The sequence below is a fragment of the Paramacrobiotus metropolitanus genome, unplaced genomic scaffold, assembly GCF_019649055.1.
Source record: "Paramacrobiotus metropolitanus isolate TYO unplaced genomic scaffold, Prichtersi_v1.0 Parri_scaffold0000093, whole genome shotgun sequence".
Lineage (NCBI taxonomy): Eukaryota > Metazoa > Tardigrada > Eutardigrada > Parachela > Macrobiotidae > Paramacrobiotus > Paramacrobiotus metropolitanus.
In genome coordinates, this window is record NW_026570313.1 from 92,455 (window position 1) to 367,167 (window position 274,713).

Here is a 274,713-nt window from a genome sequence, read left to right on the forward strand (position 1 = left end):
CAGTATACATCTTGATTTTTCTGGTCAAATAAATTTTATTTTAGAAATAACGTTTTTTTCTGCAGATAACATTACAGCTTTCAAGTTTCAAAGCAAGTGACTCTGGATTATGCGTGTGAAAAATCGTGATGCTTGTAGGCGACGTGGAACATCTGGCGCGTATGTAGAAAACTTCACCGCCTGATACACGTGTACGCAAGAGTACAGCCTTCAAAGCATCCGCTGAAGTTCTTCGCCTGCGTTTGAAAGCCCACGCTGGGAATCGGGAGGCCGCCCTTTTAGCTTCCACTGTCAACAATGTGGCCGTACGTTGCTATAACTTAAATATTACCATTTCTTAACTGAATAGTTACGCTGGGCGTATGCTAATCAGTAGACCATTCAGTTATGAAATGGTAATATTTAAGTTATTACAACGCACGGCCACATTGTTGACTCTTAGAAATCGGTGGGGAAGTACATTCCAGTTGGCCTTGAGAAGCGCGTCGACAAACCATCCGATTCGGATAGCGAATCGGAATCTGCTGTTTCCGTGTCCTCGGATGCCTCCGTGTCATCGCAGTCTGACTCTTCAGACGACTCCGATTACCTGGAGGACACCACTGGGAAGAAGGGATATAACCCTTTCATCCTCCATGAAGCCAAGGAGAAGGGTCCGTGGAAGAAGCGTCAGCGAGTGGACGACGAAGAGTCCGGCCAGCAGCGCAACAAGCGGCGTGAGCTTGATAAATAGCCGTTATTTTTGTTGTGTGATGCCTACATGTTATACAAGCATTGTGTGAATTGAATGAATGAACAAAATAAATAAAAACATGTAAATTAAATTATTAAAATTCTGGTAGCCGATCACACACTGCAAAACTAACTACAATAGGTAGTTACTCCTGCTATAACCTGTTGACACACCACCAGAACACCGGTACAGCAGGCAGCCAGCGTTTGGCAGGAGATCATCAGGCCGGCGCCAGACAGTAGGACACCGCTAGCCGCTAGCCGGTAAACACCGCTAGCCGGTAAACGAAGCAGCACAGTAGCCAGACTAGCGTTACTGTCTCGGCTCAGTCTCAGAAAGGGGGGCGGGCCAATAAGACAGAGGGGCGGAGTCAGCCAATCAGAGTGTCTGCTATCTTAGCTGGTACACTACTGTCCCGGCAGCCAAAAATGCTTCCGTACTCGATCTGCAGCGCGCGCCGTTCAGGACATTGGAAATCAATGATCAGGCCCTTCTCAGCCACGTTGATAACGCGGCCGTGCTGCAACAACCCGTCGATGTGCACGCCGACTGGGTTCCACGCGTACACGGCGTGCTTGTTGTCTCCATACACCAGCATTATTAACAGTAAGCACGTGTTGCTGTGTGTTTGTAGCGTGTACTGGCACCGGTGGCACGGTTGCGAAATCCATGCTGCGATTGCCGCAGATTAAACGGTATTCCGATGGACGCAAACAGCAAAAATCCTTAAAAGCCTGGAACTGAATTTTAGAACACTTTTGGAAGCAGACAAATCTCTTACATCCGAATACACATAGTAAGCATTTCAGCGGTGGAACGCAAACACAAACACAACCCAAAACAATCCGCCTATGATATCGATGGCCTTGGTAAGTGGAACTGTTGACTTGTTTTACAAGTTGTGAACACTATCGCTTCCGGCAACAGCACGTGTAAATTGTAAACATGGTTGCCGTGGCTTATTTTTATTGTAAGCCCTAAACAACTACTATAAACGCCGACTACATTGGTTGGTTGGTACCGCCAAATAAGGCGCCAATGGCAAAATGTTCGGCTCCGAGGTCGTAAAATAAACTGTGTCGACAGAGCTCTTGCACTGCTACTCGTACTGCTACCCACTCCTACTCGTTATTTAACAACGTTTTCTCTTTTTGATTCCGGCAACATAACGTTATAGCTTCATCAGCAGTTCCTCCTTCGCGCCTACAGATGATTCACACGCACACTATTTATACAAAGAGTGATCAGCAACTGCAGGCATGGCGAAGACATAGAAGTACTATACGCATAGCGGTCATTTGAAAGGCGACCATGTTTATGAACTTTATTGTTAAACTTGTATTGTGCATGATGCGTTTTATTACAACTTGTTTAACTGCGTGAGTGTGCATGGACGAGCACGATATGACTTTGGCCATAGCGTTTGACAATCTAAGAGGCTGTTCACATGTTTTATTGTCATCGTTAAAGTTACCAAAATTTCTAGAAGAGTTGCAGTGATATAAAATCGCAGATATTCTTCTGTGTATGATATCGATCATTCCAGCGATCGGCCTACCATTTCCTGTTGCTAATTGTTATGATTTCCATCTAAATGCTATGCGACTGTATTCGTATCTGGTTGGAAGATACATCTTTGCACCGTTAGCCTTTGAAACTCTCGGACCGTGGGGAAAGTCGGCCACCGCTTTAGTAAAAGAAATCAGCAAGCGACTCCAGTCGCAGACAGGTGAACCTCGTTCTCATGAGTTCCTTCGCCAACGATTATCGCTAGAATTTTAACGAGGCAATGCCGCGTGCGTACTCGGAACAATGGAAGGATCGGCAGCATTAAACGAGATTTTGTTGCTTTGAATTGTGATTAACTATTGTTGATCTGTTTTGTACCCGCATTTTATGAAATAAAGCGTACATGAGTGTTATTTTTGCTTGTTATAGTTATTCAATCATTCATTCATGTATCAGGAGCAGACAACCCGGTAAACGGGACTTCAATGTCTGGTCGGTAAAGAAAACAGCTAACTATTACCAAGGAGATTATTAAAACAGATCAACAGTTTTCAGAGCGAACTTAAAAAAGCTGACACCGCTAACATTGAGTATCTCTGTATTAACTTTTTGAATCCGCTCAAAAACATTCTTTAACCGCGTGGCAAGTATAACTATAACAAGCACATAACAAGCACAAATAACAATCTGCTGACGGAAAGCGAAACTTATGGTTCTTAATTAATTAAGAACTATAACTTTCGCTTTCCGTCAGCACAGTACGAACATATTACAACGCAGTCATTTACGGCACTGGCCCATTTTTAACTATAATGCACAATACCGTTCATAATTTTCTGATAATTCAAATTTAAACAACAATCGTGGTAACCGCTAACGGAAAACTGGCTGTCTCGTGGCATTGTACAACTTGTTTGAGTCGTTTTAAAAACTTCCCTGGAATGCGACACTGAGCGGGAACTTTGCACTGTTACGACGTTGAGGGTTGAGGGAGAACAGTGGCCAGTGCGGCTGGCTGTCGGCGGAACAGCAATCAAATGGCAAGTTACCTCCGGCATTTCTTTATCATCGTCGCAAGTTGCGGCAGGCATTGGTGCAGGATCACCGCAGTCAGTTGTGTCAGCTATGTAACGTCTAGATGGGCCAGAGTGGATGCTGTTAACTTCTGATCGCGGTAGCGATTCAAGGGCGCTGATCCGCACTCTGGAAATCCCGAAGAACCTCGTCGAACCAAATACGCGTTTAAACTAATTTCTAACAATTGAGTATGATAGCAGCGCGTCGCAAGAATGCTACCTGCAAGCGCTATTTTATAGGCTAGTGACTTTAAAACACATTATTATGCGCTCAGTTCAACAGATGTGGTCGCCACTTGATTTTCATCAGCCACCATTCAGTTTGGCTACTATAGTTGCAATAATAATATTAAACAAGGAAATTTACGCTCCTTCAGTCACGTAGCGGCCTCGCGGAGTAATTAACAGCCAAAACAGTGCTATGCAAACAGAGCAAACAATCACCTTATATTCGCCATCCCAGTTTTTGGATTTTTACAGCGGGTTAAAACCTTGCTGCCGATAGGTTCGAAAATTATTCCTTCGCTGTTAAACATTGGGTCAATTTGGGTGGATTAACATGCCCTTCAAAAGTCGAGCTTGGCAAAGTGCAATAAATTCTTAACGCAGATTGGGTAATTCCTTTTTCTGGCACCGCGACATTTCGCCGCCGACAACTCGTCCCAGGACTTTTGGTCGCAGACATTTCGCCGCAAGGTCATCTCGCCTCGCGACGTTTCGTCGCGGGACATTTAGTCGGCTGAACATCACGCCTCGAGACATTTCGCCGCCATGCCGTTTAGACGTCGATACATTTCGCCGCGAGGCTGTTTAGACGAAAAGTCCCCTTTAGAAGACAATCAGGCCACTTGAAACAGTCAAGGAACATCTAAAAATAATTCAGGAACACTGAAGAAAAAAGTCTAAGAAACCTAAGAAACCCAAGAAAATTAAAGAAACCTAAGAAATCTAAGAAATCTAAGAAACCTAAGAAATCTTAGAAATCTAAGAAACCTAAGAAGCCTAAGAAACCTAAGATACCCAAGATAACCAAGGTACCCAAGATACCCAAGATACCCAAGATACCCAAGAAACCTAAGAAACCTAAGAAACCTAAGAAACCTAAGAAACCTGAAAAAACTGAGAAAACCATCCAAGAAACCCGGAAACTAAAGCGGGTCGAATTCTTTTGCGGCGAAGTGTCCGCGACCAGACGTCTTGCGTCAAAAGTCGCAAAGTAAGAATGTCTCTATGCAAATTGTCCCAGACCGAAGTGTCCCAGCGTCAAAATGTCCCGCGGCGAAATGTTCGCGGCGAAAAGTCGCGCGTCGAATTTAATTGCGGCGAAATGTCACACTCCCAAATGTCCGGGTGCGGCTTTTTCTTTCCTTTCACAATTTTTTTTGACATCTCAAGACTTCTGTGACTGGTCATTTTTGTGGTTTAATAATCGAACTGTTGCTCTAAAGCAGACATACAAAACGGGCGGCCCTACAAACTTCCTGGCAACAATAAGATTAAAAGCTGATTATCATAATTACTAAAACTTTCATGCAGTTGCTCCACTCCTGCAGATTTGCATGGGGATACGCGGCAGTAGCCTGTATGTGGCGATCGCGTCGCGCTTTCAGTCGGAAATGCGTCAAGTGCCACTTTCAAAAGCCGCCAACTTGCATTTTAGCCAGCAAATTTCTCGGAGCACAGTCCTTGAAACCGACCCGTGGTATACAGGCGACATCAGATTTCGGTGAAGACGCGATATGCTAGTGCTGAGGCAGCGGATCGGCATTGGGGACGAATGGTACATAAAGCCGGTACATCTACACGAGCTAGAGCTCAGGCTATCAACAGTTGATGTACAATTTGCTTCTCAACCCTTTATTGTTTTTCGCTCTTGGGTGCTTTGCTGGAATCGCAAAGCATCGAAGATTCCAGCAAAGCACTCAAGAGCGAAAAACAATACTCCGGGCAGGTGACTTTCCGTGACTGATTTAAATGTCTTGTCAACTGTCGTCATAATAATGAAAAGGCTATGGTAACCCCGCCCCCCAATTAACATTATTGTCCCTGCCCCCAAATGCAACACTGCCCTGGGGGCAGTTCTTCATAAAAAACACCCCGTTATAACATCCGAAGCCGGTGGAACTGTGCCTGTATTTTATTCAGAGATTTTACTGTAGTTCCTTCTTATCTCGGCGTGGTCACCGCCTATTCTCTCAGAAAGATTTCATCTGTTGGTTTGAAGACAGTATTCGTTGTAGGAATACTTAGAAAATATTATCAGTTTCATCGGCCGTGCACCAGTGGGCGTGGCCAAAAACCAATTTTGAGGAGATCCCCATCCTAAGTACTGGAAATGCATTCATTATACTGTTTGCCATCGAAATTTGAAACTATATTTCGGTATGTTCCGAGAACAGTGTTCGTTACAGTTATTACTGCAGGTTTTTTCCGAATTTATTTTTGAATTGCTGGCTTCAGTGTAAACACTACTGTAGGAAATCTTGCCACTTATCGGGCTATCTGTGAAGTATGAAATACGTACAGGAGGCTGGAGTTCAGCACACATCAAATAGCATTATAAAACAGCAACAGAACAACTGCTGAATATTAAGCCAATAAATAACAACACGACATAAACATTTTAAATTGTTAAACCAGTTGTTTAAAACGAGAAAACAATGCTTGTTGGCGACCGGCGAGCGCCCCTGCATTCACGAATTAAGTGGCACAGACACACATTATTCATTACTTTCATTACTGCCGCTGTCTGCGAAGTCTCCCGAGCCAGCATTCCTATTTCGCCGTACGCTTTCGCTCAGGGCGGCTGCTGTCAGTGTAGTCAGCTTGCTGGCATCCAGATCGGCGAGGGTGGCCGTCGTCCACTTGCGACCACGGTATTCCGTGCCGGAACGCGGATCCGCGCGCTGATAAGAGTTGAGCGCCTGCAAAATATCATGCTGTCACTGTTTTGCCGCCCATTGTTAATGTCGCAACAAAGTGTTGGTCAAGGGACTAGCCCAACATAACTGAAGGTCAACGAGACAGAAGATATGGCAGTGTTCCTTTACGGGCTTGGACTTATTCAATAAACAACCATTTGCAAAAATTACACACTCAAGATGGAACAGGAGTATCTGCAAGCCGTTATGGCAGTCTTTAAAAGTTTACATTCCCATCCTTTTAAGGGAAGTGACCCGGAGCATGGTATAAAATTCGTGTAAATGCATGAAAACTTGTGAGTTTCGCGCACTTTCAAACACTTTTTGCTTTGTTTAATGACATTCTGTAGTCAGATGATTTCAGTATACATTGGCGCCAAAACCGTTTTTGTACGCTCGATAACCGGTTGGGGAGTTATGGCCGTAAGAAAATTCCAAAATTCCACTCAGGTGTATCTGTACCAAAAGTCTTACTAGGTACTGATCTTCATTTTGCATGTAAATGCGCACATGCATGAGGATCGCTTTTACACGGAACCACTGTTCTGGTATTTCTTTCAAATTTTAAATCAGTTTTAAAGTTTTTGAAAATTCAAGTTAAAATTTAAAAAAATGGTGTGTTTCTGGTTCGGTGAAAAACGATCTTCCTACTTATGTGCATTTAGAGCTACGGGTAGAATTTGAAAAAGATCGGTGCATAACTGCATATAATTAGATTTTTGGTGCACCTGAATACATAAAAACGTTTTGAAATTTTCTTACAACCATACCTCCCGAACCGGTTATTGCGCGAACAAACGGTTTTTACGCTAATGTATACAAACAGTCTGGCTATAGAAGGTCATAAAGCAAAAGCAAAAACGTGTCTTTAAGTGCACTGTGCGCGGAATTTAAAGTTTTCGTGCATGCACACGAATTTGGTGCCATGTATCGGGTAACTTCCATAAATGCTAATTTACCAGCTCGCGATGGCTGTTATGTGAACTATGTAGCTATTAAGTCAAATAAAATGGATAAAGTCTTACATTTACAAGGTGTCGTTGAATGTCCTCGCTGCGTTGGTTCTGAATGCAGTCAGCAATCCACTCCGCCACGGCCGGTCGATCGAGCGGTTGCGTGAGATTCAGACTCTTCTCCACAACCTGCCACAGCTCCCGCCGCATCGCTTCGCTCGACTGGCTACCGAAGGAATGCTGCGTGACCAGTATGCCTTTAAGAATGTAATCATAGACACGGCACTTCTTCAGCACCATCCGCTCGTACGCCACAAAGTCGTGGGTCATGGCTACGACGTCCCCCGTGACCTGCTTCATGCTCTCGCACATCTCCCCGAATTCACAGTCGTAGAACACCAGCGCCGCCAGACGGTGACCGTTCAGCAGATGACGGATCAGTCCGGCGGATTTTGTGCATTCTTCGCCGATCATTTGGTTGATAACCACCACTTTCGTGGTGCTGTTGAGGCATTTCAGCAGACAGCTGATTAACCAGTACAGGCCGTCATCCTCGAATTCTCCGTCAGTGTATTCGGCTTCCCCGCCGGATACGCGGACATCGGGGAAGTAGGTATCCGTGGTGAGAAGGGTGTTCCATGCGTGACACACACGGCGACAGCGCAGGCGCCCGATGGAATCCAGCGAGTGGAAGATCTCCACCAGCAGCTCAGGGGGCAACGGTAGCCTTCGCAGCTGACGCTGACCGCTTACTTTGCGCTTTTTCTTCGGTGTGGTGATCGCGCCCTGCCAACGCATCCATTCCCCTGTCTGCGGTAGGTAACCGCTATCGATGTCATCACGCGCCTCGTCAAACTCGAACTTCTACCAACATATGACCAACTTATTTATTATTAGGATGGGTTGCAGTTACTGCCACGGAGGTCAATTTCGTTGTACGGCAGTTCTCTTCTGCTTCCGTACATATCGTGATTTTCTTACGCCTTTTACTAAAGAAAACCGTGTGTGGGAGGCGCTATATGAGCCGTAAAAAATTGCTGACCGATATATTATTTGTTCACCCAACGTGCTGGCCGGCAGTTTGTTTGTCGGCAAAGTTACCAATTTTCTTGTGAACCCGTTTCTTAGTAACTAAGATACGGTTTCAACCGAGCTTTAGTCGAAGAGCTACCGAGTAGCTCTTCGACTTCGATTAAAAAATTGAGAATTATATGACAAGAAGAGTAGCTGCTAATCTTCTTGTCATATAATTCTCAATTTTTTTAATCAGCACTTGCGTGGAAAAGCTTTCTTTCTGGAAAGATATTTCAAAACGCAGCAGAACGCGATGTTTCAAAATTGTTCGAAATTAAGCCGCAACACGCCACTCCGGGCGGTCCCAACTGAGTCACGTACAAAGAAGTCTAAAATTCGTTCCCTCAAATTATTTAATTTGAGATCTTCATGAAATTCCAGTGCATTCATTTGAGAAAGGAATTTATACAGGGACAATTAAGCCGCAAGCCTTTTCGCGATACCCGTGCTGAAACGACTTTAAAGGCTACAACCGAGGCGCCTCTCCAGGAAACAAAAAAATCTGCGAGTTTTAAAGGGAAAAACCCGCACTAATTCACCTGTTACTGCGAGTATAATGAACGGCGACAACATATGAGCTTCGCAATGAATACGCACCGCACTCTCGGCATCCAGGGGGGTAGCCGTCCGACACTGCAAGTAAAGAAACGTCTGGCTGAGCAGCGACTTGCACACGACTGCGTGCTCGTCCTTCAATCGGTATTTGAAGAGCTCCCCGAGCCGCTGCGACCCGTCGGCCCAGTAGGCACCGGGCAGAGGACACGAGCGGATGACAAAGTCCCCGGGCGCCACACGCAGCATCCCTTCCAGATCCTCCTTCGTGGGCGGTGCGCGCAGTTGCGGCCAGTGCACCAGCTCCCGGACGGGGCCGTGGGGCCGCTGCACCTCCACGCACTGCGCTCCGTCGTAGTCGCAATCCCCGAGGGAGACGACCTGCCCCGGGTACCACACCCAGGCGCCGTCGGTTCGCGGCAGCAGCACCAGCATGTCGTCCTTCCAGTTGTCCTTATATTGGCCGTTGAAGATGCGTCCGTACTCGACGAACTGGGCGCGCTGTGTGGCGCAACCGAAATCAATGATCAGACCGCCCTCCGCCACGTTGATCACGTGGCCGTGCTGCAGGAGCCCGTCGACGAGGACGTCCACGGCGTTCCACGCCGTCACATCGTCTTTGAAAACAAGCATGACGCAGTGCAGTGCGATTACTGGCAGTCGTTAAAAGAGGGTGCTGGCAGCGCGAAGTCTTTCCAAATCGCGTAAGACACTGAAACACAGTTTCTTCTGAACAGTTTTCCTTCTGCTTACAGCTTACTGATTATAAATTTATAACTTCCAAATAAAATGTGAGATTGTCACTCTTACGGTGAGTCTTACCAGGTAGTAATGAACTGTTGATAAAAGTTAAAATAATGTATGACTCAGCAGTCAGCAGTTTGCGTTCGATTCTGCATTGATTTCATATTCAGCTGCAACTGAATTATGGGAACGCAGAGTGGCGAGCCGAGGTTTTGGATGCGTAGCGCGCCCAGTCCCTGGCAGATACTGATTTCCTTGGGGCTGAACTGCTCACAAGCTGCAGAGCTGCTCGTATTTCGTTGATTCAGTTTGTCCCATAGCTCGACTAACGAAAAGAAAGAAATTACAGGGTGCCAAGCCAAGTCCGGACAGTTGCGTAAAATGAATTTAAAAATATTCCCCTACGTCCTTATGTGTCCATCTTTTCACTTTTCTCGTACAGCTTTTTATTGCGGATCGAGCAAAGACAAGACCAAAATGGTTTGATATGGCGGTAAGGAGCCAGGTGTTGATTAGGGGGATGCGGTTTCCTCCTGATACCGGCACCTCTAAGAAATGCTCCAGGTGATGTTTTTGCGCCCGCGATATACAGTAGAAGAAAGCCAACATGTCCGGGCGTGATACACACAAAACGTTTGCAGCTGTCACGGTGTCACCTGTGCTCCGGCCTGTGCCTTTCAAAACAGAAATTTATAATATAAAATCGATGTTTCCTGCGAATTATTTTTACGGTTTGCCCCGAGGTGAATTAAGTACTTCTGTATTTAAAGTATGTGTTTTTTTGTATTTGCACTGTAATTACTTTCTGCTCCAAGGAATTTTTCTGTCTGGCCGGACTTTTAGCGCAGGAACGGCGGCGTCATTCATTGGAGTACAAGCCGGGTGATTAATTTCTTGCCTAAAGATACAGATAGTAAGCAATAAGAGCGATGTTGGCGGTCAGTATGACGGCATTAGCCACTACTTCATACAGTTACTGAAATGACAAAATTCAATACAATTCACGAATTTTAATGATTTTTTGTCTTTATGTTAGTTGAAGGCATGGGCGTTCTGTATACTACAGATAGCAGCCGGTAAAAAAAACGGCAAACTGACTGCACATGATTTAAACCGCTTCCGAGATATTGCTCGGCGATAGTTAACCGGTAGTTCAACCAGTACAGAATACGCGTACGGTTCTGTCAACTTCTTTGCGTGCAACTGATGCAAGCAAGTGAAAATAACTCACACACATGGATTGATCGTGGAAATACATCGTTAACACCGAATCACCGATCAATACGGTACTGAAAAACCGCATGTACACAGTATAAATGCAGTATACACTATACAGCCACACTGCATTTTAATGCATGCTCATATCGATGAGAAGCCATATCGATGAGACGAACAGCATGCCCACGCTTCCGCTGGCGGCTCCTCTTCACAAGTCCCATACACAATATTTTATGAAGCAGCAAACAGCGCTGATTGAATAAGATGGAGTGATTTATTTTCCTGCTTTACTCAGAAATCTTAGGCTTCCTCCTGATTTAACCCTGGACGTTTTATCTTGTTTTTAAACTAAACACTGTGATACCGTGCTTATCAAAAATCCCTCTAACTAAACGCTCATGGATAAGCTGGTTGGATTTGTGAAGTCGCTTTTCAAACGGAAGTCATCCCATGGAATACAGGAACCAAAACAACGCTCATGGGAGGTACCCTACACTACAGAATTCACCGTCAATCCGGAGAACAGCTTCGCTGTCAATATGTTCACAGCGCTCATAGCCCATTCCCGCGGCATTGACGAGAATCTGGCGGTGTGTCCGTGCGCCATTCAAGCTACTCTGACGGCGATCCTCCCAATTGTCAATGAGCAGATCCGCATGGAACTCACCAAAATAATCTGCTCCAGCGGCCGAACGTTAGATGCTTTACAAGCATCACTGGATGCAGCCAGTACTAACGGCGCTTTGAATATGGTTAATGCTGTTTTCTACAGCGATAGGTACCAGCTACTCTCATTGCGGAAAGAAGACCTTCGCACCGTTAACGACAGCCGATCTTGTCCATCAGGAACGTTGTCGACCAAAATGGAATATTTGGTAACGTCGCTCCAAAATATTCCAAAAGAAGGCATCAACCTGTCGAAAAGTGAAGACGGTGAAGCTGTACGCGAGGCAGCACCACCGCATCCACAACTTCAACTAGCCAGCATCTGCCAGTTTACCGGCGCCTTTGAGCGGCCGTTGTTTCGCGGTGGACCGGGAACGTTCACCTGCCCCGGCAGTGTGCAGAAGACGGTGGATTTTATGTTCTGCAAGTACACGCTCGGGGTGCGTTACCACAACGTCAGCGTTACGTGTGACAACGCCGAGGAGAACGATCCGCAGATGATCATCCTCAACGTGGAGGGCCGACAGTCCAGCGTGATGCTGCTCTTACCACCGCCGAAAAGCGGCGAGACGATAGGTTCGCTGGAAGAGCGGCTGACGGTGGAGCGACTGCTGCGCTGGCGCGAGAAGAGCAGCGAGTTACCGCTGCACATTCTTATCCCGAAATTCCGCATCACCTGCAGTATTGACCTGCAGCCGGTGCTCACCGCGATGGGAATGGGTCTGTTGTATGAAGAGCCAACGGCAGAAAGCGTCGACCACGTGCTGCATCCGTCAGGAAACGGCTCACCGATCGGTGAATTCAGACAGCAAATTGTCTTAGGTACGTCAATTCTTCGGTTTTTGTCATATTTCGGTCACTTCAAGTGTACGTGTTTTATATTTGGGTTACCCGGTGTTACAGTTACCAGACAAACAAAAGACCAAAAATGATTTGTTTTCATAGTAAAAACTTCGCTCATGAATTTCGAAACATATAACTTAAATAAATGTTCTTAAAAAACCACCAGCAAAGAACGAAGAACAGGAACTAAACCGGGACCGCTCTTCCACGTTTGAAAATTTCAGAATTTCATGTTCCAACATTTTCAAATTTGTTTGACGGCCAGTAAAAAACAAATCAAAAAGCACATTGTGTGATCAGCAGATATTCATGTAGCGCGCCACATGGGGGTGGTGAAAGCGATCGGTTGGCAAAATATGGAAAGTTATGCTTAAAGAGTTAAAGTGACCGAAATATGAGAAAAATCGAAGTACCCCGTGTCCAAGTACCAAATGGTGAACGACAGTATATGCAAGTTATTCGCAGTATATAGGTGCGTTATGCATGCGTAATGCATAAATTAGCATCGTCGACAGTAAGTTGCACTGTACTAAAAGAAATATTTTTTTTGAATTTCTCATTATCTCGTAGTAGGTACAAGGAGTTTCGACAAAATTGTCATATCTACAGGATTTATTATTGTTTTGCGGCTTGAACACCTTCTGACTAATTTGCCGGTTTGCTCTGCAGACGTCAGTGAGTACGGCGTTGCGACTTCACCGTTTAGATGGGATCGCATGACGCCAATGATTGCAGTAGCCGGTCCAGATTTCGTGGTAGACAGACCATTCATAGTGATCATCTGGAACGAGATCGCCAATGTTCCTCTTCTGATTGCACGCGTGACGGATCCCGCTTCATCCTTGTATTAGTTTGCAGGCAGTAAAGTGTTATTGTTAGTCCGAATTTCGGATAAACATCTGTGCTCATCGTGTATTGCTTCACTATGACCAGAAACCGCGAAAGTTTTACTGCATTTACTACCCAGTATGTTATACGGTCACAATCGTTAAAATCATAAGCTCTGTTTCTTTTATTAATTGCATTCTACTGCGATGCGATCAATACCATTATGCATTCAACGAGATGACAAGAGACACACTGCTGATTCCATGCAGCAGATTGTGTTCGGTTTATCAGTCACAAGCTTTGTATAACAGTTAAAAGCCATCCCAACTAATACTTCACAAGTACACATAAAAACTTTTTACTGGAAAATAAGAAGTGACCGCTTCCGCACTTTGCTCACACTGTCTAATTTTATCATTGCGTTTGACTGCTGGCTTATATCAAAAACACACGCGCGGAAAGCCTACCCGTAGCATTAGCATTAATGTCATGTATTGTCATGTGTAGGAATCGTATCTTTATTGTATCGTAATGGTCAGGAAAACAACTGAAAGGAAACTGAGGAATCGTAACTAGAGAACCGGGAAAACACAAGAGAAGTTGCTAAGAAGACAAGGACAAAGGACAGAAATAGGAAAGTATTAGAAGGACAATAAACACGTGAACTCAGTATACTACATTCCCTTCCCTCGCCCAAAAAGAGCTGGGTTGAACCATTGCATCAGAACCATATATTTAGCAGCATACAAACCATAGAACCATAGCAACAAGAACCACGGCAACAGAACCATATAGTTAGTGAACTCTGAACCACTGAGACGAAGCGTCGTAGGAACCGGAACTGGAATCACAGTATGTCGTATGGAGGACGCGGTGCGTAATCCGTAATGTAGTTATTCGTAGCGACGTCGGATTTCTTCTGTGAGCGGCATGCCTTTGCTATATGACCTTTCTTCCCACAGTTATGGCATACGTGTTTCCTGTAGAAACAGCGCTCGCGCATGTGATCGGTTGATCCACAGGAATCGCATCTTCGCTTAGGGGAACTGGAATCGGAATCGGACTCGTTTTGATTGCTGGTGGGTGGCTTGTGGCTTCCATTTGCACTGGATTGACCACTGGAATTGGATGTCTTTTGCTTGACAACCGTTGACCTTCTGCTAGCTGTGACTTTCATCACAGTTTCACGGTCTTGGCTGGACGTACTGGCCGTAGCTTCTTCAATGCCGGTTTCCATCTTCCTGGCGGCGTTCAGGGTCTCTTCGTGGGTCTGGTATTCGTTTATCAGTAGGTGACGGCGGACGGAATCCGATTGGATGCCGTTTATGAAGACGGCGCTGAGCATCGGGTCGATGATGTCAGCGGGAAACTTGCATACGGTACTCCTGTACCGTAACCTGCTGGAGTATGCCGCCAGCGATTCGTCCTTCCCTTGGACAGTTCGGAACAGGTGTGCCCACTCCGCGACCTTGAATGTGTACTTGTTGTACACTGTATCCAATTTGGCCAGCAGCATTTCTATGGTGAGTTTCTTGTCCGTGATGGCAGTCGGCCTGCACATCGAGACAAGCATCTCGAATGGCTTGACCTCCAGCGAGTTCAGAAGCAGCCCTTTCTGCTTCTCCACGGGGATGTCGGCGAATTCGATATAGCTGTGGAGGTTTTCTTTCCACATATCCCACTGCATCGACTCGGGATTAAACCGTAGGATGGGATGAGTTTCTGGTGTCGCCATATTCGAACGAATTAAGAAGCGAACTAGCGCTGTTAAGCCGTATATAAAGAACTCGTACACTTCAATGATAGAGATCTACAGTATTACACAAGCTTCACGCCATTGTCATGTATTGTCATGTGTAGGAATCGTATCTTTATTGTATCGTAATGGTCAGGAAAACAACTGAAAGGAAACTGAGGAATCGTAACTAGAGAACCGGGAAAACACAAGAGAAGTTGCAAAGAAGACAAGGACAAAGGACAGAAATAGGAAAGTATTAGAAGGACAATAAACACGTGAACTCAGTATACTACAATTAAGGTAGCGAGCATAGCTTACATAGAGTTTATTGAATAAACGTCATTCCATACACTCATGCTTTGGTTCGGCGTAATGTACATAGGTGCTGGTCATCATTAACCTTTATAACACACTGTACACATGTCACATAGTTGCGCGGCAGGGTGTAAAACCTGGCAGTGGTACCTGCCAATGGCACTGCCAGTGGCATGGCATGCGATAAAAACTGGAGACTCTGGCAAGTGGCAAGCGATAAAAGCTGGCAGATGCCACAAACAATATGGCGGTAGAAACAGCCAGACGTAACCTCGAAGCTGTTGCTGTTGGTGCACTGAACTTTATCGCAACTTTCAAGTCGGACCACATGTACGGCGGCCTGCAAGTGCAGTCTGGTAACAAAGGTCACTCGTACCAGACGTTGTCCAGAAGCCAAACACGGGGTACCGGTCATGAGCTTAACAATAATGAAATCACTTCAGAGCTCTAAGGTATGCATAGCTCAAATTTTACTGAAGTTTCTTTACCTACTCAGAGTAGTGCTATTTTTCTGTTGCACGCAAACAGCACAACAGGATGTCTGGTAAAAATTTGCAACAAAAACTATAAAATTTATAATTTTTTGTTGCAGATTTTTTAATAACTAAATATTTCAGTACACAATTAGTTACATTTACAGAAACAACCGAAACAGAAACAACAACAACGAAACAGATAGATAAAATACAAGATACATTGCATACTTCTATAGCGCACTGACACCCATATCATCAATAATTCAAACTTACACATACACCCGCCAAGACAGCAACATCCCGCCAGATACCTCATAAGAATTTTGCCACAATCCACAGAGCAATAAACAATGGTAGTTGATCTTTAGTACGTCTTCACAATCAGCTCCATTACAAAGTGCTACCCGGTGACTTTCGCAAGTGTCAAGATTGCTGCGGCATCCATACCGAAATTAGAACTGCTTGTGCATAATCAAATACTACTGAAAACTACCAATACTACTACGTAGTAACTATTCAGATCAGTTACTACTAATGTCATAACTAACACCTTTTCGTACAGTGGGTTATATGCAAATCGGATAAGGCTCACTGTACGAAATAGTGCCAAGTTGACACGACGACACAGTAACCATAACACACTAACGCTGCTTCCTAATTCGGCTGCGCTGCGCGAAGCTTTTTTGTATCAGGTACGGCTAATATCATATTATTTATACAAATTCTGTGTACAAACGAAACAATTAGCTAGGATACTATAATAAAATAACATAATTTCGTATTTCCGCAAAAACCTGGAAATACGTAAACATACCCAAACGTCAGTTCATAATTCGCCGTCTGTGAGCGGTAAACCGCTTTTAAAGGTAACACATTAAAGTATACAGCACGCTACAACATACTGCAACGATGCAATCATATATTAGCATTTAGCGTTAAAGTGAGAGAACTGCCGTTTAGGATTTCAGTTTACGCGAACAGTTTACAAAAAAAGCAAACAATTGAACCAAACAAAATGTTCACACTGCGCGCTTGTAGCGCTCTCATAACATGTTTTGGCTGGAAGTACTGTAACATTATCGCTTATAATGGTGTCGGCCAGTTACCGGCAACGTGATGTTTGGATGTGGAGCTTTGTTAGCATGAAAAACGCGACGCGTCGAGTGCGTGCATACTGCCTGCTTCATTTTATACAGCCGCCGAAGAGCAGTCTTCATGTTTGTGTTACTATTACTGCTGCTTGTGAGTTGCTGATTGTTTGCTGAATATGAAGGCGAAAATAAAGCACGCTATAAAAGATCCAGACAAGCAATAATCCCACTACTAAGCCGTGTAGCGTTAACGTATTACGGTATAAGTGGGTCAGTAAACTCAGTATCATGACACTGTTCCACGTATACCTATCTGCAGAAGGTAATAAGCCAGCGACAATTATTAGTGATGCCTTCGAGAAATTTAACGGTTTATCAATTAAAAGCGCAACATTGTCCGGGCGGAGGTACGTACAGCGTTCGTGTTTGTTTTGTAGTAGTACAGTAAAATCTCTCTGTGGAATACAGGCACGGTTATAATATTATCAGTCTCGTATTTAATGCCGGATGCATTTTATAAAGGACAACTGCCCACAGAGGCCCTGGTATATTTTAGATCGGGGCGGGAGAAAGTAGCAGTATTTTGTAATTGTAACATTAAGACAGTAGCAAGTGTCTGTAGCGCATTACAAATTTAAATTACAGTATTTAATTAGAATTTCACAAGTTTCATTTAGAGTTAATTTTAACTATAATAAAATTAGTATTTCAAGGTTGATAAAATCAGAACACTCCATCGAGATACAGTACTTTTACATAAGTACTGTAATCACATACGAAATTACTTTTTCACACACAACGTGGAAGTTGCTCGCAGTTATTTACGGTATATGATCGCATCCGGTATCTCTATTGCATTGCAAGATATAGTTGGTTTCGCTTTAAGTCTTCGAATACTTCACCATATTGTAGCAATAGGAATTACACTGTACAGCAAATGGTAGTGTTAATAGCCTTGGTTTACTTTTTATGGGTTGTTTTCTTGGAGATCGGAACCCTTACTTCCCATACGTTCTGCAGACCGAACCAACGGGTTAGAATTTTCTGGAAATTAGTGTTGCTGCAGCTCCCTCCGAGCCTTACTAATTATGCTCCGGTGAATTTGACCCGCACTTTCCGCGCTCACGCGTTTCTTAAGCTTATCAGTCTGCTTTGCTCGCTGAAGCTTGCTTTAAATACTTGCTCCTCTAGCAAAAATCTTACATCGTGCTGCTTAACCGCAACTGGAAGAGCGTGCCTTCCAGCCCGTGTGATCGTTAAACAGCTTCCGGTCAGCATCGCTAGCCTTTCTGTCGTGTTCTCTTGCTCGCATGCTTTTTGACAGGTTTCGGCTACTACTGCGGATATATGTTACCATTTAACAGTCTAGGAAGGCAATGATATTTACCGGTTAAAAGTACTCGTAATAATTTGTTATCACGGCACTACACTTTCCCTCACACCGACAGATCGCGATAAGCTGACAGTAAGGTGGATTATTCGACCCGCCTACTGTTAACCGGTAAGTACTATGCTCACTTCTATTTAAATTTTCGGTAGAGTAGCAATTTCTGAAGATTTACCTAAATTATCAAAAAGGTAGTACGTACGTACTAAGTGAAATCAAATTAGTACCATGCCAAGTATGCGGCAGATCGGCAATGCGATTCAGGACACAAAGACAACAGGTATCTTATGTTTTACTGGAATATTTAAGTCGTAGGTCACTCCACTAAAGCTTAAAATTACCGTTGTCTTTATGCCTCGAATTCCGATCATCGCAGCTCACGACCAACATCCCGTGCTCGGCTTCTGGATAATACCTGGCGCGCTGATCTTTGTAATCAAGCAATTTGAAAGACGTGTTATACTTTACTTCCCACTTTCACGCTGTTAGATATGCGCAGTTACGACATCCGCACCTGGCTGTACCCACCACTATATTGTTTGTGGCATCTGCCAGCTTTTATCGCTTGCCAGTTGCCAGAGTCTCCAGTTTTTATCGCATGCCATGCCACTGGCAGGTGCCACTGCCAGGTTTTACACCCTGCCTAGTTGCGCACAGGTATTGAACTCCTAAGTCTCCCTTATGTCGTGACACAGACACTTCCCACCGCGGTAATGCGTGAACCAACGCAGATTCACACTCGGCCGGGTCACGATTCAGGAAGCGTCTGTAAGCATCCGAAGGGGGTGAATCAAGCGACTTAATTATTTGCCTCGATCATCCTCCTTAGAGTGCACCCGTCTCGTTTACAGTTGGCCCCAGGCCAAGCGAGCAATCTTACGGACGATCCAGTCGATTCGAAGCAACTCCACAGTGAAACTGTAGACGCAGAACACCGGTGTTTCATTGCACTTGAATTTTAGTGCGCTGTTTCCACATCATTGGGAGTTCTCATATTATGGCAAGGGCGACGGCGTACACATCTACTTCTTTGAAATTACTACACCCGAAAATGTAAAGGTAGCGGTAAAGCGCTTTCCTTTTAGCTGTACACCTCCACTACGGATGGGAGGTTTCCCAATGCCAGCAAAAATCAAGGCAAGATCTGGTCCAGCACACCAAATGTTCGTGGCCGTTGTGACCTGGTTGTCCGCTAGGGTTACCGTTTTAGAGATACTGACAAGGGTGGATATAGCAAAACCGTTCAGGCGGACCTTTGGAGGTAGGCTAACACTTTTGCCGGTCACAAATACGGTCGGTTGTTCAGGGTAAGCAGCCTATAAATAAACCGTTTCCTGTAGAAGTATTTTTTCTGAATTCTCGCTGGGCAGCAGCCGACGAATGGCTGGTTGAACACTGTTAGGCGAGGACTATTATGGTCAATTATTGAGGGAAAGCACGTCGCAGAAAACGGGCTCTCCGCGCATGCACAAGTTGTGTTTTGTCTAGTTCAGTTTAGGCTTTTAGGGGAGCCAGCGGCGGAAGTTCCGTGTCCATGGACAGCAAGCTACTGATTGACTTACTGTGTATTAACTACAGTAAGAATTAACTGGAAAAATAAAAGCACAATAATTTTTGTGTTGACACCAGATAGTGATCGAGTAAGCTGACTCAGCTCGACCGAGCCTCTATATATGGGTGAATAATCCAAGCAGAAGCGTGGATATCGTGTACAAAAATCGTTACGCGAGACTGCAAACCATGACTGTCTTGCTGGGTGTGTTCCCCGTTGGAAAGGAGACTGGAAACCGGATGAAATTAGATAGATTTCTATTTCCAGTCATGATTCAGGATTTGTCTCTCTAATTAGTAACTTGCATTACCGGTGTCCGGTGTACGCTTCAACCGCCTATGTCGGCGGTCAGGCGTAGATATGTTACCTTTAATGAATATCGATGTCTACAGTATGAGGTTGATTTATCCATTCTTGATTCTTATGTATTTTCTGCCATATCTCTCCTTGTACGCGGTACGATTAAAAGTTATTATTCTGGGACGCCCCCTGTTTCCACATATTGAAAATTTATGGGATATGGAAGAGCGCTGTCTGCGACTTCTGTAAGTGCAGCAAATTAAGTGTTTTGGAGAGATTCAGCGATTTGTTGATATCTTCTTAAGTTTGGGTTCGTCAACAGTTTCTGGGTCGCTAATTTGTCGCTGACGGGGGCTAAATTTTTTTCGTCGGATTCCCAAACTCAGTCGACCGGGTTTTTAAAGTTGGAACTGGAACGTGAGATAAAGAGACATAGGTGCAAGTAAACTTGCCGAGTGACATTCGATCCTGGGACATCATACTCACCAGTCATCACAGATTCACAAGCAGAATCGCGCAATGCTGATCTACGGCGACGACGGACACCGGGTCCACGCGTGGAACGCCGTGGACGTTCTCCTTGACGGCCAACTGCAGCACGGTGACGTGATCAACGTGGCGCCGGGCGGTCTCATCATCGATTTCCAGTGTGCTGCTCGGCGCGCGGAGTTCGTCGCGTACGGCCGCATCTTCCACTGTGACGACAAGAGCTTCAAGGCAGCGACACAGGATTCGCAGGTATGACGGAGAGTCCAGTACGATGGGAATAAATTATTCCGAATATTTACCGTGATAATCTAAGAATCTGACTGCATCTCGGACGCTAAATTAATTTCTTAACTCCGACGACTGCCAAACTCAGAATTAGTAGCAGTACGTGTAGAAAGTATTGCCAAATGAGACTTATATACGCGCAGGCATATCCGTGTAGAAACCAAAACTCTACAGTAAATAATAGAGAACATTTTAGAAAGTAAAAGGATTAGTAACAAGTATGAGTAAAGCCATAACGTGCGTACTAACCGCTACGAGTATTCCGTCAGGTGCTGCTGCGCCGTCACCCGGACGGCGCGTGGATCTGGTATCCAGGCATGTTCCTCTGGCTACCGCTGACCTTCGAGTATGAAGAGGCGCATTACGTGGAGGTGCAGCGGCCGTCGGGCGCCGTCCAGGAGCTGGTCCCCTTGCGGCAAGTCCGCGCACCGCCCTCGGACGCTGCGCTGGAGGAGCGGTGCGTGAAAGACGGGGATTTCGTCATCCGCTGTTATGCGCTGCCCGCGGAATACGGGGTCGAGTGGACTCCGCTGTTGGATGTCATCTTCAAGTATGGACTGCAGCAACTGCACAGGGTGCGCAGCACGTCCCTCGTCAACCAAACGCTCGTCTATTTGCAACGTCGGGATCAGACTCCCTTGAGCGCTGAGCAAGTGGTAAGTTCGCTGTTATCAAATCAGTTTTTCCGTTTGAGCACAGTACTTTCTCTATTAACACAGTAATCTCACTGATATTTCAGATAATTTTAAATAAATTACTACGTAGGTAATTTTGTTACTGTCATAATCTGGGGGGTTTACGAAATTTATTTCATAAAATACAGGTACGATACACTGAACACAGATCAAAATCTCATTTAACGCTATCGCTATCTGGGGGGTTAATTTTTTAAAATTACCTAACATGAAACCACTATTTTTTCCATAAATACAGTAGTAGTTACTGTCTTATAATTATTCCACTAATTTGACAGTAAGTATCGAGTTTTTGCAGTCGGTTTACTCTAAAAAGTGCTTTTTAGCCGTTTGCGTTAGTCCTGGTCCTCTTGTTATATTTCCATGTTTCAGAAGTCTGCTACTTTTTTCCACAATAATTAATTTTTTAACCAGTTAAGCGAATATGAAGCAGGAGCGTAAATGTATAAACATCATTAATAAGAATAAAAATCCTAAAATAGTGAAATCATAGTAAAACCGTCGTCGTTGTACTGTATATCACTGTATATGTACAGTAGAAAACCAATAAAAACCAAAACTGGATTAATTCGACCAGACTTGACGTTCTTTTGGGGTTATCTGCTCTTGTGTCGTAATAATAATAGTAATAATAATAATTATAATAATATAAGGGGAAGGCTCCGCACACCACGTTTCACCACCAAAGTCTCCGCACACCACGAAACACCACCGCCAGGCTCCGCACACCACTTTTTATTATTTTTTTAATTTTTTTACAAAAACCACCGAAATCTCTGGACACCACCAAGGGCAGAGTGCACACCACCACAGTCTCTGCACACCGCTATTTAAAAAAGAATTAATTAATTGTTGTTACGGGCGGAAAAAAGACAGCTCCTTCGTCTCACGGTCTGGCTTCTCTTTTTTGATACCACTCGTTCGCCTCCGCTTCCGTTATAGTAGCAAATTTTTCGGTTTTACAAACTTGCCGAACGCAAGTTGTTTTTGTTTGCGGATGGTTGCTTGCCGCAACCACATGTTTTTTGCTGTGCTTACCTACTTAAGAAGTGCTTACTTACTTTTTGCTGTGCTTACTTAAGAACTTTCTGTGCTTGCTTACTTGCATTACGCATACCGTATAGTAAAGATTTGCCTTGCGCTATATTGAAACCCAAAACATTGTAATTTAGATAAAACGTACATATATACGACCGAGCACTGTATGTTTTCCAAACTACGAGTATAAGGGGGTGTCCCGAGACTGACGATATTTTAAATATACATGGTGGTGCGCAAAAATGGTGGCCCGAGACAAAACGTGGTGCGAACAGTGGTGTGCGCAGCCTGGTGGTGGTGAAAGGTGGTGTGCGGAGACTTTGGTGGTAAAACGTGGTGTGCGCAGCTTTCTCCATAATATAATTCCGGCAATAGCACTAGCGTCTAATACGTTAACGCTGGTGCTTGCAGGAAAAGCTTTACACCGTGTCCAAGAAATTGGAGAATGACGAGATCGCATCGCAGGCGCAGCGCACTATTAGTCCCGCGCCAGTGAGCGCCTCCCAAGATAAATCACCGACATCAGACAATAATGGATGCGGGCTGTCCTTGCCCCCTGAGCTGCTGGTGGAGATCTTCCAGGCGCTGGACTCAATCGAACGCGTGCGCTGCCAGCGTGTATGTGCACTGTGGCACACGCTGCTCACCACCGTATCCCACTTCCCCGGGGTGCGAGTATCCGGCAAGGAAACCGACTACGGACCGGCACTGTATTTTTCCCATGACCGCCTGTACTGGATCGTGGCGTGTTTCCTCAAATGCTTGAGCCCCGCCACCCGGCGGGTGGTTGTCACCCAGCTGGAATCGCTGCAGTGCAGCCAAGTGGCCACGTTAATCAAGCACGTGGTGAAGACGCATCCCATCTCGCTATTGATGTTTGTGAACTGCAGTTTAGGCGATGCGAAGTTCCTGATCAAGGACATCGTGGACGGTGTGGCGCGGATACTGGCGCGGTGCTCCGGTTGCGGCAGTGTGGTGGTGAGGAACTGCAGTCTGCATGATCACAACCTGCAGGCCGCGGTGGCCTACCATGTCTTCCGGGAGCGGGCGTTGGCGTCGATGAAACTGCAGCTGTGGGATCTCTTCGAGAAGAATTTGATCCTGACCAAGCCGGTCGATCGACCGGCCCTAGCCGCGTGGATTGCCGACTGCATCGCGCAGCAACGCATGGACGAACTGCGATTTCAAATTGTGAAGGTAAGGCTGCCATTTGCTCCTTGTCGAGTTCCTTAAGCGAAGTACGCCCGGTACATGGTGCCAGATTTGTGAACATTTGCGAAAGTTTCTGTTTCGTGTGCTCCCAGACGCTCTGTTTTACGACATTCTGCAGCCAGATGTTTTGTATAGATACGCGGGAAAATAGTTTGTGTACGCAACAGCCGGTTCGAGTGTTATGGCTGTAAGAAAATTTCAAAAGTTTAAATGCATTCAGGTGTACCAGAAGTCGCATTATTGACCGATCTTCTTTAAATTGTGCACATAAAACCATTTAAGTCCGAAGATCGTTTTTTACACCGAACCGGACTGGAAGCATTTTTTTCCTCTTTTAAAATAACTTCTAAATTTTTTTAAATTTGTTTTAAATGTGGAAAAATGTAAACATCGTGGTTCAGTGTAAAAACGATCTTCAGGTGTATGACTGTGCGTTTACATGCAAAATTTAAAGAAGATCGGTCCATAATGACTCTTAGTCCACTTGAACGCATTTAAGCTTTTTGGAATTTCCATACAGCTATAATACGAGTACCTGAACCGAATGTTGCGCTCATAAACGGTGTTCACGCCAATGTTTGCTAAACACCTGGATACAGAATGTCATAAAACAAATCCAAAAAGTGTTTTTTGAATGCGTGAAAGTGGAATTTTTCGTGTATATCCACGAATTTGGTGCCATGTCCCGGGTCACTTCCCTTAAGAAGAGTTAACTGTAATCTCAGCAAGTCTGTTATAATCCTTCGAAGAGCTGCGTGATTTTGAAATATTTTTGTTGGTTCTTTGTAATGTTGAAATACTGCAGTCCAGTTCGTGCTGGTATTCTACTCAGCGCGATGCTTTGCAGGGCCTGATTCTGTACCAGAGCGTGGATCCCCGCCCCTCCACCGCCTACCGCACGCGGAACTGGACCACGTCGACTCTCGCCGAGGTGGATGTCAACCAGCTGACCACACTGACGGCGGCGGCGTTGAGCGAAGGCGTGGATCCGATTCCCGACTTTAGACTGCGAGAAATCAAGCTAGAAGACATCCGGGATAATAAGCACGATCCGGATTTTTACTTGAGACCGACGCCGTACACTGCGCGTCGCGGAAACGCTTTATAAGCGTCATTGGAATTTATCTACCGACAGTGGTTTGAAGGGATGATACAGCCGATCCGCTGCTCGAAATTATTGTCACGGTGTCAGTTAGAACCACCAGTGATGCCAGCTTACTTAATTATAGAAGTTTTCCTGTTTATGGACTAGTATGGAGTGATTGTTGGGCTGGAGCGTTAGCACCCTCTGATATTCCGTTTTCTGTCTTCAGTTTTTTTAATTTCTTATCATTTGTTTTCTTTACTGGAATAAACCAAACATTTAGAGATTTAAGGAACAAAACAAAGTAAAACAACACAGAATAAATTTACAAATAAACTAAATATTATTATGAAAGTCCATTAAATTTTTTATCCGGTCTTTTATTTTTAAAGTTCTCGTCATTGCAGCCGCGCATTCAACAACTAGAGTTAACAACAGCTGTTTAAAACGGTTTCGGCAGAACGACGAACGTCGGCAAGCGAATTTGCCGAAGAGCGAACTCTCGGTATTGATTTATCAGTCAGTAATTCCGGTCACGTCACTAAACACTGGGCTGGTGGAACCACTACCACCACAATACCCGGCTCGAATGCACCTGGAAGTGCCACACTGCTTGTGCGTAAAGCCGTTGAGTGAGCATGTTCTCTTTATATGGCTACAAGCAATACTACAGGAGTTACTACTAACTAAACTGTGACTGCTTTTAATACCAATAGCGCGATAACAATATCAAGCTCTAGTTACTGTTAAACAAAACACAAGCAATTGTTTAGCGACAAGCGTTGTTGTCCCATATTGTAGATTCAGAGGACAGTCACTACCAATGACACAATGACATTCGCGAATCGCGAGTACGTACATAAACCTAATGTACATAAACCAAACCTGAACTGAGTTACTTATTAATACACAGTAAGGGAAGTCTATTGCTTTTTGCAACGGAACGGTTGTACGTACCCTCTATGCTCCAGACAGCGGAGAAGGCATAGCTAAGATATTTACTGTAATTAACCATACCGGTCCAAATTACTGGTGCTATATTCGAATTTAAACAAATCGGTAATCGCTTAGGGAAAAAATTTGTCGTTTCTTGGCCCTGTATACTGTATAGAGCGTGTTCTCCTGTAATGCGACACTGAGCAGGAAGTTTGTACTGCGACGATGTTGCGGTTTGACGGAATGCAGTGGCCACTGCGGCTGGCTGTCGGCATCAGCAATCAAACGGCAAGTTGCCATCGGCGTTTCTTTATCAGTGCCGCCGTCAACGATGTCAGCTGTGCAGCGTCCACACGGGCCAGAGTGGACGCTGTCCACTTCTGATCGCGGTAAGGCGTGGAGGACCGCGGATCCGCACTCTGGTAGTCCCGAAGAACCTATGTAGTTGAATCAATTACGCGGTTAAACTAATTATTTTTAACTATCAAGTAGTGTGTTAGCGCTGCCAGCTAGCGTTGCTGGGGAGGCTAGCCGCTAGTGCATATAAAAACCTAAGGGTAAAAAGTTACCCTTAGGTTTCACCGTTAACGGAGTTTGGTCACTGTAGTGCGATAATAATAATAACAATCTGTTCTACTCGCTCGGTTACTCGAATATTGAATGATTAAGTATTCGGGAAGTTTCTGAGTGTTTGGTTTCGAAAACTGTATTCCGCTCACGGAGTCCTGGACGTGTTCGCACGCCACAGACTGTGGTTACGGGCTTATAGCTGGTTATCGAGTGCGTTGTCGCGGTGCGACTTCCGCATAGCAAGTCAGTACGCACCTGCAAAATCAGTGCAATATTATCATCGTTGCGCTGGTGCGCCACACAGTCAGCGATCATCTGGGCGACGGCCGGTCGATCCAGTGGCTGCTGCAGAATCAAACTACTCTCCAAGAGATCCCACATTTCCACCTCCAGCTGCTCCTGCGACTGAACACTAAAGGCGTGCTGCGATACAACCGCCTGCAGCAGAGAATCGCACAAGCGGCATTTTCTCCACACCATTCGCACGCAGCAACCGTCCACCGCCAGCTGAGCCGCGTCGCTGATAACGGACTCGGCCCAACCAAAGGACTGACCAAGATCGCACTCGGAGAGCACGAGCAGTGGCAGACGGCGGAAGGCCTGACGAATGTGGGCGATGAACTCAGCCAGCTGTTGGCAGTTGGACGCATCGAACTTGCGAAGAACGACTGTGTTGATGGTACTATCGAGGCATTTCAGCAAGCACGCTGCTGGCCAATAAACGCCGCGATCGGTGAAGTACATACCATCATAATCCGCATGATCTCCGGATACGCGCACGTCGCGAAAGTATGATTCCGTTGTAAGAATGCCGTTCCACAGCCAACAGACACGTCGACAGCGGACGCGGTCGATGGAGTCCAGCGATTGATACACCTCCACCAATAGCTCAACCGGCAAGGGTAATCCACTTTCCAATATCTTTCGCTTCTTATTCGGCCTGGGCTCGCTGCTAATCGCTACTGAACCAAGTCCTTGTTGCCATCCCAGTGGGAGGTCTTCATCACCACTCTTGTTCGCCCTCCTCACCAGCATGTAGATAAGGTGCTTAAATAAATAACATACTTGCATCAGCACAACAGTTTTCTATTACTGCTAAATTTTTTTAACCACTCCGTTCGTAAAAAAACTTCGAAAACCATAAGAGCGTAAGAAAACAAAGGTAAAAATTAATAAGGAAAAATAAGAAAGCATAATAAAAACGAAAAGAAAACATCAGATAACTAAGGTTTAGCTAAACACTAGTTAAACGGTTTAGGTGAACTCTAGCTCGACGTCGTGACTGTCGACGAAGTTTTGTCGACAAAATGGAGGGTCACCAAATTAAGCAGTAACGGAAATTAAACCAAATTCGAACTTGGCAGCAAAAGTAGTGAACGGGGTCATGACACCCGGAAGCCATTTAATTCGGAAAACATTCGTTTCGGAAATCATCCATTCGGAAAGCGAACATTCCGGAAACAATAAAGAAACCAGAACAAGATAACGAACACTTAAAAAATGATAACAGCGCAAGACGAATAACCTAAGAATAACCTAGGAATAAGCTAAGAAACCTGAAAATACCTAAGAAACCTACTAAAACTTACGAATTGCTATGTGACGTGCAGTCACGTATGTAGACAGTTGCGTTCACCGGTAAACAAGTGTTTATGTAACTGTTGTGAACTATCTTCACGTAGTAATCTGTGTCTAAAGACGTCTGTTTTCAATGCTTATTTCTCAGCGTTCTGCTGAAGTTGTGTTTGAGCGATTTAGTATCCAACATGAGCGTGTACTGTAAAAATCATTAATGGGACGTATTCACCGTTACCTATAATGTAGGAGAAACGTTCATTTATCAGAATAACCTAAGAAAAAATGTGAAAAACCTAAAAAACTTAAGAAAACTAATAAAACACAGGATTATAAGAGAACATAAATACGGAAGAAAAGTTTTCTTAGATTCAACCTAAGAAACCTATTAAACTTCAGAAACCTGATGAAACAGCGGCGGTGTATTCTTTAATAATACGACTGCTCGCTACCTAGCCAACCATATAACTGAACCGTAAACACAAAACCAACACTGGACATTCCTATCCCGTTGCTACGGCGCATTATCTGTAGGACATCATTCCAGATTCACGAGACACTCGTACAACCTTTGTACGAGTAGATTCATATACAGTTCTAATGCGGTGGTTATTATCTACATCAGTGCACCGAGCGAGCGCCATAGCATTTTAATATGGTATTGGATTTGTAAAATTGGAAAAGCGTGACGTGCACTCTTCGTGGCGTCAGACAAATTTTATGCTCTTGACGAAGGCTTAATAGTGGCATCTCGCTGCGCTCGATGCAAACAGTTACACATTGCCGCTACCGAGCCAACAATACAGCTTAACTCTAACACAACAACAACGCTGGGCATAACTATCCCGTTGCAACGGCGCATTGCCCGTAGGACATCTTCCAGATTCACGAGATACACGTACAACCTTTGTACAAGTACGTACGTACGTACACTACACTAAGCAACCTAAGAAACCCAAAAAAATCTCAGAAACCTAAGAATTCTAAAAAAACATATATGTTATTGTTCCTATATAGGAACAATAACATAAGAAAGGAGCATAAGAAACCAAAGCAAAAGCATAACATAAGCAAAAGCATAAGAAAGCCGAGGAAACGCTTTCTGGTCATTTAAATGCACGGTGTACGGTTTCCGAAATGAATGGTTTCCGAAATGAATAAATACCGTAGAGTAGTGATTGGCTATTTTTGGTACTGAAGTACAGTATACATTATCCGACAGCACCAGAGCATAGTCCACCTGCGGTGAAACTGGAGATTCACTAGTAGCAAAGTGAGCAAACCTACCGCTGATTCAGATGACACTGGATAGCGATCATCTTGACGCTGCAGATAATTAAGCGTCTGGTTCTCCACCGAGATATAAAGCGCGCGGTATTGTCGCAGCAATTCGCAGCGAAAGATCGCCGCGCCTCTTTGCGACACGCCCTCCCAGTGGGGCACGTCCAGCCGGCATGAACGCACAACAAAATCCCCCGGGCCCACTCGCCACTGCTCCAAATCCTCCGCTGAGGGCACTGGACGTACGTGATACCTTGGCAGCAGTTCCTTGTCAGTCCCTTGTGGACCAGGCACTTCCACACATTCAGCATAGTCAAGGGCAACATCCTCCACCCGGCTACCCGCGTACCACATCCACGCGAAGTCCGGACGGCGAGGCAGCAGTACCTGTACCTCTCGTCTCGGGATTTCTATGTTACTCTTGCAGTGGAAGATGCGTCCGTATTCGATGAAGATGGCGCGCTGTGCTGCACAGCGGAAATCAATGATCAGACCGTTATGCGCCACGTTGATGACGTCGCCGTGCTGCAGATGACCGTCCACCAGAACGTCCACGGCGTTCCACGCGTACACCGACTCCTCGTTTCCGTAAACCAGCATTATGCTTTTTCTCCAAGTGCGTGTTACGGCACTACGCCAGTAGGCTCAGTAATGCGATCAGTACAGTCGCCAGTGTATGATTAAGGCTGCTGTCTGGTGCAAGATTCATCCACAAGAAGCTATAGTAGCAAATAAATAATAGCAGTAAGGTCAAATAAAGCCTCTTGGGTAAAGGAGAAAAGCGCCTCGATCTCTCTTATGAACTCTGCAAGTGCAATTTAGTAGTAACTGCGATTTCTAAACATGTCACTATGTCAGTCAGTCTGAGCGGCAGTGTCTACTATCTAGTCTATCTACTACGAAGGCGCCAGGCTTACGTTTTTGTTACCTAGCAACTTTGACAATGCGAATCCGGCTGCATGATTTGCCCATGTCTGGAAGTATACCCTAATATTTATAGTCTATTAGCTAATACCAATAATTTGTTGTTGTTAACGTTAATTGCGATGTTGAAGAACCGTGACCGATAATTTAATAAAGCAATAAAAATTACCCAAAAATTAATAATTTGTTGTTATTAACTGGTGATTACCGTATGTACTATGTATCTCACTTATTTGGCTTATTAGCCATAAATCGAGTAAAAAAAACAACTAGTACCAAAATCATACGTCATATGGCCAAGACAAATATGTAATCGTGTGTCCGAATTCGACAAAAAAGCAACGCAGGAACAAGCGTATGCGACTGCACAATAAAGAAACAACATGCCCGCAATCTGGTCGATCCAATCACTCGTCGGGAGCCAGGCTTTCACTAAGCGCGGCTGCCGTTACGCGGCTCAACTTGCTGACATCCAGCTGCTGCAGCACCTCGTCCACGGTCCATTCCCGGTGGCGGTAGTGCGTGGACTCACGCGGGTCCACGCTCTGATAATTCTTTAGACCCTACACAAAATCCGCTGACCGGTTAATCAACGGCAGACGTATAACGAATGAAATTGTATTTTCAACCCAAAGGAAGACATCTTATGCGTATAAATCACCAGCACCGGATTCGAACAGAGAAGCGACTGTTTGTGCAGCCTACGTTAAAACGAAGATCTACACCCATTGTACCTTGATGACCTCCTTCTTGATTCGTTTGCGGCGCTTCTTGGCGATACACTCAGTCACCCACTGTATATCCAGTGGCTTCTTGAGAGCAAGATTTTTCTCAAAGAGATCCCACAGCTGTTGTTCCACCTCGGCATCGGACTGCCCGTCAAACGCGCATTGTACCCCTTCCGCCTTCAAACTTTCATCGTCCATCCGGCAGTTCTTCATCACAATCCTCTCCGCCGCCGCAAACATCTCCACCATTTCCTTGATAATCACCCCAATGGGATAACTGAAGACCCAGTCGTTGATAAACCGGCACCGGTCCAACACCAGCATCGGGAGACGGACACCACCGCGCAGATGCTTGATAATGAGGAGAGTGCGCTGGCATTCCACCCGATCCATATGTCGGAACACCACCACCCGCGTGCGGCTGCTAACGCATTTCAACACACCGGCCACCACCCAGAACATGGGGTACAGGTCGTTCTTATTATAATCCGCCTTCAGCCCCGACAGGCAGACATCGGGGAAGTAGGCCTCCGTGGTGATAAGCGTGTTCCACAGGTAGCTGACACGGCGACAGCGCATACGGTCCATGGTGTTGAGAGACTGCAGGATCTCTGTATGCAGCATCGCCGGTAACGCGCCCAACGCCACGGTCAGTTGAGCGGCGGGTGTCGGTGTCTTGCGTTCTCTCGTCGCTGCATGGGAAAGAACGCTCGGCGTGGAGATTGGATGGAGTGCGGCGTCTTTTTTAGCGTCTTTTTTGGCCGCAGCATATGATTGTTCCTGCCATGATGAAAGGCCCATGCTCAAACTCGGACTTGGACTCGGACTTGGGCTACTAAAACTTGGACTTGGACTTCACTTGGACTCTAAAACTTGGACTTCACTTGGACTCTAAAACTTGGACTTCACTTGCTTGGACTCTAAAACTTGGACTTTATGACTTGGACTTGGAATTAGGCGTTTCTTATGTTTCTTATGTCTTCTTACGTTTCTTCATGTTTTCTTAGGTTTCTCAGGTTTAATAGGTGTTCTTAGGTTTCTTTGGTGTTCTTTGGTTTTTTAGGTCTTTTAGGTTTCTTAGGTTTCTCGGGTTTCTTAGGTGTTCTTAGGGTTCTTTGGTGTTCTTTGGTTTTTTAGGTCTTTTAGGTTTCTTAGGTTTCTCAGGTTTCTTAGGCTTCTCAGGTCTCTTAGGTTTCTTAAGTGTTCTTAGGTTTCTGTGGTGTTCTTCGGTGTTTTAGATCTTTAGGTTTCTTAGGTTTTTTAGGTGTTCTTAATTTTTTTTAGGTATCTTAGGTTTCTCAGGTTTCTTAAGTTTCTCAGGTTTTTTAGGTCTCTTAGGTTTCTTAGGTTCCCAAGGCTTCTTAGGTTTCTTAGGTTTCTCAGAATACCAAAGAATACCTAGATAACCTAAGAAATGTTAGTCACCTCAGAAACCTAAGAACACCCAACAAACCTAAGAAACCTATGAAGACCAAAGAAACCGAAAAAACCTAAGAAAGCTAAGAAACCTAAAAAACCTAAGAAACCTGAGAAACCTGAGAAAACCTGAAGAAATGTAAGGAGACATGAGAAACGTCTCAATCCAAGTCTAAGTCATAAAGTCCAAGTTTTAGAGTCCAAGTGAGGTCCGAGTTTTAGAGTCCAAGTGAAGTCCGAGTTTTAGAGTCCAAGTGAGGTCCAAGTTTTAGAGTTCAAGCGAAGTCCGAGTTTTAGAGTCCAAGTGAAGTCCGAGTTTTAGAGTCCAAGTGAAGTCCAAGTCCAAGTTTTAGTAATCCAAGTCCGAGTCCAAGTCCGAGTTTGAGCGCGGGCCATGATGAAAGATTCACATTGTCGTTATTACTCGTATCGAACAACAGTAGCCAAACAGGCCAAACTCTATATGGGCGACTTTTAAGTTTTTAAGGCTATTGGAAATTGTTTTTGGTATTTTGAAAATTTTATACGTTTTTTGGTTTGATTTTATGAGATAAAAGTTACTCATCTGGGAATGTACCAAAGGTTAGAAAAGGATAGTAATTCTAAAAGGGCTAAGTCTATTTAGCCACAGCATTTCCCAGTGCGGCGAAACAGCAGCAGGCTATTTTGCCGCACACTGCGCTAAAACAGCCTTGCGGTATTTTGCAGCAGTGTGGATGGCAGAATAGCAATCGGCTATTTTACCGCACCATGCGTTACCAGGCCTAACAAATCTAAGGAACTCAGACATAATCTTTGTTTTTCCTATGTCACTAAGAAAAACCAAAAATTACCTAAGAGGCTAAGAATAATCTATGAAACTTAAAACAGACCATCGAAAACCAGACTGCGGCAAAGTAACAAGCGACTATTGTTGGCTAAATAGTGAAAGACTATTTTCGACCGCTTATTAAAATAGTCACTTCGTTTTCATTTCATATTTACGTAGTCCATTTCTTCATAAGCCTTTTAAGAATCAACTAACCCCATAAACACTTGGATACTCCTATTTTATTTGAAATTTTTTAAATCTTTGATTTATTAATTCTTAATAATCAGTTATTCCTTTCATCATGAAGTTGTGTTATTATGATGACTTCATAGGGCTACCAAAATTAGCGAATTAGAATGAAAACCTACGTACCACAGCAGCAGCGTCCAGTGGAGCGGCCGTCTGGCACTGCAGATACAGCAGCGTCTGGCTGAGGATGGCGGTGCAGCGCACTTTATGCTTATGGCCCAACCAGAATCGAAACATCCCCGCCACGAAAGCCGACGCCTCGGACCAGTAGCCCACCGGCAGGGGGCAACATCGGACAACAAAATCCTTCTCCACAATCTGCCGCCGCGCTGGCTGATCGATTGCGCGCACCTGCTCTTCCAGCATCAGCTCAGTAACAACACCGTGGGGCAGCTGCACTTGCGCCAGCATCGAATCACCCGTTGCATCACAACAGAAACCATACAACCCCATCACTTTCCCTGGATACCACACCCACGGAGCACGAGGAGTAGCGCGCAGTAATACTTGCGCATCGGCTCCCTCTGCTGGTTCGGGAAAGGGAGTTTTACTCTGGTAATCCCAGTATATGGGGCTCTGGTACTGTTTACCACCGCTGCCCTGGAAGATCGTCCCGAATGCGACGAAGGTGGAGCGCTGGCCAGGACACCCGAAATCGATGATCAGGCCCTTTTCCACCACGTTGACGACGTGGCCGAGCTGCAGCTGGCCGTCAACGCGGACGTCCACGGCGTTCCAGTCCGCAATGTTGTTGGCGTGGATGAACATCTCCGAGTTTTAGTGCTGACGTGAATTTGATATGGTAGCTATTCCCAGAGATGAAATTACTGCAACAGGTCCTGGACCTTCTTGAAAGTACTGTGCTTATGACTTTTAGTAGTTACTAGTTAGTACTCAGTGACTCACAGAATTTGGAAAAACCAGATAAAGTGACTGATGGTTCTTGATGTACTATTACTAGTATTATAACAAGCAGTGCAACTGTTGCGAGTGCAGCAAGTGTATTTCCGTCGCCCGGACGTAGCTGTCGTACCGGGCGATTGCAGTAGGCGCTACCATCCGCTTCGTACGCCCTTGTTGACTGGAAATATTATGTCTTATCATACTCTTATGGTTAGATTTTGGATCATCAGGATGACGCCTGCGCGAGGAAGTAGACTACCGCAAAAAATTAACATAACAACGAAAAACTTTAAACAAACAGGACACACTGCCGTTACGGTAAATCGTGGTGATCTACAGTATATGAACAAATTTCGTCAGGATCAATCACGATGCCATCACTGAGAGGTGAGAGCGACTACCGTGACGCGGTTCAGCTTACTGACATCCAGCTGCTGCAGCACGCTGTTCACCGTCTTCCGGTAGTGCGTGGACACGCGCGGATCTACGCTCTGGTAAATGTCTACGATCTACAAGTTACAACCGGGTCATGCAGTGGTCTCTCGCTGGACAGAGATATTACTGAAGAATGGACGGTTTGATACGGATGCGATTGTGAGTGATACTGAGTTTGTGCTTACGCCGATAATTTTTTCTCAGTTTCCTCGTCTTTGGTTGGCTACACAATCCGCCACCCACGGTGAATCCAGCGGCTTCTTAAGGACAAGGTTCTTCTCAAAGAGATCCCACAGCTGCGCCTCCACCACGGCATCCGACTGGCCGCCAACCGCGCACTGCACAGTGCACACCTTCCGCCTGCAGCTGGCAGAGGCACATCGTCCATCCGAAGCTTTTTCACCACAACCCTCTCCGCCACCGCAAACGTCTCCACCATGCCTTCGACAACCCCATGCTGTCGAGCCAAACATCCAAATCTCTCCGAATGAAAAATCAACAAGTCTTGGCCATGTGCATGCAGTGCCAATATCTCGCCGTTGACGCAGCACACCAGAATTAATCTAATCCACGTTGGTAAATCATGCAGATACCTTCTCACCACCGACGCCCACTTCCTCGACGTCTGCCTGTCCGGGCTTTGGGCTGAGAACGATCTGTACCCCATATTCTGGGTCGTGTCCTGTGTGTTAAAATGCGTGAATATCCGCACACGGATGGTGGTAATCCGACATCTGGATCTGGAGCAATGCTAGCGCAGTCTCATCGTTATCAAGAATCTGCGTCACTGCGTGGTAGCGTCTGTCTCCCGGCGCTGATGTTCGACCAGTGCCGGTTCTGTAGTGACTACGGCTGGCCAGACGTCCATGCTGTATGAGATGACCTTTGAGCTTTGATGTTGGCGCATTGATAGAGTGACCCTTTGGGACTGTTTTGATGTTGTGGGTTTCGTCCCTTTATTAACATCTTCCAATATTATTAAAGCTATCGTTTGTGGCGTAACGCCACTGGCGTTGCATTTCTGTGAAGCGCAGGCATTGCGCTTACACTGGCGTTTCATTCCGAACTAGAGGAAATTCTGAAATCTTAGGAGATGTGTTTAATGCAGAAATTATGTAATAAGTCGGTGCAAAATCGATCTTCCTGTATAAACGACATTTTTATTTACGAAATTTGAAGAAGATCAGTCTGTAAAACGAAAACGCTGGGTACAAGTACTCGTACATCTTTTTGAGTTTACGCTTTTTCGAATCGAATGCCATTTGAACGGTTCTTAACCATAGCTCCGCTACCAGGTGCTACGCGCATAAAATGATTTTTATACCAACTTGGAAAAAAATTTGGCTTCTAAATGTCAGAGGAAGCATCGGACCAGAATCTGTCCGTCCAAATCATTCATCAGGATCGATCACGACGCCTTCGCTTAGTGCCACCGTCGCCACGCGGTTTAGTTTACCGACATCCAACTCCTTCAGCGCATCGTCCACCGTCCACTGTCGGCTGCGGTAGTGCGTGGACACACGCGGATCCACGCTCTGGTAAATGTCGAGGACCTACAAGTTTCAACCGAGTCAGTGGTCACTCGCTGGATAGAGGATATTGCAGAAACATGGTAATGAAGGCCGTAGTGATTTGACTCATGACTGTAATGTCGCGACGTAAAAGTAATAAAGATATCACCTTTCGAAACATGGACAGTTTGATACGGATGCGATTTAGAGTGAGGTACTGTTTTAAAGCTTACGCCGATTATTTTCTTCTCAATTTGTTCACGACTCTGATTGGCTATGCATTCCGTCACCCACTGCACGTCCAGCGGCTTCTTGAGAACGAGATTCTCCTCCAACAGATCCCACAGCTGCGTCTCCAGCAGCGCTTCCGGCTGCGCGCTGAACGCTTTCAGGGCGACATCCGCCTGCAGATTCCCATCGTCCAGGCGGCAATTGTTGCACACCACGCGGTCAGCGGCCGCAAACGCACCCACCGTGTTCTTGATAATCTCCCCCATATACTCACGATGGTTCTCGCCGTCCTCATCACGATTAAACTGACACCGATCGAACACCAGCGTGGGTAGGCGAACGGCATGGCGCAGCTTGGTAATCAGTAGTGCGGTGCTCTGGCATTCGAACAGCTGCAGATGGCGAATGACCACCGTCCGTGTGCGAATACCCAGGCATTTGATCATACAGGCCACCAGCCAGTGCATGGGATACCGGCCGTACTGGATATAACCCGCCTTACGCCCGGACATGCAGACATCCGGGAAGTAGGCGTCGCTGGTGAGAAGAGTGTTCCACAGGGAACTGACCCGTCGGCAGCGCACTCGCTCCATGGTATCCAGGGTCTGCAGGATTTCTGTCTGCAGTATCATTGGCAGCGAGGCCAACGACCGGGTCAAGCCCTTCGAGGCAGGCGTCTTGCGCTGCTTCTCCGCAGAATTTGCCATTACCCTCGAAGTGGGAAAAAGCTGTATGGTCGCGTTGTTGCTAACAACAACCTTGGCCGTAGCGTACGACTGTTCCTGCCAAAATCAAGATGTGCTGTCAACAAATAACCCAATTAACGATTCCACTTTATTAAAAAACGTGTAGAGTGCTTCCTGCAATGCGAAACTGTTACCAGCCACACAGCCCCATGTGAGCTAACTGAAGATACAGCAGAGCTGCGCAAACAGGTTCATTAGCCACAAAAAGATCAGGGAGAATTAACAGGCCCGCCAGAAGGGGGGGGGGCGCACCGGTTTCCAGTCTTAGTGATCTAACAATTGTAAGGCTTTGAAAGTTTCTAGAAGTTTCTTTTAATTTGGATGTTTATGCGAATGTGGCTATATAAGCGCCAAGCTTGCCAACGCTAGCTGGTACACTCTGGTTTAGTCCACTGGAAGTCATCTAGCAGTCACTTGCGTCTCGTAAATAAGGTCTCAAAATCCCCATCGAGATTTCTACATCAGACTCAGCTAGATACAGTGTCCGGGGCAGCATACAGAGTTCTTTTAACGTAACAAAACATACCACCGTAGCGGCCTCCAGTGGAGCGGCCGTCTGACGCTGGAGATACAGCAGCGTTTGGCTGAGGATCGCCGTGCACAGCACCTCATGCTGACTGTGCAGGTGGAATTTGAATTTCTCCGTCAGGGATGCCGACGCCTCGGGCCAGTAGCCCGCTGGCAAGGGACAGCAGCGAATAACAAAGTCCTTCTCCACAATTTCCCGTCGCCCTGTCTGATCGGCGTCTCGCACCTGCTCCTCCGGCAGCAGCTCCGTGACGATGTCCCCGTGCGGTAACGGCACCTGCACCAGCACCGCATCATCGCAACAGAACCCGGACAGGAACACGGCTTTCCCCGGGTACCACAACCAGGCGGCGTGGGGAGTGGAACGCAGCAGGACCAGCGCGTCCTCGCCATCCGCTGGATCGCACCATGGCGTCTCACTGTCCGCCTCGTAGTATGCCACGTTGGTGAACGTGTACCGCCGACCGCTGTATGCGTCCAAGATGCGCCCATATTTAACACACACGGAGCGCTGCGCCGTGCACCCGAAATCGATGATCAGGCCGTCCTCCACGATGTTAATGACGTGACCGTGCTGCAGCTGGTCCTCGTCGACGCGGACGTCCACGGCGTTCCACGCACCCGCATTGTCTTCGTGGATAAACATTCTTCATTCCAATCAGCGCAGTGCGGGCGCTTGGCGGTGATCCTATACCGACGAATACCGTAACCGTTATTCTGAGCGATCCGGCTACTAAACCGTGATGTGGACGTCCTTAGAAATGTTATGCTTTTGAAAACTGAGGAAATATCACATCAGTTTCTAGTACTAACAAGTTTCTGGTATACTGATAGTCACGAACCCAGATCTAAAACGGTAGAACCCACTTCACCATCCAAGAAATGACGACCGCGTGCACACTGCACACATGCAGTTTTGTTGCTAGTAGATACGTAGCCGGCGTTCCGGGCGGTGGCCATAGCTGCTACAGAGTATCAGATTCCAAAAGTTTAGATCACTCAGATCAGCACTTGCTTTTGTACAAGTATACATTTTGATCCTCCTAAGTTTGAACGGCATAAATATTCTGCACTTGAAGTGTTCCAGTGTGCAAAGTTCTATATCTCGAAATTCGAATCTGCCTTTTTTGGCTTCTGTGCTTTGGCGTCGACCAGAGTCGCACTCCACCTCCCCTTGGCCGAGCAGGCAGCCAGATCACGTCTGTACAGTCGCGAATTTCACCATGTTTATTTACGGACCCGAGGCCGGGGCCGTGGACGCCTGGAACGCCGTGGATGTCCTGGTTGACGGTGTGCTGCAGCACGGCCGCGTGATCAACGTAGTGGAGAAGGGCTTGATCGTCGATTTCGATTGCGAGACACAGCGGGCGCAGTTCGTCGAGTACGGACGCATTTTCCACTTGACTGAACCGCGTGATGATTTGAATCTAAAAGGAGGCGAGAATGTCCAGGCTCTCGTGCGCGCCGCCCCCGATGGTCCGTGGCAGTGGTTCCCGGGTAGGGTGGCCCGCGACGGGGGCCTTGACTTTTGCGTCCAAGCGTACATCGTGGAGGCGCAACTACCACACGGCGCCATCACGGAGCTGCTGCCCCGGCAACAAGTGCGTTTTGTGCCCTCCAACAACGAGTTAGACAGCCGGCGGATTCAGCCCACGGATTTTCAGATCCGTTCCTGCCTCTTGTCAGCCGTCTGGTTCAACGCGTCGCGTGCGCTCCTAGATGCCTGTCGACTGCATCTGCAGCGAAAGCGGTCCGTCTGGTGGACCAAGATGAGCCACGGGGGGCTGTGGTATGTGCAGCGATCCGCAGATGCTCCGCTGCAACCGCCGGAACTGGTATGTGGCTCTTGTCGTTCGTTAACTCTCATTCTATTTCGTTAACTCTTAAACAAGCTATGCCATGGGGCTGAGTTTCTCCGCTAATACGGATCTTGTTGTCTATAAGGATTCTGCGAGTATGTGCGATGTGTAACATGTTTTTACGCTGTTGCCAAGTGTGCCAGTGCATGAGTCTAAATCTCTACCCGTAACAATACTTGCTGTTTTGATTCTTCTGTAGCGGATTCTGGTAATGAGCCTGTGCTGTGTTCGGCAAGGTTAAAATTCCCATGCCGTATATTTAAAAGTTAAAACAACAGGCTTCTGGGTTTAGTACGTGAGCAGCACGGTGATGAAACCTTTTCAACTGCAGGAAGCGGTGTGCATGGAGGGGTTGAAGAAGCATGAAGGGAAAATTGCACAGCAACCACTCAGTGCGGCTGCTACGCCGTCAGGGAAAAGGCAGCGCACCGCCAGGGACAGGGGACTGCCCTTAGCCGTTGAGCTACTGGTTGAGACCTTCCAGTCGCTGCATTCGATTGATCGCACGCGTCACCGACGCGTCTGCGCCCTGTGGAACCAACTTCTCACCACCGAAGCTTACTTCCCCGTTGTGCGTATCTCCTGCCAGCCCGCGGACTGCCCGTTGTCCTGGACGAATCCCCGCTTCTGGACGCATGCCGTCCTGCTGCACTGCGTTAACCGCCGCACGACAACGATCGTTCTGACGCACATGGATTTATTAGGCGACGGCGAATACGCGGCCAGCATGATTCCCCACATGGCCGGCCGTATCCCGAGGCTGGTGCTGTATCAGTGTTTCTGGTCGTACCCCGGGTGCACTGTACGGGACATTTTGGCCCATCATAGTCCTCTCATGAAAGTCTGCAGTACTGCGGAGCGCGTGGTATGGTCACAGTGCCGCGTTCGCGAAAAGCATCTTAATGTACTAGCTGTCTCGCAGCATTCGCATGGCTGCCAGCCAGAAGAACAACTGCGAATGCAGCTGTGGGATCTCTTTGAGAAGCATTTGATTGTGGACGAACCGGTCGATCGGAATGCGGTGTCGGAGTGGATGAAACAGTGCGCCCAGTACGGCTTCCGCTTCTCCACGACGCTGGTAAAGGTATAAGACGATAGGCGGGTTCATTATAGTTTGTTAGGGTGCCGTACTGGTCCCGGTGGATCAGACTTCGAAGTCGCATTAACCGGGCTAGTCTGCTCTTGATGTATGAATGTACGTGCATTGCAGGCGCTTCACGATTACCAGAGCGCGGATCCGCGTCCCTCCAACTGCTATCGTTGTCGTCGGTGGACGCCCTCCGATGTCGAGGGACTAGACATCTACAGTTTATCCCCGCTGGCGGCGACGGCTTTGCACCGCGTCATGATGGAAACGCGAAACGACACTGATAAGTTTACTGGATAATGCTTCTCTCTGTATATATATGTCAAGTAATATACGAGTGTCCGGACTATGAAGTATTCGTATGAACTACCAAAGTTGCATCACCTGCATGGTGGGGTTTAGATTGCCTGTTCATATTTGTCCATGTTAAGGTTTAATTGAAGAAGCTTTGTCAGTATTGTATCCAATTTACTTGGCATTTATGGGCACTGGGCAGCGCCTCTAGTACACAAATGGCGGAAGTGGAATACAGTTTGTTGTGTTCATTAAAAAAATGTTCAAGTGCAACATACATACTGCTAGTATCCTGCTAGCTATGAATTAGTGACTGAATTAAATGATTTCCCGATTGAACCAGAATGGAGTCAGCTTTCCACGTCGCGTTTTATTCGCACATGGAAGCATAACTGCCGACACTGTATTCGCCATCAGTTACATCATAAATTATGTAACAACTTTATTCAGTATGTTTAAGAAAAAGGCAACGCCTTGCGTTCACATCATCTAAAAAAATCAGTTACATCACCACAGGGATTAAGGCTCATGAATAGCTCATACTCCATATTCCATTCCAGATTAGATTCTGTCAAGGAACACTTCAAATAAAGTACGTACTTCTATACAACCAGTTTGTCTATACACCACGATCCACAGTCACCACTGCACGTCGTAAAACCCGTCGGTGGTTCTCCACAATACAAGCATCTTTATAATCACCCTTGTGACTGTATATGAATAAAGTTAAACACAAGATTGGGACTGCACAATAAACAAAAAGGCACTGTTCCAGCGAACTACTGGTCTGGCTGCAGGACTTCACTGAAGACGGCCGCCGTCACGCGGCTCAGGTTACTGACATCCAGCTGCTGGATCACGTCGTCCACCGTCCACTGCCAGTCGCGGTAGTGCGTGGATTCACGGGGATCGGCGCTCTGATAAGTTTCCAGCCCCTGCAATCAGGTAGTGGTTAAGCGACTTCGCTTATATTTGATTGCTTTACTGAATAAGCGAGCACTCCAATATCCTTATCCTTTGAAGAACATCAAAATTTATGCTAGGCTAGTCAAGTCACCGCACAATGTCCATGCCAGTACTGCTTACATAGATAATTTTTCTCTGAATTTCGTCGCGATTCTGGTTGGCAATGCAGTCCACCACCCACTGGACATCCAGTGGCTTCTTGAGGACGAGATTCTTCTCCACGAGATCCCACAGCTGTGTCTCCAGCAGCGCTTCCGGCTGCGCACTGACCGTGTACTGCCCGTTGACACCAGCGTCAAGAAACATATCGCTGATGCGGCATTGCTTTACCAGCACGCGCTCCGCAGTCCCACAGGTCAGCACCAAGTTCCAGATAATATCCCCGACAGACTCACGGAACATGCTCTCTTTGTCTTGACAGAACTGGCACTGGTCGAACACCAGCTGCGGCAGGCGGACGTCAGTCCCGCGGATGCGGCGAATAAGTGCCACGATGCGGGAGCAATCTCCCAGATTCAAATGGCGAAACACCACCGTCCGCGGACGGTTGTTCAGACATTTCAGCACGCAGGCCACCACCCAGAACATGGGCTGCCGGCAGTACTGAATATAGTCCGCCGGCAGCCCGGATACACACACATCCTGGAAGTTGGCCTCCGTGGTGAGAATACTATTCCATAGGGGACAGACTCTTCGACAGCGGACCCGCTCTAGGCTGTTCAGTGACTGGAGGATCTCCACCAACAGCTCGGGTGGCAGCGACAGGCCTCGGCGCTGACGGCCAGCTGTCTTGCGCTGTTTCTTTGCTGCATTCGCAATTTCACTCGATGTGGGAAACACATGTAGTGTCGCGTGGTTGTTGACGATTTTTTTTGCCGTAGAGTAAGAATATTCCTGTCAGTCGAAAAAGGATGTTGAAAATTTATCTAAATAGTAAATACACTCAAAAAATAGAAAACAATTACAATCGATCGATGTGATACTTCGATGTTTATCGCATTCCAGACACATTAACACTTAGGAATTCGAAAAAACAGCGTATTCTTTGCGTTGTTCCACATTAATAAACATGGTAAATTTTATTGATGTCGTCTACCAGCTTGTATAGAAGCATTTATTATCACATAATGTCACGTAATGAATTTTTGTCCATGTAGGACAATGCAGGAGATACCAATGACTTCAGTGTCCGGTACGCAAATCCATATTGTGAAAATGTCCGAAATACCAAAAACGCCGAAGTAAGTATTGCAAAAAATTATAGCGCGGCAAGATACGTGAGTATTTCAAAGTTTTAGCAAAAGCTTTATTAGCTAATTTCCTTGTCAAAGACTCGCATTCTTACTACTTTCATGATTGTCTCAAATTGGTGCATGGCTGCGGAACTAACACTAAAAACATGAAAGAAAATATTTTTAAAACGTACCACTCCGGCAGCGTCCAGTGAAGGGGCAGTCTGGCACTGCAGATACAGCAGCGTCTGGCTGAGGATGGCGGTGCAGCGAATTTCATGCTGATGGCGCAGTTGAAATTTGAACGTCTCCGCCAGATAGTTCGACGCCTCGGACCAGTAGTCCGTGGGCAAAGGGCAGCAGCGGATAACGAAGTTCTTCTCCACAATCGGCCGCCGCGATGACTGAACCACTCCACGCACCTGCTCCTCAGGCAACAGCTCACGGACTACGCCGTGTGGCAGCTGTACCTAGGGTGACAGTAAAATTCAGACAGTTCTGGGGCGCTTCTGAAATGATTTGAAGTGAAACTGGAAATGTTATTTTGCGGCTCATTTTTCGAATATTTTTCTGTCATAAACAAGAAATTTAAATGAAACCTTATTGGTTACTGATCACGTAAATTATAGTTTTTCCAACAGCGATGTTTTATTAATCGGCAATTGATTTCATGTGTTTTTCATCAAATAAAAAATTATGTACTAATAAAAAGTATGTATTACTGGAAAAAAGCTAAAATTATTTAAATTTTTCATATCAAACCGTTTTAGAAATGGTCAAAGTCCGGTTGGTTCTGACATAATATGATTTGAAGCTTGACAAGTGAAAAATGAAACGTTAAAATTGTGAGTGTCACTTGTCAGCAATCCGTTGTCAAGTTGACATGGTGAGCGTTAATTCACCTGCACCAACACCACATTATGATTGAAGAAACCCCATTTCCCCAGCACCTTCCCGGGATGCCACGTCCAGGCCGCGCTGGACATGGCGCGCAGCAGCACCTGGGCATCGGGTGCGTTGGCGGGATCGGGCAACGGCGTGTCACTGCCGTAGAGCTCGGGGTAAGCCGTGGTCTGGTCGTAGGGCTCATGCGGGCCGCTGCGCTCCCAAATGCGCCCGTATTCCACAAACACGGAGCGCTGCGCATCCAAGTCGAAATCAATGATCAGGCCACCTTCCACGACGTTCATGACGTGCCCGTGCTGCAGTTGGCCGTCCACGAGGACGTCCACGGAGTTCCACGCGAACGCGTCTCCGTGTAGAAACATTTCACAGTTGATATTTGAAGAGTTTATTTCGAAGATGTTGTTGTAGTGTAATGCGTCTACGACGTGGTCGAGTTGTTCGGTCCACAGAATAGGGAGAAACCAGAAAAATTACTAAGGACATTTATTTTAATTGTGTAAATGAAACTCAAAATATACTTCTTCACTTCACGCAAGTCGCAACCTAAAACGTGCAAATTTTCAATTTTCCGTTGTACATAAGCCGTCGTTACGGGCGGTAGCAACATTCGCTCACTGCACACCAAGAACAGGCGCCTAAAAATTAGTTGCTGACAAAGCTGGCACCCGGTGGAAGGGCGGCAACATCCACTCCGTTCGCTGCACGTGACGGTTATGTGAATGAACAAGCGCGTTCGTTCATGAAAACTGGCAGTTGGCAACTGTTGTGTGTGTGCCTGTGTGGTCGATTGCACAACAGCCACGCGCTTACTCGCATGACTCACGCGTTATTTACTTAACCAACGTTACAGACGCTGCATTTGTGGTACGATATCAGATTCCACTGGAATAATCGCAGCGTTACAATCGTCTACAAGATTTCTAACTTGTTCCAATGTTCCCTGTGATAACGATAAAATTTTATTGATCCCTTTCTTTATCCTAACAATCGCCTGTTTATTATTATGCAACCCCCGTCAAACGCTGAAAACTGGTAATTCTGGTTTTTACGCCTTCTCGCAACCGACGTTGTATTTCATCAGAACAACGGGGATTGGTGGATTACGGAGGCCGTGGCTGGTGCGTTCAACCGCCATGTGATTTCCGCTCTTTTCGCTTGATTTCTAATCCGCGATGTTGGACACCGAGACCTGCTCCAGCGGGGGGTCCCCCGCGGCCCCCTGGACGCGGGAGGGGAGCTGTTCCGCGGACGGGGCGGGCAGCTGGCTGACGAGCTGTTCCGGAGTGTGGTGTGTTTTTGTTTACGTGCCGCTGCTGATCCTGACGGGATGGGTTATGTGGTGGGTGGCCCGCGGGATGACGATCCTCTGGATCAGGATCCGCGGGAAGGTGTCACTGGGGCTGAAGAACGATCCGGCGGAGGAGCCGCCTGTCAGTGGACCCAGTAAGGAGGAGGCGCGGGAAGGACGGCGGGAGGCCCGGGTGGCGGGCGGCAGCGGCGGGATGGGGAAGAAGTTCCCGAAAAAGGAGAAGGTACGCTGATTTCACAGATGAACATTTTAGAAGATAATTTGTAATAATGAAAATTAAAAAAACAAATAACTGTAATTTTGTGAATTTTGGAGTACTGAATTCGGAATTTATCATTCTCTAGAAACCCAAATAATTTGAGTATTTGATATTTCGATTTTTTACAAATCAATAATCTAGCAATTAATGGAAGTTATTACTGAGTTAGTGCATAAAATAATCAGATTGATACTGGATTTGTTTACGTCATTAATTTTGGTAAAATTATGGAGATTTACAGATACAAACTGGATTTTTTGATTTATTGTTTAACGTTTTATACTTATCCTGTTATCCAATAATTAATATAAAAATGTATGATATTTTAAAATGTACAGTGATCAGTAATCAGTAATGAAAAATAAAACTTTAATAGCAATAATTATAGGAAAATAAAATACGAAATTGTCAAAAATGATAGAAAAATAGGAAATGAATACCGTAATTAAAAAATATCGCATATAATTTATTTGGGTAACTGGATGAGACATGCGGGGAGGCGAGAAAATTCCCTGTGTGAACTGTGATTTTTGACCTGATCCAGTGTTGTGGCTGCGCGGGTTGTTGCTGATTTTTTGGACTTTGAGATGACATGAATAATCGTCCGCGCGGGTTAGCGTGTATATTATTTTAATAGTTCTTGCAGAATAATTATACGGATATTAGCGGTGTAATAAGCAGCAGATTGTTGTGTCATGGTCCTCATGGATGTGTATTTAGCCGGTGATGCGTCGGCGTAAATGCGATAACAATTATGCCGATTGTGTGCGTATTCCAGTGAAATTTATGAAAATTTACATTTTATTTGTTGAAAGTGTTTACCGGGGTTTGGCGATCGCTGTACAATGTACATCGGACTTCTTACTTTGCACGAACTTAATGAAGTATTGATGCAGTGGATTATTTACCGACTCCGCACTGTCATATGCATTATTTTCGTAATGCCTTGCGGCTTGCGGTGCAGTATCGAAGTATTGTTTTTTCAAGAGCAACGGCACATTCGCTTTGTAGCTGTTTTCCCACAGTCAGTTTTGAAAATGACACGAATTTGGTGTGGTAATTCTTGCACCGCTGCCACCGGCACCATCCATCGCGAGTTATGGCTTTTTCCTTTTTTGTGAACATTTTTTAGCTTTTTTTTCCCGCCCTATGTTTACAGCACGGTAGCAAGTTGAAGGGCAAATTAAAATTGCAGTGGATAAAAATTACCGAAAAAAATAAAAATGAAATTTAATAAATAGGCTGGGGAGTAAAAATTAAGGAAACTTTGAAAAATTATCTGGAAATTTGTTTAAAAAGTTCAGTTAATAATAAGTGCTGTGACGTTATGTTATTAAATTGTCGTAATCGGTAATCTGTAGAATTTTTTTTTGTAGAATAATTTGTTTGGATTTTTTATAATCGCTAAACCTGATTGTTATGTTACGTTTTTGAAAATCGATCTAGATATTCTGCGTTCTTTTTGTAAATATCCGTAATAAATGTCGTGTGAAGAACTCTGCGGAGATAATCGAAGTATAATGATTATTATGAATTTGTGCAGGTCCGCTTTTACTACAATAAAGTCCTGCATCGCGTCAACTCATGGCGCTACGCGGATTCCCCGGGCGGCAAGCAGCGTCTCAAGACCCGCCAGATTGTCCGCAAATTCGCCGACAACCTGCTGAACCGCGTCAAACTGAAGGGCCGCTTCCGGCGCCGCGGCAGCGAGTCCAGCGCCCCGCGGTAGACTTTAATTTTTGAAATTTCGATATTTTGATTTTATATAATTCAGCATATAATTTAGGTAGGATGATTTCGTATTGAATTTACATATTAATGAAGTATGTAATTTTAATATTCAACTAAAACTCAGAAAACTCTAATTATTCTCAAAAAAAGCATATTTAAAACTTAAAATAAGTACAATAAATTTTTAAACAAAATTTCAGTAATTTAATGTCATCTAATTCGATGTAATATGATTTACGGTAATTTAATGTTGAACTAATTTATTAATTTAAGTGTAATATTCGTTTAAAATTCAAAAAAAATTAGATTATTTGATAAAGCTTTTTCTGTTATTCAAACAGGCTGCTGCAGAAGGAGCTGCCGGCTTCGTACTTGGAGGAGCAGGCTGGCGCGGTGAGCGGGCGTCTGAACGCGGCGCTCCCCTCCGAAGTGCTGTCGATGATGCGGGCCATCCGCGTGTTCGGCCATCTGGACGAGGCCGTCTTCCTGGAGTTGTGCCAGCAGATGGCCTCGGTCACCATCGAGCCGGGTGATTTCCTCTTCCGCCCCGGCGATCCCGACGACTGCGTGTACATGGTGCAGCGCGGACGACTGCTGGTCTTCATCTACGACCAGGACACCAAACGAGAATTGCCGCTGAAGGAGGTCAAAACCGGTACGCCTGTCCGGAGATTTGCGCGGCGGCGGTTGATTTTTCTTAACACCGAGATTTATTTAAATAATTGAAAATTTAATTTCGATTTATTACAATAACAATTAAATAATAAACATTTTCTTTTTAAATAATAGAAATTCGAAATTAACTACAGAAATTCGATTTATTAATGGGTCTTCGATATTTTTGATTGAATTAATCACACAATTAACGCCTTATTTTAAGGGTTTATTGTTAAGAGGAGAACTGAATTTTATATGAAGGGATTTAACTTTATTAAGTTAAAATTTTAAGAATATAGAATATTTTATATTAATTTTAATGTTATCATTTAAATCGTGTACTTTGATTATTTAATTGATCCTTTACTGAAAAGCGCGTGCTTTTATTTTGTATTTTTGAGATTGATTTCCATGTAAAATGGACGAAAGTAATTTGTTTTTTTAAATTAAATTCAAGATTTATATGAATAATTTAATTTGTGATTAAAATTAACATAATATTGAACAGGGGAAAGTATTGCCAGCATGTTGAGTATCCTGGACGTGCTGTCCGGGCACCAGCACCCCTTCAAGACGGTGACGTGTCGCGCGATAGAAGAGAGCCTGGTGATCCGCATGCCGGTGACGGCGTTCGGCGGCGTGCTGGAGCGCAGTCCCGAGTCGTTGGTGCGCGTCGTGCAGCTGATTATGACGCGGCTGCAGCGCGTCACCTTCTCCGCGCTGCGCGATTATTTGGGCTTGACCCACGAACTGATGAAGTCCGACAAGCACGGCGGACTGACGCCGCTGGAGCCGGTACCGGCGGTACGCAATACCCCCGGAAACCTCGCTAACCAAGGTAAAATAATTAAATAAATTAGTGGAACAAATTATTAATGTTGCAGCGGTTCAGTTAAAAAACTGATATATCATAATGATTAATGTACAACTTAGAAAAAATAAATTGTACATTTTTAAAAAGTTATTTAAGTAATCTAATAGTTAAATTAAATTTAGTGGTTAATACAGATAAGAACAATAAAATTGGTTATAAGAAATTCGTGTTGAAATGTTTAGGGTACAGTAAAGAATTAGCTAAATTAAATTTGTTATTTAATAAAAATAAACTGCTGTTACAATAAGTTCGTAGGTGGAATTAATTAAACAATAAATCAGCCAAGATTAATTAAATGTTGACTGAAAACTAAAGCATGTGATAAATTTATTAATAAAATTATTTTGGTAATAAATAAGCGATTTTTAATCAGGTATTTAATAGAAAAATAAAATAAATATTTTATGGATGTAATAATTTATTAGCGGGTTTGAAAATTCACTTTTGAACAGCGCATATGACGCCTGCGCACGGTGTGCACGCGCAGAGCGTGGACGAGACGGGCAAGCACTTCCGCTCGCAGTCCATCGTCACGCTGCCCTGGAAGGTGTCCGTGCCGGTGCCCCTCTCCCCGCCGGCGACGACGGACGGCGCCGCCCCGCCCCCCTGGGCCTTCACCAGCGGCCGCCCACCGCTGCCGGTGCGCAGTCTGGACGACGATTTCGCCCGCAAGGTACGTTGGTTTGGGGTGCTGTCTTTGACATGTTTTGGCTTGTGGTGTGCTGTTGTGTCGTTTTAACCACTCTAACCCGGTGTCGGTTCTTGTTTTGTCCTGCAACAGCCTGAACGCGCTAACGTGGAGGGGGAAGTGGGCGACCGGGTAAAACAACTCCTGTAAATTAGTTCAGAGTTTTTTAATGACATTTAAATTATCCGGCGAATTTTTAACTGTCATCTACTGTAAATCGCATTTTAACCCGTTTTTAGGTGAATTTTTAATCACATTTATGGCGGTTTTTGGATAAAAATTATACCAGATTTATAACACGTTTTGAATCAGTTGTACCTGGAAATTCAAATCAAGTTTGAATAATTTTTAGATGAAATTTCGTGTGGATTTTAATCAGCTTATAGGTGAAATTTTAATTGAATTTTATGTTCTGTTAAATCTACTGTAAGCCATTTTTTTGATAAAATTCGGAATTAATGCGGAGTTTATTTTATAAGATTTCAATGGAATTGATTTTCCATTTTTCGTCAAAATTGGAACAAAATTCAAATCGATGTTTTGAAAAAATCCAAATCAGAACTAAGCCAATTTCTAGATGAAATTCAAGCGAATTTTGTGAAGTTCTATAGCTTTTGTGAAGTTCAAATAAAGTGGATGTATTTCAAACTCATTTATTTTTTGTGGAAAACTTTAATGAAATTTAAAATTCCTTCTTCTTAAATCAACTCACATGTCAAATGATCTTTCAGTTAAATTCCAGTTTTTACGGTAGATGCAATTTCAAGTGCAGTTACTTTATAAATCAAATTGAAATAAACTGTTTGCGGTTTTTCAAGTGAAACTAATTCTTAAATTTAGTTTAAATCAATTATGTGCTGGTCCTACGGCGCGCATCATCATGTGATTATTTTTCTGCAACAGTTGCAGTACTCGCTGAGCATCAAGGAGCCGGACAAGATGACGCCCTCCCGCCGGCCGTTGGGCCGCTCCGTCTCCGTGGTGGAGGAGGCCCATTTACCGGAAGACGACGACTTCGAGCGGGCCCGGCGGGATTTAGTGGAGCTGTTGGGCCTGAAGAGCGTCGCCGTGTTGGAGGACCGCATGGTGTACAAACGCGTCCCCTCGGGCATGTATCTAGTCCATGAATTCGACCAGGACAGCAGTCTGTACTACATCGTCTCCGGCTGTCTCAGTGTCTCGCAGAAATCATTGGACCGCACCGATAAGAACGCGCATCTCTTCGTGGCGGTCAAGGGGGAACTGGTCGGCACGTTGGCCGGTAAATTGGGGATTTTTATTTAATTTTTATGGGAAGGATTAATATTATTTTATTTTGTTATTATTTGTTTTTTATTGTGTTGCAGTGTTGACGGGAGAGCCGAGTATGTTTAATATCCGCGCCAAGACCGTCTCCCGAATTCTCATGATAACCAGGTAAAACACAGTTGATTTTATTATTTTGCGGATGAATTTTCTAAACGCTCTTTTTAAGGCAATTTTGGAAAATAAGAAATACGAAAGTATAAAGGCAATAAAATTAGAAATTAATTGCTTAAATAATGGAATTTTTTTCGAATTATTATTTTAAAATGAATAAAAAGTAAAAAATTAAAAATTTCCAAGTTTGAGGAGAAACTGCTGGGAAAAAACCGAGCGAAACAATGTGGAAGTTGCTACGAAAATAAAAGAAAAATTGCAAATTAGTGTAACTTTATGGGCTAAAAAGGATTCACTTCATAATTAAATTTTAAATACAGCTGGTTATGTTTTTCAGAGCGGATTATTTTGAGTTGCTGCGCGAGTATCCGCAGATCGCGTTAAGCACCGCGCACAGTTTCGTCAAGCGCATGACACCGTTCGTGCGGCAAATCGACTTTGCCCTGGACTGGGAACAGGTCAGACAAAAATACCGGATTGGTGATCTGTATTAGTGATTCTTGAACTGTAGTGATTAATAAAAATAAATCCTAAGACAAATATTTCTGACAAATACCTAAATACACCGGGAAAAAATACGGTACTTGTATTGATAATTTGATCATATTTATTCATGATTATCAGATTTTAATGATTATTAAAATAAGCAAGCCGAGGAAAATATATGCTGATTAAATGCAGTTTTCAGTTTCTACCGCAACACACAAGATAAAAGATATTTAATGATTTATTAATCATTATTAAAAATGAAGGAAATAAATTCTGTCAAATAAATTCAGTAATTTGTCTCATTATTACGTAATCATTATTGTCTCGTTATGAATTATTAATACCGTTTGGGCTGCAGGTGGAATCGGGTCACGCCATCTTCCGGCAGAACGACGAAGCGGACTGCGTGTACGTCATTCTGAACGGGCGGATGCGCGCCGTCGTCCGCAAGACGGACGGCAGCAAGGAGGCCACCGGGGAGTACGCCCGCGGGGATCTCGTCGGCCTGACGGAGGTGTCGGTGCACAAGCCGCGCATGACCACCGTCATCGCCGTCCGCGACTCGGAGATCGCCAAGATCCCCACCCACGTGTTGGAGTACATCAAACTCAAGTATCCCAAGGTGGTCACGCGGCTGATTCACATCCTGGGCGACCGCGTCTTCCACCAGATGCAGAGTAGATTAGCCGGCGCCCCCGTCGCCACGGTGACCGCCACCGGGGATCCGGCCATGGCGCCCTCCAACCTCACCACCGTACGTATTTTATTTTTGCATTTAAACGTTTATTTTATTTTTTGCAGTATTTAATTCGTTGGAATTTTTTTTGTAATTGTTATAATTCTTTCTTTTGATTTTCGTTTGTTTTATTTTCAATTTTTTAATTTTAATTTTTTTTACGTATTTAATTTGTGGGATTCTTTTGTTTATAATTATGGTTTTAAAGTTTTTTTGTACTCTTTAACAGTTCTTTTCGGTTTAATAAAAATTACGTAAGCAGCGGAAATTTGAACATTTGTTTTAATTTTTGCACTATTTCATTCACTGGATTTTTTTGTTTATAACTGTTCTAATTCTTTCTAAATTTAAACATTTATTTTATTTTTCTACAGTATTTAATTCGTGAGATCCTTCCTTTGATAACTATCGTTTTTTTTTGGTTTTTTTTCGTCTTTAGCAGTTTTTTCTGTTTTATAAAAGTTACTTAAGCGGCGGAAATTCTGTTTAATTTTTTCAGTTTCAGATTTATTTAAATTTTTTTACAGTGATTTTTCCACTTACTTTTTTCGTTGATATTTTCATCTATTTGTGAAAAAATATTTAAGAGAAGGAAGTTGTTATGTTTTTTTTAACGATTTTTTATTAATTTGAACGGCAGATACACCAGCCTATATTTTCGAGTTTTCATCCCTTTTTGTCGTTTTTATTAAATATTTTCAGAAATTGTTCTAGAATTTTTCTAGCTGTTATTTCGTGGGTTCTGCGGTGCATTAGCTGTTGAGTAATATTTAATCAATATTTCGATTTATTTTTCCCGTGTTTTTGCTCAGGTAGCGGTGTTGGCGGTGAACGGGGATGTGCCGCTGGACGCCTTCTGTCTGGAGCTGGACTGGTCGCTGCAGCAGCTGGGCACGACGCTGCGCCTGACCAGCCGCTTCGTGGAGCAGCTGCTGGGGGCGGCTGCCCTGGAGCCCGTCAATGAATACCGGTTAGCCGGCAGTTTGGCCGCATTAACCGTGACTGCCGGCTGCATAATTCGCATTATTTTGCGGATATAGGTTGGCGACGTGGCTGGGCATCCAGGAGGACTCGCACCGCATGGTGCTTTTCCAGTGCGACGAGAGCATGACCACCTGGACGCGCCAGAGTCTCCGCCAGGCCGACTGTATCCTCATCGTCGCCAACGGCGACAAACAGCCAACGGTACAGACGAAAAAATAAATAAGCATAAATAAATTACGTAGACTAAATTACACAGAATAAAATCATTATTAATAAATAAATCAATCAAATAAATCAGCAAAAATAAATTACCTAGAATAAGTTAAACCGAATGAAATAATTATGAATAAATAAAATAATTGAATTAATGAATGCAATAGAATAAATAAGCAGAATGAATGAAATCATTAGAAAGCGAAATAAAAATTTAATAAGAAATCACTGATTTCAAATCAGTAAATAAAATTGGTGTTATGGTACGAGTAATTAGTCTCGCAGCGCAGTCATTCTTGAACGCGTACTGGCTTTTGCTGAATAAAATAGAGAAAAAATAAGAAAAATTTAGCAAATTAACTGATGTGTAAACTATAAACAAATTAACTGATGTATAAACTATAAACAAATTAATTGATGTATAAACTATAAACAAATTAATTGATGTATAAACTATAAACAAATTAGCAGAATAAGAAGCAGAATAGTGAAATGTCAGCGTAAAACTTACTGCTGGTGCCTAAAGTTTCAGTGCATTTTTATAAGATTTTCGTAGTGTATTGGCTGCACAAGGGTTGGCTCAACTGTAGATCACTGATTTGCACTCATATTGACGTCAGCGTCGATGGTGTACTGTAATTAGTCTTTGAAAAAGATTTTTTATTCGACTGATTGAATAATTTATTCTCCGATATATTTTTGAAGGCAAATAAATGAGTAAATTTTAAATACAACTACTGAAATAAGTAAATAAATGTAACAGTCTTATTTTGTAAGCTAATAAATTTAACGTCTCGGGTGGATGTATTTTAGATTGGCAATTTGGAGAAGCAGCTGGATGTGATGGATCTGCGCGCCGAGAAGCGGCTGGTCCTGTTGCACCGGCCGGACGCGGTCATCCCGAAGAACACCGCCGACTGGCTGAATATTCGCGGTAATTTATTTTTCTAAATTATTTTTTTTCCCAATTTTTATTCGCTCGTTCGTCGTTTACCGAATTTTTTCTTAGGTTGGCTGTCGGCGCATCATCACATTAAATGTCCGAAACGCCTGTTCCTCCGGAAGCCGGCGACGTGGTTCGAGGAATACTACGAGCAGAAGCGCACGGCTATTCCGGACAAATTCTCGGATTTTTCGCGCTTAGCGCGCATTCTCATGGGCAAATCCATTGGATTGGTCTTGGGCGGGGGCGGGGCCAGGGGCGCTGCCCATGTCGGCGTTATTCGCGCCATGCTGGAGGCCGGGGTGCCCATCGACATGGTCGGCGGCACCAGTATCGGTAAATAATGAATTTTGGGGATTTTTTTAAAAATTTATTTGTTTAATTTCTTTTATTTTCCAATAATTTTCTGTTGCTGTTCTGTTTACATTTTATTTATTGTGTATTTGTTCAGTTTGTATTTTCAGTCTTTTTATTTTGCGTTTATTTTCGGTTGTTTGTTTGGTTTCTTATTCGTATCCTTTTTATGTATTTTCTGTTTAATTGTTTTAGTTATTTCTTGTTTAGTTTTGGTTTACTCGCCGTTTTATTTTTCTGATAATTTTTTATTTCCTTCGTATTTGTTTTCGTTTATATCATGTGTATTTTACACTTCTTTTGGGTTTATCAGTCTGGTTTGGGGATTCTTTTGATAGAAGTATACATATTTCTGTTTTATTTTTTTTTTTAATTTGTCTGAAATTTTAGCTAATTTTTTGCGGTGCTCAGGGTCGTTTATGGGAGCGTTGTGGTGCGAAGAGCGCAATCTGACCCGCTTCGTGCAGCGCGCCCGCGCCTGGTCGATGGGGATGATGTCGCTGTGGAAGCGCATCATCGACCTGACCTACCCCTACACCAGCATGTTCAAGGGCACCACCTTCAACGAGGCCATCGAGGCGACGTTCAAGGACCGCCAGATCGAGGATTTATGGATTCCGTATTTTAATATAACCACTGACATCACGGCGTCCGCCATGCGGGTGCACAAAGCCGGCAGTTTGTGGCGCTATGTCCGCGCCAGTATGTCGTTGTCGGGCTATCTGCCGCCGCTGTGTGATCCGGAGGACGGGCATCTGCTGCTGGATGGCGGTTATGTGAATAATCTCCCCGCTGATGTCATGCAACAGCAGGTACGAGAATGTAAATTATTTCAATAAAATTTCAAATTAATTTTGAAAAATTAAGGCGAATTGTCCAGTTTTTCCGATTTATTGTTAATATGGAAAAAATCGACAAATTATTTTTTGAACATTTATAAAGTTAAATTCAGTAGTTTCAAACATATTAACAAAAAACATTTCAACTGTTAATAAATTGGTGGAATAAATTTGGACAAATTCTTACTTAATTAAAACGGAAGATTTCCATAAAAATTTTCAGTTTTAATTAAGTAAGAATTTATTAAGAAATTTAATTAAGTAAGAAAATTTTTATGGAAATTTTCCCACTTCTGAGTGATACGAAATATACGACAAAATTGTGAATTCGATAGACAATATTCTGACGAAGAATTATTAAATGGGAGTAATTTTTCATAGGGTGTGAATTATATTGTGGCGGTGGATGTGGGGAGTCAGGACGATCATAACCTGACGAACTACGGCGACGAACTGTCCGGTTGGTGGCTGCTGTGGAAGAAGCTGAACCCCTTCGCCACGCCGGTGCGCGTGCCCAACATGGCCGAAGTGCAGACGCGGCTGGCCTTCGTCAGCTGTGTCCGCACGCTGGAAATGGTCAAGAAGTCCGACTACTGCGTCTACGTCCGGCCGCCCATCGAGAGCTTCAAGACCCTCGAGTTCAACAAATTCGATCTCATCGCCTCATTGGGGTAAACTTAAAACAAATATTGAAATAATTCCCGTCTTTTAATTTATCATTTGTATTTAAAGAATTATTTACCATTTTTATTAACCAAAAAAACAAAATATATGAAATATACCGGTAGTTTTTTTTAATTAGCTTTGTAAATGAATTCCATTTCAGCCAGTGATTTTTATTTATAAAACAGTCTGCTAAATAAGTTCATTAATTTTAAAATACAGCAATTTATTTTTTACAGAATGCCAAAAAACACCTTTTTATTTAATTACATTTGTTCTAATCTCGTCAGGTACAAAATAACCGAAAGTAGTTTTATTTACAAAATAAAATTTTAATTTTTAAGCCAGTTTTATTTTTTATTATTTATTTTTATTGGCGAAAGATCAGTTCGACATATTCAGAGTTACTGATTTGAACCAAACCAACTGCGGCGAATAAAACTGAAAAAGGTCAATGAATTTTTTTAGTACCAGTAATTGGTGTATTTCTTTAATTTATGTTTGAGTATGTAAATATTGGTAAATGAGGACGATAAAAATATGCTTGAAAATTATTTTTGCAACATTTTAATGAAATTTTTCGGCGCAGTTACGATTATGGGCGGAATTTCTTCGGGGAAGACAAGATCCGCTTAAAAGTGGAGGAGCTCTTCACCCGTGAAGTCCGGCGCTGTGCCGGCGTGGGCACGGTGCACTCGGTGAAGGAGACGGCGGAGCACGCGGCGGCCGGCGCCCTCCCCGGCTTCCAGTACAGCTTCACGGACCTCGCGCAGATCGTCTCCCAGATGAAGAGCAGCACGGCGTCTCTAAGCGAGAGCGGGGAGATGTCCTCCTCCAGCAAGGAGGAGGACGAGGAACTCGACGAAGTGGACGCGGAGGACGCCGCGGCAGAGGATACCGAGGAGGCCGAGGAACGGGCGTCGTCGGCCGGCGACGGTCTGGAGAAGACGGAGGAATAATTTGTACATAAAGCGATAATGGAATAGGACCGCGGTTCTATTTTGTTGGTTGACGGAACTCGGAATATAATGATTAATAGGAACAGACGCGGACATTGGTTCAGTTTTGTTCGTTGGCGGAATTCGGGTTGATGATTAACAGAAACAGACGGGTGGTATTCGTATTTTGGATTGCGGCGTTAGAGGTGAAATTGGAGCGTTGCAAGACGAATGTATATTTGTGATTTCGGGAGACCCATGACGTGATGCTACCAAAGAAAGTGAAGCCCTGCCTTTTCGTGGAGACGTGATGCAGTCTGCGTGTTTAGTGATCGCCGTGTGAATATGCGCTTGTGTGCTTTGTCCCGTGCAACGTTCAGACAGTTAAGTTATTTTTTTCGCAGTTTATTTTCTCATCGCAGTTTTCGTTGATTAAAGTTGCAGTGTGCGTTGTAATCGATTCATTATTTCGAACCACAGCAGCCAAAGTTGGCAAAGGTCATGAAATATTTGCACAATATTATAAAAGATATTTTTGGAAATTAGTTGCAGATTATTAATATTAGTATTATTATTATTAGTCAATTATTTGCTAAGAAAATCCCTGAACTGAAAATTTCAAGGACAAGAAATTCAGGACTTCTGATGCTTGAAGCAATTGCAACCGCTCAGTGCGGCAGCGTAATCTGAATTTTATCTTTAGAGTTATCCGAACATTCCCGTTCTTTCCCATTTTGATTTTCGTCACAAGAAATAACTTTCTCTGCACTGCTTCTCTTCAGACATTAAGATTAAATCACAAGAAACCATTCCAAGTTGTAAATATGCCGTTTTGAAACCAGACTGATGCCAAACCGACAAGCCACATATGTAAAAAATTGCGACGTAAATCGGACGTGAAATAGTGCGAACGTTAATTAACGCGATACTGCAAGATCGATAATTTGTGCGGAGACATAAAGCAAGGATTCACTAAGCTGAAATTAGCGAAGCGCAACGTCTACGGGTCGTCGAGTTGCAGGCGTTTATAGCAGATGAAATGGCGGGGCTCGTCGGCGGTGCATTCGGAGTCGGTGACGTCAGGGATTGCCGCGGTGATGCTGCGGCAGTTGGCCAGCCAGACCGCCGCGTCGCCGGGCAGAACGGCGCCGTTTTGCTGCATAACGCTGTGGATATACACCAGACTATTAGTCTGCTCCGTCGCCGGTTGGGCGCTCCACATCCGGCAGTAGTTGCGGCCTTCCACGAAACGCTGCACTCTGTACAAACACACCACCGTGTTTAGAAAATATTATTTATCGTTCAGGTATTTTCTCTTTAATTTTCTTTGCATTTTTCTCCTAAGAAACTAATTTAGAAATTATTTTTATATGCAGTATAGTCACATATTGAACTGTAGTTGCACACTTGCAACTCGTGGACCGGTGGACGTTACTGGAAAGGTCAAGTTCTCAGACATAAGAAAACCCGGTTCTATTCGAGAAAAAGCGCCCATGTTTTCTTCATCCAAAAGATGTCTTCAGGATGGTGTTTTTTGAATTTCAAAAGACCATAATGTAGTCCCATAGACCATGTATTTTAGACGTAAAAATGTATATGAAAACGGGCTCTATAAGTATACTGAAACATGCCGCTCGAAAGACGGCGTGTTGTGCTCCAACGATGTCTAAAGCACGTCAAAAAATTGCTTGCCGTAGAACCGGGAAACATAAGAAAACGCCGTTTGAGAAAACCAGCAGGAGGCGCTTCTCCGAAAATCATAGTATTTTTGACGACCAACCCGACCTGTTATTAGCCAGGAAGGAGAAGTAGTAGCACTTTTTCTCGCCCAACTTCACCCAGCCGTCCTCCGTGGGACACGCCCGATCTGAAAGTAGAGACGTGCAATTAATTACAATTATTTAGCAGTTAAATTAATTTTTAAGAACTATGCTATTGAATTTCTCGACGTGTAACTGATTCGATAGATGAATCAGGTTATATACGGCACTGACTGTCGGAGCTGGGATAGGCCAGCCGGATCTTCTTGGTGTCGACGGCGCTGAGGGCGGTGCGCTGTCCCATCACCTGCAGTCCACCGGGTGGCAGTTTATCCGGCAGCGGCTGGATGGTGAACTGCGTGGGGTCCTTGGCAAAGTCGTACTGGCCGTAGTGCATGATCGACTGGAAGTCGTACTCTTCCCCGAACGCCGTGATCTCCTCGGCGGAGTACTTGAGGAACTGGCTGCGATCGCCTAAATACTCACTATTTTCGGCTAAACATCACAAACAAGAAACCGGCATTCATACTCTCGGCAATGTTGTCCCAGTTGATCTGCACATACTGGTCCCTGTAGAAAAAAAGGGAGTAACACCGCATTTTGGCCGGCAAATGATTGGTCAACCGGTTCACCTGTCGGTGCGGGATTGTTCGTGGTAGAAACCTTAAAGAAACTGACGGTTACTTATAATTTCGTTGAACCGGAAAAAAACCTTACCGACGGTGTGCATTAGCTCGTGGTGGATGATCCCGACGGGTCGGCATTCTGATGCAAACATACAGTTGATTACGCTCAGCGCCGGGGAAGCGAGTTTTCTTACCGGGCATCTGCAGGCTGAGATATTGTCGGCCGTTCTGTTTGCCGGTATGCGACTGGCACCTGCATATCCAGACTTCAATCTTTTGTCGTTACTGCTGCTGCTGACGTCGTACTATATAGTGCTGGTGACGGAATAAACTGTACAGTAGCGATGTGTACGTAAAGTGACGGCTTTACTCGTACTTTTCGGCTATATTTTGTTTCTACACGGATGCGCCGTGTCTATATAAGTCCGTGAGTGGCAGTACTTTGGATCATCAGTTTTCTCATTCTGAGTTTTAGCAGTGCCGGAGTTACTATTACAATTTATCGTCGGAAATGCAGTTTCTTGCTTCGAAGTGGCGCGTCTAGGGTGGTGCGAGAGGAGCCATGGCTCCCCCGAACCCGGACGTAAAAAAAGAAGGGGGTACAGCAAATTTTTTTCCGGCGGGGGTCACCGAAAAAGCGAGAGAATACTCCCGGCCCCTTTGGTGTGAGTTCTCTGGCTCACTCTTTGAAACCCGCCTAGATTCGCCACTGTTGCTTCGCGTAGATTCTTGGGCTCAGCTATGCCCCATTGAGATTAGCTCATACTCTGCCGTTGACTAGGTCGGTAGGATAGATTATTACGGTAATTATTCCAATCGTACTGATCGCTCTGTCACTGGATGCTTACCCGATGCCGGGCCCGATGTAGACGTAGTCCGTCTCGGTTGTCTGCTCGACGAATACAATCCCGGTCTTGGCCGAGAAGGACTGCAGGGCCCGCCGCACTTTGCTGGCGTCATCCGGCACTGAAGCCCCCCAAATGTATCGCACCAGTCACAACATAGTGCGGACCGCCGCACTGCTACAGTTGATGGCTTACTGAAGTATTTGGACAGATGGAACGGCACCGTCCCCCGCGGCCACTTGCGCTGCTTGTCCTTGATGAAATTGGCGCTCTGCTTCGCCTGAATACACCAGAACGCACTTTGTGTATCTGGTCACGATGGTCAGCCGTGGAAATTTCCAATTATCATACCAGTTCGTCGGTGGTGGCGCTGCCGGTCACCGCCATATCGTAGCCCAGAATGTCGCCTTCGAAGCTGCTGCGGTCCTTCATCACTTGATCAGCCGGCACTGCAATAATAAACCGATACTGTTAAAGCATCTCAACTCCAATTGCTTATACAGCGCTTCGAAGGGGCAGCACAACCGAAGCCGGGGTCACGAAACTTTAAACCAGCCATGACCACGATTATTTCAATCGAGAAACACCGGATCACGGCTTGGCCAGGTCGCCGGTCTAATTGAGCAACAACGTCCCGTAAGAACGGAATAAGAACGAAAACTAAAACCAGGTTTAAAAACACATAGAATGGCCGGCTTCCACTAAATGTGCGCAGTCATGCTATACGCGCATGGTGAACCGCTCAGACAACGTTCATCTGCTGTAATTTTGTCCATACCGTGCACAACCTCATCGTTACACCCAGCATACTATGCGCAACACTTACGTCGCTCGGTGCCGATAAACTGGAACTCGGGATCGACTATCCCGACCGCGGCACTGGACGGTGGTGGCGTCGCGGCGGCGGCCATCGCATCCGGCGCGGTTGTCGCGGAGGCGGCAGTCCGATCCGCAGCGTTTACCACGGCGTTGTGCGCGTCGCATTCGGGTGATGTGCCGGGCGGCAGGAGGGCGCAGAAGGCCATATCGGCGCCGTGGAAGACGGCATCTGTTCAGACTTAAACCAGTCCGTGCATTCATGCTCAGCTAAATTTATTCTATTACAAGGATATACCGATGCGTTTGTCAGCGGCCACCATCCGCGCAGTCCCCACCACAATGTACAACCACCATCCCGGAACCATAATTCGATCACGTGACGAGGCGTCTGTCCTCGGGAATATGACGTCAGGGAGTAGCGCGGATCCCGGCGATGTGCAGCAGATGTTGGCTCGAAGTTGTGGCGGCACTGGCAGCCCCATATTAATCGAGACACTCTCCATAATTGAGCACGCATCGCAGCGCGCGTGTTTACCCCCGAGGCGGGCTGCTTATACGCACTCAATGTATTCAGTGCATTGTTGGTTAAATTAACTGTGAATGCATAGAGCTTCCGGCGCTGAGACGGGTGTATTGTATCAAAACCGTTCCCGACCTTCGTGACTGGTTTTTATTGGGGCTGTATAATACTGCATCACATGCCCGCCATCATCCATGTGCCACTAACGCGTGACTCATAAATTCAAGGTTGTAAACTTGTAATATTACTGCCAGTATAAAAAGACACGCCATAATACAGATAATTTGTATGAATCAGATGAATCAGCGTTGCCAGTGAAAATGACCGACAGATTGCTCCAGTTATGTTAAGTAAAGTTACGCGGTACATGGCACCGTAATTCCTGTACATGCAAAGAAACTTTCGCTTTTGCGCAGTCCGCTTAATGGCATTTTATAGACAGACGCTTTGTACACATGGGATTTTTGAAAGCCATTTTCAAAATTCAAAAAATGTCCCACCTTGATTCGTTGTAAAACTTTCTTCATATCTATTATGTGCGTTCATATGCAGAATTCGAAGACGACCAAAGAGACTTTTACTACAGTACAGATAAACCTGTTTGCGTTTTAATTTTTGGAATAGTACTGCGTCTAGTGTTTCGCAACGTTAACCGGATGTTGCGCCCACAAACGATTTTTACACCAAAGTATACATATGATTTGGCTACAGAATGTTATAAAATAATTGTATAAAAAGTGTTTGGGATCTGCGCAAAAGCAAACGTTTTCGTGCATGTACACGAATTTGGTACCATGTACCGGCACACTTCCCTTAAAATCGATGCAATTCACCATCCCAACTTGTTCACATTGATCAGTAACGAAACTGTACAAAACATGTACAAAATGCAGCTTTGTTAAAGGAAGATTCGATACATCGGGTCGGTTCTGGAGCGGATGATTAGAAAACTCGTTTAAGCATCTTCCACCGTGATGCGTTTATAGCAGATGAAATACTGTGGCGTGGACGTCACGCACTCGGCGTCCATGGCATTGGGTGAGCCGCGCGTGATGGTCTTGCAGTTGGCGATCCACACACGCTGCCCACTCTCTAACACGTCCTTGTGCTCCTCCATCACGCCGTGCACGAAGCGCATACTGTTCGGCTGCTCCGAGGCCGGCGCCGCGCTGCGCAGCCGGCAATAATTGCGTCCTTCCGCGAAACGAAAAACCCTAAAAAAGTCCGTTTAGACCGGTAAATTTAATTTCGCCAACGTTCTTTAATCGAACATACTTTTTCTTGGCGATGAAGGAGAAATAGTAGCACTTCTTCTCGCCTACTTGCATCCAACCCTCCTCGGTCGGACATTTACCTAAGTCCAGTAAGAAACATGTGTCTGGAATTCTTCGTTCATGAGCGATAATTACAAAGCGCATTTTTAAGCAATTTTAATTTCTGGTTGTCGTGCGTACTATCGAATTTGGGGTAGGCCAGTTTGATCTTGGTCAGGTCGATGGCGCTGAGGCCGTCGCGCTGGCCCATCTCCTGGACGGACATGCCGGGCGGCAGTTTGTCCGCTTTCGGGCGGATGGTGAAGACGCCGGTCTTCAGCGCAAAGTAGAACTGGCCGTAGTGCATCAGCGACCGAAAGTCGTACTCTTCCCCGAAAGCTGTCATCTCCTCCGCGCTGTACTTCTGGAACTGGCCCAGATTCTCTGTGAAATGCAGTAGCAGGGCGTAAATTATTAGCGGCAGTTTGCAATAAACAGTTACTTGTACAGAGTACAACATGAACCAGACTACGAAAGGACCTTGTAAGAACTGAACATCGTCTTACCTTGCCCGATGTTATCCCAGTTGATCTCTACGTACTTATCCCTAAGACAAGCGATATGAGTTTGATTACGCTAACTGAGTATTAGTGACGTAATATTAATTTTTCAATACTGTCGTACCTGTCGGTGCGCGATTGTTCATGGTAGAAACCTGCAAGGTAAGCAGAAGAATGACAGCGATACTGCAATTAGTAGCAGCACGAACAGGGAAGGGACCACAAAATGGTGACCTTGATCGACATGCCCTCACCGACAACGTGCATCAGCTCGTGGTGGATGAGACCGGCGTCTTTGCATTCTGTAGCAATAACAGATACAGCTGGTATAGAATATCCATTTATGGAAATCAACAACAGTTATACGAAAGGTCAGATGTACACGTACCCGGCATCTGTAGACTGAGCAGCTGCTCGCCACCTTGTCGACCGGTGTATGATTGGCACCTGACGCGCGAACGATGAACTTATTGCAGTGAAATGCAATTCGAACAGAATAGCCGAATTCAATATAAGTTTGTCAAGTTTATTACAACTGCCTTTAAACAAGCTTGTCCCGTTATTTCTAACGTTAAGGTACAGACATCACGTACTTAGCGCGAACTTTCGTCTACCACCATGACAATCTAATCCCCTTAATTGTTAAGGTAACTATGAAGGGGAAAAGGTAATATTTTATAATTTATATCGATAGTTTATGATTTGATTGATATCTGCCATGCATCGATCGTGGCAAAATCCAAATGCCTGTTACGCGTAAAAAGTATGACGCACGTGATGGAGTTGGATTTTAGCGTAACCCGTTATTTTGTAATTGTTGCTGTGTTAATATGCGTCAGAAATTACGGGATAAGCTTGGTGTTTGCTTTGTTAGACAATTTGTTGACACTATGCTTATAATGTAGTCAATCTACTACGTATTGCGGCACCTACCCGACGCCGGGTCCGATGTAGAGGTAGTCGGCCTCGGAAGAGCGCTCCTTGAACTGCACCCCCGTCTTGCCCGTGAAGGACTCCAGCGCCTCCCGCACCTTGGCCGTCTCCAGCGGCCCTGCAGCAAACAATAAGCATGCAATCTGAGAATGTTTCGTTATAAGCGCCGCGTCCTGATCCTAGTTCCGAATAAGTATATGCGAGTGTATAAGTTACGTAATTGACAACGGTGCCATCGCTAATGAGGTGTGATTTCGGCTCTATTGTGTCATTTGGAATGAGACGCTCCACAAGGTTAAGTATATGCGTCTATGGGAAAAACACCAGTGCAGTCCACATTTCCAAGTGTATATGCTCTTCTACTTGTTTTTTCCAAGAACAATCAAAGAGGACTTGTTCAGAACAAAAAGTACTACAAAAATAAACTAATCTTAACAATTTTAGCTGTATCAACAAAATGTCGCACACCATTTTCTACAAAAGTAAATGATGTCCCACGTTATAGCTCTTGCCATATAAACGTAGCCAGGGCGGCGAATTCGCTGTACTTGCATAGCTTTCGTTTACTCTTGTACAGAACCTGTGAAGTGTGAGCGTCATTAACTTGTCGTTACAACGACTGAGAAAAACGATTTATGGCAAGTTTTCAGCAACGACTTACAAATTATGTTGCACTTCTACTGCTTTTACTTTATAATCATACATTTACAACTTATGTATTTGCACTTTTCTACAATTTATCACTAACCTTTAAAATTTTGCATAGAACTAGTTTTGAAAAGTTTAAACGGATCTTTTGAGCATTGCAATTTGCAAGCAAAAAAAATAACGATGTCAATTTTGTAAAAACTTCAGCTCTTATTACTATTTGAAGATATACTGAGACGTTTGCACCGTGATCCAATATCAACAATTTCGCGGAAAGACGTTTTCCTTTATATCATAAAAAGTGTATAGTAGTACCTACTCTAGGACTAGGACTAACTACTAGTATTTTGTAAACATTATCTGAATTATTTACATATCCTGAAGATATTCCAGAAAGGCGCTCCCTATAACATCCTAAATAAACTTTCACAATAAGTATTTAGCGCGCGTTTTTAGAGAATCGCTTTTATAACTAAATTGGCTACTACAACCATTCCATAAGGTCAAGCAATTGTCGCCAGTCGGCCCAGTCCACAGGCTGTTTACAAGATTTTCTGAAACAGTAGTCGTAAGCACAATTCAAAAATATTTTCATTTTCACATTTTGCGTAGCATATAATTTCAACATTGAACTCTCAAACATATTTGCACCATGTCAGTGCAAAATCATGGTTAGATTACTTCCATATATATGGCATTTCAGTAATAAAAGTGTATAACTTTATTTAAATGTGTTATAGTAAGCGACATTAAAAGCAAAACGACATTAAACGACGAAAAAACAGACTGATTCCGAATGGAGTTCTGCATATGGCGGTATATGTCTCACGATATTCTCTCATTCCAAATGACAAGCGCTAGGCACGCTACGCCTCTTATACCCTCGGCACGCCTGATGGTACCGTTGCTAATTCGACTGCTTCGTTACGCACTATTAATCAGCCGCGGCTTGTATCGGATATCAGACGTCTGGCTGCCATCGTTGAAGTGTTGTTGTATTTTGTTGTGTCATGCAAGGTAATTAATAACACTGCTTTTCTTTTTGTGCCTTTTACCACTACCATATGTGCGTACCTTGTATACGAGTATGTACTTTTATATGCTATATATAAGATTGCCGAATATTGTGTACTTACGGAAGTACGAGGATAGTTTGAAGGGGACGACGCCCCGCGGCCACTTGCGGCTGTCGTCGGTGATAAAGTTCTTGCTTTGCTGTTGCTGCAACTCACAAACACACACACATGTAACCCTTCCGGCGACACAACACCGCTGACTCATGCTTTCCCAGCATAGTTTACATCGTAATGGGTTTTGTATGTGATTCGAGCACGCCGAACTAATTATTAATCGTTACACATCTACAATAAAATTTCTGCAAACAAACGACAGCATCCTATAAGACAAAGTCACAACGGCTTCATTAGTTTATCGAATATAAAGTCACAAGGCTTATTAGATGAAATGTTTTTATCTTTCTTAAGCCGTAAACGTTGATATATTTGGATACTGTACTGCTTTTTATAATTTTTATTATCTATTTTCTAAGTCAGAATCACTTGTGACTGAAAAAGAAAAAAATTTAAAAACAAAACAAATTCGCTGAATGTAACAGAAATAAAGCAATTATGTAAAACATAAGATTGTAAATAATGTGAAAATGTAAAAAATGTAAGGCATTAACGCGCAGCCGCGTACCAGCTGTTCCGTGGACTTCATGAGGACGGGATCGTATCCGAGTATGTCGCCTTCGAAGCTCTTGCTCGTCATCATCACTTGCTCAGCCGGCACTGCTCAATTAAAAAGCAATCAGTACCATAAAAATAACAAACAGTTGGTTTATGCAGCATTTCCGGTTCATGCATTTGTCATAATCTGGCAGAGCAGAACGTACATCTCTCGGTGCCGATGAAGTTAAACTGGGGATCAAGATCCGCCAGGGACGGTTCGCCGGGCGCCGTGGTCAGCGCCAGGTCCGGCGTCGGCGTCGTCGATGGATTAGACGCACCGGAAGTACTGGGAACAGCGGTTGACGGTGGTGCCGATGTTGTCGCGGCGGCTTTACCGCTGCATTCGGGAACGGTACCCTCGGGGATCATCTTGCACCAGTTCAGATCGGCGCCGTTGAAATCCCGGTCTGCAGAAAACACGTCGCTTTTTTACTAAATCAGTAACGCGGAGTTTGGCTACTTTGGCAGTCACATTTCGGGCCTTAACGTGGATCCGTTCTGATAACAATGCCAAACGCATAGTATTATTTACCGACGCCGCTGTTGGCTGTACATAGCTGTCGTCCTGCTAAAATAAGCGTGGTCAAATAAAGAACGCGTAGAAGAATTACGGAGAACATTTCTTCGCGAAAAACATTTTTCACACACTGTGCAAAACTCGAAGTGAGAAATGTACGACAAGCGAGCAAGCAACATTAAGTAAAGCGACCATGCTTTTACGATTGTTTGTATCGCTAAAGGTTCAACGTGCCCCCGAGGGAGACCGCCGACAACAAACACCGCATGCGCACATCGTTACTTATTGTCACCGGTCGCCTCGTGGCGGTAACTGTGGTGACTGCGCATTACCGGCCATTTATTACGGCTGTGCATTCATTCATTGACGATAACAGCACGCGCTTTGTCCCGGAAGTTTGTAGCCGCGATGTGCTCCGGCGTAAAACTGAATTGCGGATATGATTGTGACTGACAAAAATGCCTGTCTACCGGAAGTACGCAAAAAGTACGCATGCGCCACAAACAGTATTAATAAATAGAATAATTTCTTGGAACACCGCATTGAGACAGAGTTTCTAGTTGTACGCTGATACATGACGCTGCAAATTGTAATAACGACGCCGCGACGTCCCGGTGACCGGCAGAACTGGAGCACAGTACATTGAATCGTCGATGTCGTTCACGTTAGAAACGTTGACGCTACGTACAGAATCATCCAACGAACGAAAACGAAACGAAGACCTCAGCGGCGTGACCAGCCCCTCAGGCACGCGGCTACTTTAACCATGACGCCTGACCGGAAGTCAGTAGTTCCAGCACTTTTATCGTTATAATAAAAGTCACTTTACATGTGCTGTATTATTTTTTATTACAAATTTCTATTTTTTTTTGTTACTGTACTACGGTACATGTCCAGTGTAAGACCGTTTTTACTCTTTTTTTTGTACCGAACTTTTGTGTATTTTATTGGGAGACGAACTGCCTAAGCCGTTGTTAATTACGACGTAGAGCAGTTGTAGAAGAATCGTAGAATTATTTTTTGTGAGCCAAATACTGGGAGGAAATTTGTATGGTGGATTTGTTTTGCGTAGCAAACGTTTTTCCGATGCTAGAAGAATTAATGTAAATAATCTTTAATCACAGATTCACAACATATCAGGGCGCTACATTATATGAGCGCTTAGTTGACTAAACAGGGAACTGTGCACAGTTGTATTTTCAGTGGCTAGGTCACTCGACAGCGTTGGCATCTAGGCGTTTATAGCAGACAAAGTACTGTCCGGCCTCGGCGGTGCACTCGGCGTTGTCGTCGGCGGTGTTGGTGTTGCGCGCGATGGTCTTGCAGTTGGCGATCCAGACGGCGTCCTCCGGCTGCAAGACGCCGCTGCTCTCCATCACGCTGTATATGTACCGCAGACTGTTGGGCTGCTCCGTGGCCAACGCGGCGCTGTGCAGCCGGCAGTAATTGCGCGCTTCCGCGAACCGGGCGACCCTGGCAATTAAACGTTAAGAAAGCATAAGAAAACATAAGAAAACAAAAAAAAAATGTTGAAGTGATTTGTGTTGAATGAATCCTTTGACATAAGTTGCTATTCACAGAGTAACCAATAATAATTAAAGCTTCAACTAAATTATAACTTTTGAAATAGGTACCTTTGAAATCGTAATACGTAGTAATAAAAAATTATTAGCGTGATATTGCATAAATTATGCTAGAACAAATCTTTAAAATTATTTATTAGATTTCCTGTAAGTTAAAATTGTTGTTTTTGGTGGTTTCGTCAGCACGCACTTTTTGTCGGCTTGAAAAGAGAAGAAGTAGCACTTCTTGTCGCCCGGCTGCACCCAGCCCTTCTCCGTGGGACAGCGACCTAAAGGTCATCGTGAAATATATATGCGCCTTAACCGATCATTAAGTAAAGGAGAAATAGTGTACTGTCGAATTTCGGATAGGCCAGTTTGATTTTGATGACGTCGACGGCGCTGAGGGACACGCGTTGTCCCACCGCCTGGGTGGCGTTGGTGTCGTTGCTCCGCGGGCGGATGGTGAAGACGCCGGGATCCAGGGCGAAGTCGTACTGTCCAAAGTGCATCAGCGAGCGGTAGTCGTACTCTTCGCCAAACGCTGTTATCTCCGCGGCGGTATACTTTTGGAACTGTCCATGGTTTTCTGCGATACACAAACCTCCTCAGTGTGACCTCTTAGAGGGACTGATTAAGCAATGGCTCAGTCATTAATAATTTAATCAATAATGAATACCAACAGCGATGTTTTCCCAGTTGATCTCCACGTAGCGGTCGCTGTAATATGACGAACATATGTAAATGCCGGCATTTTCGTTATGTGATTGAATGGAGGCAGTCCCATGCCACATACCGGTCCGTTCGCGATTGCTCGTGGTAAAAGCCTGGAAGTAAAGAAGTCATATACTGCATTGATACACGCTCGTTATAATGATACCGGTACCATACTTCGACGGTTGGTAATGGTAGGTATTATACTTCGACTTCCTTCTTATTCCGGACATTTTCACAATATGAATTTACGTACCGAACACCAGAGACATGGCATTCTCCGCGTTAATTGTCCCTCAGAACAAAAACCTTTTAAAAATTGATTACGCGATAACTATACTCGAGATTGATAAAAAATTATCAAGTTTTCTAAGGTGCAGCAGTTAACGCGGAGAACAACGTGTCCGGCACGCGGATTTATACTGTGAATTGTGCGAAATGCAAAAGGCGAAATGCGAAACGTCTTTACATGAGAGAGAATTAAACGTTAAGGTACCCTTACCGACTGCATGCATGAGTTGGTGGTGTATTACACCGCTGCTTTTGCACGCTGCCAAAAAAAGAGCCTTCATATTATTATAGTCCGATAAATAATTATTAATTAATTAATAATCGAAGCGTACGCACCCGGCATCTGCAGACTGAGCAGCTGCTGGCCGCCGTGTTGACCGGTGAAGGACTGGCAGCTGTACAATATAATTACCAATTTAGCATAATCTAGACAGTATGCATATTATTCATGTTACTCTTCTAATTATGTATCTCAGTTATTACAAATCTATGCAGGCGATATTCTGTATATTGGCTGATGCCGAATAACAAGATTTTATAGGCCGTATAATGACCAGCCGGCATTCTGCGATGAATTAGCTTCATAACGGAAACGGTTGTTGCCGTATTTACATAAACAACCACCACCGTCAAACGTGCGTCTTCGCTGAACTACCGCGGTACGGAATGCAATTCTCCCGTGGGCGGTGTCAGGCAACGATGAATTATGGTCTCGTACTGGGTATTAATCAGCTGTGTTGCGATACACACACAACGTCTACGCACGTGCGCCATATGTTCCCAATTCCGGCTGAAACTCTTACTCGCGAAGTACACGTAGTCACCTACCCGATGCCGGGTCCGATGTACAGGTAGTCGGCCTCTACCGTCCGCACCTTGAACTGCACACCGGTCTTCCCGGTAAAGGTCTGCAGGGAGGCGCGCACCTGTTGCGCATCCAGAGGCCCTGCAGAATAACTTGCCTACAGTAACGGAAGTCCAGGGTGTAGCACCGAATGAGGCTTACGAAAATATGGCGACATGACGTAGACGACCGTCGCTTTGGGCCATTTCTTCTTGTCGTCGGTGATGAAGGTCTTGCTTTGCTGCTTCTATTAACGCACCCCAATGTAAATAATTTACTGGAAATTATGCGGGGTTCCTGGACGTACCAGTTGGTCGGTGGAGGGCGGAATGTTGGGATCATATCCCAGAATATCCCCTTCGAAGCTCCCGGCGGCCGACATAACGCGATCGGCCGGTACTACAGGCACACAACATTCGCTAATAAAATATCCGAGGGATGCACCCGGGTTCCCTGTACGTACGGGGTTCGTTGCCCAGACTGCGGAAGGCCGGGTCGATGATGTGCTCCGTGTCGGAGGGACGTTGCCGTGGCGGGGCCGGAGATAGTGGCGGTGGCTGTTCCGCGTCCGCCATCATCCCTGCGTCCGCCTCCTCCGTGCTGCTGGACGCGACGCCCGGCGTCGGTGTCGTTACGGGGATCGGTCTGCCCTTCCGGCGGCCCTGACAGCTGGGGAAGCTGTTCTCCGGGATGTACTTGCACCATTCCAGGTTGGCGCCGTTGATGAAGCGCGCATCTACCCGAACACATCCCAAATACTTTTAATAAGTATCACGGAACAAGTACAAACCGGGTACTCTGAAAAAAATTATAACAGAAACACTTCCTCAATGCTATCCTGATCGGGAATCGTACCCATTAATCAAGCACATCGCTGTTTTTATTTCTCGCACAGGTAACAGCCATCATATTGATCATAACGAAAAAGTGCAAGCGCGGGCACGCTACTTTATAGTCAAATTTTAAACATTGAAAAAACAACCAAAATCTCTATGCCCCTCTGGATTAAACGGTATTTAACACAGCTGTAGCGTTTCCTTTAATGACAGCCAAGTAAAAAACGTTGCTTAAGAAAAGCAATACAACGCGCTTCTCCAGTCAATTCATGAATTTTCTGGCCCATTAAATTACGCACGGCGGATAATCATTTCACCGTGGTTAATCCTTACCGACTTCCTTATTGGCCGCTGACCATTGCGCCTTGCAGGCGCACAGGACGAACACGATGACGGTCGCAGTCAGTGTCACCATTTTTCCGACCAAATTATCCGATGCTTAATGGATCACGTAAAAAATTGCTATGACTCGTCGAACAAGCTCGGTGTGAATACGGATATTATCGCAGGTGTAATTGTGTTCGATGTTTTATGGGGCGTCATTACCAGCAGCTTGATTATTTATTTATCCGCAAGCCATCTATCAATCTGAAAGATATCCCGACAACATGTTGTTTAACAGGTATTAATTTTAATTGCACGACGCGTTTACGACTTTTCGCCATGTGATACGTACGTGTCTCAAACTCGATCGTACGAGCTGTGTAGTACTGTGTACAGGCTCAATCGGATAATTATTTAACCGGCTTTCTGCTTCCTTTTCACTTTTTTGCTCTTTTTTGTGTGCCTTCAGAGAAACATTCTGTCCATTCAAAATTTCGCCGAAGCGGAAGTAGAGAAACGTATGTATCTGTACAAATTGTCATAATTATAGTACTAATTTTAGGGATGCACTGGAATTATTGGGATCCATCACCTTGTAGCAGATAAAGAAGCGCGTTGCATATCACGGATATAGACACTCGTGGTGGATATAATATTAATTCTGTCATGGACATGGACAAGTACGTATAGTCGTATACATATGTACGGATCAGGGGCTACAAAAGACCCCCGTCGACCATGTTATCTCTGTTTAAGCTAGATTGGACCACGTATTAATAATACGTGGTCGCTGACTGTCGCACGGAAAACGTCGCTGACTGTTATAATACGGTATTATAACAGTCAGCGACGTTTTCTGATCTGGAAACTGATTATTGTTTGTATGGATACAGTTTCTACAGCTTATGATATCTCCCGCTTGACCTCTACGTCTGGTAGAGATCCTGCAGTTGTAGATGGCAAACAAAACACCGAAGCTACACGCTGTACACGTATGTAACGGGAGATGGAACATCGAATAATAATAATGGCCCTCTTATTAATGATTGTTTTGAAAAACAGTACGTGTCACAACAGATGGCTAATCACACTCAGATAAATGGGAAAATAAGAACATGAACTACATACACGGTACACCAGAATATATGATCATAAAAATACATGCGTAACCTGTAATACATGCGTAAGCTGTTCAAGAGTCGAACCCAAAATTAAAAACGACAAGAGTGGCTGATGCAGCGATGGCCAAATTAAAGCAATAAAAGCGATGCAGCGACTTAACTATAGGTACAAGCCCGTTTCAAAACCTTCATCAGCCCGTTTCAGCGCCGGAACCATGACTGTCGACCCATACACCACTGCATTTGGACGAGAAAATGCCGGGTAATACGCGACAGCTTGGCCAGACTGGCCAGCTGTAAGTGCTCCACGCCGTCCACGCACCACTTCTTGCCGCGGTAATGCGCGGAAGGACGCGGATCGGCCGACTGCAGCGCGCACAGCATCTGCAAAACGTAATCACCGTGCAGTGCTGTTCAAGCCAGAAAACGACACTCACGACCTTTACATTTACAGCCTCGACCGCCACGAGGGCGACGGCGAAAAAAACTATTAGGAAATAAAAAACTTTAAAATTGCCTAAAAAAAGGAAAAACTAAGAAACCTAAAAAGTACTATTAAACCTAAGAAATAACCTAAAGAAAGAAAACCTAAACTTAGACTTAAGAACCGTAAGAAAGAGGTTTAGCAAAAACGCCAGCCGGAATTCTTGGCTGGTCGACGAATTTCCGTGAGCCAGCCCGGAGAACCTCAACCACATCCACCAAAACCAGGACAAAGTGTAAATCGTACCGTGCAGACGACGGTCCGTTTCTCATCTCCAATAAGGTTGAGCCAGATTAAGAGAGCGCGCAGCTCCTGCTCCTGCTCCGGCGGTGGCGGCAGCGCCGGCAGCGCCGAGTCCATCGCCTCCCACAGCGCTCTACGGAGTCGCCCACCCATCGGCAGGCGCGTGGTCGGCAGGTCCATCTCCACACTGACGCTTTTCTCCGTCCAGCCGTTGAGCCCTTTGCGAAGAAAACAGCAGCCGTGCAGGTGGACAGCGCAGCGGGCAAGCGGCCGCACGCGGCAATCCAATCCTCCAGCTGGTACCCACTGCGGCGGCCAATGTCCCGGAGGGGCGCCGGGTCCGCCTGGTGCAGGACGCATTCAGCATGGGCATCCCTCGTGGCGGCGCCGCCGTTAATCTGCAGGTCCCACTGGCAATGGTGCAGATGCAGGCTGCGCAGACGGATCCCCGGGCGGCGGTGCTGCGCCACGTAGTGGACCATCTGGCACAGCATCATCGTCTCCTGGATGGCCAGCGGGGAGTGGCGCTCGTAGGCCTGCACCACCAGGTCCTGCGTGTCCGCCTGCAGGCGGTGGTACAGCGTGGCCAAGGCCCGAAAGTGGTCGAAGCACCGCTGGGAGTCTGCGTAGTCCCCGACCCACAGACGGCCGCTCAGCTCCGGCTCATCCAGCGCCCGCTGCCACTCTCCGCAGACCGCGCGCAGCCCCATCTGCGTCACCGTGTCCAAGTGGGCAAACACTTGCCGCCACACCTTCATCGGCAGTGCCACTTCGTCGCAGGTGGCCGGGATCTCGTCCGACAGTGCCGACAGGCGTATCAGCTCCGCTTGGAAACTGGCCAGCGACACCTGCAAAACCGGCCGGTATATTATTATAATTATTGCAATTCAACAGCCAAACTCCATTAACGGAGATTTCAACAGGCTACTGAAAACTTCTGTTTGATCATTTTAAAGTTGTGTACTTTCTTGGTTTGATTTTGTGAGATAAAAGTTACCCACCGGGAAATTGCTTACCAGATAACGCAATCCGCGGGGATCATATCGTCCCGACTCTTCCAAATCCGGCTGGTAAATGTACTCCAGACGGCGCTCCACGAGCTCGACCACGTTCGCGTCACAGGGAAAGTGAAAGTCCCGCAGGGTATCATTATTCAAGCGCTTGATGAGCTCCGCGGCTTCTTCCGCGGACAGGGAGGGGAATGCATCGTCCAAGGCCAGACTGCGCTTGCCGAAGGTGTCGGAACGGACGTGACGCTGCGCTGCCAGGGCGGCTGTCTGCGGCCAACGGATGCGGGAAAGGGGAAGGAAATCCGTGCAGGGCCCTCCGCCGTCTGGACACACCCAGTGGACGATGGCCCCGTCGTACCGTCCCAGTGCCTGACCGCCGCCCAAGTTAACCGCTTCCCCCGCCAGCCACACCAACGCACCCACCGACATCGCCGGCACCAGCACTTCCACGGGAAGGCGCGCGAATTCGGTAGGGCATGGGCTCTCCAGTAAGGAGCTGGCCGGGTTGAGCAGGAGGCGTTCGAAGGGGAAGTACTCGCGTCGCTGATGGGGATAGAGCAGATCGACGAAGAGGCCGTTGTCCGCCAGGTCCACCACGCGTCCGTACCGCACTATCCCGCCGTCGTCCAGAACGTCCACGCTGTTAGCGTAGCACATGAGGCTGAGCATGGCGGAGGAGGTTTTCGTTAAGAAATGGAATAGGACAATTCGGGTTTCGGCGCAGTTATTCACCCGACTGAACAGCGGAGTTTTGGTCACTCAAACGTCCTTTTCTTTACAACTGCAGTGCAAAGATACTATCACAATTAAAAAAAAAACATAAAGCGCAATCAAATTATTAAGCATTAATTCATATTTTATACGGTAAAGAAAAACACTGTTTAATGTACCGTCAAATCTTGGAGCAGGTAAAGAACGGTCAAAGTCAAATTAAGCAAGCAGTTGTATTACGACAGCACGACATCAAGAAAAATTCAAAAGGAAGAAAATTCCGCAAGCCACTGTACAGTGATCACACACAATATTCTAACTGAATCAGCCAAAGATGGCTGCTTGTACACAGTCATGCAAATTTTTCATTTGATCCAGTGGCATTCGCAGCGAACGAAAATGCACCGGCGGCTAATACCGCCGTATTCAAACCGCCTTTTCCGAGAAAAAGGCGGGTTAAAGATTATCCTTTTATTGAAGAAGCTTTCAGTTTCGAACGCGATTCGGAAAGAGATGTACGGTAGTACGTACAGGCGTCATGTACAAGCACGTCTCGTAATTTTCAAATATCTGTACCTCTCGTTCAAGGTACAGCTGTAAATACGTGTTTTAATAGCGCGAAGTTTGCGCTATGAACGATTGCCACTACATTACGGATATCCAAATTTTTACAAAAGTGGTAGAACCGTAATTTGGTGTAAGAACGATTTTCATATTAAATGTGCATTCATGAGCAATATATAAGGTACATCGGTGCATCTTGCAGCTTTTGATACACCTGATTGCGATTAAACGTTTTGGAATTTTCTGACACCTAAGAAGTCCGTAACTCTCCATTCGGATGTTGCGCGCTCAAACAGTTTTCACGCCGATATAACCACACTTTTAAACTTAACAAGGGAACAATGTTTGCTCGCAGCATCTTGCTCTTAATAATCGCTATTGCTTTATCAGCCTTAATGTCTGTGCAACTACAGAATGCTTCCCCAAACCGTCAACTTCCACCAAAGCTTTGCGGTTATACTTAAAAAACCGTTAACACTCCTGTACATTCAACGGTATGTTCGCTTAAGAAGCATCATTGGGATCCATCTTCTTATAGCAGACAAAAAAGCGCGGCGCCTCATCGGCGATACACTCGGAGAACGCGGCGTCGCTGGTGGTGCTGGAGAGGGTCTTGCAGTTGACAATCCACACCAGATCCTTGGCCGTCACCTGGTTGGCGTGCTCGTCCATGATGCTGTGGATGTAGCGCAGACCGTTCTTGGCTTCGCTGGCCGGTGCGGCGTTGTACACGCGGCAATAATTCCGGGCTTCCACAAACTGCGACGCCCTGTTGTCAACCAAAGACAGTCGGTTTTATTTATGTATTAACCGACATAGTTTCTTAGATTTCTTAGGTTTCTTAGACACTTGCCTCTTCTTGGCGATGAAGGAGAAATAGTAGCACTTTTTCTCGCCTAATTTCAGCCAGCCAGGCTCCTCGGTGGGACATCTGTCTGGATAGATACTTATATATATCACGTGACAGAAATGTTAAATATTTTGTTTTTTATTCGACAATCACCCGATAATATTTTTTTCTTCGACATTTGGGTGTGAAACATTTTGAATTAAGTGATTTTTTACTGAAATAAATTTAAACTTGAAAAACATCTGCCGTCTGAAAAGAAAAATGTGCGGAAAACAAATTTATTCGCTTGCAACCTGAAACCGTCACACAAACGTAATATTTATACTCACCTTTAGAAGATTTCTGTACGAAGAATAGCCATGTACTTTCCATTAAATAATATTAATTTATTATATAACAATTTGTCAAATTATTGTCTTACAAAAATTAGTAAAAATATTTTTCTCAAATTTTGGATATCATTAATTTAATATACGTAAGTCATTTCAAAAACGCCCGCAGTTATTTGATGTACGAGTATATTCTAATATATCGACATATGTAGCCGAAAAAACATAATTCTCGCTTACTGTCCATTTTCGGGTAGGCCAGTTTCATCTTGAGCAGATCGACACGGCTCATGCCGTCGCGCTGGCCCATGATCTCCGGGACAACGCCGGGCGGCAGTTTGCCAGGGCGCGGCTGGATGGTGAAGACCTTGGGATCCTTGGCGAAATCGAACTTGCCATAGTGCAGGATGGAGCCGAAGTCGTACGGCTCACCAAAGGCCGTTATCTCCTGGGCGCTGTACTTTTGAAACTGCGGTACATTCTCTATAAAACAAACCGGCGGCCGTCGTTCCCACGGTCTGTACTGGTGGGAATTCGTGGCGCTGTGGTCACTTACCGGGCGCGATGTTGCTCCAGTTGATCTCCACATAATCATCTCTATCAACACGACATTTTTAGCTCGGTAAAATAAATTTCAATCACCTACACACCTGTCAGTGCGCGATTGTTCATGGTAAAAACCTAAAAGTAGCAAAAAGTACAAATACTTTTTCGGTGTGTGGAAAATTTAAAAGTGCAGTGCTCACCCATCAAATGCATCAGTTCGTGATGAATAATTCCTTCGCCTTTGCACCCTATTATATGCAACAAAGTTTTATAATAATTTTTATTCCCGTTGCGATAAATGGAAATTGTACCGGGGATCTGGAGACTCAATTGCTGTCGTCCGCCCTGCCTGCCGGTAAACGACTGGCATCTACAAAACATAAGATAACATTTTCTGCATAGGAAAAGCTGCATTATCAGTCCCTTTAGCGCGCGGCTACTTAAACAACGACAGCTGATGGAAGTCCGCGGTTGCCTTTCAAGCATTTCTTATTCAAATGGCAATAAAATTCGGTTAGGTGCGCGTTCGGCATACGCACCCGACTCCCGGTCCGATGTAAACATAATCCCCCTCTGTAGTCCGCTCCACGAACTGGATCCCAGTTTTGGCCGTGAAGGTCTCCAGTGCCTTCCTGATAGCGCTGCCATCCAGCGGACCTGCGGCCGACCTACGCACGTTAGCGTTACCATTCGCCGGCGGTGTGCAGTGGAACGACCGGACACTTACGGAAATAGGGCGACACCTTGATGGGAACGACGCCCTTGGGCCACTTCTTCGCCTCGTCCGTGATGAAGTTCTTACTCTGCTGCTTCTAAACCACGGACCGCGGATTAACCGAACGTACGTGATCAAATTAACCGATCACGTGATCAAATGTTGCAAATTTATTTACGAGGGTGTCGGTGCTCTCCATCATGCCGGGATCGTAGCCGAGGATGTCACCTTCGAAGCTGCCGGCGGCGGTCAAGACTTTATCCGGTGGCACTGTAAAACCAGCACAGTGTATAATCGCTAATCGCAGCGAAATTCGCGGAAACCGGCGTAGTTGCGGGACATTTGGCCGCGGGACAATTCGTCGTCTGACACTGATCGGCTGGAAATTTGTTTTCATGGACAGTTCATTTTTGTGGCCAATGGTCATATCACGACTCATGTAAGTTTTCGTAGCCATAAACCTTCCCCGAAATTTCCGCCTCTCAAAAGTCGGGCGAAGAAAATATCACGTAAACAAAACTGTAGCGCAACGAGGTGTTCCAAATAAATTGTCGTTTTGACGTAACAAGTGGGGTAGAAATGTCCCGCGACCACGGCTGCAACCTACACTGTGCCGTTCCGATAAAGTGGAACTCCGGGTCGACCACGGTAGGTACCGAGGGAGCGCTGGAAGCCCCGTCCTTGCACTCCGGGAACGTCCCTTCCGGGACCAACTTACACCACTCCATGTCCGCATTCTTAAACTCAGTGTCTGCAATCAGACAATCTTTCCACGTTTAAAACAGTCATTAATAATAACCCCTTTCTTCATACCGATGTCTCTGTCGGCTACCAATAACACTGCTAATATTCCAATAATCAGGGAAGGGTAAATAAACACGATTCTTGGCAGCATTTTCCACGGTCACGGGGCACGGAAAGACGCGCGACAGCGCAGCACGTCGCACAAACAGGGTCCACAATCTTGGCGCTGTGGCGGTCCAGTGCAAGTGAATGTATAAGGCAGTCCATGTTGACGAGGCTGGCTGCGGCAGCTGGCTTTGGAAGTGCTACACTGCGTGACTGTTTTCGCCTAAGGTAGTGCAGCTACAACTGCACGGCCCGGTGTTTGCGGAAAACTCTGCAGGATTAACGACATTCCTGCAATTAATCAATTAATCACCGGTGCATAATTGCCTAAGGGTGGAATATTACGCAGACATAATTACGTGTACAATACATTACGGTGCTTATACCCAGTTTTCGTTCATTTAAATGCCGGCGTACGGGTATCGGTTGATACTTGACAGTTGACACTGCTCATCAGAGTGATCAGACGATGCGTGCACAACTTGGACTGGTTTTCACTAATTTATTCCTAATGTTTGGAAGTTATGGTTTTGTGGCGAAAATCAAAAAGAAAAGAATGGGCATTCTCGAAAACGGTCAAGACAAAAACTCGCTTTACTCTGCCATTCCGAGCGGTTACAATTGCGTCAAGCACCGGAAGTCCCTGAATTTTCTTTCTTTTGAAATTTTCGGCTTAGAGAATTGTCGTGAAATATACGAGTATTATTATGTTAGGCAGATTTTTATACGAGCGCGGGCTGTTCACAAGGAAATCGCTCATGAGCCAGGGGTACTGGAACGATTCTATGCGCCTCCCGCACTTTGAGGTTTTGATTCCGTAACTTTCACAATATGAATTCGCGTGCCGGACACCAGAGGTATGGTATTCTCTACATTGTACATGTACACATTCGAAAACTTGATAACTATTAATTAATCTCGTATACAAGCCTGTATAAAAACAATGACTATCACGTAATCAATTTTTGAAGATATTTTCGTGTGGAAGAACGCAAGGAAACCCTGTCTCTGGTTCTCGCCTTCTCGGTATACGCAGATTCATAGGTCTTTATCACGCCTGCTTCGGTTGCCATATCGCACACCAGTCGCCGGTATGGTCGGCAGCGTCTTCCACTGAGCGCGACAAGCTAGTCGGGCTACAACGTAAAGCTCTGAAAACCATCACTGATAACAAGATGCCGGTTACTCCGGAACTGTATCAGACTTTGGGTATTCCTCAGATGTTCAACCGATGGCGTCAGAGCGATGCGGTGTGGTTGTTCAAGTTCTGGAACAAAGGCCAATTCCCACTTCCGGCCTACCTCCTGGACATGATCCAAGTAAAAGATAACACCACGCGCTACAACTTGCGGAAGCCGGCCCGGATTGATGTTGCGCGGGCAAAGAAAGTTATCGGAGGGTGGACTATGAAAATGCGACTACAGCGTCTTCTTGATAAAATTCTCGAAGCCAGTTCTGTACCTTTCAAATTTCTACTCAGATCTGATAATCTCTCCTAAATGTTTTTGTTAGCAGAAAATTGGTTTTGTTCGACCAGTCTTGAAGTCCCTTCGGGGTTGTCTGCTCTTGTGCCGTAATAATAATAATAATAATAATAATTGTGAAATCGTCCGGAACGCGAAAAACGTCGAAGTGTACTCGTACATATACCTACTTTGCACAGCTGATTGGGCCATGGTTATTCTCTTGTTTCTTTTTCCCATGTTTTCTTTCTTGCTGACACCGGCGAGAAGAAGCTTAATTAACCCGTTCCCAGACTGCATCGATATAAGTACATAATTAATAATGCAAAATGAAAGGTAGGTACTCTGTACATGGAATGTAATGTACTGTATGTAGAATGAACGTTAGTGCTGCAAGTATTTACGATCGTTAGTAAGAAATGTACATGTGTAACGGCAGATGTACAAGTATGAAGTAGTAGTGACAAAGATCTGCTTAGTTTGAATCTTATCAACTTTAAACGAAGCCAAATGAACAGCTTGACCGGCGGACTTCTCAACATCACCATAATTAAAATCAGACGCCCGGTACACGCAGCGATGCGATACACCATAGCCCATAGCCCATTGTCCGCCTCCACACACAACAACCAGGAGCTAACAATGGCGTTATTCATGGGTGGCTGCCACTGGCTGGTGAAATATCACGGCGGAATGGCCACAGTTGACTTGCGCACTAAGCAGATGATCCCAGCGTAAATAATAATAAATGGTCGAAAGGGGCTGGGAGCGTTTCTGCTCGGCCGGATAGTTGCTGTCCTTGCTGCCAGTGCGGATTACACAGATGGCTGATCCGATTGGGCCACGTTCATTAATTAAATCCACATTTTAAATTAACCGGAAGCGGACCACGACATGTGGCCGGTGATAGGCGATAGGGAAGTCGCCATCTGCGTGGGAAGAGAAGCTTTTATCAGACTTCCCTGTAAGCCGGCACGTGTGCGGTCTTATCGATGTTTTTGCTGTGTACTGAACAATTATCGGGTTGTCCATCGTATTAAATTGTAATCTGAAGCGGGTTTTGCTGGTCTTCGTTAAGTTCAGCGCTACGAATATTTCACCAGCCATTTCCATAAAAATCCGAAAATAATGCAGGAAAATTTGAAATCTGCAGTTCAAGTATCAGAAATACACGCACGGAAAAAGTATGTAAAAAATAAGAGTTTTTTTAAATATTAAATTCTATTTTTAAGCAAAAGGTTGAAAATTAATAAAATTCTTCTTTATTAGTTTTTTTTTAAATCTTTCTTTGTTATCGTTTTTAATTTATTTTTAAAATTGTGCAGTCATCGCTTTAAATGCGCTATTCTCTTTTTTTAATAGGAAATTCCTTTTTAAATCTCTTTTCAAATAATTTTCTGTGTTGGACTTATCCCTCTTTAAATTTTTTGAAATACAGTTAGTTTTGATTAGAAATTCTGTTTTCAACAGATCTCTCTCTTGACATGACGTGTTCTGGATAATTTGCCGGCTGGAGCCGTTGCCCGCAATATATGCACAAATAACTGTTATGACAGTGACAAGTGGTGATTGTTTCCCTAGCGCAAAGTACACTCCACCAGTCCAAGGCGATTAATTAACATGCACATTAGCAGTCAGTTGATCCGCGCTCATTAATGCCGGCACGTGGTGCACGTGTATTCAGGTCAAACAAAACAGCGGCCAGTCTGCTGCGGATTATACAGAGACCGGGACTGCAGTCGGCAGATGTCGTTTTAACGCGGCTAATGGATGCAGTCCGCCGAGTGTCCACTCAAGTGCAGCATGTGCTGGTTACGCAACGCGCTTTAGCGGCTTTAGCCACTGTCTGTCTGCCTCTCCATCAGACGGCGCAGTTTTTACGACGGGCTTTTATGGAGCGACGCAAGTTCAGCGCATGTGCCCGGTATTTGCATTCTTTTTACTGTAGTTTAATGGCTTTATGAGATTTTTGCGGGGACACCATTTTGTCTGCGCCCATTAATAAAAAGAATGTCAACAACCACAATTTTATGGACATGCGCATACATTGTCTCGTGCAGCGCCATAAAATGGTCGCCATCATTTTGCCTGATGGCTTGTTTGGCTCTCGCCGTCGGAACTATACATTCGGGGATATTAAAGCACAAATAGGAAGCTTTAAAGTGCAAAGCGCATCACGATGCAATCAGCGGTGCTTAACTCTATTTTGACCAGGCTTGGATTGTGCCCAGTGATCCGTTATCGTCGTCTTTCCTGGTTCAAGCAAATTAACTGCAGGTGTTTGGCTCCCAGTCTGCACTCTGCACAGTCTGTGTATAGGAATAGGACAATCACATCAAGATGAAAAGAGATGCTTGTCTTAAGATTATCGCCAGGCTGAATAAGGATTTTAAAGATGGATCGATAGCCCATATCGACCATCTGGCCTGCATTCTGACACAGCAGCGACGAGTAGCCTGTGGTCATTAGCAGCGTCCACACCAGAGCGACAGCTGATCAATGCACGCCACATGCTCGAGCTTTATAAATAGAAATCGGACATGAAGGCGCTCGATTAACACACTCATATCGCCACGGGGAAGCGGCAGACGGGAGACGGCCAGAATTAAGAAAGCCTTATCAAAGTTCCGTCTGTGTCGGTTGACCAGTCTGACGCTCAGTGAAACAGACAGTCTCTGTCTGACCAGATTGACGTCTCAGTACTGAGACGTCAGACTGGTCAGACAGACGCTGTCGCTGCACTAGTGAAGCGAAAGGGAGACAGACAGACTCTGTCTGGCCAGTAACAGTTTAACTCACATAGCGCTTGTCTGACCAGGCTGACGCTCCGAGTTAGGGGCATCCATAAATTACGTACGCAGAAAACCACGGTTTTTTCACCCCTCCCTCCCCCTTCGTAGCGGTCCGTCACGTTTTCTGGACCCCTCCCCCCCGGTTCGCTCAATCGTAATACAAGAGCTGATCGCCCCCTCCCCCCTGGGTTCGCCGGGGCCGTCACAGCTTGTCACATTTTTTGGACCCGTCCCTCCCTGGTTCGCTGCGTACGTAATTTATGGATCCCCCCTTAGTCTTTTCGGTTTTTAGTACTGTACTGACACCCTGCACTCGGAGAAAGTTTTTACTGTGCAGCCACGCGTACGTTGTACGACTGCGTTCACTGCTCGCATACACGGCTTGCAGCTGCATGCAGACTGCCGGCTATTGGCTGAACGCAATCGGCTTTAAATCCACCTGTCTACAGTACCGTGCTGCTCATACTGTAGAAAATTTCTCCAAGTGCAGGGTGTCAGTACAGTATTGAAATACACCTCGACACACCTCAACTTTCCATATTCTGACGGTCTTACTACTTTTTATTTTATTTTAGAATGTCATGTTAAAAAAAACTGCGGCCGATTATCAAAACTGATTAAAACAAAAATCAGTAAAGAATACAGTCTGACGCTTCGGAACTACTTGAAAATCCTCAAATCAATAGCCTTAAAAAATTAACCGGCAGAAAGAAGGAAGAAATACTTTTTGTTATGGATACGGCACAACAGAGAATGCTGAAAAAATAATTGCGATAATAGTAAAGCGAAAATGAATACTGGATAGCGGATAACTGGATTTGTTAGGATAGCGCAGTTTATATTAAATTTTATAGTATAATTATAAAGTAGCTAGTGAAAAAGACAGACTCTGTCTGACCAGTCTGACGCTGCCTGTACACAGCCGCTGTCTGACCAGTGTGACGCACAGCCGCACACACAGCCTTACGCCCACTCAGCCAATCAGCGCGCCAAGGCCACGCACGCGCCGCCTCCGCAATAGAACGTTCGCGTTCAACCCGTACGTACGTTTCGCTACATCAGCTGACTCATTGCAAGCGTTGCGGATATTTCAAGTGGCACTCGTTACCACGGCAGTCGCCAGCGAGTTCATGATTAATTTCATGATTCGTCTTGTAAGATCACGCTTTGCAGTAATTTTTTCCTCCTTGATGATACAGCGACGGTTGGATTGTTGTTGCGATGATGGTGGTTTCTTTGTCTACGGGTGAATATTGACACTGGGATCTTGTTGTTATAAATAGAGGATTACCCGGTTGACGCGGATCAGCGGCGAGAGCGGTGTGAGCGAGAAGCGCAGTGTGTGTGTTGGGTGAGTGTGTGATGTTTATGCACTGATTGCTGCAGCGTCTTGTGTAATGCAAATGCCCATCTGAATAGCCGCATTATCCGCATCTGTTGACTTGGCCTCCAACAGGCACCGGTCAATAACTCTGCCTGCATTTTTTTCCCCACTTAAAACCATCCGCCCAACTGTTTTTCCCTGTCTTCGCCTTTTTCTTTGGTTCAAAATTTGATTTTATTTATTTTTCAAAAAATTTAACTGTTGTATTTTCCTCCATTTATTTTGATTTATTTGAAATTAAAATTTATTAGCTTTGTCAACGCATTCGATTGTCTACAATTTAAATCTATTTTTCTGCAAATTTAATTGCATTCTTCTCCAAACCTTTCCGGCTAAATTATGATTTATTAACCATAAGAGCCATTTTGAAAATTTTTTTCTGGTTTTAATGAGTTTTAATTTTTATAAAATTTCATTTTATTTTCTTCTTCAAGAATTTTTGGCTTAAAATTCCGATTTATTATTTTAAGATTTATTTTCCGTATTTTCGTTTTATATTCAACAATTCTGTCGGCCGGTATGCGCTTTTATCGATTTCCTTTCGAATTCCGCAGTGATACGGAATTAAATGGAATAAATAATTTTTGTTTATTTTGAATTCCTCCCTAATCGGACAGAGCGCGGCCCCGCCGGCTGATTAAGGCTAAGCGAATGTTGGGAAAATTTCTGGTTTGGTTACTTTGGTATGTGAGGCGTTATCCCGGCACAATATTGATACAACGATAGCCACGCGTCGTCTTGAACGTGGTCCGATGTTTTGCTAGTGTCCCAACGCGGGTTGGGAGATGGGAACGATGTTAGTGTTTATTATCAGCGTGAAATGGTGTCGCTTGGAGTGGGACGAGAGTGGCTGTTTTCCTGCAGGCGTGACATGCGTGCGCGCCGCACAAGCACCTTTGCGCGGGCCACTTGGCTGCCTCGTCTTTCCAGTGATCGAAAATTCACTTAAAAAATTTACCTAAAATTCCCTCTGTGTATTTTTTATAATCTAATTTTATTAAAATTAAAATAGATTTAATATTCAATATCATAGAATTATTTTAATAAAAATAAGCACGAATATAATTACTAATAAATCATTTTTTTTTAAAACTTAAGTGATTTTTTGCCCATTTGACCAGCGCCCATTTAAGTAAGGCCCTTATAGTGATGGATTTATTAACACGCCAAGAAATGTATGCAGCACAACAAGCGACCGGTTTTTTTTACGCGACAACGTCGCAACTCGCAGGCGGTTAATTGTGATTTATTAGACACAGCGCTGGCGCAGGCATAAACTGCCGAAAGAATTAATTACCGCGTTTTTTATTGCTGTTGCACTCTATCAAAAAATGCCGAAGACGGGCATTCACGAAAATATGTCATAAAACCATTTATATCCATTTAACTGCTTCGCAAAAACGAAAAAACAGAATGTATGAATTTAATCAAATAATTTTCTGAATAATATCAACATACTTCACTAGAATGAATAGAAAATAATGATAAATATTTTCTTAAGCGATATAAAATCATTATAAATGTTAAGTTTAAGGCAAAAATAAGAACAGATATTTTTTTATGATTCGGGGAAAACTGAAAAATTATGTTTAATATTTCTTGAATGGTACAGATGCAAAATCTAGCGGAACAAAAATTTAAAAAATTATTCCTGAAGGATAAATAAATATTTTTTAATGGGAAAAAATAGAAAAATCATAATTTTGAGTGGTTGATTGGAATTGTGGACATGATTCGTGGGTAAACAAGCGACCGGCATGATCGGACGGCAAAGGACAGGTTGGGCTGCGCAATGTTCAAGGTGCCTCGCGCGGAGCACGGAAAATACACCGCTCGATTAATCAACTGCGTCAACGGAACCATACACGGTTCGCGTAAGAATTGCTCACACACAAAAAAACACACACACAGCACTAGTCAGAATAAGAATGGGCAATTAAGGCATAGCTGGCCATTTTGCCCATTAGTCACGCTAAAGGAATCATGTTTGTTCACACTGCTGCTGTGTTCGCTTCGGCTGCGATCCGACCGGAAACGGCGCAACACCAAGAATGCCTGTTTTTCCGTTACTGCGCATGATGGGCTTTTATTGAGAAAATGATGGGCAAGCCGGCTGCTGCTGGCGAATAGCGATCGGGATGGGAAACGATGTAAACGGGCCACTTTCCATCAAATGCCCATCATTTGCCGGTTGAATTGCCTGCGCGCTTTTATACAAACGGCCACTCTGCAGTAACGGCTTCTCTTGGCAGATAGCAAATAAACCTATTTTCTCCCCATCTGCCACCACTTGTTTGTACATGGCACTCTTCTATTCGGCTGACAGAATTTCTCCGCATGAAAAGCAATAAAAAATAGGATTTTCTGCATTTTCTTTCCATTTTTATTTTACGATTTTTCGTGTTTGACATTTTCCCGCATTATTTTTGCATTTTCTTATGTTTGTAATTTGTGTGATTAACTGTTCTTATTTTTTGATCAGAAATTTTCTGGTTATAATCTTACAAATATTTTCCCGGATTATTTTCGAAATGTGTTTAAATTATTTTGGAATTTATGCTTAAATTAAAAATTTAATGCGAGTACATTTTTCTTACATTTATAAGTTTTGCGAACAGCTATTTTTATTTTTTGGTCAGTAATTTTCTTCAGATTACTCAATTTATTTTTAATAAAATTTTCCCGGATTATTTTTCCAGTTATTTTTTTAATTATAAATTTTTATAATTTATTCTTAAAATAAAAATACGCGTAAATTTTCCTAATTTTTTTCTTGAGCGTTATTACATTGCTGTTTAATTGAGCGCGGTTAGAAACGTCAGGGTTAGTTAGTTTTTGCCTTTTGGAAAGTAGGTCTGTAGTGTGGTTTGGCGAAGTTCACGACGAAACAAAAGAGTTCGATTCGCAAAGTTTTCAAGCGGAAATGTTGCGTTGCCGACTGCACTGACTGTTGAGTGGATTTTGCGCGGCACACAGCAGATGCTGCGGCTGATTAGCTCCGTGTGGCACTGTCGCTGCTGCCGGTCGGCATTAGCGCATTAACGTGCTCTTTAACATGCCGCTAACTGTCCCATTTCCCGCAGCATTATTTTATGATGATTAATCGTGCCGGCCGTTCATAATCAGCAGTGCAGATCATCCTCAGCGTCTCACCAATCGTCTTCATACCGTTACAAACTGTCGTGTCTATGTCACGCCACATCCTCATTTTTTTCTTCATGTCACCGCTTTGTTTTCTGCGGTTTTGTTCGATTAAGGGAATCGCTGATTCGCAATTTATTACGCTACGGTGGACAGCCGCGCTATCGATCCAAATTAACAATCGACTTCCGTTGCGCGACGGAACCGGCGTTTTTTTTCCGAGATCTTAATCATTTCCGCTCGTTGCCGGCAAAAAATTCCCGGCATTTTCGTACCGCAGATTTAATTATCGGAAAATTTAAAGTGGCTTCATTCCAGCAATTTTATTGCTCGTTTAATATTTTAGAATAAAGTGTACTAAAATAGTTTTTAATAAAATTTATAATATCACACAACTAGCAATTTACTATCTGTCCAGTATATCAGCTATTAATTTTAATAATAAATTTTTTTTATTTGCTTACAATAATAATTATACAGAAATAATAATGAAATGTAAATTTAATGAAATTGAATTAAAACAAATATATTACAGACTGGGTTTAAATTTTGATTTAATTATTATTGCCAATAGATCGTTGTAATTTATCGAAAAATTTTGCGAAATTTAATTTCCCTCGGAAAATGCTGTATTTAACGGAATATTAGCTAATAAATCAGCACAATTTACCTTTGAATTTTTGCGGATTTTAATTTCCCTGGAAAAATGCTGTTTTTAACTGAATATAACCTAATAAATCAGTTTAATTAAATTACAAATTTTTGTAGATTATAAATTCCCCGGAAAAAATGCTGAAATCCGTGCAGACGCACCGGCTGTCCACGCCGGTGCTGACCAGCGCCCCCTGCGCCCCGGCCACCCCGCCGCGGCGCACGGTATCCCGCACCAGCTCTTCGTTATCCACCTCCACCTTCGGGCAGCGCCTGTCCTGCGCCCCCGACGACGCCTCCATCCTCTCCTTAGCCCTGACCACGGCGCCCCCTCCGCCCTTACCACCGCGACCCCCGACGCCCCGGGCGGTCGGCGGCATGCAGCCGGAGGATCCCCTGTACGAGGAGATCTATAGCGCGGTGCGGACGGAGAGCGCCGCGGGAAAACAGGAGGGAAAAGGTCATTCCCGGCGGGCGACGGTGCCGGTGACGCCGGCGGGAGTGGGGATGTGTCAGACGCCCGGTGGGCTGCCTGAGCCGCCGAAATTGCCGCCCGTCAGCGGAGTGCTTCACACTAAGGTTAGTAGACAAATCTACACACTGATTAAAATGAATTATAGCGCCTTTAAATAAGAAAAAATAAATCGTAAAAATTCAGAAAATAAAAAATCAAAAGTTGGTGCGGAAAATAATTTTTCTGTCGTTGGGAAATTTTTATCTGGTTGGAAATTTCCCTTTGCCTGTCAGGATTATAAACAGGAAAATTTTTTGTATTTTGTGGAATATTCAATTAAAATAAGTCAACGCAGATTTCAAATAAAAAAATCAATCAACGGCTAAAATATTTTAAAAACGAAGAAAATCTGAATCCGTGTGTAAAACAAATCTTCCGTTAGTGAAAACATTTTTCAGTTGTGCTCGAGATCTCGATAATTTTTTTTAGAATTATAGGGCATAAAAATCAAATGAAATAAAATTATTTTTATTCTTAAAAATTGAACGGGAAAAATTAAAATTACTCGTAAAACAGAATATTTGAGTGTCTTCATAGATTATAGATTGGCATAGTAAGCGCATCAATGAATTTTCTCCGCAATAATTACCGGTCACACCTTGTTCGGTTGATGCGTCCGGTGTGGGAAGAAGACAGCAGAAAAGGTGTGACCTTTTGTCTACATGACAATGAGTCAACCAGGGCTTTTCTCCGCTAATTATCTGCCTTCCGTGGCGGTCATTCCCACTGCTCTTCCTTCAACTGCCCGGTTAAAAGCCCGCATATGTTTAAAGACAAATTCACTGCAAATTCCGGCCTTTATCGGGCATTATCTTTAACCGGCTGATAGACGACAAATTGCTCCGGCATTTGCATAAATAATTAAGGCCGAAAGGTTATCTGTCACGACTGACGCATATACAGAGACAATAAACAGCCGCGGTCGGATTTTCATAATTTCGGGGACATTGTTGGGCGGAAAATGAAATGGTTGGCATGCTGCAGCGAGAGTTGTGTGATGCGGTCAACAGGAACTGCGCGGTTACCTCATCTCCATATCAATAGCGAATTACACGTCACTTGTCGTTGCCAGTTCGGCCGGAATTTCCCTACTCAGTCAGAATTCACTTGTCTGATTTCTATTTATTATTACGAATATTTCGGAAATAATTCAGAATTTGGCGGGTAATTTTGATTTTCTTAGTTCTGTATTTTAAAATGCTGGATATTCTTAATATGAGATTTATAATTTATATTTCAAAAACAATTTTGATCGAAAAAGATTATTAAAAAAATAATTTTTAATTTATTCAGTTTTTTTGATTTATTTTTATTTTGATTTATTCGATTTAATTAGCCTGCGTTTGACATAATAGTTGTTTTAATAAATATTTTAATAATTTTTAAATTATTTTAAAAAATAAGTTTGCCGTTCACTGTGGTTTTTAATTAATATTGGTTCGTTATCGTTTCATAATTTTACTTTACAGTATTTTTGAAAAAATCAGATTAATTGATTCGTTGACACTTTAATTTGTCTTTGCTTTTTAAGATTACTGCGATTTTTTAAAATTAATATTCTGTATCGTTTCCTGCTTTTTATTTTCTACAAAACATCAGATCTGTTTTTTTACTGGCTATTTTGGTATAATTTATTCGCCTTTTGCAAGTGTGATTTCTTATAAAGCAGGTCGGCGAGCCTCCCGCGCGCAACTGGTCGATGCCGGGCCGGATTTCGCGTTGAGCATTAGCGCATAATGTCTGACTAAATATGCAGATATTATCGGTGAGCAATGTAAAGCCGCACGCAAGGTAAACAGCGGACTGTCAGGGCACACAAAGCCAGCAAGCGGCATTAATATCGCGCCAGCGGGATTAATATCCGCCGTAAAAGTAAGCAGTGGTGAGTAAGTCTACTCCCGCTGCAGCTGATCATCATGTGCTGCGAATCTGCGATGCAACAAGTGTCCTCTACACTGTACAGTGTACAGTATACAGCCGGCACAACACCTGTCAGGGAAACACGCTGCCAATCTGCCGGTGCGCCTTTAATTACACTTTTTAAGCCACTCGCGAACGGTTGACCCGGCAATTTCTTCTCCCAAGTGTGATTGATGACGATTCTTCAACTAAACATTTTAGAGAAATTTTTAAACAATTGCCAGACATCATTTAAATCATTCTGGACTTATTTAATATTTTTTAAATGGTTTTTTCTGTTTTTACAATTTTTGAAAAATTACCAGAATTAATCTGAAATATTCCGTCATTAATTTATTATTTCCCTAAATGTTTTTCGCTTTCTTTAATTTTTAAAAATTGTCAGAATTAATTTGAAATATTCCGGAATTATTCTGAATATTTTTGAAAAATATTGTTTGTCTTTTGTAATTTTTGAAGAATTGGTTTTGGACTATTCTGTAATTCATTTAATATATCAATTTTAAAATACGTTTTGTTTCGGTGATTTTTAAAAAGTGCTAAAATTAATCTGACATATTTTGTACATATTTTAATCCATTTTTTAGAATTGTTTTGTTTCTAATAATTTTTTAAAACCTGTCAGAAGTAATTTAACTGTATTCTAAATATTTTTTTGCTTGCCGGAAATTACTAGCCGCTGGCGTTGAACGGATAAGTAGCTGTTGTAAAAGATTTTCCGTTTATTTGTTCTTGTCCTTTTGGGTCGGTTTTTCTTGCGCCGGGTATAAACTGTGTAATGTCAGCAGATCACGTTCGCGAAACTGTTTAACGCAAATAATCTTCAATGCTTGTCAAAGCAGAGTGCGCTCCTTTCCGTAAATATACGTTTTGCCGGTGTGAGTCGACGATGACTGTAGCGTTCTAAAAATACACCTTTAATAAACACAGAAATGCAGATACTTATTGCTTCTTTTTATTAATAATAATATTTCCTCGCAGAAAGCGATTTTCCCTGGCTTTTTATTTTTAATTTCGGCATTCAGTTTAGTCAGTTTAACCGAATATATAATTAACCAGCATTTTAAATATGCATTTAATGTTTAAAATTTAGTTTTATTTCTTCTCTAACATTTTATTTTACATATATATTATTTTTTATTTAATATTTACTAGTAATTGTTCATTATTTTTTAACATTATTTATTGCTTGAAATATTAGCAAAATTTAGTGTAATTATTCATAATAAATAATATTTAAATTTGAAAAATACACGGAGAATTTTATTATGCATTTAAATAATAGTCTGAAACGTTGAGTAATGTGCCAACACCTGCATTTAATTTTTACCGAATTGACACATTGCAACAGCGTCCATAATTAGTATAATCATGCCCAGTTGACCCGTTGTCAAAACTCCACCATAGCACTACACCTGAACGAAGTTAACCGGCATTGTGTTGGCACGCAGTGCGGCACCGCCTTATTTTAATTTGCGATTTCCATTTTACAACCCATCTACGTATATTTACGGCTGTCGACGGGAACCGGTTTTCGGTGGGTAAATAATCCGGCGAAAATGCGCGGTATAATGATGACCGCGTGGATAACAATATTATCGGCTGAAAAGACGGAACGGAATAATCGCTCCTTTTTCAGCACGGTTAGAAGCGGTGTCTCACGTTTCAGTGTTCCGGCAATCGCGGCGCGGGATCGTGTTTCCCGTTTTGCGGTTTGAAAAGGGGGGAAAATGCAGATAATAGGGCCGGGGCTCGCTTTACAACGCAGCGTGCGGATCATTGTGTGTCGCTGCATGTTTATAAATAAAACCACTACTTGTCGCCACAATCACCTCCAGACGCTGGCGGAGATTTGACATCTTGGAACCGGTTTATTGTCCGCGCCGTGTATTTCAAATTGCCCTTTTATTTAAAATTTATAAAATATTTTGAATTTTGTTTCCTATTTATCCAGATTTTTTTCACAAACTGTTAACAAATTAATTACAAATTGTTTTTATTCGGCTTCGGCCAGCATACATAATAAATCGCCTGCGCAGGTTTACACTAATTAAAAGCATCAAATTTTTAAACATTAAAAAAACATCCAAAATCGTTAGTGTCACGCATGATCTTGGGACGTGCGTTAAGTGAAATTAAATTACAAATTAAAATCAACGAAAAACGATTTAGAAATATCTTTGCTGATTTTTCTGCTATTTTCGTTTGTATTTATCCAGGTTTTTTCACAATTTGGATACCATAAAAATAGAAAGGAATAAAAAAGTTGAGAAATCTTCCACAAATTATCTGCTTTTTTTCCTTTAACATATTTTTGTCCAGATTTTTCTATTATAAAATGTAAACTATGTATGAAAGTGAGCAGAAAAAATAATAAATTTAAAAATCTTCATGATTTTTGCTGCTGGTTTGCTTTCAGATTTATCAAGATTTTTACTAAAAATTGTTTTGAATTAGAAGAACTTGGCCAGTTTTTCTTTTATGGTATTTTTGGTTTTATTTATCAAGATTTTTCACAATTTAAAAACAAACAAAATTCAGTAAAGAATTTGACCTTCGTAAATTTATCCGAATTTTTGTTTGTATATTTATCCAGAGTTTCAGTTTAAATGAACCATGACTGCATAGATAAACCAAAAATTGCCAAAAAATTATATAATTACAATAACTTATACAAACCGGCATTACATAATTTAAATTAGGGGAAAATTTTTATTATTCACGGTGTAATTGCAACATTGCATGTACAGCTGCACAATACGCAATCAAATTTCTTACGAAGACGTCGGACGCGACATTTGACACAGTGCTATAAGGAAATTGTTCGAAGCGGTCAAGCCTGCAATTTTAATGATCAGCGCGTTGTTGATTACTCCACAGTGGTGTGGCCAATAATCCACGGGTCCGCATGTAAAGTGCACATTCAGCACTGAGCGCGAGCGTCAAGGCGCGCTGTTATTGCGCCGCAATCACTGGTCATTACACGTGTTTTTATTAAAACGCCCAAATATAAAAAGCTGACATTCTCCAACCGGTGCACTTGAAATTATACACCGCGGACGGATTTATTTCGTCGTTTATTCAATGAACTTTTGATAAAAAAATTAAGGGGAATTTTTTCCAACGAATTTACAAGCGTCACCTGAAGGGTTCATCAAGAGCGACGAAAAAGGATTTTTCTTTTTTTTTCCAACACTTCCGAAATATTAAATTCATAAACAAAATTAATTGATAGACTAATTAAACAAATTATTTACTAAAAGAATTTCCTACTAATAAATAAGAGGTATTTTTATTTTAAAACGAAGTTATTGCTTAATCAAAATTAAAATAAAGCGGAATGACCAAAAATAAAGAAATTAAAATGAGAAATTGTATAGAATGAAAATTATTAAATTAAGGCATTTTCTCCCCAAAAATACAGGGAAAAAATATGAAATGGTACAAGGCTCATATATTTAAAAATAGAAATTAGATATAAAAAAATTAGAAATAAAATACTTGTCAAAAGTAAAATAATTATTGGTCTTTTAAGAAATAAAGGTAATTTTTCAATAATTATTTTGATTTATTAAAACGACTTTTCTATAAGAAATTATTGAAAAAATAACCAAACAACTCATTTTCCCAACTGAACAGAACCCGGCGGTCGTGCGCCCCTCAGCCTTCAAGCCCTTCGTCCGCCCGGACCCCGCCGCCACCCCCGCACCCCCGCCACCCCCCTCAGCCCGCCCCCGGCCAAACCCAGCGCCCCGGTGCGGCGCAGCACGCCCCGCAACCACGTCGGCAAATCCCTCTCGGACCCCTGCGGCCAGGCGACCCCCCTGGGGGGTTCGGCGCGCGGCCCGTCCTACCGGAAGCTGTCGGCGACGCACCGCTACACGCCCACCACGGCGCAGTCGCTGTACTATCCCAGCAGCAGCGACCAGTCGTCGGGCGGCAGTTACGGGTACGGAAGCGGCGGATGCTCCGACCAGAGCGTGGACAGCTGGTCCATGTACGGCGGGATGCACGGCGGGCATAAGGTCTACCGCGCCCGGATGATCCGTACCGAGTAAGTTAGAAAATAACATTGGAAAAATTCAATAAAAAAATGCAAAAATTCAATTTTTACCGGCTGTATTTTTTTTATTGAATTTTTCGTTTTATTTTCTGAGTTCTACCAGTTTCCTTAATTAATTTTATTTTTGTTTGTTTTTACCGCTTTTGAAGTTTTTGAAAGTTTTTTCCAATTTTTACCGGTTTCTTGATTTTGTTTTTATTTGTTTGTGCCGGTCATATTTTTTATTGAATTATTGTATTTTATTTTCTAATTTTTGCCGGTTTTCTCAATTTTGTTTTACCGGCCGATTTTTTAATTTGTTTTCTGTTTTTTTCCGGTTTGTTTTGAAGGTTTACCATTTGTTTTTAGTGAGGACGAAGTGTCCCTGTCGGATGACCCCTACCACGTGACCTCGACACCCAGTCCGAGTGATTCCGGGATCGCGGTGAACTACGAGAGTCTGCTGCGCGAGAAGGACAACGAGATCGCCGCGCTCCGCCGCACCATGGAGCTCAACGAGGGTGTCATCTTCAAAGTGCACGAGGAGAAAGAGGTAAACGCGGCGTGTCCGGTGCCGGTAATGTAACTCTAAGAAACCTAAGAAGCCCAAGAAAACTAAATAACCGGTCAGCTGCACTAAGAAAATCCAAGAAATCTTGAGAAACTCATTGAATCTGAGAAGCCTTACCAACATAAATCGCCCAAAAAATCTAAGAAAATCTAAAAAACATAAGGAAATTGGGGGATAAAACGGCTAGCAAGTAGCAACACTGCAAATTAGAAGAACATATTAAGTTAACAACCGGTCGGCCGTACTCAGAAATCTAAAAAACCTAAGAAATCTGAAAAATCTATGAAACCCAAGAAGCCTATGAAATTTAAGAGAAAAAAATAAGAATCCGGTTAGTAACGCTGATAAACCCAGAAAAACCGAGAACCTTGAAAAGCCTAAAATGCCGGTCAGCCATAATAAGAAATCTAAGAAACTTTAGAAATCTGATAAACCCAAGAAACCTAAGAAATCTAAGAAACCCAAGAAACCCAAGAAATCTAAGAAACCCAAGAAATCTGAGAAATCTAAGAAAATATACCAGTAACCGGCTTCTTGCAGGCGGCCTGGCGGAAACAGTTAGACAGCCTGCGCACCTCCCACGACACGCAGCTGCGCAGTGTCTCCTCCGAGCACGAGGCCAAAGTGGAGGAGGTCCTGCAGGCCAACGACGCGCTCCGCCAACACAACGTTCAGTTGCAGCAGCAGCTGCAGACGGCGCTGGAGGGCCGCGGCGCCCTGGAGGTCACCCGCGAGGACCTGGAGGCGCGGCTGAGTGAGGCGCAGGCGCGGTTGGACGAGGCCAGCTGGTTGGTGTGCGAGAAGGCCGGCCAGATCGCGCTGCTGAAGAAGCAGCGGCCCGCGGCGGCGGACCAGGCGCTGAGCCAGCAGGTGCTGCAGCTGCAGGGCCGGTTGGAGCAGGCGCAGAAGGAGGCGCTGCAGCGCAACGCGGAGCTGAAGGATCTCCGGCAGACGCTCAACTTCCTCTCCCAGCAACTGTACCAGGTATGTGCGAACAACACAGCGGCATTCAACGATGTTGGGTTGCTAATAATAAAAATTAAAAATAATAGAATTGGCGATTTCCGGTGTTTTATGCCTACTTACATTTCTTTTTCGCAAAATGTCAAAGAACCTTGGCAAAAATTAATCCAATTTTATGGTTATTGAAGCCACCTGATTTAGTGGTTTTATAATCTCCGCGAAAAGTTTTTCTCACAGTCGCAGCCGATGGGAAAATTTTCTTCGTTCGCTTTGTATGTTTTGTTTTAGAGAAAATCTCGTATTTTTAGAATCACAGAGTTAGTGTGACGTATGACTCATGTTATGATCAATAATAATATTATATTTAATATTAATTATAACATGCTTCATACGTCACAAGATAGTTACAGATTTACAGTACCTACGCGATCCAAAAACTAAATTATAATTTTAAAAAATCCAAATACATGTATTTTAAGCCCCGAGTAGTGTGAATTACAATACTTAATCAGCATCAAAACTATTTTCCGCAGTAAATAACAGGCGAGCTGAAGAACTGCATCAAGCGACCGAAAAGGATTTAAAAGTTAAACTAAAATAATTGCCCTTATATATATTTCGGCGATCGAATACCTGCTCCATTATTTAATATAACATGGAAAAAATAATTTCTCATAAACAAAACTAGGAAAATAAATGAATGAAAAATTTCCGCAGTAATTAACAGAAATTCTCTATAAAATGCAGGTACAGCAGAAGCTAGACTTGGCCAGCGGCGAACTGGAGGCCAAACAGGAGAAACGCGGCAGCCTCTCCGAGCCGCCGGAAGTCGACACTCTCCGCCGCGAACTGGCCGCATTGCGTCTCCAATACAGCGCCGAATCGCGGCGCATGGAAGACGAGCGACAGACGTGGGCGGTGGAGAAGGAGAAGGTGCTGTCGTACCAGCGCCAACTGCAGCTGACCTACCTGGACATCTACAAGCAGAAATGCCGGCTGGAATCCCAGCTGGACGACATGGGCAGCACGCTGCGCATCAACGAGTTGATCGAGCTGCCCAGCGAGGCCTCCCGCGAATCCGACTGCTGACCGTTAGATTTTGATTCCGGATTGTAATAACCGTTCTCCTGTTCTTCACAAAGAGTCTGTAGGCTTTTATTTTGTCCGTTGTCGGTATTTTTTTCGTAGGTTGTTGCTGGTTTAGAAAATGGGTTTTTGTAAATTGTATCGGTTGATTTTGCCCTTTATTGTACAGAATATGATATTAAAATGTTGAAAATTTGAAATTTGTGATTTTGTGGTTTTGACGCAAAATGTCTGAAAGTATCTATGACAAAGGTCACCAGTCTCCCCACACGCAATTAAACATCCTCGTGCCGAACATAACCGACAGATGGCACCAGTAAAAAATGGCAAAATAAAGTAAACAGCCAAGAAATAAACTAGTAAAAAATGTGCCAGATAACAGGAAGCAAATTAACAGAATATAAAAAGAAATCCCATTAACAAAAAATTCCAGGAAAAAATTAAGCAAATACAAAAAAAGTGTACACAATTATATATACTGAATACGTACTTATAAAAACAAGAAATATTCAGGAAACAGCGGAAAATTAAAATGAAAGAAAGAAGGTAGACGGAAAATAAACCTTACCATAAGGAAACCAGAAATTTCGATGGTATTCGCTTCCGAAACGCTTTTATTGCAAAACGATGAAAAACGATGGCATGCAGTTTTTCCGCTAATGATAAATGATACTCACTCGTACACACACACAAATAAATGTTTTGCAACTGTACAACTAGCAATATATTGGTAACTGTCAAGAAGTTTATTCCACTTTTTTATGTGCTGTTGCACAAAACTTAAATAAGCACAGTATGTATATAAGAAAAATAAGTAGTGCAGAGAAACGCAATGCGGAACACATAGAAATAACGTCACAAGTAATATATCATGGAGAAACAGCGAATTAAGAAGCAAGCCGTTTAATGCAGATCCTGCGCTTCATCGGGGAAGGAGCGGAAGAGATCGCGCATCTTGTCGATAGGCAGCGCCAGGAAGCCGGTGAGGCTCTGGAACGCTCCCTTATCGGGGGCGTCGGGATGCGGGCGTGTCGGCACCATCTTGCGGGTTTTCTCGTACTTCTTCCCGGCTTCCAGCAGTTCATCCCCGGAGAGGCCTTTGCGGATGACCTATCAAATCACATTATAAAAGCAACGCTACAATGGGGATTAAAATCAGGAAATCGGCCAGCTGGTCCGCGGTTTAAAATTGATAATAAAATCACACACCAATTAACGAATACGCAGGAAACGCGGGAATTTGTTTTAATTCCGGCTACCTTTAAATTAATTTGATTTTCAGGCATATTTTGAATTTTATTCGTGTAGATAAGTTTCATGAACGATTTTCAGGTCAGAAATTTGTTTTCGAAAAACTTCACTAAGCAGGAGCAAATTTTCCCACGGACAGCAATCGTGGGAAAAAAATTTCGCTGAGATAAATAAAACATTCTGGTGATCTGTGGATTACATTTTCCAAAATTTCTTAATGTTTCTATTCAGATACAATATTTTAGGACTATAAAAGCGGAAAACCGCCAGGCGGTCGGCAAATGAATAATTAAATCAACAAAAAATGTGCGCCACAGGAATATATTCAAATGCGCATAGCATCGCCAGCACCGGGTTCGAACAGAGAAGCGCTTGTCTGCGCAATATGCGTAAAAACGAAGCATCTGATTTTGAAAGCCTACACTTTCCATATATGATTGTAGGTCTTACGTCAAGATCGCCGTCCTGGCTTTCCTCCATGGCGATATGCTGCAGGAGCTCCTCCATCATCCGGTCGATCTGGGGGCGGGTCTCCGGCGTGACCTTTTTCCCGTCCAGCTGGCTGAGGGCCTCCTTGGTCTTCTGGTGGTCCTTCCGGGATTCGTCGGCCAGCGCTTTGGCTTGTCCGCCTAATTTGTCGAGAAGCGGGTACACCTCCAGCTCCTCGGCAGCGGCATGCTTGGCGATACTCCAGATCAACTGGTTCAGCCATTTATCCGCGTCCTCGCCCTGTGTGGCCTGCACGCGCTCGTACGCGTGCTTAATTTCCTGTCATAGCCGAATTTACTAACATTTAATTACTATAATAAAACTAATAAAATAAAAAATAAAAAATAAACAAAAAATAAATAAAAAAATAAACAAAAAAATAATATAAAGTAAATAAAATTTACTACGGACAACAAAACAAGAAAGTTCAGTGCAATACTTACCGAGTGATCGTCCAGAACACGCTGAATAACGTCAACCATGGCTAATGTTTATTATTCCAAATAAATTTCGTTGAAGTCGAAAACTCTGTAACGGCAGTTAAAGCAGATTAACGTATTACTGACTACTGCGACTTTTTTATGTACTGTTGCACGGTATACAGAGGTATGTTTTTGATGCCGGTACAGCGCTTCCGGGGTATACCTCTGCCCCTCCGAGCTCTTTCCGTTCAGGCGCGATCAACGGGGTTTTCCCACATAATCGCAGCGCTACAATTTGTTCAAGTGAAGCAACGGCTGCGGTAAATCCGCACAAGAAATAATTAAACACCGTCACCGATGCCGGTAAATGTGCGCTACGTGAGTATCCAGCTGCGAGCGATGCACGGCTACAAAACAAGGTATTTTACGTAAATACGTATACGGTACAGTGCATCATGTAACCGCCATTGGGTAGTTGAGTTGGCGGCCTGAAAATGACCATCAGTTAGTAAAGTTACGAAACTTTACTAAGAAAGAGACTTTAAGAAACTTTAAGAAACTTTCAGTTGGTTAAGAAACTTTCTGTTGAGAAATTTACGGTTTCACGGATTTAAGGATTTGGCCCGGTACATAGCACTAAATTCGTGTATATCTATGGTGGATCTACGGGAACTTTCGCTGTCGCGCACGCCCAAACACTTTTTTGCATTGCTTTATGGTATTTTGTAGCCGAAAGAATTGTATACGTAGTTGTGAAATCTGTTTGAGCGCGCAACATCCGGCTGCAGAGTTATGAGGGTACTTAACAAAATTCAAAAAAGTTTAAATGCATTTAGGTGTACCAAAAGTCTCATTATGGACCTATTTCCCGTTCAAATTTTGCACGTAAACGCACATACCCATGAAGATCGTTTTATCACCGATCCACTGCTCTAGCATGTTTTTCAAATTTTGAAATGAATTTCAAAATTTTAAAATTCATTTTGAAAATTCGAAAAAAATCGTAGAAGTCTGAATCCGTGTTAAAACAATCTTGATGGTTATGTGCATTTACGTGCAAAATTCGAAAGGGATCGGTCCAACACCGCAAAAAAGCGCTGTAAAATGCGCTGCCGCGCATGTAAACGTGCTTGCTACCATGTACAGGTCACTTCCGGTACATGGTATTTACCTACAGTATAAACAGTTGCCTACCGATGGCGGCTACAGAGGCTTTACGATAAAAACACTCATGAAACTTTTGTATTCTGTGCCAATCGACTCACCATGCATCGATCGATAACCCGTCTTGTGGCTGCTATATCTCACTCGTCTTCGACCCGAACGACGGCGCAAGCTACACTGTCTACGCATATCGGCTCGTCATAGTTTCTTGGAATTTTTCTGTTGTTATTGGTTGTCTCTCCTGAAAACATATAGATCAAAGCGCCCACACCAGCTCAGACGTGTGCATTCCGGTTTCCCCAGGCCAAGCACACTACGATACGGCTATTCTTACTTCCTTCTCAGCCGTTGTATGCTGCAGAGGGAAAAGAGTTTTCATATCGTGCTGCTCCATGTTACGCGGAGCAAATAATGTTTCGGGATGCGTTTGACGGATCGTGCAACGCTGACCGACCGTTGTGATCAGGATGACGAGACGTCCACTGGAGACAGACGGAGCCGTGGAGACGGTTACATGCTGGAAGAAACGGGAAAGCACTGGTTCGACTTATTATTTTTACTGGCAAGGACTTGTACCCCATAGCTTCTCCCGTATATTGCAGTGATCCGTTTTGCACCCGCGTCGGTCATCCAGAGGGTGCCCTGCGGCGCGGTGGCGGCGGGGGAAGATAGCCTCGGTACGCCGCTTCCTGGCTGGCTCGCGTGACCGTTTCCCTGCATAAAACCGAGAATTTTTGCAGGCGATGCTGCATCTGCAGCCGCCGCCTCCTGGCACACCGCCCCCACCGGTAGGTGGCAGTCTCAGTGCGACAGCGGCTACAGCAGCAGCCGTCCCTCCTTCTCCCCGCCCGGGGAGGACGATGCCGCGGTTGTGGCTCACCCCACGGCCAGTCCAGTGCAGATGTCCTCAGGTACGGATTAAGGGAAGTATTCCAGTACATGGTCCCACATTCGTGTATATCTGCGCGAAAACTTTCACCTTCGCGCACTCCCAGTTAAACACCTTTTTGATTTGTTCTAATGACATTCTGTAGCCAGATGATGTGTATACATTGGCGTGAAAACCGTTTGTGCGCGCAACATCGGGTTCGAGAATTATGGCTATCAGAAAATTCCAAAAGGTTTAAATGTAGTCGGATGTACCAAAAGTCTTGTTATGGGTGTCCTTTAAATTTTGCATATGCAACACATCTATATATGATGACCGGTTTACACCGAACCACGCTTCGGGCACTTTTTGAAATTTCAAAATAAAATTTAAAACTTTAAAAATTCATTTTAAAATTGTAAAAAAATGGTGCAAGTCTGGTTTGGTGTAGAAACGATGTCCATTGTTACGCGCATTTCTTATAGCCATAACTCCCGAACCGAATATTGCGCACACAGACGGTTTTCCCGCCAAATAAATAAATTATAAATATTTTCATATTGATACAAGAGTATCAATATGAAAAAGCGGAGAAGACCTGGATATATTGTGTTTGTGTTTGGAGATTCTTTGGAAAGCAAAATTTTTCGTACAACGTACATGTACAAGCTTGTCCGGTAATTTCCTACGTAAAGGTACAGCTAGCGCGAAGTTTGCGCATATAACGATGGCCACTTCACTACGTTTATGAAAATCTGTAAATGCGCTCCGCAGTTAGATTGTCGCTTACTGCACCAATCATTTTCTAGCCACCTTCGCCAGGCAGTTTCTCATAAAATTATATGGCGTGTACGAGGCCACCACCCAGCCAAATGCAAGTTACGTGTTTGAAAAGTGTGGTGTGGCGCGCCGTAGTGTGAAGTTTGGCGTAACACGCAAATTTGTGTAAATCGCTGTATGGATTCGTAAGAAATTACCGGACAAGCTTGTACACGAACTGATACCAAGTTCATGAACTGGTACAAGTACCGGCATCCTTTCTTTGCCAAGTTCAAGTGATTCTCTGTTCATAAAAAACGTCGGGCTGTGTATGCAGATGCCGCCGGCGGCCGGTCGGCGTCCGCCCAGCCCAACGGCCGCTCCGTGGTCCCCGTGAATACCGTCCATCTGCCGCGCTTCCTCGGCCGCTACTGGGATCTGAGCACCGCCCGCGGTGCGGCGCTGCAGCAGACGGCCGCCGCAGTGCAGAAAGCCTACATAACGGCCTTCGGCGACCAGTTACTCAAGTTCAATCGCTTCATGCTGGCGGCACTGCGGGACGGGGAAATACCGGTCAGTGCCACACCGACATCTTTGCACTCTCCACCGACAAGTTTAATTTGTCCCTTAATTATCGGTTTGCAGCATCAGCCTCAAATGAGCATCGAGCAGGCTGTGGAGATGATGCAGAAGTCGGTGGCGGTGGATATCGACCGGCTGCGCCGTTTCACGGCCCTGCTGCCGGGATTTGCGGGGCTCAGTCGGGCCGATCAGACGGCGCTGCTGACCGAGAAGTACTGGCTCTGCGAACTGGTGCGCAAAAAAAGCGATTCTTGATAAAACGAAACGAGTACGTACAGTGCCAGCATTAGGTGCGTTTTTGCAGCTTTCGCACTGCAAGTTCATCCACAAGGGCGAAATCTACACGTACTTCGCCGCCAGCGGCGACCGTGACCTGCACTGCGGACTGTACTGGCTGGACATCCTGGGCGTGGATGCGGATTTTATGCGCTTCATCTACGGCTTTGCCGGCGCCTTTAACGATATCGGTCTGACCCAGACGGAGATCTATCTGCTCCTGGCGACCGGCATTTTCCAACCAGGTACAACTGCAATTAAGGGAAGTGGCCTGGTACATGGTACCAAATTCGTGCACATGCACGAAAACTTTCACTTTCGCGCACTTCCAAACACTTTTTCGTGTTGGCGTGAATATTTTTTGTGCGCACAACATCTCCAAATACTGAGTTTCATACACAGTTTTCATTCACACCAATGTTTATAAATAATTTGCCTACAGAACATCTTACAAAATGGGGAAAGCGAAAATTCCCGTGCATGTACACGAATTGTAGTCTCTTCTACTGGGTCAATTATTTGTCCCCAGGGTCACAAATTCGATAATAACGGTATGATCACATGCCATGGTTGCTGTAGATGGGACGAGCGCGGCCGATAAGACTACCCTGTCTTTCCTGCACTCTCTGTACCTGGACGCCTTCTTCTACTCCCTCGGCACGCGCCTGCCGGTAGCCGAACGAGCGGTGGCCTACGAGAAAGTGGAGCGGACGATGCTGCAGTTCCCGCACATCTTCCGGGTGTCGGTGCTGTACGTCAACAGTATGAACCTCACTGGTGTACCTCTGCGACCGTCGTCCATTGAATTCCGCGAGTGCTTGGAGTGAGACCGCCACACCGCAGTCATCTCGGTGCAGCCGTCTTGGCGCTTCCTTGCTGTTCGGCGGAATTACGCTGCGATTGACCGCTACGCTGTTTTTATGCCGGAGCATGGCGCCTGGTTAGCCATGCGACAACGCTGGCTGAGCCGGCTTTTGGTCCATCACCAGATAAACGTGGAGGCCAGATATCGTCCGTAGGCGACCTAATTATTTTAGAATTACCTTACGAAAACCTCGGATACTTTATGCCACCGACAGCCAGTGCGATTTTCGCGCTAGTACTTCCCCCGTCGTTCTGTTGTTTTACTTCCTAAATCAATTTTTGACGTATTTGACTGAGATCTTGATAATCACGATAAAAGCAGTAAAAGAGCATAGTTATTGCAATTTTTGTTATTACTTGCAGCCAAATAATTTGATTATTTCCAGTTATTACCTTGTACACGATTGTACGATTGTACATTGCTGAGATATTATGGCGAATGATTGAATAAAAATGGAGAAAATAATCAAAACCCGTTGCATATATAACCAAATTGTGTATTATGTACTGCGTACATAAATACAACACAGCAAAGTGCACATATGATGCATATAATTTTGACCGCTGATGATTCTCAAGTCTCAACCAATATCATATTGATAAAATTTAAAAAATTGCCAATGTACAGTTGAACTTATGCACTTTATACACGGTTTGATTGTAAGTAAATCTTTTTAATATATCTATGTATTTCGATGTTTTTCCTATCCTGGAGATTCGGATAATTTAACTTCGCATTCCCGGCATCCCCGACACGAAATTCTCTACGCATTCCCAACATCCCCGATCGATACGAAATTCTCTACGTTTTTTCACATAAAAAATTGAATAATTTTTTATCACTCTCGTGTATAAGCGTGTACAGCGACAACAACTATCGCCCAATCAACTACAGACAAGTGGAACAACGCGGAGAATTCCGTGTCTCTGGTGCCGGGTATGCGTTGCTATACCACATAATTATATGTACAGCTAGTACAACCGTCCGGTTATTTGATAATATTATATTATCTATAATATGTACAATACAAGCTTGAAGCGTCCGAAGTACAATAAGTAGACTTGTGTTATTATTGTGGTTAGCCGGCAAACCCGCCTCCGGAAAAGCGGAAGGCGCAGCGCTTGTCTGACACATCAGCAGTTTTTATTCCCGCTGTAACACCGTACAGTACGCGCAGACAGAATGTGTTGAAAGGAATAGTGGGTGTGACGTGGCCCGATAAGAAAACGGCATTCGGCAGCCGATCGACCGGCCTAATCGATTTCCACCGTACTTTGTATAATCAGCTGTACAGATTATTCTCTACGCTCTACCAAAGCTTTTAACATATACTGCGAATGCACAGACAGCGCTGAAGCCCATACGCGGTACGCGTACTAGAGTAGCGCCAGACTTTTGCTAACGGAGCCCGAAATTAAATGTTGATGTCATCAGTTACCGAGCTTGTATATAATTATCAGACCATCATAATATAAAAATCATCCAGTAATAACTATACCCGAAACAACTGCCTTTCTTGCTGCGACAGTTTATTCCCGTTTGTATATATAGTATATATACGCCGTATATATACCGATACATGCGTATATATAAATCGCCGCGCTGATTATTATTATTATTGTTATTATTACTATTATTATTATCATGGCGGATCTGCTCACCGCGGAGGAATTCCAGCGCACACTCTCGGCCATCCACCGGCCGGCCCAGCCGCAGCAATTCCCGCTGCTGCAGCAAGCCATCGAGGACGCGGAGATCGGGAGTCGCGCGGAGCTGGCGCTGTTCCTGGCGAATGTCTACCACGACAGCGACGGTCTGCAGCGGCTGGCCGAGAAGGACAACGGGAAGGGGAAGGAGTTTGACGGGGGATACCGGTACTACGGGCGCGGCTACCTGCAGATCGCGCATATCTACAGCTACCGCGACGCGTCGGAGGCCGTCCTGGGCGATGAGCTGATCCTGGAGAAGCGGCCGGAGCGCGTGGAGAAGGAGCCGCAGCTGGCCTGGGATGTGGCGGCCTGGGTGTGGCGCGAACGGGTGAGAAAGACGGTAACGGTAGCGATAAGATGGGGGAATGGGTCTAGAGTAGTGCCGGCTGTGTCAACGGCAACGGCTGCGCCCAGTTCGCATTTGAATATTGTAGTGTGGCTGCCGTCGCGCGCGGTCGGCTTATGTTTTCTTAGGTTTTCTTATGTTTTCTTATATGTCTATGCCTGTCATGATCGGCGTGGTTTTGCACCGTATTGCTGCTTAATAGACTGAGTAAATTTTAAATTTGTTGTATATATATTTTTATTAGTATTACTTTTTCATAAATTATTTTATTTTTTATATATGTTTTCAGATTTTATTTTAATCTAGAAATTGTTTTTTGCAAATTTAAGACAGCGACTAGCCTTCGCTAGTGAGGAAGTTTTAAAACTGTTAACTTCAATTATTATAAATCGATGTCATAATTACGAGAAGACGCTTTACAAGTAACAAGAGAGATTCTTAAGAAATTTGATTATTTGTAACACAGTTTTCAGCTGCATCCTGAATCCGGCAGCATGTTAAGCGACATAATTTTTATTGTAATTTTTTGTTTCTCCTGTCCAAAGGTCACGTAGTTCCTGGTTGTGGCATAGATCTATTTTCCTGATAATTGTGCCGGTTTCGTGAGCCATTGAACCAGTGGACACAAACAAATTCTTCTAAGCGGCCGGTTTTAGTCTGGATGTTTCTGTGAACCGGCGAATTTAAAAATTAGACTATTCCATATTTCAGCAAATGCTCTGATGAACAACGATGAAAAAACGTTAGCAAAATATATGTACAGCATATCAGACGAATGCATTGTAGACATGAGTATTGTCACTGTAAAGGGAACCGCTCCCGTTACGTAACAGGAATATATGTGCAAATACGTGCATCCACCCGGAACATGCACTTGTGATGACATAACGGTAGTGTTTATGGATTGTATGCATATTGTTCCGGCTGTGTGGATACTATAGCTGTCCCGCAAATCCCTGCTGATGACGTAATGCTCAGCGGTGTCTGTGTGAAGGTGGCATATCAAGTTGCAGCTGACAATTTTTTAACAGATTAATATGCGTCACCGGGCGACAGGTGATGTTCAGGGTTGAAATGTGAGCAGTTTGCGGCTGTTTTATGAAATTAAATTGATTTGAAATGAAGGGAATTATCTTCATTTTTTAAGCAATTTTTTTGTAATAAAAATTCACAAGAAATTAAATGAAAAATCAATATTTGCTAATATATCGTGCTTTTCAACAGCTATTTCTTCCGTTAAATTTTAATAAATCGACACTTGGTTTGAGCAGTTCTAAAATTTACCAATAATAATTTTAAAACAGTTAAATTTTTCATTTCCGACCGTTACAAATTCTCGAAGCCCGGTTTATTCTGAAACGGAAGAAAATACTAGGAAAGTGCACCGCTTTAGGCTAGCACTATAAGACCGAAGCGAAGCTACTGCTAGAAACAGTAAAGGGAAACATAACCTAACGGGCTTCCTATTATTTCGTCCACCATTCATTTTGTCCATCATTCATTTTATCCACCATTCATTTTGTCCACCAATTACTTTGTCCACTAATTATTTACTCCTTTAAACTACAGAGAACCGTTTAAAGTTCAAACCGATGAATACCGTTAAAGCCGAAAAGAATTACTACCTAAGAAAACCTAGGGTAGAATTACCTAATGAATCTAAGAAATCCTAAGATAACCTAAAGCACAGTAATCGTTCTCACTTCTCAGCATAGTGTTGAGGGTTGCGAGGTGTTGTATATCGTTTAACCTAAACCACTGTAATCGTTTCAGCACAGAGTTAGCGTTTGCGTAGGTGCAGTAAAGTATAAATCGAACTCGGTAGTGTGCATCGAACTGTATGGTGGACATAATGTACAGTGGACAAAATGAATGGTGGACGAAATGAGTGGTGGACAAAATGAGTGGTGGACCAAATGAAGGGACACGACCCAACGAGGTCATACGTTCATATCTGCTTGCCAAGACTTTCGTACTAAGACTCACCATTCTGTATAATGTAAGTAATACAACAAAGTCCTTGAGTACGATATTGATTACAAGACTGTATGTGTTTCCATAACATTCGTATACTACAGATTAACGTTCATTACTCACCATTAGTACAAGATGCACGGAATATTAATGCCGCTTACTGCTAAAAGTACGAGTAAGTGACGCTTTTCTTTTAAGTGGAAACGTGCTTACCGAACTCTTTATACGTACTGCAAGTGATACGAGCAAGTTTTGGGCGCCAAATAAGAAAAAAGTTGCCCGCGATAGGGGCGTGGTCCCTCATTACAACCTTGCGGCAGAATGCCCTGTTACGCGTTTTCACGAGTTGCCGCTCAAGATTTGTCTGCTAACTGATTGACTAACAATGCAAACGTAGGTCAATAGATATCACAATGGACAGAGGTCATAAATACAACAAAGGTTACGGTTGCTACGACATCTCGTTTACCGTTCTGCAGTTTCTTAATGTCTGCGCCCCTGCCAATCCACTGTTTCTTAGCAGATAGAATTGAATCAAGCTGAATCTAGGAATTTGCTGGACTACATTCCCTTTTACTGTTCCGACTCCCTAGCTTAGCTTCGGTCTTATATGCTAGCATAGAACGGTGCTACTTCTATGTCAGTAATAAATGATACAGGAAAAAAGGATAGGGGTTGCTTTTTTGAATATAGAGGGTCTACTATCACTTCAGCTGCTAAATCAGTCAGCTGTGCGCTGTTTCTTGGTAGTTAGTCTAAGGACATTCTGTTAGTACCGTGTTTAGTAAAATTTGCTCTTAGGACTGACAAAACACGTTAGTAAGCACATTAGTGTTTTGGTTTAATGCGCGGTTACAGGTTCCCCTACGTTGTAGTGCCTAAATGTTATTGAGCGCCTAGCAGTCTCATCTAAGTGCCCCTAAGTGTCGGTCACGCCCTAACTACTTAGGGCGTGACCGACAACTTAGTGCGTGACCGACGTGCGTGACCGACGCACAAAAATTCCCGTTTTCTTGAACATAGAGGACCTTCGCTTCGCTTCGGTCGATAAAATTCATTAAAAAAAAACTACATCGATTTTATTTCCCGATTGCGTTGTTTTTTTATACTTGACACCAAACGAAATTAAATAAAATATTTCCAAATTTTATTAAATCGGAATTTACTATTTTTGATCAGTTTCTCCATCTGAAAATTATCTAGCTAATAATTTGATTTATCTAATTATTAATTTAATTATTAACTTAATAATAATTTATTTATATAATTATTAATTAATGAATTAATAGGCGTTGCCTTCTTTCTAAACATACCTAATAAATTCATTTAGATTTAGCAAAACAAATAATGAAAAATTTAAAAAAACTGATTAAAAAACTAAAAAATTTTTTTAAAAAATTGGAAAAATTAATTAAAAAACTGATTAATTGAAAATGTAATTTTGAACCGTAGGTGAAGCCGTACGGGACGGCCACCCTGGAGGACACGGTGCGCTCGCTGAACAGCGACGAGCTGGACGGCGATCGCAGCGCACTGCGGCGCCGGAAACAATTTCTGCGTGCCATCAACAAAGTCCTGCAGCCGACGGCGGATGCGGGCGAGGAGGCGTGTCCGGATGAGAACGACGAGTAGAAATTGGCCGTTTCCGGGCGGAAGTGTTCCTGATCGATGCCGGCAGTGGAAATATTCCCGCATCCGGCATTAAAAAAATTCCAAATTTTGTTGTTGAATTTCCCATAATTATTTCGCATATCCATACGCCGGCGCAGATTTGCACTACAGTTGTGTTTTATAATTAATCAATATTTTTACATATTCATTTTGCACTGATAACGGTAAATGATGGTACTGTTGTGCTTTATTTAAGCTATATGTACAGTGCACGCATATTTTAGCCGTTTTACTCGTACATATACAAATCACTGGCGTGAAAAATTTTAATGGTTTTATTTAATGGCTGCGGTAACTGTGCTTTTTTTGGCTTTTTTTTTGGGCGACGTACGTGTCTGTGCGATGCTTGATAAGGGAACAATAATGTCAGCGGTAATCTTGATTCGATAATTTTCGATTACATCGTCGATTACGCTTTTTTTATTGCAGAAAGGTCAGCCGGTCAGTGGCACGTATAATGAAATTCCTGAACTGTTTATATTCGATCATAAACATTTTCGAAGCTGTAGTGACTGGAAATCTGTCACTATTTCAAGATAATTCATTGCGAATGTTTAAACCGGCACAAAATCTGGAATAAAACCAATTGATAATTGTGCAAAATGTTCAATTTAAAATTTTCAATTATATAACACTGAACAATTCTAAATTACTAATTAGAGTAATTAAATATTGTCGACTTATTAACCGATTTTTTATGTCGTTTAAATCGACCGGAAAATATCTGTAAATCAGAAAGTACTGTTTTTTTCACTGCAGAATGGCGAATTGAATTTGTGACTGTTAGTGAATCCAGATTTAATTCTCCACGGCAAAATGAAAACACCAGGTTAATTAATTACAGGAAAAATAATTACTAAAATCGTCCATTGTACAGACGTACATGAGACTCAATTTGAGTCAGCAAAATAAATGCGTAAATATGTATTTAGCAAGACACAAGCAGCATGGATGATGTATCACAAAAGAATTACAAAATAACACCGCAAAAACACATTCCAACCGGAAACGGCAGCGGTTGCACGCGAAAAACTCACCCGTTAGAAAAACTGTTAAAAATCGGTGACACTAATTATTAAAAAAAAACAGAGAGAAATTGGAAGATAAATTCAGTGCTCTTTCATGGATTCCATCTGCGCTTTGACTTTCTCGATGAACCACTGCGCCGAATCCTGATCCTGTAAATAACACACACAACCGTCAAACAAATCACCGATAAAATATTCTTAGAAAAAATACTAAGAACAAGAGAAAAAATCGTATCAAAAAATTGTCAAAAATTAAAACATAGATATAAAAATAAATTAATAACTACACAAAGCAACACTTCAATAATTCCAGCTGCATAATAATAAATTAAATGGGCCATAAATTATAAATAATAATTAAAAATTATTACAAAGTTACTAATTCAATTTAAGAAAAGGACAGAAAAATAAATAAATCCAGAAAAAAGAAGAAACCTAAATATTCTGACATAATCGAAACAAACCGACACCTGCTATTTTTAAAATTTGGGTTATAAATTATTCCTTCATAAAATAAACAGAAAAAGCATCTAAAACAATTTCGATTCATTAAAATTAATAAAAAAAATAAAATAAAATTACGAATAATGTTTAATTACCCATTTAGTTGGAAAATAAATTACTGGTTGAATAAATATCATTTAATATAAGAAAGCGGAAATTATTTGTGTTATTAATGGTTGAATGCGTTGCGGTGAACGGCGCTGACCTCGACGAAGACGTAGCGCGGTTTGTCTTTGCGCTCGAGATGCAGGAGACCGCGCAGTCCCTTGCCTTCGGCCTCCACCACGGGGAACATGATGCCCTTCTCCGTCCACGTGGGCACGCCCACAAAGTTGTCCCATTCGTACATCCAGTGGATCGTGAAACGACCCTGCCAGAAAAAACAAACATCTTCAGTTAATGAGAAAAAGAGCAGCAAAATTCGGAAAAAATTCGAGATAATTCCCCAACAATCACAGAAAAAAACAGCGGAAATTTACAGGAAAAATCTATCACAATTTCAAGAAATACGGTAAAAAGAACGGAAAAATAATCAGGAAAATATTGACAAGCATCAGCAAAAACTCCACCAAAATTACGGAAAAATAGAAAGAAATCGCAGACAATTTGAAGAAAACCGAAGAAAAATCGAAAACAAATTCACAAAAAAACTGAAGGAAATGTACCATAACCCAGAAAAAAAAACGGAAAAAATTCCGATAAAAAATCCAACGCGACTAGAAAAAATTCCAAAAAATCTACACCACAGCTGAATATATTTTAGAAAGTTCACAAAAGAAACCGGTAAAAAATCGAAGACAATTTACAGAAAAATTGAAGGAAATGTACGAAAACACAGGAAAAAAATCGAACAAAATCCCGATAAAAAATCCAGCGTGACTAACCTGCAGGATATCGCCCTTCTCGAGGTACAGCAGCCGCTTCGTCGTCAGCATCAAGACGTAGCGGCGCTCGTGCGACGTAACGAGGTGCGTGACGTACTCGTCCTCCTTGAGCTCCTTCTTCTGCACGTCGCGGAAGAGGTAGGCGCCCTCGGCCTGGTGGAGATTGTAGGGGCGCACCAGGCCGTCGGGGGGGATGTGGCGGGTGGGGCGCAGGCGGATGGGGTCCACGTCGGAGGTGGTCAGCCGGCGCACCGCCTCCAAGGAGCCCGTCGCAAAGTCTACGACGCCCGCCACCGGCCGCACGACGACGCCGATCAATCCGCGGCCGATGCCCTTCATGAAGCCGGCCGCGCCTTCCTGCCGGGCGCCCTCCACCGGTCTAAGCACAAAATCAACCAATTTAATTTTTATTCCTTTTATCACGTAAAAAACGAAGATTTTTATCAGACATATTTTTCTTATTTTTATTTCCATTATAATCCCAGCACACATTATTTTGTTAAAATTTTTTATCAAGTAAAAAATGGGCTATTTTTATTAGAAATGTTTTTCTTGTATGTATGTATTTTATTATCATTATAACCTCAGCATAATTTATTTTGCAATGATTAAAAGCTGAATATTTTTATGAGAAATATTTTTCCTGAATTCCCAGAATATTTTATTTTCATTATAATCCCAGCAAAATTTATTGTGTTATTACTGTATGACATAAAACTTGGGATATTAAGTAGGTTGCGTTTTGCACGGCCAAAGGATTAACGGCAAAATTAACGACGGTTTTAGCGTTGTTAATTTAATGTTCCGTTGATTCGAATAAGAGGTTGCGTTATACACTGAACAATTTACTACCCCTAAAATTAACGGGAGGAATTGCTATCAACCAGTCTCCATTCATCATTTTGTTTACCAGCGTAAAGATAACGAAATGCAGATTTTTCATGTGATGTAAATACGTTAGAGAGAACTGCGGTTTAAGTTTCGCACAGACGTTATAAAGATCAGTCATTTCATTCTGAAATGCGTGAATTTTGAAAACTGGTGAATATGCAGTGATGCACAGTACACGCTACAAAGCTGTTACAGAAGTTAGAACATTTGGTTGCTGAATCAGCAAAGCATTCCTATCACTAACTGTGTTTTAGTTTTTACAATAATTTTCACATTTATGACAAAGTAAATTATTTTGCTTTCTAAATAGCTGGCAAAAAAATCACTGACAGAAGTTCAACTGTCAAGACTGGTACAATTTTCGAAATTTCGAGTCGAGTGGGCAACTCAGGATTGAATGCCCAGGCAGAAATTCACCGGGTAGACTGTCTCGCTTATGCAGTCTTCGTACTCAATGGTCCATGTGGGCCCAGTCGTTCATTACTGAATTTTAACGTCGTTATTAACGAAACGATACCCCTTCGTTTCGTTAATAACGACGGGTACTGCCGTTTAAACGTTCGTTAATTGTACCCCGTCGTTAATTCTATCGTCAATCGTACCCCTTCGTTGATACCGCAACCTGCTTATTGTTATTAGAAATATTTCTCTTGTATTACTGTAATTTTATTTTTATTATTCGATGAACCCGATTTCATCAAAAACAATAATAAAAATTCGTTGAGAAATAATTGCGGGTATAATTTAAATGATGCCTACTATAAAGGCGATTTTATTGGGATGAATAACGTCGCTACATACTTGGTGACGATGCCGGTGATGCCCTGCGTCAGTCCCTGGCCCAGCGCCTTGCCGCTCTGCAGCACCGCCCCCGGGAAGTCGGTGGGGGTGCGGTTGCGGTCGCGCTGCCGTTGCCGCTGGAATTTCTCGTCGAAGCTCACCGTGGCGATGGCCCGGCCCACGCTCCCCGTCAACTTCTCCGCTACAACCCAACACAACTCAATTATTACCGAATTATCCATAAATTTTCCAATTACTTAATATTATTTAAATCATTTAATATTTACTGCTAAAATTATTAATGAATATTTAAACGGTTTTTTTAGGGTAATTCAAAATTAACTTACCGGTGCCGAGAACGCCGCCCACCGATTTCCCCACCAGACTCTGGATGCCGCTGCTCAGCCCGGAAATAAACTCTTCCGGTCCCTCAATGGCACCCTCGTACCTATTCCACAAATAAAAAAAATCAATTTCCATTTATTACCAATTTACTGCCAATTTATCCCATAAAGTCCTGATTATTTCCACGATTTAATTCCCCGCAAAAAGCGGATAATTTCCGGAATTTTTGTTTTATCGATTACGTACGGTTCGTAGAAGAGATCCCGCACGCCGGAAGTCACACCGCGCACCAACCCGAAGGGATTCCCAATAATGTCCAGACCCAGCGCGATCGTATAAAATCTATTTAAAAATAATCACAAATTAAGGAATATTTAAATTAATTAAATTATATTTTTTAAATGATTATTATTTGATTTATTAATGGATTTATTGGTGACGTACTGTTTGAGGAGCTGGGAGACGTAGTGGCTCTGCAGCTGCTGCTGCATCTGCACGGAGGTGAAGCTCTTGTGCAGCCGCTCGAAGGTGGCCAGTTTGATGAGGACGTCGTTGACCTCCGTGGCCGTCACGCCCAGCGTCCGCAAAACAGCCCGGCGAACTCCGACTGCACGTTCAACGCCGACTGCTGCTCGCCTAGCGGGAAAAACAAAAAACAATTACTAACTTGTAAGTGCAGCAGCAAAATTGAGCAAATAGGTTGTGTTAAATCAGCAATTTATTACGTTCCTTCATTCGTCATTTGAGCCAGTACACTACGCAAATCACTACTCCAGCGCATATTTACACTAACTAAGATGACAAGTCACAGCAAATTACTTCTGACTGCAATACAGTGCTGAGTTGTGTAGAAATCAGGAAATGTTAAAAATAAAAACAACAGACATGGGAAACATCAAAATCGACGCACCAACCAAATAACAATTCGAACGACTAATCAAGAATTAACTGAAAAACATAAGAATTAACTTAAAAGCCATTCAAATGTGCTTTACTGGTAACTTGTAATTATAAATTTCGCACTAGAAAACATATAGGAAAACAACAAAATCGGAAAAGGAAACTCAACAAATGGAAAAGAAAAACACAAAATTAAATAAGAAAAAATAAAATCAAACAACTTTCAGAAAAAACGAAAAAGAAGAAAAATCCGGAAAAATATAGAAACCGGGGAAAAAATAAACAACGACCCAAGAATCCATTTAAAATCCATTTTTATGTGCTAGGAGGTTTATTAGTACTAAATCCAAGAATTAATCTAAGAATTAATCAAAAATTTCGCTGTGCTATATTTGGAAATAAAATTGAGAAAAATTCAGCACAAGAAAAATATAAAAAATATAAGAAAACATAAGAAAATACGAAGACGAAAAGCAAAAAAAAAAACATAAGAAAATCCAAGAAAAATACGAAAAAGAATAAAAGCAGAATAAAAAAACCTAAGAAAATCCAAGAAAAATACGAAAAAGTCAGGAAACATGAGAAAAATCAGAAAAGCGGGCGTGCTTACTGTCGGCGCCGGTCAGGGAGAAGCTGACATGGATCTTCAGCGGATGAATGACCAGATGGTCGAAGGGCAGCGGCGTCTCCGTGCCGACGCCCAGACTGACCGTCTCCGCCAGTCCCCGTCGCAACTCCGCCCCGTCCTGCTGGTGGAAGTTATCCAACATCTTCTGACGCGCCTTGAAGCCGCTCTCGCCCTCCGGCTGCAGAATGGCCAGGATGGAGTTGATCACGCCCTGGTCGGCGCGCACCTCCAGCTCCTGCACCAGCGCCTCCAACAGTTTGAACTGGGGAACTTTGCTGTGGGCGGTTTGGCGGATGATCAGGCTGCCTTCGATCAGCGGTTTGTGTCCGACACTCTCCGGTAACGGAACGGGGACCAGCAGGGTGGGGTACTGGGATAACGGGTTCGGGTTGTCGATTTGCACCTAATTAACAGTGCAATCTTGGTCAAACAATTAACTGAAAAAATTTTTAATTAAACGCCTTATTTTTCTGGTTTTTTCCGTTTACTAGTGGGAGAATAAACGGTTTATTTTTTGTCGAAAACAATTAACTAAATTAATTTCAAAATAAATATCTTATTTTTCTAATTTTCCCGCTTAATAATGTCAGAATAAACTGTTTATTTTTTTTTTGATAAATAAGCTGTTTATTATGAAACTGTCCACAATCAGCAATCAAATTAATTTCAAATAAACGGCATTTTTCTGTAAATAAATCGCTTACTGGCCTTACAACATCGGGAATAAAATCGGAAGATAATCGGCTTTTTGTTCACCAAGCTGAAATCAGTAACATTAATTAAGTAAATAATTAATGACATTTCGCTCAAAACAAATTAGAAACCAATTAACCATTATTACTGCAAAAGCCTAAATTTAAAAGAAATAATTTTTAAAATAGCACACATGAATATGAAATACGTAATTACGTACTGAAGAAAGAAACACTATAACGCACACCTTCACTACAACTGATAGTACCAAAACATTATTTTTCATAAAATTATCAAAAGAATTTCCCTCCGCAAATAAAGCAGCAAATATTGCCTGAATAAATGTAAATACTGCAGAAATTTCTGTTACAACAATTAAAATTAAATATTGCTTCTATTGATTATATTTAATATTATACCTTTTGCAGTTTGACATGCACTTGATACTGGCTGGCGGACATCTTGAAGCGGCACCAGAAGCCGTCCTCGTAGATGCGCTGCAGCTGGCGGTGGTGCGGTTTATTCATCATCATCTGCGTGAAGTCCACCTCCAGGTTAGCCTGCTCGATCTTCGTGGCGCCGTCAATGTGGATGTCGGCCTCGATGTTGGAGCGGTACTTCTGGAAGGCCTGCTCCAACTGGCGCGCCTCCGAGCCCTTGAAGGTGTGGAAGCGCTTGGAGGTGCTGCTCAGCTTCCGGTACTGCCAGATCGGCCCACTGCTCACAATCCCCGCATAAATAACCTTATAACAAAAATAAACAATATAAGTGCAATAACGGAAAATAAATGCCGAAAAAATAGCAACAAATACCAACAAATAATAAGGAGAAAATTAATGCTATGAAACAAAAATAAATCCTCATAAACAATACGAACACCAACAAAAATTACAGAAAAACGCTATGAAAAATATAATACACGATAAACAAACCTTTTAATAATATTAAACGATAATAACAAAAATGATTCAAAACAACCAGCAATGATTAATGAAAAAATAATAATGAGCCACAATAAATGCTGCTTATTCTAATAAATAGAAATAAAATAAATACTAATAGAGAAAATAAATCGCATCAATAATAACCAATAAATAAACTAGCCAATAAAATTGCAAATAAAACAGAAAATATAACTGCAAAATTAAGAGAGCAGTCAACAACAACTAAAATCGCAAATAAGACAGAATTAAATTGTAAAATTAATAAAAACAATAAATAAGACAACAAATAAAGTACCTCGTGTTTGGCGACGTTGTTGACCAGCGACACGCCGATCCCCTCCATACTGGCCACCACCTCCAGCGACGTGGCCTCCAGATCAACGGCCTGCTGCACCTTCAAGGCCAGATCCACATCCGCCGTGAACAGCAGAATCCGCTCGTTCTCGTAGTAGAAAGACACCCAGTAGAAGACGTCGGTGTCCACCGGGAGATTGCCGGAATCGTCCTGGTTGATGTCGGTGACCTGGGGGTTGTTGTCGCGGAACAACCACTCCAGTTTCTTCTCGTTGGACGGTTCGGGCCAGGCGAACAGCCGCTCCATCCCGGCTTGCACGGCGTCGAACTGCAGTTGACCTACTTGGCGGTAGTACACCGGGAAGGGGGTCAGGTTGACGAAGCGGTGGGTGGCGCGGCCGGGGTAGAAGGGCTGCAGGGTGGTCACGGCGTTGCACTCGCTCACCTAACCATTCAGTTCAATTTACACCCATAAAAAATAATTAAAGATAATTTAAAGAAGAAATACAACGTACTGTATTGAAAAAAATAATTAAAATTCGTTGTTTGATTAAAAATTCATAAATAAAATTACGGTGCAACAGTTAAAGTAAAATTTATCACAGCCGAGCCATAAAAATTTAAAGAAAACATTTTCTGTGGAAATCGAAAAAGTTTTATTTCGATTTTCGACATCTTGTTTAAAGTTTCGATAACATCCCATTCCAATTATAATGGGTACATGAACCGCATTTAAAACGGGTTCGGCTGACCTATGCAAACGCAAAAATTTCTGCTGAATTTCTAAAACAGCAAATATACGAGTACTATTTCTACCTGTCAAAACTAGTTTTTAAATTTCAGAATTATTCTTCTAGAGCTAGAAACTACATAATTTTCCCTTGATAATATTGTGAGAAAAATAAAAGAAAAATGTCCTTGTTATTTTTTCAAAAATAACACAGAAAATGCCTTTCTAATTTTTGGCAAAACAAATCCTTTTTAAATGCCAAAAACAGTTCTTCTACATTTTAAAATAATTCTCCAATTTCCAAATATTTTTTCTACACTCACAAAATAGTTTTCTTTAGACAATACTAATAAACCAACAACTTTCTTGCTAATTTTATGAAAGTACAAACAAGACCTTTTTACATGCTAAAACTATTATTATAAATTGCAAGAAAATTTCTTCCAAATTTCCAGCAGCTGTTCCCCGACTGACCTGCGTCTCGACATAAACCCCGCCAAACTCATTATTCAACCGCAGCAAATTATGCTGCAGCACGCCGTAACAGAACGCCGGCGTCTCCTCCACGGTTTTTATAAATTTTAAAACTCTAATTCCTAATAATTCTTTTTCATATTTTGAAATTAATTTTAGTTAGACAGTACCCGAGCAACGATAAAAACGGCAATTCCAGCGTTAATTTATAAAAGTACAAAGATAACTTGTTTAAAGTAGAAAAAATATTTCCGTAAACTGCAAAATAATTCTTACAAATTTCCAGAAATTCTTCCCAGACTGACCTGCGTCTCCACATAGATCCCACCAAACTCATTATTCAACCGCAGCAAATTATGCTGCAGGACGCCATAGCAGAAGGCCGGCGTCTCCTGCACGGTGTTCTGCACACGACACACCAGCTTATTATGCTCCGCACATCCCAACTCCTCATCGCCCTTTTCCGCCTCCTTCTCCTTGCGCATATCATTAAAGTACGGCCAGAAGGGGACCGTCGCCTTGGGCGGGATGTTGATCCACTGCGAGGCCTCGTGGTTCTCACGCACATCGATCCCGACGTCGCTGACGTTGCTCAGCACGTAGTACGGCGTGAAGACGACTGTTTTCGTGATGACCGTCGCGCTGGAGCGGATCTGCATGCCGATTTCGTAGGTCCGCTCGGCGCCCTTGCAGACCACCACACCGTTGCTGCCCACGGCGTCCGGGCTGAACTTCTTGGACCACTCGGCGTCTTCCACTTTAATGCCGATCTTCCGCTTCTCCTGCAATTTTTGGAATGAAATTTAAACAGCTTTGAAACGCCGTCGGAAGATGTAATTTAATTAAATTTATTAAAAGTTTTTGCTCAATAATTTATCGCGTTTAGCGTTCAAAAATAAATCACTGGATGAAATCAATGTTTTTTTTTGCAATCTGGTTTAAACCACGAGTCTGGTTTGAATTACCTTCAAATCTCAAGAATTAATTAGAATCAAATTTTTTGTTGTAAAAACCGTTTCGTTTATCTGTTTCGAACAGCTGTTTTAAAATTTAAAAATGAAACTAAAGAATTTTTGAAAATAATTTTCAAATTCCCAAAGAAGTCAAGGATTTAAGTCGGACATCAATTAATTAGAAAAATAGTTAAAATTACATTTCTCTATTTCCAAAAACAGCTAACCTTTTGCGAACAACCGTTTTAAGAGTTGGAATCGGAATTTTATAATTTCAAAAATAATTTCAAAATACCAAGGAATTAATTCTGAGATTAATTAATTTGAAATTAATTTGAATAAAAGCCGGTTTCCAGCAACAGTTGCTGTTTGAAAAATTCGTATATTAATTCCTATAACTGCGAGAAATATTTCACCAGTAACAAAAATTCAACAACTTTTTTTCAATTTAAAAACATCTTTTTCGGTTCACATTTTTCAAAATACCGCTTAAAAATGTCGAAGTTTACTTGGGAAATTGTAGGTTTTCATGCTCCTTACCTGTAAATTCCCATAGGACGTGGAATACAGCAGCGGCTGCGTAATGGTCCCCAGATGATCCTTCAACGGATCCCGATAGCTCAACAACAGCCCCGTCTTATTCAGCATCCAGAACGGCGAGTAGATCGTCAGGAAAATCGTCCCGTCCTCCTTCAGCGTGCGGATGCCCACCAGCACACTGTCGCGCTTGTCCGTGTCGCGGGTGTTGATGGTCTCGCCCTGGCAGATCAACGTACACGGCGTGAACTCCTCCGTCAACGACCCGACCAGAATCTCCCCGTCCCAGTCGTGGTCCATGTAGTTCTTTAAGCGGAAGAGGAGCCGGTGTTTGGACGGATGCACGGTGTACAGCGGTCGGCTGTTGCCGGCTTCGATGGGGACGTAGGTGTGCTCGATGGAGAGGGCGGGGTCCGCGGCGGCCTTCTCTAAACGCGCCAGGCGGGTTTCCTGCGCGTCCAGGTAGCCGATGCTCATATCGTACGGGAGGACATTCGCCACGGTGATCACGCTGCGTAAGAACACCTACAAAAATTTAAAATTGAAAAACATTTTCCTTTTCTATTTTCACGATTTCAAATCCCCAAAAAATGAGAAAAAAAACTAGCCTAAAATTAGAAAACAAAATAATCAGGAAAATTCCATGAAAATTCCTTTCCAAAAACGTGAATAAAAAGGGTTTTTATCCAACTGGCAAAAATCTTAATTCAAAACTGGCAAAAATCTGTAACTGTAAAACAGTTGTAAAACTGGCAAAAAACTAAAAACTACTAAAACAATTTCCTCTTGTGTTTTCACGATTTTCAAATCACAAAAAAATCGAAAATAAAAATCAACCTAAAATTACACAACAAAATAAATAGGAGAATTTAATGGAAAATTCCTTTCCAAAAACATGGATAAAAAGGTTTTCAACGAACTGGCAAAAATCTCCAGTCGTAAGTGTCACGAACGTAGTAAATGGGAGCTCAACAATGTTCGCAAAGGGCAAAAGCTGTTACCTTAATTCAAAAAGCGTATAAACGATATTTTCACACCTAGACTAATTTTTCAAAAAATGCATTAAAAAACTTTCCCTGGAAAACTGACGTAAACCTTACAGAATTCCAAAATAATTTGTTTTTAATTCAACTCCAAATCAGAAAGGTGATTTTTTCGACAAGGTGCAGAAACAGAATTTTTCCAGATTTCAAAAACCTGTTTTAACAAGTTACTTTATGAAAACTATAGTTTAAATTTTTCTAAACAGTAGAAACATTACGACAAATATACTTACTGTGCAACTTGTAAAGAAAACGCTGTTCTTGAATAATGTCACTATTTCGGGGTCAACCCGGCCATACCTGGTATTCGACGCTGTTGGGCGTGTACTTCTGGGTGTTCTCGTACTTGACGTGCTCGGAGCGGCAGAACATGACAAAGTACAGCGTGGAGTCGACGCCCAGCTTGGCCGGGTCGCACTGCATCATGTAGGTCTTCTCGGCGACGTCCAGCCGCAGAATCTCCCCGATGGGGATCTTCTTGGAGGCCTGGTACAGGTCGGAGTGCGCCGGTCGGCAGGATAACACCGCCTTCTCGTCGAACTGCACCGACCGGATGGGCATGAACACCGTCTGGTTCGGATCCACCACGCCCGTGTGATCCACCGAGGCGAATCCGCCCTGCAATTTTAAATGCTTCATTAATTTTTTATCTATTATAACTGTAATAATTCTGACGCTGCACTTTCTCGATTGGGTAATTTTTCTAATTTATGCTTAGTTTTCTAACAAAAAATGGCATGTAATTGCCTTGGCCTGCATTACTGGCTTGAAAACTCATGTGAGCATTTTTTTAAACTGTTATCTCACATACATTTTTGTAAAATTTAAAAACAATTTTTTTACCTAAGAAATAACATAAAAACGAAATAATAAAAGGGGATAATTTATCCGAAACACAGCAAATAAATTGATACAAAAAATGAAAATGCGCAGCAAATAAATAAATTAAATAATAAAAACTTGATACAAATTTTTTAAAGTCATTATGATATTAATTATTAATCTCAAGGATTATTAAATTTGGTAATAAGTTTTTATATATGCAACAATAATCAGCAGGTTTATAGCCACAAAAAATATATAATTAACTGCAAAATAATACAAATAAAGTAAATAAAACGAATGTAAAATACAAAAAAACCAACGAAAAATATTATAACATTCCAGTATTTCAGTATTATTAATATTATTCCTCTTTAACTGATTTTTTTTAGAAATTCACTATACCTGTAATTCCATGGGCATGAGGAGGTAGCTGGTGACGGTCATGGAGCTCTGCAGATGGATGGCCTTGTAGTTCGTCTCGGCCACCACGTCGACGATTAAGCGCAGAGGGCGCTGCACATCGTCGGCGTTCTGGATGAGGAAGAAGCGGCGTTCGGCTTTCAACAAACTGATCTCGATGCTGCGTCCGGCGACGATCAGCTTCATCTTCAGATCCGTCTCCGCGGTCGACTGGTGCAGGACGTTCTTGTGGAATCGGCGGATCTTCTTGTTCAAATAAATCTCGCGGCTGGCGCCGGATTTGACGGCGACGATGCCTTCCAAATCCTTGGTCACGTTCTCATCCACGCCGTATTGCAGTGGAGCAATAACCTAAAACATTTTTATAAACCAATTTAAAATGTTCTTAACATTTTACATAATTTGAAATAGGTCGGAGATAAATTCATAAAATTTTCGATTATTCCCAACTTTCTAAGAGTTCTAGATTATTTTAAGTACGTTCAGAATTGTTTTCCGTTCAAGGTCCAAAAAATTCCTCAGTTAATAAAAATACGGAAATAAATAGTAAATTACAAAGATAAGCAAAAAGAAACGCATAAAACTTCAGCACGAAATCTTAAAATAAAATTTCGAACTAATTTGATAAAATTTCCAAATGAGTCCGGAGATATAAATTCTCAAGAATTCCAGTTCACTTTAAAACGCGCCCGGAATAATTTCCAATTAATTTCCAAATAATTTCTTAATTATTAAAGAAACAGAAAATGAAATAATACAATTAAACTTGCAATTAAACGCAAAAAAGATGCCGACATAAAATCCAAAAATAAAATCTGATAATAGCCAACTATTCATCAGAAAAGAAAATTACCTGAATTTGCACGTCGAGTCCCAGATGGTTTTGTACGATATACGGCGCACTGCTGGACGCCTCCTGCAGCGGGAGATCCTTGTTGGTGGCCTCCAGGAAGGCGTCGACGACGCGTTTGATCAGCTCGACGGACGTCTTGGTCACAGTCAGCTGCAGCGGTTCCGTGGCTTTGATGCTCAACTGCAGCGCGGCGCTCTCCTGCATCACATCCGTCCCGATCGTGTTGGGGATGACGTCCTGCGCGCCCGGCCCGGGTGACGCCAGACTGTCTACGCTCTGCGCGCTGCCGCGGCGTTGCAGATTCATTCCCTAAACAATTCCAATTAAATTTCACCAGTTACTCTTGTAATTTATTTATTTCGTGGCTGAATTAAATATGAGTTATCAAACTAAATTCGAACCCAAACAAATTATCCCGATAAAATTTGCTCGAATTAATAAAAAAATTATTTAATTTAAAACAACATTATTTTTCCAAATTTCATTTTAACGAAATTAGTTTCACTGATTTTTCTGCCACCGTTTTATTTAGGGTTCGATTAACTTTCTGAATTATTTTTTAACATCTGTTTAACAACATTCAGGTCAAAACTGACATACAAAACAAACAAAACACTTGTTTTATTGTTTTATAGCTTTGTTTTATTTCAGAATTAATAATTTTATAACCAGCTTTATTGAAGTTTATTCACACAGTTTTTAACTTTAAGCTAAATGAAATTGGTAAAATCTTTCTGAATATTCGTAGCACAACAAAAAAAAATTGAAATAAATAAAAAAACTGATTCATAAAAAACTGTAAATAAATCTAAAAAATCTTAATCTTAAAAAACTGTAAAAAAATTTATTTGAAATAGAAAATATTTTAAAAAATTATGTATACATTTTTACAAATCGGGATCGTTCCAGTTAGTGGTGCTAACGTTGTATACCTGTTTGGCGGCGGTGCGGAGATCGGCAATACTGATATCATTCCTGACCATCTCCACCTGCACCTCCCACGACCGCTCCGTCTTCCCATCGTCAATCGGCTCGATAATCGGCTCCCACACATCATGCTTGGGATTGTACGAGCCCATCTCCAGAAACAATATCCCTTTGGCCTGCATCCGCGTCGTCCAATCCCTGACCGTCCCGAACGCTCTACACTCCAACAAAAACGCCGGGAAGTACCGATTGACCTCCCCAATCTCCACCACTACCATCACCGACGGCAGATCGAACATAAACACATCGCCCTGCTGCAGCTGGCGCTCCGTCTGCGCTTCCGTCTTCTCCAGGGCCGTCAGGATCTTATCCCCCGGGAGGTCCTCCTCGGGAGGCTGCAAGAACCAGTGGGTGTCGGCCTGGACGGGGGCGGGCTGCCAGAGGTCGGAGTAGACCCCGATGGGGTGCTGCGGGAAGTCGTCGGCGGCGTGGGAGGTGCCGAGGCTGGCCAGGGTGGTGCTGATGAGTTTGATGACGGCCGGGGTGATGATGATGGTCAGGTCGGTGCAGGTCAGGCCGATGTGCTGCCCGGCGTCCGTGGATTCTTTGTACTGCAGGGCGAGGTCCGCCGGGGAGATGATTTGTTGGGGGCTGGCCGCGCGGGATTTGTAGTGTGTGGCGAACATGCGGAAATTCTCCGCGGACGCCTTCAAAAGGAAAACGTACGATTCAAAATCAAGCGTTTATCAATTACTAATAATTTCAAATTAACTACAATAGCAAAATAATTTTAACATGATTCTGAAAACTCAGTTTCGATGCTAATTTGAAAAATAATTAATATAAATTAATATTCGGCTAATTCACAAGCATTTCGTAACAGTTCCAATGTAACGGCGTTACGGCATAATACTTTTCAGATGTTTTTCAAACAGTTTCGAAACAATTTTGACAAAATCCAAATAATTTCAAAGTAATTTTAAAATCATTAAAATAATACAAAATTGATTTAAATCACGCCAGATGTATTTCCAAATAGTTTTCAAACAGTTTCAACACAGCTGCGTATTAAATTTTAATATTTTCCAAATAGTTTCGCAATGATTTAAAATTAATTCCAAACAATCCTAAATAATTTTAGAATATTTCAAAGCAGTATTAAATAATTTCCGAATATTGCAATTTTTAAATACTTTCCAACTAAACTAACTGCAAAAATAATTTTAAAGTAAGCTATTTTAAAATCAGTTATAAGTTATTTTAAAATCATCGCAGGAAAAATTCAAATTAATTGGGAAAAATTTCGAATTATTTAGGAAAACGATTACCAATTAAATAAATATAAGACATTTTACATTAGGAAATCCAGCGTAAAATTGTACCTGGAAACTTTTGCCGATGCTGGTGATGCCCATATTCAGCTTGACATCCACGGACAGCAGCAGCACCTTGGAGTCGACATTCTTCGGATCCTCCACCAACAGAATCGTCGGACTGTTCACCGTGAAATTCACCGCGATGGTGCGTTCCAACGGCAGCTCCTTCTCGGGGGGTTTCGTGGCCGGCAGCACCGGTTTATTCTTCCTAACGGACTGCGGCGTCTTGGCGGCGGCTTCGTCGGCCTTCTCCTTGATTTTGGCGCGCACCGGCGCCTCCTGCCGGTGCGGACCGCTGCCGTCGGCGGCCTCGTGGTCGGGATTGCTGCTGTTGTTGATGGTGAAGAACTGGCCCACTTCCATGAAGAAATCCAGGATAATCACCACCTCGATCTGGGCGATCTGCGCGTCCACGCTCTGGTTGCCGTCCGAGTCCTGCCGCGCTTCGATTAGCGCTAACGGCGGCATCTGGAATAACAAAAAACAGTGGTGCAAAAACTGACTGTGAAAATACAAAGAGAAATTCAATTTCAAGCAAAATCGCCAAGTTAAATTTCAATTTTCACTATTTTTCTGAATTTCCCTATTATAAAAAAAAAAGAAAAATATTGCCGTGTTGACCCAGAACCTGGAAAACAAATTTGGCTTATTTAGTAAATGCTAATATATGATAAAAAATTAAAAATCATTAAAACTGCAAAATTAATATCCATTAATATAAAAATTTCCGGGCAATGCAAAAACTGGTGAAACCACATCGAAAAAAGCGTTAAAACTAAAGCAAAATTTCAAATGAATCAAACAGTCAACTACTAAAACAAAAAAAATTAATATAAATTAATATACAAATTACTAAATTAATTTTTAAAAAAACAATCCAAGAAATACGTTAAAAATTGCCTGCGAAAATCAAAATCATACAGTAAAATTCAGTAAAAAATTAGTTCCTGCTTACTTCTTTGTCCTTGCTACCGGCATTGCGCAGATACAGCAACCGACTGATGCGGTTCTCGAAATTCCCGCGGCAGTCCTGCACATTGAGATCCTGGAGGATGAGCTGGCCGGCGATGATCATATCCGGCATGATGCCGCCTTCCAGCCGGAAACCGGCCAATTCCAGGTACGCCAGCTTGTGCTCGGCGACGTCACCGCTCGCCGGGGCGGCCACCGACATCCGGCGGCCTTTTTCGGGAACGGCGCCGCGCCAATTCAGCGCCGCGCTGATCTTGTCCAGGGACACGGCGAATTTGAACCGCGGCACTTCCGGCTGGTCGCCGGTGGGTTCCGGCGTTTTCGGGTGCAGTGGATCCGCGGCGATGATTTCCGATTTACTCGGCGACGGCGGTGAGCCTAGAAAAACAGAAAAAAAATTTTACTTTAGGTTAGTTAAACAACTTTCATTTCAGTTACTCTAACTACAGTAATTCATAAAAAATTAATTCTTATTTTCTCTTAAGGCTTTCTTTAGTTAATCTGATTTCCTCTGTAAATTCCACAATTCTATTCAATCCTAAAATACATGATATTCTATTTCGATGTCAGGCTGTTTATTCTGTTTATTTTGAATTTCATTTCAGGCTTTTTTCGGTTAAGCTAACATCATTGTATAAGTTACTGTGAAATTTTTCTGTGAAACATTGGTAAAATAAAAAAATTGTATAAGCATTAATGATTTATTTTATTTATCGTGCAAGGTTCGTTTTGAATAAATCTTTATTTCCCATTAAATTCATTTATTTATTTTCACAAGAAGTCTGGAGAATTTAACTGCAGTCTATCGCTAGCTGACTTGTTTGACAATTCAAATGCCAAGTAAAGGCAGTACAAATTTTAACTAAAACCACACTTGCTTTTTATCAGTTCAACTCGGTTGTATAATTAATTCAAATATAAATTTTTATAATTTATTTTCCTACAATTCTATCGAAAAAATTTGATAATCACGACATACCAGCGGGCTGCGCGCTGTCGACACTGGACGGCTCGGGTGTGCCCAGGAACTGGGCGCGCTCATCACCGACATCCGTCAGCGGCTCCTCGGGAACACTGGCCAATTCCGGCGCCGGCAAATGCGAGGGATGCGGCGCCGTCGCCGGTTGTTTGCCTTTCGTGTAGTCTTCCGCAAAGTTCTGCGTGAACACATCCAGAATCACCTGGTAGTCCACGTTGCTCAGGTTAATCTGCAATAAATTCAAGTAAATAAATTCCCGTAAAGAAAACCGGAAAAAATGTTAATCCGACCTCGAAGGACGGCAGACTGCCGCTGGCGGTGATTTCCGGGATGGCGGCGTTCTGCTTGTAGCTTAAATTACGCTCCAGCGCCAGTTTGGTGGTGTCCGGTTGTTTAATGATGCTGAAGGTCTGACCGCCGCCCTTTGGCTTATAATCCTCCACACTGAACAACAATTTTATTTCAGTTGTATAATAATAATAACAATTAGTGACTTACATTTTTTATACAACAAATAATTATTTAATATTTTAATTAGTTAATTATTATTAAAGCTTAGTGATTTTGATTTTTTATAATAACTAAAAAATTAAATTACTGAATCACTATTAATGCTGAAGTCATTTGCTTCATGCTTACTCAATATTAATCATCGCAACTATCCCGCAGTCTAATTAAACCCGAGCTGTGGAGAAATAGTATGAATTCCTGTTTCATTGCATACCGGCAAGCGGCAATCAGTCAGACTAAAAAAACCAAATTCAAAAACTAACCGAAAAATAAATACTTTTTATTAGAATATTTTTAAATAAATTAAACAAATATTTTACATAAATGTTTTTAAATAAATATTCTTAAATAATTAAATATTTTATTAGAAAATAAAAATTCCACTGAAAGTAGCAAGAAGCGCTGCAGCATTTAGAAGATGAAGATTTCAACATATTCAACACCAACTAAAAAGTCGGTACCGCGTAAGCCCGGAAAATTACCTGTAAAACAAACTAAAATAAAAATAATAAAAAATTCAGTTGAAAACGATGAAAAATTCCAGTCTAAATTCACAGCGCAAATAATTTAAAATTCGCATTATGGCTACTGAACTAGCAGCGTAATCAAAATCAAAAACATTAATTTGCAACACAGGCTTACCGGTCGAAGGCGATGCTGGAGATGGAGACGGTGACCTTGTCGATGAGGGCGTCCTTCCCGTCGACGACATCGTTGGCGATGCGCAGACTGCCCAGATCGAAGATGAGCGCGTTGCCGCTCTTGGAGTTCTGCGGCAGGATGACGATGGGCGCCTTCAGATCCGCTTCGATCTTCAGGCGCGACGCTTGCTCGTAAATGTCGATGGCCGTCTGCTTGGTCTTTTCACCGGCGGCTTGCGCCGCACCGGCAAACTGGGCGACAATTCCCTATAGCAATAGAACGCTCAAATTTACAACTATTTCATAAAAATTTTATTTATTTTAATTTCTCTAAAAATAGCCGAATAACAACAAAACCCGTTGAATACATTACCAAATGTAATGTAACCAAAAAATCCAAGCATTCCCGAAATCAAAACCCATTGAAACAAAAAGAATTTATTCAATTTAATTTATATTATCTAAAAAGAGCCAACAAGTTCCGATACAGCAACAGTACCGATCAATGTAATATAATTTTAAAAAAATTTAAATTCAATATGATCTTCGAATTTAATCACTACAAACGTTAATTAATTTACATTCCCCAAGAAACCATTACCTGCAGGGATTCGGCAAAGCGTCCAATGTCCAGGAAAAAGTAGTTGAGGAAGACGAATTCGATGGCGCCGAGGGAGACCTCGATCTCCTGGCTGAAGAGGCCCTTCTCGCGCTGCACCTCCAGGGGCTCGTTGTGGATGACCACCTTGATGTCCAGCAGTTCTTGACCTTTCGTCTGCAGGATCATGGGCCACAGCGCCTCCTGGTCGGGATTCTCCAGCGTGATGGCCTTCAGCTTCGATTCCACCGTCATGGAGCTCTTCTTCTGCTGGAAGCCCACGTCCAGCCCTTCGATCACCGACCGGCACAGCGGCCCGTACGCGTCCGCCAGCGTAATCGTGATCATTTCGCCTACACCGTTGAAAATTCAATTTTAAATATTTTTGTTAAATAAACACCACATTTAATCCCGCGCAAATTAAATAGTCCAGTTTAAATTTCAGTAAACAATTCCTAGTATTTTCTATAAAAGAACACAAAATTACTACACAAAAACAAACTAGAATAATTAATTAATACACATCAATTATCAATTAATTATTCATCAATAGTCCAGAGTAGACAGGTTAAATATTTTCAAATTTACGCAGGCATTTTAGTAACTATTTCATAAAAAAAAATACTACACAAAACAAATGATGAACAGTTTCCTAATTTACACGACCACTATTTTTGAATTTATAAAAATCGTTCTAATATTTTCCAAAAACCGGAAACTGTTACAAGCAATAAAGTAACCTGAATATTTTCCAATTTTAGAAAACCACTAATTTAAATATTTCGAATTATTTAACTATTTCCAAATGTAAATAAATTGTGAAATACATGTATTTTTCAAAAAATATATGCAAAAAATACTGCGCAAAAATAAGACACAAATCAGCGCAGTAGTCAGTAGAGCAATTTTTGCGGTTACCGGTGGCATGCAGGGCGAAATGGATGAGTTTATCGTCGGAAATAAATCCTTCATCAGCGCTTGCGGCAGTCAGATCCGTTCCCATGTCCACCACTTCCGCCGCGGGCGTCTCAGCTGACGTCTCGGTGGCCGGCGGCGCGGGAGCGAAGAAGGAGGACAGCAAGCGCGGTCCAGCGGCCTGTGATTCAGCCACCACCGCGCTGACTTGCGAGCGCAATGTCGTGATAAAGCCGGCGATTTCCAGCAGCGACTGCTGATCGACTAGCACTTCCAGTCCCGACGCATTGGCGTCCAACCTATGAATTACGATTTCGTCACCACTTAACAGCACCCGAGTCGCGTGAAATGGGAAATTATGCAATAAAAATACTGCGAAAATAAATCACACAGACAATCAAATAAAAATTTTGGCCAAATTACTTGAATAAACAATTCTATAAAAAAAAAACACCGATTTCCCAATTACTTTACAACGTTCGTAATAATTCGTAATACGTTACCAAGCTTCTAAATAAATCACACCAACTTAAATTAATCCATCTGAATGTTTTTAATAAATTTCGTTGTTTTGTAAAAGTTTTGCATAAAAGTTTGGCAATTTTTAAAAAAATTATTCTGCATTCGAACGATAAAAAAAAATTATTTCGAATTACCGGTTTTCTAAATGCTTTACAAGTTTCGCAATAATTCAAAATAAACCAAACCAATTTCTAATTTACGACCTATTTTTCACAAAATTTTAAAATTATATTCTGGTCGAATGATCAGAAAATTAATTTAGAACTGTCGGAAAAACAACTGCAAAAACCGTAACTAAAACTACAGTATCAAGTACATGTATTTAAGTCCAGATAAAACAGAAAGCGAAGCAATAACAAATGAAATGGAAAAATAAATCATGCAAAATATTATACAATAATTGCAAATAAAGTTAATAAAAAATGCCCTACTTGGACAGTGTGCAGTTGTGTTTGGACTCGAAATCCGGGCTGAGCGAGCTGACACTGGTGTAGATCAGATACAGCACCCGGCTTTCCGCCGGCGCCGAACTACTGCGGTGCGCCTTGATGAGCCGTTTCGGCGTCGGACTGTCCTTCCCCGTGAACTCGATGAACATGTCGTTGAGGGCCGTGGTGGCCACCAGGTCGGAGGCGGTCATGGCCACGCCCTGCTCGAAGTGGAGGGCCGCCACGCGCATCAGCGGCGGCCGCTGCGAGTCGCTGTTGAGGATGGAGATGCTGATCTCCTCCACCTTCAGACTGAAGTCAATGATCACCACGTCCAGACTGGCGCCCTCCACTTCCGGCTGCTTCATGGCGAACAGCGTCTGCACTTGTTTCATGTCGCGATATTCCCTACAAGGAAAAAAACCAACCTTAAAAAATAATACAACAAAATCTAATTTTTCCAGTGACATCCCTACCTTTTCGTACGACAATAAATTATTAAAAAATCTATAACCGTCGGGGAAATAAGTATTATCAAAAATCAATTATTTTTCACGTTAATCGTTGAATCTTTAATGGCAAAAGCCCGGCAACCACTGCAGAACAAAAGAAGCTTGCTGATGATAAACAGTTAAACACTAATTTAAATTAATTAAAAATAAAACACTGAAAAGCAACCAAAATCGTAGTTCGAGAGCTTGATTTCACGATTACTGTTATCCAAATTCCTAAATAAATTATTTTGAATTATTTCGAAATTTTTTCACGATTTTACACCACTTTGCTTATCCAGAAAAAAATTCCGAAAGCAGATTTAAAAATATTTTTAAAATAAAAATAAACTGACCGGACGATATCTCTGGCTTTTTCGGAAAATTCCAAATTTCCGCTGTAGGACATATCGGGCAACGGAATGGTCAGTAACATTTTCAGCATCTTCAGCAGCCGCTTCTCGGAAATATCCACTTTCACCACCGGCAACTCACCAAAAATCCGGCCCAACGGCAGCATGGGATGATTACGGATTAAACAGTTCTAAAAATAAAATTAACCAATTAAAAATCAACAATAATTCCGGAAAATAATCAATAATAATTACACTTTCGTCAAAATTAAGCAGAAGGTTTGTTCAAATTATTTACCTGAAGTTCCAGTTTGCAGTTAATGGAATGCAGGATCTGTAGCGGCGACTTGTCATCCTTGCGGGCCCGCTGATAATCATCGCCTTCTTCCGCGAAAATAATGGATAAATCCTCGACAATTAGCTGGTATTTCTCGTAGGACTGCTCCTTGAGATCCTCGATGGAGGCGATATCGGGATTGACGTTGCCGCCCTTCTCCAGACTGGTCAGCTTCACCCGCCCGAAGTCCAGGACGACGCAGGAGGATCTGGCGAAGACGGCGCCGTACTCGGGAATGATCAGGTACGGCGCTTTCAGGTCCACATCGAAATCGGTGTAACGGTGGTGCTCCAGGATGTCCCGCACCGCCGCTACCGTCGATTCACGCAGCGCCTAAATTAAATAAATAAATTAAATAGAAATAAAATTCAAATTAAATAGGAAATAAAAATAATTATTAGAGCAAAATGTTTTCAATTTAATTCCAGAATTTTCGCGAAAATAAATGTTCTTCAAAACTTCGCAAAGCAAAACATATGTTCAACTGAAAATAACAATTAACTACCTATAGCAACACAATCGCTGAACTTAACCTAAAATTCAAAAGAAAGACTAACAGTAAATTAAATTAAAAATAAAAACAAAATTATCAATATGATTGCCGAAAACATACGTGTTGAATTTCTAAAAATAACAACCTACTTAAGCGGAAAATAACTGAGAATCAGCAGCCCATTGCGTAGAATGAAGTTCGCTGAATTAACTTTTAAAGACGGCAAAAATAAAATTAAACAAAGTCCTGCATATGAGCAAATAAATTATTCAGGGAGTGTAATAAATTAAATCTTTTTTGTGGCGGTTTTTACCTGTAAAGCAAGGATAGCCTGCGCCTGCAGCTGACGCAGCGCAATGGCTTCCGGGGGCTTGAAGAATTTGACGCAGGCGTTGACGGTCTCAGCGTCGTAAACCAACTGCAGTGGATCCACGAACAAATGCAGTCGGACGCCGAATTCCGAATCCAGCGGATTGGACTCGTACAATAACTGCATTAACGCCGGTGTTTCCTTCTCCGGCCGGGCGATCTCCACCGGCTTCTCATCCTCGCCGCCCTTATCCTTCAAAATAGCCGAAAACAGTGTTTCCATTTTTTAATAAATAATTTATTTTGTCATATATTTTCAGTAAAACTTAACTCCAAAATTTCTATCTATATTTTCTGAATTTATTTAGATAAGAAACTTAGTAATAAAGCAATTTTATAAAACAGCATAAAATAACTTTTAAAAAATACAGAAATACTTTTTTATAAGTTAGTTTTATTAATTAGTAGTGCAATATTTTCCGCACTTTGCCCAAGATGAGGAGATCCTTGACGACAGTCTTGAGGTAGATGCCGTTGGCGGTAGGTCGCTGCTCGAATTTGCCGCTGAAGCCGGTCAGTTGCAGTTTGGCCACACTGGTGCGCTCTCCCTCGTTCTCGTCGTCCGTCACGGCCACACTGGCCTCATCCACATCCCACAGCAGCCGCGTCGACACGTATTCCGCCGGGAAGCCGCCCGTCTCCTCCACGCCCTCCGCCAGGCCTAAGGCGGCGTGCAGCTTCGCCTTTTCTTCATCCGTCATGGCTTTCTTCAATCTAAACAGCAATAATGAAAGAATAAAGGCTAAAATAAATCCTCAAATAAATTTTAACCGGAAAATCTGACAAATTATAAAATAAATTATTAAAATCAACACAAAACAAACGACAAAAACATCGAAATACTTCTTCAACAAAAAAATAATTATAAAATAAACCGACAAAAAAAGTTCAAAGTAATATTTTGTTGAAAAAATCTGTTAAATAATTTCAGATATAAAATCATTAAACTAAGCATAAACAAAACAGCCAGAACAAAATGCAATACAATTAAAACATTTAATAATGTTCACACTCCATCAAATAAATTCGAAGCAAGTTTACTAAATAAAAATAATAAAAACGTTTCTTTTAAAAATTGCAAATTAAATTACCGGTGGCGGATGTCGTTTTCATCCAGCGCCTCTTCTTCGGCATGACCCCCGCCGGTCAGCCAGGACCACCAGGACACCTTCTTCTTGGCCTTGTTGACGTCGAACTGGGCCTGGTGACGCGCCAGAACAATGTTGAAGACGTCCAGCTTCTTCTCCAGCTCCTCCAGTTCCGTATCCTGGGCGGCCGACAGCTTCGTCGAGTTGATTTTGATGGAATACAGGTAGGAATACTGGCGCAGCAGGTCGCGGTGGGCCTTAATGGACTCCCAGGACCACTGGCGCAGACGCGGCTTCACGTCCACTTCCAGCACCGCCGACTGCGCGTACTTCCACCTGCGTCACACATTCCTATTAACTGCCGATTTTCTTAATCATTAATTTCTTATTTTCTTCAGATAAGCAGACCATATTTTTCTCTATTAATTAATCATTGTTATGTTCATTTTATTATGGAAAATGTCAAAGAAAAAAGAAAAAATACTAAATTTGTTATGGATTAGTTAGATACAGAATTTGTAATTTTTTTAACTTGAAAAGAACGAACAAAGAACTAAGTAATCAATTCAGACAACAAAATAGCTGAATTTTTTTACCATATGGGTTAATTAATCACTTCTGCTTCAATTGTTAATTTAATTACGAATAAATTCGAATAAACCAGCAATTCATGACGTGTCTGTTTTCTGCTAGACTTCATGATGGATTAATTCAGAACAAAATTCCAGAAAAATACTAATAACTGATGTATCAAGTTTGTCATCAAATATTACGGTTGCAAATTTTTGTTTGAATTAATTCGGGGAAAAAGGAGAAACTGACCAGTCCTTGGAGTTCTTATTGCCGATGGGATGCTGGGGAATGTCGAAGCCGCTGTAGCGGGATTTACTGTTTAGTCCCTCCATCTCCTCCAGGAACTCCAGCACCCCGGCGTACTGCTGGCGGGATAATTTCAAGTTAATGGTTTCCAGACCCATGTCTACCGTCAGTTTTGGCGCTCCGAAATTGCAGTCTTTGGACTCTGGTCGCGGGTTCAGCGCCAGACGCGAGGTGAAGAACACCGGCTCCAGTACTACAAAATCAACGTCATAAAATTTTGTAAAAAATCACAAAGAACACCTGTACCGTGGAACGCTTGAATCGCTGAGGGATCCGCTTTGGAAGTCTCAAAAAATTCCTTAAATCTTACCTGCAAAATAGAACAAATAACAATATTATCAAATTAATTCAAAACATTAATCCGCCTTCTTATGGTGAAAATTCAGTTGTACAACGTACGAGTATTTCATCTTTGGAAAGTCCGCTGAAAAGAGTCTTTTCCTTGGGTGAGCAATATGCTGAGAGATATTCCAACCGGAGTAGCTACAAAAAATGATAAAATAAAAAATGAATAATTTATTTCCATGAAAAAATGGCACGGCTGCGGCATACCTTATAAACCAGATGGCAAGCATCATCCAGGGTCTTGACGGAGAAATTTTCATCCGTACTCTGTGCAGAAACAGCGTATTAAAAATAATAATAATAAATACACTGCAAAAATAACACTGTTATTTTTCTTCATATTTTTTCAAAAAATATAAAATAATGCGCGGTAAAACGCGGAAAAATTCATGGAACCATTTCCACCGGCGTGGATAAGGAAGTGGCACCGGGAACAAAATCGGCTGACCTTGAACATGACGCTGCCCAGCGTGGCGCCGAAGCAGAAGCTGTCGTGGGCGTCGTTGGCGGTGCTCTCGTAGCGCACGTGGACATTCTTGATCTCCACCTGCAGATTAGCCACAATCCGCGCCACCAGCCGCTCCGTGAACGTCGTCTTCTTCTTCACTGCAATCCCCAGCACGAAAAACATCAGTGTAAATAAAATTACTATTATTATTAGAGGGTAAATGATAACTATAATATAAAATACAGTAAATAATGTCTACGCCGAGCACGGATAAAGCAGCACCGACCGGGTTCCTTGGATTTGGCTTCCTCCGCGTCCGTCTCCGATCCACCGACCAACTCCAGGTGACGCAGTTGGCGCTGTTTCTGCTCCCACTGTTTCCGCTCGGTTTTGGCTTTGTCGTATTCCGCTTCTACACAACACTGGCAACTTAAGAAAAGCCGCCACATATGACAACCGGGCACAAAAAAGTATGTCAATTAAAACAACAAATATATTCAAAATAAATGCAGTCTCACAAACTAACCGAAACAAATTAGCAAAAAATAAAAATGGGACGCTGATAACTGCTGCATTTAAAAACAGAAATTATACAAAAACAGGAGAATACAAAATTACAGCAACGTAAAACAGACATGCAAATTGCGAATATTAAAATTATAAAAAATAAAAAGCGACAAAAAATTAGAAAAACGACCACGAGAACCAAAACAGAAAATTCCGCTTCTTTATTACGACGCTGATGCCAACAAAAATAAAGATCATTTAAAAAGCCAAAAATTAGTATGATATTCGACCTGTTAGCCAAGCAACAACAGAAAAAAATAAGTAAAAACTTCAATTATTCAGAAATATCAGCAAATAATGTGGCTGAATTTTATTGAAAAGCTGCAATGTTTTTATTTAAAAAGGGGTAGATAAGACGAAAAACAAGTCTTCTATTTCCAAAACCGTTCAGGTTCTCACCGTCATTGGGAGCGGCCAGGAGCAGGACATCCTCGATGATAATGGAGATGGGATGCGTGTACAAATTCTTCCACGGGATCTCCACGCGCAATTTCCCTGCAAAATCACCATTTTCTCAGTCATTTTTACTGGGAGCTCCCGCGGACCCGTGTCCGTTGGATTCTGTACCCAAATATCCAAATTTGGTGCGAATGGGGTAATTTAGATCGTCCAACAGGGACTCCTTGGTCTGCAGTTCGCGCAGCTCCACATTTCCTGCAGCAACACAAAAAATGCAGCATTTTCAGCAAGTCGCAGCAAAGCGATGATTTCCTCGCTCACCGCTCCACACTGCCACGGAGAGCTGCTCGCGATCGAGATTCTCAATATAATCGCCGAGGAACGAGTTCAACACGTCCACCAGAATCCCTTCGAACACCATTTTCGCGTAGATCAACGGGAATCAGGAAAAGACGCAGAATGCAGCATTCCGCAGATCGACACGTTCAAACATGAATTTCATCCAAAGACCATGCACAGTTAGTTTGCAAGCACCATGCAAATACTTCTCCAGTTGTTGGAAAATTCACACAGAAAGGAAAAACATCATTGCAAATTAAGATTTTCAAATTGTAGCTAATTTGTTGAAGAGAAAGAAGGAAATGTTTGCGAAAAATGCAAAAATGACTGGTGTCACGGTGGAATTCCAGCACAGCTGACTCGTCCGGGATAATTCCGTTGCTGATTACGGCGTAAGTGGAATGCCCGACAGAGAACGCACCGCGTGCGCCGCGTTAATATGGCGGAAGCGTCTTGTTAAAGCCATTGCACGTGGATGCCTATCTGGGCGGTGGCGTCCTACGGCAGTATTGTTTGTTTCCGCTTAAATTCCCTGTGGCTAAAAAAACCGCGCTTATTTGTTGGCCGCGTTCGAACCGGTTTTCGTAAGCAAGCATCAGATTCAGAACGCTAACGCGAAAATCGGTTTCTAACAAACCTACGCACCTGTGTGTTTGTACTGTACTAGTACTTTGTAGCAGTTTTTCTGTAACTGTACGGTTCGTACCTAATTCTTACAAAAAGGACCAGTCTAACAAAAGTCAAAACACATTATTTTAATATACTGACAGTTTCCTCGTCCTAAACAAAGCCGTATATGGCATCTTTGGTGGCACAAGTCAACGAACTGAAAGGGTGCAGCGAGGCATGCGCCCCATTCTCCAAGAAATTTCCCAAAAGCTAGTGATTCATTTAAATAAATAAAATAGGAAGTATCCGCAATGCTCGACAACGCCAATGCACTAGTGAGTTCTGCAAAAGAAAAACAAATTTGAAGGAAAAATTAAAAATTTGCTATTTTCAGTTAAATTGCTACCGATTTTCGCAATATAACCGTTCTTTATAAAGTACAACTTAAAGCCGCCTGCAGACTCTGCAGTCTGCACTATTGGGAGAGCGGCACTGGTTCAGTATAGTTATACGAAGAACAAGGTATAGCACGCAGAAATATTCTCGGCGCTACTGCAGTCTATAGCGCTAATATTATTTATGTATCGCGTGGCATGATGTGGCATCCCGACTTAGCTATCAGTTAAGGCCAATGTCAAAGCGTTGTCGGGAGTGTTTAGCTTCGCCGGCTCTTCGACATGAGCTCACACTGGATCACAGTCATCAGTTTATATTGTTCACTAGGCGGTCGTTTGCATGCTGCCGCTTACAGGTGCATATCCCGCCTCCTGGAGACTATGGTTATTATCGACGGCAGTTTAAGTTTAAGTTTGTGCAACTTAAATCAGTAATCACATCATCGCCGCAGGTAGCCGGTTAACGCTTGCCGTGAGCTGTGACGCCTTACTGTGAGCTGTGCCGTGAGCTGTGAGCTGTGAGCCGTGAGCTGTGCGCCGTAAGCTGTGCTGGCTGTTCTGAAAATTATTAATTTAGATTACTAATTGACTTGCAATTAGCGCGTTCAGCGTTAAACCGCAAATGAGCGATTAGAATTAGAATTCCTTTGACACGCCCACACATAGTTTACCGGTTATTGTAGTGCATCACTATGTACTCGTATATCCCTAAGCTTGCGCACCACCGGCGGAAAGAAATAAAACAACGGTGAACCAATGCGAGAAGTGGCCGCCCATCTTTTTTCCTTCCTGGCCGAAATTGCTCGCATTTTGAGTCATAAGGTTCGAATGCTGGCTGACTGGAACACCATTCGGCTTTAAGAATAATAATTTTAAAGCCGGTAATCCAGAAATATCTAGGACTTTTTGTTTCTGCACAGCTACGTTACCGTTTGCTTTGAACTAATAAAGCAAATTTAATTTTTACTCCAGTTAAATAGTTTTTCATAAGTCGCACCGTTGCATATTCGTTTGGAGATACAGGATGGATGTTGGGAATATCATGAACAACGCTGTTGGAACTGTTATAGGTACTTGTAGTAAGTAACAGTTACTAAATTTCTATATCTGACCGTAATACACTTGTAATTGTGGTTGCAAATTTGCAGTAGACATCATACAATACTAAATTCGATGTACTAACGTGCTGTAGTTCTCTTGGACAAATTTATGCCCGTTCGGAATAATTTCACCCTTTTCAGTAAATAGGTCTTGAATATCGTACTATTAAGAAAACCATGGAATACTGTATGTACGCTTAAGACCTTTACATATTCATCGTCTAGGTGTGGCAGTTATTCTCGGGGCTGCTACTGAACTGCTCGGACCGACGCATGGTTGGTGGGTGGCCGGTGGATTGCTTGCAGCGTTTACTATTGGCGGAGGACTGGCTTATTATTACCAGATTCGTAAAAATCGCAATCGTAGAGAAATGCGACAGGTGGTGAGTAACTTCAACGATTTATTTTGCTATTTTTACCCGGTTGGATGTGCTGTAATTTTTGGGAATTATCTGTACGCCACGTGGCCTACGTTTACGTTTTATTTGTGTTGTTTGCGGTACTTGTTGCATTAATTTTGAAAAACATATTTTTCTTGCGGTGTACAGGATGTGGAACAAGGTCAGCAGATTCCTCTGGATGCGCCATGAACACCCTTTCGGCAATGCCTGCGAAATTCCACACCGCTAAATAACGGATCGATTGTTTCACATTTCTGCACAACGAAATTACCATAATCAATATGGACCAATTTTGTAGCAATAAATACAAAGCAAACCCGAGTTACAGAAATGAAAGCGTAAATCAAACTACATAAAAGTTTACAGTAACAAAAGAACAACCATGTCTTCAGTCGCATTAAAAGACGAAGGAGCCCTTGCAACAATTACTCGTACAGTCGTACTCGTAGGCTCATGTGTATATCTTCCGTAAAGCAACGGGAGAGAAACAATATTCCTTGGTGCCTTACTTCGTAAAATAAAAATGAATTCGATTTTTCCATTAATACAACACGGTTCTTCAGTTAATCCGGAAGTTTCCGACCTTCCATGTATCAGTTTACACAAAGCGAGCCACGGACTTCCACGGTAAAGTTTAATCAATAGTCCGTAAAGATAGACAAGGTATCCGCGTTTGATCACAGGAATACTTCCGACGCTTGAAACTCTGCTAAATGGGCACCGAGTGCGGATTAATTTCTTTAGCCTCCGGTGGTGGGATAGCGGCGACAGCCTGCAAATCGCGGTACGTAAGTTCGTGTATGAACATATTAATCAAGAACATACTGTCATCATACTAACGATTAAACTAAATCTAATCAAAATCAAAATCATAATATGTCCAATTATCTTATCAACAACTAGACTATAAATGCAGACACATGCTAAATGAGTTTGTTTTTATCTAGAGGTGGAGTGACGGTGGACTGGGACCTGCACTTCTGGAGGAAATCGACCGCGAAGTACAGCGTAGCCGGCTACGATAAGTCGATAACTGTCTCATGTCGAGTTTTAAGGCTTTTTTTTAACGACAGCGCGAATGCATAACTTTCTTCTTTCAAAAGGAAAAAATGTTTATACTGTATTGTTTACGCTAAGCGGTAAGCCAAACATTACTTGAATACATTTTTTCGGCATCAACCGGCACACATACCAAGTAATCCCGTAAAGTTTTACACTGATTTTTAATTCAATTTAATTGCAATCAGAGCAGGTAGTCCATTTCCGGCTAGGTTGACAGTCTGGCATGGGATTTTAAACCTGGCTGAATATCAAGCTTAAGAATCAATGTCGGTAGATTAGCATCCAGTAACCAAGAATTTAGAAAAAACTGGCAGATAACAAAGCAGCTTCGGGCAGATAACAAAGCAGCTTAAAATTATCTTAACAACAGTTACAACGCTACTTAAAATAATCAAATTATTTTAAAACTTGTTTTAAATTTTGGCAAATTATTATTACACATTTCATAGTTTTCGTTTTTTAAAAATTAATATGAGATAATGGTATTTTGCCAGAAGCTTCTGTTATTAATGGTAATACAGCTTATACAAGCGATATGACAAAATTATTCTGTCCGCAAGATGGCCGGTTTCAATCGTCCCACATTAGGCTGATTGCAGGTTGCTTGAAATTAATCGTTCGCTCCACAATGTTCATTAGCTTACTGGGTACGACGGCATGGCACTTACCTATTCCCGCTCCAGCTGCATGCGTACAAGATATCCTCCTGCTTGATCGTAATACCGAACCGCTCGCTGTGACCGCAAAATATTTCAGTAGACGAAGTTCAATCCTGGGGAAAATTAGCAGGGTGATATCCAATTGTACAAAATTGGCACACAATCGTTTTCATTTCTTCCAAGCACTTCTAGAAGTGCGCAGTGTATTTTTCTGTGTATTTTTATGTATGCGTCGCGCAAATTTTACTGCAATCGTTGTAAATTACTGATGGAAATTATTTAACAAACCCGGAAACGCTGTACAATAACGTTCCAACTTGGCTAATTAAGATAAGATTGCCATAACACAATAATCATTGCCATAACACACATGCATTTTTGTTCTCCTGTAAGTGAACAACCACTGTACACATCTTTCCCGTTCACGTATCACGCTTATCGGTGCTTATAGAGACTGTCATATGGCTACACTTACTTACGATGTGACTTTTGAGCATACCGGTACGTATATAAATCCGGCTGCGCGAAAGGTCACCGCGGGGCATTCGGTGGTGGGACAAATCGTCATAGACAGTTGGCCCTGAGGACTGACTATTCGTCGTGAGACATATACCGGCATAACATATTTTGGTATTAAGGACATTTCGTCTAAATGTAAGGACAAATCGTTTTTGTAGCAAATGGTCATAGTATGAGCGTTCGCTGACATAAGGCACTCCCAAATTTTTTTGCTCCCAAAAGTCGCGCGGTCAGAAGGTCACATTTCGAAAGGTCACCGAGGCAACGACGCGTCACAAAACGAATTATCGCTGCGACGAAATAAGAGCGGCGAAATGTCCCACGGCAAAATATCCCGTGACCAATTGGGCTGTCACGATACGTCCCTTGTTCACTAAAGTATACATGAAAACAATGGTACAAAGAGTTGGCTTGATGTCACCGTGTTGATGACCTCCTGCGACCGCTGAACTCGTTCTTGACGGCTCAAGTGTAGCATCTCCTTATTCATTTACTGTGTCTCTCGATGCCTAGAAGTTCCGTTCACTCCCATGATAAAAACGATACAACGCCCACTTCGTTAAAAATAAGAAACGATGTAAAGTTTTTGAGTCATAGAAAAACAACAAAAAGGCTGAAAAGCATCTTCATTAGTAATAATATGCGGTGCTTGCACGATTATTTATCGAAATCATTATCATACCCGAAAAGTTAATTCAGAAATTCCCGATGAAAACGCACACTTTAAATGCAACGTACCACGTTACCCACGGAAGCATAAGTTAACTATGTGTACGAGTATTAGTTAAGTACTGTAACTGTATAACGAGTGAAAATAAAATAATGGTTTGCTGAAACGCCCATGTTCCACCGTTTGTCGAATCGCCCTACCACTTGCGTAAAATGTATAGACTAAAAAATACAATAAGCTAGCCTTTGTGAAGTTTAAGCCATTGCGTACTATTGTTGTCGAATCGCCCTCTGAACCGCCGTCACAACCGGACCAAATAAAGTGTGCAGTTCATTCGTTTTGAATTTCTAGTTAGGGTTTCACAGAGCAATCTGCAGGATTTTGGTGCCAGAGAACGGGAAACATCTTCACTCCGCAAATGCTGCACTTTAAACTAAGTCTTTATTTTTACATAGTTGTCCAAATTTTCCACCGAAGAACTGCATTTTTAAACATTTCTAGCTTGCTGTTCACTGGCTACTTCGATGACCACCGAAACATTTAACGATTTCTTGTGTGGTTTTATGAAATTCTTGACATTTCATATACAATGTATACCTAGTTTTATTGTTACAGTAGCACCATAGAGACAGCGGTATTGTTCGTTGTACTCTATGACAGCACCTTGCTGGCACACCCAACGCTGACATCCGTATGACTCCGGGAAAGCGCTGACAAGTCTGACGAGTGAAGAGCGTTTTGGCCACGCCCGATGCTTGCCCGCTAATGACGTGAGTGCACCGGACAATTCATCAGTCAATCAGAATCTAGCTTTAAAGATGGTTTCTAGCAGCTCTCACCAGACGAGCGAACCGGTTCTGATGACTTGACAGAAGGTTAATAGTGCACTATCGGATCGATCCGGTCAGCAGAAAATCGTCAAGTTTTCGGTCAACCATACGAGTATAAGTACTGGTCAGCAAATTGTCGATCTGTCTTCAGGACCATATTCTCTTTGCAATAGTTACAGTACATGTATTTGTATAATTATTATGTTACTGTATTTTGGTGTTTATAAAGCTTACGCTTTCAGTTTCTATCCTGCGTCGACTTGTTACCGTTCAAAAGGTTAGCAAGTCGAGGCATCCGGCGGACGTTAGGGCCTTTGAGCCGTCCAGTTAAAACGTCCGTCCCCGCAAATATTTTCCCTACCAGTGCTTTTTGCATTTCCGATCCTAAGCAAGAGGGACGAGTGTGAATTCATATCCGGATGTTTTTGCCTGACCGGAATTCGTTGCCGGAAGTTTCTGCCACGGTTACATCGGCTACACCATTGTAATTTCGGTCAGCCGATCTGACGCTCCGGCGGTAAGAAGATAATGTCCTGCGTTATATACAGTGTAGGAATAAAAGGACGCATAACCTGACCCACAGCATTCCGAACGCAAGCGGCGCGTACAACTCGTGGTCAGTTGAAAATTAATAATATCCGGTTCTTCTTACGTAGCTGGCAATTTGATCGGTGCATACTGCATTGGCGCGCATACGTTAAAACCGCGTAGCCACTGCCACTGCCGCCGGAAGCGATGACTACCTGCAGTTTAAAGTCCAGACAGAGCTTTGGAATAAATTGCACTACTGTTTACTGTTAACCTCTACTAGTGGAGAGCGAATTGCTGTTATCGCTCATTACTCATCAGTAAATCATTGCCGGCAACCCTGAGCTAGTCGTGGGAGTTGATAAGCTTACCGTAAGTACTCACAATACTCGTAACGGATCGATTGTTTTGGTTCTTTGCTGAAATTGCTGTATCGTTCCGTACGTCTATAAATGTCACCGTATTCATACAGTTCCCGTTATATATACAAGAGATTAAAAAATATTCTTAAATTTACACTCTTGTGGATACCGGGAGGTTTCGCCGGTGTTGGCCAGCAAATTTCTAACAAATCTTAACTGTAAATTGATGCTGATTTTCTAGGCCATGTTTGTTTACGGTGATCACAAGCATTCCGTGTGCGCGTGTGTAGTACACGCGTGGAACGCCGTGGATGTGCTGATCGACGGACGGCTCCATCACGGCCGCGTCATCAACGTGGCGGAGACAGGGCTGATCATTGATTTCCAATGCCCTGCAGGGCGCTCGCAACTGATCGAGTACGGGACCATTTTTCGCTGTGACGACCAGAACGGCCCGCCACACAGCGCGCAGGTCCTGCTGCGCCGTCATCCCGACGGCGCCTGGATCTGGTATCCGGGAAGAGTCGTCCCCGTCGGCAGTTGCTGGCATGGCGACTATGAGTTGGTGCAAGTGCAGCGGCACTACGGCACCGTCACCGAGCTGCTCCCCCGGGAGCGGATACGCGAGACCCCCTCGGAAGCGGATTTGCGCGAGCGGCGTGTGGAGGTGGGGGATTTTGTCGTCCGCTCGAGTCCGCTGCCCGTCGCGCATATGTTCAGCGCATCCCTGCCGTTCGGACGGATCTTCGACGATGAATTCAGTCGTCGCCATAAGGTGTTGTTGACGGCCGTCCTCGGCCGTGAGATATTTTATCTGCAGCGACAAAACAGTTCTCCACTGACCATCCAGCAGGTGGCGGACATTTGTCGTACGGCGAGAACGATCGACCAATCGCGGCCAACGCTTTCATCACGAGAGGTTGTCGTTGACACCCGCATGCGGCTGCCCACTGAGTTGTTGGTGGAGATCTTCCAGTCGCTGGACTCCATCCACCGAGTCCGTTGTCGGCGTGTCTGTCTACTGTGGAACATTCTTCTCACCACGGAAGCACACTTCCCGGATGTCTGGGTGTCCGGCAGCGACGAAACACACGGCATGTACGGGGTGGTGGCATGTTTGCTGAAATGCCTTACCAGCGCCCCCAAGGTGGTGCTGCTGAGCAGATTGCCGCTGCAGGACAGCCGACAACTGTCCGCCCCTATCCGCTACATCTTGCAACCCCATCGCCTGCCAGTGCTGGTGTTGTACGACTGCGCTTTCAGCGAAGCGCTGGATCGTATCAAGGAGGTGGTAGGTAGCGCGACGGAACTGAACGCGCATTGTGCACGCGACAAAGTGGTGTGGAAGAATTAATGTCGTTTGTCGGATGGCAGTCTGACAGTGCTGATACCGCGGCACTCCTTCCGCGTCCAGTCGCGCCTGCAATTGGAAAAGGAGATGTGGGATGTGGTGGAGCGGAATCTGGTACTGCAGAAGACGCTGGATCGGCAGGCCGTGGCGGACTGCATCGCTGCATGCGTTCTGCGCCTGCAGAGAGATCGGTATGATGAGCAAGCTCAACTGATTTCAAGAGTAAGTCCGTACTTCTGTGGTCATGGGTATCCTACCATTTCGGCCGCATGACACTTCGGCTGCCTGATTCTTCGGCCGAACTTTTTTTCTTATGTTATTCTTAGGTTTTCTTAGGTTTCTTATATATATGTTTTCTTACGGTCGAAATGAAGGGCGGCCGAACTGTCAGGGAGCCGGTCATGGTATCAGACTGTCAGTCAGTGCATGAGACGTGGGCGACGAAAGTGACCAGTGAATGCTTGCAGGCTCTTAACCGCTATCAGAGTGTTGATCCCCGCGACTCCACCCACTACTGTGGTCGGGGATGGACGGCGTCCAATATCTCCGCTTTGGACGTTAAGCAGCTGACTACACTGACGACGGCGTATTTAAACGAACACGTTGTCAAGCTGTAAGAGGTGACCTGACCTCTTCCGAGATCCACAATTGCACCAGTTGTCTCAAATTGTGAAGTGAATTTTAATAGTTCTGAGAAAAGCAGATTGTGTGAAGAATTAAAAAAAATACTTAAGAAACTCTGGCTCGATTTAGAAGCGTTATCTTACCAAGCTAAGCATTATCGCAAGAAAATGTGCGAGCCATCCGGTTAACTACAGCATCACATATGTACGTACAAGCTTGTACTCGTAAAGCTCGAAAAAAACTGTTACCAGTAATTAATGTACAATCTAAGTAGCACAAGCTGCACAACTACCGGTGACATTTTGCTTGATTTCTTGTCAAAGAGAAAAACTGCTCACACACGCGGGCACGTCGCACTACGCCCTCGCTTTTCCTTCCTACGCCCCCTCGAAACGGTTATGTGATAACACTACCCGAAGTAATTTGTTGTAGTTGTAATTTGTACAATTTCTCGTATTTATTCGGTACTTTCAAGTTTTCAACGAGTGTTAATTCCGCGCAGGTGTATTGTTTCGTGTATAGGTTTTCGCCAAATGAAGCAAAATAAAATCTGTACACATTGGTACAATTTTAGATCCTGACAAGCACATTTTATTTGTGAAATATCTGTACAGTGCACGGGATACAACAAAGTATAGAAGTATCAAGCACACGTACATGGCAGCATGGGTTGCAGTTAGGAACAACTCATGTAATTACTAACAGGCGTAACGTGTCGATGTGCCGGTACATGGTACGAGATTTAAGTACAAGCACAAGAACTCTTACTTTCGCGTACTTTAAAGCGCTTTTCACGTCGTTTTTACATCGTTGTACATTGTGTACCAAAATTCTCATTATGGACCAGTCGTCCCCCGATCTTGCATATGAAGGCCGTTTCTACAGGTAGTAGCCACAATGATTTTTACAGTTGAAAAAAAAACAATTAAAAACTGTTTCACATTTTAAAAAAATTGTGGAATTTTCGAACAATTTGTTATGGTCGCCGATTCGCAGTACACTTACGCTCCGGCTTGAGGATACATAGGACCAGCGGTGACCTTTTCGTTTAGCTTTTGTCGACAGGTAAATTACTCAGTACATCATCGCAATTCGTTTTGCTTTATATTCTGCTGTTCTAATTGTTAAGAAATTAATGATTGCGATGGTCTATCATTTATGATCGGGCAGAACTGCCGAAGCAATGCAATCGCCTGCTTTCAACAACAGTATGTAATGTACATGTATCTGTACGAGTACATAGCCGAGAGTATCTTTACAGAGCGCTGTAAGTTTTGTCGGTACAAAAAGCTCGCATGCGGAATCGCCAAGTAAGAAACCATACCATTGTTTTAGCGACCCCCTTGAGTGAAAAACGATAATTAATTTGATGTACTCAATTTTATAATATTTTCATAGTACCGAAACGAAACCAGAGTTCACCGTTTTCCCCAGATTCTAAAGCTAAGAAAACTAACGCGCTTAATATTAACCTAACGTGTATTCACTGTATTCAGCTTAAAAGCATGGAAAAGATTGCATTGCACCATAAAAACGATTTCCCCACCATGCAGCGGGTGAATTATACCGGTGAAATTGCAAGGGAGACCGGTTAACAGTGAAACTCCGATCCTGCACCGCATTCTGTTTAATTTAAAAGTAACTTATTTTAAAAGTTAAATTTATATGGCTTTTCCCATGACGCGATTACGTATACGCCGATCTCCCCCAGCGAACCGAAAAGAAGAAGTTATGTATACAAATAACCCCGCTACAAGACGATGTATAATAAATTGACAAAAATTTAAGAAAAACTGAAATTGACGAAAAATTTCGTGAAAATTTACTACACGCACTATCGTAGCGCGTACTAGGTATTAGTAGCCCGAATAAATAGCTTTACTTTCTCTAATAATTAAAATATTACTGTTGTGTCTTATCATTGGGAACATGCAAAACTGCGCAAGCATGCCGGTACGTTAGTTGTACGTTGCCTTTAATAGCGGATACAAGCGCATGTACGATACTGCGCTGATAGAAAATCTCGCTGGATAGTACAGTACTGTATAATGGCTTTGTCAGTCCTTGAGACGATGGTATATGAAACGTACGTAATGGATCGATGTTCTTTACTGTACATGTTGCCAACCACACTTCCATTCTACGCATGTTCGTTCCTCCTCGACCTTGTCGCAGCGTCTTTCTTGATTAATGTCTAATTTCATTAGCTGTAATTTCTTCACAGCATCTCCGCGATTTCTCTCCTTATTCATCCTACTAACATGAGCCGGTAAACACCGGTGGATCGCGCCGTCTCCGCGTTATGCCGGAAGTCCCGACGCGTCTGGGCCGGACGCCGGCTCGCGCTCCGCGACTGCCGCGCGGTTGGCAGCTGCCCAACGGACGTTACCTGGCCTTCCCGGTGGTGGTGGACCCCTTCGGGAATCGCTTTTACCGCTGGCAGTGCGTCATCGCTTTGGCCGTGCTCTACAATGTCTTCGTTATTCCCGGCCGGATGGCCTTCCAACAACTGCGCGAGCCCCATCTGGACACCATGTGGATGGCGCTGGATTATATCTGCGATGGGATTTATTTGATTGATATTGTCGTGCATCTGTATCTCGGTACGTAATGACCGGCAAATGCGGTCCTGACGTGCAAACCAATTGGTAGTTATTTTTAAAATGTTGCATTAAAATTAGCTAGCGTTTAATGAATTCGTTTTAGGCATCAGTTGGAAGTCTTATTTAATTTTACCAGTACTTTAATAAGGGGTTGTCATATGATTTGATTATGTTAATTTAAAATTTATGTTTATTGACTTACAATGTGCACATTATGCGCAGACAGATTAACACATCAGAGAGCTTTAGTTGTTTGGTGAAAGTATATTAAAGTTGCTGCGGTTAAAACGTTAAAGCTCGTAGCTGAATTAGAGCAATTAGACCTTAATCGTTTTTAGTAATGTACTTTTCGTGCCATTGCAGTCTTATAATATTAGTGTCGTTATTAATTTTTACATTGGCTTGCGCTTTTTGTCATTTCGATGACCTGTTAAGAAAAATTGCATTTAATGCTAAAGGTCAAGCTTTCTTACGCAGCGCTGAGAATTGTTTTGTTTAGTAGCACTGCAAAGATATTGAGGCTTGTATAACCCTTAGCAAAACGTAAAAGCACGATTTATACTGGATTTGTTCCTCTTTGTGCTTAATAATAATTACATTACTTTATTGATTTTTGTCCGGTATTACATCGTAAAAGTAAACAATGTATAATAGATAACCGTCGTGTTTGCATGTCAGTAAAGTCAGGCCCATTGTGTCTCCGTTGGTCTAATGGAAATGCCCATCTTGTATAAACTGCCTGGTTTCTTCCAGTGCAGCAAAAGGGATTAGTTTGTAAAGAGCTGGTCCGATAACATTATTAGATGCGATCTTATTGCGCGCGCCACAATGTCAATTGCTTCCTGCACCCTCCTCAACCGGCTTAAACCGCTTCAACAGCCCTACAATCCTGACCATCTTAACAATCTATCCATTTGTTTGCTTTACTCAATTACCGCTCTCCAGACGGAAGTTATTGATTTTTTTATTACACTTATACCGTTTTTTCTCCACGCAAAAAATGCAGCCGTATTTAGTTTAATTCGTTTGATAAATCGGATTAATTTACGGAAAGTGAACAGCATATGAAAACTGAGTGCATGCAATAACGAAACAATCCTTAAGAGAAACATACTCGAAATAAATCGTATGAATTTCATTTTATCAAGAGAACTAATAGAAAACTAAGAAGAATTGCAAATCAGTCAAATGCGTAAAATTTTGCATAGCGCAATTGAAAGTTATTAAAATGTCAGCGTATATGAAAATTAATAATTCAATTGAGAAAAAAATCCCGAATACTTAAATTAAATCGTTTTTATTTTACAGTATCTGGAGAAATCTATGAAAGCGATGTAGATAATTCAGAAATTAACATGCACAAAACTTACATTTTGAAAACGGTTTGGATATCCGGAATTAATGTTTTAACGATGGCGCATCTGGAATAATCACAGAAGAATTAAAATACGTACAGAAGGTACATACATAATTAAATAAAAAACAGAAAAACCACATAAAAATTTGTTTTAAAATAATTTATAAAAAATACGACCAATAATTAATAATAAAAATTCCGAAGTTTTTATAATAATTTTACATTATCAGAAGTCTAATAAATCTAAGAAAGCAGTACAATTCAGGAGTTGCAGTATACAAAATTTATATATGCCGTATGCAGTCTTTTCCCAGGAAGCTTGGTAGTAAGAAACCGCGTAAACATCGTTAATGCCGGGAATACAGTGTGATTTATTAATGGTGTTGTTGACGGCGGCGAAGCGGAAAAGAGCTGCGCGCGGGTGTTTACAGCGGCATGCGCCGCGTCGTTAGGGTAATCAGTGTGGAATAACGGTATAATTGTGCGGGATCGCTGTGGGCAGCTATGCGGTGGCTGCTGCTGTTTTCCCGGCATCCATTCCCACATGAGAAATAACCCTGCGACCGGATATGTCTTGGGAATGCGCACTGCGTGCCGATGATGATCCGATTAGTAATTAGACGGAGGGAGGGAAAGAGAGGGAGACACTACCCGGGAATCAGCCGCAACCCATTACTTAATCTCATCCCGGATAAGACAGGGAAAACAGCAGCGCAGTGCCAACAACAGTAGGAAGGCCACGCGCCGCTGGCAACCGCGCAGGAAATTAAACTGATGCACAGTTGCAGCTGACAGTTGGAATAATACCTGTCGCACGGATGAACGGGTCCCGGCTTTGTTGCGGCCTCTGACAGATTTAGCGCCGCAATTAATTCGCAGCCGGCGGCGACAGGGATACCCGCTAGCACGTGACCTTTACTCAGCACTTTCCAACGGGTTTCCGCGCAGGAATTTGAATTACCGGAACGCGCGCCTTTTCCATTAGTGATATTAATGGTTGACCTTTACCAATCTGTTGCTTATATAAGGCTATTTAGCAACACGATAAACAGCTATATTTATATTGCTGAATAATAATAATAAATTAACAAGGTTGCAAGCGCTGGTAAACTACTTGATAGTTAAAATTTAAACATTAAAACGAACAATCAACATCACACCAGCATAAGGGCCGTGAGCGGCAGCAGGCTGAAGTCAAAAAAGTGCAAAAATACGGCTTCCTCTCAGGACGAAATGAGTTCGCTGCTGTTAGATTCGAAACTTTTGGTAGTTCTGGTTTATCAGCAAAGAAACTGGTCAAAGAAGTCGGAAAGAGGGTTGAGTTACAAACAGGCGAGATTCGCAGCCACGAGTTTTAAGCGGTTTGAAAGCGGTTCGCGTTTTTAAAACAGAGCATTTCTTTAGCAATTCAAGGAGGAAATGCCGCTTTTGTTATTGGTACTGTAGAAAATGTTGTTTTTTTTAAGTGTAACTAAGCCTTGCTATTGTTATCGCTGTATTGGAAATAAATTACTGTACTGTATTCTATCAGCATCTCCGGCTACCCTTGATTTTCTCAGGGTATGGTAATAAAAAAACAATAATTTGTTCATTTAAGTAATAAGACAGCAATTTAAAAAAATGTAATAAATAATTATAAATAATAAAAAAATGTGTTACATAAATGTACTGTATTGAATATTAACTAAAAACAAAAATAAAATAAATAAATGTAAATTATATACTAAGCAATAATATAAATAAATATGAACATGTATTTATAACGCGGGGCCGTATGGGCGCCACGCGTATCCTCGACAGCGAACAGCGGTGAACCCTTATGAGGCTTTAATGCCGAATCTAATGCGCACCGTGGCGCAGCAACACCAGACTAATGAGGAAGGATCCTGCAGCCAGTGCAACTGTGCTGCAGGTCCGTCAAAACAGCGCAGTAATGTGCGGGGTGGAAATCCCCAAAAACAGCGAATAGCTACTCAGGAGGGCGGGGCGTCCCGCCCTTACACCCCTTTTGCAGGCATCGCTACGTCCTCGGAGCGAAATCTCCCAGGATTCGGAGGATCCGCACCCCACGCCGGTTCGGCTTGGGTTCCGGGTCAGTTCGGTCCGGTCGGCTCGAATCCGGTTCGGCTCGGGTTGGGTGGCGGGTCAGTTCGGTCCGGTTCGGTCCGAGGTCAGCCGTCTGGGTCAACGCATTGTCGCGCCAAATCCAGGGTCCAACCCGGAAATTGGTAAATTCCGTCGTTTCTTCAGCAGGGGAAAGGTCACGTTCTGGAGAAATTTGGGCAAGGGTTTGGGGTCTATGTGGCCCGTGACCCCTGTAAAAAAACAAAGCACGCAAATCCGCGGTGAAATCCACTGCTCCGTCCGGGGGGAGGTCGCCGTCCCAGGAAGTTCGGGCAGTGTTATGGTGGGGGAATTCTTCGGCGTGATGCTGGTGGTCGATCCGTGCCGTTGGGATCGGAGTTAGTGCTGCTGTTGGCGGTGTATCCGTTCTGGTTTCCCGCTGGTCCGGGTCGCGTTCGCCGTCGGCATCGCAGGAGGCAATTCTCGCTCCACGGCATCGCAGGAGGCGTTTCTCGCTCCGCGGCATCTCCGTCCAGTTTGGGAGGCATCCGTCGCGGGGAGGCGTCCATCTCCGTCAGTTGGGAGAGTATCCATCACGTTCCGCGTGGGGGGGGGGGGTGGGAATGTAGCTCCACACCCCGGGGTTAAATGGGGTTCATAACTCAGAGGTACTGCGGGCGCGACGAGCGCGCGCAGTTGGAAACGATAGCCAGATCTGCTACCATATAACGCGGGGCCGTATGGGCGCCACGCGTATCCTCGACAGCGAACAGCGGTGAACCCTTATGAGGCTTTAATGCCGAATCTAATGCGCACCGTGGCGCAGCAACACCAGACTAATGAGGAAGGATCCTGCAGCCAGTGCAACTGTGCTGCAGGTCCGTCAAAACAGCGCAGTAATGTGCGGGGTGGAAATCACCAAAAACAGCGAATAGCTACTCAGGAGGGCGGGGCGTCCCGCCCTTACATATTAATGAATAAAATCACTATTAACAAAATATTGTTATCCCAATTTTGTGATGCAGGGATTCCGCGGAAAGGCAATCCGGCATCCGATCTGCGCATCTCGCGGCGGGAATACTTCCGCAGCACGATGTTCAAGCTGGACGTGATCAGTATCCTCCCCACCGACGTCTTTTACACCCTGCTGGGCACCCACTTCGCGGCGCTGCGTCTCAACCGGATCTTGCGCATGCACCGCATCCACCACCTCATCGAGCGCACCCGCATCCACTTCGCCCAGGGGTTCTATTTTGGCTTCTTCCAGGTGGTCATGTACGCCATCATCTTCATCCACTTCAACGGATGCCTGTATTACGCGCTCAATTATGGGCAAGGCTTTGGGTAAATAAAGTTTCTCAGATTTCTTAGGTTTCTTAGATGTCATAGGTTTTCTTAAATAGGTTTCTCAGATGTCTTAGCATGAGTTGTGTTTGTGCGCAGCTACGATATAAATTAGCGTATCAAGGTATCCAAAATTTCTTAGATTTCTTGGGTTTCTTTAGTAAGTTTCTTAGTCTCCTTTATGTGACGTTTATAGGAACCGGTTACATAGGGCGTACGTTTATCTTAGATTTGTCAGGTTTCTTAGATCCCTTATTGTGACCTTCTGCGCAGCAGGGAACTTAAGTAGTATGTATCTTAGATTTTTTTGGTTTCTTACAATCACATTTTTATTGTGACCTTTTGCACAGTTATGATGAGTGGACCTTCCCGGTATTCACCAACATGACCAACCCGGTGACGAACGAAAGTATGGCGCAGGAAGGCAACTTCCTCAACCTGTATCTCCGCAGCTTCCAGTGGGCCATTGTCGTGCTGGCCCAGGACGTGGACGGCTTGATCTACGCCAACGTCATCGAGTGCCTGCTGCGCATCTTCGTCACGATCGAGGGCATGATGCTATTGGGCGCAGGCATCGCCATCGCCGAGCATCTGCTGGCCTCCAAGAACCGGCATCTTGAAGCCTACCAACGCCGGCTGGACGCCGTGAAGCGGTATATGGTGCTGCGACCGGTGGATAAGGCCATGCGGAAGAGGGTTCTGGGCTGGTTTAATTACGTCTGGGAACAGAAACTTTTCTCTGATGAACAGACTGATTTAGAGGTACTGTCGCCGATACTGCGGCTGGCCATTGCCAAAGCGGCGCATATGGATACCTTTCAGGTAACAACGCTGCATTTCTGCTGGCTTGATTTTCGAAAGTACTGGTTAGTTGATATTCCACTAGCGGCGCTGGTCAGTATTAAAACGTCACACGTTATTTCTAGCGCGTAAAACTTTTCCGCGGATGCGAGCCCCAAGCCTTAGAAGAACTTATCATGCGGCTGCAGCTACAATTCTACTGCCCCGGCGACCTGGTCTTCCGCAAGGGCGACCACGCCAACGAGATGTACATCGTCCGCTCCGGACTCCTCCAAGTGGTCAGCGAAGACGGGAAAGAAGTGTACGCCTCGCTCTCACAAGGCAGCGTTTTCGGGGAAGTATCCCTCCTAGGCGGACTGACCCGCTCCGAGCAGAAGCGCACCAACACCGTCCGGAGCCAATCCTACTCGGAGCTCTTTACCCTCTCCAACCAAGACTTCCATGAAGTGTTGGAGAACTATCCGCTGGCTAAGCAGGCGGTGTTGTCGCGCAGCCGGCCCGTTCGAACCGACGGCTCCCCGACAGAAGAGTTACCGCCGGCACGCACCGAGGCGGAGTCCCTGGAGACGCGGGTGGAGAAGCTGACGGGGAGGACGCCGCTGCTGCTGCACGAGATCAACGCGGCTATTGTGAGAATGGCCTCCGAGAACAACAGGCTCAAGAAGACCCTGCACCGGCTAGAGAAACTGGATAAAGTCCATGACTTTCGCTATTCTAGCGGCTAATCAGGCTAGTGTTGTTTCCACAAGTTTCTTCTAGGATATAATTTTGACGTTGATGCGGCAGTATTGAAACAATTGTATTTTTATGAACTGTTCTTGAGCAGACGAATATTGTCTAAGCGGATCACCATGTTGAGGCTGTGTGATATAACCAGGCAGCTACCAGGAACGTAGCTTGACTGCGCACAATTTACCGAACCTGGCAAAGCTGCCTCCGAACTTGATTTTGGTTGGTTATTTTTTCGTTCGTCACGGACGATGTAACTTAAAATTAGGCCTGCAATTTAGCCGCACAGTGATCTGATGTATCTCGATTCTGGTAATCGTAATCACAGCCGATTCGCGTGACCTTGCATCCTTTTCTAACCTGTACAGTTCTCTGCTATCTCGAAGTGCTGAATAAGCAATTCGAAGCTGACAAACGTTTTAATATGGACAAACAAACTATTGATAACGAAATTATTACTACAGTAAATGACTGTAGACTGGCAAGACGCGGCGGATCGATGTTAGCAGAATAAAGCACAAACTGCGGCACTGAAAAAGGCAGTTATACGAGTACGGAGTACATGTGTATGAAGAACTTGCACTAGGAAAAATTTGATACAAACTAGGAAAAAGGGGCTGTATAAATCTGTCAATTACTTTGGACGTGGGATTTAGTCTTGTCGCGAAGAACAGCCAACACTGCAAAGGATCGCTGTTGCGTTAACACTACTGGGTATTTCCGCTCGCAGATCATCCTGCTGGCCAGTTCTTCAGGAAGCCATCCACGTGCTCCGTGATAGAGTCGGATTGTCGTCCGTTGAGCGTCCAGCAGATGTTGCGGGCTTCCTCCAGGAAACCCTTTCCCAGCGCCAAGTCGGAGCGTAAGGCATGCTGCTCATGCGCCGCCAACTGGAACAAGGCCTGCGCGGCGCGCACCAAGACTTTTACGTTGCTGATGGTATTTCGGGAAGCAGGCCCTGAAAGGAAACGCCAGCACTATTATTTTATTCATGCATTTGTTTTTATTAATAATAATTATTCTTCAAGTTATTGTCATATGATAAAGAAAGTTTGAAGAGTAAATTTGGAAAATCCGGCACTGAAAGATGAAAAAAGGTCAGTGTTATCAGTTCTGCACTAACCCAGTTACTGCACGAGCAAGCATGCATTAACCCAATTACTGTACGAACAAGCGGTGCTTTACTATGATTCAGTACCGGCGATTTGGGCGCATCGGATTTAATGCTTCTTAGAATTCTCAGCGTGACTTTTATATGTGTGCATAGTTCCGGCTTAGTTAAGAGCGTTCATCTCGGACTTCTACGATTTCTGAATATGACCTTTTTGCCGGCAGCGACCACTTAAAGTACGCCGTCTGTCTTATATTTCCTAGGTTTCTTTGATTCTCTTAAGATCTGCATTTATTTCTTAAGGTCCCACTGGACGCTGTTTGTGGATATTGTAATTCATTTTCTAAGCGGCGGATCGACTGACTGGTCGACTTGAGCTCTATATGGTACTTAATACTTTTCGATGCAGAGTACGGCTGCTTTTCATCCACTGCCATCGTTTGCTGGTCACCTACCGTGCGCAGGCCGCAAAGTCCTTCAGCAGAGCCCAGGCTTCGGCGAAGCGGTCTCCTTCCATATAGCGACCGGCGACGCGCCAACCGCACACCAACCGGAAATGCGCGTCCGGATGTAGAATCCCGGCGGCGTCAAGATCCTTTAACAGCTGCTCTTCGTCAGCCGCATTCCGGCTCTTCCCTTCCTCATCCAGCTCCTCGTGGCGCGCCATGAATCCGCGCAGCTGCTCGAGGCGGTCGGCCACGACGGCACCGCACTCGGGGCACGGTTGGCGAGCGCGGCGGTCGCTAGGAATACGCTGACTGCAGCCCTGCGTGCTACAGCGCAGCGGATTCATCTCGCCTTCCTGAAAAACGCATCATATAGATGTTTTTACGGAATATGGGAATTTCGATGTTGGACCAACCTTTTCGTCGCTGCACTGCGCGCAACGACAATGGCGACAGTGTGTCAGCCAATACACATGCAGCCGCTTTGCCCGGCTGCTCATTAAGACACCACCGTTCCAGTAATCGTAGCGCAGCTGAAACAAACCAAAACCGGCTGAAATAGAATCTCATTTCATAATAAATGCATGATATTGTTAATATGATTTTACTACTATTTTAATTTTTAGTTAACGATTTCCTCTGACAATTAACCTTATTTCGGCGTCTTAGACTTCTATCGCTGTAAAAGTGGCCGCTGCCAGTCCACCACCACCAGGCTGTTTTTCTGGAATCACCACAGAATTCAATTTTTCTGTGAGAAATAAAAGGAACTAATCTCATACAACATTTTGAAGGCAATGTCGCAATTTTAGAGAAACTTTTAAAATTGTTTTTAAAAAACTTTTTCATAGATTAATAATTACAATAAATAAGCGAAATTCTACATGATTATATGGCTAATAATCACAGATGTTCATAACTTGTGGACATATATGGTTACGGCCGGTGATTACGTCAATAAATAAGTACAAATCATTTGGCTAAATAATGTCATAAAGCGATGCAAAAAGGTGTTTGGGAGTACGCGAAAGTGAACGTTTTCATGCATGTACCCGAATTTGATACCATGCATCGGGACATTTCCCAAAAAATTCCCATTACTGAGAAATAACAAAAAAACGGTGATTTATAAAAATTTTCACAGGCAGTACCCCAGTTCTAGCGAAAGCATTTTAATTCATAATATTGTTTTACAAATTTTAACGACAAATTAAATTTACAAAAGGAAATTTAATAAATATAAAACGAATTTTTAAAAATTGTGAAAGTTTTCACAAGCGCCGCTGGGTGAATTCTGGATGCAATTATGTGATGACGGATATACAAGCTTGTCCGGTAATTTCTGACGAATCAGTACAGCGAATCACACAAATTCGCTGTTACGCCCAACTTCGCATTACGGCGCCCGCCACGCCACACTGTTTAAACACGTAACTTGCACTTGGCTGGCGGGTGGCTCGGTACACGCCATATAATTTTATGAGAATAATAGTAACTGCCTGGCGGAAGGTGGCTAGAAGTGGTCGGTGCAGTAAGCGACAATCTGACTGCGGAGCGCACTTAGACAGTTCGATAAACGAAGTGAAGTGGCCATCGGTATAAGCGCAAACTTCGCGCTAGCTGTACCTTTACGTAGGAAATTACCGGACAAGCTTGTACACATAACGTGGCTTACATCAGCCCATGTGGTAAAGTTGGCGATGGGCTCCAGCGCACGGACGTGTAACCGACGGTCGGCCAGGTTGAAGTGGAGACGGGCATTGGCGTCCCAGCACACCGGCGTCATGGCGCGGTGCGGCGCCGCCGGGAAGAGGCCGGCCCCGAAGGGCACCGGGTCGTCGTCCTGTCCCAGAGCAAAGGCGTGGAAGAGAATGCGCCGGTATATGACATTGGTCTCCGACATCTGATCGGCCATCGCGGCGCGATTGGCGGGACCGCCGAATCCGGTCATTATGTTCCGCAGGGTCTGTTGCGACGGCTGCAATCTGCACACGCAAAAATAAGGCTATAAGTCTACTACGATATCCGCTATGTTTTTTTGGCAGATTTGTTATTTTTGGCAAATTGGCAGTGCGCGCTAATCGGTACCATGCTCTTTTTGCCAGTTTGCCTTTTCTTTCATCCCGGCAGTGAAACTGAATGAATGGCCAAACACGTAACAGAAAGCGCGCGATTATAGACATTGATAAAAAAATTAAAAAAAAATTGATAAAAAGATAAAAAAAAATTGACATTGATAAAAAAATGCGATTATAGACACTGATAAAAAAGGCAGGATTATAGATATTGATAAAAAAATTTATTTACGCTGATCAAATTTTATAAATCGACAGTTCGAAACGGTATAGTTAATATTATAATGCAAGCTGCTGTTTTTCGCCCAATATCTACGTAGGCGAAATCGAATTACTCTTTCCATGCAGCACATTTGTTTAACACCAAATTGTTGCAATTTAGTTAAAAAACAGTTTAATTAATTAATACAGCAATTTTCTTTTTCATATATTTTTTAAAAATTTATGCGAATTTCATGATTAAAAGCGATACTCGTGTCATAATTTCAAGCACGCGTTATTTTTCATAAATTTAATAGCAGTTAAACAGTGGAATAATAGCAGTTTAAATTCAGTTAATCAGTGGAATATAATTTTTCTTGTTGTGATTGGGGTGTATCTGTTGCGGATGATTGTTTCATTGTTTTCAGTCGAATCTGTGTATTTACTACTGATCCCCGAATTTTCAAACACTTACAGAGTACTATTACTAACATCTGCTATTTTTGTTAAATTATTTCAAGAAGTTTTACTTACTCGATGCGATATTGATCAAAGTTGGCGTCGTAGGGCAGCAGGGCGGTTAGCGTGTCCATGGCCGTCATGGGCGGAGCGCCGGCGGTGAATGCCGTTCGTTGGAAAGGCTGTTAAGAACAGCGAACGTTGCAACGGAACTTTGCGAATTACAAACAGTTCCATTACTCGTATATAGGGAGGAAAACCATATCAGTCGAACCAATAAAAAAAACTGCTGCCGTCAGGGCCCGTCACCCGGCTGGAGTGTGACCTTACGGCAATACATATGGTTAATTATATCAGGCGCGGTACATAAGCACCATGTTTATCCACAACGTAAAACTCCAGCCGGCTGACGGCAGCAGTACAGGGGTATGGTTCGAGCAGACTGCTTTTCCCCCCTATATACAGGGTAAGGGCAACTTAGACTATTAAGTATATACGTACGCTGTGGCGCAGAACAATCTTCACCAGGAGGAAGGAGATGGTCCCGCAGCCGAAATCCCGGCACCCGCGCACACGGCAGTCATGGTCCGGGCTCGGTGTCCTTTGCCCGGGAATCCGCGGCCATTCTGCGCAGCCACGGACACTCCAGCTTGTGATCGCGCTTCCAACCCGCTCGCTACGATCGCCAGATTGCAGATAACTACTCACTACCTCTGGCTACGCTACTACGTCTTAATTTTTTAAAGCGCACAACATTCAGGTCTTGTGTTTTCGTTAATATGATGTGATTGATTCCGTATTGGACTGGAACAGTATGTATGATGACACGACAATCCAATTTAGTGGCTGACTAAAATACTTTATGCAACGTTTTGCAGGTACCGTAGCTGGTTGTCGCAGTCAGCCATACTGCCATAGTACTCCGCTATGAAGCCTTGTCTTACTTGGCACGTGGTGTCGCAGTAACGGTAAAACTGGCAGACACTGCAGCGCTGCAGGTCCTCCGTCTTGCGCTCCGAAAAACAGTTGGCACAGCGCGTCTCATGGGCGCTCCAGTGGAAAGACCACACCCATGGTTCCGCTTTGACGATGAGGTCGCCGGCCGCCAGACTGCGGCGCTGGAAAGGATCGGGCAGAGCGGCGGTGGCAGCCATGTCAATACGCTCAATGGATGACTAGCAGCGTAAGCAAACCCTCTCAACTTTGCAACGAAACTGAGCAGCAAACGTGAAAGCTGGAACAAGCAGCGATACAGTATGTGACTGAATAATGTGAAGCCGTAAAAGTATTTGTACTGCAATATTGTGACTCCAGTCGTCAGTACGTCTATAAATAATCTGCACAAAACATAACGTACAGAAAATACAACCAAGAATCTATGCGTTGCTAAGTGCGACAAAACAGTTGCAGGCGAACACTGCCCAGGTACTTGCATGCACGTTGTATAGAAGCAGATACATCAATACGTACAAACCAAAACAATCCAGAAGCGAAGCATCACGTTGAAAGCATTAATTTTATGTTTCAGCACAGAAACACAGCATGGTAATGCGGTCTGTGTATTAAGAAGTAGGAGCTGTTACACCCTTTTTCAACTTGTACAGTCATTTGCTTTCCTGAAGCGCAGAATAAGGAATTGGAACTGACATGCTTAAACTGTATCGTAAGGACGCATACTCCATCACTTGCACTAAGAGATCGCTGCCAACGCGCTGCCATCCTTCGGGATGGGGTACCAGCCCGTCGCCAGAGTGCATGGACAGCCGTGACCGCTGCCAGGGTTACCGGTGGGAAGTGATCGTTCAAAGCGTTCGTTAAGGGGCTGGCCATTTGCATTTTGCCATCGCTGCAGGGCAGATTAGGTTTCGGAATAATGATCGGCAGTTTGTTGATGCCCAATTCATGCGCATGCCATGTCATAGGCAGTATCCACGCCGCTCTGGCGCTCATACCCGACGAAAGGGTCGCGCCGTACATGGTTCATATATTCACATTCATATATTCATATTCATAGGAGAATAAGGAGATATGCTATTCTGCTCTAATAAGATATCCCACATGTATCGACCAACAAGCTCAAGAAAACCCTGCACCGGCTGAAGAAACTAGATAACGTCTATTACTTCCGCTATTCCAGTGGCTAATCAGGCTGTCGGCTTTTCCACAGGTTGCTTCTGATTGATTTGACGTTCATGCGGCGCAGCGGCAGTATGGAAACAGTTTTTATTTATTTTACACTATATGCAGTACTTCTATTAAAGCGGATGAATGTTGTCCAAGCGGTTCTCCATGTTGTGGCTACTTGCTCTAACCAGATTACAATGAGCGCAGCCTGACTACGAATGTACGAACATTTTTCGGATAATGGCCATACTGCTCCGATAACCTGACTCAAATATTGGTTCTTCTTTCCTAGATACGGGTACGGAAGTTCTAAATTAAAGTACGCCTGGGATCTGACGGACTACACAGTGAATTACAATAGCGATCTGACTACACTGGTGTTTCTCGATTCTCGCAGTCGTAACTCGTAGTCATAGCTGGTTTCGAGACCTTGCAACATGCTCCAAGCCGAACAGTTTTTTGCCCTCTCGAAGCGCTGAACAACCAATTCGAGTTTGCCATGCTATGACAGCATCGTTTTAATGTGGATGAACCGATCATTCACATAATCATGAGATACTAGAACTAAACTGAAGATCTTTCCGGCAAGATGCGGTTAACTTTGAAATTTAGCACGAAAATGCGGTACAGACAGGAGCAATTACACATACTACGTCTACGGTCTACACTACATAATAATATGCGATATGCCTAAGAAGTACGAAGATACGAAACAAATATTCGATACAAAATGGAATAAAGTGACTGAATACAAAATATGAGTAAAATTCTTTGGACACGAAGTTCTGGTCTTCAACGGAAGAACAAACCAACGCTGCTTTAGTATCGCTCCCCGCGTTACAGCTGCTAGCCGTTGTCGACCGCGTATAACAATACGGGCCAGTTCTTGAGAAAACCATCCAAGTGCTGCGTTGTGGGGCCGGCCTGCCGCCCGTTAAGTATCCAGCCAATGTCGCGTGCCTCCTCTAAGAAGCCCTTGCCCAGAGCTAAATCGGAGCGCAGGGGATGCTGCTCATGCGCCGCCCACTGGAATAACATCATCGCGGCTCGCAACACGACCGCCATGCGCTGATGATGATATCGCGGGAACCACGCGCTGAATGAAAACATAAACAACTTTTTTTTATGGATAATTAGATGTCCTTATCCAACATCTGAATTTATTATTATTCGATAATGAATAAATACTATGGTTTCTTGTTAATATTTTATTAATTGTGGCAATTTTTAAAAATATTATTAGTAATTTAAAATTAATTATTATCAATATTTAATAATAAATATAAAATACTTAATATATTTATTAATATTATCATTAATATTTGTATATTTAATTTAATATTTATCATTATTTATTTAATATTAAATCAAGTGAAGAAAACACAAGAAACTTAAGGCAGATAAAAAATCGGGAGAGCAAACTGGCAAAATACACCACACTGAAGTTCTCGAAACAGTTTGAGCAATTAACTGCTTACCGTGCGCAAACCGCAAAATCCTGTAGCAGGGCCCACGCTTCCGCGCAGCGCCCTTCTTCGGCGTAGCGACCAGCAACGCGCCAACCGCACACCAGCCGGAAGTGTGCATCGGGCTGCAGAATACAGGCAGCGTCGAGCTCCTTCAGTAGCCGCACCTCATCGTCGGTCGCCTTGCCGGTCGGGACCTCCGACTCCAGCTCCTGATGGCGCTCCATGAATTCGCGTAAAAGAGCCAGTCGGTCGGCCACGACGGCACCGCACTGGGGGCACGGTTGGCTGGCCCGCTGGTCGCTGGGAATGCGCTGACTGCAGCCCTGGGTGCTGCAGCGCAATGCGTTCATTTCGCCTTCCTAAAAGACGGTAGGATGTCAATTTTCTCATCTCCGTTTTGCCAATTTGCTTACCGATGTATTGCTGATTTGCACAATTTGTTGACCGACAAATTACAGACTGCATTGCCCGACAGCTCAGTTGTGCTACAAACTTGCTGTCCGTCTTAAATCTTGCAAATATGCCACTGACCGGACAGCTTTGTGGTAGCTACGCTACACACAGTGATATGCAGTGTGTGCCGCGAGGCATGTTACGAGATCAGTGCTCGCATGTTCTAGATGTTGCAAGTAGCGAGTTATGTGACCAGTGAGCAAGCGTTATGCAAGCAGTGAGCTTGCAGGTTTTGTGCCAGCTCTGAGTTTTTCGCGCGCATATAAAGCGCGATGTGTTTAGAGCGGCTGTGAAGCGGTGTTGAGCCAGTTGTCAATAAATGTAGCAAGCGCCTTGTTGCCGGTATGTATAGCATAGGTGTTATAGGCGAGTCGCCCACAGCTTGCTTATCCTGAAGTGGAGTGAAGTCTGATTCCTGTTCTTAGCTTCTGACAGTTTTTTCTAACCTTTCGTACTCGTAGTGTTCTCTTGGATTTCTTGGATTGCTTAGTTTTTTCAGATTCCTTAGGTCTTTCTGAGACTTTCTTAGGTTCCTAGGTTTTCTTAGGCTAGCGGTCAAGAAAATCGTCGGCCAGCAAAACCCATCGAAAGCGGTGAGAAAAAAATCGCTGGAATTTGTGTACGTGAAAGACCGGTGCTTCTGCATTACACCCGGTCCAGCAACCCATTCCCACTTTGTTTGTTTTGTGAAAATTTGTGAGGTTTGTGCTTCGACATTCATAAACGAAAGTTTCTACTATGAAAAGTAATCAGTTTTTAGAAATTCAGAAAACTGCAAACACTTGTTGAATACTATACGGAAGCGCGTGCTTAAAGTGAGCCGAATATGAGAAAAATCGGAGTACACGCGTATATATAGAAACGTCAACGGAAGTAACTAACCTTTTCGTCGCTGCACTGTCCACAGCGGCAATGGCGAAAATGTAGAAGCCGAAATAACTGCAGCCGCTTTGTCCGGCTGCCCATTAGGAAATTGCCGCTCCAGTAGTCGTAGCGCAACTGAAATAAATTAAATTGGATTTTCAACAAAACTAAGGTTTATAAGAAGTAAAGAAATTTTTCAAATATACAGCTGACACTCTGGCTGTTTGACGGGATTACAAGCATTTGGTGATGAATTACAAGATTATGGCATTTGTGATTTTAGGGCAGTTGTAACTTAAGAGAGATTTGGTTGTTGTAATTATGGTAATTGTGTTCATATTACAAAATTCGCAATGTGACTGGTTTGTGCTGGTAAATAGGTGTGATTAGGCATAATTCCTGCTTACATTGGTCCACGCGGTGAAATTGGCGATGGGCTCTATAGCGCGCACGTGCAAGCGGCGTTCGGCCCGGTCAAAGTTGAGGATGACATTGGCGTTCCAGCAGACCGGCGTCATGGCGCGGTGCGGCGCCGCCGGGAAGAGGGCGGCCCCGTAGGGCGGCGCGCCGCCCTCGTTGAGACCGTAGGCGTGGAAGAGGACGCGGCGGTACAGCGGCAGGTTGTCCGTGAACTGGCTGGTCACGGCGGCGCGGTTGGCGGGGCTGCCAAGGCTGGTCATGATGTTGTGCAGGGTCGGCGATGACGGCTGCATCCTGCATCGGGGAAACACACGACATACGTCCGTTAGCAATATAATTACTCTCCTACTGTATTTCCACGTTATTCGCATTCCGGAAATTTTCAAAATATGGATTCCCGTACCGGACACTAGAGGCAGGGTATTCTCCCGCGGTTCCATTTGACAAAAACTTTCACAAAATTTATTACGCGATAATTAGCGTTTTTACACAAAATTTTACACGAGATTTAATAAAAACATTACCAAGTGTTCTAATGTGAAGCAAAGCAGAGAAACCGTGCTTCGGATGTCTGGTACGCGAATCCTTATTATGAAAATGTCCGGAATGCGAAACGTCAAAGTATTCAGCTTAAGCTCGATGGATATACAGTTCTTACGAGGCTACTGGAAAATGTTATTCGTTAGTGGCAAAAAAATGACTAATTTCCGAAAACAATTAATGCGGTGCTATTCTTGAGAGCTGCTATTCATGCCAGATTTATTTAGGTCAAAATGTCGCTGTGGTATAATTGTAAACATCAGCTCGTCGGCCTATTCCTGCCTGCGGTTAATGTAATCCGACAAAAGTCGATAAATCGATGCGGCATTGTTGCTAATATCAGCAATTTATGCCCGGTTTATTAAATCAAAATTTATTTGTTTGTCGAGGCATAGTTACGTACCAAAACACTAACAAGCAAATATCAGCTATTAGTGCAAAATCCAGTTAGAAAAAACTGATTGCGTGCTAGCTGTGGTGCAATCTGGAATACAAGCTGGAAGCTGCTTTGCTAAATTAATTTAATTAGAGAAAATTTACTTAATCGGCATTGATTATTAGTGCCAAGTGGTACGCGACAACCAACTATTTCTGCCAAACTTATTGCGCCGAACGTCAATTACTTACTCGATGCGATATTGATCATAGTTAGCGTCATAGGGCAGCAGGATGGTCAGTGTCTCCAGAGCCGACATGGGCGGGGCGCCGGCCGTGAATGCCCTTCGGAGGGCCAGCTGCAACAGCAGTGCACGGTGTTTAATTAATAGCAAAAGTTTTTACGGGCAATGGAAGCCCGCATAGACGTACGTTGTGGCGCAGTTTGATTTTCGCCAGGAGGAAGGAGATGGTGGCGCAGCCGAACTCCCGGCATCCGCGCACACTACAGTCATGATCCTCCTCGGCGTCCACGGCCATCACGTACTGGGTCATCCCGCGCACTTGCTTACACTCCAGTTTGTGGTCCCGTTTCCAGCCCGCTCGCTGCAATCGGCCGATTAGGAAATCATGTGTAATATCTAGTTCATCGTTTACCTGATTATTTGTCTTTAATATGCAATTTACTTTGTCTAGCTATCGGCTTAAGCTAACAATTTGTTTATGAATTTTCCTCATGTGCATTTCAGTCGTGATTTTTGTACGAGTACTTCGATGGATTACTGATTTTATTAAAAACACCATGACCTTTTACTCAATTACTTACTCAGTATTTTCATACAAAACAAACATTAAGCAAATTTATAAATTCGTGAATTAGTCGCAGGAGTTCGCTATCGCGCACTCTGAATCAAATTACAGCACTGCTTTAAGACATTATGGAGCATTCTTATACATAAGCGTGAAATCCGTTTGCGCGCGCAGCACCCGCTTGGGCTATTTTGGCAGCAACGAGATTCCAAAAAGAAATGCATTTAAATGTACGAAAAGCCTTATTATGGACCAAGCGTTTATAAGATCGTTTACACCGAACCACGACTCTAGCATTTTTTTAAAAATTAGAACAAATTCCAAAATTTATTCCAAAATCTGAACAAATCGTCCGGCGTAGAAACGACTTTAACAGCTATGTAAGAGGAGAATCCTCTTGTACACACAGCAGCCGCCCATCCGCCGCCTACCTGGTTGACTCAAGCTCAAGCACAAATATCTTGATCTTCGCCAACAGCGGCGATGGCACAGTGGCTGTGCTACGTGGATCACACACTCGGTAGCCAGCGGTTCGATTCCGCTCCATCGCCATTTTTCGGAATTTCCTCAACAGACAGGATCTTCATCTGACCGCCCTCCCTCGCTGAGATCACTACGGACAGCTAACTTATGGCTGCCTCTGTGATAGCTACATCCGTTTACCGCGAAATTTGGAGATAATCAGACTGTTGGTACACCTCAATGCCTTCAAAACTTTTTGAAAACTTTTTTTCGCCATAACGGATTTCACCCGCCTGTATGCACAGAATGAATGTGGCTACAGAATGTCAGAAAGCAATGCTAAAATGTGTTCCGGAGTGCGCGACAGCGAACATTTTCGAGCATACGCGAAATTGGTTTTTCCGGGTCCTTCGAGTGCTGTACCGATACAACTCTCAGCATACTGGTATTACTTGCAGTTATTCAGCGATGCAGTAATACCTATCATAATGACGCTTGTCTTACTTAACAGCTAGCGTCGCAATAGCGGTAGAAATGACAGCCACTGCAGAGCTGCAGATCCTCCGTCTTGCGCTCCGTAAAGCAGTTGGCACAGCGCGTCTGATGGGCGCTCCAGTGGAAGGACCATACCCAGGGCTCCGCTTTGACGATGAGGTCGCCGGCCGCCAGACTGCGGCACTGGAAGGGATCGGAGAGAGCCGCGGTGGACGCCATGGCAACAGCACACGATCAACACTGTTAAAGGTAAAACACACTGGCACTCACGGCGTGGGATCTGTAAAAGTACGATATTTATCGTGCTTCATGCTCTGGAAATCATGGCAGTCCTGCAGCCTGTTCTGTACAGTAATACTATAACACATAGTACAGTCATCGGGACTACCAGATTATGGGGACTACGCCACTACTACCAATAATGGAAGGTATGAAAGTTGAACGATGCAGTGCAAAAGTCCGCCATTGGCTGTCAACAACTCCACTCTCCAGCCTACGCATCTCGACAGTTTGGGCGAAATAATGAGCAAGCATTGTATACAGGATACTTCTGGGAATCCGGAAATTAAAGAGAAACTTACCGCTTAGGCACCGATAACTTGGCCAAGGAGAAATTCTTCGGTGAGATGGCGAATCTGCGATAAGAAAATCATTACAAGGGCCTAGACTTCGACAAAAGAACGAACGAGAACCTGACAAGTGAGTAGTGAGTGAATCGCAGCGCTAACTACTCACTGCGTGTTCACTGCTGAGGCTATATGGCGTACCAAACACCTCACCCCCCGTAGAATGTAAAAAGTAAAACTTAAAAAAAACACAAAACAGTAAAACTCAAAAACGTAGAACGTAAAACACAAAACGTAAAACTTGAAAACGTAAAACTTAAAAGCTCAAAACACTAAAACTTAAAACTCAGAACTCAGAATCGTAAACTCACATCTTAAGTCTTACAACTGTAAACCATGAAATGTGAAGCGGTGTTTTCGTGGACTTGGAAAATTTTTCACTTTCAGAGTTCAGTTATGATCTGTTCGGCTCACCAAACAGCTACTGTGAAAAATTTTCAAAGTCCACGAAAACACCGATTCACATTTCATGGTTTACAGTTGTAAGACTTAAGATGTGAGTTTACGATTCTGAGTTTTAAGTTTTGGTGCTTTGTGTTTTACGTTTCACGTTTTTAAGTTTTACGTTTTGTATTTTACGTTCTACGTTTTTGAGTTAAGTTTTACGTTTTGTGGTTTATGTTTTACGTTCTACGGGGTGAGGTGTTTGGTACGCCATAAGGCTAGTGCAAGAAGATGGCATAGCGTACAGTACGTAAAGCATGCGGGCTACAGTACACATCCGCACTCGGTGTACAGCGTACAATACGTGTACAGTACGTGCTAAGTTCACTAGGCGCGTTGCGCTGGACAGTGTGGAGCATAAAACTAGCGGTGGTTGCGAACCACATTATTGCACGAGCGCGAGCGCCAGTACCACTGGGAAATGGTATTGGGGTTGTGGAATTGGAAAAGCGTGACGCACGCTCTTCGTGGCGTCAGACAAATTTTATGCTCTTGACGAAGACTTATTGCAGCACCTCGCGCTTCGCGCTCGGTGCAAATTAATATTATAGGAGTTCAGGAGCATGAGACCGAAATTTTACGAAATACACGTAATGTAGTTTGTATTGTTTCCATAAGAATAAATTTTATGAGCGAGTGAGAAGTTTTACTGTCTAGGACGGCTCGTCGCTCGGTCAAGTTGTGATACACACGAGGTATTTTACATTCTGATTAAGAGAATCGAGAATTGATTGAATCGTTGCTGTAAAAAATATCGCTGCTGCAACATTTACGGGCTGATAATTGTTGGCAACCTGGCAATGTTCTGGCAGCGTGCTGGAAAGCTAATACGCTAAAGTGTTTTCCAACGTGAGCTAATCAAGAGATCCCTTTATTCAAATGACGTTTTTTTTGCATTTTTCACTACGAATACTGATGAAGGGATATTTCCATAAAGCTATGAGCTATATCCACAGCTTTCTCGTACCTTGGTGTTTGATATATTTGAGAATGCTGCGTGCCGCCGGTATTCTAGCACAGGTCTCCCTGTTCCTTCAAGCGATAATAATGATTTTTTAAGTGCTGAGTTTAATTTTGACTGCCCCGTTATGTAACGTACCGGTGTAAGTACCAACATGATTGTCTTGCAACGTTTACGAAACAACGAAAATGTAGGTATAGCAAGCTGTCTCAAAGCATCAACAAATTATGTTATACATGTTGCAGAAAATGTCGTTTTCACACTAGAAAAAAGCATTGAAAAGCTCACATAGTATAATTACGATTTACTGATCCTTCGTTGACTCCGAGATTATCAATTTTTACGAATGTAATTCTTGTTTTGCACCGGATTATGTTCTAAGTTAAAATGCATCAGCCATGCAACAGCGACTAGTTACTGATTAATTTTCCCGGCAGAGGATATTCAGGCAGTTTGGCGTGGAGGGTCACCATACTCTGACGCAGACTTCCCATGGCGGCCCGCAGCGCTGCTGTATCCCGGCCGCCGAACGAGACAATCTTGTCGGTAATATATTGCAAGGGATCCAGCAGTTCAGCCGTATTAATCATCTTCTCCATGGTATTGCTCAGTGAATGGCCCGCATCGAACAGACCAGACAAGTACAACACAATCTGCTTGACCTTTGTGTTGATCTCCACTAAAGCGTGCAGTTTCGTCCGCATATCGCTGATCTCGCGTTCCAGGCTTTGTTTCTTCTGCTGCTGTTGCGCTTTGGTCTGTTGCCGTTGGTTCACCGTATTCTGAGCCGCGTTGACCACTGCCTGCTGTTGCGCCACACGCTGCTCTTGATGGCGTACATTCTCCTCGGCACGGCGCACTGCGTCACGGGCGCCATCGACCGCTCCACCGATTTTACAAGGTACGTTAACGATGTTTCGAGTTTCCTTAGCGACGTTCTGTGCACCACGCTGGAGTTCGTTTCCAACGTTTCGTGCCCCGATCCCGATTTCCCTAGCAATATTTTGGAATCCTTTCCCGATTTCCTTGAAAATGTTGCGTTTGTGCAGTGACCGTTTCGATTTCCAGATGCAGTTTTGGGCTCTGTCCAGATTCTGCTGCTGGGATTGCAGGTTGATGTGGGCGTGGTGGAGGCTGGCTCGTTCATTACCCAGCTTGACTTGGGCGTCATGTAAAGCGCTGGTTTGTTGACTGAGATCGGCAGCGGCGGCGGCAATTTGCCGGTCGGTTTCATTCATCGCGTTCTCCAGCTGTTGCCGCTCCAGAGTCTTACGGATGATGCGCTGATCTTGTTGTTGCTTGAGTTCTTCCGAAGCAGCTCGCATTGGCTCCAGTGTCGTGTAGAAGCGTTGGAACTGGATTTTGCTGTTCGATAAAAGTCGTTCGGCTTCCGCTGGTTGGGTGGGAACTTTGGCATCTGCGAGTGGCTTGAGAGCATCGTTAGCCAAAATGCGGATTGCATTCTCGTACGGTGTGGCGAATCTGGACCAGAAACCGTCGATATCATTGTTGTCGGCTGCAAATGAGAACGAGATTAACCACATTGCTTACAACAGTTGACGCTTTTACGGAAAATGAATTTTCTGTCCGGTTCAATAGGTACGTTGACAAAAAATGCCATTTATTATGTGCTTATCATTAATACGCGGAATGTTTTTAATGAGTTTTACATGGCGATAGAACAGTACTCGTATAGATGACAGTAAGATTTATGTGCGCTGTGCGCTTGTGTATGTTCGTAATAAACAAACCTGTTATGTGCGGCGGAAACAGGAACATGCTGATAATAGTCGCCATAATAGTAAGGTGTACGGTATCACCACTACCCCGCATGTTGTAGCTTTATGGATAATGTGAGAATAAAAATTCAATTACGGTATATGTATTACCGCCAAAACTCGTAACCGTGGTTGTGTAGGACTTTTAGTCGACTAACAAAAGTCAATATCTTATTGCCGCTTACTGCAATTATAGCTTCTTAAATACTTTGCGTTTCGCAAACGCATTCTTGCTTCGTACGATAAGAGGTCACTATGAAGACTTCCTGTTGGCACTCAACAAAACAACCTTTGCATGTGTGGAAAACATCCTATTCAAAGGTCGCATGCCAAGGAAATAATTTGATAACCACATGAGCTAAGTTGCTAACATACGACGTATGTTAGATCATGTGGTTATCGTTAACATCGCCAATGCGACCCTACGTGGGCTAGACGGTGTGTTTCTGCTTTTTCCCACGATATCTGGGCCCGATCAACCATCCGTTTGACGCATGCACTAGTAAATTTACCTTGGATATACAGAGCTTGTTGCGATTGTTAAATTTCTCATGGCGAATCTAGAGATTTTTTCTTGTTTTGATATTTGTCGTAAGATTTCGTATAATATCCGACCGTCTGAACTTGTTGATGCTGTAGTGTACTTCGATTGCAGGAAAAGTTCTGATGTTTTGTGGACCGATGTATAAAAAAAACTTATTAAGGGGCAGTATGCGCTACGTGCAGTGCAATGATACGTAACTCAGTATTCAGTAGTAAATTTGCACATAATAAAATAACGTGGAAGGGTTGCTTGTGCACAGATACGAGTTTTAAGACTAACAAATTGAATTAAGACATACAGTAACCTCAACCTGTGAATGCGCTCGTAAAACAGTATGGCTTTCTTTTTAATTTCCGAAAAATGTTATGTTTACTCCTGGCGACCTGGCTTAAAGAAAATGGTCCGGTACTTAGCGTCAAAAATGGGATACATACACTCAAACGTTCGCTTTCGCGCAGTTCGAATTGTTGTATTACTCTATATCATTCTAGAGCTAAATGATTTTTATACATTGTTCTGAGAACCGTTTGCGCTCGCGACATCTGGTTGACGAGATTTGGCGTACTAAAATGGGTGAAAAGTAAATGCATTGTAACATTGTTGTTGCACCAGAAGTCTGGCTGTTACCCGATCTTCTTGAAACTCTGCTGAAAAAGTAGAAACTTTTTTTCGGTCGTCGTTGCCCGGCAGTGGGTAACGCCAACGGCGTTGCATCGAATAAATAATATACTCGTATTAAACTAAAGTGCGCCCGCATTTCACTTCACCGGGGGTCAGCAAATTTATAGTTAATCTTTTATTATTTCTTTCTACCACCCAATCCACAAAATTACACCACGAATATTTGAATTTAGGTTTATTTTTATCAGTTTTAGGATTGTAGTTATTTGTACGAGTAGTGCATGATTAAGTTATTGGAACCTCCACACATATGCAGCCACTGCTTTTCATTTTTTTCATTTAAGAAATCACTGCCATAATCAAGGTAAGTCCGGAATAGGAACATGCTTCATGTATAGCATGCGGTTAATAACTGAGATAACTGAGTGCTAGTCTTGTGACCTTTTTAGGAAAATTCCTACGGTATGATAGTGCATAGTCCATGGTGTAAATGGAATCTGTTCAATGCACGAACTTCGTGAAAATTTCCGGCAGACGGACAGCGAATTTCGCGAGCTATAACCGGATATACATTATCGAAAACGTCGATCTATCTTGATTGCATTAGCACGGAAATCCTTGAAGGAAGTAACACATTTGAACTCTAGGTAGGCTTTTTGGATAGTTACAGACTGCAGCAGTGCATATAAGTGATACACATAACTGTAATCGGCACCGTTATTCTAGCGTTATTATAACTGAATGGTTACCGGCAATTTACAAACACGAAAATGAAGGCCGCTAGTATAAGTATTTTAGTGTTTGCGTTATATGCGGCGTCAAACTGTGCGATTGCGTTCACTGATAGCAGCGCATCGGAGAGCGGAATTTGCTCAGTATACGATCCTTCTGGTCAGTGGCATGCTACAGTTTTATTCTGCACATAATGTACAAAATACAGGCAATTTTAGTAGATTAATTCAGCATGAAATATTCAGCTTCAGCATTAGACAAATAATTTTTTAAACCTGACGGTGACGTTAACTTTAAAATACCTACATAAAATTCCTGCTCAAAGAAAGCACTAAACAAATACTCCTGTTGCAGAAAGCAAGGAACTGATACTAAGCAAAGATGAGCTCAACGCCACTTTCGCATTAATGTCCATTCACCATCCATGGGAGAAGTTTTTCATAGCCGCTCCGGCTGCCATCGCACTCCTTGGCCAGTTGACAGTTTTGGGAGGTCAGAAGGACTTTCGCATCAATGACCGGCCACCGAAGGGTGACTTCAAACTAATTCGCAATCCAGAGTCATTTCGTGCAACAATGGCACAGGTACGGTAAATTTTGAGAAACCGTTTTTTTGCACCCATTACAGCTACGATCATGCTACATATGATATGAATTCCGTACAGAGCATGCATTAGTAAAGTAGTAGTGCCGGCACATTCGAAAAGTTATTTTTACGTAATTCTCGTGTACAGATAGTTTGTTCGCTCTGTGTATAATTAAAATCTGTAATCATCTTTAAACTTAATTACCTGAGAAACTGCAGCAGAAGCAATAGTACTCGTGTTGCGTATGCAGAGTGCCGCATTAGCAACCACGTTTTAATAATTCTAAACAGGTGAGCCACGATGGTTGGAACAGCTTCAGCGTCGCCCACCGCAATATGGACATGATCCAGCTGAACATGCTGGCCATTCCGCGACGCGTTCAGACCGTCGTCAAGATCATGCAGAAGTTTTCACCGGCAATGATCCAGCGCATGCTACCGATTTCCCTCAACGGAATAAAAGAGATCAGCCAACTGTGTGTGACCTTATCCAGAGACACGGAAGGGGAATTTCGGAAGGTCATGGCGCTGTTACAGGAAGTGGTCGAGGCTACACAGAGCAGCCGCGGTTTGTATGACGAAAAGGAGCAGCAGTCCATCGCAGAATATAATGCATCCCTGGTGCAACGGGACCATTTCGAAAAGAAGCAACAAGCGTATCGTCTGAACCAAGCCGAGATTAATAGAAAGGTAAACCAGCGGGAAGTTAGCTCAACGTAGTGCTGGTACTAATTATGATAACGTCACGCAGACTGTACAGATAAGAGTCCAGATAAGAGTACTGTACAGAGTCTGTACTTATAAGTTATAATAACGATGCGCAGATTGTACTTAGCAGAAAACGATGTACAAGCCCATCCGGAAACAAGAGCCTAAGTGTACCCGCGAAGTAAAGGGGCTGCGTAAAGTAACGTAGAATAATTACCTTAGTGTAGTGGTTACAGATAACTTTATTAACAAAGTTTATTAACATTACAAAAATCTACCACCAATACCAGGTGTGAAAGGCACTTCTTTAATGTTGAAGTCATCTCTTTAATTTTTTGCTCTTGTGCTGCCAAAGCTGCAATTTGGTAGTGGCGAAATGTGTTGTAGTTTGTCCAATGGCTAGCCAACGCTTTTTAATTTTCCCGCTTGCACATGCTCTTGTTTCCGGATGAGCTCGTACAATGTAGGACAAAATGGTCGCCTGCTCACATATCCACACTCAGTACGCATACAGCGTAGTGAACTGTACGATTAAAAGCTGAAATATCCGACTATCGTACGCTGTACCGCCGTCACTACTACCGCGCCCATGCGTACGGATAACTGGGTATGGGAGTATGCGACATTTAGTCCTACAGTGTCCTACATTTAGTTCTACATTGTACCAAGTTCGTGCCGTCAACAGTGCCCAAAGTGAAACGTTATTTTGTTATAATTATTGTACCAGTGGTCCAGTGTACGCCCACCATGCACACCACGAAAACCGAAGGCAATCAGTGTGTGGGCATGTTACTTATGTGCTCTTTGTATGAGCTCAGACTCATTTTCCGTCAGCATAAGTAAAGGTGAATTTTACAGGTTAATGAGTATGAGCAGCGTTATAAGCACGCACTGGATTCGATTCCCACCGGATGGACAAAGGTCAAAATGGAAATCACCAAGGCCGTGGTAGGCGCCGTTGCTAGCGTCATCAGGGCCGTTCCCTCGATGTTAGGTGATGTCACCTCGGTGTTAAGACCACGTGGCGTCGTCAACAGCGCCGATGCAGCCGCCCACGGCGCCCAGACGGGGACTGCCAAAAAATCAGATGTGGAAACGGCTCTGGAACGAAGCACGCTGGGTCAGCAAGCGTATCTTCTGATCGGAATCCTGGATAAACTTGCAGCAGACTTGACGGGGAATGATACGAATTTCAACGACCTTGCATCCCAACTCAACGTCATCGGACGCTTGATGCCGCATTTAACCGTCGATCCGGCATTTACGGTCTTCAGCAGCCTGTTCAACCGGGTTAAAAATATCATCCAGCGGCTTGTTGACCTCACGTCGGGGCTACAGAGGGAGCAGTTTGAGGCAGCCAAGCAGTCCATAGCTAGCGAAGTTAACAATATCAAATCGCAGGTCGAACCGCTGATAAATGCGAGAAATCCCAAGACTGGTCCTGCGGCGCCCAGCGTAGACGGGCAGATCAGCGGAGCAGACGAGCTGGCTCAGGTAAGTTGTGTATTATTTGTATTATTGTAAAGTGATATTTGTTTATTAGTTATGGATCAGAAGAATTCTTATACCCGCGGTTATTAAAACGGTTTTAATTCAAGTATTAAATAGAGTAGATGTTATAAAAGTTTAACGCACAGCGGAAGAAATACTGAACTCGTTTAATATGGTGCTCGTTTAATTATGGTGCTGCTTAAGAATGCTTAGCTTCAATACAAAGCGATTTTAAATTAAAGCCTTTTTAAAAAATGAAGCGGATTATTGCTTCGTTCAGTGAAATTCCGCCTTGATCACGGATAGCGTGCCCAACCACATGCACATTCTTCGGTTGATGGTAATGGTGCCGTAGTTCGGGTTATCAATCGCAGGTACACGGCCCTTGTACAGTGTACAAAGGCAAGTAAGCACGTGCAACATCGTCGCAGTACCATATATGGGAGGCATCACATGTGTAAAGGTCAGGCGTGCCGCAAACCCGCACTCCGGATACGTACGTAATTACGCGATCGATGTACCTATGCTGTCGTGAATTTAAAAAAACTGGAGTGTATTTCCCTTCAGGTAAATTCGGAGATTGTAACTGCAGGATTTAATTCAATTTTTTCTAGATTAATGCGTTTAGATTCACAAAATTATGGGTGTTGAAAAATATTATTGTTATCAGGCTAACTCTTACCAACAATGGATGAGATATCATCAGCAGCGAGCCGATCAGAATTTCCAGGACCTTATGAAGAATCACGACATGCTAGCGGAGGTTATGGTTAAGATGGCGCGACTCAATGTGGACCGGATCGAGTTTGCCGAAATCCTGGCGATCATCCGTGAAAGTGTGGTCATACTGGGACAAATCCAGACCCACTGGAGCAAATTGACGGAATTCTTCGCCGCCATGGCCGTCCGCACGGAATTCGCTGCCAACCAGACCATTAATCCGTTTCTGCAGAATGTGCACGGTTTACTGCAAGAATCGAATACGACGATGGAAGATCGTGACCTGGTTATGCAGCTAATTCTGCAGCCGTTGGTGCGTGATATTCAGATGGCGGCGCACTTCATTCACGCTGTCAGCAAAACCTACGTCCAAGTGTCCTCAGCCTACATCATGGATCAGCTGGCCGGTATGGCCGGTCTGTCGGTCCTGCCAGCCGGGCAACGCCAATCGAAAATACAGGAGCTGCTGACAAAAAGCAAGGATGCCGAGCAGGCTATCTTCCAGATGGCACGCGAGAAACGCCTGGCGTATACTAATCAGGTCGCTTTGCTGGCTCAGGGGCAATGCTGAAACCGCTGCCTTTTATCAGACGTTGGGCTTGTGACCTTTACAAGCTATATTTTAGTCGTATCTTTTCCGGTCATCGGCTGAATTTTTTTAAAGCGCAGTTTGTGTTGCTAGTTTATTCTGCAGCGTGAATTTATGAGATAATTTTGACAAACGTTGCTGTTTCAGTTTTTTGGTTTTTAGAAAATGCAGTTTCTACTATAAAAATTAAAAATAAATAACGTATATCATAGTGTTTTGCCTTTGGGCGATAACAAGCAGTATGTACCGACTGAAATATAATGATCTTGACAAGGCCATCAAATTTTTCTTCGGTAGTGCTAACGAAAACTAAGATGAAGGCAGATGTCGAACCGATATTGTGATTCCAGTTTTTGTCGTCCGCCTTGAGTGAACCATGTCCCGTTCGAGAAGACAAGGGGGAGAACCATGTCTCGTTGCCAGGAGGAGAATCAGTTAAATTAAACTGATTTCCCGGTGACGCGATGCTGGACCGACGAATTTACAGCTTCGTTTATTCCGCAGAACAGGGATCGTAGTCGTATGAGCAGGTTGTTGATTGTAATTTATAATCTGTAGCCTATAACAAATCTTGCTCGATCTGGTCTTTCTTCCCCAGACAGGATTTAGAGGCACTAACGCGAATAGACGTGGCTGCGATTAGTAATGCACTCAGAAACCTAATTGTTCGGCATGCACTGCATTAACTTATCATGAGCGAGGGCAGCAACAGGACGAACAGGATGATACAGGATACACGAACAGATGCCCATTTTAAAAAAAAATTTTTCCGAGCGTTAATAAGCATTGAGGTGCATCAAAAGGAAATGCACAGTGCACACACACGAGACAATCTTCAATTAAACGCGATATGGTTGGTCGATAACAACGAAAGCGCCTGCTGCCCTGTGTTGGCGATGATGTTTGCAACTGGGAAGCGGAAAAATATGAAAGCGCAAGCTCGGAATGCGAGCATTGTTGACCTTTAGAAAATACCAACTTCTCGGCTGATCCACATTTCCTGCAAGCATTTCTGAAACGCCAAACTTTAAAGAGCATTCCCACTTAAATTACAAATAAATTATCAAGCTTAACATGTACAATATAGGTTTATATAGATGTATGTATTCAGATTCATTATTCAGATTCCGTCCCTTAATGCTACGTACCAGTTACATCAGAGCGAAGAATTAGAAAAGATTGCCCAAAACCAGTATTACAATCTGAAAGAAAAAACTCCCGGATAGGTATAGTAATCACTTGCTTCAAAGCACACATTCTGTTACCTGTGTCAGTAATCCGCGTTTTCCTATAGCTGCAGGGCAACCGCAGTACCTGCATTCCGGTTCTGAATAGACAGTGCAAAGTTACAGAAATTCCATAGTCGAATTTAATTCCATTGATTACATAACCACTTGTCAATTACTCTTTGTGCATCATTATGTAAAAACTGCCAAAGGCTACATAATCACTTTCGTTGTTGCTCGGAAAATGAAAGAGCACATAAATATATTGCTCATGACAACTTTCACACAAGGAAATAAGTCTCGCACACGAACACGCTCGTGAATTCCTCTTTATAGAAGTAAAACAACTAGATTTCGGCAAAAATGTTGAGAGCCGTGATTATGGTGTGCTTTGCCGCTATGGCGGCCGCCCAGCAGCAGTTTGTGTGGGATTTATTGAAGCCGGCGCAGTATGCGGCGCAAGTACAGGCGCTACTGGCCAACCGCGACGGCAACCAGTATCCTACCTACAGCGCCATTCCGCAGACCGGATTCAACTGTGCCAGTAAGAAACAGCCGGGATTCTATGCCGACACGGAAGCCCAGTGTCAGGTCTTTCACCGCTGCGACGTCAACGGCAACCAGACCAGTTATCTGTGCGTTAACAGCACCGTCTTCAATCAAGTGACTCTCGTCTGCGATTATTTCTTCAATGTCGACTGCCAAAAGTAAGATAAGCCTTTTCTGTTTATCTATAATAAAAATATTTTTTGCAATACTTTTTGTTAACCGGCTGGCTGCAAATAAATAAATTTTATTTCACAAGTATATCAAGCGCATTGTTTTTCCCCATAATCAGTTCTGCTTTTGCACGCATTTGCGCGTGTTTTATTTAGAGAATTATTACTACAAGAAACGGTTTATTTCAACAGGTTTGCTTCGTACGAGAATTTCGCTAACGCCCGGTTGTACACCGATCAGCCTCTCTTCGACACTCCGCCCAATGACTACGTACCACCTGGAGTGGGAGCCCCTCAAATTTTAGCTGCTCAGCCGGCTGCGCCCCGCACCGCTCCTAAAAAGGCCGCGGCGAGCGGAAAAAAGGGAATGACTGGGAAGATGACCTGATCTCTAGTAAGACATCCGAGCCAAAAAGAAGCAGTTGCAATTGGCTTTATAAGCCATAAAGAGCAGTTGCAATTGGACCGGGAAGGACATATTCAGGATTAATAAAACAACCAGTGCAGCGTTATTTATTGCTATTTTGATTGATAGTGCATGTAAAAGTACCGGTAATTACACTGCATTTCAAAATGATGTTTGCGCAGGAAAAATCTGTTTTTTTTTCGTCATCCGCGTCGTCAGCAAAAAGTATAGTTTCATCTGCTGTGGTAAAGATAGGTGTGGGCCGTGTGGCCAAACAAAAACTGAAAGAGCACTTACACATTGTAGTTACCACATACAAGATACGAGTACAATAACTACTGGCATAGTTGTACTTGCCCCAACGGAGCTGCACTTTATTGCATTTCCACGTGCGAATGCAGTTTCTGTAACGCGCGCCACCGGCAGCAAATTTCAAGCAGATCTTTTGGTACTTGTACAACATCGTGCAGTCCACCTGCCGTGGTTGCCATGCGTTCAGAAAAAAACCTCTGTAAAATTATTATGGTCGACAATGTCGCCTGTCGGAATTCCTTTGTAGCCCAGGCATTTCCGGCGGAAACTGAATTTGACGCAGCCGGTTAGTCCTGTTGGCACTTCATGTAGGTTCCCTGTCAGTTATGCAACGGTTCGGTTTTTCGGTTTATTACGTACTGATCACCTGTGGGCTGTGGCCACTGGTCTGCAGCTCATGTTGAATTTATGCGAACATTACTCGTATCGCAGATCCATTCGCTGTATTGGTTAAATATAGAAGTAGTGAGACCTTTACGTATTACTATTTTACATAACAACAGTACATCCATAAGCAATAACAGAACAATTACTCCCGTAGTTGTAAACGGTTGAAAAGTTGTTGAGATGAAAAGTGCCCAGCTGGAAGCGAACGGAATTGATACGCGATTTGTAAGTGTTTTTGCTCCACCCCGCGGCGACATGCGAACATCCACCTTTGCTCGTACTGGAACTTACAAGGAAATGTCGGAGAAGATTTTGTACCCTGAAATTTGACCGTCTAATGCATTCTTGCGGGAATGGTTTAGTGATCTATCCTGACCGTTTCCTTACTATCCTTCCTTTTCTACACAATGTACTGTGTATCCGTTAGCACCAAAATCCTGAATGTATCCCAGCCTTAGAATATCAGAATATCAGCGGGTTTTTTTGGGATCGCCACTGCCCGAGTCAAACCTTACGTGCCCTAGCTTTTTTGTGTGTGTCAGTATCTCTCTTTGTCTTCTTCATCCACATTGGTTGATTATAATTTCAAATTGCGTGGTTGTTAATTTTCACTCACACATCGTTTTGCTTATTTATTGACTATCTTGTTGTATCGTCCACTGCCATAGATGGGCATAGACGAAGACATTAAGCTCCAAATCATCATCCTCATTCATTCTGACTGCACTGATACTTACCATTAGCAGTTAGCACTAGTATCTACGCTGTACACGTGATCTGTTATACAGTGGACACGACCAGCGCCATGCTTGTTTATCAAAACAATGTATCAGCGTGGAACGCCGTGGACGTCCTCGTGGACGGACTGCTACAGTACGGCAAGGTGATCAGCGTGGCGGACGGCGGCCTAATTATTGATTTCGAATGCGCCTCACAGCGCTCGCAGTTCGCCCCGTACGAGCACATCTTCTACAGTAGCTCCTGGGGACCGCGCACAGAGAACATGCAGGTGCTGCTGCGCCCCCACCCCGACCGTCCCTGGATGTGGTATCCAGGGAAAGTCATCCCTCTCGGATTGCAGTACTATACTAACGCTGAATATGTGGAAGTGCAGCTACCATACGGTACTGTCAGGGAGCTGGTATCCGCCGCTCAAGTGCGCCCAACACCCACCAACAGGATGCTGCGGGAGCGACGCGTGGAAACAGGGGAGTTTGTTATCCGTGGCTGCCCGCTTCCCGCTACCTTTGGGGCAGATCGGACACCACTCCTGCTGGAGATCTTCATGCGCGAATTGAATCACCGACAGCAGGTCGTGTGCACGACGCTGCTCGGCCAGACGCTTCATTATCTGCAGTGTCGGACCGCCGTTCCTCTGGTAGCTGGTCAAGTGGTAAAATAATTACAGTATTAGCAACTCATATTGTACAATTAGACCTACGCTAATAAGACAGTTGTATACTGTGCAAGCCGGTCCGGATGATAAGCACGATTAAATACAGCGAAATATACAAACCCTCGATAGTCCATACTCGTACGCATTACGCCAAACGGTTTAAGGGAAGTGGCCCGGTACATGGTACCGAATTCGTGTCGTGAACATGCACCGAACCTTTCACTTTCGCGCACTCCCAAACACATTTTTGTTTCGGTTTATGGCATTCTGTAGCCAGATGACTTGTATACACTGGCGTGAAAACCGTTTGTGCGCGCAACATCCGGTTCGGGAGTTATGGCTGCTCGAAAATTCCAAAAAGTTTAAATGCACTCAGGTGTACCAAAAGTCTCATTATGGACCGATCTCCTTCAAATTTTGCACGTAAATGCACATAGCCATGAATATCATTTTTACACCGATCCAGATTTCCATGATTTTTTCAAATTTTAAAATGAATTTTAAAAATCTTAAAATTCATTTTAAAATTTCAAAAAAATCATGGAAATCTGGATCGGTGTAAAAACGATCTTCATGGTTATGTGCATTTACCTGCAAAATTTGAAGGAGATCGGTCCATAATGAGACTTTTGGTACACTTGAATGCATTTATTTATTTTTTTTTCGAACAGCCATAACTCCCGAACCGGATGCTGGGCGCGCAAACGGTTTTCAGGACAGTGTATACAACTCATTTGGCCACAGAATGTCATAAAACAAGAGGAAAAATGGTTTGGGAGTGCGCGAAAGAGATAGATTTCGTGCATGTACACGATTTGGTACCATGTACCGGGCCACTTCCCTTAAGCGCGTAACATTCATTTGGCTGGCGCATGTGCACGCCATATAAATGTTAATATTTTAATAAGCCAATAGTAATTGGCAGACGGAAGGTGGCTAGAAAACAGTCGGTACAGTAAAGAACAATCCAACCGCAGGGCGCATGTTAGCCTTGTGGTGAACGTAGTGTAGCGGCCATCGTGCTCAGCGCTAACATCGCGCGCCTTATATGGGCCAATGTCAAAACGACGGCGGAATTTTCAGCCGGCGGAATTTTTTTGTGGTCAAAACGCAGGCGGAAATTCGCTAGGTCAAACTGCCGGCGGAATTTTCGTAACTTTTTAATTTCATTTACTGTGCATATTTAAAAACAATTTTGCAAGAAAAATGTATCTTACATAGATTCGGGCGCCCCGTTATCAGTATAAGCCTCTTTATCGGGCCGCATATATGTATGTACAGTCTGTATGTACAGTATGTATGGGCGTTGTTGCGCCGGGAGTTTGCACAGAACACGCGAACAAGTTCAAGAGAATACCTGAGCCGCGCAAACGAGACAAACAAGGTGTTCGACAATGGCACTGCGGCGATGACATTGAGGTGTGATCTAGTCTGATCCCTGTGGAGCCTTTCCTGGGAAGACTCACAACTTTTCTGAATATAGACTGGCACAGCCAACCCAGAGTCGGTCCCAGACGAAGAACCTCTACGCACAGAGATCTCGTGGTCAAACTGCCGGCGAATTAGCTGATTGGTGTTCGAGCATGTACGTATGTTCTTTCATGGCTGTTATTCAGCTGGGTAGAATAAAGTCTGTCGCTTTAGTATTTCGGGCAGAGGGATTGCTTCTTGTTTTTTTTTGCTGCAAAAAGATACGATATTCTGCCATTCTGGTCACCGCGTTCGGGCCAGAAACTGGAGAGCGGGATCGGAGCGCCGCACATTTAATTTTCGTGAAATCCTCCACCAGCTATCTCGAAAATGAATTTCCCACCAACGCTCCAAGAACGAATCCGACTCAAGCTTGCTTCTACTGTAGAAGGATTATACATACCTTAGCAACATTGAACACCTAAATCAGCATGTTTTGTTGCAGCCTGTCATGCAGCAAAAAAATTTCAGCAAAACTGATCAAAAATTGAACAAAAAGCCGAAATTTTTTCGAAAAGTGAATCGAGTGTATTGCTTTCCCATTGCGTGCACCATGGAAACTGCATTTTTTTGTTGATAATATCTGTATAGATCGTTTTCTACAAGAAACTGAAATATCACATAAGGGTAATAAACGACACAAAATTTTGTAGTTCAAAAGCTGGGCGATAATACATTACCGCACGATTTCAGTTAGCACAGTTTTTCTCACAAGTTTTCCAAAAAAAATTTTTCGCTTTCAGTAGCCAATAAAATTTGTGATCGAACCAATCTAAAAACGTTGTTGTACGACAATTGGTTCACGGGCAGCAAAACAAAAACTGAGATCACCGCCATTTTGTTGGGCCATCCGGTACATAGAATGTCCAACCTGTATTTACTGCATGAATTAGTTTACCAATAAGTTGGTTTTGTATCAACCTGTGATTTCCGTAAAAAATGCATGTTCGGGAAATTCCGTCGGCAGTTTGACCAAGAGAATTTCCGCCGGCGTTTTGACCACACAAAATTTCCGCCGGCGAAAAATTCCGCCGTCGTTTTGACAACAAAAAATTTCCGCCGGCAGAAAATTTCGCCGTCGTTTTGACATTGGCCCATTATAGGCATTCGATGTAACGATAAGTACCTTTGGCTTTACCTGTCCAATCTCCGGACTGGCTTGTACAGTAATACTGGACGTTCAATTTGAAAATGTCGCTGCAGTACAGCGTTGCACTGTATCCGGGTGCGGCTGCAATGTAGCCCAAGCATGCATCTTTGGAGAAAAGGGCGGTTGGTATGTAGACAGAGTGCTATTTCCCTTGGCTGTGTACTGTAGTAAACTAAGTGTGAGTACTGTAGTAAACTATGCGTGAATGATTTACCGTACTTTGCACAGAATGTTTATTATTATTATTATTTTTATTACATCAAGAGCAGACAACCCGATAAACGGGACTTCAACGTCTGGTCGGTACAAAAGTAAACAACGTCAGCATATACAGATCAACCATTCGGAGAGCAAACTTGAAAAAACCCACACCATCAACACTGAGTATCTGCATATTAACTTTTTGTATGCGCTCAAAAATGTCCTTTAAACGCATAGCCAACGTGCCTTCTCCGATCTCCTTCTTCGCTGAGGCTTCGATTCTCTTTGGCTTACGAAGATTATACCGCGCTGTGATATCCGTGAAGTCAATCATTTCGACCATGTACTGCGGAGGACGGTACGCTTCGTGGTTGTAGATCTTGTACAACCATACTGCTTCGGACTGCTTCCAACGGTCGTACACCGGCAGGATGCACAGTTTCTGATACAGCTCGGGTGTAACCCGCTCCTTGTAATCAGAAATCGCCCGCAGTGCTTTCCGCTGTGCTTTAGCCAGTTTGCCGCGCAAAGCCAAAGATGCCGGTGACCACGTATCCGACCCGTAGTCGAAGTGTGGCTGCACACAAGTTCTGTCTGTCGCCTGATTAATGCATTGCTGAACATGTAAACCGAGCCGTTTTCGAAACAACTAGCCTAATAAAGCTATCGCAAAGTACGGCTGTGTTTTTCAATAAAACTGCAAATTGGCCGTATTCTTGATTGGCTGCAGCCGAATCAGTATGTCATGTGGGTGCTTGCAGGAAGCCGCTTACACTAGGACGCGGACGGACAGCGAAGGTGGCTGGTTAGCATGGCTCTCACGCCCATCGCGACTGCTACTTAGAGCCCTGCACGAGCAGCAAAAGTGTTGCTCAACTCGCTCGTTTCTGCGTTTTTAAACTTCCTGCTCGCTCAGCTCGCTCGCGCCCAAACCGCCGCTCGCTCAACTCGCTTGTTTTCCAATTTTCTTTGCTTCCGCTCGCTCAACTCGCTCGTAATTTTATTTTGGCAAATCGGCTCGCTCGTGAGATCGGCAAAAATTTACGTATCAATTTTTTTGCACGAATTAGTTATACCAAACGGTTCACCAACACAAAAATTCAGTAAGTGTAACTGGATGTTCAGAGACAATTACTTATATCTCCATACTGGTAGTCGTTTCATTACAGTTTTTCATTTTTTCGCTAATACATTTCTCTAATTTTCAACTGGATGTAGTTTTCTTAATTTAGCCTGAAATAAATGCATATAATGGAACGCTAAAAAATTAAAATGCACCTTTCTTAGGAAGCATTCAACTGATTCATAAACCCGTCAAATAATGCTTTTGTTATCTACGAGTACAAAATATCAAAAGTTAGTCTGGAGTCCCAACCGGTCTAGGAAAGTTAGAAATCACTTCGCGCGAAGCGCGAAGGTGACGGTGGTTTAAGACCTTTTTCAGGTCGGTCAATGTAATTTTGTACTAGAAACTTCTCCAGTTCGCAGAATATCAGCCTGTAGGCTCGCGATCGCTCGCACCTGACCATCCCGCTCGTTCGGCTCGCTCGCAATTTTTTTTCTATTGCTCAGCTCGTTCGCAAATTCGCAAAACGACGCCTGCTCGCTCGAAGTGCTCGCGAGCGCCGAGCGCTCGTGAGCCGAGCCGAGCGGCTCGGCTCGTGCAGGGCTCTACGGCTGAGTGCTACTCCGTCAAAGAGGAATTATCAATCACAGCATACAAACGGCTGCGGAGAGCAGCGATGGTGATGGTAATGCGAGCTTGGCGTTGCCAGTTGAGCTGCTGGTGGAGATCTTCCAGACACTCGATTCGATCGGGCGCGTCCGTTGCCGGCGGGTGTGTACAGTGTGGAACAGCCTCCTGACAACCCCTGCGTACTTCCCCGATGTGCGCGTTTCCGGTGGGCACGCCGAATACGACACGGAGTCGGGCGGCATGTACTGGTTGGTTGCATCTTTACTGCATCTTGCATCTTTCAAATGCCCCAGCCGGGCCACCCAGCTGGTCATTCTGGCCCATGTAGATTGGTACAGCCGCGAGATGGACTTGTCTGCACTGATCCATGGTGTTCGGAGCGTGTCCACCATGGCGTTAGGGCTAGTGCTTTACAAGGCGGATTTCGGTGGGAGAATGGATCTGATGGCAGAGATAACACAGCTCATGGCGGCGTTGGTCCGGGAATTTTCGTCAACGTATGGAAAGATTGTGTGGAAACACTGCCGTGTCCATGCTGACAGGCTACAGGCTGTAATGGAGCACTCGTTCAGTATCGCGTTGATGAAGCGGGACATGCAGGAGATTACGGCGGAGATGTGGGATATTTTCGAAAGCAGTCTAATTCTCAAAAACCGCTGGATCGGCCGGCATTGTCACGGTGGATTGCAGATCGCGTGGCGCACTCTGCAATGCAAGACGTGGAATTGATTTTCCAGGTAATAGAAGTTTGCTCTTTTTCTCTGCTGCAATGTCAGTACTCAATAAGATCAGCCGGATGACGGGCACTGGCTATATTAAACGATGCGTATCTCAACGGGATTTGCTTATTCAGCGCTTTCAGGGAGTAAATGACTGTTCAGGTTGGAAAAGGATGAAAGGTCACCAGTTAGCTATGAATACGATTACCAGAATCGAGAAATACCAGTTCACTTCATGCGGCCGGATCGCAAGCATTATTTTTTAGAACGTCCCGTACAAACAAAAAATGAATGAAAACAGAAATTAGGTTTGAAATAAAGTGGGTAGCTTCCGATAAATGACCGCAGTTAGGCTGCGCTCACGGAAAGCTTAATTGTCAGAACCGATAGTTACAGCCCTGTGAACCGCTTAGACAACATTCATTCGCTTTACTACAACTTGTATGTCAGGAACTGTCCAACTGCCAGAGTGTGGACCCCCGCCAATCCACGCATTACCGCAATCAGCAGTGGACATTGTCCAGTATAGGCGCTCTGGATGTCAACAGATTGACCACACTCACAGTGGCGGCATTGAGCGAAAAAATGGATCCAGTCTCTCGGGGACAGCCATCAGCATCAACTGCGTACATCATCAGCACTCTTTTGCAATCGGCGTTGTTGGTAGAGTCGTAGACTCTGTTAGTTTGGCTCGTGCAGGCATCAAGGACCCTTTGAAATTGCCGTTGCCTACGAAAACAGCGTGGTTTCTGTTTTGATTCGTTGCGGCTCTGTTTCGTCAATAACTATGGGCAATGTCGGGATGCTAAAAAGTAAGCGCTTCGTTTTTAGTCTGTACCGCGCCAATCAGCGCTTTTCTTTTCGAACCCAGCTCCGGCGATTTATGCGCATTGGTTGTGCTCCTTTTTAATTTTGTGGATTTTGATAGTAAGATAGTAATTTTGATAGTAATTTCTAACCGCGTTCTGACTAGCTCAATTTGCACTTTTTGAGATCTACCTACACTGTACGTTTGCCGTAGTGCAGTACAGCTGTATGTGTGCATTAATTTACAATCAAATCCATTACTCAGTTAATTAAGCCGCCTGAGGGCACTCTCAGGTAGCAGTGGCACTGATACAGTAGCTTTATTTATGCATACTCATGGTTAACGTGGAAATCACAAGGTGCAGTTATAATTTATGCGACACCAACGTCGCCATATCCGTTACATCGCCAATCGGTATACTTAACACATTCAGGTAAATAACAAAAGAGAGGAAACAACAAAACACACCGAACATCATCGTCGTTAATTCACCTGGCCGAACGCGCCAGCCTGTCCCCAGAAATTGGTCCCGTGACGGCCGCCGGTCCCGGTGCTGGCCGCGAACTGGTTGGCCTTGTTGAAGGAGCTGGCCATGGCCGGCTGGCCGGGACGGTCGTTCTTCAGGGCGATATTGACGCCGGTCTGGGTGCCGACACTCTTCGGTCCCGACTGGCCGCCCTGCGCGAACGACTGCCCGATGTCGCCGGCGTTGGTGCCGAAGTTGGCCACGTTGTCAAAGGTGTCGGTGTTGGTGCCCAGCGGGCCTTTAATGGTGATGGCGCTGGACAGGCCTTGGGAGTTCTTCAGGGAGGGGTTGTTGCCCATCGTGGCCAGGACGTTGTTGCTAATGGACTGGGAGGAGGAGACGCCCGTATCACGGTTAACGGTCACGGTTGGCTTTTTGATTCCACTGGCGATCCCGGCTTCAATGGGATTCACATTGCCTGCTGTAATCAGCAGTAATTTCTTAACTTGCGCTCTGTTATTTTATGTCAGTAAACTTGACGCAATTAATGACGTACGTATTTAAATTTGAGCCTTTTATGACAAAATACTTGAAAGTATTTTAGAAAATTAACTATTAAGCGTATTAAAATAAAATACATAAAAGTTATGTTACTTCCATGCGCCCCGAAAGCTAGCATAATTTATTGTGCGCCCCAAATGTCCGGTAGGACCAGTAAAAAATAAAATCAAAGATCGGTGTACTGAGATGGGACCAAAACTATAGAAAATCGCAGGGCTCTCAGTACTTTTATAACATCAGTTATAAAAGAAAAGTATTGTATTTTATATTGCATTATTTACAGATACAATATTGAAACTGCTTAATAAAAAAGCACACGCGTCATTTTGACGCGCACTGCGCAAACAAGCGCTTCCCTGTTCGAACCCGGTGCTGGCAGTTTCTGCGCACTGGATGTATTCCTGTTGCACACTGTTTGTTGATTTTATTATTAAATTTTCGCTCCGTTGCCCGACTAGGCGATTTCCCGTATTTCTGTCCTACGTTGGATGGGCGTGCTGCATATATATATAATACAGTACAAATTTAATAATATTATTCTTATTATTAAAATATTTACAGCCAGATTTAAGTCCCAAGCTACCGGAAAATGGGCTAGCGGCTCTGATTCGAATTAGTAAATATATATTGCTAAAAACACTATTAATTTTCAGTATTAAATTGCTAATATTCCGAATAATAATTGCAATGCCAAGAGATATACTCAAATGCGACAAACAACTTACCGCCCCAAACAAATGAGGGAAAGGAGCTGCATAGACCGACAGCGGTCAGAGCGATAAAGACAGATAGATACATGGCTGTATAGTTAAACGACCGAAAAAGCTGACCACTGCAAAATTCACTCGGGATCAAAGGAAGCAGAATTGAATACGTAATCTACTGTGCAGCAACGCGCTTTATTATGGCAAGAACATCAAGTGTCTGTTTTTTTACTGCACAACACACGGCCCGGTAGAGCGAAATTCTCGACGCAGACGGAACTGACTTTCCAGTCAACCTGTCCATTAATTCAGAGGAAACCCCGCTAATGAGCCGCAACATGTCCCGCGGGCACATGTTGCGCATGCTAATCGAATCCGGTTTACACTGAACCGTCCGCTGATTATTATTACCGACAGGAAACGCTCAGCGGTGTTTCAGCTTAATAATGTTATTACCGATGCTTAATCAGAAAGCAACGCTTCGCTGATTGTTTGCAGTTTTTGTTGATGACAATGGTGTGTAGAAACGAGAAGCGAGAAAGTGTTGCAGAGAAATTAATGACTAGGTTGTACATCGTACTGTACGCGTACATAATCAGCGTTCATGTGCGGTAAAAAAGCAGTACAATAATAAAGCGAAATGCGGTATAAGAAATGCACGGTAAAAGCCGGCTGCCGCGTAAATATGAGAAACTGTTGTCGTTGTCACGTGCTGCGCTGTGTCGCTAGGACGTTTAACGCCATTCGTTGCCGAAGAAAGCCTTGAATTCGAACGGCTCCGCCCCGTCGATGACGCGTGTGATGGGCGTGTTGGGAGAATATTTTTCTTGTTTAAGGAATTCCTGCAATAAAAATCAATAAGGATAAGAATACAAATGTAAATAATATTGTTGGAACAAAATTTAAATTTTAATATGGAAAATAAATGATAACAATTTATAAATAACAATCTATAAAAAAACATAAATTTTGAAATTTCAAACAAATGCAGAAGTACTAATTTGGAAAAAATTAATAATATAAATTTATAAAAAAAATACCAGGCAAATCAAATAACTAAAAATCCCCGTGTTAGAAATACGGTATAAAATATGATAAATGCACAAATAATAAATAAAATTTGGTTCTTTTGTAGTTGCATGTTTCAGTTTCGAATTAATTCACAGTGATTACGTGCCTGTGCCCAGTTCATGGATGATTCGCGTTCGCGGTCGGTGGCGCCCTTGCCCACCCACACCCAGATGCCGCCGACGCCCTTACCGGCATCCAGAATAAAGCAATCCTGTTCAGAAGAATATGAACGCTTTTAATTTTCTTAATTACGTCGATCGGTAAGCTCAAGAAAAATAGCACCAGTGGTGCCGCACCACTCACACTGGAGTTCAGATCGGTTTTGAGGGGTTTCTCGGCTTTCAGTTGCTTGATCTCCACCTTGCCGCTGGCGTCGGTGACCCTGTATCAGTCTCAGTTAAGCTTTCTATTGCTGCACTAAAAACTGATAAAGCCTCCACAAACGTGCTTGAAAAGGCGCTGTAATTTTCCGGACGTTTCCTCTGACCATTTCTCATCCTGCATGAACTCCTTGTGGGCCTTCAGTTTCTTCTTGTTCAGCGGTAAGAATTTCTCGAACAGCTTCATCACAAAGAGAATCAGAAACGGTTGACATGGGATAGTTTCTTCAACGTAAGGTACCTCAAGAGTTTTTCCCGTCAGCTGTTCTATTTCTTTACCGTCATCTATAAAAAAAATTACAAATATTGAAGTTCAGAAATAACTGCATAAAACGTCACAAATTAGGAAAAAAAGGAGCGGCGTACCGACACGGACCACCGCCTCGCCCGGCTGGTCCTTGAAGAGCTGCGCGATGTTGGTGGCCTCGAAGGCCTCCTTGCGGTTGGCGTTCTTGCCGATGTAAATGAAGATGCGCTCGCCGGCGTCCAGGACGAACGCGTCACCGTCGTTCATGCGCTCCCAGGTGATCTCGCGAATCTAAACGGTATTGGCATGATATTGACCTTTACGATCTTGTGATAAGGATGAGGCATACTTCGCGAGCAATGGGTGTCTTGGCGCCCTTAATTATGAAGAGCCGCGGACGGAATCCGTCGTCGGCCACTTTCAGACCTGTGGCCACGCCTCCTTTGAGATACCTGCCACCCGATAAAATTAGTAGACGTCAGCATATATTAAAGGTCGCAATGTTAATGCTATTACTGCAAAACGGTTCCTACGGTTTCCTAATTAGATTTCTTAGGTTTTTTTAGACTCCTTAATTAAATTTTCTTTCGCTTGGTTGACACGCTCAGTGTAATGCGACACACGTGCGTAAAGGTCAACACTGATTTTACCGAATGCCCTTGGGGAAGTAGCTGATAAAGCGCAGCGACTCAAAACCCTGCACTTCTCGGTGCTGCACCGGCATGTCGCCGAAGGCCATGTCCAGCTCCACCGTCTTGTACGCCGCCGTTGCTCGCTCGTCCTGCAGCGTTACTGTTAGCTGTCATGTCTTAATATCAACTTCACCGTGCTCGCTCGGTGCGCTGCATACGAGCTTCGTACCACTGAACAGTTTTCGCCCAACCTGTAAACAGAATTAATGGTCATACAACGAACACGCTTTGGGACATCACAGGTTTGTTAAATTTAATTTCGAGGTGCTCACCAGAAGTGAATGTGGATCTCCGCGGTCCGTTGGAATTTGGCGGGCTGCAATAACAAGAAAGAGTTGACGGTTTGTTTATAGAAAAAAATGCTCTATTTGACTTTTTTTCGTTGCCGGTTAATTAACGGTTGGATGCTTTGTGATGAAACAGCTAGTTTTTAAATTGCATAAGGCACATAAAGAGTGCTTGCAACTACTTCATTTTGGACGAGTTTGGCGTTCGATTGTGATTAAACGACTGTCGCAGCAAGGCACGAGTGCGGACGCGGCCAATCCTGCCTGATCGAATCACCACCGGATGCATGACAATTCGAAACAAACGACTGACGAGAACTTCCTTGCACCGGCATTTCCCGGAAAGCGTGAGCCGCCGAAAGGGCACCTTTTCTGTTGGAAACGGTTTGTCAGTCATGCATCCCCGCAACATGACGAAATATGAGTGCGGACGGGCCAATTTTAGCTCGTAGACACAACATGCGTGCAGTGGTGACTGGTGAGCAGGGAAACTGCGGACAGGATGCGGGGCCTGCGATAACTCATGCAGGCAGCATCCGTTGCGCTCCGTCATGTCGTCGTGGGCGCTGATTAATGGGCCAGACGCTGCAGCGCGGCAGGACGTTAATTTTCGCTTGGTAAAAACGACGATAAGCAGAGCACGGATTTAAAAATACCATTTTCAGCACACACGATGTCGTCCATACCAAAGCCAGCTTTTTATATGCACAGAAGAAACTGTATCTACGACTAGGCGACAAGAAAATTTCTGCGGCCATTAATAAGCTTAATTAATCTACGTTGTAATTTATTTATGTAAAAAAATTATGGTGCTGGTTTTATTTGTATGGAAGCACTATTTTTTATTTATATTTGTCAGGCTTTTATTTATAAGAATGTACCCAATTTTATCTACTTTAGCACAATATTATGTTGTATTAATACAGTTTTATTCTTCGGAAATAACTAAAATAACTAAAATTACAAATAAAAATACAGTATAAATAAAATATTTTATTTATAAATAAAGTTTATTACTTTTTTGGCGTTTATAGCGCGCTGACGAAGGCAACATTTTGTAGGGCATGCGATCGTATGTGTGCTGATATGGATGCGATGTAAACATTTGGCTAGCAGTGTGTACATTTCCGCTCATCGTTTGCACATGCTAAAAATATCATTATGCCAATCAATAACTCATATTCACATTCTCCGCCACAGTTATCCTCTCCGGCCCCTCCATGTTTCGGCATTCCATTAGCACGTACAGTACATGCCATCAATATCGGTTATGTTATTACCCACGACCAAAATGCCGGCAACGTGACTGACCCGTCGTTAATTAAATTTAAAGAGAAACCAAATTCCTTCCATATTACAGCCTCTACTTTTACATGCTTCTTTATTTGCAGCTTACTTAACTTGCTTACTAAATCTTTACCAAAATCGTAATTAACATTTTGCCGAGTTTGACAATAAATAAGATTGCTAGAATTTCATACTTTATCATATGTTTTAAATCGGCAAAGGCCGGCGTAATTATACTGTAAGTACGCCTGCGCAAAGGTGCTCTAATCTAATTGTAAATGAGGATATTAAACACTGTACCTTGATGTTCATTCCACCTTGCTCGCGTGAGTTGGTTGCCTGTACGATCAAACTGTTTACCGATTTAACAGGTGCTGTGTACATATAGCCACACTTTTCCGTTTACCGAGAAAACGATGTACGCATCCCCGGCATAGAAATCCCCGTATTTCTCCCGTGGAAGCGGCACCACCGCCAATTTCTATAACGAACATAATCACCATATCACAACTGTTTTTCTTCATGTCAAATAAAATAGCAGTTAAAAACTTGCAAACACATGTAGCAAAATCGAAAAGCGTAAAATATTTTCATCAATGCGACAAGAAAATTAATTAGTGCGAATGAGTGGTTTACCTCGACCCGCCAGATGTAGAAGCCGGTCATATCCTTGGGAATTTTGGCGAATTCCGGGTCGATCTTCGTATCACGCTCGCGGTTGCTCATAGTGCCGGTTTAGTTAGAAAAAAAATGAAACTAAATTTACAATTAAGTTGGATAAAATGTTGGTTTAACAAAATCGCGAAGGTCGGACGAAACACGGTTCAGTAGAAACAGCGTGCAGCGGAATTGGCTGCCTGGGTGGTGTGAGGAATGAATAACTGTGTAAATGTCAAGTGGATTAGCTTTCCCAAGATCCGATTTCCACTGCTTCCGAATACTCCGCTTGTATGCACCGTGAACGTGTTAGTCAGCCGGTGCATCATCTGCCGCAGCGGAAGCAAACCGAACTCTGTACTTGCTTACGTTGGTTATATGGCGCGAATGTGCAGCCATTAGCGGCACCACCGGGGAACCGGCCCCACCCCCGGGTACACACGGCCTGCGACCCCGGGACGCAGTCGCGTTTAACAAGGCCGCTTTTGTTGACATGGCATTCAGCGCACGGCGCGAGTGCTGATTGATGGCAGGCAAAGTCCGCGACTAATTTTAGGCTGGTGCGGATTAGCCGGGCCGCTGAATGGTAATGGCATTTTATGGCGGTGAAGGGTATATAGGCATAATTCGGCAATTATGCCGGAAAAGTGCCGGGATTATGGCCGATGGATTTATGGGCCGGAATAACGCCTGATCAAGTTCCGTGCCTGGATTACTTTACACAATGCAACACGTTGGAAAAAACTAACGTTAAATACATCGTTACTTATATATTCACTGTGATACAGATATATTTTTCGTATATATAGGGGGAAAAATGTGTCTAGCCGAACCAATCCCTTGTATTTCTGATGTAAGCCAGCTGGTGGTTTACGTTGTGGCTTGACAGTGTTTTATGTAAAGCGCTGCCATTAAGATTGCAGGTACTGATAACAGGTAAGCAGCACTCGTACAACTGCAGGTAAACAGGCTAAAACTGTGTTATAGCCCGGACCTGCCTGGTGCAGCTAATACCACATGTACCGTCAATGCCGCACAGCCTGAATAGCAGCGCTTTACATAAAACGCTGTGCAGCCACAACGTAAACCACCAGCTGGCTTACATCAGAAGTACAAGGGACTGGTTCGGCTAGACACATTTTTCCCCTTATATACGCAAATTTTCATATATAGGAGTATACAAGAAAAAATCTACATAAGTACGGTGTGCCAAGTATTGTACTGTGTTTGAAATGCACTGTGTTTGTTTGTTTGTATGTGCCTTAAGTCGAAACGGCACTTTTTTACAAGTATGTTAAAGAAAGTTATCGGAGGGTCAACTATGGAAATGCGGCTAGAGCGTCTTCTGGATAAAATTCTTGCTGTTAATCTTAAAATTCTCGAAGCTAGTTCTGTACCTTATTTTAAATTTATACTCAGATCTGTTAATCTCTCCTAAATGTTTTTTTTTTAACATTAACAGAAAATTATTTTGTTCGACCAGACCTGAAGTCCCTTCGGGGTTGTCTGCTCTTGTGCTGTAATAATAATAATAATAATGTGTCTGTACGCTGAGCCGCTGTGGCTGTGTAATCAGTGTAAAACAATAATTATTAGAATTTTACTTTTTGAGAAAACCTGGGCTGGGTTGTACCGCCAGTCTAAACGAAAGGTTTTACACATATGTCGAGCGCAGTCTGTCCGAGAAAATACTGTTACGCAATGCCAGTTAACAATTTAAAAGAATTTTAATTTTATCAGCAAATACTTCCACTCACCTGGTGGGATGTCTGCACCCAGATGTAGTTTGACTACCCTAGGAGTAATGTATCGAAATATTGTATACGCTCCACGACTGGCCTTTTCCAGTGTCGGTTAGTTAACGTACAGACGTCTACAGTATCGTTCATGAATAATATTTCTAATTACAATTGTTGCTTCTTGTTTCCTGCTTTCTTTCCGGATGATTACCGCTTCTAGTTTTTTTTCCAAAATCGATACTCGATAGAAACCGGATTGTAATTAGCATGAAAAACGCTGATAAAAAAATATGTCTCATCGGAGCTGGTGTTTTGCATCGAATGTTGGCCATAATTCTTTGCGCAGTGGCAACAAAACCGCGCTGTAGCGTCAATAATTATTTATTTTTGCCAACTTTACCGACGGTATCAAAATTTCGATACTCTACTTACCGCGTTCGTTTCTACAATGCCGTGTTCTATCCTCTTCGTCGGGTTTATTGTGGCCATTGCCGGTTGGAGCAGCTGCTGGGCCGACTTTCCCAACTGGGGGCAGAGTGAGTGCCTTGCTGTAATTCGGTGTACAAATTGCCTTATTAAATCTGTGATAAATGGTGATTATATTTTACTAGAAGAACGGATATTCTCCTACTGTATTTCAAAACATGGTCCACTTTTTTATTTGATTTTTTATATTTGGTTTTAAATTACCAAAGCCGGGTATCAAAGGAAGGTGAATTTAAGTCTGAAAATTGGTATTTCCGAACAGATCTGTGCACTTAGTTTTAACTAATTATTTTGGCGCGAGTTATTTTCGAGTTATCGAGTTAAACACATAACTTTGTAGCGTAACTTGAAAACACGTAATTAACGTGACTCTAGCGTAACTCGCACAAATCTGCATATAATGGTAGCGTAACTAGCGGTATATAACCCGAAACTCCGTTTACTTGCATGAATAGTGTAACTCGCAGGCTCCCTGTAACTCGTAACTTTGACGGTGGGTAAATTTTCCGTAACTGCACAGGTCGTTTTCCTAGAATAAAACAATAAACCTGTTAATGCGCATGTCATATCGCAGATAACGCCTTCAATGGTGGCGCAAACGGCGGCATGTCTAACTGGCAGCCGCTGTCGCCTAACATCATGGACGACCGGCTGCGGAATAATCCCTGGCTAAACAAGGCCCAAGGTAGCCGCCAGACACCGGCTATTCACGGCGCTCCACCGGCTGCCCACAGCGCTCCTTCTGCTGCTTCCAACCGGCCGCCACAGTGCCCGGTCTGCCACTGTCCCGCCTCCAACGCCGGCACTGGCACCAACGCCAAGAGCGCTGCTGTCAAGCCGCCGGCGAAGAAAGACAATCCCCGCCCATCGGCCACGCCCGCTCCCGTCAAAAAGAACAACCAGGCAGCCGGCAACAAAGGCAAGGGCAAGGCCTAAGCAAACGCTGTCCAGCTTGGAGCCTGGTCAATTTAACCGTTACTGTAGGCTGTTGTCATTGGTGCAATATTTTGAGAGCGTTGGAAATTTTAAGGCTTTATCTGGTGATTTCAAAATGCTGGGGTGTTTAAGCGTTTAATGGCTCACTAACAAATTAAAATGCAAACAAGCTTATCCAGGTTATCCTCCGGTGGTCTTGAAACTTTGCCGTAAAAGGCGAATAACACCAAGGACTGCGTTAAGTAAGGTGCGGTTACTGCGGTTACTCCACTCCAGCACTTAAGATATGCCGCCAGATTTATCAGCTGTTGATTCTCGTTTTCCGACAATATTACGGTTCACCATGGTCACATGGTGTATCGCTTTTTGCATCATAAACCTTAACACAGACATGTTTACCACCACAGACATAATTACATTCGACTGCTAAGAGCCAAGAGGCATGCTGCACGTCTGCACCAACGCATCGGGAATGCCGAAGGCATTTGCTTTCGCGTACCGGTTTCCGTGTCTAGACCAATACAGTAACCTGTTATAACACACTCTATAATTCCCACCTAAAACATATACACCTTCATCAACCACAGCCAATGTCAATGCAGATCATGATTTCTGCAAATTTTCTAAAGAAGTCCAGACGTATGTTAGCGTATTGAAACGATGCTCTTAGAGCATCTCAATTGGAACTGATTTTCACCGCTTCGAGGGAGCTTGCGTTTGTTCGGGTGGGAAAAAGATGCGAGGTCACGAAGCAGCTACGATTACGATTACCAGAAGCGAGCAACACCCGATCATTGTGCAGCCAGGTCGCTGGTGTAATTTTTATTAGAACGTCCCGTGCGAGCGAAAGAAGAAAGAAAACTAAATCTAATTTAGAAATGGAATGGGCAACTTCAACTTATTTAAAGATTCGGGTTCATCCGGGTTTCAATCCCTTTAGGTAATCATGCACTACTCGCGTAATACGTGTGGTGCACTGGATCATTATCCGAGGCGTAACGTGGCAGAGCTGTATGCGAATATGATACTTTCGTATTATCTTTAGTGTGGATCGCTGGCACTGAACCACACTACACCTGGATTCAAGGACGATGGCCTAGTTGTGACAAATAGGCCGTCTCCAACGGTGACAGCCAACTGTCCGTCAGACGCAGGCCACTGCGTCGTTGTGCCAGATCCAGCAGTTGATAGGAACGGTAACTGCGTGTGACGTTGGCAATAGGCACGAACTTAACGTTTCCTCTTTCACGCTCCCAAGGGTCGGTAGTATAATTTCCACAGGTCAGCGCGTCGGGCAGTACATAGAGATAGTTCATGCCTGGCTCCGGGTAGGCTAGACGCGTTGGCTGCTGATACCACGCCCACACACTGCTCATGCTAGCGCAGTCGCACTCCCCATCGTGCAAACACAACGGATTGTATCCCAGTCGCAGGTATGGTCGCCCGTCCGGTGCAGATATACTTGCCAGAAGGTCATCGCTGATACTCGTCAGCTGGTTGTCATCAAGATACAATGTCTCCAGACGGGACAGGGCAAAGTAGCGGCTAAAAAAAATTTCGCGGATTCCGTCGTTCTCCAGAGAAATATGCTGAAAAAAAAATAAACACCTTTAGTTCCCTGGCTTTATAGACAAATGTCTGCATTTTCTGTTGACACGAAACGGGTACCCTAGAGTGCGGCAGGGGACAGTTTTAGGCATAGAAATCGCAGAGGCCCGGCAAAGTAATTTGGTACTTCCACCCGGGCCAAACTGAACTGTTCAAAACATTTAGTAAACAATTAAAACCTTACAGTGAAGTAAAAAAAGAAAATTTTCGAAAGCTTCTCAAACCTTTGATGTGACAGGTTTGGGTAAACATTGAAAAACCATTTGTCTCTAGAGTGACAAGCGCGTAGTCATGCTCCGAAGTAAATCGTACCGTTAAGCTGACAGCCACTGGCTTCCATATTGACCAATCCACGTGCGAAATGCTGTTTTCGGCGATCCAGACGCGACTTAGCTGCGGCATGCGTCCCGGCAGCGGATTTAATGCGCCAAAAGCGTCAACGGCGATGTTCGCCATGCGGTTGCGCTGTAAGTTAAGAATCTGCAGCCGTTCGAAACCGGCTAAGGTGTCGCGTGTCAGTACCGGCAAATAAATATCATACAGGTCCAGCATGGTTAATCTGCCTTTGACGTTACTCAAAAAGCGGTTAACGGGGAACGGTTGATCATCTGGGGCCACCCAGATGCTGAACAGCCGAACGGTGTGCAAACGCGGCCGGGACGGAAGCGGCAGGAAAGTGCTAAGTAAACAGCTGCGATCGCATTGCTTCTTATCCGCCATATCTCCAATGGACAAATCCGTAATGTTGTCGGCGATCTGACTGACATTGTAGCTGGACGCTGTGGCGCAGCTGCAGGACGTTAACGCGGAGTCGGCGCTGCAGGCCGGCAGAACGTAACTGGAACAAGCATCACGAGAACTGGAGCAGCCGTAGCAGCCCTCAGCAAAAGCCAACGCGATGTCCACATTAGAAAACGCAGCGTACACTGCTAGTGTTAGCAACTGGAAACCATACATTGTAATGGGAGTGACGTTGACAGTTAGTCTCTACAGCGCGTCTACTGATAATCGCAATACGGATGCGGCAACGCGAACATGCAGCGCTGAGCATGCCTGATGATGCGGAAGTTAGCCGAAAGCGATAATTTATACACATCAGATTTCTATTAAACCGGAACGCGACCTCGGTGCCGACGCGTATAAGTTGCCCGAAAAAACATTCATCGGTTTTAGTCAGCTGGTTTGGTGATTGACTTGTTTCTGCTAGCTTTGCAGTTCACACACAATGCAAGGCGTCAAACTGCGTCAAACTCCAACAATTAATTATGATTTATAAGCAGTTATGAATTTTATGAGTGGCTAGTACGTAGCTACTTTTATGTAGCAGCGAAGACAATTATGGAAGTTTTGAGGGCTAATTTGTGTAATCCAGTTAACCCAGATATTGTACTAGCGATAGCCTTGCTTCTTTTCGGCAGACGTTCCGATGTAGGCATGATTTTTTAATGTTTTTCGATTTCTGCCGGTTTTCAAACTCTCATTAACAAGCAACGGCACGGCAGGAACTAAACTGGCATTACGATGAAGTTAAGTTGTTAGCAGACGTATAAGTTATCGCATGCATGATCTTCCCTTTAAACTCCTTCCCACCAACGGCCGTCAAACTCTTCTGTGAGGTGACATTAAACTGCATCGTCATCACCCACACGCTGATCTCGCCCAGGTCCCGCAGCTTCCGCATCAACGCTTTCAGGACCAGCTGGTAGAATCCACGTTGCCGGTACGCCGGATTAACGTATCCCGTTGCCAGAATTCCTTCCGATCGGTACAAGCAGTACGCTAACGGCTCAGTTGTCCCTTGGACGAAGAGCGCCGCGTTCGGGAAGCCCTGCTCAATCATGTAGCGGAGACTTTTCTCGTTGTTCTCCGTGTTACCGTAACTGCGCTCGCGGGCAATCTTGGTCACGTGCTCGACGCCCAAGCTCCCCAGGCAAAAACCGGGCGGGACCGAGTGTCTTCGTTAACAAACCGTTGCGTAAAACAAACAGACAAAATTATCTTTGCATACAGTGCTAATTAGTCAATGAATAAATGTACGAAATTATGTACGAAATCATGCAATAATTCCGAATTGTTTACCAGAAAAAAAAGGCTTTTGCTTTATGACTGCGAAATTATGGAAAAGCTCACTCTAAATCGAGATTCGGCAAGTCCAGAGCGTAAGCTATTTTTCCCGGCGGGAACCCTTCTTGGACAACGAGATGGTCAAAGCGACCACCATGAAAACCTTGTCCGTCTTCTAAGAGGACAAGATGCTCGGGTTCCGTAATATCTGTTAACACAGCAGATCAGTTATGCACCGACACTTAGAGAAAGCGTCGAATGCATTGTTTATTAGGAGAACCTTCGAAAAGGATGTCATTGGTCCAGTCCAGCGTATCTGGGCATCCGTAGAGCATTTTCCTCAGCACACTGGCATCTTTAGAATATATCAGTACGTCGTAGCCGTTCTTCAGCGGAACGTAATCTTTCCGGTCGTTCCGCGGTCGGCAGATACACACGGCGAAATCCGGAAAAGCGTCGACCACGAATTCTATTCCGGGCCAGGCGAATTTTCCGCGGACAGTGTTGCGTATCATGTGATAAATCTAAGGGTATACAATGCTAAACTTGATATCGCGACAGGATGTGAGTCTCTTACCGACAGACTGCGCGGGAAATCCGCTTCTAGCGTGGGGAGAATTTCGATCAGCTGCTCTTTCATTAGGACTAACATTTTGCCTGCAAAATGAAATAACAAGTAACGTAATAAATCTACGGGCCGGAAAGAAAGTGGGCGAAGTTGTGGTGATACCAGCGCTTCTTTTCGACAAACTTTTACATGCTGATGCGGATGACTGTACCGGCAAGTGCTGTATGCGAGCGTAACGGCAGACACATCAAACGCTTACTAATCACTGAATTTCACCGGAATGATAAAATGAAAGGTACTCGTATCAAGGTTGATTACTAGACAAGACTGCGGATAATGCGCTGTAAAGTGTTTGTTATACGCAACTGTCAGTTACTGTAGTACCGCGAAGCGTTAATTACTGATAAAGCCTACATACGCTAAGCGCTTAGTGGCATTCAAGTTCCAAAATTAATAATTCACTTCGAAATTTTCGGCAGCCTTCGAAATTTACGGACCTTATGGAGACGGTACTAAAAAGCTAGTGGAAACCGTTGGAAACGGTATAGCGACTTCAACTGGCCAAAAGCGGGCGAAAGAGTTTTTTAAACAGCGAATATTGATAAAACCCTTTATGCACTACGTTTGCGCCACAATGTGTTTGCGCCCAACGTTCACTAAGGGAAAAAGATTAACTTTTATTTCCACCATGACAGCTGCACTCCCGACAACTGTGCCGCCTTCCCACAGTTGCATCAACTTATATAATCGTACCACATCAATATGCTCATATTCGCATACAGCCACAAAGCTAGAAAAACACATGCACCAATCCCATCACTGTGTTTCCCATTAGTCACAGATGCAGGTCTCATTCATCCTGCCTCCTCATTATTCCCACTCGACCAGCGGTCAGATCTTACACAGATAAGGAAAAATTCCGGTAAAGACATAAATGTCTTCACACACATATGGCCATAAATATCTTCACACAGATATGGTCATAATAATACTCGTATTAATGAGGATGCAAACCATGCACATGGACAATTAATCAAAGCCACGATAGCCGCCGTCCACTTGTCAACACCACGGCCGTAACAATATCTATGCAAATACAACGGGGAAACGCGATTTGTGTAATGGGTACCATCCCCGATTAGGAAAGCATAGAGGAAGTGTTTCTTTTGTAAATGCCGTTTTGTTCTGGTGCATAGTTTGTACTCGTACCATGATACTTATTAAAGGTTTAACTACCATATTTCACTAGGAAAGAGCACTCGCTTTTTTCGGGCACGGCATGACCGAAGCGTAGCAGGAACATGTGTCTAAATTACAATAGTTTGGGCTGAGCCTCTAATGGTAAAGCAATTTAAGCTGTTTTCAACAGAGCAGCACTACCAAATTACCGATGTAATCGGGACGCTCTCTTAGAAGTTAGAACGTATCTGTTGTTGTTATGTTAAAGGTTACACATTTGCCCGGGTCACATAATGTGACCCGCCTGCTTGTTGTGTTATTCGGGTGATCGTGTTGTCTAATAAATCACAATGATCCTTGGAAAACATACAGTATAAAATCCTTAACCACGATGGAGTTCAACTATTGGCCGGCGTGTAGATAATAACGTGCATGGGGTGACCCTTAAACTCTTTCCCGCCCACGGCCGCCATACTCTGCTGCGAGGTAGTGTTAAACCGCATCGTATTCACCCACACATTGATCTCGCCCATGTCTCGCAGTGTCCGCAGCAGCGCTTTCAGCACCAACTGGTAGAAGCCGCGTTTTCGGTACGCCGGATCAACGTATCCCGCTCCCAGGGCACCTTCCGGCCGGTACACGCAGTGCGCTATAGGCTCATTTTGTCCGTCGACGAACAGCGCCGCGGTGAGGAAGCCGTGTTCAATTAAGTAGCGCAGGTGCTTCTCGGTATTCTCTGGGTTACCGAGACTACGTTCGCGGGCGATTTGGGCTACGTGTTCTACGCCCAAACTTCCCAGGCGAAAACCGGGTGGGACGGAGCACCTGTATTAACAGGAGAAGTATGGATAAAAATGCAAGAAACATTTTAGCGTATAAGATAAAATATTAAGAAAAAAACACTGGGATGAAAAATGGATTGGAATTTATTAAAACATGCTTATTGTTAGCTCATACTACGGTGGTTTATCCATTCGTCTGCCTATACGACTTAGCGAAATAAACACCCACCATACAAATTTGGGAACGTGAAAAATAGGCAGCTTCTATAACAGCTATAAAAGTTTTAATTCCGGGCAGAAAAGTATTTAGTGAAAGCCTTCCTTATGGAAAAGACATTGAAGAACATACTCCAAATTGAGATTTGGCAAGTCAAAAGAGTAGGCTACTTTTCCCGGCGGGAATCCGTCGCGGACGACGAGATGGTCAAAGCTGCCACCACGGAAACCTTGGCCGTCTTCTAAGAGTACGAGATACTCAGGTTCCATAATATCTGTCAACAGAGCAGATCAGCTGTGCGTCGACACAACAGAAGCGTCGAATAGACCTTCGAAAAGGATCTCGTTGGTCCAGTCCAGCGTGTTTGGGCATTCAAACAGTATTTTCCTCAGAACATTTGCGTCTTTGGAGTAGATCAGCACATCGTAAATGTTTATCAGCGGTACGTAGTCTTTCCGGTCGTCCCTCGGTCGACAGATGCATACGGAAAAATCGGGAAAAGCGTCCACCACGAATTCCATTCCGGGCCAGGCGAATTTGCCGCGGACGGTGTTGCGTACCATGTGGTAAATCTATCGTGATTGCGATGTTTTACTTGATAAAGTGACAGAATATCAGCTGTATCTATTACCGATAGACTGCGCGGGAAATCCCCTTCCAGTGTGGGAAGGATGTCGGTCAGCTGCCCTTTCGTTAGGATCAGCATTTTACCGGCACGATGGATCCACCCACTTTAAAACGGGTTGAGAACGGAATGCTGCGCTGATCAGTTGCGAACTTTTAAGTACATACACTGTACACGCTACAGCATTCACCAGCTGTTACCAAAAATTAATAGGTATGTGAGCTGTGTGCGCACCGGCAAGGAATATATGCTTACTAATCGTTTCCGTCATGCGCTGGAGTCTCTCGAAGGCTTGTTAAAGTGAAACTGCAAAAGTACTAATGCTGTTCATGCAGGTTATTATGGGCGGCTGCCAAAATTAATCAGTACAGTGAAGTACGACGTGCCGATAACGCTGGCTTGGGTAGTTGTACCTTGTACGTGCTAGACTCTTGTCTCCACGTGAAAGACTTGGTTGGAACGGCAGGAAAAACCGGTTTACAGGATTGTCGGAAACCTTAATCGTGTAACATACCAATGCCATTCAGTCAAACAATATAACGACGCTAAAGTACAGCAATGATTTCTACCGGGAAAAAGGATAGCGCATTTAAGTGCAATTGCACCACGCCGACATATTCATATTAAATTTAAGATCTTATTAGGCATGCATACGCGTTGTTAGTGAGAATCTTTGGTTTAAGTTATCAGAGGTATTGTTTAATGCAAGCACAGTCGTCTTAATACAAAGCGGAAACGCTGTGTCTCCAGTTCAGTAAAGTAGCAAATGCATTACTGAGTGTATTATTGTACGGCAGGCAGGTAACCCATTGAAAGCTAGGATCGAATCTAGCGTGGGATTTTAAACCTGGCTAAATGACAGACAACAGTATGAATTTAGAGCAAAAGCCATTAATACAAGAGAATTACTAAGAAAAGGAAGGCAGTCAGGCAATGGTAACATGCTTCAGTGCATTGCGAAAAACAGCAAGCGAACTGCTACTAAGAATGTCGTTTCCGGCTTCGGTTAGCCGGTTTCTGATGTTGTTCAGTCTCCACGCCAACGTAGACTTCCCATTAACATTAGGAAAAACAGCGAGTCAGTTTTCGGTGAAAAGAATTCTTAGCATTTGCACGAAAAGTCGATTATTTCGGTGACCATAAGCAGACAGCAGCCACCGACAGACTGCAACATAAATTAACCAATCTTCGGAGACTATGTCAGTCAATGGTACAAATAACCGATCTTTAGTGCGACACCTATCTGGCAACACTACCAAGTTGAAATTCTAAAAAAATCCCAGAAACCAGTAGTACAGTTTGTAACTACCGTCTGTAGATCTGCAGCACCACAAAATAAAGGATTGTTGTGGCTTTATAGATATATCTATAGTAAATGAATGTAAGCTAACGAATCAGCGATATGCACATCGATTGCCTAACAAAGATTACTGAATTCGGCGTCGAGCATTCGTTGTTGCTTATATAGAATTGTAAAGCCATCCTCTCCGCGCCCTTTCCAGTCACCTATGCTTCGTCATCCACGTCCTTTACATGTAAGATGCTGACAGTTTCTCGTTTTTCTTCCCCATATCTCGACACAAGTGCATGGTGTTCCCGCATTTGTCGCTTTGCTGATACCAGCTTTCCCGCTGAGCTGGAAATCGTTTTCCACGGAAGAATTCCCCATAGCCGGTACCCCAGCTGATTTAGCCGTCTGCTTGTTGGTATCCATCCTCGTTATCCACGCAAAGTATCCCCTGAAAACGATCGACAGTGTCGGCACCTGCAGGCGCTCGGGCAACAGGAATTCGGTCAGTGAGAAGAGGAGGAACATCCAACTACCTGCCTAACGGATAAGCCATAGGCTGTCCTGGACCAGATTGTCTAGCTGAGAACATGCGCACGAATATTTCCCGCCGAGGTCCGCTGCGTGGGTGTCTCGCTATCGGTTGATTCCTACTGTGAATCTTCAGCAATGGATGTGCTGTTACTTTCCGGGATTCCACTGATACCTTCCTTTGCAGTTGAGTTGATGCGATGTGTCCCGTCGAACAGACGAACAAATTACGCGCAGCAAAGCGCAAAAAAGATACCAAAACAAATCTGCCTAATTAATTTTTGGTGGCCACTCATTACTCTACATATCCCAATCTTGAAATCCGTATTCATTACCTTTCGTTCGGTGCACTATCTTCTCGAGCACTACTTTTGACTATCATTCGGCACTGCCTTACCTGCAAGCACGACCTTTTATAAATTGTTTCACATCATAGTTATTTCCTGAACTGCTGTTTTCTTGTTAAAAGCTTTATTGCTGCTTAAATAAAAGCATCATCAGCAGTATACAAAGTATAATCGAATTCTCTTGCGTTAGTGACTCTCGGCACCCGTGTGCCGTTCGCTAGGTTTGGATACATGTTTTCCGCATGATGTGGTCGGTTCACATAGACACACCTTTTCATATGCTACTCACAGATCATCGGATCTCGATCTGTACAAGTATAGTTTAGGAGTCGAATTTCGACGTTGTTTAATAGCAGAAATGTTCAGTAATGGGCGTTTTACAGTGTTTAGAACACAGTACGTATAACCATAGCATTTCAGTCATTTCTGGATGACCAATTATTAAAAAGTGTACCCGTCTCACCACCAAAACACTTCGTTACATAGGTAATTTGCATGTGATATTTTCGTACTGCGAAGGATGTATTAATGTCATCAAACTGTCAAAGTCCGAAAAAACTGCTATTTACCTACAAGCAGAAACAGGAACTGGCATTCTTATGTGATCCGACTGCATGTATGACTACCTGTATGCGTAACTGTATGCTGTATGCATGCGATTCTTAGCGTTCGGCAATCGTTATGGCGAATGTAATACAAATCGGCCGTATCTCCGCCATACAGATCTAAAACACAGTCCGCAAAATATACTAAGCGACTGAAAGGCACCGCTATAAAACGAATTATCGTCCGGATAGGCCTCGGGGATGCCACGGTTTCTTGCCAACATCCGCATAATTACAACAAGAAAAGCGTTCATTTTACTGTCTCTTGCAGATTTCGTTAAGATTAATTATTGTTACGCTGAATCACAGCAATAATGCGTCTCTTACTGCTGTAGCACAGCTGCACTTGAAGTTGAGTCAGCACTCTCGGATTATTACAACATCAGCACATCTCCAAGAAAAGCTAATGCATCTGCCTAAAGCGATTTTCAACAGAGTAGCGGTGATTAGAAAGCCGCCCTGAAAGTTGTTGTTATTAATCTTCATCGTTGTTGTGCATGGAACGATGTGCAAAACCTGCCATGTCCAGCTATTCAGTCTTTCAAGGAATTTCAGCGAAGATTTAGTGGTCACGTTAAACGAGCGAGAACTCCGTTGCAACTTTGTCAGATTCGTCGGTGGAATCAGTACTTATGCTTTCGTCAGTGAATGTGCTTACGTGCGCAGTTCTTCTGGCACTGTTGCACTCCTCCGCTGGCAAAAGCAAAGGTAAGAGTCCCAAAAAAAGATTAGCTCTGGCGTTGAGATGCATGCATATTTTCGAAACTTAGTAGCAAGGAATCCGTAATGATTACTGTGACGCTTTTTTTGAATAGATGGTGACGAATTCAACAGTGACAGTGACGGTGTTATCTCCCCGCTACCTGACTTCAACACGGAACCGATGACCCGCGACCAGTGCGAGCTGCAGTTCACCGCCCACTGCGGCGTGCGCACCAACATCGGCAACTCGTTGGCCTGCGCCCAGAACCACGGCCTGGCCATTAACTGCAGCGATGCAGCGCCCATCGAGGAAGTGCACAAATTAGCGCTGGCCCTGTCGCAACCGCCCCTGAAAGCGGTCTCTATCAGTCTGAACGACGGACCGCAGATATCCTTCGACAGCCTGGCACCGGTCCGCCGACAGACCGTGGTCTTTCACCTGCGCAACTGTCGCTCCTCGCGCGCCACGAAGAAGCTGGCCCAGCTGCGAATGCCGCATCTGCTGGAGTTCGGCGCGCATGACTGCCGCTCGTTGGACGTGCGACGAGCGGACTTTTGGCCGTCGATCAAGCTGCGCCTGATCCAGTTCGTCAACTGCACACTGGAGTCCCTCGAAACCGGCACCTTCGCGGACTTGCCCGGACTGCGGCTGCTTTCGCTGGAGCGCGGATTCAGTCAAATGGAGCTCTTCCCGGAAGACGTGCAAGCGTATTTGATGCGGTTGCACTGCGGCGGCGAGTTTGAGCCGTTGCGGCGTTGGTGGCGCGTCAACGGCTTGTTGCAGCAAGCGACGGAAGGTTCAGTCTATCGCATCGAGTACGATTCGTGGAAGAACGAAGACATGAGCAAAAGCGACGTTTTTCTGCCGATCGACTGTGCCGCGACGCCATTTCCCAACGGATCGGCTTCGGTCGACTTTACGATGGAAGTTTTTTCCGTTAACGAAGGCCTCCGTGAGTTTCTTGCCAATTGATTTTGACCTTTTTTTTCTAATCATTACGGCTTCATGATTGCTTCAGGCCCAGGACTTGGAGATCGCCCTTTCAACTGGACTGAAATCGTCGACGAATTCCCGACGTTTTCGACTGAGCCGGTGACGGAGACCGAATGCCAGATATTGTCAATTGCCAAATGTTATTACCTACAGCGCAGACCACTCCGTAGTTGCAAGAATTATCCATTCACGCCCGAAAAGGTCGAAGGACAACCGGAACCTGACTGCAGTGGCGCTGCACAGAAGCGCGAAATGCGAGAGCTGGCACTTGGGATGGCCAAGCAACGACTGCGACCAACAGAGTTGGTAATCGGTCAGGAATGGAATATCACGTCCGCCGACTTAGCGCCAATTCGGAGGACAATAGTCGTCTTCGACGTCGGCGGATGCACGGGGAGTCGTGCGACGCAGACGGCCGACGAGCTCCGGCTGAGCAGTCTGCTGCACTTTGGTATAATGGAGTGCAGCGATCAGGTTGTGCAACGGAGTGATTTCCAGCGCTTACCGAAACTGCGGGAAATATTGTTCAGCAACACTACGTTGCGTAGTCTGGAATTCGACGCGTTCGGCGCTCTGCCTGACCTGCGTCTGCTGGTGCCGGAGTTTGATTTCTTTTACATGAACGGTTCCGACTATTCCGACGCTGTAACTGAAAATTTGGATTTGCCTCCGCGGATCGTCGACTACGTGTGGCGACTGCACTGCGGCTGCGATTTCGCATGGTTCCGGCAATGGTGGACGAATAACACGCGGCTCTTGCACGGTCAGCTCACTCACGCGGGCGAGGCTTGGGCCTTCCGGGATTTTGTCAGCAACCAGCCGTATTATCGCGAAGACATATTCCTGCCCATAGACTGTGCACAGCCGATTCCCCGAGTTGCCGCCAGCATCAACACTACGGAAACCGCTTTTTCACGACACGCAGAACCTTGCATTGGTCACTGACGTTAAAGGGCATCGACTCGCCGACTATAAAGGTCGACGAGTTTATGATTTTATTGAAGACAAACCCAGTATGTCTTAAACTCTGTTGCTGTAGTGTTTCGAGGTTTGCAAAGGTAAATGGATACATTTTCACTACAGAGACAAATACCGAAAGTGGTGCTAATCCGAGAAAAATGGAAATACTGTACTGTCGGCTTAAATTGAACAAAGAGTCGTACAGTGTGCCCCTATCGTACAGCATGGATGACGCTGTAGTTTTGCGGCTCTATTTAAATCAGCAGTACCTGTGTACCCGGAAACGTAATAATTTACATTAAGACGCTCTATATCTTCTGCAACAGGGTTATCATAATCTATCAAAGCGACATATGGAGGACTTTATTGGGTTATTCAACTTAACATTGTTTAAACTAAAAATAACGCAGTTCTACGTTTTTCTTTGTGTAACTCTTCAACAGCCAGGTCAACGTAATAACCATACAAGTACGATCTAAAACAATGATGAGCAGTTCATGAAGAATCGCTGCAGGCAGCCACTGCTTATTTGTTTTACTCAGTTAGGCCGATTTATTGTGTTGGACTATCCAACAAATTTTTGACAATGTTAACATGCATACCACAGAGCAATACTTATGCTAAAAGTATCAGACAGCTGCAGAGTATAACGGCCTGTAGTGAAATCTTTGCCACAGTAATTGGGAATTTGCAAAGTAGTTGAAGCTTAACATTAACTATGTTGATAGGGCGGAATTACTTGTCTGTGCAGAAGGTTTGTACGCCAAAACCGGACCGCTACTCACATCATAATCTATTACGTAGAGCTATAAACCAGAGGTTAACGCGATTTTATTGGGAGCAGTTACACAATCTGTATGTATGCCGGCTGATTTCTTGGAGCATCGTTTTTCGAAACTGCGTTACAAAAAAAACTGGTTTAACTACAACTGCCAGTTTGAACACGTACGTAGATGTAAATAATATCTGCCAGGATCGGATATTTTTTTATCGGTTATTATTATATCAGCGCAACAAATATTAATACATAAAGTATGTGCTATGTAATTATCAAAACAGAAGACGATTATTTTGCCAGTGTGCATACTTGGTAGTCGACGGGTAAACCGCCCGGAACGATAATTGGGGAGGAGGGGAATGGGGGCTTTATTATTTCGTACGCACTGGAGCGGGCGTTTAAAACCGCACGTGGCGTTAATTCGGAGAGGGCGTGTAATTCAAAATTTATGTTATTTAGCGCTTCACCGATATTTTTAATTATTTAATAGTACGTACCAACTTCACAGAAAAATTTCACATTAACTTCAGAAACGATCACGTTAAGCATCAACCGACAAAGGCAGCCTAATCACAAAGAAAATTTGGTCTAAATTTGCCCCTATCGGTGCTGTCCCCAAGATCGATGCCGCATTTCCTCGTTGGATTTCGATGCTTATCCGCTGGCGAAGAAATTTCGTGGCTCGTTTTTCGCCGGTTTCCTGTCGTATCGATCGACAACTACAGAGTAAATTTTAACTAGAGTATCAACTAGTTTATCACCGTGTGTTTACTTGGGTGGCTGGTGCCAGCAAATCTGTAACGACCGGGGATTTATGTCTTCCCATAATATCATCGACATTATTGTTCAACAATACAAATTTGCCGTCCAGCGTTTCAATTTTCAAAGGCTTCACACTAAGTAAATTTCTCTTCTTTTCCGCTTCGTTAGCTGTTAGGCTTTTATGCGCGATGCGCCCAACTGCATATATTGCATGCACGGTGCACCAGTAAAGTTACATACTTGAACGTTGCTGTAACCATTACGGTATATCTCCAATAACTACTAACGTAGCAATACAGTAATTACAGGTTTGTAATGACTGCATTTAAAATGTCTGTAAATTACGCTGAAATTTAAATGAGGATATATGTATAAATGTGCAATGTTGTGGTAATGATGTGACAGAGCAACGCATGTAATTATGAATTAGCAACAGCAGCATAATGCATAACAAGCTTTTTCAACTGCATACTGCGTACAAACATGTAAAATCTGGAAATTTCTATCTCATTTAGAGATTATAAATCAACGCGAAACGTTTATAATAATTATACACGGCTGCGCTAATGCTACGATACGTATAAATTATCGTTAGTTGGCAAGGTGGGCCATCCTTATGTCCCCACCCTTACGATGGCTCCTTTATCGAATAGGTTTTATTGCCAACGTAAAGCGCCTTCAAACGTGTAGCCATGAAACAGAATATTCATCACCGAAGGCTGGTATCATTTCGCCGGGCAGAGCTTTGCAGTTCTCAAAGGTCACATACCGTTGTCACTTATTAGCGCAGCCGCAGGCAGGCTAGACCAGAAATTACGGACAAAAGCACAATTACAATATGCACTGCGATAACAGGGTATAATAACACAGCCAAACGTAGGGTTGTCATCTCACCAGATTTGGTGGGTGGGATTTGATGGGGTTGGGAACGTGAAGCGATGGCATTGGTGGACGAAAAGGGATATATTTGACATATTTAGCAAGCCCATATTTATTTATTTATTTGACATATTTAGTACCGCAAATGTGCTAATACGAAACTGGCATCGTACTTTTATGAAATCAGCAGTCGTATGTCAGAAATCCATTATTAAGAAATTCAAATGGACTGTGGTTGAAGCGGCAACACAATAATGGCCAGATCGCAATAGCCCACACTTTTGAATTTTCCATTCCAGAGCGTTGGCAAGATTTAGAAGAGAAGGCGAGTTTGTAGTGCGCTTAAATTATGCGGCATAACCGAAAAAAAGGAAATTTTGGCACTAAAACACGTATTTTTGGGACTGCGAAATCGTCCCATCACTTCATCACGTTACATTATCATGGCGCCAATTTTTCGCCATGATGGCATTGGGAACAGGAAACGGGCGTGATTGTGATAACGTGTGATGACAACCCTAGTCAGACGAGACAATTTGCTCTACTTGTACGGATGTCTGTTTCATGACCTACGTTGACAATCAGCTGCCACCACACAATGACTTAGCGTTTTCTCCGTAATCGGATGTCATTTGAATACCTTAGCCCGACTTCGCAGAACGGGCTATCAGAAATCAGCCGGCATACATGCCGATCGGCGGACTTTCCCAGTATGTAGCACTTGACAAACTGCCGAATGGACGCGCGGCAAGGATCCAGAGAAATTCACCGGCGTGACACTGCCATTTTGTCACGATGCCGCTTTGGATAGTAGCCGAGTCGGCAAATCACGGCGGCATTACACGCCTGCAGATCTGCATGGGGCTACGCGGCTGCAGCCGGTATGTGGCGATCGTCGCGCGCTTCCAGTCGGAAACGCGTCATGTGTCAGGTTTAAAAGCCGCCAACTTGCATTTCAGTAAGTATATTTCGCGGAGCAAGGCCCTTGAAACCGACCCGTGGTATGCAACCGACATCAAATTTCGGTGAAGACGCGATATCCTCGTGCTGAGGTAGCTGATCAGCGATGGGGACGAATGGTACATAAAGCGGCTATCCACGAACTACAGTCCAGACTGCCAAGCTTTAATGTACGACTTGTTTTCCCTCAATCGCGAGATGGACGTTTCCATTGCTTTATTTTTCGCGCTTGGGTGCCTTTCTGGAATCAGCCCTACATCCGGGTACGCGTACGGTCTGTACGGAAGTAAGTGACCTTGACGCTATTGTTTATGGCTATAATGAACAAGATTAACTCGGTCATGTGGTGAGTTTTCGGCCTCTTTGTAGACGTTTGCGCTAGCAGAAGGACGTGCAGAACGCACATAGAGTGTGCTACCATTTGTCCAGACCAATGCAAGACTGGGTATTGTGAATGCACCAGTCAACATTCGACGAATCAAGGACGCTGCCTCCCCAAGGTCTTTAAAGTCTTTAACGTGATTTCCAACGGTCAACCAGCAACTCCATCGCAAAATGTCCCGCCACCGAACGCAGGCCCCGTTAAATCAGCGAAGCTAATAGCCGCCGCGCCTGCCGCTTCAGTTGCACGCTCTTCCGCAGTCGAGACTACTCGAGTTCCAGCGGCAAGTGGGGGGGACTAGACTTGTTGTGCACGCGCTGCTTGCGATAACGTTATCGCATGTGGTGGTCCCGTATGTAAGGTACTGATTCAATGAGTACAGTTTTTAGCTGACCTTGGCAAGAAAATCATAAGCATGTTTAGGATGGGGAATTGTCGCTAAACTTGCAAGGTTGTACAGACTGTAAACTGCTTCCAATAAAATCGCGTTAACCTCTGGTTTATAGCTCTACGTAATAGATTATGATGTGAGTAGCAGTCCGCTTTCGGCGTACAAACATTTCTGCACAAGCAAGTGATTCCGCCCTATCGAAATAGTTAATGTGAAGCTTTAATCTACTTTGCAAATTCCCGATTACTGTGGCAAAGATTTCATGACAGCCCGTTATACTCTCCAGCTGTAAAATAAGTCACAAAATAAACAAAATAAGTAAAATAAAAAAACAAATTTACACAGCAAATCTGCCTAATCAAAACAAATAACTAGTGACTGTCTGCAGCGATTCTTCAGGAACTGCTCGTCATTGTTTCAGATCGTACTTGTATATTTCAGTAGTTGTTGCGTTGGTCTGGCTTTTGAAGAGTTACACAAAGAAAAATGTACTGTAGCGGACCCTCAAAAGTCAGAACACAGAGAGTGTACGCGAAAACAGCACTTTTGTTTCAAAGTGTGTAGTGTGTACACCAGCGCACGGGCAAGCAATTCAGTGCATATGCCACATCCATGTACTAGTACACGAACTATGTCGCTTAGGTTATGAGTAACCCTGTAGCGTCTTGATGTATGTATTTTATTACATTTCCGGGTACTCAGGTACTGTTGAGTCAAAATTAATTTGACCGCAAAACTACAGCGTGATCTATGCTGTACGTACGATAGGGCCACGTTGTACGACTCTTGGTTCAATTTAAGTCGACAATGTAGTTTCTCGGATTAGCAACACTTTCGGTATTTGTCTGTAGCGGCAATGCATCCATGTACCTTTGAAACCTTCGAAAAACTACAGCAACAGAGTTCAACACATACATGGTTTTGTCTTCAAAAAAGGCATACCGTAAACTCGCCGACCTTTATAGTCAACGGGCGGGTCAACCCTTTTTAACGTCATTGACCAATGCAAGGTTCTGCGTGTCGTGAAAAAGCGGTTTCCGTGGTGTTGATGCTGGCGGCAACTCGGGGAATGAGCTGTGCACAGTCTATGGGTAGGAATATGTCTTCGCGATTATACGGCTGGTTTCTGACAAAGTCCCGAAAGGCCCACACTTCGCCCCCGTCAGTGTACTGACCGTGCAAGAGCCGCGTGTTATTCGTCCACCATTGCCGGAACCATGCGAAATCGCAGCCGCAGTGCAGACGCCACACATAGTCGATGATCCGCGGAGGCAAAGGCAAATTCTCGGTTACAGTGTCGGAATACTCGGAACCGTTCATGTAAAAGAAATCAAACTCAGGCGCCAGCAGACGCAGGTCAGGCAGAGCGCCGAATACATCGAATTCCAGGCTGCGCAACGTGGTGTTGCAGAACAGTAATTCCCGCAATTTCGGTAAGCGCTGGAAGTCACTCCGTTGCACAACCTGATCGCTGCACTCCATTATGCCGAAGTGCAGAAGACTGCTCAGTCGGAGCTCGTCGGCCGTCTGCGTCCCACGGCTTCCCGTGCAGCCGTCCACGTCGAAGACGACTATAGTCCTCCGAATAGGAGCTAAGTCGGCGGATGTGATATTCCATTCCTGACCGATTACCAGAGTTGTTGGTCGCAGTCGGTGCTTGGCCATCCCAACTGCCAGCTCTTGAATTTCGCGCTTCCGTGCAGCGCCACTGCAGTCAGGTTCCGGCTGTTGTCCGGCTCTCTCGGGCGTGAATGGATTATTCTTGCAGCTACTGAGTGGTCTGCGCTGTAGATAATAACATTTGGCAATTGACAATATCTGGCATTCGGTCTCCGTCACCGGCTCGGTCGAAAACGTCGGGAATTCGTCGACGATTTCTGTCCAGTTGAAAGAGCGATATCCAAGTCCTGGGCCTAAAGCAGTCATGAAGCCGTAATGATTAGAAAAAAAGGTCAAAATCAATTGGCAAGAAACTCACGGAGGCCTTCGTTAACGGAAAAAACTTCCATCGTAAAGTCGACCGAAGCCGATCCGTTGGGAAACGGCATCGCGGCACAGTCGATCGGCATGAAAACTTCGCTTTTGCTCAGGTCTTCGTTCTTCCACGAATCGTACTCGATGCGATAGACGGCGCCTTCCGTCGCTTGCTGCAACAAGCCGCTGACGCGCCACCAACGCCGCAACGGCTCAAACTCGCCGCCGCAGTGCAACCGCATCAAATACGCTAGCACGTCTTCCGGGAAGAGCTCCATTTGACTGAATCCGCGCTCCAGCGAAAGCAGCCGCAGTCCGGGCAAGTCCGCGAAGGTGCCGGTTTCGAGGGACTCCAGTGTGCTGTTGACAAACTGGATCAGACGCAGCTTGATCGACGGCCAAAAGTCCGCTCGCCGCACGTTCAACGATCGGCAGTCATGCGCGCCGAACTCCAGCAAATGCGGCATTAGCAGCTGGGCCAGCTTCTTCGTGGCGCGCGAGGAACGGCAATTGCGCAAGTGAAAGACCACGGTCTGTTGGCGGACCGGTGCCAGGTTGTCGAAGGATATTTGCGGGCCGTCGCTCAGACTGATGGAGACGGCTTTCAGGGGCGGTTGGGACAATGCCAGTGCTAATTTGTGCACTTCCTCGTTAGACGCTGCATCGCTGCAGTTAAGGGCCAGACCGTGGTTCTGGGCGCAGGCCAGCGAGTTGCCGATGTTGGTGCGAACGCCGCAGTGGGCGGTGAACTGCAGCTCGCACTGGTCGCGCGTCATCGGTTCCGTGTTGAAGTCGGGTAGCGGAGAGATCATACCGGCACTGTCACTGTTGAATTCGTCACCATCTACTCAGAAAAAGCGTCACATTAATCGATACCGATTCATAACTATCGAAAACATCTGTAGTAATTCATGCATCTCAACGCAAGAGCTATCTTTCGAACTCCTACCTTTGCTTTTGCCAGCGGTGGAGTGCAACAGTGCCAGAAGAACTGTGCACGGAAGTACATTCACTGACGGAAACATACTGATTCTACCGACGAATTTGACATACATGCAACGGAGTTCTTGCTCGTTAAACGTGTCAGTAAATCTTCTCTGCAATTCCTTAAAAATACTGAATAGCTGGAAACGGCAGGTTTTGCACACAGTTCCAATGCACAACAGCGATGCAGATGAATGAATAACAGCAATTTTCAACGCGGCTTTCTAATCACCGCTACTCCGTTGAAAATCGCTTTAGGCAAACGCATTAGCTTTTCTTGAAGCTGTGCGCTTTGATAATCCGAAAGTGCTGATTCAACTTTCAATTACAGCTGTGCTACAGCAATAAGAGACGCATGATTGCTGTGATTAAGCGTAACAGTAATTAATTTTAACAAAATCTGCAAATAGCCACGTAAATGAACGGTCCTCTTTCTGTAAGTATGCGGATGTTGACGAAAAACCGTGGCAGCCCCAAGGCCTATCCGGACGATAATCCGTGTGTGTACTTTGCGGAATCACAATGCGAATGCCATCTCAGCAGGGCGCCATCCGAGGGAAACCGAGAAATGGCCAAAAAATGCACCGATGGGGGAATCGAACCCCGGCTACGTCGTTAGATCTGCGTAGGCAGTACCACTGCACCACGGCGCAAAGTGTTGCAAATCTTTGAAAGACTTTTGCGAACTTTCGTTTTGCGAAAATATTACATGCAAACCACCTATGTAACGAAGTGCTTTGGCGGCGAGACGGGTGACCATAATACGGAACGGTAGAAAATAGCAGTAAAAAGTAGGCTTGCGTGGTTATGAAATATCTTGCTTTTTCCTCATACATAACAGTAGCCTGCAGAGCAGCAGCACCACGAAATAAAAGAGTGTTGTGGCTTTGAAGATCATGTAAGCAAAACTAAGGAATCAGAAATAAGCAGTATGTGCACATCAATCATTTAGCAGAGATTATTAAACTCGGCGTCGAGCTTTCGTTGTTGCCTGTATAGTATTATTAATACTACTAATACTAATACTACCAATAAAGCATTAGTATTGTAAAGTCGCCGTATCCGCGCCCTTCGTGTTCCGTGTTTGGCCATCCACGTCATATACACCCAAGAGGCGGACAGTCTTCCCTTTCGCCTTCTCCCCCATATATCCACACAAATACACGGTGAACCCGCATTTGGAGCATGGTGCCCCGAATACAGGTTTTTTGTCATCAGCCTTCTCGCTGACCTGGATATCGTTTTCCACAGGGGAACTGCTTATATCTAATCCATCAGCGGATTCATCCGTCTGCTTGTTTGCATCCATCCTCATGATCCACACAAAGTATCCCAAGAAAACGATCAGCAGTATTGGTAACTGCAGGCGCTCGGGCAACAGGAATTCAGCCAGCGGGAACGGGAGAAACATCCAGCTGCCCACCCAGCGGACCAGCCAGAGGGTGTTGTTACCCGTATCTTTACACGGCTACGTCTATGACCTTTACGATATCCCGTAACAACGATGTTTAGTCGTTTAATACCGTAAGCTGTATTCTGCACAGATCGTAAAGTCAGAATGATTCCATCATTTCCGCCAGAAGCACACTACCACAAAATGAGACCGTCTAGCCACATGCCAATGCATTCAGTTCACAACATTTCCAAGGACATTCTTTTCCGTTATCACACTTTCCAACATACCACCCAAGACTATCGATACACTTTCCATGACAAATGAAAGTTAGTTATGCAACAGCATGAACAACAGGTGCACGCGCCGGTCATGCGCATCCACGCATCCACACGCGACTGGCAGCGCGTTGTTAGTATTAGCGGTTCCCCTTGGGACGCGTTATCAGCGTTATGCGGCTAGCATATCCCCCTCCTTAAGACTTTTGGTCCTCCAAAAGGAAGGGACGGTCAGGCTTCAGGCTTCAGGCAGAAATCCCACGACGCGCAGGGACGGATCCGTTTCCTTCTTCCAGGTCACACTATCCTTGTTGACGGCCACGCTCGAGGCTTCCTCCAAGTCCACAGGGGCGCTTCCGGATCCATGCATCCGACCACCGGCGCCATCCTCCATGTCCGTCGTCGCTTCTTCCGTCACTCGCGCTCCACGTTCGGATTTCCGTTTCCGGTTTCCTCTCCGCGTCGGGCATCTCCATAGGCACGCGAACAGTTTGCGGCCATACTTCAAAACAACACAAGAAAACAGGCGCAAATAAGTATACCTGCTATACTTCCGCCAATGCTCTCCCACAGTTTCATTCGGTAGAATAGTTCTGGCACTTGTGCGGACTTCGACACACTTTGCACAATCTGGCCAACATCAGCGATCCCATGCTGATCCATCGTGCCGGCAAGTTGACCAAGCAAGCTGAACTGAAATGAGTGATCTTTTTCAACCACCGCTTGCAGTGCCGATCCAGACAAGTCTGTGGACTCTTTGAAATGTGCCGCCAGGAGCAGGTGATTGACACTACTGACCGGTTTCACCAACACCCACTGTCCGTTTCTTGCTTCGTACGGTTTACCGTTGAAATTCACAACCGCAGATTTCCAGTAGCACTCGGTGTAACTGGCAAGGGTGTAACCGTCGGTAGCAATTGTGAAGTTTCCGCTCCTAGGCTGTGGTCCACATTTGGAGCCGTTGTGTACTTCGAAATCGATTACCGCTGCTCGACACTGGCGTATAATACCAAACGTTCCCATACTCTCCAGTGGCTGGCATCTCCGAAGTTGCATTTCGCGCGCCGCTAGGACACCGGACAACCGCGACAGCGCGTATACATTACTCAAACGCGCACGGGCCACTTGGCAGTCGAGTGTGTTCACCGCGTCGCCCACAGCATTCAGATATTCCGTTTGCATATCTTGTTCGAACTGCAGATGCGGCTGCAGGATCTGGTCCAGGTCAAGTGTAAAGTTGTCACCACCGACATCCCGTCTGCCGCGTCGCAATGGCCTCCTTCTCTTGAACTTACTGGGCGCCGGTTTCTTTACTCCGTTCAGCTGATCCCGTGCTTGACTGACATTCAGCGGTTTCCTGTCTTCAGTGTACAGTGTAACAAACAAGTCCGGCTGTTGCGTTATAGTAATCAACTGATAACGTACTGTACCGCACACCGCTGTGACATTTCCCAGGATGAAATCCAGCTGATGAACTGAGTCTCGTAGTCGCAGTCCGTCCGCTTCAGCGTATAGGCTTCCCTGCCACTGTGCCATTTTTTTTACTTCACATGGCTTCCTTACTGCTTCCACTTCTCTCCATACGAATGTACGCTGCCCTTGAACTGAGTATCCATCAGAACGTTTATGGCTGATTTCTCCAATCACGCTTACGACCGGGCAGCTGTCACAATTCTGTTCCAATGTTACTTCTTCCATTTCACAGTTTCTGGTTGTGAAATCTTTTACGCTATTCAAACTTCCTTCGCCAGTTGGCGTAGCTGTGTAACTCCATACGCGTCCTGCTTTGACCATAGGCGAGTTACCGCATTTCATGGTCTGCACCATCGTCCAGCAGGCCTGTGCACTGGTGGGCACATGCGCCACGTCTCTTGTGGTATCCGTCTGCCACAAAAAGCTTTCCGCAATGTGTAGTTGGTTGTCCCACTGCCGGCATACATAACCTTTAAAGGTTTTTCCATCCGGCTTCCGAGTCCACAAGTCGAAATTCACAGGCATAGACTTCAGGCTCGTATTCTGTGCTTTGCAGTTAAACAGTTGCTTTAAACTGACCACTCCCACATACTGCGGCTGGTTGCAGTTGCAGACTTCCACTTTCACTCTGTAACTTCTCACAAGTGTATACAATCGCAAGGCACTCTCGTTCGGTGGTGGTGTAATTGCACTCCGCCTTGTTCAGTCTGCGGCTTCCGTAGGCTACCACGCGCTCCCGGTCCTCTTCATCTCTCTGCACTACGACAACTCCGATTGCGTAGGCCGACGCATCTGGATGGACTTCAATGTCACGGTCAGCGTCGAAGTGGACCAACACAGGGGCAGTGCACAAAGCCTGCCGCATCGCGTCGAACGCCTCTTGCTGTTCTTGGGACCACTCGAACGGAACATCTTTCTTTGTCAGCCGGGTTAGCGGCTCCACTATCGCCGAGAATCCCTTGATGAAGCGGCGATAGTAACCGCAAAGGCCCAAGAAGGAACGGCACTCTTTCAAAGTCACCGGTCGTGGGAAATTCTGGACCGCTGTGACCTTCTCGGGATCCGGTTCAATGCCTTCTGGTGTGACAATAAACCCGAGAACTTTGCAGCGTGACTTTAAAAAGTGACACTTACTGGGCTTCAGAATCAATCCGTAACGACGGAACCGAATGCAAATCTCACCGACGACTTCTTTGTGTTCCTTCAATGTTTCGTGCCCACACACAACGTCGTCGAGAAAACAAAACATATTCTTGAACAGCATACCGTGCAGGACATCATTCATCGTCCGCTGAAAATGTGCCTGGGCGTTGCGCAAACCGAAGCATACCACGTTATACTCGTACAGACCACCGGCTGCTTGAAATGCTGTAATGGGCTTCGACTCTTCCGCTAATGGTATCTGCCAAAAACCTGACTGCAGGTCCATTGTGGTAATATATTTCGCCTTGGAGAGCACCTGTAGACAGTCATCCACGTTGGGGAGTGGGTACCGGTCGGCAACCGTGACCGCGTTGACCCCTCGCATGTCAGAGCACATCCGCTTAGCTGCGCCGTGGTCCTTGTCGACCAGCATCGAGGGCGAGCACCAGCTGCTCTTCGAACGCCTGATCACCCCTTTCGCCAACATGTCTTTAATCTGCCGCTCCATCTCTTCGAATTCTTTCGGAGTTCTGCGGTACTGACCTTGATAGCGCGGCTTCGTGCCGGGCTGCAGTACAATCTTGAATGGCTCCACCTTGGCCATTCCCATCATCTTGTCATCTGTATGGAACAGATCGGCAAACTGTTCCAAAAAGGCTGAAAACTCCTCCACTTTATCCTGTGTACGAGCGTCACCAATATCAAATTGGGAAATCGGAACTTTAGGCCAAGAATAGTCCCAGTTGTCCATATCCAACTCAGGGACACCGTCCATTGCGACGGCCAGCTTGCGCTGCTGAAGGACTTGTCCACCACCAGTCTGCTGATGAAGAAGTGCCATCATGAATGCCTTCACTCTTGGCTGCAGCCTTGCCGCTTCCCGCTGGGCCGGGACTGTTGCTGCGGCACTGGTAACTTGCCCCTTGGGTTGCCCCTGTGACTGTCCGTTGCGGCCCACAGCGGTGCTGCCGAACTTGCCGGTGACCTTTGCCACTGCTGGTTGACCACGGCTAGACGTTGGCTGACCGGCACCGCCGCTTCTCTTCATTGTGGACATCCGTTTCAATTGCTCCTCCTTGGACAGTCCGAGCGTTGATCGTTGCACTTCGGTGAGCCCCTTCGTCAACACATAGTCGCTTGGCCCCAGCAACCTGTTGTTTGCAACATCAACCAATATGCCGGGTATACCAGTTACATTGCACCCGATCATTGCGTCATATTTGCCACTGTTGAACCCATCGAATACCTGGAATGGTATGGTTCCCTTCAACCCACATACCTCCACTTCCAGGACGACACGGCCAGTTGTGCGCACTACGCGGTTGTCGGCCATCGTGACCTCGACGCTGTCCGGCATCACTTCGCATCCCATTCCGCGCACAAAACTCATGTTGACCACTGACAAGCTGGCACCGGTATCCACCAATGCAGTAGCAGGTCGTCCGTTTATGCGAATGGGCATTATGGGTACTGACCCTGACATCTGTAGCGGTTCTTGTGCCGGTCCAAACGCCTTTGTATCAGACTGCATCTCCGCCCTGTGGTGCTTCACGGTCATCATAGCAAACGTCTGCCATGGGTTCTGCCGACGTCCTCTTTGACGCTGCATACGAAGTCCCTGCTGATACCGATCAGCATACGTAGCTTCCGGATCATCGAAACTGAATACGCCGGTTGGTCCGATCCGGCTGGACACTGGTTGCCTCCTCGATGTCCTCTGTGGTGATCCCTGTGCTGTCCCCTGTGCTGACCGTTCGCTGTGCCACGCGCTTCGGCGCCGGTTTCCAGATCCACTGGGACCACTCCGATCCACCACATGTCTGTTGCGTACCCGAACAACAACATCGTGGTCCTGCAGTCGCTTCAGCGTCCTCCGTGGTCGCGGGACTTGGTGACGCTGCCAATCCACTGCGCCGAGACGCTCAAATACACTGCGACGTTGCTCTCCAATTGTGACGTGTACCACATGGACCACGCGGTGGCCACTCGGCTGGTGACCAACATCTCTGCTGCATGTCCCGTGACCTTGGATGCGGTGTCCCCTTGGGACGCTTCGACGACCTCCTCTAAGCTGAGCTACGGCCGGTCCCAGCATGCATTGGACGTGCTGCTCCCACCGGGTGTTGGCCCGCATTGCGCCTCCTCCACGTGCGCCTCCATGCGCGCCTCCACGTGCGCCTCCATGCGCGGCTCCTTCGTCAGCCCGTTGTCGCCCGCCATCCATACACGCGCGCACATACGCTCGTTGCCCTGCACTGCTTTGAACATGCATGGCGTTATACATGTATGTTTCATTATCATACAGCGGTAAATTATTCCATCCGTAAAATCCGATACTTGCCGTATCCTTACCACCCCCAGGTGACCCGCCGGCAGCCGGCGACATTGCTGACAACGCCTCTCTTTCAAGACATCTGTCAGCTGTGCCAGCTGATGCTCCGATCCGGGTGTTTCCTCCAGTTGTGCACCGTTCCGTAGTGCCAACTTCCACTGCTTCGGTCACAATCATTGACCGTGCCTGTGCCTGTCCAGTACCGCTGAACTTCGCTTTGTTCTTCGGGCAGTCCCTAATCAGATGGTCGGTGCTTTCACAGTTATAGCAACGCTTACCACTGACCGGCTTAGCGCCGCCTCTTCCGCCTGCGCCGCCGTTACCGCCATGACCTCCGCGGCCGCCTCTGAACCTGCCGCCGCTGCCGCCGCGCCATCCGCTGCCACTGCTGCCACCACTGTGGTCGCTGTTTCCGGCGCCGCTTGTGTCTCCACTGCCGTCCGCTTCTCTGCCGTGCCGCTTCCATTTGTTGAAGCGGTTGCCACCGTGCTGTGCGCCGCCTGCGCCACTTGATTCGGAGTGAGACGATCCACCACGACCGTCATTTCCGCGATTCTTCCGCTCCAAGCGGATCGCCTCCGAAACGCACTGAAGGTCGGACAGAAATGACATCGGCGTCTTTGCTTTGGACAGCGCGACACGTGACAGATACTCCGGCAGCAGCCCGTTGCGCAGCTTGGAAATGAGTGTGTCATCTTCCATGGCGCGGTCATATCTGTAACATAAAGTCACAATATCGTTATAGTAATCCTCCAGCGCTTCATCCCGTTTTTGCTTCCGTTGCGCAATTGGGATCTTCAGCTGGTTCTTGTAATCCTCGGTTTGGAAGCGCGTGGTTATTGCCGTCTTGAATTCCCGCCAGCTGTTGTATGGCTGTCTGGTGCCGTCATCGGTGACTCTGTCCCACCAAATAGCGGCAGCTGACGCCAGTAGGATGGACGCTTGCGTTATCTTCCTCTCGTCGTCCCAGCGCTGCGCCAGCGCCATCGTCTCGAAGCGTCGCAGCCACGCCACAACATCGTCCTTCGCGAGTCCCTGGAACAGCTCCAATGTCCGTGCTGGTCCGGCCAAGTGTAACGTGTCGAGTTCCGCCGCCAGCTCACGAGGACTGAGCAGTTGCGCGGTTCCCGTGCTTGATGATGTATGCGTTGCCGTCGTTATTGGCTGGCTGGTGTAGGTGGGCGTGTGGGTAGATGGAGTGGTTCCACTTGTAGACATTCTGGCAAACTACGTAATTAGCAGGGGAACGGCAAGGTATTTACTCACGTTTCGTTCCGGACTGTAGACGACGTGGGAACAAAGGGCAGATAAAACCACAAAATCGGTGTGATGATAATCCACAGTGCGTCACAACACACAGGAATACGATCAACAGGTTAAACCGCAAATTATTAGACTGAAAACTTCCACTGCTGCGTATCGTATACACAGCAAAAACAGACGTACCGCGTATCAGGAATTAATGGCAATTATAAAAATCCCAAACTCCGTACGTTTCCTGAACTGGTTTCGGCACCAGTTTGTTACCCGTATCTTTACACGGCTACGTCTATGACCTTTACGATATCCCGTAACAACGATGTTTAGTCGTTTAATACCGTAAGCTGTATTCTGCACAGATCGTAAAGTCAGAATGATTCCATCATTTCCGCCAGAAGCACACTACCACAAAATGAGACCGTCTAGCCACATGCCAATGCATTCAGTTCACAACATTTCCAAGGACATTCTTTTCCGTTATCACACTTTCCAACATACCACCCAAGACTATCGATACACTTCCCATGACAAATGAAAGTTAGTTATGCAACAGCATGAACAACAGGTGCACGCGCCGGTCATGCGCATCCACGCATCCACACGCGACTGGCAGCGCGTTGTTAGTATTAGCGGTTCCCCTTGGGACGCGTTATCAGGTTATGCGGCTAGCAGTGTCCAGGACCAGATTGCCTAGCTGGGAACATGCGCACGAATATTCCCCGCCAGCACCGCGTTCCTCGTCCGCTGCGTTCGATAGGTCGCCATCAGTTGATTCGCACTGTGAATCATCATCATCAATAATAGATGCGCTGTTGCTTTCCAAGATTTCAAGGGCATCTTCCTTTACCGCTGGACTGCTGCGACGGGTCCTGTCGAACATATGACCGCATTACGACAGCAGAGTACCAAAAAAATATCAATAAGGCTGTTATATAAAATTTTATACTTCCATGTTTTTCGCATTCCGGACATGTTTACAATATGGATTCGCGTACCGGTCACAGAGACACGATACTCGGCGCGACTCCGTGACAAAAACTTTTCGGAAAATGATTACGTGATAATAAGTATTTATCGGCTCACCGACATTTCGTCGACTAACACTTCGTCGACCGAGGCAAGGTCGCACTACGTCGACCGTCACGAGGGCAACGGCTAGAAACCCCAAGAAACCTAAGAAACCTAAGAAACCTAAGAAACCTAAGAAAACTAAGAAAACTAAGAAAACTGAGATGATTTAACTAAACATCAGTTCGACGCCACTGACGGGTCGACATCGTGTCGGTTCGACGAAGTGACGGTCGACGAATTTTCGTCGACGAAATGGCGGGTCACCCGCCTGGCTGTTGTCCGCCAATGTCCGGTGTGCGAATCCATATTATCAAACTGCCCGCTAAGCGAAAAAAGTTGAACTCGAACTTCGAAATACGGCTGAATTTACCGCAACATGTAGTTCAAAACTAGATGAATCAAATTATATGCAGTCAGCCTTCAAAAGGCCCATCCTCTGAACACATGATTTTTCTTATGGACTGGTCACTTTGCATAGTCAGACATTTATAAACCGCTCACAAATCGTCGAATCTTGATCTGTGTAGTGTGTAGTATATGAGTCGAATTTCTTTCCATAGAGCCGCGTAATTGCAATAAGCCTGCTGTTTGCTGCTAATTGTATACCGTTCAGTGCTGTGGTCATCCGTTTTACCGCCAAAGTGCTTTGCGAAATACGCCTCGATGCATCGATCTGCTCCAGCGAAGCACTTCCCCAAATAGGTGCTTTGAAGCGTTTCCGCCATGCACCTCACCAAATAGACCAGAAATTCCCAACCGTAACGCGATGTGGCAAAACGCGCAAAGGAAAAGCCACTGATGACGAGAAGCAATGAGATGAACATCTCGAACAGGAGACCCAGCACTATTGGAAACCACGTGGGGATAAAAGCACCATCAATGGTCTTGTAATTAGTCCGATGCGGCAACTTTTCCGTCCAATACGATGTCCTTGCACCGGCGTAAGTTAAACCCTGCAAAACAGACAAAATTACAGTCAGACAAAGCCTTCCCGAGATCTAAAACCGCTGTCAAGGTAAGCCAGAAATAGAAGTGTTAGGGCGTAGTCTTCGGTACCGTTGTGTGGCTGACACAGTGACTCGTCTCGCTGTCCATCATCCACAAGATCCTTTCAGGCGCCGTCCGCAACCTGCCGCGAAGCTCATAAGACGCTACAGGAAATTCTCCATACATATGATAGGAGTGGATCACGATGACCATGCAGCCCAGCGTGAAAGCCGCGCACTCCCCGCAGAACGCATAAAAGCGTCTCGCTTGTGATCCCAACTGGTTTCCGTAACCAGCTTCCAAAAGACAGTATCTGGACGTTTGGTCAGCACCAAGCAGCATCCGTCTGCGCAGAATAAAATGAGGTAATAACACATACTTCCAGTTTTTCAGAGGAATGGGCGTAACTGATTTTCGCGTTGGATATAAGCTTGTCACGTAATTATTAACGCATTAGCGCAGCGACAAATGCGAGTTCACAGGGTACGTCCGACTCCATACTACGACGCGCCATGCCACACTTCTTAACGCTAAACATGCCAAATATCGATCTGAATGATAAACTATCGACACAAACCATAAAATATTAACTTCTCTTATTTTTAATAACCTTAAATAATGAGACGAGTTGTAATATACGTATTGTATCTACTGTAGAATCGTACGCTCTGTACTGATCTGACTAGTATCGCAACAAACGGCAGCAGAACAGAAAAGACAAAATCGTAGCTACCGTAGCTACGAGAATCGAGGAAACAGAAAGTTGCTAAGAAGGAAGCAGAATTAGGAAACTAAGAATCACGAGAAACAATTGTTAGAACAGTTTTACGTGTTTTCTGTACTGTATGCACAAATTATCGGTTGTGATCAAATAAAAAGTACAGTAAAGAAAAAAAATTGTTAGAATCGCACCGTACGTATGTATAATACAATTGTAGTAGTACATACACCACACGAGTAAACTTTTCGCTGTAGTAGACATAATGGAGTGACAAGTTCATAGCGCAACTTTTGCGCTAAATGCATGCTATCTGTAGACCTGCCACCTCTATGATAGGAATTACTGGACAGGCTTGTAAATACTGCAAACTGAATTAATAGATTGTGCTAACTGCATAGTACTGCGTACAGCATTACGTACTGAATTTTCTCGTAAACCGGTGCCAAATAAGGCCGATCCATCCACCATCCAAATAATCTCCCGAGGCAGTTCAATGTCAACAGACATATGGTGATAACGCAGCAGGGAAAAACAGCGTCCGTACCTAGTGTTTTAACAGCTGCCACAACAAGGGTCGCTGCAAAAAGCACGACCGGTAATGCGCAAACAACCAGCCACACCGCGGCGATGCAACCCAATCCGATCAACAGCGGCAGACTACGCAGGATCGTTCCAATGCACGACGCAATGTCGTAGCCAGTGTAACCGAAAACCGCCGCGAGCTGTTGACAATGGCGAAAGTGATACGGCCATGGCGCATGTTCCCAGTTCAGGTTGATCAACAGCGAGCAACACACGGCCACAGCCAAGATGACACTAGCGCCTACTGTGACGACTGTGCCTGGGTATCCCACAGCGGGTCTGGATGGGGAGACTGCGTCACACGGAGTTTTGCCGAGCGAAGTTGTTGTACCGGCAGACGGTTCCCATGCAGACATGACGCCATCCCACACACAGGCGCTCATCGGCTACCAAAAATTAATAAGAAATTTATTAATGTTGAAAATATTTTACAATCTGAGTATTTGTCATCTATTAATGAACTATGATTTGCTACCACGTAACTGATCACTGAGTATATAGTGCACCCAGGTCACAAATCTCCTGTTAAATTGTTAATTAAGCTGCACTTCGACATTTTTAATTACTTATTGTCGTGAATGTATCCTGCCTTATAATTTAAAAGCAACGTGCTTACGTGCTTATGTCTGTGTGCTTATGTGGTTCTGTAGAATAACAGAACTTATACCAGTGTGTTGCTGCTTCGTAATTTTGTTCCCGTGACTTCTATGATTTATCAGCCATTACAATGCAGTTTCTATCAGTTAAAAAAAAAAACAATGGAGGACCCCCAGAATACTACCTACCAAATACACTTATGCAATTTTTTTAGGCTAAAACGACGGCTCTAGTAAAAAGACAACTCACGTATCCAAAGAATTCGAGGATGCTGTCCAATGCCAGCGGAGCGTTGGGATCCACCCGATTCGCTCGCCAGTCTGGAAAAGAACGCATCCCGAATTTCATAGACACTTGACTGGCGAACCACAAAACAACCAGGGCTTCCGTAAGGATTTCATTGTACGCCCAGGAGTGACCTTTATGGAAGTTGCAGCGGAGAGTTCGTGGCATGGTGAAACTGTCGAAAATCTTCAGGATATCACACACGAAAAAAGATAGCGATTTAAGGTGCGCTTTTTGACGAGGGAATGACTATTCGCTGCCAAATCAGCAACCGTGATTCGTCTAACAACCGTTTGTCGATAGAAAGCGCAGATGCCACACGCATACCAAAATGGAAGCACGAGCTACATCAAATCGATCATCCTGTTCGTATCAGTAGCTGCGCAAGCAGGAAGATCTGTGCAAACAGCCAACGTTAGTTGGCTGTTCGTTAGAACTGACGAGCTCAGTCTACGACTAACTCATGACGACGACTGTAACCGACCAAAACGTCCGGACGACCAAGACGTCCGGCGGACGTTTTGGTCGTTAAACCGACCAAACCGTCCGGGGGCCAAAAAAACGTCCGCCGTAAATTTTGCCCACCCAACTTTTTTGGCGTTCTGGGTGGGACCTGAAGCTCCTGAGAGCCTTTTCAACCCGGACACTTTGGTCGGAGTACAATTTCAGCCCGGACACTTTGGACGGAGTACTACTTCAGCCCAGACACTTTGGTCGGAGTACTATTTCAGCCCGGACACTTTGGACGGAGTACTACTTCAGCCCGGACACTTTGGTCGGAGTACTATTTCAGCCCGGACACTTTGGTCGGAGTACAATTTCAGCCCGGACACTTTGGACGGAGTACTATTTCAGCCCGGACACTTTGGACGGAATACTATTTCAGCCCGGACACTTTGGACGGAGTACTACTTCAGCCCGGACACTTTGGACGGAATACTACTTCAGCCCGGACACTTTGGTCGGAGTACAATTTCAGCCCGGACACTTTGGTCGGAGTACTATTTCAGCCCGGACACTTTGGACGGAATACTACTTCAGCCCAGACACTTTGGTCGGAGTACTATTTCAGCCCGGACACTTTGGACGGAGTACTACTTCAGCCCGGACACTTTGGTCGGAGTACTATTTCAGCCCGGACACTTTGGACGGAGTACTACTTCAGCCCAGACACTTTGGTCGGAGTACTATTTCAGCCCGGACACTTTGGACGGAGTACTACTTCAGCCCGGACACTTTGGTCGGAGTACTATTTCAGCCCGGACACTTTGGTCGGAGTACAATTTCAGCCCGGACACTTTGGACGGAGTACTATTTCAGCCCGGACACTTTGGACGGAATACTACTTCAGCCCGGACACTTTGGTCGGAGTACAATTTCAGCCCGGACACTTTGGTCGGAATACTACTTCAGCCCGGACACTTTGGTCGGAGTACAATTTCAGCCCGGACACTTTGGTCGGAGTACTACTTCAGCCCGGACACTTTGGACGGAGTAATATTTCAGCCCGGACACTTTGGTCGGAGTACTATTTCAGCCCGGACACTTTGGACGGAATACTACTTCAGCCCGGACACTTTGGTCGGAGTACAATTTCAGCCCGGACACTTTGTTCGGAGTACTACTTCAGCCCGGACACTTTGGACGGAGTACTACTTCAGCCCGGACACTTTGGACGGAGTAATATTTCAGCCCGGACACTTTGGTCGGAGTACTACTTCAGCCCGGACACTTTGGTCGGAGTACTATTTCAGCCCGGACACTTTGGTCGGAGTACAATTTCAGCCCGGACACTTTGGACGGAGTACTATTTCAGCCCGGACACTTTGGTCGGAGTACTACTTCAGCCCGGACACTTTGGTCGGAGTACTACTTCAGCCCGGACACTTTGGTCGGAGTACTATTTCAGCCCGGACACTTTGGACGGAGTACTACTTTAGCCCGGACACTTTGGACGGAGTACTGCTTCAGCCTGGACACTTTGGACGGAGTACTATTTCAGCCCGGACACTTTGGACGGAGTACTACTTTAGCCCGGACACTTTGGACGGAGTACCATTTCAGCCCGGACACTCTGGTCGGAGTGCAGAGTACTATTTCAACCCGGACGCATTGACTGCTTTGTCCGGCCACCAAACACAGCTGAGACTTTGTTTGGTCATTGAAGGAAGCTGGAAGCTTCCCAAGTCAAAAAGTCGTACTGGTCTTGAAACTGCTTTGTCTACTTCATCTGTACTTCGAACTTCCTGTTTGCACCTCGTAGAGTTACTAAATTGGGAGTGTTTTCCGTACCGTTTCGATTACTTTTTCGGGTGTTCTCACGAACAAAATGAGCAACAAAACTAGGTATCATTAGCAACTTTTCGGAACATTTAGGCGGAAGTGCATGGAACATTCTTAACCACGAAAGCATAAAAGTGAAACCATGAAAAACAGACCAATGGTAACATCACCGAAATATTAACGGGTAACAGCTCTTACAATTGCATCCATAATGAGACAATAGAATAGTCAACTGCAACAAGAAAATGCAAAAATAATAGTCCCACGACCACTCCATGCCGTTCATCCGCAGTCTGCAGGTGCAGCTTCTCGACATTCTCCACAAAGATGCGCTTCGTGTGCTGCGCCTGAGATTCCAGGCCGCCGCTCTTCATCAACGAAGGCGGGAAGAGGGCGCCAGCGGGGTAGGCGCTGAAGAGTGCTCCAGGTAGAGCTCCGAGGCCAGCGTATTCAGAACCATCTCCACCAGCAGTTAGATGAGCAGCACGTAGCGCAGCGTCTCCAGCAGCTGGGGCCGCAGCTCGGCTGTTTTCTCGATCAGCGGGCCGTGCTCCTTGCTACAGGTGGCCAGGAAGAGCGTCAGGTTCTGGATGAACTTCTGCTTGTCGCCCGTGCCCTTGCCGTACGCCGCGCGGATGTCCGTCTCCAGCGGCAGAGTCTGCAGCAAAAAACCCCTAAAAATTAATCCCACAATCAACTCAACACAAAATGTCTCAATTATCGAAAACATTTCAACAGCAGGTACGCACATAAAAATTCGTTTACAGGAAGTGGATGCTACCACAGTTCTTTTCTTTGCACAAGAAAAATAATCAAAGCCGATGAAATAAAAAAAACAATGCTACAAAAAATGTCGCAAAACAATGTCAAAATATAATTCACAGACAAAACAGTAGACTACTACACACAGTAGTAGTAATACCCAATAATTTGGCTATGGCTATTTTACCCCAGTATTCTGCAGTGTGGCAAAATAGCCTTTTGCTATTTTGCCCCACACTGGGTTCAAATAGCCTTTAGCTATTTTGCCCCAGTATGGGGGGCAAAATAGCCTTTCGCTATTTTGCCCCACACTGCGCCCAAATAGTCTTTAGTTATTTTGCCCCAGCATAGTCGGCAGAATAGCCTTTAGCCATTTTGCCACACGTTGTGTGTTCCCAGTGTTCGAATGGTGTGACGTATAATCACGTATTGCGATGTCCCGCAAATTGTTCCGGCACTGGTCGTAGCAACCTCATTGCAATCAGCATGTTGTTGCTACGTTTGTTATTAGTTGTTTGTATGCAGTCTTCTTATGCAGCGAACTGTGCATTAATATCAAAGTATTCGGCCGCGCAACTTACGGCTCTATTGCACCAAGTATGGATAGTTGCATAGAATAAATCAAGAATTATTTTCGTACGTTTTGCACTATTTTAGCGTAGTTTTTATTGCAAATCCTGCAACATCAACATCAAAGTCAACATCAAAGTTTTGATGTGCCAGCAGGGAGACGAGCGGTGTTTTAGAGGAGGGGGTAGCGGCCGTTTGTTTCATGCTTATGAATGCTCTTGGAAAAGTATCACCACTTAAGATTTTTCCGTGGGGAATTTTAAAAGTTATTGAATGATTCACAGGCGTCGCGCGTTATCAGAAAAATCTTGCATGATCAGTGCTTGCGCTGATCTCGGAACAAAGTGGTTCTCCCATAGACTTCTATGTTCAAAAGGTCATACCGAGAAGTGCGGTTGCCTAGCACATGGATGTGGCGGACCTCGAACTGAAAACTTCCATGAATCAGACGTGTACTACGTTACTTTATTTTAGAGTGTTGACAAATGTCCACAACACAGACGAGAAGGTATAAGCGCCGGACGAAATGGAAGAAAAAACCATTAAAGTGATGAATAAAAAAAGCTAAGACTGCTGCTTAAACCTGCTGGAACGAGATGCCTCGGGCTTGCTGTGTAAATGAAAATTTAAAAAGGGCGCTCAACAACTTCGGAATGAGATTTTATCAAACATGGTTGCTTGCGACATTCGGCGACTGTCCGGCGAAGGCGCAAAGGAGATCGTCCTCTTCTTTGACGGTGCCCGCCGTAAATTTCCAAAGGTCACGCAGGTTTCATGGGATTCGATGGGTGTTCTGCATATATCGCAAAAGCATTGGTTGCGAAACAGTCCAAACATATTATTCTTGCTGTGCGGGATTAGTGAAATTTTTACACAAATTTTTGAGTCGGAAGATGGCAACCACGGCCAATGGTTCGAGCCACATTTTTAATCCGGTCGGTTTTTATTTTTATATCGCTGTAAACTGAAATATGCTCTCAGCAGGGCAGCCTAAAATGCAAAACATGCTAGACACATGCAGCAACGATATCAAAATCAAATAATTATAAATTTATCGCCGGCTGACCTTTAGTGATTTTTGAAAATAGGTTTTCGAAAATAACTGATTTTTGAAAATAAGTGTGATAGGGCTGTATATCAAAACTATTTTGAACTATTTTTTCGCAATTTCCGGTGAATATATTTACTGCTTTGGATTCAATCATTACAGTCGTCAGGATGTATTACATTACGTTCATCAGGATGTGCTACGGCTCCTATTCATCGCTGTTCTTGGGCGACACTGTCATCACTTCCCAGTCCGGTGTGCAGCAGGGAGATCCACTTGGCCCAGCCCTGTTTTGTTTGGTACTGCAAATCGTCATTGATAAGCTGAACACTGATCTGAACGCCTGGTTCATGGACGACGGAACCCTTGGAGGCCGTCCTGCGAGTGTCATCCACAATTTTCAGCAGCTGATCATGGAAGCACAGAAAATCGGCCTTACTGTCAATATTGCTAAGTGTGAACTGTTCCTCTGCGGGGGCACAGACGCTCAACGAATGTCTGCCGCGGACGAATTTTCCCGTTTATTCCCTGGTATAACTATCACATCGGCAGAAAAACTCAACCTTCTCGGGTCCCCCCTGTTGCCCGCCGCTGTTGTACCAATGGTCAATGAGAAGATAAGCCAAATGGGAGTAATGTGTGATCGCCTTCGGTTGCTCCCTAAACATCAAGCGCTCTTCCTCTTGAAGAACTGTTTAGCAGTGCCGAAGATCGTCCACATCCTTCGTACTTCTTTAGCATGGATGTTCCCTCATGAACTTTACAGACTCGACCAGGTGTTCCGCGACGCTGTGGAATCCATCACTAATGTACGTATGGACCACCCGACGTGGCTTCAAGCCTCACTTCCCGTTCGCTTCGGTGGTTTGGGGATCAGACGCACGGAGAAGCTAGCTCCCTCTGCCTATATGGCATCGGCTTCCTCGTTGCACCCGCTGATTTCCAAGCTTTGCCCGAAGCTAACGGCTACGGATGTGACCGCCGCCACGCATGCCTGGAAACTGACGTCCGATACAGATGAACTTCCGCCCCTCCCGTTCCGCCACGTCCAGAAAGCATGGGACACACCTGCGACGCTACATGCCTTTTCCCGACTGGCAGCCATAAGGACCACACAGGAGGAAGTCGCCCACCTGAAAGCAGTATCAGTCCCGGAATCAGGTGTGTGGATTCATGCATTACCGGCAGCTTGTCTCGGTAATCTTCTGGAGAACAATGCCTTTCGCATAAGCGTCGCGCTGCGACTGGGAGCTCCAATTGTTACTCCCCACGTGTGCGTATGTGGCGGCTTGGTGGATGAATTGGGGCGGCACGGGCTCCGATGCAAACGGTCAGCAGGCAGACTGCCACGACACGACGGCATAAGCGGGGAGATCGCCCGTGGATTGAAAACGGCAGGTTTTCCTGCGAGAATGGAACCAAAGGGTCTGTCTTTGAAGGATAAGAAAAGGCCGGATGTGATTACTCTGGTACCATGGGAGCGTGGAAAACCGCTGGCCGTGGATGTAACATGCGTCGACACACTCGCCGCCTCGTATATCGACCGTACCTCTGTAAACGTCGGAGCAGCAGCTGAACAAGCGGAAAGGGCGAAGCTGACAAAACACGCCTGGCTGCAACCTCGGTACAACCTCAAGGCAGCAGCGTTCGAAATTTACGGGCCATGGGGATGTGGTACTAAGACGTTAGTGGATAAGGTTGGAAACGGGATAGCTTCTGCAACAGGCCAGAAACGAGCGAAAGAGTTTTTTAGGCAGCGGCTATCTATTCAAATACAGAGAGGAAACGCAATATGTGTGATGGGTACAATTCCCGACCAGGATAGCATTGAGGAAGTGTTTTTGCTATGAATATTCTTTTTGTTTCAGTACTAAGTGTGTACTAGCGTGTGATACTTATTAAAGGTACTATATAGTCACGCCGCCTTCGACAGTGTTGCGAGGTACTTTGGTATTGCCTTACCTTTATGCTTAAGGGATTTGGCCCGGTACATAGCACCAAATTCGTGTACATCCACGGCAACCTTCGCTGTCGCGCACTCCCAAATACTTTTTTGCATTGCTTTATGGTATTTTGTAGCCAAAGAATTGTATACGTAGTAGTGAAATCCGTTTGCGCGCGCAACATCCGGTTGCGGAGTTATGAGGTAACAAAATTCCAAAAAGTTTAAATGCATTCAGGTGTACCAAAAGTCTCATTATGGACCGATCCCTTTCAAATTTTGCACGTAAATGCACACAACCATGAAGATTGTTTTGGTACGGATCCAGACTTCTACAATTTTTTTCGAATTTTAAAATGAATTTCAAAAATTTTAAAATTCATTTTAAAATTTAAAAAAAATCCTAGAAGTCTGGTTCCGTACCAAAACAATCTTCATGGTTATGTGCATTTACGTGCAAAATTTGAAAGGGATCGGTCCATAATGAGACTTTTGGTACACCTGAATGCATTTAAACTTTTTGGAATTTTGTTACCCTCATAACTCCGCAACCGGATGTTGCGCGCGCAAACGGATTTCACAACTACGTATACAATTCTTTCGGCTACATAATACCATAAAGCATTGCAAAAAAGTGTTTGGGAGTGCGCGACTGCGAAAGTTCCCGCCAATGTACACGAATTTAGTGCTATGTACCGGGCCAAATCCCTTAAAAGCTGCATGTCGATGTGAGAATGCCTTCAACTGATTCTCTCGGGTTGACTGTTACTAAACCGCACTGAACTTGTTCGGCTGGAATATCATTAAAATAATGAATTATTATGGTTTTTTTAACCAGGCAATGTTGTCAGGAAAGCTAGCTAAAAGACGGTTTAAGGGGACCACTAGCCGCTGCGTTTTTAGTTTGGCCGCTTTTATAAAGTTGCCAAGTTTTATATGCCCTGGTAGAGAATTCTTTTATCTTTATGATGATGTATTGCAAAACACAATTAGTAAAACCTCCTTTAAGTTACAGTTTGAAAACCAAGACCGGGTAAGCGCTCATCGAGTAAACTGATTGCTGTAGCCGGCTGGCCATGGCCACACACACCTGCGGCAGGCAGGCGGTCAGATGGTATTCCAAGCCGGTGTTGATTCAGCTCACAAGCAGATATTTTCGGAGAAGGTTTCCTGGTGAATACATGAAACATACCATTCTGTAGAGAAAAATCAGCTCTATTAAGTACTATTTTTTTCAACGGGGTAAGTATTCATTTTTTTGTAATAATTATGTAAAGTTAGTACTGCAAAACGTTCCGTGACGTGTACGCGCGCACATCAAAGATGCCGCCCATAGACGCAGCAGAGATACGGATCTTCGCTCAAACTTGAGCGCTGTCCTGCCTTCACCGCAGTTACTTTGGCGGCTAAAAAAATTCGTGTTCCTTCTCGTTTTCCATCCGCATGGAATGCTTACGGATTTATAATATTTTTCACGTGCATTTGAGATGAAGGATGTTCAAATAGTAATTTTGTGAGTTCGTAGAACCAGAAACGAAAATCGCGCTGGGAAAAGATGTTCAATGCTCAGAAGATACAGCAAGCCATACACTCGCTCACACTGAATCCCGATATGATCTGGCAAACTGATAACCATGCGCTGCAGCATATCCGCGATCGGCGCTGGCGAAGATCGGTATCTTCACATGCGCGATGGGCGGCATTTTTGATGTGCGCGCGTACACGTCACCGAACGTTCTGCAATACTAATTTTACATAGTTATTACAAATGAATGACAATACTTACCCCGTTGAAAAAAATAGTACTTAATAGAGTTTTTGTGTGCTAAAAGCGCGCGGATGGCCAGCCGGATCAGCCACGATAAGCAGCCTGTCTGCCGAACAGCCCATTCTTTGGTTGCAGTTTTGAATAATACAAAATTCAAGACTTTGAAAATCTAAAACTTGAGAACCAAACATGGTATGGAAACACAGCCAACATCATAAAATCAGTTTTTTTTCAGAAAGCTTATATATCGAAACACCACTGCTGTTCTACATCCTACATTCCGAATAACTGAAAAAACAGTTTTTGAAAAGTGTTGTTTGCGTTTTGTTGATCAGATATCGAAGTTTTTTATTAGCATGTTTCGGTATATAAGCTTTCCAGCTGATAACAGGTACAACAATGTAGGTTACGTCAAAAACAAAGGAACTTTGTCATTCAACTTTTGCTTTCAAAGGTTTTTCTTTGTTTAGTGAACAGCTCGGTCTAGACACAGGCCAGAGAGGATCGCGCCACACCATTTTGTAGCTAAATCCTCTCCGCGCTCAGTCAGAATAAGGATAACATATCCGGTCATCGTTTCCATGCTAATCCCGTTTTCCCAGACCCACCCAACTGCGGCTAGGGGTCCCCTTAAGTCTTTTCTAAAATCTTCCATTTAATTATTCAAGTAGGCCGTTAGTAAGAAATGGACGACTATGCGTCTCTGCCTCGACTGCCATCGAGCAACTGCACGTGCACCGAACTACCACTACCGTGCAGTGCACAGAGCCCGGTACGTGCGAGATTGACCGCACTAAGACTTCCGTCCAGTGAGAGATTGACCGAAGTACCACTAATGTGCAGTGCACATATCTCGTTAGGTGAATGAGTGATCGAGTTGTCATCACTGTCCAGTACAAATAGCGGATTAGGTTATTGAGTAACTGGGTTTCTACTAGTGTTCCGTGGACAGAGGTCGCTAAGTGAATCAGTGACCTAAACTACCAAATATCAACTGAGTAACGAGCGGTGATTGAGTAACGAGCGTTCTCTACTGTCTAGTGTCTATTGCACAGATGCCGTTAAGAGACGAATAGAGGTGTTAGCAAAGTGAGTGACCGAGGTAGACAACTGTCCAGTCAACAGCGTTGCAGAGGTATTAGAAAATTGAGTGACCAAGCTACTGTCACTGTTCAGAGGGCAGACGTGCTAGGAAAAGTAGTGACCTTTCCGTTGCACAGAACCTCAGCTGAGTGATGTAACAGAGAAGTGTGAGGAGCTTGCAAGTGTCTTTATTGACCAATAAAGGCTGACTATACTGCGTAATAGCAGGAAGAAAGAACAATGCCAATGTCTGGCTGAATCTAGCAAGTGGTTGCTAAAAGGGTTTTTGAGCGTCTGCCAAGGCGTGAAAGAAGGCTAGCGGCAAACACGTGCGTGATGCGGTCCAGACATATCAGCTGTGTGATACGCAGACTCGATTCGATCCAACGCGAGCGTATGAACGCTGATTGGTGCTGCGAGAGAGGGACGAGAGAGCAGTGCTATTCAGCGTATGCGCTGCGTATATCCGCTTCAGCGGATGAGTGCAGTGCAGCAGCGCACATACGTACAAGTGAGAGAGGCGATACTGCATGCAAGTGAGTGCAAGTACGCCCTGTGTGGTCGGAGCACCACTCGCAGGCTCGTACGCCTAATATGCCTCTGGGCGGGAATCAGAGCCCCTGCGAAGGATGCTCCGACTCGATACCGCACCAGTATCGCACAACTCTCCGGATGGACCCATGTGGGGTCGCCGGTACGCGCCCTCATGCACCGGGAGTCCGGTATCTAGTCGACCGCCCCATACTTTACTTGCGAACCCATGAGAGGCAAGCAATTCACGGCCGGGAAATCCGGAAGTCGCTCGGGCTTTTCATTGGACCGGTGATGCATCTGATGGCTGGTTTCTTGCTTCGGTTGGCATCGGACAACAATGTGAAAAAGAAAATGTAATGAAAGTTATAAAGCGTGAAAGAAAAGTATAAAATAAAGTTTACACCAATTCCAGTGAGCAAAAACGAGAGCTCTGTTGAAAAGATCGAACTAGAAGAATACAATTCCCTTTGTTAGGAAAATTGCTAAAAAAATGCAAAATCTGTCCGGTGGTCTTATTTCGACTAGAATGACGTCCACGGGGTGCTTGAACCTCCACGGGTTCTCCTGTCCAATCTCATCCGGCAAGCTGGGTCCGGGGCGTCGGTTCCCGAATTACCCGTCGTAACCGGTCAAGTTCACCGAGGTCGGATAATCACGGTTAAACACTTACTTCCGACTCGTATCCGTCCGTTAGGAATGGAGAGATACTGTCGCAGTTGCGAATGCCCTGGCATCCTCTCTAATGGGAAAATTGGACTGAGGTCCGTTGACCAAGGTCGGCCTACCGGTAAGTCGACCGGCGGCCTGGAAATCCGGCTAAGTTCCGAATTCCTACAGTTCAGGTCGGAGAAAGCTGTGCCTAAGTCATGCGACCTGTGTGGTCGTCGAGTACAGCAATTCCGTTCAAAAGTGATCGGTTAAAACCGCTCAATCTGCTACCACGAGCCTGGTTATGGGGTTTATCCGATACGAACTGGTCGAAGGTCCGGTCGGAAATCTTGAGTTCCTTTGGTGGAAGTATTCAGTCGACTTCCATCCGATGCGTTCCGTTGTTAGCCGACTTGTGTTCGGTCGCGATGTTATCCGACTCGAGGTGGGTTATAATGGTATCCGAATCGACACCTGTGGCACGTTTCGTACCAAAGAAAAAAAAGTGAGTCGTTTTTTCTCTCCTTGTAGACACAGTAGACATCTGGATACAGGCTGTAGACACCCTGTAGACCTATCGGTAGTTACCTGGTTTCTTGGGATGTATACAGCGTGTCTACAACTGTGTGTACAGGTTGTTTACAGATGTCTACCGCTGTATACAGGCAGCCCTTCTTAGTTTCAGTCAGCCCTTCTTAGGTTCTCCCTGTATACACCGGTAGTCATCTGTAGACCGCTCGTAGACACCACTGTACACATACTGTAGTCACCTGGTTTCTTAGGTTTCTTAGGTTGTCTACAGGATGTTTACAGGTTGTCTACAGATGTCTACCGCTGTTTACAGGTAGCCCTTCTTAGGTTCAGCTCGATACTCTGTCTGTATACTCCGGTAGTCATCTGTAGGCATCCCTGTAGACATACTGTAGTCACGGTTTCTTAGGATGTATGCAGGTTGTCTACTGGGTGTCTACAGATGACTACAGTGACTACAGGAAAGAAGAAAACGTTCCAGTTTTCTTCTTTGGTACGAAACGTTCCATATATACGAGGTCGGTTATCCATGTTGATGTTCCGTGATCGGCTATTGACTTCCGATGGTCGGCTGAAGTATGTTTCTCACCGTCCATAAGCTGCAATCTTCCGTTTGGGAGTCGATGTCCTACCTCTGGTTACTCTGCCGATTTGTTGTCGTACACTTCCGACTTTCATTTGGTCATAATAATCCGACTCGAGGTCGGTTACACGTTCTTTTTAATGGTCGGCCAAGACGACTTACACCGTTAGGCTCATGTGGGGCTGGCAGGACTTTGCATGTCCATGAAGGCAGGATTTCTCCCGGCAATTAGCCACATTGGGCTTACCGGAGAAATGGGCAGTCTGACTTAAGTCGGAGCCCAAGGCTCAACGCTGCCGAGGCGCGAGAACTGTGCGCCGATTTCAACCATAGATCTTGTCTGGTGGAGTGGGACTACAAAAGCCCCTCGTTGCCACGAGCAAGCCCGATTGCATGATGGAGTACTAGTCTCTCGGCCGACAGACGCCATGGCAACAGGCCACGAGTTAATCCTAACCCATCTGACAGGACTCGGACCATCCAAAGGTATGTTACTCGGATAAGCGGAATAACCGACCAACAGAAGTCTGGATCCGACCCAGAGTTCATAACAAGGTAGTACAGATCCAATTCTTCGTTTTCTTTGTCGCCAACCTGAGAGGCCTATCCCCTTCTGTTGGGGGTAGACAACCCAGGTCCACGAGGAAGGTTCTTTGCCGCGAACGAAGGACACGTGGCCATTTCTGTTGCGGACACCTGTTCTTCGTCCCCGGGGTTGGTTGAGGGGATGCGGACCGCGTTTGTTAGCACGGTCCGCCTAGGATGTTCCATTAAAGACATGGGCAACGAGGTCGGCGGCGGAGTCGTTAGTACACCAGTAGCCAGCTAAACCGTCGTTGTTCCTCTTCAGGGAGAGGCAGCACGTTGAAAACGCGAATTTCGGCGAAGGTCTTGGCTCTGGCTTGGTCGGCCATGTTTTGGCTACTCCAAGTGGGAGTTCCCAGATAATGCTCGTTGTCGATATCCGGTTCTTAGATATCGCTGTATTGCATGTGGCCAAGTCGTACGGCTTTTTTCAGTATCTTCGGTTGATGGGTCGTATTCTGGATGTTTATCCAGGCCGTGTCTATCTGATGTCGGATTTTAATCCTGGCTTCGATTGGCCGGACAGGTCGGATTTTTTGCCTTAGGGTGACAAAGTGAACATACCTCCTAGCGTTCATCGGTTTGGCCGTCCGTACCTTAATAGAATACGTCGAGTATGGTGGGAGTGATACTCGCTCGCTGTTAAAGACCACTTGCCGGTCTAACGGCTTAGAGTCGATGAATGGGTCTAGCTTCAGATGGTAAACTTCTGGGCTTTTGTTGTCCAGGTTTAATTCTTCGATCGTCTTGACTTTTGCAATCCGTGCCTTCCATGGGTTGAACTGCACTGACTCCTGTTGGTCAGTCAAGTTAACCGAGGTCGGTTTTTCGGTTGACAACTGCTGAAAAACCGTCGTCGGAGGTTGGAGATCGTCTTCCTCCGTTTTACTCCTCCCGATTCTCTTAGGATTTTCGACGGTTCGAGTTCGGCTTGTTGCTTGGGGTCGGCCGGCTTTTCCTGTTCGGTTAGTTCCGGTAAATCCTCGACTATGAGTTCTGTGTGAACTATAGACCACAATGCTGTAGTTAGCCAGACGTCGAAGGTCGGTTCTTCATCCTCCGATGACGATTCTTTCGAGTCGTCTTTTCTTGGTTTGTCCGTCTCGCAGTGTCGGACTGACGGATCGAATTCTTCGTCGTCGTCTTCTTCCTCGGATTCCTCCAAAGGTCGGTTATCGGAGTCTGTGTCCGCCGAATCGCTCGTGCTTTGTGTGTCCGAGCCGTCCGACTCATAGTCCTCAAACTCTACGGCCATTTCATCTTCATGTTCGACCTGAGGTGTATTACCGTTTTCGACCTGTGTGGTCGGTTGACGTTGGTTGGCCGAAATCCGTCGGTTGGGTCGGTCGACTCGCTCCGTCCTGATTTTCGAGGTCGGTTGGCTGTGAGCCTATGTTGTTCAGCCATCGGATGACTGTCGGTTGAGTCTTCCGAAAGCGGTCTACCTTCCGGTGCGGTTGCAGGGGTAACGGTGACGACGGTCTGCTGTCCGACCAAATTAGGTCGTGATGCGTTTTGATCGCTCGTATCATTCCGTCGTCTGCATTGTCGCAGAGAATCGTCAACCGAACCGGCAGGATAAAGCAACCGGTAGAGCGCTTTACTTTCCATCTTTTACTCCGTTAAAATTAGAGGATCGGAGTACGAGGACACACTAAGTATACGTGAGAGACAACAAATTAAGCGAGTATAAGTGATAACCATGCCCGGCTTATGCAACGCGGGCAACCACCCAGGTTTGCAGTTACTTGTAAGCGCATAAAAAATGACTGACTGAAAATTATGCAAACTTTCAACGCTGATTTCTCGTGTACTCTGGAATGTGACTATTCAAGCAATATACCAGAAGACGCAGAAAAAAATAACACGATTTTTGATACCAAATAAGTGAGAATATACGCTGATTCAAAAAGACTACAGATATTTTCATTTTCTCGTAGACTTAGCATAGAATCAACGGTCAAGGGTTCCCCACACAGAATCCTATGCTATGTCTACGAGAAACTCAAAAAGGCTATCTATTGTCTTAATCGCTATAAACTGCAACTTGTTGGGTATCAAAAATCTTGTAGATTTTTTCTGCATCGTTTGCTATATTGGTCAAATTGTTTCGTTCCATAGTACACGAGGAATGAGAGCTGGAAGTCAGCATAGGCGTCTATGAAGACGAGCTGTTTAATACGCAGTACTTGGACCGCCAACCCTTGGTGGCTGGGTGTGCTGCACAACACGTGATTGGTTATCATTTATTCTCGCTGGTTTTTTGGTCTATCACGTATACTTAGTGTGTCCTCGTACACAAACTCAGCGCAGACAGAATCATTATGACCTTTCGACGTTGTCGCAATTACCAATTGGACTGTGTACCTCTAGTCGTCTATAGGGAGGGGTATCTAGACGGGTGCGTCTGTTATAATGCAAGGGGTAAATCAACTTATAACTTTGTACAATTCCCTTGCCGTGCACTCTTTATGTCGACTTCGTGTCACTTGCTATTATTTTTTATTATATCCAGCGTGGAGCAGGTATCCGATTTTCGGTTAGGGTGACATTAGCGTGAGGTTTTAAACCGGGCCAAACAGTAGTTGCACAGAAATACAGACAGAAAAAAAGAGTGTCTAATCAAAATTGACACTGTTAAAGTCATGCTTATAAGCGCCAGTAATACGAGTATCGAACAAATCAGAAAAATTAAGATAAATAAAAATTTCCACAATATATTAAGCTTCCAGGCAAAGGTTGTCCGTTGTTCCGTCAATATTTTTCTTCTGTCCCCTTGATTATGGTGCGGTTTCCTTTTCTGAGGTTGTAAGGTGTTCGGATTCCACCATCACGGTGATGCAGTGCGCTACATGGAATCTTTCTGGATGTTTGATCTCGTACAAGCATATTGCTTCTTTTTGCTTCCATCTCGTGGAACAATTTTCAAATTTAGAAATGGGCGATTTCAAATTTTTGCTTGATTTTAAATTATCAACAACTGCGGCCGCGCTGTTTAAAACTGTTAATGAAAAAATAAACTGTTTATGACCAAATGGAAGGAGTAGAAAGTATCAACTGCTCGACCATAAACCTGCAAGTTTAAAAGGAAATAAATGCTTATAGTTTTTGCCTGACTTAAAACGAAGTAGTGTAGCGGATGCCTATAGAAGTGGTGTAGTGTATGTCTACTGTCTAAAGAAGTAGACAGCGAAAAAAAACCTGTGTTGGTGTATAGCGGAAGACACTGCGTTTACACTTTCCTCGCTGTATAGTTAAAGATTTAGCAGTCGCTCCCTCTCATACTCAGAATTCCTAACCCATGGTGTGCAGTCCAGTGTACGACAGTCCAGCTTAGTCGCAAATTGGACTACGTCACATTCTTACATTACATAGAAGACTGGGTTTGAGAACGCGCGGCAGCTTACTTGATTCAACAGTTTTAAAGCCTTTGGGAATCGTTTTTATTACGTCAAAGCATCAAACAAGGTGCCGAGCTGCACATATTTCAGTTGTTGTCCGCATGACAGTGTCCCATGGCCCATCCCTTATTGTCTCCAACAAAGGCACCCAGACAAACGACAGCGTGCTAGATCGCCTCCTCTAAATGACATGCATATTCATATTGCCGCGAATTAGCTGCGAGATATTCTGACAACGACCATAATGCGGCAAAATACAAAAAAGCTAATGCAACACATACTGGGGCAAAATAGCAGAAGGCTATTTTAGCCGCCCATACTGGGGCAAAATAGCTAAAGGCTATTTGAACTCAGTGTGGGGCAAAATAGCAAAAAGCTATTTTGCCTCGCATACTGGGGCAAAATAGCCAAAAGCTATTTTGCCACAAAGACTGGGGTAAAATAGCCACTTCGCAATAATTTTCAAAAGCAAATTAAAGAAACGAAAACAGGAAAAATAATAGAATAAGAATAAAACATATTCAACAACAAAATAAGTAACTACAAAAACGGAAACCAAAAATCCAAAATAAACCAATTAAATGTCTCAGAGAAGTCAATCAACAATCGGATTCATACAGAAAAACGGCAACAAATAAGTAAACAAATAAATAATAAATAAAATAAGAATTTAGAAAAAGAAAACGATGTAAAATTGCTCAGCTGTTTTGCCGACTGCGATTTGACCACAGCTGAGACATCGAGCACTTTGTGCTTCATTCTGCTTACTTCGAGTACGAGTTGCGCTATTCGGGAGAAGCCCTCTTTATTTTGCGAGGCAGCGATTCATTTGCTTAGTCGGACCGTGGCAGCGAATCCTGTTGGCGATCGAAGCAGGTGCAAAGTGGTAATGTTAGTGGCCACTCAACACGTCATTACGCTAATGGAGGCAGGATACAGTGGTGATAATTGGCGGTGTCATGCACGCAATTCCTGTTATCGGTTTCCCCCAGGCTCGAGGGTAATATTCTTACAGTACCACGAACGGGTGCCCTTTATTTAGTCTCAGTCGGCAAATTCCGTCCGGATAATAATTATAAATTACTCATGAATCAGTGGCCAATTAATTCTTTAAGAGCAGTATTAAGGTATCTGAGCGATGCACTGGAGTAGGAAGTTGTGCAGTCTTACCGCGAGATATTAGTTCTTACCATCCCCATTTCCAGCAACCGTCGCTTCGGTTCTACTGCGTGGCAGCGTGCACCAACATGCACTCCAGCTTCCTCTACGGTTTCCATGTAGAACCAAATACGCTGTGCATGTGCAATGCACCTGACATCAGTAAATACACGGCGCACCTTGGGACATCACGGAACGAAAGACCTAAACGGCGGTAGTACGAACTACGCGAACGTTTCTCATTCTAATACCACTAGAAACGCTAGCCTAGACGATCCCTGCCTCCATTATGGTAACTGGAGCGACCCGCAAACGGCTATCGAAATCGCCTCCATGTCGGCAGTTATCATAATCAGCGCCGCCGGCCTCGTCAGCTCTTCCGCACCACATCCGTCAGTGCCTCATTTAAACCGTACATCGCCAACCTTCTCCTGGCCAACTTATTTCTAGCTATTTTTGAAAATCCCCTGGACATTTTATTGGAGCTCTCCTGCCAACACTGCACGCTGTCGTGGGCGGTCTGTGACCTTTATCTCTACTGCAATTACGTCATCACGGCGTGGGCGATACACGCCCACCTCCTCATCACCGTCAACCGCCTCTGGGCGCTGATTTTTCCTTACAGTTATCGTGACCAACACACCATTAGCACCAGCTTCCTCTTTATAGGCGGCGCTCTTGTATACGTCCACATTTGGAGCGTTCCAGGCCTCGTTCTGGATTCCGTGTTTTACCGCAGCATGAATGACGAATGCGAGGTGAACAACGACGCCCAACGAACGTGGGCATTAGCGCTGCAGATCTGCTTGTTTCTGGCTCCTATCGTCTTCGTGGCGGGAGCCTATATGTACATTATCGACCGGCAGCGTATGCGGTGGAAGACGCGTCCCGGAACAAGGGAAGCCTTCTGTCGCAGAAGCCAACGGACGGGAAAAGCGGCGATCCTCCTGCAGCACACAAGAACACCCGTCAGCACATCAATCAGGCCTTCCTCATCCTCACCCTATTGACCTGCAGTGTAGTGATCACGTGGACGCCCTACCAGATCTGCCAGTTGTTGCAGATCCTGGACATTCCGGTGAGCATCCACATCGTGGCTGCATTGGATGTTCTATGGATCGTCCAGTCAATCTTGGATCCACTGCTCTCAACTCGCGTTGTCGCGGACATGCGGACTGTATTTGGACTGTCCGGGCTGAAATAGTACTCCGACCAAAGTGTCCGGGCTGAAATAGTACTCCGACCAAAGTGTCCGGGCTGAAATAGTACTCCGACCAAAGTGTCCGGGCTGAAATAGTACTCCGACCAAAGTGTCAGGGCTGAAGTAGTACTCCGACCAAAGTGTCAGGGCTGAAGTAGTAATCCGACCAAAGTGTCCGGGCTGAAGTAGTACCCCGACCAAAGTGTCCGGGCTGAAATAGTACCCCGACCAAAGTGTCCGGGATGAAATAGTACTCCGACCAAAGTGTCTGGGCAGAAGTAGTACTCCGTCCAAAGTGTCCGGGCTGAAGTAGTACTCTGACCAAAGTGTCCGGGCTGAAATAGTACTCCGTCCAAAGTGTCCGGGCTGAAATTGTACTCCGACCAAAGTGTCCGGGCTGAAATAGTACTCCGACCAAAGTGTCCGGGCTGAAATAGTACTCCGACCACAGTGTCCGGGCTGAAATAGTACTCCGACCAAAGTGTCCGGGCTGAAGTAGTACTCCGTCCAAAGTGTCCGGGCTGAAATAGTACTCCGACCAAAGTGTCCGGGCTGAAGTAGTACTCCGTCCAAAGTGTCCGGGCTGAAATAGTACCCCGACCAAAGTGTCCGGGCTGAAGTAGTACTCCGACCAAAGTGTCCGGGCTGAAATAGTACTCCGTCCAAAGTGTCCGGGCTGAAGTAGTACTCCGACCAAAGTGTCCGGGCTGAAATAGTACCCCGACCAAAGTGTCCGGGCTGAAGTAGTACTCTGACCAAAGTGTCCGGGCTGAAATAGTACTCCGACCAAAGTGTCCGGGCTGAAGTAGTATTCCGTCCAATGTGTCCGGGCTGAAGTAGTACTCTGTCCAAAGTGTCCGGGCTGATATAGTACTCCGACCAAAGTGTCTGGGCTGAAGTAGTACTCCGTCCAGAGTGTCCGGGCTGAAATAGTACTCCGTCCAAAGTGTCCGGGCTCAAATTGTACTCCGACCAAAGTGTCAGGGCTGAAGTAGTACTCCGTCCAAAGTGTCCGGGCTGAAATTGTACTCCGACCAAAGTGTCCGGGCTGAAGTAGTATTCCGTCCAAAGTGTCCGGGCTGAAATAGTACCCCGACCAAAGTGTCCGGGCTGAAGTAGTACTCCGACCAACGTGTCCGGGCTGAAATAGTACTCCGTCCAAAGTGTCCGGGCTGAAATAGTACTCCGACCAAAGTGTCTGGGCTGAAGTAGTACTCCGTCCAAAGTGTCCGGGCTGAAATTGTACTCCGACCAAAGTGTCCGGGTTGAAAAGGCTCTCAGGAGCTTCAGGTCCCACCCAGAACGCAAAAAAAGTTGGGTGGGCAAAATTTACGGCGGACGTTTTTTTGGCCCCCGGACGGTTTGGTCGGTTTAACGACCAAAACGTCCGCCGGACGTCTTGGTCGTCCGGACGTTTTGGTCGGTTACAGACGACTACGCGGTATACCATGTGATTTGACGTGGGGAGGAGGAGGTATCTACATCATGCGGATGCCCGATGATGTCCGCCTTCACCTGTAAACACAAACCTCCATGAGTCCATGTTATTATCTAGTCATCTCTTTACCTGTGGTTGGCTGTACCCTAAATCCCTAGCGAATAGCGATGTATGCCGTGTACTTTTGCTAGTCTATATCAGCTTGAGTGATACCTAATATCGAAAGCGGTCAGGAATTAGTCTCACATTTCTGAATTCTGATCTTCTGACTTTTCTGACTTCCAAGTGTTGAGGAATACGTTGTGAATTGGATAAAAGGGCAGTATCTTCTAAAGGTGATCTTGATGTTCAGGATTCGCGTCTGATCTTACCATAGGATTACCGCAGTATACTCGCGTCACAATTGACCTTCGCCTTGATCTGATCCACGTATAAACCGAGAACGGAAGTGAGAGTTAAGGCATTCGTTCGTCTGTTCGTGTATTTTGCAGGGCTCCTGATAGGGATTCCTGGTTCCCGTGTTCCTGTTCGTTCCTCCATCGTTCCTCCTAGTTGTTTTCGCCACACCAGTTTGAGAGAGAAGAGTGCTCATACCGCTACGCATGGGAGGGAAGTGTTGTAAGCACCGTCCAAAGCTTGTAATACGACACATTTCTATTTCGAGAAACGGGTAACATATGATTTAAAAAACGGTTAATCGAAAAAATTTCACAGGAGGTAACTGTGCCGGTACATGGTACCAAAATCGTGTGCTTGTACAAAAAAGGTTCGCTTTCGCGCACTCCCGAACACTTTTTGCATTGTTTTGTGACATTCTATAATTAAGTTATTTGTACATGTATGTTGGCGGGAAAACCGCTTGGCGCTTGTCCGCGTAACATCCGGTTGGGGACTTATCGGTGAAATAAAATTAAAAAATGCATAAACGCACGGAGGTATACCAAAAGTCTGATTACGAACCGATATTCTTCCAATTTTGCATGAAAACACAAATTACCATGAAGGTTGCTTTTAAACCGAAATAGATTTCCGCCATGCTTTGCAAAATTTTAAATAAGTTTCAAGAATTTGCGAAAATAATTTACAATTTGGAAAAAAAGGTGGAAAGCTGATCCGGTGTAAACACGATCTTCGTGATAATGCACGTTTATATGCAAAATTCGAAGAGGATCGGTTCGTAATGAGACTTTCGGTAAACCCCCGTACGTTCAAACTTTTGGAATTTTATTTTACCGATAACTCCCCAACCGGATGTTGCGCGTACAAACGGTTTTCACACCAATGTATACAAATCATTCGATTAAAGAACGTCATAAAACAAGGCAAAAAAGTGCTCGGAGCGCACAAAACGAAAGTTTTTGCACATGTACTTGAATATTGATGCCATATACGGGCACACTTCCCTTACAATTAATGATGCCGCTCCTTCCATGTAATTATTTATTACGGTTGCCATGTATTTCTCGTGCCGCCGAACAATAATTAACCCGCATAAACAAGACCGGCGAATACAGTTGTCTCAGGTAAAGCGTATTTGTTACGAACCATTCGTCACGTTTAGCGTAATTTGCACGGTATTTTGCAGGCCGAGTTTTAATCTGTATTGCACGTAAAAGCCACAAGTACTCGTACCAAAACAGAATTCATAATAGAAATTCTTGCATTCTATCTTGGTAAGGGATTGTGCCCATCGCACAAACTGCGGTGCATTCTGAGACCGGAGCGCAGCGTTCGCCGGAATACACTTACCACGTTCTAAAATCCATGAAGCTCAAATTTTTTGCAGAATCGTAGATGGTTGATGGTAAGTATGCTCAAAAGCGCTTTAATAAGCTGCTATGACCAGACATGAAGTCCCTTTGGGGTTGTCTGCTCTTGTGCCGTAATAATAATAATATCTGTCAGAGGGTGTTGTAAAAAAACTGGGGAAAGCAAAAACCTTTCCGCAATCATGGAATTTATCTATTAAAAAAGGACTGTTTAAAAATAGAAATAAAAATTTTTAATTTTTTAAGTAAGTGGCATCAGTCAGCGCTGGCTTATAACTGCCGAATAAGCGAAAAATTGTTATTCAGCAACAGACTATACGGGAGATAGCTACTAACGATAACTTTGAATTTATCATCCGCTTGCATCGTTAATGTATTGCCAGCACGCTCAGTGCGAATCCATATTCATAGACAAGAGTCTAAAATATGTACGAGGATAACAGTTACTAATTTATGCTTTACGCTACACCTACAGTCCAATACGCCGAAAGTTCCCAAACGATGGTTTCACCCAACGCCGCCACCGTCAGCGTGGTCAGTTGGCTGATTTCCACACCGGCAACTGTGTCCTCGGTCCACACCTGGCGATACTGCGTAGACGAGCGCGGATCCGCATGTTGGTATTCATTCAAAACCTATGTTCACCCAGAAAACACACGACCTTTAACGTCAGATTCGCAATCAAAGACCAATTATTAGTGCAATGTGTCTGTAGCACAATAGACATATAAATACTGCTCAAAATCTGAAGTACGAACTCGTATCTGTAATGTTGCGTACTTCTATCTCTCGGAAACCTCTTATACTTATACTGCTTCTGAATCTGACTTAGGTTTTGGTTCAACAGAACGTAACAGATTCAAAATCACAAAAGTAATATAAAGTCTGATCCAGTACAGAAGCAATAGCGTTTTCACGGAACGCATAGACGAGGGACACGGTAAGCGGCTGACCTGCACAATTTTCCCTGCGAAGAATCCACCTTGCTCCTGGGGTAAGCAGCCGGCAATCCATTTTGCCACAAACGGTCGACCCACGGGCTTTTTCACAACCAGCCGGTTCTCGAAGAGATCCCACAGCCGCGCCTTGATATGTACGTTGCTGCATCCAACGGCCAGCGCATGCTGGGTCACCCTGGCAGTCAGCTGACGAGCGGAGAGACGGCAGTTCTTCAGTACCAGTCGATCCGCAGTCGAACACACCTTGACCATGTTATCCATAAGATTCCCGAGAGAACCCCTAACACTGATCGTATTATCGCGTTCAACTAAATGCCAATCGCATAACACCAGCGTCGGGATGCGGCGGGAGAGGAGAACCGAGTTAATCAGTTGCACGAGATCCCGGCACTCCTGGATACCGGTTCCGTGCATCATTACCATCATCTTCGTGTGCTGGCTGAGGCACTGCAGCAGACAGGCCACCAGCCAATACGAGCCGTTCCCGGAAGCCCGCCACGGATCCCCTTCCGTTTTGTCCGTCTTGCGAGCGGATATGCGCACATCGAGAAAATGTGCTTCGGTGGTGAGCAGAGTGTTCCACAGTGAGCATGTTCGGCGACAGCGGATGCGGTCCATAGAGTCGAGTGACTGGAAGATCTCCACCAACAACTCAGTCGACAAGAACAGCTTCGGCGAGCGGCTGTTCTGAGTCCCTGACTTTTTGGCTGCTTCTCTCGCGATTTGACGGAGTGCCCATTGTGATGCTGTTGATCTGCAGCCGGCGTCGTGATCCATCTTGGCCGCAGCGTACACGTGTTCCTGCAGTACAACATCAGGATTTATAGACTTTAGCAAACATGGTGGATCATTTCGCATATACGTATGTGAGCGGAGAAGCGGCTCACGTGCAGCGATAAAGTCTTTCAAAGGATTTCAACGTATTGCGCCGTGGTGCAGTGGTACTGCCTACGCGGATCTAACGACGTAGCCGGGGTTCGATTCCCCCATCGGCGCCTTTTTCAGCCGTTTCTCGGTTTCCCTCGGATTGCGCCCCGTTTAGACGTAGAAATTGCCCGGGAAATGATGCCACCTTTATATGTGTAGTGTAGTGGCTACGCGCCATATTAGTAGTGTAGTGGCTACGCGCCATATTAGCGCGTACGTAGCAACCCGCATGGCTGTGTTGACCTGTAGAGGACGCATTTATGTGGTACTACGAGTATTTCATTATTCACTATCTATCCGGCCAGAGTGGCACAAGAAACATCTGTGCCAAGACGTGACAATTGGCGTGAAGGATGAGATAGTGTAGTGTAGTGGCTACGCGCCATATTAGCGCGTAGCAACCCGCATGGCTGTGTTGACCTGTAGAGGACGCATTTATGTGGTACTACGAGTATTTCATTATTCACTATCTATCCGGCCAGAGTGGCACAAGAAACATCTGTGCCAAGACGTGACAATATGCATTTTCGTACACCAAAATTTAAGGTTATTATCCGATCTTCTGCAAGCTTTGCTATAAACGGCAGTTGACTATGAGGACGAAGGTGTATCAAACCAGTTTCATTATAATGCCACGAAAAATTAATCAGATTTTTAACAAGAAAATTTGAAGAAATTACAAATTTCCAGTGAAATATTTCGGTGTAAGTGGTATTGCGGGGCTATTTCAATACAATATTATATTCGTATTTTTTTGCGCTTAAGCGAGGTACAAGTATATAAATACAATCTTCCTTTCAACACACCAATAAATCTGCGTACCAGATGCCCCGCCTGCATTGGACGACATCGGCCCCGCTGCACAAAGAGGAGTGTCGCCCTACACACCGCCGTACACACCACAGAGGAGTCTTCGTGTAATTTGTGCTTGAAGATCTCCCTAAGCAGGGTCCCGCCTAACCAGTATCCGGCGGGCAGCGGACTCGAACGGACAACAAAGTCTCCTTTGGACACACGCCATTCCTTTAAATCAGCGTCCAAGGGCGGCAGACGCAGCTGCTGCCGGGAAATCAGTTCTCTGAAAGTGCCGTCAGATAGTTCCACGTCCATCAATGCCGGCGTTTCATGTTCGTAGTATCGAACGGAGGCGACCGTTCCCTGGTGCCATCGCCAGGCGCTATCGGGAGAGCGGCGAAGCAGCACCTGTACGCTAGTTTGCGGGGGATTCCAGGGATGGTAGTAGTCGAAGATGTATCCGTATTCGACAAACTGCGCTCGCTGTGTGGCACATTGGAAGTCGATGATCAGGCCGCCTTCCGCCACGTCGATGACCTTGCCGCGTTGCAGATGGCCGTCGACGCGGACGTCCACCGTGTTCCACTCGGATCCGCCCTGCCAGTGCCCTCGGTACGCGAATATTTCCTCTGGCTTAAGCTCCCAGACCGCCATTACTGTCTGAAAGTACTGGAAAAAGAATTATGTTTTGGTGGCTTCGCAATACGTAAATCGGGAACCAACAGGGTGCAAAACTAAAAACAATTACAACGGCACAGATCAGAAATGCAGATAACAACCAGAAATTACTGTAGTTGCAGTATTAATTACAAAGTACGATGATTCGCACCAATCAACATTAACCAGTAAGTACTCCTCGTAGAAGGTGTCTGCATAGCGCTGCAGCAGGCAAATTAAATCCGAGTCGTTTTCGAAACAACTAGCCGAATAAAGCAATCGCAAAGTGTGCTTTTAGCCAAGCTCGACCTAGAAAATCGTCCGAACGAGATCCGGCAGGTCGCTGGAGGCCAGAACAGCAAGCGCAGTAAGTACAATCTAACACAGAGTGTCACAGATACTTTCGGAAAGTATACAGTGTGTGTATTAAAATACATTGTTCCTGCTCGAGTCCTAGGGAAGGCGCCATTCCTCTGTTTCACTTTCTCGCCTTGTCTACTTCATTGTGTTACGTTTGATGCTCAGGCTTTGTGGCTGCCCCGTCCTATCTACGATCAGATCGCCAACTCTATACATACGAGCTTACGAGGACATTTGGGTGCTGTGAACATACCCTGCTCGATTAGGCTGCGATGAACAGCTGGTTAGCCGTAGCTCGCAACGCTACTGATATCACAATCTGAATGCAAACGGCTATAAATTTAGCCGGCTGTTCATCGCAGCCTAATCGTGCAGGCCTAATCGTAAGCCTAATGTTCACAGCACCCAAATGTCCTCGTACTGAAATTCAGTATGTCCTGGCCCTTCTGGATGTCATTCAGCATACTTCGCTTACTGCTTTATATGGGCTCCCCTTATATTACTCTCCCTTATCTGGGCTCCCGGGCAATATGAGCAACCCTCTATATCGGCGGTTACGTTACTACTCACAGTTTTGCAGCTGTTATCAGTGTTATGACTGAATGAAAATTTAGATTTATTTAAAATACTTAATCGCCAGTACTTTTGTAGCATTGAGTTTACTTTAATTTAATTAAGATATATATAGATATTAAGATATAATTAAAATATATATAGATATTATAATTATATAAATATAATTCGGATGTGAAATTTTGGAATTCTTTGGTGTGCTCACTTGTAAATCCGGTTGAAAGAAGTAGAAAAGGGTTCTGCTATAAATCCGATAAATAATTTGACGGGTATTGCTCACTAGCCGGGAGCCCAGATAAGGGAGAGTAGTGTAAGGGGAGCCCATATAAGGCAGTAAGCGAAGTATACAGTATACATGTCTGAGTTTTGGTCGGCTAGGAAAACGTGATATTTGATACTGTTTGATAGAATCTCTTTCAGTGTTTTAACTTTTAACAGCCATCGAGGCCATCCATAACATTTAGCAAAACAATCATTTTGACACTCTAGACTTGATTTACGTTTCTTATGAAGTCAACTGCCGTAACGGACAAACATTAGCCACTAAATTAATCTCGCAGTTTAGCGGATCTTCTCTCCCTATTGCCTGATGCGTCACGCTGATAATTGTCAGAATGTACGGGGCTCCGTTTCATTATTGGACGAATTCGGTATGCCTTGACTCGGTTCCACCCGCGCTGAGTTCTTCTTCCTTTTGTCCACCAGTTTTCTCCAGACTTTGTACAGCTGCTGGCGATAATCCGGGCGCAGAACAAAGTAAATTATCTGCAAATGCAGACACACTGTAACATTACACGAATCACTGGACAAGAAAACCAAGGTTACACCTACCGGTATCGAAGCCACTCCACAGAGACTGACCACCCGCAGTGTCAGCTGCAGAAACGGATGGACAACAAATTGGAACATGGCGAACATGGACATGACAGGGCCGGGCAACGTGCAGCTGCTATACGACACCAGCGCCACGAAGAAGACATACATACTACGATAGCGTTGCTGCTGTCTTCTCCGGTTCTTCTGTGTATCGCGCCGCCATTGACGGCGCGCAATCACCAGAAAGATGCAGATGTAGCAAAGAAACGACAGAAGAAGCGGCACCACGAAAGAGACCATCGTATACGCACCGGACCACAGATACGTTCGGTACAGCATACTACAGGAACGCCACGCCCCCGCCCGCATGGACGTACCCGCCCACTGACCCATTTGCATAACGACCAAGATCACCGCCACAACCGGAGACAGAAAGGTCATGGTGAAGCGGATCCCGTTGGTGGTGGCGCGTGTGTAAATGTGCGGATGGCAGATGGCGATGAAACGGTTGACGCTGATCATCAGATCCGCCCAGTCCACCCACGTGGTCAGTCCCACGAAGAACCCAACGGCCACGGTGCAGAAACGGTCACTGACGGGTTGACTGATTGGGCTGCCTTCGTACGATAGGGCGATGAAGGGGATCCCCATGGCACAGTGGCCCGTGGCGGCCGCCAACAGACTGACCAAGAGTGGTGAGGACTTTGAGCGCTGTTGCGACGTGAGGATGCAGATGATTAGGAGTACGCCGAAGACTGTACCGGCAGTGCTGGATGAGATAATTAAAGCGCTCCAGATTCGGAGATCAGTTTGATAGTGCTGCCAGATAGGCGTCGAGTTGGCTGATACATTACTGGTGCCGTTTAAAAGTGCCATCTACTGAAATGCTAATTTGCCAACGATTGCGCAAAGGTCACTTGCTATTTGCGAATACCAATATTATAGTTGCGTCTGTTTGTAACACTACAAAAACACTGTGTAACACTCATAAGAATCATTAACGGAACACATAATCCAATGCGATTTGTTCGTGGCGCTTCATCAAAAAAGATAAATGTAACAAGATTGATGTGCGTGGAGAAGAAATAACATTCTAATAATTCAGTCAAAGATTATTGCCAACAACGCGCATGCGTGCATAATAAGACCCTAAAATTTTAATGTGCATATGTAAGTGGAAGTAGTGCATTAATGTGGGATCGCATATCCAGCTGGAAAATCTGGGTGGGTTTTCTTTATCCTCCCATTATTCGGCTTAATGGATTATTGCATAATATAAGCCTTCAGGTAATCTTTTAAAACAACTTCTCCAGCTGTTCCAAGCTTGGACTCCGTTTCCATCGGTGATCCTGGGTGGGTGGTGCTCCGGGTGCTAGTGGATAAAGCAGAGAGACAGCTCATTCCTGGAATGCGTCGTAGGAACGAAAGGCCGTACCGGAAGTCCTACAAAAATTAAAGCTTTTCAGTACGCGGTTAGGGGTGACTGCCGCCTGCTGACATTTAGCACTAATACAGACTCTGTATGTGCAAGTCCTTCTTAAAGGAGATTATTATGCCGTGTGGATACTGGAAACGGTTGTACTGCTTGCCTATTTTACTGTATATTCCTTTTTTCCTCGCCTATATATATATTCGGGAAAACAGCAGACGAGTGCTGCTCGTGCAAATACAATAAAGCAAGCAATCAGAAATAACGAGTATATCTGTATAAGCGCTTTACTGCTGAAATATTACTGCTGAAACGGTTGGAGTCCTTTCTGAAATAATTTAAAAGGAAATGAATGTGAAATAAATAAGCAGCTCATTACGCTTTAGTGACTTTTCTATAGTTCCGAATAGCCGAAAACCATGATGGCGCACTATATCAGCATTACCAACAATTAACAAAGGAGCGGTAGGCGAATACAAATCGAACAAGATTTATTGCTAAAAATAGGCAGATTTACACAGGACGCAATCAAGCACAAAGTTCCCCTTAATCCGCCAGTGTCGCTTGTCGAAAACGCACTGGGACATCCATTTCGACATGACTGGGCAACTGAAGGGTTTCTTCACAACCCGTTGCCAGTCGGCTCTCGAAGGGATCCCACAAACATAAGTACCTTGATCGGTTTGCTGTACCTAGCCTAACGTCGAGTGCATGCTGGAACAAAGCTGTTATGGCGTGGCGAGCGGAGATGCAGCATTTTTGCAGCACCACTTGGTCGGCCGTCGTTGGTCATCTCGTCCAAGAGATTTCCGACCGGACCGATGCCATCTGTTTCAGCATCGCATAAGGACCGGTACGGTCATATGCTGTTTGAAAAACATCAACATCGATATGCGGTGGCAGGTAAGAATTAAGCTAATTAGCGTCGCATTATGCTGTATGCTGGCAGAAGTCGTTAATAATAATAATGGAGTTTATTGTCCTTGCACGGAGCAGGTGTCCCCTCTAGGCTTCAGACAGACACAGTCAAAAATAAACAATAAACATGTAGTGTTCAGCTTTTCGACAACAATAAAAGCATATTTAACAAAGGTTACATCAAGAGACATGCATAACAGATGAAAGTAAAGCAGCGATTCGCATATCAAGACCACAAAAACCATTGCTGGGATACCTTCAGGATATCTTAGATAACTAAATAGACGACAAATTATGTGAAGATCGTGTAGCAAAATTAGCAACAGAATATCAGTAGACCCATTCTCGTACAAACACATTAGACGGCCAGATTTTTGGATTCAAAATCTTTTCAGATGCATCCTTGAATGTTCCAACACGGGCACAGGTCGACGTTCGTTTGTCCCCAGTAGGAGGGACAAATACGCTTACAAATCTTGTAGCAATTCCGGCTTCTTTTAACTGGTTGGATATGAAAGCGTTGTACTCTTTGATGTTCGAAAACTGCGAACTTCCCAAGCGAGGAATTCCTCTGACACAAAAATCTGCGTGAGGCTAATGGTTACACTGCAATGTACGTACCAGTTCATTTTGAGGTTCTGCATTATCTGCCACGGTAGTCATCTCTCCACGTATCGTTTTTGGCTGGCGTTTCGTAATGGCTGCATAGGCAGAGGCTTTACCAGCTGGTTGGATGGAAAAATCATCAGACGTTAATTTTAACCCGTTCGTCGTGGACGGGTTCGGTAATTCGGCATTGCACAGGTTCAGTCGCGGCGCCTCTGTTCTTCGAGGTTTCCAACGTTTTCCCGTTTCGGCAAGTTGTTTAGCTTCCTTAGCAGTAGTCCCAAAATGGTTTGCAGCGATCTCCTCAACCTCGGGGTCGGTACCCACTACGTCATCTTCGACGGTATGATAATGAACGTTGCATTCTACAAGGCACACTCTTTCACACAAATTCTCCATTGCGTTGTTGAAATCATCGACATTTTCCTGGGATAACAATGGCGCAGAGGGAACCAAAAGATTTTCAGCCGAAGAAACGTTAGACACCACAGGTTTCTCAGATGTGGATGAAGAGCTCTGCAGTTGGTCTGTTAGGTTCTTGTTGTGTAAAGGCAGACGCCGTACTTCAACTTCCAAGTCACTGAAATACTCCAAGACTTTCCTAAATTCTGGCATAAAGCTTTTCCAAGTCGTTGGAGAATCAAAATCGAAACAAAAACTTGGCGGCTTCATGATAGTGCAAAAATATTCAAAATATTCAAATATCGATGTTATTGATAGTCTGCATATTTCTAACTTACCGGTGTGATGCATCATAACCACCGTCTGGGGGATCGCGTGAGACATTTCAGCAGACCGGCCACGAACCAGTACGTTCCGCGCAGCGTAAGACGCTGATCGGATATGCTTCCGCTGAGCCGACCCGGCAGCAGTGCAGCTCCTTAGATACCAGCCATGTCAAAGCCGCTTGACCACAACATAACCTGTGATACGGCTTTTGTCAACTGTCATAAACGGGCGCGGCTGCGGTTTTTCACTGGATGAACACGAACTGCACATTTAGCTGTAAATGCCGGACCTTGCTTTCTTTTAAATAATCGAACAAGTAAACAGGCCCCAGATGCGTTTCTCAATATAAAAGATTATAATGTACTTACTTATCTGACCATGGATGCCACTGCTGGCATCCCGCGTGACGATAATTTCCGGTAAGCGCATACGTTGCGGCAGCGGAACAGCTTTAGGACAGGTACCAAGTGCACTTGTACCCGGTGGGACCTAGCCGGTAGGTATATGGATCATCTGAAATGACCGCGTCATGGGGTACTAATTCTGGCACCCTACTCTCCAAATTCCGAATGGCAGCAAGGACGTTGCATCTTTCGACAGTTTCAGCGCTGCTCTTTATTAGTACTTCTCCTTGAAAGGCTGAAAGGTTATGCGAGTTGAGATGTTTTATTTAAGAGCACCGTTTTAATATCACACACAAAACGCATAGCCACTGCATATACCTAATACAAAAATAAATCCCGAATCCTAAATGGTTAAATATATTTGTTTAGTGAAAACATGGAAAGAACTTCTTCCAATAACAGACAATAAATTTCTGCAACACATCAAAACTCAAACAGACGTACACCGGATCCAGAATTGCCTGCATGCCAAACAACACCGCTATGACATCGCGGAACACGTACAGTTTCGATAAGGGAATAAGGAAAATGATCTTATAGTAGATGACACTCGGTAGCCAGCAGATAGCGACGCTGATACTGAACAGTGTCAAGACGACAAATGATCGAGAGCGAACCAACATTCTGCGTGGACCATCAAGAACAGTCACGTTTTTTTCATGTCCGTCCACAGGTGCTCCGTGAGGATTGTTCACGATCTGTGCTGCTCGTCCGGCAGCCAAGAATTTTCTTCTCTGCAGCCTTTTCCATAGCAGAACGGGATACGCCACGGGAATCACCATTTGCGGCACATCGTATACAAGAATATTAGTTGCACTCAGTACCCCGACACCCGCTTGTGTGGGAAGGTTTAACCAGCAACCTTTGTGCATGACAGCGCTATAATGCACAGCGTCGATGGTAATGACCGGTAAGAGCAGCACGTGGACGTAAAGCACCACGCCCATACACAACAATCCGGCAATCTTCCGATTATGCCGCTCCTTATACGACAACGGGAAAAACAGCGCCCATGCCCGGGTGACGGTGATGAGGAGATGCGTGTGGATGACGACACCGGCGACGATAAACAGACAGTAGATATGTACAACGCAGCTGCTGACCCACCAGGACGGGTGTGACGTGGATACTACCAGGGCAGCGGCGTCCAGGGCGGCGAAGAGGAGATTGGTCGAAAGTAGCACCACGATGTAGACGTTAAACGCCGTGTGGAGGGATTTTTCGTGGAGAAGTATTATAAGGACCGCGGTGTTGGTGATCAGCGTGGCGATGGTGGGTGCGATAACGGAAGTCAGTAAAGAGTCGTACGTATTGACCGGGGTCGATGCGTTAACGCGCGAAGATGACGAATTCCCAAGAGTGTTGGAGCAGGATTCGTTGAAAACGATCATATTGGGAAATGCTGGATACTGCGAAAATAAAATATACTTCCACAGAACTTCAGCAAAACTGTTCCGCTATCAAGTTAAACCGTATTGGGTTCGGTGGCGCTTCTTACTGCAAGCGAGGCATCAAGTCCTAAAGGGTATCGGCTTTATAACATCAGGTGGGATACTGAATAACATCACGGATTTCTCTTCCACTGAAGCCACAGTAAAGTGGGTAGCTACTTTAAAGCCAAAGTAGCGGTGTAATTACCTTTGAGAAGCTAGCGACAGCCAGATGGCCGGATAAATTCGCGTACTGCGATCGAGGCATCAAGTCCTCAAGTTTTCCAGCGGCTTTGTAATAACAGACAGCATCCTGCTTAAAATCACGGATTTCTCTTTCATTGAAGCCTCAGTTAAGTGCGTAGCTGCTGCACTTTGTACCGTAGGAAGTGCCGATGTAACTGCTTTTAAGAAGCTGTTAGTCCGTTGACCGGATAAATAATTCAAGAAATCTGTTTTGTCGGAAACAACAAACGAGTAACGAAAACAAGAAGACCATCGACAGCACCTGAGCCAATATATCTGTTCTGGAAGCTATCTTCGTGTGCCTAATTTGGGTAGCAGGTGTTCGGGAAGATAAAGGTAAAACGGTATCTCTGGAGAGCGCGAAACGGTTACGCTTGCCAGCTGCGAGCGCCGAAGAGCGTGCTAATGAGGTTAATTAGCTACCGAGTAAACTCATCCCGCAGTACGTATTGAAATGCAGAAAAGAAAGTAGCTTAATTCTTTGACACAGCTGTGCGGCTACAGGCGGGCTACTGAAGAGGCAGTACTGGACTACTGGGAAGGTGGAACAAAACAACAACGCAAGGTGGTGCAGCAGTGGCGCTAGGAAGATACACTGAATGCATTTGAAGCCTGAAAGGATTCTGTACGTCCTGCGTACACGTTTCTACCGCCCATCTGTTTCTCTCAGAAGTTACTTTAGTAATTATTCAACTCCGAACCACACAGAAGTTAAGCTAAATCTACGCATCGTGTAACAAACAACAATGTATTTCTGTTGCCTTCGCATTAATAAGGCATTTACAAAAGCTCGCTACCTCCTTTTGATTGGCTATCAGATAAACGAACTCTTGCACGTTTGCTTGTCCTTTTACCTGCTCGCTTCTCGAAAGCTCCTGGGTTCCGGTCCCAGATATACTCTGTAAACCGGGTAGCTCATAAAGAAATATGCGTCACCGCAATTGTGCTGGCCTTGCTTGTGCTTGCACTGCTTATGCTTGTAGCTGTTCGCGTCGGGATTTCATTTGCGTCCGCAATAGCGCTTGCTTGATTGCTTGCTTGAGGGTTTGGGTGATGACCTTTCGGCCCGTCTGATTGGATTGCCGCATTCTGTTAGCTTATTGTGCTTATTTTGGTCAGAGCCTCAGCCCGACTGGCAGAAGCTTTCTGCCCATGGTTTAGCTTTGACTGAATAAACCAACCCCCCCCCCGCATGTGTCGCATTATTATATACTTACCGACTGCATCGATAAAATAATATAAAGTGAAAGAGGAAAAAACTGTGCAACACGTTCCAGTCTGCAGTCTTTTATTCTTCCTGCTTTCAAGTGTCGTACTTGGATTAGCCATCCTCCCGATATGAACGGTGATTACGATTTACCGCTTCCTCCCTATCCACCATGCGCGCAAATTTTTATGCACAATTTGTTGATACTATCATCGGATCGTTCCAGCGCCCATTCAATGAGCGCAAGGTTAGTTAAGCATTTGAATCATAGTTTGGTCTTTATCAGCTTGCTTGCAGCCTTGCTTAACGTGTGTTGTCAGCTTTTGTCCTGGCAGGTTCTGATTGAGGTTTTTTCCTGCTATACGAAAGGTCAATGCAATTAGTAAAGCATACGATCAGAAAAACCGCCTAGTCCAGGAAAACAGCATTATCGCTCATCTAGCACATCGCTATATATTAAAAAATTGCGTTATCCCTATCAAATCCGTGCCACTGACGTGGGAAGGAGGATGTACCCACATCGTACGTCCAGATGCCTCTAAGATGTCCGCCTTTCACCTGTAAATACGAGCCGCCATGTTATTATCTAGTCATCTCTCTACCTGTGATTGGTCGTACGATAAATCCCTAGCGATATATGCCGTGTACTTCTACTAGTCTATATAAGCTCGAGTGATGCCTAATATCGGAAGCGGTCAGGAATCAGTCTCTCGATTTCTGACATTCTTACTTCTCTGACTTCTATGTGTCGAGGAAATACTTGTGAATTAGATTAAAGGGCAGTATGTTCTAAAGGCTACGACTGGCGTTCATAATCGACCTTTCGGATTATAGCGTAGTCAGCCGCAGTATGCTCGCGTCACAATTGACTTTCACCTTGATCTGATCCTTGAATTACCCGAGACCAGAAGTGAGAAGTAAGGTATTCGTTTGTCTGTTCGTGTGGTTCGCAGGGCTCCTGATAGGGATTCCTGGTTCCTGTGTTCCGGTTCGTATCTTCATCGTTCCTCCAAGTTGTTTTCGCCATACCAGTTTGAGAGAGAAGAGTGCTCATACCGCTTAGCGTGGCTGGGAAGTGGTTACTCGACGTACCGATCTTGTAATACGACACCACTGCCAATATTGCACCTGAAACAATTAATTGCGCAGTTATGCAGAATAAGGAAAACCGTGAATACAGTTGTATCCGCGGTCATGTCTATTCTGCGCAACTGGAAATACATGGCATTTTCCATAGTCGTTGCCGAGGGTTAGTCGCAAAATGAGCTCGGCAACCTTTGCAAACGCTGCATGTCTGCCATGAAAGAGCTTCTTGTTTGCACAGCTACTGTTACGAATGGGAAATGATCGATTTGCCATCACTTGCGTTTCTAACTCGGTACGAGTGTGATATATCGTTTCCTGCGGTTTCTGTTAACAAACGGTTGTTAGTCAAAGTGCGGTGGAAGAGTTGGATAAGCAGAATATTCCACTCGCAGAACGTGCACGCTTTTCGATCGATGCTCTTTTCTTTCGTGTGTGATTTCCAAAAGATTTTTCGTCTGTTTCACCATGCCCAAACGAACTCTTCGCTATTACTTACATAAAGGTGACGCCTGGGCGTACAGTGAAATCCTTACGGAAGCCCTGGTTGTTTTGTGGTTCGCCAGTCAAATTGCTCTGAAATTCGGGATGCGTTCGTTTCCGGACTGGAGGGGGAATCGGGTGGATGCCAACGCTGCGCTAGCATTGGACAAAATTCACGAATTCTTCGGATGTGTGAGTTTATTTTCAGTAAAAGCGTTATTCTAGTAGAGGATCAGGTAGGTAGTATTCTTCAGGCCTTCCACTGTTTTTACACTTTGCGTTGTTTCACTTGGTAATCTTTCCCGAATGATGCGATAAATGCTAATCTGCACCGCATCTTTGTCAGTGTCACCAGGAAGGTCTAACAGTCTAATACCCCCTCAAAAAATACAGATAAATCTGAAGGTGGGCAATGCACGAAAACTTACACCAGCAGCTGCCGAGGGCGGCTGCTCTATACGTCAAGCTTATACCGTGACACCAGTGTCGCAGTGTACAGTACGCTTCTTTCGTGTATTCCTTAAAGGTCACATTCCATTGTTTATATCGTGTTCACATCAAAGTGGCCGTCCGGGAAACTGGTCATTGCAACGCGTCTACAATCATATCGATCTAAAAGATCTGTTGTTTGTCGAGCTGCAGAACTTCTGTAAAAACGGTTAGCGCCTGTGTGGAAACAGCTTACGGCAGAAACACTACACTTAAGCATGGGGTATACTCCGTCGGGAGACGACTCCCGATCCAGATAAATCTGAAACCGATACAGAGACTCGCCAACGCAGTTGGCGGCAGCCAGCGACGTATGGCAGATTCAGAAATCGAAACAGACTGCCTGAAGCGCAAACTGCCAAAGCAGTATAAACACATATCCAGTACGCGCACATTTCTCAATTATGATTAAAAATTCAATTAAAAGCAGTTCAAGTTTTGAAAATTAAATTGCGCTGTGCTTTGTTAGTTGGTGTTTATTGTGCGATAGAAAGTGTTAGTTTGTTTTCTTTGTTAGCAACTGAGTTACCACAAAACCAGAATTGATTTTAAAACTATTCCCTTTCTACTGTGATCATTTCGTTTTGTAACATCACTTCAAATATGCGCCAAGCGAAGCTCGCTTTGCTTCTCCACCTGGTTCGCGTGCGTCACAGTCTTCTTCGTACTTCTCGTCTGCGCCAAAAAATTCATTTGCTAATTGCGAGCAAACGAATCCGTCAACGTCGCTGGTATGTCCGTGCACATAATCGTGATCGCGATCGATGGGGTGAATTTTCGAATATTGTGAAACGGATGCGCGAGTTAGACGAAGAGCTGCATTTTCAGTATTTTCGGATGTCCAAGGAAACCTTTGACGAAATTCTTGCATTGATTACTCCATGCATCAGCCACGCTATCACTCATGAGCATCCGGTATCTCCCATGGAGCGGCTTGCCGTAACTTTAAGGTTAGTTAAAATAAAAGAAAAGTTGTGTACCACTCTAGCAGTTCACTGGTCTAAAAATGTCAACTATATATTCAAATAAATTCGTTTTAAATTTACTTGCACTTGTTACCTTAATTTGCTTTGATTTTTAAACTAATCACAGCTGCTTTTTCTGCTCATTATAGCTGTCAAAATATGTGTTTGCAGAATCTTGGCTTCGGGCATGAGTCAAATTGCAGCGGCCCATAGTTTCTGTCTTGGTCGAGCCACGGTAAATCGCATTTACCGCGAAACAACAAGGGCAGTCTGGGATGTTATGGGGCCTATTTACGTCGGTCCACCGAGCGAATCACGCTGGAAATCTAATGCGGAAAGGTTCAACGCATCCTGGCAATTTCCAAACTGCATTGGTGCGGCCGACGGTAAGCACGTGGTTATCAAGGTAAGGGAGCGGTGACTGTTTATAAGTAGAAAGTTTTAAAGATTATCTGCTTACTGCTCACAGTATAATTTTGCTCAATTAATGTATTGCAGAAACCAAAGAATGGCGGCAGTCAGTATATCAACTACAAAGGGACACATTCAATCGTACTTATGGCTGTGGCGGGTCCCGATTATGAATTTTCATACGTGGATATAGGCGGCTATGGTCGGCAAAGTGATGGTGGAACATGGGGCAAGTGCGCTTTGGGAAAAGCGGTGGAAGATGGGACGCTAGTAATGCCCAAGCCCGAGCGCCCATTATTATGCGAGCACCTGTTGCCGCACGTATTTGTCGCAGACGCTGCGTTCCCGATATCGGTCCACCTGATGCGTCCCTACCCCGATAGAAAACTATCAAGAGCCGCACGAATTTTTAATTACAGACTGTCCCGGGCGCGGCGCGTCGTAGAAAACGCGTTTGGCATTCTCGCTTCGAAATGGCGTATTTTTCAAAGGCCAATGGATTTCCAGCCAGCACAAGTCGTTCTAACCGTCAAGGCATGCGTGGTGCTACATAATTTTCTACTCCGCAAAAATATCGCGAACAGCAAGTCGGCCTATGTGATGCCTACTCTTATTGACCGAGAAAACGAAGACGGTCCTGGAATAATCGAAGGGGAATGGCGGCGAATAACTGCGAACGATACGGGGTTGTGTAGAATGGGAAAAAGCAGAGACACCGCCGAGGCTATGCTTATTAGAGACAGGTTTCGTGACTATTTTAACTCCACCGGTAGCGTATCTTGGCAAGAAGCTCGCACATTTGGTGTTTTTCAAGAGCAAGAAAATTTTTCGTCCGACGATAGCAGTTTCTAATCAAGTGTATACGAGTACCAGGAATTTCGTACTTTATTTTGTGGCAATGTAAAATTGTAATACGGCATATTTCGGTTTTGATTGTATAGTGATAATACCGACAATAAGCGCAATGGCGCAGAACAAACCAGTCAAATATTTGCAACATATACATCAATTAATTTCATCAGTCTTTCCAATCCACTGTACAAATGCCTTATTTTACTAAAAAAAATATGCAAAATAATGTGAGTTTACATAGATCGCATTACAGGTTATGGCGATTCAGTCCGTTCCAATACCATTTCTTTCTGTTTCTCAAGATTCTTGTGCCGACGCTCCGTCGTTGCGTTTACTCGCTTTCTGTAAAATGCAGGTGGTAAGTATTTAATAAAAGCAACTAATAACAGGAATATTTTATTGTACACGAGTTTTGTACAAAGTCACTCTGCACGACTTAACAAATGTTTTTACCTATGCGATCAATACTGCTTTCAATGTTTAGTAGCTCTTTCGCGATAACATTCTGAATGCCTTTCTTGATGCGTTCCTTCTGCTCGGCAGTAGTCGAATTCAATGTACTCAAGACGAAGTCACCTGTTAAAAATCCAATAAAGTAAAACCTGCCTTTACATATTATCTTCGGTGGTTGGCAAAAACTTTTATTGCCATTGTGGGCATTCAGCAACTTATTAGGTGCACCAGCATCGCCTTAACCGTAGTTTAGCTAATATACTCGTATATTGTATTAACAGCTTAGCAATATATAACCACATAATACGTACAAAAAACTTCCTCTGTAGTAAGAATCTTTTTCCCGTGCGTGCCTTGTTCTGCGAAGAAACTTTTCAGGACACTCGACGTTTCGGCCGCTAGTTCGTCGTCTCTGCGCTGCGATTCGCTGAGCTGTTTGATGAGCTGATCGTAACCTTCGCGCTTTCTCTTTTTCCCAGGAGTACAATTATCTGCAACAAAAATCATTAATAGTCTAATATAAATATATGCGTAAACTGTATAAACTATATAAAATATGCGTAAACTGCGCGTTTTTATTTTGTTTCGATGAAAATAACTATAATGATCCAATCACCACACATTTAATTTAAATTAAAAATAATAATTATTTAGAATTATTTTTAATTTGTCTCACACGCTGTCTTTGTTGCGGATCCTGAGCTTGAAGTGCTCGGTGTAGTTGGCGATTCGCTGATATCTCCGGGGTCACAAGGGACGGTTGCGTCAGCATTTTCCAGCATTAGTCCACCATTCTCTTCTTCCTCTTCGGTGATCCGTTGATTCCCTTCAATATCCGACACATCTTGAGAAAATGGCTCAGTTCCTGCACTGTCCGATGTTCTAAATTTCAGAATATTGCACATGTAGTTACATTACTTATTACAATTACCTAGTTGTAATAAAGCGGCTCCGGGTGCTTAGTTAATTTAAATATTTTGTTATTCCATTCATTTTACTTGCCAAATTCATTATAACAAAAAGTCACAAACTGATCATTATTGAAAAACTAAACTGGCATAAAGCTCGCTTTATTGGTGATTTTATAATAAATAATTGTGCTCACTCAGCCATCGTGAAAACGTCGCCCAAAAACTGCATCTGGTCCCAAAAGTGCCATTTTTTCGCTTTATCGGCCTCGCTTCCGCTGGGTTTTGTCTTCACGATTTTCCACTTTTTTTGGAAGGTACTGCGCAGGTTGTTGTACTGGTTTTTACAGTCGTCGCCTAAAACAAGCATTTACGAGTAAACAACCATCATGAATTAACAGCAATATTTTAACATAAAATATTTGCCTTAATTGTAATAGGCACAGTATTTCATTAGCATGCCTCCTTTTTTTTAAAACAATATTTATTGCTGCTAGGTTAAACGAAACATCCATCGAAAGCGTCCGAGCAAAAGGTGTGGCAAGTGATTCGCGAGAAACAAACGAAAAACGAAAACTACCATTATGTTCACCACGCGGTGAAAAATGCAATAAAAGTACCTGTTTTCGATTCTCCGATCAACTGAGCGATTGCATTCCATATGTCCACCTTGCTCTTCGTATCAATGTACTCTTTCGACTTTGTATCCCAGAGCGATCGATTCACTTTCACAAAAGCAAGAAGGTTTTCCGATTCGGCATCAGTGAATTTGTTCAAAACGGCGCGTTTGGAGTTGGGCTGCGCAGGCACTCGAGGTATTTTGTACACGCACTAATAAAATCGACTAAAAGAAAACGCACGCAGCGCAAACTACATGCTGATATCGTAGCCAAATCCACAAAACGGAATAAATTGAAAAGAGTATGAGTCCAGAGATCAGGAATAGTCAGAAACGTTTTCACAAAAGAAATTTCGATGTAGAACCACGCGCAATAAAAATTATTATCAAGTGCTACAAAAAGAAATTCAGCGCGGGCTCCAGTACACAATAAAAATTGAACACGTTCATTTCATCAGTATTGATGTCAGTTTCGAACCGGAGCTAGTGCAGTCGCCCTCGGTTGCAGACAAGCTGATGGTTGTTTATACTACAACCGAAGCTGGGAAGAAACGGGAGCTTAAAAGTATAAACAACCTTCAGCTAACTGGTGCCAGTTAGCAAACTGGAAGCGCTCCAGATGGAGTATACCTCATGCTTTACGAAGAAAACGTCCGCTAAAATCTTCCAGTTAAGCTCGTAAATGAACTATTTAACGAATTTTCTTTTAAATTTTTGCTAGCCGATGAACGCCTGTGTCTGGGATGGTGTAATGTCCGCATGGAAACCTTCTGCCGCTGCACCAACTTCGCTCGGCGAAACTCCGTCTGCTGCAGCCTACCCATTCAGATCCGCTGTGGGATACACGGGGACAGTCGCTACGGTATGCGCCAGCGCCGTCTTGGCAGTAGCCGCGTGTCCCTCGCTGTGCATCAACCGGAACTGGGAACATTCGCCCTGGTCGTATCACTTTCGACATTGTCAACAGCTCGCAGCGGTTTTCGGTTACAATGGCTATGATATCCCGTCGTGCATTGGAACGGTCTTGCGTTGTTTGCCGCTGGTGATCGGATTGGGTTGCATTGCCGCGGTGTGACTGGTTGTGTGTGCATTACCGGTCGTTGTTTTTGCGGCGACCCTCGTCGTGACAATGGCTAAATTACTAGGACCGGGCGCGGTTTTCCTTTGCTGCGTCATCATTGTATGTCTGTTGACACTAAACTGCTTCGGGAGATTATTTGGATGGTGGATGGATAGGTCTTATTTAGGACCGGTCTACGAGAAAATTCAGTACGTGTTAGAATTTATATCGTAATGCGAATATATGCCGGAAACCGGAAGCGGCATACACTGGTGTCGGTTCTGTTGTAGAACGGTTTACAGGAAGGTTGCATATAAGCACGAGATGCAATATTGTTGATATCATTAGCAAGTTACTGCACCTTAACATTTGATGAATAGGGGAATTGATGAACTTGTTGCTCCGTACGCTTAGTGATTACTTGGATATAATAACGAATCATACTTTATAAATAGATTATACATACTACGAGTATAATATTATTTTAAAAAATACAGCTGAATACCCAACGCTGTATGAATTATTTACTTATGCAGAGCGAAAATCACATGTCGTTAGGCACACTCCTCTGAAAATTAAAAATATGTGTTGCTAACTGATTTTATTCTGCGCAGAAGAATGTTGCTTGGTGTCCAAGTGTCCAAATACTGTCTTTTGGAAGCTGGTTCCGAACATCAACTGGGGTCGCAAGCGAAACGCTTTTATGCCTTCTGCGGGGAGTGCACGGCCTTTATGCTGGGTTGTATGGTCGCAGTGATCCACTCCTACCCGATGTTTAGGGAATTTCCTGTAGCGTCTATGATGTTCTCCGCGTACCTGCCCGAAAGGGTTTTATGGATGATGGACAGCGGCACGATGCACTGTGTCAGCCATACAACGGTACCGAATACTGTGCAACTGTCCGCCTTTCTCAAGTGTTTGTATTGTATCCCTTATTAGCAGGAAATATCTCAAAACCGTTATTCTAAATTTGACGACCCACCAAAAGACTCCGCGAAGAGTTGGTCCAGTTGCTGTTCTGTCTGATCCTTTGTTTTGCAGGGTTTAACTCACGCCGGTGCGATGGTGTCGTATTGGGCGGAGAAACTGCCGTATTTTAAATACATAACGATCGATGATGCTTTTCACGCTTCGGGGTTCTCACAAATACTGGGTGGTATTCTTATGGTCGGCACCGCAGTGCTTGTCATTGGCAGTTGTTTTTCGGCTGCGCGTTTCGCAACATCGCGCTATGGTTGGGAATTTCTGGTCTATTTGGCGAAGTGTTTCGGCTCCAATGAGACGGCTGAAAACAACACTGAACGGTACATGTACAATTCGCAGTAAAAAGTAGGCTTACTTTCGTTTACGCTTTGTTACGGTTAGATCGGTCACCCAGGAATCATATATATGAAAAATTCTAAAGACTACACTGTTTGTCATAGATGAGCATTTTGGCTAGTAAAAACTTCGCTCCTGAAATTCAAGTGATGAACTATACAGGACACATCGCAGCAGTCCAATGGTAAAGGAAGCTACCAGTGGAATCCCGAATGGCAACAACACATCTATTACGGATGAATTACAATGGGCATCAACCGACAGAGATGTAGCAAACACAGCGGAGTTGCAGTATGACTGTGGAGGAGAATATTCGTGCGCATGTTCCCAACTAGGCAATCTGGTCCTGGACAGCCTATGGCTGATCCGCTGGATAGGCAGCTGAATGTTTCTCCCGATTCCACTGGTCGAACTCCTGTTGCCCGAGCGTGTGCAATTGCCGACCCTGTTGATCGTTCTCTGGGGATACTTTGTGTGGATCATGCGGATGGATGCCAACAAGCAGACGGCTGAGTTAGCTGATGCGCCGGTTATGGGGGATTCTCCAGTGGGAAACGACATCCAGATCAGCAGGAAGGCTGGTGATAAAAAAGCTAAGCATGCAGCATGTTCCAAATGCAAGTTCACCGTGCATTTGTGTGGAGATAATACGGAGAAGAAAGATAAAGAAATTGTCATCATCCCGTATCCATTGGACATGGATAACGACGCAGAGGAAACTGTGAACGGCGCGAAGAAGCCGGCTTTCAAAGACTATCTGCAACAACGCAATCTCGACGCCCAGCTGAATAACCTCGGCTAAATAGTCGATGTACTGTACACAACTTGTTTATCGCTGATCGGTTAGCAGCTTACATTTATCTGCATATTACCTTTCAAGCCACCTGCAGATGACCTATTATTAATTTTTGTGGTGCTGGTTCTAGTGACGGAGTATTCGTTTTCCGTATTTTTAAGCACTTAAACTTCATGCATTGAAGCTGCAGTACAGTTACGGTACAGGTAGTATTTTATTGCGACACAGGTTTATGATGCAGATAATAATCCATGCGTTAACGCCGAAACCGGGGGTTCTCCTATGCAATGTAGTATAACGCGGGGCCGTATGGGCGCCACGCGTATCCTCGACAGCGAACAGCGGTGAACCCGGATGAGGCTTTATTGCCGAATCTAATGCGCACCGTGGCGCAGCAACACCAGACTAACAAGGAAGGATCCTGCAGCCAGTGCAACTGTACTGCAGATCCGTCAAAACAGCGCATCAATGTGCGGGGTGGAAATCCCCAGAAACAGCGAATAGCTACTCAGGAGGGCGGAGCGCCCCGCCCTTACACCCCTTTTGCAGGCATCGCTACGTCCTCGGAGCGAAATCTCCCAGGATTCGGAGGATCCGCACCCCACGCCGGTTCGGCTCGGGTTCCGGGTCAGTTCGGCTCGGTTGGGTCGGCTCGAGTCAGCTCACATCCGGTTCGATTCAGGTTGTGTTCCGGGTCAGGTCGGCTCTGGTTCGGTCCGAGTCAACCGTCTGGGTCAACGCATTGTCGCGCCAAATCCAGGGTCCAACCCGGAAACGGGTAAATTCCGTCGTTTCTTCAGCAGGGCAAAGGTCACGTTCTGGGGAAATTTGGGCAGGGGTTTGGGGTCTATGTGGCCCGTGACCCCTGCAAAAAAAACAAAGCACGCAAATCCGCGGTGAAATCCACTGCTCCGTCCGGGGGGATGTCGCCGTCCCAGGAAGTTCGGGCAGTGTTTTGGTGGGGGAATTTTTCGGCGTGGTGCTGGTGGTCGATCCGTGCCGTTGGGATCGGAGTTGGTGCTGCTGTTGGCGGTGTATCCGTTCTGGTTTCCCGCTGGTCCGGGTCGCGTTCGCCGTCGGCATCGCAAGAGGCAATTCTCGCTCCACGGCATCGCAGGAGGCGTTTCTCGCTCCGCGGCATCTCCGTCCAGTTTGGGAGGCATCCGTCGCGGGGAGGCGTCCATCTCCGTCAGTTGGGAGAGGAATCCATCACGTTCCGCGGGAATGGGGGGCATTTGTAGCTCCACACATGGGGGTTAAATTGGCTCAAATAATCAGAGGAGCCGTGCGCGCGGGCAGCGCGCACGGCCTGGCTCGCAACCATGATCTGCTACCATATAACGCGGGGCCGTATGGGCGCCACGCGTATCCTCGACAGCGAACAGCGGTGAACCCGGATGAGGCTTTATTGCCGAATCTAATGCGCACCGTGGCGCAACAACACCAGACTAACAAGGAAGGATCCTGCAGCCAGTGCAACTGTACTGCAGATCCGTCAAAACAGCGCATCAATGTGCGGGGTGGAAATCCCCAGAAACAGCGAATAGCTACTCAGGAGGGCGGAGCGCCCCGCCCTTACAGTAGCATTTTATTTCGTCAAAATGGTGACTCCAAAACGCAGACGGTTTTTACTTCTGGGAATGTTATTAGTGAAAAATATTTTTCACAGACTGTAGCGATTATATTCAACTCAACTCAATCCATCTCAATCAACTAGGTGTAAATTGAATGAGATTGTGTTGTTGTATGTACATAGTTCTTGTGTTTCTTTCTTTATTTTACTATTACATCAGATCTGACCAATAAAGTTCATATTATATATAACTTATCTATCGTAACAGATTTTTCATAAATATATCGATTTGACTTAGTAATTCGGACCGCATGGTCACCGCGGCTTATGCAAAACAGTATCGCAACTTCTCGTCAAAAAATGTTTCCGCGGAATAAATGCTCTACCGACTCAATTACACACCTCATCAGCCATCGTACAGTCGGTACTTGTACAGTATTCTGCGAAAATATGATTGCTATTTTGGGAATCTTCTGCAGATGCATGCTCATGCTTATGCTGGCGTTGCAAAGTGAAAATGCCGGCCCGTGTTTCTAAACCTTTGTTCGTAGAAGAAAGAAACAATTTGCAAACTGAAAACATCGAATCAGTTGTCAGCACCATTTTCGCAAAGAGAACATACGCCCAAGTGTTTGTATAATCTGCGTTAAAAC

At 44.4% G+C, this 274,713-nt stretch overlaps 39 protein-coding genes, 2 long non-coding RNA genes and 1 other non-coding gene across 49 annotated transcripts; 16 read left to right on the plus strand and 26 right to left on the minus strand.

Moving 5' to 3' along the window:
- Positions 1-5,856: 5,856 nt before the first annotated feature.
- Positions 5,857-9,778, minus strand: LOC129596637 (uncharacterized). 2 transcript variants are annotated; one of them, XM_055493971.1, is made up of 4 exons: positions 9,641-9,778; positions 8,864-9,530; positions 7,265-8,056; positions 5,857-6,242 (listed from the first exon to the last, which is right to left on the minus strand). In XM_055493971.1, the coding sequence occupies exons 2-4, from the start codon at positions 9,449-9,451 to the stop codon at positions 6,039-6,041; spliced, it is 1,584 nt and encodes a 527-aa protein (XP_055349946.1). In that variant the 5' UTR covers positions 9,452-9,530; positions 9,641-9,778; the 3' UTR covers positions 5,857-6,038. The 2 variants fall into 2 exon arrangements, with proteins under 2 accessions (XP_055349946.1, XP_055349947.1); XM_055493972.1 differs by lacking the exon at positions 9,641-9,778 and having other exon boundaries at positions 8,864-9,602.
- LOC129596672 (U5 spliceosomal RNA) lies at positions 8,139-8,252 on the plus strand. The gene has a single exon (XR_008691462.1). It is a non-coding gene; the product is annotated as a U5 spliceosomal RNA (small nuclear RNA).
- Positions 9,779-10,961: 1,183 nt separating the features above from the next.
- Positions 10,962-13,395, plus strand: LOC129596638 (plasminogen activator inhibitor 2-like). Its single transcript, XM_055493973.1, has 2 exons — positions 10,962-12,268; positions 12,959-13,395. Exons 1-2 carry the CDS (start codon positions 11,179-11,181, stop codon positions 13,138-13,140), a joined length of 1,272 nt encoding a protein of 423 aa, XP_055349948.1. The 5' UTR covers positions 10,962-11,178; the 3' UTR covers positions 13,141-13,395.
- A 569-nt stretch (positions 13,396-13,964) lies between these two features.
- Positions 13,965-14,852, minus strand: LOC129596642 (uncharacterized). The gene has a single exon (XM_055493976.1). It carries the CDS (start codon positions 14,850-14,852, stop codon positions 13,965-13,967), a length of 888 nt encoding a protein of 295 aa, XP_055349951.1.
- A 5,078-nt stretch (positions 14,853-19,930) lies between these two features.
- On the plus strand, positions 19,931-25,056 carry LOC129596627 (uncharacterized). Its single transcript, XM_055493959.1, has 5 exons — positions 19,931-20,221; positions 20,299-20,714; positions 21,020-21,406; positions 22,895-23,680; positions 24,543-25,056. Exons 2-5 carry the CDS (start codon positions 20,496-20,498, stop codon positions 24,801-24,803), a joined length of 1,653 nt encoding a protein of 550 aa, XP_055349934.1. The 5' UTR covers positions 19,931-20,221; positions 20,299-20,495; the 3' UTR covers positions 24,804-25,056.
- Positions 25,057-25,483: 427 nt separating this feature from the next.
- Positions 25,484-29,976, minus strand: LOC129596634 (uncharacterized). Its single transcript, XM_055493968.1, has 3 exons — positions 29,148-29,976; positions 26,541-27,332; positions 25,484-26,152 (listed from the first exon to the last, which is right to left on the minus strand). Exons 1-3 carry the CDS (start codon positions 29,739-29,741, stop codon positions 25,997-25,999), a joined length of 1,542 nt encoding a protein of 513 aa, XP_055349943.1. The 5' UTR covers positions 29,742-29,976; the 3' UTR covers positions 25,484-25,996.
- A 294-nt stretch (positions 29,977-30,270) lies between these two features.
- On the minus strand, positions 30,271-34,197 carry LOC129596653 (uncharacterized). The gene is made up of 3 exons (XM_055493987.1): positions 33,393-34,197; positions 30,800-31,573; positions 30,271-30,628 (listed from the first exon to the last, which is right to left on the minus strand). The coding sequence occupies exons 1-3, from the start codon at positions 34,035-34,037 to the stop codon at positions 30,473-30,475; spliced, it is 1,575 nt and encodes a 524-aa protein (XP_055349962.1). The 5' UTR covers positions 34,038-34,197; the 3' UTR covers positions 30,271-30,472.
- A 1,695-nt stretch (positions 34,198-35,892) lies between these two features.
- LOC129596635 (uncharacterized) lies at positions 35,893-38,511 on the minus strand. The gene is made up of 3 exons (XM_055493969.1): positions 37,622-38,511; positions 36,352-37,131; positions 35,893-36,160 (listed from the first exon to the last, which is right to left on the minus strand). The coding sequence occupies exons 1-3, from the start codon at positions 38,267-38,269 to the stop codon at positions 35,999-36,001; spliced, it is 1,590 nt and encodes a 529-aa protein (XP_055349944.1). The 5' UTR covers positions 38,270-38,511; the 3' UTR covers positions 35,893-35,998.
- Positions 38,512-38,627: 116 nt separating this feature from the next.
- Positions 38,628-41,066, plus strand: LOC129596636 (uncharacterized). The gene is made up of 3 exons (XM_055493970.1): positions 38,628-39,458; positions 39,814-40,560; positions 40,693-41,066. Exons 1-3 carry the CDS (start codon positions 38,847-38,849, stop codon positions 40,867-40,869), a joined length of 1,536 nt encoding a protein of 511 aa, XP_055349945.1. The 5' UTR covers positions 38,628-38,846; the 3' UTR covers positions 40,870-41,066.
- Positions 41,067-41,314: 248 nt separating this feature from the next.
- LOC129596655 (uncharacterized) lies at positions 41,315-44,472 on the minus strand. The gene is made up of 4 exons (XM_055493990.1): positions 43,964-44,472; positions 43,256-43,531; positions 41,950-42,723; positions 41,315-41,798 (listed from the first exon to the last, which is right to left on the minus strand). Exons 1-4 carry the CDS (start codon positions 44,327-44,329, stop codon positions 41,643-41,645), a joined length of 1,572 nt encoding a protein of 523 aa, XP_055349965.1. The 5' UTR covers positions 44,330-44,472; the 3' UTR covers positions 41,315-41,642.
- Positions 44,473-44,816: 344 nt separating this feature from the next.
- Positions 44,817-57,513, plus strand: LOC129596671 (patatin-like phospholipase domain-containing protein 7). Of its 2 annotated transcripts, XM_055494007.1 has the most exons (17): positions 44,817-45,499; positions 47,079-47,260; positions 47,608-47,921; positions 48,432-48,761; positions 49,250-49,470; positions 49,579-49,617; positions 50,389-50,746; positions 50,832-50,901; positions 51,242-51,362; positions 51,752-52,147; positions 52,942-53,099; positions 53,170-53,314; positions 54,140-54,260; positions 54,336-54,605; positions 55,035-55,435; positions 55,844-56,133; positions 56,715-57,513. In XM_055494007.1, the coding sequence occupies exons 1-17, from the start codon at positions 45,140-45,142 to the stop codon at positions 57,082-57,084; spliced, it is 4,146 nt and encodes a 1,381-aa protein (XP_055349982.1). In that variant the 5' UTR covers positions 44,817-45,139; the 3' UTR covers positions 57,085-57,513. The 2 variants fall into 2 exon arrangements, with proteins under 2 accessions (XP_055349982.1, XP_055349983.1); XM_055494008.1 differs by lacking the exon at positions 49,579-49,617.
- A 238-nt stretch (positions 57,514-57,751) lies between these two features.
- Positions 57,752-61,608, minus strand: LOC129596614 (hatching enzyme 1.2-like). Of its 2 annotated transcripts, none has more exons than XM_055493943.1 (12): positions 61,409-61,608; positions 61,121-61,351; positions 60,646-60,743; positions 60,490-60,574; positions 60,298-60,415; positions 59,644-59,702; positions 59,541-59,588; positions 59,456-59,486; positions 59,353-59,393; positions 59,058-59,297; positions 58,849-58,930; positions 57,752-58,322 (listed from the first exon to the last, which is right to left on the minus strand). In XM_055493943.1, the coding sequence occupies exons 2-12, from the start codon at positions 61,317-61,319 to the stop codon at positions 58,064-58,066; spliced, it is 1,260 nt and encodes a 419-aa protein (XP_055349918.1). In that variant the 5' UTR covers positions 61,320-61,351; positions 61,409-61,608; the 3' UTR covers positions 57,752-58,063. The 2 variants fall into 2 exon arrangements, with proteins under 2 accessions (XP_055349918.1, XP_055349917.1); XM_055493942.1 differs by having other exon boundaries at positions 57,753-58,322; positions 61,121-61,342.
- Positions 61,609-61,847: 239 nt separating this feature from the next.
- Positions 61,848-67,502, minus strand: LOC129596632 (zinc metalloproteinase nas-6-like). Its single transcript, XM_055493965.1, has 12 exons — positions 67,290-67,502; positions 66,922-67,164; positions 66,726-66,817; positions 66,164-66,248; positions 64,380-64,497; positions 63,835-63,893; positions 63,701-63,748; positions 63,571-63,601; positions 63,453-63,493; positions 63,088-63,330; positions 62,909-62,987; positions 61,848-62,847 (listed from the first exon to the last, which is right to left on the minus strand). Exons 1-12 carry the CDS (start codon positions 67,375-67,377, stop codon positions 62,589-62,591), a joined length of 1,386 nt encoding a protein of 461 aa, XP_055349940.1. The 5' UTR covers positions 67,378-67,502; the 3' UTR covers positions 61,848-62,588.
- An 897-nt stretch (positions 67,503-68,399) lies between these two features.
- On the minus strand, positions 68,400-72,061 carry LOC129596623 (zinc metalloproteinase nas-15-like). The gene is made up of 12 exons (XM_055493954.1): positions 71,855-72,061; positions 71,149-71,421; positions 70,993-71,084; positions 70,848-70,932; positions 70,670-70,787; positions 70,178-70,236; positions 70,053-70,100; positions 69,633-69,663; positions 69,516-69,556; positions 69,192-69,425; positions 69,048-69,126; positions 68,400-68,747 (listed from the first exon to the last, which is right to left on the minus strand). The coding sequence occupies exons 1-12, from the start codon at positions 71,934-71,936 to the stop codon at positions 68,486-68,488; spliced, it is 1,404 nt and encodes a 467-aa protein (XP_055349929.1). The 5' UTR covers positions 71,937-72,061; the 3' UTR covers positions 68,400-68,485.
- A 1,765-nt stretch (positions 72,062-73,826) lies between these two features.
- LOC129596643 (uncharacterized) lies at positions 73,827-75,731 on the minus strand. The gene is made up of 4 exons (XM_055493977.1): positions 75,594-75,731; positions 74,710-75,484; positions 73,946-74,541; positions 73,827-73,911 (listed from the first exon to the last, which is right to left on the minus strand). Exons 2-4 carry the CDS (start codon positions 75,370-75,372, stop codon positions 73,827-73,829), a joined length of 1,344 nt encoding a protein of 447 aa, XP_055349952.1. The 5' UTR covers positions 75,373-75,484; positions 75,594-75,731.
- Positions 75,732-76,243: 512 nt separating this feature from the next.
- Positions 76,244-79,420, minus strand: LOC129596617 (zinc metalloproteinase nas-6-like). The gene is made up of 12 exons (XM_055493947.1): positions 79,232-79,420; positions 79,026-79,169; positions 78,597-78,688; positions 78,431-78,515; positions 78,243-78,360; positions 78,015-78,073; positions 77,904-77,951; positions 77,808-77,838; positions 77,714-77,754; positions 77,398-77,640; positions 76,832-76,913; positions 76,244-76,747 (listed from the first exon to the last, which is right to left on the minus strand). The coding sequence occupies exons 1-12, from the start codon at positions 79,311-79,313 to the stop codon at positions 76,483-76,485; spliced, it is 1,290 nt and encodes a 429-aa protein (XP_055349922.1). The 5' UTR covers positions 79,314-79,420; the 3' UTR covers positions 76,244-76,482.
- A 5,220-nt stretch (positions 79,421-84,640) lies between these two features.
- On the plus strand, positions 84,641-98,003 carry LOC129596610 (leucine zipper putative tumor suppressor 3-like). Its single transcript, XM_055493937.1, is given in 7 exon segments — positions 84,641-84,873; positions 88,816-89,277; positions 94,772-94,861; positions 94,864-95,186; positions 95,544-95,727; positions 96,286-96,729; positions 97,456-98,003. Coding segments are annotated over 6 exon segments (1,824 nt in total). The 5' UTR covers positions 84,641-84,873; positions 88,816-88,836; the 3' UTR covers positions 97,798-98,003.
- A 427-nt stretch (positions 98,004-98,430) lies between these two features.
- LOC129596654 (uncharacterized) lies at positions 98,431-100,132 on the minus strand. The gene is made up of 3 exons (XM_055493989.1): positions 99,978-100,132; positions 99,496-99,813; positions 98,431-98,904 (listed from the first exon to the last, which is right to left on the minus strand). The coding sequence occupies exons 1-3, from the start codon at positions 100,014-100,016 to the stop codon at positions 98,698-98,700; spliced, it is 564 nt and encodes a 187-aa protein (XP_055349964.1). The 5' UTR covers positions 100,017-100,132; the 3' UTR covers positions 98,431-98,697.
- Positions 100,133-101,322: 1,190 nt separating this feature from the next.
- Positions 101,323-104,929, plus strand: LOC129596608 (uncharacterized). Its single transcript, XM_055493935.1, has 7 exons — positions 101,323-101,660; positions 101,723-101,797; positions 101,861-102,031; positions 103,085-103,320; positions 103,393-103,560; positions 103,634-103,850; positions 104,185-104,929. Exons 1-7 carry the CDS (start codon positions 101,588-101,590, stop codon positions 104,430-104,432), a joined length of 1,188 nt encoding a protein of 395 aa, XP_055349910.1. The 5' UTR covers positions 101,323-101,587; the 3' UTR covers positions 104,433-104,929.
- An 810-nt stretch (positions 104,930-105,739) lies between these two features.
- Positions 105,740-110,552, plus strand: LOC129596609 (uncharacterized). The gene is made up of 2 exons (XM_055493936.1): positions 105,740-106,507; positions 109,952-110,552. Exons 1-2 carry the CDS (start codon positions 106,115-106,117, stop codon positions 110,129-110,131), a joined length of 573 nt encoding a protein of 190 aa, XP_055349911.1. The 5' UTR covers positions 105,740-106,114; the 3' UTR covers positions 110,132-110,552.
- A 401-nt stretch (positions 110,553-110,953) lies between these two features.
- Positions 110,954-138,222, minus strand: LOC129596667 (intermembrane lipid transfer protein VPS13A-like). Its single transcript, XM_055494002.1, is given in 39 exon segments — positions 110,954-111,348; positions 111,908-112,072; positions 112,587-112,965; positions 114,279-114,459; positions 114,605-114,705; positions 114,849-114,944; positions 115,047-115,188; positions 115,191-115,238; positions 116,113-116,533; positions 117,243-117,566; positions 118,063-118,506; positions 119,571-120,047; positions 120,759-121,280; positions 122,099-122,416; positions 123,026-123,394; positions 123,897-124,205; positions 124,829-125,530; positions 126,206-126,667; positions 127,155-127,549; positions 128,151-128,379; positions 128,441-128,594; positions 129,303-129,568; positions 129,903-130,252; positions 130,818-131,113; positions 131,768-132,172; positions 132,612-132,799; positions 132,907-133,278; positions 133,752-134,000; positions 134,233-134,521; positions 134,899-135,231; positions 135,718-135,967; positions 136,021-136,084; positions 136,174-136,257; positions 136,327-136,386; positions 136,568-136,725; positions 136,854-136,979; positions 137,534-137,629; positions 137,702-137,788; positions 137,855-138,222. Coding segments are annotated over 39 exon segments (10,080 nt in total). The 5' UTR covers positions 137,955-138,222; the 3' UTR covers positions 110,954-111,279.
- A 2,431-nt stretch (positions 138,223-140,653) lies between these two features.
- Positions 140,654-142,370, minus strand: LOC129596665 (uncharacterized). The gene is made up of 2 exons (XR_008691460.1): positions 142,108-142,370; positions 140,654-141,149 (listed from the first exon to the last, which is right to left on the minus strand). It is a non-coding gene; the product is annotated as an uncharacterized LOC129596665 (long non-coding RNA).
- A 2,604-nt stretch (positions 142,371-144,974) lies between these two features.
- Positions 144,975-146,992, plus strand: LOC129596657 (uncharacterized). The gene is made up of 3 exons (XM_055493992.1): positions 144,975-145,017; positions 145,249-146,580; positions 146,826-146,992. Exon 2 carries the CDS (start codon positions 145,252-145,254, stop codon positions 146,359-146,361), a length of 1,110 nt encoding a protein of 369 aa, XP_055349967.1. The 5' UTR covers positions 144,975-145,017; positions 145,249-145,251; the 3' UTR covers positions 146,362-146,580; positions 146,826-146,992.
- Positions 146,993-149,144: 2,152 nt separating this feature from the next.
- LOC129596606 (cyclic nucleotide-gated cation channel alpha-3-like) lies at positions 149,145-156,403 on the plus strand. The gene is made up of 4 exons (XM_055493933.1): positions 149,145-149,585; positions 154,032-154,350; positions 154,701-155,172; positions 155,277-156,403. Exons 1-4 carry the CDS (start codon positions 149,285-149,287, stop codon positions 155,874-155,876), a joined length of 1,692 nt encoding a protein of 563 aa, XP_055349908.1. The 5' UTR covers positions 149,145-149,284; the 3' UTR covers positions 155,877-156,403.
- On the minus strand, positions 156,252-161,483 carry LOC129596607 (uncharacterized). The gene is made up of 7 exons (XM_055493934.1): positions 161,117-161,483; positions 160,674-160,848; positions 160,248-160,354; positions 159,113-159,422; positions 157,854-157,970; positions 157,447-157,793; positions 156,252-156,838 (listed from the first exon to the last, which is right to left on the minus strand). Exons 1-7 carry the CDS (start codon positions 161,215-161,217, stop codon positions 156,757-156,759), a joined length of 1,239 nt encoding a protein of 412 aa, XP_055349909.1. The 5' UTR covers positions 161,218-161,483; the 3' UTR covers positions 156,252-156,756.
- A 1,420-nt stretch (positions 161,484-162,903) lies between these two features.
- On the minus strand, positions 162,904-168,843 carry LOC129596618 (uncharacterized). 3 transcript variants are annotated; one of them, XM_055493948.1, is made up of 8 exons: positions 168,766-168,843; positions 168,194-168,464; positions 166,850-167,023; positions 166,670-166,776; positions 165,490-165,796; positions 165,101-165,217; positions 163,775-164,124; positions 162,904-163,392 (listed from the first exon to the last, which is right to left on the minus strand). In XM_055493948.1, exons 3-8 carry the CDS (start codon positions 166,970-166,972, stop codon positions 163,143-163,145), a joined length of 1,254 nt encoding a protein of 417 aa, XP_055349923.1. In that variant the 5' UTR covers positions 166,973-167,023; positions 168,194-168,464; positions 168,766-168,843; the 3' UTR covers positions 162,904-163,142. The 3 variants fall into 3 exon arrangements, with proteins under 3 accessions (XP_055349923.1, XP_055349924.1, XP_055349925.1); XM_055493949.1 differs by having other exon boundaries at positions 168,194-168,424; positions 168,766-168,839; XM_055493950.1 differs by lacking the exon at positions 168,194-168,464 and having other exon boundaries at positions 168,766-168,837.
- Positions 168,844-170,321: 1,478 nt separating this feature from the next.
- On the minus strand, positions 170,322-172,135 carry LOC129596619 (uncharacterized). Its single transcript, XM_055493951.1, has 2 exons — positions 171,967-172,135; positions 170,322-171,731 (listed from the first exon to the last, which is right to left on the minus strand). Exons 1-2 carry the CDS (start codon positions 172,046-172,048, stop codon positions 170,626-170,628), a joined length of 1,188 nt encoding a protein of 395 aa, XP_055349926.1. The 5' UTR covers positions 172,049-172,135; the 3' UTR covers positions 170,322-170,625.
- Positions 172,136-173,879: 1,744 nt separating this feature from the next.
- On the plus strand, positions 173,880-178,184 carry LOC129596625 (uncharacterized). The gene is made up of 5 exons (XM_055493957.1): positions 173,880-174,049; positions 174,245-174,474; positions 174,767-175,165; positions 176,042-176,677; positions 177,345-178,184. The coding sequence occupies exons 1-5, from the start codon at positions 173,929-173,931 to the stop codon at positions 177,963-177,965; spliced, it is 2,007 nt and encodes a 668-aa protein (XP_055349932.1). The 5' UTR covers positions 173,880-173,928; the 3' UTR covers positions 177,966-178,184.
- A 1,303-nt stretch (positions 178,185-179,487) lies between these two features.
- Positions 179,488-180,630, plus strand: LOC129596631 (U-scoloptoxin(01)-Er1a-like). Its single transcript, XM_055493964.1, has 2 exons — positions 179,488-179,916; positions 180,121-180,630. Exons 1-2 carry the CDS (start codon positions 179,573-179,575, stop codon positions 180,314-180,316), a joined length of 540 nt encoding a protein of 179 aa, XP_055349939.1. The 5' UTR covers positions 179,488-179,572; the 3' UTR covers positions 180,317-180,630.
- Positions 180,631-188,775: 8,145 nt separating this feature from the next.
- LOC129596605 (uncharacterized) lies at positions 188,776-190,504 on the minus strand. 2 transcript variants are annotated; one of them, XM_055493932.1, is made up of 2 exons: positions 190,226-190,504; positions 188,776-189,417 (listed from the first exon to the last, which is right to left on the minus strand). In XM_055493932.1, the coding sequence occupies exons 1-2, from the start codon at positions 190,296-190,298 to the stop codon at positions 188,957-188,959; spliced, it is 534 nt and encodes a 177-aa protein (XP_055349907.1). In that variant the 5' UTR covers positions 190,299-190,504; the 3' UTR covers positions 188,776-188,956. The 2 variants fall into 2 exon arrangements, with proteins under 2 accessions (XP_055349907.1, XP_055349905.1); XM_055493930.1 differs by having other exon boundaries at positions 188,776-189,420; positions 190,226-190,497.
- A 185-nt stretch (positions 190,505-190,689) lies between these two features.
- LOC129596604 (actin depolymerising venom protein gelsolin 1-like) lies at positions 190,690-195,113 on the minus strand. Its single transcript, XM_055493929.1, has 13 exons — positions 194,805-195,113; positions 194,575-194,649; positions 194,469-194,507; positions 192,867-192,910; positions 192,764-192,785; positions 192,553-192,683; positions 192,252-192,354; positions 192,022-192,193; positions 191,897-191,940; positions 191,724-191,836; positions 191,579-191,657; positions 191,382-191,486; positions 190,690-191,046 (listed from the first exon to the last, which is right to left on the minus strand). Exons 1-13 carry the CDS (start codon positions 194,892-194,894, stop codon positions 190,939-190,941), a joined length of 1,125 nt encoding a protein of 374 aa, XP_055349904.1. The 5' UTR covers positions 194,895-195,113; the 3' UTR covers positions 190,690-190,938.
- Positions 195,114-196,922: 1,809 nt separating this feature from the next.
- Positions 196,923-198,154, plus strand: LOC129596661 (uncharacterized). The gene is made up of 2 exons (XM_055493998.1): positions 196,923-197,100; positions 197,625-198,154. The coding sequence occupies exons 1-2, from the start codon at positions 197,013-197,015 to the stop codon at positions 197,984-197,986; spliced, it is 450 nt and encodes a 149-aa protein (XP_055349973.1). The 5' UTR covers positions 196,923-197,012; the 3' UTR covers positions 197,987-198,154.
- Positions 198,155-198,831: 677 nt separating this feature from the next.
- LOC129596656 (uncharacterized) lies at positions 198,832-200,583 on the minus strand. Its single transcript, XM_055493991.1, has 2 exons — positions 199,907-200,583; positions 198,832-199,575 (listed from the first exon to the last, which is right to left on the minus strand). The coding sequence occupies exons 1-2, from the start codon at positions 200,549-200,551 to the stop codon at positions 199,069-199,071; spliced, it is 1,152 nt and encodes a 383-aa protein (XP_055349966.1). The 5' UTR covers positions 200,552-200,583; the 3' UTR covers positions 198,832-199,068.
- Positions 200,584-201,031: 448 nt separating this feature from the next.
- LOC129596611 (uncharacterized) lies at positions 201,032-204,059 on the minus strand. Of its 2 annotated transcripts, none has more exons than XM_055493938.1 (5): positions 203,922-204,059; positions 202,236-202,315; positions 201,939-202,182; positions 201,725-201,866; positions 201,032-201,549 (listed from the first exon to the last, which is right to left on the minus strand). In XM_055493938.1, the coding sequence occupies exons 1-5, from the start codon at positions 203,923-203,925 to the stop codon at positions 201,111-201,113; spliced, it is 909 nt and encodes a 302-aa protein (XP_055349913.1). In that variant the 5' UTR covers positions 203,926-204,059; the 3' UTR covers positions 201,032-201,110. The 2 variants fall into 2 exon arrangements, with proteins under 2 accessions (XP_055349913.1, XP_055349915.1); XM_055493940.1 differs by lacking the exon at positions 203,922-204,059 and adding an exon at positions 202,389-202,418.
- LOC129596613 (uncharacterized) lies at positions 203,154-205,265 on the minus strand. Its single transcript, XM_055493941.1, has 4 exons — positions 205,036-205,265; positions 204,733-204,976; positions 204,537-204,678; positions 203,154-204,230 (listed from the first exon to the last, which is right to left on the minus strand). Exons 1-4 carry the CDS (start codon positions 205,108-205,110, stop codon positions 203,804-203,806), a joined length of 888 nt encoding a protein of 295 aa, XP_055349916.1. The 5' UTR covers positions 205,111-205,265; the 3' UTR covers positions 203,154-203,803.
- A 2,989-nt stretch (positions 205,266-208,254) lies between these two features.
- On the plus strand, positions 208,255-210,684 carry LOC129596615 (uncharacterized). The gene is made up of 3 exons (XM_055493945.1): positions 208,255-208,508; positions 208,616-209,455; positions 209,522-210,684. The coding sequence occupies exons 1-3, from the start codon at positions 208,433-208,435 to the stop codon at positions 210,439-210,441; spliced, it is 1,836 nt and encodes a 611-aa protein (XP_055349920.1). The 5' UTR covers positions 208,255-208,432; the 3' UTR covers positions 210,442-210,684.
- Positions 210,685-215,273: 4,589 nt separating this feature from the next.
- Positions 215,274-217,781, minus strand: LOC129596616 (uncharacterized). The gene is made up of 3 exons (XM_055493946.1): positions 217,532-217,781; positions 216,587-217,426; positions 215,274-216,521 (listed from the first exon to the last, which is right to left on the minus strand). Exons 1-3 carry the CDS (start codon positions 217,635-217,637, stop codon positions 215,602-215,604), a joined length of 1,866 nt encoding a protein of 621 aa, XP_055349921.1. The 5' UTR covers positions 217,638-217,781; the 3' UTR covers positions 215,274-215,601.
- An 8,194-nt stretch (positions 217,782-225,975) lies between these two features.
- LOC129596669 (uncharacterized) lies at positions 225,976-227,692 on the minus strand. The gene is made up of 3 exons (XM_055494006.1): positions 227,573-227,692; positions 227,123-227,469; positions 225,976-226,314 (listed from the first exon to the last, which is right to left on the minus strand). Exons 1-3 carry the CDS (start codon positions 227,687-227,689, stop codon positions 226,098-226,100), a joined length of 681 nt encoding a protein of 226 aa, XP_055349981.1. The 5' UTR covers positions 227,690-227,692; the 3' UTR covers positions 225,976-226,097.
- Positions 227,693-234,521: 6,829 nt separating this feature from the next.
- On the plus strand, positions 234,522-247,788 carry LOC129596644 (uncharacterized). The gene is made up of 3 exons (XM_055493979.1): positions 234,522-236,048; positions 246,959-247,451; positions 247,538-247,788. Exons 1-3 carry the CDS (start codon positions 234,522-234,524, stop codon positions 247,786-247,788), a joined length of 2,271 nt encoding a protein of 756 aa, XP_055349954.1.
- Positions 247,789-255,872: 8,084 nt separating this feature from the next.
- LOC129596645 (somatostatin receptor type 2-like) lies at positions 255,873-256,955 on the minus strand. The gene is made up of 2 exons (XM_055493980.1): positions 256,095-256,955; positions 255,873-256,028 (listed from the first exon to the last, which is right to left on the minus strand). The coding sequence occupies exons 1-2, from the start codon at positions 256,953-256,955 to the stop codon at positions 255,873-255,875; spliced, it is 1,017 nt and encodes a 338-aa protein (XP_055349955.1).
- A 9,393-nt stretch (positions 256,956-266,348) lies between these two features.
- On the plus strand, positions 266,349-267,096 carry LOC129596646 (uncharacterized). The gene is made up of 3 exons (XM_055493981.1): positions 266,349-266,474; positions 266,567-267,013; positions 267,064-267,096. Exons 1-3 carry the CDS (start codon positions 266,349-266,351, stop codon positions 267,094-267,096), a joined length of 606 nt encoding a protein of 201 aa, XP_055349956.1.
- Positions 267,097-268,582: 1,486 nt separating this feature from the next.
- On the minus strand, positions 268,583-269,591 carry LOC129596670 (uncharacterized). The gene is made up of 3 exons (XR_008691461.1): positions 269,313-269,591; positions 268,890-269,049; positions 268,583-268,666 (listed from the first exon to the last, which is right to left on the minus strand). It is a non-coding gene; the product is annotated as an uncharacterized LOC129596670 (long non-coding RNA).
- Between the last annotated feature and the right edge of the window lie 5,122 nt (positions 269,592-274,713).

Coding starts and splice junctions, on each gene's coding strand:
- LOC129596637 (XM_055493971.1), bottom strand. CDS start 9,451: ATGCTTGTTTTCAAAGACGATGTGACGGCGTGGAACGCCGTGGACGTC. Junction 8,057..8,863: donor CCCTGGATGCCGAGAGTGCG/GTGCGTATTCAT, acceptor ATATGTTGGTAG/AAGTTCGAGTTTGACGAGGC. Junction 6,243..7,264: donor TTCAACGACACCTTGTAAAT/GTAAGACTTTAT, acceptor GATATTTTGCAG/GCGCTCAACTCTTATCAGCG.
- LOC129596638 (XM_055493973.1), top strand. CDS start 11,179: ATGGATAAGCTGGTTGGATTTGTGAAGTCGCTTTTCAAACGGAAGTCA. Junction 12,269..12,958: donor CAGACAGCAAATTGTCTTAG/GTACGTCAATTC, acceptor TTTGCTCTGCAG/ACGTCAGTGAGTACGGCGTT.
- LOC129596642 (XM_055493976.1), bottom strand. CDS start 14,852: ATGGCGACACCAGAAACTCATCCCATCCTACGGTTTAATCCCGAGTCG.
- LOC129596627 (XM_055493959.1), top strand. CDS start 20,496: ATGCTGATCTACGGCGACGACGGACACCGGGTCCACGCGTGGAACGCC. Junction 21,407..22,894: donor CCTTGAGCGCTGAGCAAGTG/GTAAGTTCGCTG, acceptor TGGTGCTTGCAG/GAAAAGCTTTACACCGTGTC. Junction 23,681..24,542: donor TGCGATTTCAAATTGTGAAG/GTAAGGCTGCCA, acceptor GATGCTTTGCAG/GGCCTGATTCTGTACCAGAG.
- LOC129596634 (XM_055493968.1), bottom strand. CDS start 29,741: ATGCTGGTTTACGGAAACGAGGAGTCGGTGTACGCGTGGAACGCCGTG. Junction 27,333..29,147: donor CAGTGTCATCTGAATCAGCG/GTAGGTTTGCTC, acceptor TATTTATTTAAG/CACCTTATCTACATGCTGGT. Junction 26,153..26,540: donor ATATTGCACTGATTTTGCAG/GTGCGTACTGAC, acceptor TCAACTACATAG/GTTCTTCGGGACTACCAGAG.
- LOC129596653 (XM_055493987.1), bottom strand. CDS start 34,037: ATGTTCATCCACGCCAACAACATTGCGGACTGGAACGCCGTGGACGTC. Junction 31,574..33,392: donor CACTGGACGCTGCTGCTGTG/GTACGTAGGTTT, acceptor TCATCATGGCAG/GAACAATCATATGCTGCGGC. Junction 30,629..30,799: donor TCAAGAAGGAGGTCATCAAG/GTACAATGGGTG, acceptor GATTTTGTGTAG/GGTCTAAAGAATTATCAGAG.
- LOC129596635 (XM_055493969.1), bottom strand. CDS start 38,269: ATGTTTATCCACGAAGACAATGCGGGTGCGTGGAACGCCGTGGACGTC. Junction 37,132..37,621: donor CACTGGAGGCCGCTACGGTG/GTATGTTTTGTT, acceptor TGATTTTGGCAG/GAACAGTCGTACGCTACGGC. Junction 36,161..36,351: donor TTGAGAAGAAAATAATCGGC/GTAAGCTTTAAA, acceptor TGAAACTTGTAG/GTCCTCGACATTTACCAGAG.
- LOC129596636 (XM_055493970.1), top strand. CDS start 38,847: ATGTTTATTTACGGACCCGAGGCCGGGGCCGTGGACGCCTGGAACGCC. Junction 39,459..39,813: donor CGCTGCAACCGCCGGAACTG/GTATGTGGCTCT, acceptor TTTCAACTGCAG/GAAGCGGTGTGCATGGAGGG. Junction 40,561..40,692: donor TCCGCTTCTCCACGACGCTG/GTAAAGGTATAA, acceptor CGTGCATTGCAG/GCGCTTCACGATTACCAGAG.
- LOC129596655 (XM_055493990.1), bottom strand. CDS start 44,329: ATGTTTCTACACGGAGACGCGTTCGCGTGGAACTCCGTGGACGTCCTC. Junction 43,532..43,963: donor ATAATGTGGTGTTGGTGCAG/GTGAATTAACGC, acceptor CTGTCACCCTAG/GTACAGCTGCCACACGGCGT. Junction 41,799..41,949: donor TTCAGAGAAAAATTATCTAT/GTAAGCAGTACT, acceptor ACCTGATTGCAG/GGGCTGGAAACTTATCAGAG.
- LOC129596671 (XM_055494007.1), top strand. CDS start 45,140: ATGTTGGACACCGAGACCTGCTCCAGCGGGGGGTCCCCCGCGGCCCCC. Junction 48,762..49,249: donor CGGAAACCTCGCTAACCAAG/GTAAAATAATTA, acceptor ACTTTTGAACAG/CGCATATGACGCCTGCGCAC. Junction 49,618..50,388: donor AGGGGGAAGTGGGCGACCGG/GTAAAACAACTC, acceptor TTTCTGCAACAG/TTGCAGTACTCGCTGAGCAT.
- LOC129596614 (XM_055493942.1), bottom strand. CDS start 61,595: ATGGGGCTGCCAGTGCCGCCACAACTTCGAGCCAACATCTGCTGCACA. Junction 60,416..60,489: donor CCATCTGTCCAAATACTTCA/GTAAGCCATCAA, acceptor GGGGGGCTTCAG/TGCCGGATGACGCCAGCAAA. Junction 59,703..60,297: donor TACATCGGGCCCGGCATCGG/GTAAGCATCCAG, acceptor CTGGATATGCAG/GTGCCAGTCGCATACCGGCA.
- LOC129596632 (XM_055493965.1), bottom strand. CDS start 67,377: ATGTTCTCCGTAATTCTTCTACGCGTTCTTTATTTGACCACGCTTATT. Junction 66,249..66,725: donor TGAAGTCCACGGAACAGCTG/GTACGCGGCTGC, acceptor TGTGAGTTGCAG/CAACAGCAAAGCAAGAACTT. Junction 63,894..64,379: donor TACATCGGACCCGGCGTCGG/GTAGGTGCCGCA, acceptor TTCGCGCGTCAG/GTGCCAATCATACACCGGTC.
- LOC129596623 (XM_055493954.1), bottom strand. CDS start 71,936: ATGGTGACACTGACTGCGACCGTCATCGTGTTCGTCCTGTGCGCCTGC. Junction 69,664..70,052: donor CCAACTCATGCATGCAGTCG/GTAAGGGTACCT, acceptor CTTTACTTCCAG/GCTTTTACCACGAGCAATCG. Junction 69,557..69,632: donor GAGCAATCGCGAACGGACCG/GTATGTGGCATG, acceptor GTCATATTACAG/CGACCGCTACGTGGAGATCA.
- LOC129596643 (XM_055493977.1), bottom strand. CDS start 75,372: ATGCTCAGCCTCATGTGCTACGCTAACAGCGTGGACGTTCTGGACGAC. Junction 74,542..74,709: donor CCCGCGGATTGCGTTATCTG/GTAAGCAATTTC, acceptor CCGGTTTTGCAG/GTGTCGCTGGCCAGTTTCCA. Junction 73,912..73,945: donor GGCCGCTTGCCCGCTGCGCT/GTCCACCTGCAC, acceptor TTCTTCGCAAAG/GGCTCAACGGCTGGACGGAG.
- LOC129596617 (XM_055493947.1), bottom strand. CDS start 79,313: ATGCTGCCAAGAATCGTGTTTATTTACCCTTCCCTGATTATTGGAATA. Junction 78,074..78,242: donor TACATCGGACCGGGAGTCGG/GTGCGTATGCCG, acceptor TATGTTTTGTAG/ATGCCAGTCGTTTACCGGCA. Junction 77,755..77,807: donor GAACAATCGCGCACTGACAG/GTGTGTAGGTGA, acceptor TCGTGTTGATAG/AGATGATTATGTGGAGATCA.
- LOC129596654 (XM_055493989.1), bottom strand. CDS start 100,016: ATGGTTGACGTTATTCAGCGTGTTCTGGACGATCACTCG. Junction 99,814..99,977: donor GTGTTCTGGACGATCACTCG/GTAAGTATTGCA, acceptor CGGCTATGACAG/GAAATTAAGCACGCGTACGA. Junction 98,905..99,495: donor GCCAGGACGGCGATCTTGAC/GTAAGACCTACA, acceptor GTGATTTGATAG/GTCATCCGCAAAGGCCTCTC.
- LOC129596608 (XM_055493935.1), top strand. CDS start 101,588: ATGACGAGACGTCCACTGGAGACAGACGGAGCCGTGGAGACGGTTACA. Junction 102,032..103,084: donor TCCAGTGCAGATGTCCTCAG/GTACGGATTAAG, acceptor CTGTGTATGCAG/ATGCCGCCGGCGGCCGGTCG. Junction 103,851..104,184: donor GACCGGCATTTTCCAACCAG/GTACAACTGCAA, acceptor TGGTTGCTGTAG/ATGGGACGAGCGCGGCCGAT.
- LOC129596609 (XM_055493936.1), top strand. CDS start 106,115: ATGGCGGATCTGCTCACCGCGGAGGAATTCCAGCGCACACTCTCGGCC. Junction 106,508..109,951: donor CCTGGGTGTGGCGCGAACGG/GTGAGAAAGACG, acceptor TTTGAACCGTAG/GTGAAGCCGTACGGGACGGC.
- LOC129596657 (XM_055493992.1), top strand. CDS start 145,252: ATGTTTGTTTACGGTGATCACAAGCATTCCGTGTGCGCGTGTGTAGTA.
- LOC129596606 (XM_055493933.1), top strand. CDS start 149,285: ATGCCGGAAGTCCCGACGCGTCTGGGCCGGACGCCGGCTCGCGCTCCG. Junction 149,586..154,031: donor TGTCGTGCATCTGTATCTCG/GTACGTAATGAC, acceptor TTTGTGATGCAG/GGATTCCGCGGAAAGGCAAT. Junction 155,173..155,276: donor CGCATATGGATACCTTTCAG/GTAACAACGCTG, acceptor CGTTATTTCTAG/CGCGTAAAACTTTTCCGCGG.
- LOC129596607 (XM_055493934.1), bottom strand. CDS start 161,217: ATGAGACGCGCTGTGCCAACTGTTTTTCGGAGCGCAAGACGGAGGACC. Junction 159,423..160,247: donor TTTGATCAATATCGCATCGA/GTAAGTAAAACT, acceptor TTGCGTGTGCAG/ATTGCAGCCGTCGCAACAGA. Junction 157,971..159,112: donor ACTTTACCACATGGGCTGAT/GTAAGCCACGTT, acceptor GGTTTGTTTCAG/CTGCGCTACGATTACTGGAA.
- LOC129596618 (XM_055493948.1), bottom strand. CDS start 166,972: ATGACCCAGTACGTGATGGCCGTGGACGCCGAGGAGGATCATGACTGT. Junction 165,797..166,669: donor TATGATCAATATCGCATCGA/GTAAGTAATTGA, acceptor TCCCCGATGCAG/GATGCAGCCGTCATCGCCGA. Junction 163,393..163,774: donor GATTTTGCGGTTTGCGCACG/GTAAGCAGTTAA, acceptor GTTTTCATTCAG/CGCGTGGTTCCCGCGATATC.
- LOC129596619 (XM_055493951.1), bottom strand. CDS start 172,048: ATGCGGGGTAGTGGTGATACCGTACACCTTACTATTATGGCGACTATT. Junction 171,732..171,966: donor GTTTCCGCCGCACATAACAG/GTTTGTTTATTA, acceptor TCTCATTTGCAG/CCGACAACAATGATATCGAC.
- LOC129596625 (XM_055493957.1), top strand. CDS start 173,929: ATGAAGGCCGCTAGTATAAGTATTTTAGTGTTTGCGTTATATGCGGCG. Junction 174,475..174,766: donor TTCGTGCAACAATGGCACAG/GTACGGTAAATT, acceptor AATTCTAAACAG/GTGAGCCACGATGGTTGGAA. Junction 176,678..177,344: donor GAGCAGACGAGCTGGCTCAG/GTAAGTTGTGTA, acceptor TATTGTTATCAG/GCTAACTCTTACCAACAATG.
- LOC129596631 (XM_055493964.1), top strand. CDS start 179,573: ATGTTGAGAGCCGTGATTATGGTGTGCTTTGCCGCTATGGCGGCCGCC. Junction 179,917..180,120: donor TTCAATGTCGACTGCCAAAA/GTAAGATAAGCC, acceptor TTATTTCAACAG/GTTTGCTTCGTACGAGAATT.
- LOC129596605 (XM_055493930.1), bottom strand. CDS start 190,298: ATGTATCTATCTGTCTTTATCGCTCTGACCGCTGTCGGTCTATGCAGC. Junction 189,421..190,225: donor TCCCTCATTTGTTTGGGGCG/GTAAGTTGTTTG, acceptor TGCTGATTACAG/CAGGCAATGTGAATCCCATT.
- LOC129596604 (XM_055493929.1), bottom strand. CDS start 194,894: ATGAGCAACCGCGAGCGTGATACGAAGATCGACCCGGAATTCGCCAAA. Junction 194,508..194,574: donor ATGCGTACATCGTTTTCTCG/GTAAACGGAAAA, acceptor TTGATCGTACAG/GCAACCAACTCACGCGAGCA. Junction 192,786..192,866: donor GAGATCCACATTCACTTCTG/GTGAGCACCTCG, acceptor TTCTGTTTACAG/GTTGGGCGAAAACTGTTCAG.
- LOC129596661 (XM_055493998.1), top strand. CDS start 197,013: ATGCCGTGTTCTATCCTCTTCGTCGGGTTTATTGTGGCCATTGCCGGT. Junction 197,101..197,624: donor CTTTCCCAACTGGGGGCAGA/GTGAGTGCCTTG, acceptor GTCATATCGCAG/ATAACGCCTTCAATGGTGGC.
- LOC129596656 (XM_055493991.1), bottom strand. CDS start 200,551: ATGTATGGTTTCCAGTTGCTAACACTAGCAGTGTACGCTGCGTTTTCT. Junction 199,576..199,906: donor CAGTGGCTGTCAGCTTAACG/GTACGATTTACT, acceptor TTTTTTTTTCAG/CATATTTCTCTGGAGAACGA.
- LOC129596611 (XM_055493938.1), bottom strand. Junction 202,183..202,235: donor ATTTCCCGCGCAGTCTGTCG/GTAAGAGACTCA, acceptor GTATACCCTTAG/ATTTATCACATGATACGCAA. Junction 201,867..201,938: donor CAATGACATCCTTTTCGAAG/GTTCTCCTAATA, acceptor CTGTGTTAACAG/ATATTACGGAACCCGAGCAT.
- LOC129596613 (XM_055493941.1), bottom strand. CDS start 205,110: ATGCTGATCCTAACGAAAGGGCAGCTGACCGACATCCTTCCCACACTG. Junction 204,977..205,035: donor ATTTCCCGCGCAGTCTATCG/GTAATAGATACA, acceptor CAATCACGATAG/ATTTACCACATGGTACGCAA. Junction 204,231..204,536: donor TTGCCAAATCTCAATTTGGA/GTATGTTCTTCA, acceptor CTGTTAATACAG/GTGCTCCGTCCCACCCGGTT.
- LOC129596615 (XM_055493945.1), top strand. CDS start 208,433: ATGCTTTCGTCAGTGAATGTGCTTACGTGCGCAGTTCTTCTGGCACTG. Junction 208,509..208,615: donor CTCCGCTGGCAAAAGCAAAG/GTAAGAGTCCCA, acceptor TTTTTTGAATAG/ATGGTGACGAATTCAACAGT. Junction 209,456..209,521: donor TTCCGTTAACGAAGGCCTCC/GTGAGTTTCTTG, acceptor TGATTGCTTCAG/GCCCAGGACTTGGAGATCGC.
- LOC129596616 (XM_055493946.1), bottom strand. CDS start 217,637: ATGTATGTCAAATTCGTCGGTAGAATCAGTATGTTTCCGTCAGTGAAT. Junction 217,427..217,531: donor CACCGCTGGCAAAAGCAAAG/GTAGGAGTTCGA, acceptor TTTTCTGAGTAG/ATGGTGACGAATTCAACAGT. Junction 216,522..216,586: donor TTCCGTTAACGAAGGCCTCC/GTGAGTTTCTTG, acceptor TGACTGCTTTAG/GCCCAGGACTTGGATATCGC.
- LOC129596669 (XM_055494006.1), bottom strand. CDS start 227,689: ATGTATGGAGAATTTCCTGTAGCGTCTTATGAGCTTCGCGGCAGGTTG. Junction 227,470..227,572: donor ACTGTGTCAGCCACACAACG/GTACCGAAGACT, acceptor TCTGTTTTGCAG/GGTTTAACTTACGCCGGTGC. Junction 226,315..227,122: donor GATGACCACAGCACTGAACG/GTATACAATTAG, acceptor TATGTTCGACAG/GACCCGTCGCAGCAGTCCAG.
- LOC129596644 (XM_055493979.1), top strand. CDS start 234,522: ATGTATTACATTACGTTCATCAGGATGTGCTACGGCTCCTATTCATCG. Junction 236,049..246,958: donor CTAAGACGTTAGTGGATAAG/GTTGGAAACGGG, acceptor CGGCCTCGTCAG/CTCTTCCGCACCACATCCGT. Junction 247,452..247,537: donor GTACATTATCGACCGGCAGC/GTATGCGGTGGA, acceptor ATCCTCCTGCAG/CACACAAGAACACCCGTCAG.
- LOC129596645 (XM_055493980.1), bottom strand. CDS start 256,955: ATGGCACTTTTAAACGGCACCAGTAATGTATCAGCCAACTCGACGCCT. Junction 256,029..256,094: donor GTGGAGTGGCTTCGATACCG/GTAGGTGTAACC, acceptor CTGCATTTGCAG/ATAATTTACTTTGTTCTGCG.
- LOC129596646 (XM_055493981.1), top strand. CDS start 266,349: ATGGGGCCTATTTACGTCGGTCCACCGAGCGAATCACGCTGGAAATCT. Junction 266,475..266,566: donor GTAAGCACGTGGTTATCAAG/GTAAGGGAGCGG, acceptor AATGTATTGCAG/AAACCAAAGAATGGCGGCAG. Junction 267,014..267,063: donor AAGTCGTTCTAACCGTCAAG/GCATGCGTGGTG, acceptor TATCGCGAACAG/CAAGTCGGCCTATGTGATGC.